At 34.1% G+C, this 279,009-nt stretch overlaps 37 protein-coding genes, 1 long non-coding RNA gene, 6 other non-coding genes and 5 pseudogenes across 53 annotated transcripts; 34 read left to right on the forward strand and 15 right to left on the reverse strand.

Annotated features, from left to right (window-relative positions):
* Positions 1–1,840: 1,840 nt before the first annotated feature.
* Positions 1,841–12,841, forward strand: LOC123890630 (sister-chromatid cohesion protein 3). The gene is made up of 22 exons (XM_045940269.1): positions 1,841–2,160; positions 2,274–2,460; positions 3,163–3,275; positions 3,447–3,539; positions 3,720–3,883; positions 3,977–4,213; positions 4,342–4,486; positions 4,593–4,771; positions 4,872–5,017; positions 5,104–5,231; positions 5,987–6,154; positions 6,941–7,102; positions 7,180–7,380; positions 7,467–7,604; positions 7,691–7,894; positions 7,985–8,129; positions 8,662–8,780; positions 8,867–9,004; positions 9,628–9,890; positions 9,978–10,102; positions 11,695–11,970; positions 12,473–12,841. The coding sequence occupies exons 1-22, from the start codon at positions 2,104–2,106 to the stop codon at positions 12,484–12,486; spliced, it is 3,402 nt and encodes a 1,133-aa protein (XP_045796225.1). The 5' UTR covers positions 1,841–2,103; the 3' UTR covers positions 12,487–12,841.
* A 2,569-nt stretch (positions 12,842–15,410) lies between these two features.
* On the reverse strand, positions 15,411–17,472 carry LOC123890140 (protein lifeguard 1-like). Its single transcript, XM_045939696.1, has 2 exons — positions 17,466–17,472; positions 15,411–17,337 (listed from the first exon to the last, which is right to left on the reverse strand). The coding sequence occupies exon 2, from the start codon at positions 17,257–17,259 to the stop codon at positions 16,876–16,878; it is 384 nt and encodes a 127-aa protein (XP_045795652.1). The 5' UTR covers positions 17,260–17,337; positions 17,466–17,472; the 3' UTR covers positions 15,411–16,875.
* A 5,119-nt stretch (positions 17,473–22,591) lies between these two features.
* Positions 22,592–24,326, forward strand: LOC123892680 (60S ribosomal protein L21-1-like). Its single transcript, XM_045942529.1, has 2 exons — positions 22,592–22,890; positions 23,868–24,326. The coding sequence occupies exons 1-2, from the start codon at positions 22,654–22,656 to the stop codon at positions 24,123–24,125; spliced, it is 495 nt and encodes a 164-aa protein (XP_045798485.1). The 5' UTR covers positions 22,592–22,653; the 3' UTR covers positions 24,126–24,326.
* Positions 24,327–27,206: 2,880 nt separating this feature from the next.
* LOC123888612 (carbon catabolite repressor protein 4 homolog 2-like) lies at positions 27,207–33,155 on the forward strand. Of its 3 annotated transcripts, none has more exons than XM_045937697.1 (12): positions 27,207–28,074; positions 29,191–29,926; positions 30,375–30,461; positions 30,551–30,634; positions 30,711–30,797; positions 30,889–30,975; positions 31,469–31,522; positions 31,675–31,766; positions 31,858–31,972; positions 32,118–32,262; positions 32,346–32,516; positions 32,964–33,155. In XM_045937697.1, the coding sequence occupies exons 1-11, from the start codon at positions 27,917–27,919 to the stop codon at positions 32,492–32,494; spliced, it is 1,794 nt and encodes a 597-aa protein (XP_045793653.1). In that variant the 5' UTR covers positions 27,207–27,916; the 3' UTR covers positions 32,495–32,516; positions 32,964–33,155. The 3 variants fall into 3 exon arrangements, with proteins under 3 accessions (XP_045793653.1, XP_045793654.1, XP_045793652.1); XM_045937698.1 differs by having other exon boundaries at positions 27,362–28,074; positions 32,969–33,155; XM_045937696.1 differs by having other exon boundaries at positions 27,388–28,074; positions 32,947–33,155.
* A 4,543-nt stretch (positions 33,156–37,698) lies between these two features.
* Positions 37,699–39,195, reverse strand: LOC123890200 (senescence-specific cysteine protease SAG39-like). The gene is made up of 3 exons (XM_045939753.1): positions 38,694–39,195; positions 37,849–38,501; positions 37,699–37,800 (listed from the first exon to the last, which is right to left on the reverse strand). Exons 1-2 carry the CDS (start codon positions 39,136–39,138, stop codon positions 37,909–37,911), a joined length of 1,038 nt encoding a protein of 345 aa, XP_045795709.1. The 5' UTR covers positions 39,139–39,195; the 3' UTR covers positions 37,699–37,800; positions 37,849–37,908.
* A 1,651-nt stretch (positions 39,196–40,846) lies between these two features.
* Positions 40,847–43,717, forward strand: LOC123893068 (protein WHAT'S THIS FACTOR 9, mitochondrial-like). Its single transcript, XM_045942990.1, has 2 exons — positions 40,847–42,231; positions 43,392–43,717. Exon 1 carries the CDS (start codon positions 40,893–40,895, stop codon positions 42,144–42,146), a length of 1,254 nt encoding a protein of 417 aa, XP_045798946.1. The 5' UTR covers positions 40,847–40,892; the 3' UTR covers positions 42,147–42,231; positions 43,392–43,717.
* A 3,929-nt stretch (positions 43,718–47,646) lies between these two features.
* Positions 47,647–52,140, forward strand: LOC123890133 (lipid phosphate phosphatase delta). The gene is made up of 8 exons (XM_045939686.1): positions 47,647–48,107; positions 48,214–48,309; positions 48,410–48,484; positions 48,607–48,737; positions 49,338–49,441; positions 49,537–49,665; positions 49,791–49,906; positions 51,646–52,140. The coding sequence occupies exons 1-8, from the start codon at positions 47,946–47,948 to the stop codon at positions 52,000–52,002; spliced, it is 1,170 nt and encodes a 389-aa protein (XP_045795642.1). The 5' UTR covers positions 47,647–47,945; the 3' UTR covers positions 52,003–52,140.
* A 7,648-nt stretch (positions 52,141–59,788) lies between these two features.
* On the reverse strand, positions 59,789–66,510 carry LOC123888798 (serine/threonine-protein phosphatase PP2A catalytic subunit). Its single transcript, XM_045937982.1, has 11 exons — positions 66,096–66,510; positions 65,257–65,313; positions 64,740–64,823; positions 64,380–64,451; positions 62,581–62,652; positions 62,329–62,369; positions 61,432–61,498; positions 60,803–60,994; positions 60,610–60,699; positions 60,399–60,506; positions 59,789–60,281 (listed from the first exon to the last, which is right to left on the reverse strand). The coding sequence occupies exons 1-11, from the start codon at positions 66,186–66,188 to the stop codon at positions 60,216–60,218; spliced, it is 942 nt and encodes a 313-aa protein (XP_045793938.1). The 5' UTR covers positions 66,189–66,510; the 3' UTR covers positions 59,789–60,215.
* A 3,643-nt stretch (positions 66,511–70,153) lies between these two features.
* On the reverse strand, positions 70,154–72,322 carry LOC123892558 (40S ribosomal protein S5-like). The gene is made up of 5 exons (XM_045942369.1): positions 72,197–72,322; positions 72,018–72,115; positions 71,411–71,682; positions 70,492–70,695; positions 70,154–70,385 (listed from the first exon to the last, which is right to left on the reverse strand). The coding sequence occupies exons 1-5, from the start codon at positions 72,285–72,287 to the stop codon at positions 70,331–70,333; spliced, it is 720 nt and encodes a 239-aa protein (XP_045798325.1). The 5' UTR covers positions 72,288–72,322; the 3' UTR covers positions 70,154–70,330.
* Positions 70,813–70,893, reverse strand: LOC123893341. The gene has a single exon (XR_006803446.1). It is a non-coding gene; the product is annotated as a small nucleolar RNA Z102/R77 (small nucleolar RNA).
* Positions 71,028–71,109, reverse strand: LOC123893339. Its single transcript, XR_006803445.1, has one exon. It is a non-coding gene; the product is annotated as a small nucleolar RNA Z102/R77 (small nucleolar RNA).
* A 5,598-nt stretch (positions 72,323–77,920) lies between the features above and the next one.
* LOC123892977 (release factor glutamine methyltransferase) lies at positions 77,921–81,579 on the forward strand. The gene is made up of 3 exons (XM_045942894.1): positions 77,921–78,898; positions 79,389–79,634; positions 81,240–81,579. Exons 1-3 carry the CDS (start codon positions 78,179–78,181, stop codon positions 81,369–81,371), a joined length of 1,098 nt encoding a protein of 365 aa, XP_045798850.1. The 5' UTR covers positions 77,921–78,178; the 3' UTR covers positions 81,372–81,579.
* Positions 81,580–82,487: 908 nt separating this feature from the next.
* Positions 82,488–107,142, reverse strand: LOC123888575 (splicing factor 3B subunit 3). 3 transcript variants are annotated; one of them, XM_045937648.1, is made up of 15 exons: positions 106,640–107,142; positions 106,341–106,475; positions 105,332–105,411; positions 105,047–105,130; positions 103,512–103,602; positions 102,977–103,137; positions 100,891–102,835; positions 100,258–100,568; positions 98,949–99,276; positions 98,649–98,804; positions 98,212–98,350; positions 85,727–85,809; positions 84,512–84,651; positions 83,693–83,801; positions 82,488–83,135 (listed from the first exon to the last, which is right to left on the reverse strand). In XM_045937648.1, the coding sequence occupies exons 1-15, from the start codon at positions 106,808–106,810 to the stop codon at positions 82,944–82,946; spliced, it is 4,125 nt and encodes a 1,374-aa protein (XP_045793604.1). In that variant the 5' UTR covers positions 106,811–107,142; the 3' UTR covers positions 82,488–82,943. The 3 variants fall into 3 exon arrangements, 2 of the variants coding, with proteins under 2 accessions (XP_045793604.1, XP_045793605.1); XM_045937649.1 differs by lacking the exons at positions 106,341–106,475; positions 106,640–107,142 and having other exon boundaries at positions 105,047–105,129; positions 105,330–105,356; XR_006802206.1 differs by lacking the exons at positions 82,488–83,135; positions 83,693–83,801; positions 84,512–84,651 and having other exon boundaries at positions 98,675–98,804; positions 106,640–106,999.
* A 3,317-nt stretch (positions 107,143–110,459) lies between these two features.
* On the reverse strand, positions 110,460–114,784 carry LOC123888202 (eukaryotic translation initiation factor 3 subunit C-like). The gene is made up of 4 exons (XM_045937172.1): positions 114,652–114,784; positions 114,452–114,494; positions 112,569–114,362; positions 110,460–111,622 (listed from the first exon to the last, which is right to left on the reverse strand). Exons 2-4 carry the CDS (start codon positions 114,470–114,472, stop codon positions 110,651–110,653), a joined length of 2,787 nt encoding a protein of 928 aa, XP_045793128.1. The 5' UTR covers positions 114,473–114,494; positions 114,652–114,784; the 3' UTR covers positions 110,460–110,650.
* Positions 114,785–115,724: 940 nt separating this feature from the next.
* Positions 115,725–120,602, reverse strand: LOC123890257 (calcium homeostasis endoplasmic reticulum protein). 2 transcript variants are annotated; one of them, XM_045939824.1, is made up of 4 exons: positions 120,408–120,602; positions 118,887–119,982; positions 117,932–118,209; positions 115,725–116,785 (listed from the first exon to the last, which is right to left on the reverse strand). In XM_045939824.1, the coding sequence occupies exons 2-4, from the start codon at positions 119,921–119,923 to the stop codon at positions 116,016–116,018; spliced, it is 2,085 nt and encodes a 694-aa protein (XP_045795780.1). In that variant the 5' UTR covers positions 119,924–119,982; positions 120,408–120,602; the 3' UTR covers positions 115,725–116,015. The 2 variants fall into 2 exon arrangements, with proteins under 2 accessions (XP_045795780.1, XP_045795781.1); XM_045939825.1 differs by having other exon boundaries at positions 117,938–118,209; positions 120,408–120,588.
* Positions 120,603–124,018: 3,416 nt separating this feature from the next.
* Positions 124,019–126,504, forward strand: LOC123890259 (40S ribosomal protein S5). 2 transcript variants are annotated; one of them, XM_045939828.1, is made up of 5 exons: positions 124,036–124,100; positions 124,143–124,242; positions 124,575–124,846; positions 125,938–126,141; positions 126,249–126,504. In XM_045939828.1, exons 2-5 carry the CDS (start codon positions 124,147–124,149, stop codon positions 126,301–126,303), a joined length of 627 nt encoding a protein of 208 aa, XP_045795784.1. In that variant the 5' UTR covers positions 124,036–124,100; positions 124,143–124,146; the 3' UTR covers positions 126,304–126,504. The 2 variants fall into 2 exon arrangements, with proteins under 2 accessions (XP_045795783.1, XP_045795784.1); XM_045939827.1 differs by having other exon boundaries at positions 124,019–124,242.
* LOC123893344 lies at positions 125,122–125,203 on the forward strand. Its single transcript, XR_006803449.1, has one exon. It is a non-coding gene; the product is annotated as a small nucleolar RNA Z102/R77 (small nucleolar RNA).
* LOC123893345 lies at positions 125,431–125,512 on the forward strand. Its single transcript, XR_006803450.1, has one exon. It is a non-coding gene; the product is annotated as a small nucleolar RNA Z102/R77 (small nucleolar RNA).
* LOC123893342 lies at positions 125,646–125,726 on the forward strand. The gene has a single exon (XR_006803447.1). It is a non-coding gene; the product is annotated as a small nucleolar RNA Z102/R77 (small nucleolar RNA).
* A 3,448-nt stretch (positions 126,505–129,952) lies between the features above and the next one.
* LOC123890258 (rhomboid-like protein 15) lies at positions 129,953–136,215 on the forward strand. Its single transcript, XM_045939826.1, has 13 exons — positions 129,953–130,222; positions 130,314–130,479; positions 131,149–131,452; positions 132,036–132,068; positions 132,368–132,459; positions 132,563–132,636; positions 133,027–133,121; positions 133,210–133,285; positions 134,138–134,316; positions 135,236–135,287; positions 135,383–135,439; positions 135,741–135,815; positions 135,927–136,215. The coding sequence occupies exons 1-13, from the start codon at positions 130,181–130,183 to the stop codon at positions 135,930–135,932; spliced, it is 1,251 nt and encodes a 416-aa protein (XP_045795782.1). The 5' UTR covers positions 129,953–130,180; the 3' UTR covers positions 135,933–136,215.
* A 6,599-nt stretch (positions 136,216–142,814) lies between these two features.
* LOC123890260 (40S ribosomal protein SA-like) lies at positions 142,815–144,795 on the reverse strand. Of its 2 annotated transcripts, XM_045939830.1 has the most exons (6): positions 144,493–144,793; positions 144,123–144,385; positions 143,789–143,986; positions 143,361–143,571; positions 143,025–143,140; positions 142,815–142,988 (listed from the first exon to the last, which is right to left on the reverse strand). In XM_045939830.1, exons 1-5 carry the CDS (start codon positions 144,641–144,643, stop codon positions 143,052–143,054), a joined length of 912 nt encoding a protein of 303 aa, XP_045795786.1. In that variant the 5' UTR covers positions 144,644–144,793; the 3' UTR covers positions 142,815–142,988; positions 143,025–143,051. The 2 variants fall into 2 exon arrangements, with proteins under 2 accessions (XP_045795786.1, XP_045795785.1); XM_045939829.1 differs by having other exon boundaries at positions 142,815–143,140; positions 144,493–144,795.
* Positions 144,796–146,542: 1,747 nt separating this feature from the next.
* LOC123890261 (MATH domain and coiled-coil domain-containing protein At3g58210-like) lies at positions 146,543–148,552 on the forward strand. Of its 2 annotated transcripts, XM_045939832.1 has the most exons (4): positions 146,543–146,717; positions 146,825–146,958; positions 147,131–147,285; positions 147,713–148,552. In XM_045939832.1, exons 2-4 carry the CDS (start codon positions 146,837–146,839, stop codon positions 148,462–148,464), a joined length of 1,029 nt encoding a protein of 342 aa, XP_045795788.1. In that variant the 5' UTR covers positions 146,543–146,717; positions 146,825–146,836; the 3' UTR covers positions 148,465–148,552. The 2 variants fall into 2 exon arrangements, with proteins under 2 accessions (XP_045795788.1, XP_045795787.1); XM_045939831.1 differs by having other exon boundaries at positions 146,543–146,958.
* Positions 148,553–149,720: 1,168 nt separating this feature from the next.
* LOC123890263 (MATH domain and coiled-coil domain-containing protein At3g58370-like) lies at positions 149,721–151,902 on the forward strand. Its single transcript, XM_045939833.1, has 3 exons — positions 149,721–150,622; positions 150,725–150,882; positions 150,967–151,902. Exons 1-3 carry the CDS (start codon positions 150,459–150,461, stop codon positions 151,806–151,808), a joined length of 1,164 nt encoding a protein of 387 aa, XP_045795789.1. The 5' UTR covers positions 149,721–150,458; the 3' UTR covers positions 151,809–151,902.
* Positions 151,903–152,134: 232 nt separating this feature from the next.
* Positions 152,135–159,741, forward strand: LOC123890264. Its single transcript, XR_006802805.1, has 5 exons — positions 152,135–152,484; positions 152,660–152,730; positions 153,577–158,364; positions 158,540–158,610; positions 159,457–159,741. It is a non-coding gene; the product is annotated as an uncharacterized LOC123890264 (long non-coding RNA).
* A 1,414-nt stretch (positions 159,742–161,155) lies between these two features.
* On the forward strand, positions 161,156–162,095 carry LOC123890265 (annotated as a pseudogene).
* Positions 162,096–173,228: 11,133 nt separating this feature from the next.
* LOC123889129 (MATH domain and coiled-coil domain-containing protein At3g58220-like) lies at positions 173,229–175,527 on the forward strand. The gene is made up of 4 exons (XM_045938351.1): positions 173,229–173,265; positions 174,258–174,387; positions 174,464–174,624; positions 174,899–175,527. The coding sequence occupies exons 1-4, from the start codon at positions 173,229–173,231 to the stop codon at positions 175,525–175,527; spliced, it is 957 nt and encodes a 318-aa protein (XP_045794307.1).
* A 586-nt stretch (positions 175,528–176,113) lies between these two features.
* On the forward strand, positions 176,114–177,233 carry LOC123889157 (annotated as a pseudogene).
* Positions 177,234–179,765: 2,532 nt separating this feature from the next.
* LOC123889158 (MATH domain and coiled-coil domain-containing protein At3g58360-like) lies at positions 179,766–181,040 on the forward strand. The gene is made up of 3 exons (XM_045938380.1): positions 179,766–179,890; positions 179,973–180,184; positions 180,412–181,040. Exons 1-3 carry the CDS (start codon positions 179,766–179,768, stop codon positions 181,038–181,040), a joined length of 966 nt encoding a protein of 321 aa, XP_045794336.1.
* Positions 181,041–181,191: 151 nt separating this feature from the next.
* Positions 181,192–181,980, forward strand: LOC123889159 (annotated as a pseudogene).
* Positions 181,981–182,587: 607 nt separating this feature from the next.
* Positions 182,588–183,542, reverse strand: LOC123889160. Its single transcript, XM_045938382.1, has 2 exons — positions 183,521–183,542; positions 182,588–183,296 (listed from the first exon to the last, which is right to left on the reverse strand). The coding sequence occupies exons 1-2, from the start codon at positions 183,540–183,542 to the stop codon at positions 182,635–182,637; spliced, it is 684 nt and encodes a 227-aa protein (XP_045794338.1). The 3' UTR covers positions 182,588–182,634.
* A 1,832-nt stretch (positions 183,543–185,374) lies between these two features.
* LOC123889161 (MATH domain and coiled-coil domain-containing protein At3g58250-like) lies at positions 185,375–189,443 on the forward strand. Its single transcript, XM_045938383.1, has 5 exons — positions 185,375–185,499; positions 185,618–185,820; positions 188,354–188,489; positions 188,569–188,741; positions 188,947–189,443. Exons 1-5 carry the CDS (start codon positions 185,375–185,377, stop codon positions 189,441–189,443), a joined length of 1,134 nt encoding a protein of 377 aa, XP_045794339.1.
* Positions 189,444–191,951: 2,508 nt separating this feature from the next.
* Positions 191,952–194,114, reverse strand: LOC123889162 (annotated as a pseudogene).
* A 2,273-nt stretch (positions 194,115–196,387) lies between these two features.
* LOC123889164 (MATH domain and coiled-coil domain-containing protein At3g58370-like) lies at positions 196,388–197,903 on the forward strand. The gene is made up of 4 exons (XM_045938385.1): positions 196,388–196,515; positions 196,594–196,781; positions 197,113–197,419; positions 197,525–197,903. Exons 1-4 carry the CDS (start codon positions 196,391–196,393, stop codon positions 197,901–197,903), a joined length of 999 nt encoding a protein of 332 aa, XP_045794341.1. The 5' UTR covers positions 196,388–196,390.
* A 1,338-nt stretch (positions 197,904–199,241) lies between these two features.
* Positions 199,242–200,298, forward strand: LOC123889165 (MATH domain and coiled-coil domain-containing protein At3g58410-like). The gene is made up of 3 exons (XM_045938386.1): positions 199,242–199,363; positions 199,439–199,599; positions 199,694–200,298. Exons 1-3 carry the CDS (start codon positions 199,242–199,244, stop codon positions 200,296–200,298), a joined length of 888 nt encoding a protein of 295 aa, XP_045794342.1.
* Positions 200,299–204,446: 4,148 nt separating this feature from the next.
* LOC123890266 lies at positions 204,447–208,285 on the forward strand (annotated as a pseudogene).
* Positions 208,286–209,718: 1,433 nt separating this feature from the next.
* Positions 209,719–212,776, forward strand: LOC123889166. The gene is made up of 6 exons (XM_045938387.1): positions 209,719–209,884; positions 209,962–210,122; positions 210,486–211,187; positions 211,434–211,566; positions 211,670–211,827; positions 211,921–212,776. The coding sequence occupies exons 1-6, from the start codon at positions 209,763–209,765 to the stop codon at positions 212,736–212,738; spliced, it is 2,094 nt and encodes a 697-aa protein (XP_045794343.1). The 5' UTR covers positions 209,719–209,762; the 3' UTR covers positions 212,739–212,776.
* Positions 212,777–217,167: 4,391 nt separating this feature from the next.
* Positions 217,168–218,967, forward strand: LOC123890268 (MATH domain and coiled-coil domain-containing protein At3g58270-like). Its single transcript, XM_045939836.1, has 3 exons — positions 217,168–217,295; positions 217,413–217,579; positions 218,171–218,967. The coding sequence occupies exons 1-3, from the start codon at positions 217,174–217,176 to the stop codon at positions 218,869–218,871; spliced, it is 990 nt and encodes a 329-aa protein (XP_045795792.1). The 5' UTR covers positions 217,168–217,173; the 3' UTR covers positions 218,872–218,967.
* Positions 218,968–221,059: 2,092 nt separating this feature from the next.
* LOC123890267 lies at positions 221,060–221,820 on the forward strand. Its single transcript, XM_045939835.1, has one exon. The coding sequence runs from the start codon at positions 221,060–221,062 to the stop codon at positions 221,780–221,782; it is 723 nt and encodes a 240-aa protein (XP_045795791.1). The 3' UTR covers positions 221,783–221,820.
* A 4,391-nt stretch (positions 221,821–226,211) lies between these two features.
* Positions 226,212–228,011, forward strand: LOC123890269 (MATH domain and coiled-coil domain-containing protein At3g58270-like). The gene is made up of 3 exons (XM_045939837.1): positions 226,212–226,339; positions 226,457–226,623; positions 227,215–228,011. Exons 1-3 carry the CDS (start codon positions 226,218–226,220, stop codon positions 227,913–227,915), a joined length of 990 nt encoding a protein of 329 aa, XP_045795793.1. The 5' UTR covers positions 226,212–226,217; the 3' UTR covers positions 227,916–228,011.
* A 1,086-nt stretch (positions 228,012–229,097) lies between these two features.
* On the forward strand, positions 229,098–231,139 carry LOC123890270 (MATH domain and coiled-coil domain-containing protein At3g58270-like). Of its 2 annotated transcripts, XM_045939839.1 has the most exons (4): positions 229,098–229,203; positions 229,361–229,493; positions 229,621–229,766; positions 230,117–231,139. In XM_045939839.1, exons 2-4 carry the CDS (start codon positions 229,372–229,374, stop codon positions 230,899–230,901), a joined length of 1,053 nt encoding a protein of 350 aa, XP_045795795.1. In that variant the 5' UTR covers positions 229,098–229,203; positions 229,361–229,371; the 3' UTR covers positions 230,902–231,139. The 2 variants fall into 2 exon arrangements, with proteins under 2 accessions (XP_045795795.1, XP_045795794.1); XM_045939838.1 differs by lacking the exon at positions 229,098–229,203 and having other exon boundaries at positions 229,241–229,493.
* Positions 231,140–232,387: 1,248 nt separating this feature from the next.
* LOC123890273 (MATH domain and coiled-coil domain-containing protein At3g58360-like) lies at positions 232,388–234,275 on the forward strand. Its single transcript, XM_045939841.1, has 3 exons — positions 232,388–232,883; positions 233,005–233,165; positions 233,426–234,275. Exons 1-3 carry the CDS (start codon positions 232,762–232,764, stop codon positions 234,097–234,099), a joined length of 957 nt encoding a protein of 318 aa, XP_045795797.1. The 5' UTR covers positions 232,388–232,761; the 3' UTR covers positions 234,100–234,275.
* Positions 234,276–234,840: 565 nt separating this feature from the next.
* On the forward strand, positions 234,841–239,247 carry LOC123890271 (MATH domain and coiled-coil domain-containing protein At3g58210-like). The gene is made up of 4 exons (XM_045939840.1): positions 234,841–235,099; positions 236,986–237,135; positions 238,200–238,363; positions 238,467–239,247. The coding sequence occupies exons 1-4, from the start codon at positions 235,023–235,025 to the stop codon at positions 239,147–239,149; spliced, it is 1,074 nt and encodes a 357-aa protein (XP_045795796.1). The 5' UTR covers positions 234,841–235,022; the 3' UTR covers positions 239,150–239,247.
* Positions 239,248–240,514: 1,267 nt separating this feature from the next.
* LOC123889167 (MATH domain and coiled-coil domain-containing protein At3g58360-like) lies at positions 240,515–241,842 on the forward strand. Its single transcript, XM_045938388.1, has 3 exons — positions 240,515–240,657; positions 240,777–240,943; positions 241,247–241,842. The coding sequence occupies exons 1-3, from the start codon at positions 240,536–240,538 to the stop codon at positions 241,840–241,842; spliced, it is 885 nt and encodes a 294-aa protein (XP_045794344.1). The 5' UTR covers positions 240,515–240,535.
* A 938-nt stretch (positions 241,843–242,780) lies between these two features.
* LOC123890274 lies at positions 242,781–244,122 on the reverse strand. The gene has a single exon (XM_045939842.1). The coding sequence runs from the start codon at positions 243,811–243,813 to the stop codon at positions 242,902–242,904; it is 912 nt and encodes a 303-aa protein (XP_045795798.1). The 5' UTR covers positions 243,814–244,122; the 3' UTR covers positions 242,781–242,901.
* Positions 244,123–247,890: 3,768 nt separating this feature from the next.
* Positions 247,891–249,228, reverse strand: LOC123889168. Its single transcript, XM_045938389.1, has one exon. The coding sequence runs from the start codon at positions 249,226–249,228 to the stop codon at positions 247,891–247,893; it is 1,338 nt and encodes a 445-aa protein (XP_045794345.1).
* A 2,858-nt stretch (positions 249,229–252,086) lies between these two features.
* LOC123890275 (MATH domain and coiled-coil domain-containing protein At3g58250-like) lies at positions 252,087–253,604 on the forward strand. Its single transcript, XM_045939843.1, has 3 exons — positions 252,087–252,232; positions 252,349–252,518; positions 252,842–253,604. The coding sequence occupies exons 1-3, from the start codon at positions 252,111–252,113 to the stop codon at positions 253,414–253,416; spliced, it is 867 nt and encodes a 288-aa protein (XP_045795799.1). The 5' UTR covers positions 252,087–252,110; the 3' UTR covers positions 253,417–253,604.
* Positions 253,605–255,133: 1,529 nt separating this feature from the next.
* Positions 255,134–255,613, forward strand: LOC123889169. The gene has a single exon (XM_045938390.1). The coding sequence runs from the start codon at positions 255,134–255,136 to the stop codon at positions 255,611–255,613; it is 480 nt and encodes a 159-aa protein (XP_045794346.1).
* A 505-nt stretch (positions 255,614–256,118) lies between these two features.
* On the reverse strand, positions 256,119–259,091 carry LOC123890276. Its single transcript, XM_045939845.1, has 8 exons — positions 258,931–259,091; positions 258,656–258,856; positions 258,416–258,554; positions 257,965–258,035; positions 257,801–257,828; positions 257,594–257,720; positions 256,495–256,594; positions 256,119–256,363 (listed from the first exon to the last, which is right to left on the reverse strand). Exons 1-8 carry the CDS (start codon positions 259,046–259,048, stop codon positions 256,269–256,271), a joined length of 879 nt encoding a protein of 292 aa, XP_045795801.1. The 5' UTR covers positions 259,049–259,091; the 3' UTR covers positions 256,119–256,268.
* Positions 259,092–259,200: 109 nt separating this feature from the next.
* Positions 259,201–259,273, forward strand: TRNAR-CCU. Its single transcript has one exon. It is a non-coding gene; the product is annotated as a tRNA-Arg (tRNA).
* The last annotated feature ends 19,736 nt before the right edge of the window (positions 259,274–279,009 follow it).

The following is a 279,009-nucleotide window of genomic DNA, read 5'->3' on the forward strand; positions in this document are numbered from 1 at the left end:
AAGGCTTTGGCTGACATGGAAGTTAAATTATTCCATGGGGTACAAGTTGCCCATATTATTATAACGAATACGAATTTTATAAAATCGATCATTTGATTGAAAGTTTATATCGTATAGATCATCTATAATTTTTTTAAGAAAAAATCAGAAATCATTTGATATGTTATTGAGACAAATCAAGATTAATGGTATAAAAATACATAAACCGTTAATTTTGATGGGTCTAAATAACTTATCAAATTATTTTCGATTTTTTTAAAAAAAATTATGGATGATCTATATGATATAAACTTTCAATCCAACAGTCGATTTTGTAAAATTCATATTCGCTGTAATAATATGAGCAACTTGTGCATCATGGAAGACTTGATCGAGTCTTCCATATTAGAATTGACCCTTTTAGAAATCATAGGGTGCTCTTTTTAAGTAGTATTGTGATGATTTTTTTTTTTTTTTGAAAAAGCTTGTGATTTTTTTATATTAATATTTTTTTTAAAGTAATCTATTGCTTAAATTACATATATCTATTTATCACCTGTCACTTATTCTACTTAAATTACAAATTACTAAAACAAAATTAAAAAATCTTTTGAGAAATCTTTCATTTTCAAACAACAATAACAAACTGCTTGATTTTAAAATAAAAATACAAAAAATAGGAATCGGTTTTTTACTGTAAAAAATAAATAAAATAAAAGGCTTAAATGCAGTTTTGGTCCCCCTATTTTCAATATTTTGAAATTTTAGTCCCCCTATTTTAAAAACCAACTTTTTGGTTCCTCTATTTCAATTTTTTAAAATTTTTGATCCCCCACCCTACTTTTGAGTCAATTTTGATGATGTGGGAAACTCTCTTGTGACGTGGCAAATGTCATATGGACACAACAATTACATGTCATTATTTTTTATTTTAATTTCAATAAAATATATTACAATATATTTTTATTGATAAAATAATAAATTAAATTATAATATTTGTTAAAAAAAATAATCGTTATACTGTAAGAAAAAAAAACCTAAATCCCAGGGGCATATTTTGTGGCCCTAGCTAAATTAATTTCATTCTTTCTTACTACAAAAAAAATATTATTCTCCCTCATTGAGTTTATATCTATGTTCCATTGTTTCCATACGTTTTTTGTTTTACCTTTTTAACCAAATTAACAAATTAAAGTTTCTTAATAATTTGTGTTTCCTTTATAAAGATGGATTTTTTATATTTTGCTCCTACTTGAGAGGATCATTGTACTTGAATTAAAATTTGTCAAGTTCTGCCATGATAATCTGGGTAAAGAACAATCTCTTTGTTCCTCAATAGAAACATGATAGACATAATTTTTTTTTTACGATAGCTTTTCATATGTGAATGCTTATGGAGGAGAAAAACTTAATTGATGGATGAAGAAGTAGGGATCGATTAGGAAGAACATGGAGGGGAGGATATTGGTTTTGAAATTCACAGATTCAATTTTATTTTATTTTTGAAGTAGGATTCAATTTTTATACGTAACATATAGTTTAATTAAATTAATTATTTTATCAATAAAAATATTTTTTAACGTGTTTTATTAAAATTAAAATAAAGAATAATTACATGTATAATTGTTATGTCCACGTGGCATCTGCCATGTCATAAGTGACTTGGCCACATCATCAAAATTGACTCAAAAGTAAGGTGAGAGATCAAAAGTTGGTTTTCAAAATAAGGGGATTAAAACTTCAAAATATTAAAAATAGGGGGATCAAAACTGCATTTAAGCCAAAACTGAAAAAAGAAATTAATTTTTTGATTATCATTATTTTTTAGTTTAATAAAGATGCACTTATGCCGAGTGAAATCATGTTCTTTTTAAGTAGTATTGTTTTTTTTTTTAGGCAATTTTTTAGTTTTGATTTGAAAATATAGAAAATAGAAATCACGATGATAATAATGGTTAACATTTTAAAAAGAAGATATTTCGTTCAATCAGAAGTGTAAAATACTCACTGGCTTTGGCGGGAGTATTCCCCGAGCTAAAATCACTTATCTCTAATTTCTACTTATTAAACTAAATCCAAAGCGATTCCGAAACAACTCTCATATCGTTGCAGAAGCATTTCGTCATGGAAGATCCTCCTCCACCTCCGGCACCACCGTCCGAAGCATCAACTCGTCGTCCCGTACGTTTCATTTCTCACTCTTTCACAATTTCATACTTATAATTTCCTCATCTTTTTCCTCAATCGTGCTTTCATTTAACCTAATTTCGTTTTACTGTTTTCAAATCAAGCAGAAGAGAGGTAGACCTCCGAAGCAACCTCTCAAGGAAATCGACACCGACGATGAGCAAGTGGAACGAGAGAGTTCGCCTGATGATTTCGATGAAGAACCTCCGATTCCGAAATCTAAACGAAATCGCACTGCCGAAGGAACTGCTAGCGCTAGTGCCACGCTTAAACCTACCGATCAGACTTTGATTGGTAAACTAAACCCTCTACTCTCTATTTAGGGTTTGGAACTAGCTGAATGAAAATTCCATGTGTAATATTTTACTGAAGTGAAATTATGCATTGTTATTTATTTTTGTCGATACTGTGGTTGGTTAACTTTTGTGTGACTTTTTTTTTTTTTTTTGTACTTAAAAATTTATTTTCAATAGGCAAATGTTAGTTAGTCAGTGATTAGAATTTAATTTTCTTGCAATGTTACTGTCAATTATGATCAATACTTGCGTGACTTTAGAAGAATTATGATGAAACTCATACGTCTATGATAATTTGACGGTTATGATTAACTAACAATGTAAAAATCTTTACACGATCGGTGCATATGAGTTAAATCTTAGTCATTGTATGCAATTTATTTTTACTATATTTTTTGCTACTGTGGTTGGTTAAATTGTGAAATAGTTTTATTTTTATTCTTTTAAAAGGTTTTTTTTTATTGGAAAATGCTAGTAATCCAAGGATCATATCTAAGGTCCCAACCCTGAAACCTTAGGCTTAAAATGTCTTCATTTCCTTTGTTCACCGATCAAACTACCTATATGGGAACTTTTTTTAAATACTTTTTTAGCCTTTGATATTTGTTTTTCCATTTTTAAAGCATTGTTTTGATTGTGGCTATAGATTTTGTTATGTGTTAACTGGTCTTCTTCTGCTTTCTTGTATGTCTTTCTGTAGAGGCGATAAAAGGTAATGGCAAACTTATTCCTCGTGTGGTCAAACTTTGGGTTGAAAGCTATGAAAAGGATCCAACATCTGCAATGGTTGAACTCTTGACAATGCTGTTTGAGGTAATTAGAATGTGATTTTATGTGAAAAATTAAGGGCCTTGAGTAGGTAGCGTAAAAACTTGGAAACATTATTATTTCATCATTGCTTAAAGAGTTTCAAGGAAAGTAAAAACCATTGTCGATTTTAGAACTCTTCCTGATAGCGGCAAACTGAAAATTTAAATGGTGTAGGCATGTGGAGCCAAGTATCACGACAAAAGTGATCTCATGCATGAGATTGATGTTGACGATGTTATCGTTGCTCTGGTCAAGTGTGCCCAATTGGTAAACAATTTGCTCCCATTATTATTTGCACAGTTGTCATTTATTTATATATTGATAAATTCATAATAATACTAATAGTTTGCCATTTCAAGTCTTCAGCCTCCTCTTTTAATATGATGATCAAATTATGAGCTAGATGCATGCAGACATTTATCCTTTCTTGCTTACTTGACATTTTAGGGTGAACTTAAAGATTATCAAAGTTCCAAAAAGAAGGAGTTTAAAAACTTCAAAGAGAATCTAGAATCATTCTGGGATAGTTTGGTCCGTGAATGTCAGCATGGACCATTGTTTGACCAGGTTTTATTTGACAAGTGCATGGACTACATCATTGCACTTTCATGGTTAGTATGACTACCCCAAGATTTTGATTTTGTCAATATACTCATATGTATATATACATATATGATGACTTATTTGCTGCTGTACATATGTAGCACCCCTCCAAGAGTTTTTCGTCAAGTTGCTTCGCTGATGGGTCTTTCATTGGTCACATCATATATAACTATTGCTAATATGCTTGGTGTACAAAGAGAGACTACTCGTAGACAATTGGATGCTGAAAAGAAGAAAAAAACCGAGGGACCTCGGATGGAGTCACTAAATAAAAGGTTTTCGGATATGCATGAGAAAATAACATTGTTGGAAGAGATGATGCGCAAGATATTTACTGGGTATGAGTTTGCGAAACTAAAGAAAGTATTTATCTTTAAAAGAAAAGAATTAATCATAAATATTATAGTTCTTCTATTCTTGTGGCTGTATATCTAATCTAACATGTCCATGTAATGCTTTTTTGAAGGTTATTTGTGCATCGCTACAGAGACGTTGATCCCAACATTAGAATGTCATGCATTGAATCACTCGGTGCATGGATCCTGTCATACCCATCACTTTTTTTGCAGGATTTGTACTTGAAATATCTTGGGTGGACGCTGAATGACCAAGTAATGAACATGTTTAAGTTTTTTATATTCCCCCTTTTAACTGATTTTGCACTATGCAACTTATTTGTTTCTACTTTAACCTTTTGCCCCACCCCCCAATTTGTAGAATGCTGGTGTAAGAAAGGCTTCAATAAGAGCACTGCAAAATCTTTATGAGACGGATGATAATATACCGACCCTTGGTTTGTTTACTGAGAGATTTTCTGGCCGGATGACTGAGCTTGCTGATGACATTGATGTTGCTGTGGCTGTTCAGGCCATAGGCCTTGTTAAACAACTGTTTAGGTCTTTATTTCAAACCTTTTTCAATGATATATTGCTTTGTTTCTGGCGAGTTTGCATGCACAAGATTTTAAACTGAGAGTCTGTTTCTTGGTTAATGCAGACATCAACTTATTGCTGAAGATGACTTGGGTCATTTGTATGATTTGCTGATTGATGATCCTCCAGAAATCAGGCATGCGACCGGAGCATTAGTATATGATCACCTGATTGCTCAGAAATTTAATAGCTCCCAATCAGGATCAAAAGGTCTAAAGTCTATTCATGAATTTTTTTAAAACAGATACTTTAGTTTTGACCAAGAAAATCATGTGATGAAAACAATTTCTTTTCAGGTGAAAATGACAATTCTTCTAAGGTCCATCTTGATAGAATGTTACGAATTCTGGAGGAGTTACCACCCAATCCAATTATGACAATTTATGTGATTGATGATGTGTGGGATTACATGAAAGCTATAAAGGTATGCCTATGTAACTTATGTAAATGTTAGGGAGGATGTATTGTGGAAGAAAGTGGTAGCTTCTCATTTCACCCAACTCATCTTTTGTTTTTTTTGGGCATTTTTGCTTATGTGTCTGTGGAATAAATTTTACAGTAATACAGTATGTTTGGTAATTGGTATTAGAAAAATATGAGGCATATAAATAGAGGGATAAAAGTAGGCAGCCTTTAGAGACCCAACGCCTGCATAGATACATAAATTAATTTCACTATTTCATCTACATTTCTTCTATTTTTTCACTCAACGGTGCATGGCATATTTATCTGTTATAAAACACTTGTTATAAATTTGTTGAATATCAGCAAATCCTTTTGAGGTTAAAAAAAGGATTAATTACTTTGTTGGTTAGGTCCTTGAACTATCTGAGAATTCTTTTAATCAGCCCCTAAACTAAAAAAAATATAATTAAGTCCTTTTAAGAAGCCAATATTGAACTGAAAAGAATAAACAATTTTGTTGAAAGATTGAGAATAACAGAGAATAGGAGAGAAACCTCTCCTCCAAGCGTTTCCTATTAACAATAAAATCACTACTCTATTGGCAAATGTTTACAATACTTGATAATCCCCTCTCTATCATTTTATTCTTCTTTTGCTGCCCTCCTGACATTCTACCAAAGAATATACCTAACACTTTTTAAATCAGATTTATTGATGTGCTTGACTGAGCAATATTACATGGTTTCTTGACAGTACTCAATATTTTGTTTGCAGGATTGGAAGTGCATGATATCTATGCTCCTTGATGAAAATTCATCAATGTCTGACAAAGGTGCAACAAACTTGGTTCAACTCCTCTGTGCATCAGTGAAAAAGGCTATTGGAGAGAGGATTGTTCCTGCTGTTGATAACAGAAAGCAGTACCACAGCAAAGCCCAAAAAGTTTGTCTCATTTTGATTTTCATTTTTTCAATCCAAATCCCGAGTCTTTAGTTTTAATTTTAAACTGATGTCTGTTGCATGTGATGTTTAGTGTTTATTTTGGGAAGTAAAAGTTTTCACAATCCATGGTCTTATATATAGTTGCAAATAATTTTATTTTTTTGGTACATTGTTCTTGTTCTATTTCTATAGGAATAGTAATGTTTCATACATTCTGTGTAAGAATTGTCAATTTTTACCTTCAAAATGAATCTCTGATTACTTCAGGTATTCGTAGTTAAATTGTTTTGGGTAACAGAAAATATGCTAACTTGATCCTTGAGTAGTAATAAGGGCCCGTTTGGATTAGCTTATTTTTGAGCTTATTCGAAACAACTTATGCAAATAAATAAGCTTTTATATATTATTATAAGCTTTTCAAGGTAGTTTATAAGAAAACAGCTTATAAAAATACAATTTTTGTTAGTGAAAACTTATGAATTAACATAAAAATTTATTTATTTGCATAAGCTATTTTCATAAGCTAAAAAATAAGCCAAATCCAAACAGGCCCTTATTCTAAGAGTGCCCATGAAGCACGGACCCTCCTCAGATTAGGCGTGTCCTGGTGTCGGAGACGCGTGTCTGATGTTTGTGCCTGTGTCTGTGCTTAACATAAGAGTACTCTTTATTGTAGTGTTTGCGTTGTTCTTGCACTTGTGATCGATTAATGTTCTTTGTGCTACAAGGTTTGTTTCACTGTTCTTGGTGGAAGATTCTAATCTCTTCTCCTCCAATAAATGACAGGAAGTATTTGAAAATAATAAACAGGATATAACTGTTGCCATGATGAAGAATTATCCATTACTCTTGAGGAAATTTATTTCGGATAAAGCTAAAGTGTCATTGCTGGTTGAGATTGTTTTGTCTATGAAGCTTGAGCTTTATTCGATGAAGAGGCAGGAACAGGTTAGTGAATTTTTCTAGCAGGTGCTTTTAGACTATTTATGATTTTCTGAAAAATTAATTAATGTTTGTTTTTTCAGAATTTCAAAAATGTCCTCCAGCTTATGAAAGAGGCTTTTTTTAAGCATGGTGACAAGGACCCTCTGAGAGCTTGTGTGAAGGCAATTCATTTCTGTTGCACGGAAAGTCAAGGGGAATTGCAAGATTTTGCTCGAAATAAGCTAAAGGAACTTGAGGATGAAATTATTGCCAAGTTGAAATCTGCAATTAGAGAAGTAGTGGTATGCTCATCAGAACTCAAATATCATGTTTTCTGTTACTTTTGGATCTTGTAGGAGAAACTTAACGTATAGAGTTGACACTGCAGGATGGGGGTGATGAATATTCTCTTCTTGTAAATCTGAGAAGGTTGTATGAACTCCAACTGTCTAGATACGTGCCTATTGATAACCTGTATGAAGAAATTGTAATGGTGCTGCGTGATTTTAGGAATATGGAGGATGAGGTGTGTAAATGGCACAGAAGGTGTTATATGTTTCCTGTGACATTCTTATATGTGTTTAATTAGTTTTCTGCGTTTTCCCCGTTCAGGTTGTTGGTTTGCTGCTTCAGAACATGTATTTTCACCTGGCTTGGAGTGTGCAGTCCATAATAGATGGAGAGAGTGTTTCTGCTGCATCCTTAAATTCTATCGTGTCTAAGCGTGATACTTTATTACAAGAACTTGTATACTTTGTAAACTTGGCAACTGAAAGCAATGAAGGAGGTAAAGGTGGAAGTGAACTTGCTGGCAGAGTAAGAGGACTCTGACTCACTTTCCCTTTTCTTTCTCTAAGTGTAAATATATTATGTCTTGAGGTCTGAAAAATGTGTTATTTGCCAAAGGTATGCATTGTGCTTCCAGAAACATGGTGCTTACTTAAGATGGAAAAGTATAGGAAGACAGAGCTGGAAAGATTGGGATATCAGCCTAATGCAGATGTGGTTCAGAAGTTCTGGGAACTTTGTCAACAACAGCTTAATGTTTCAGGTAAACCCAACAAATATGTGAAAAATGATGTACTCAAAGTATTGTATATTCACTGTGTATAAAATAGGGGCCAAGTACAACACATACACACACACAAATTTGACCTAACCAATCGCTCAAGGTAAGGGAAAATAATCAATAACAAAGGAAAGAATCCTATAAAATACAATCGTGATAATATACCGTCTCAAGGATAGTAGTAATGTTCTCATTTCTCAATATCTTACAACATTTCAAGTATTACAAAAAGACTAAATTCTCGCTGGCTGCTGTCTCTACCTATGAAGCACTGGCACAAACACGGACAAGACACTGGCACGTCGACATCGACAATAATTTGAGAAAATGACATAATTGAATGCAATCACATGTGTTTGTTGAACATAGTATTGGAAATTCTGTTTGCTTATTTAATTTGGATTTAATACAGCTAAATACTCTTGTCGATGCATCTTTGATCCTTTGTATTTCTATTGTATGATCTACTTGTTTATAATGCTAGAATTCTGTTCACTTGCATATCTAATTTTAGATGAGGTAGAAGATGACGATGTAAACAAAGATGTAACCAAAGAATACTCAGAGGAGACAAATAAATGTGCTGTTTTATTGGCTGCTTGCAAGCTGATTGCTAGTAATATTGTCCCAAAGGTAAATTATTAATTGTTTGAGTTATGAAAATTGCTAAACTCTATGCAAATATATTTTTCTTACTAGTGAAATTTATTTTAATGCAGGATTATCTTGCTCCTGAGGTTATTTCTCATTTTGTAATGCATGGAGCACATGTGGCTGATATTATAAAACATCTGATCACATTTCTTAAGAAAAGAGAGGATGATTGGTCTGCCATTTTTCTTGAAGCACTTAAAAAGGTAATTGTTCTTCTGGATGTTGGCTGTTATATAAAATAAAGTTGGGTTGTCTTTTGTCTTTTATGAATTATGAAGGCACCTCTAATAGCGATAAGCAGTTGATATTAAATGTTATGGAAATATTGGCTTCTTCCTCATTTAATATTAATTTCTAAGGATTTATATGTCCTGACTAACTTCCAAATATTATAATTTTACAATTAGTTTAGTGTTGAGACAGTTCAACATATATGATCGCTTTTTTTTCTTAGAAGAATCATTTGGCTATATATATGTGTGTGTGTGTGTGTGTGTGTGTGTGTGTGGTATTTGAATAAATAGAATAGGAGAAAGGAAGGTAAACATTCGGGTAACTAGTATTTGGTGGTTGGAAGAGACTAGACTCTCTAGCCTAACTCCTACTGCGCAGTTACCATCAGTTTCCTATCTCATTGTTGTGTTCCATTATTTGCCTAGTAACACATCTGTTGGAGAGTTATTCCCAGAGTTTGATCAATAATTCGTCAAGTATTATTTAGTAATCAGAGAGATAACAGACCAGTTCTAACTGGGATTTAGATGTTTTATATCCTGCCCTCATCTCCCCTCTTCTTTTCTAATTTCTCACCTATTTATTTTGGTAGGCATACCATTGGCATACTGTCGATAGCTCTGGAAATGAAGATATTTCATCAGAAAACTCTTTCTTGGAATGTAAAAATCTAGCTGTTGAGCTTTCTGGAACTTTTATTGGTGCTGCCCGGAACAAGCACATGTCAGACATTTTAAAACTTGTCAAGGATGGTATTGAATATGCTTTTGTGGATGCGCCAAAACAATTGTCTTTTCTGGAAGCGGCAGTGGTCCATTTTGTGCCAAAACTCCCTGCATCAGATGTGTTGAAAATGTGAGTGAGTTTGTTTGATTCTCATTGTTAGTGTTATTCAGAAACATATGCTTATGTCCACATTTTAACCAGCTTCTTTATAAATAGTAAGAATGATGTCGAAAAGCGAACAGAAAATGTAAATAAAGATGAAAATCCCAGTGGCTGGCGTCCCTATTGCACATTTGTTGAGGTCTTACGGGAAAAATGTGCAAAGAGTGAAGTCGTTCAAGGTAGTTTATGCAATTTCTTCTCTATTTTAATTATTATTCTAACCGCCAAACAGTTATCATTGTAAAGCAACAACCTGTTAGATTTTGTTAGAATCTCATAGATTCAGGGGAGAGAATAGAAAGAGATTCAACTAAATCTTTTGTATTTCTTTGATATTCTAATATTATGTTTTCGATTACAATAGATTTGATATGTTTATAGATCCCAGTTTTAACTCAGTTAGATCCTAGATTTTAGGCATTGGTTACGCGATAGGGACAGGGTTACATAAGGTGTACATTAAGAGTAAAGTGTGGCATTTTTTCTTAAGCTAAAAGGATTTCAACTAACTGATTGTTAGTTGAAACTTTTGCTTTAATACTCCCCCACTAGATGACCACACAACGAGCTTTGGCACAAAACTCAAACTTTGTGGGGGAGAGAGCTTTTTGTCATCAGTGCATTGAAGGTGACCATGATTGTGCACTACTTATAGCTGTTTTTGGTGACCATGGGCACTAGGCAAGTAAGCTGCAACTGCAAGGCGGTTCAGCCAATATCTCCCTTCCCTAACCAATAATAAACATACACCACACAATACAATAACAAATACACCACATGGGCCTACTAACATCAAGCTTCTAAATAAGTTAATAGGGTTGGCTATTAAGGGATAAATCAAAGTAAAGACACTATTAGATGTTTGAAAATGGCTCTATTATTGTAGCATATTGATAGTAAATATCATGTGCAGTGCAGGTAGCAGGCATATTAGTTTATTAATGAGTTCAAATATTATTTTTCTCTATTTATTATTTAAATAGGGTTGTTCTTGTGGTTTGTTGCTTTTGCTGAACGAGCCTCATATTTCAAGAGCTTTTTCTGCAGTTAAATTTCTATGTTTTCCGTGTTGAACCACTGGTCATGTATTGTCTCTTGATTTCTGTGAATTTGAAGTTCTCTTCAGGAGATGATTTTCAAAGTTGATTACTTCTCATGAGATAAGCAATGCAACTTGATAACTGCTTATTTATGGCTATAACTGTATAACCTTTAGATTTTTTTGTATCGGTTTGGCTCTAATGTAGGAATTGTTCTTTAAAAAGTGGATACTTTGATAAGAATCATTATTTGAGGTTTTAACATTAGTATACGTGTGCATATATTTCTGTCAAAAAATAACTACATGTGCATATATTTTATTATAATTTTAATCATTAATTTTTTTTTTAATCAATGGTTGTTTCACTTTCACTTTCATCATGCGTGGGTGGTTGTAATAGTTTTTGCTGACTCTATTTGAGTACTAGGGTGCTTGTGAACTAAAAGCTTACATGCAATTTTTTTTTTTTTTTACAGAAAGAAACTTAATGCATTTCAGTCATAATAATTCAATACAAGGTAGACAATAATCAAATACTTGCGGACTAGCGTTAAAACGAGTTGCCTGGGCTAATTCACAAGCCACTTGATTCTTGCAATAATTTTATTTTTCACAATATTAGTAATGAGTAATGACTAAATGATGGTAGATAACCTTCCTTGTCTTAGACTATTTGATGGCATGAATTGTATATTTAGTGTAAAGACTAACAGGACTAATAATTTTCAGATGAAAAAGAAGGGGTTTCTGTTAAGCGCCGGGGTCGTCCACGGAAAATGCAAAACATGGCAGGAAAGAAGCTTTTTAATGACCATAGCTCGAGTGAAGATGATGATTCCATTAGTTCATCCGAGGAGGAGGATGAAGACGCTCCTTTGATACATTCAATCAGGCGCTCATCAAAGTTAAGGTCGCTGGGACTTTCTAGGGAGGGAAGCAAAGGTCAGACAAAGACAGGGAATTCTGTGGGAGCTGTAGATAATATATCTGCTTCTAGAACATCAGGTATCTCATTAGCAAATTAATATTTGGATATCAGTCTTAGATATAGATGTTTATTGAATTTAGATATTATTCATACTACAGTTTAAACGAAGTTTGCATGCATGTCTGACTTTTGAAATGAATTTTGCTTCCATGCTAATTTTTGTGTGGGATCTTAACGAATATCATTGAAGTGCTTGTGCTTGCATGATATTTTTTCTTGTGTTTGGTAGAAAAAAATTATGTTGTGGTTTACATATGGCACTGCTTTTCTTTTTTTCTCCCACGGTGGCCACAAAATTTTCTTTACAATAACTTATCTTTGAAACTTAGTAACTCAACTCTGTTCCATTAAATTTTCTGACAGACAAAATGCAACTAATTTGGAGGTTTTGCGACCTTCATAAATTCTCTGATATGAGATAGTGTTGATCACTTGACTGATAGAATATTGCTTTGTATTATTTTATCAGGTTAATTACATTTTCTTTTAACTACTGTCACGGTTTCTTCCATTGTGCAGGAGCTTCAAACTAGTCTTGCAAAGCTGGAGGAAAAATGTGTAATTCTGCAATTACTTTGGCACATATTAGAGTTTGTAATTCCACTTGCTTTGTTCATGACAGTGGAATCTATCCTATTAATTAAAGATTGCTATCCTTACCGGTGAAGATATGTTAGTAAAATGTGTATATGCCTCTTGACAGTCTGAACAGAAAGTTGTCACTATTTTCTGAGTTTCACTTGTAAACCTACTACTATCATTTTGCACAGGTTACAGTTGAATCAATTTATTCTGTAATTTCAATAAATAGTAATAGAGTGACTGCAAAGAAAAGAATAGGTAAGGAAGAAACTTGTGACAAGTACAGTATAAAGCAGAGTTGGGTAATTTGATTCTTTATAGTAAAGCTCTTTTGCGGATATGGATTTTGGCCATGAGGTGGGAAACTCAATTTTGAAGGTGTTTCTACCGACTTGGGTCATCTCCCACAGATTTTATCTACATCCCTCTACAACATCTTGCTTTTATTTCTGTTTTGTCTTTTAATTATTTTCTCTCTTAATCACCTCATTTTTTCCCATCTCTAACCTTTCACTCACATTTTTGTTGTTGGAGAAGGATGCTTGTGTGGGAGAGGATTTAAACTCGTTTTTACCTTCATCACTCTTTTCCAATCCGAGACAAACAGCTGTTTTTTTTTACATGATCTAGTTGAGCTTTTTCGATTTTAAAATTCAACTTGAGCTTTTGATGCTGCATATACCCACTATAAATTTGAAACCTGTTTCTGTTTGCTTTCACATTATTTTTTACAAAGATCTTGTATATTAAAGGGATACGGATCTCCTCATGTGGTATCTCCAGTTATCTCTCCTCTGCAGTATTTAGCCGTTGGATTGATCTATAGGTTGAGTGTCAAAAAGGTAGGAGAGAAACATCTTCAATCTCTCAACAATTTCTTCAACTCTACTGGTATACACCCATCGCCTCACCATTATCATGAACTGTTTTATACCTGAGGTCTCGAGTATCAATCTATTTAATTATATAGATTTAGTGAACAAATAGAGAAATTTAATATAACTTAATTTGCCATTTTTGAACTTAAATGTAAAAATCTATTTAATTGGAACGGATCTGCACTATTTAAGGGAAAAGAAGTTAGGAGAAACATAGTGGTCTGATTGGTGCTTCTTGCCATCGTAACCGGTAAACGCGGTGACCCATTCTAAGGCTATGCCGTTGTCGTGAACACAAACCAACATGATCGTCTCCTCCATGTTTCACATTGTCACAAACTTATTGATTTTATTTATTATCTTCACTATATGTTCACTCAGCCGTTAGATTAATCCATAGGCTGAAAATTGCATTGGAGAGGCAAAGATAGGATGGGATCCAGATCCACATATTAAATTTAAAGCTAACACGTAAAGGAAATTGAAGGACCAGTTGTTGGTGGATGTAGCAAGATGAAAACAACTTTCATATTCCTTAGTTCTTTGGTTTCCTCCTGTGTCCTCTCACAATATCAACCTCAGATAGCTCTCTCTACTATAGTTATAAGGTGGTTGAGTTGAGTAGCAACATATGAATTAGATTGGGGAGTTAATTAGTTAACCTCTACTTGCCAACATAAACACCAACTCCTGTAAATAAAAAAAAAAGTATATAACCTATTAAAATAACGTAATAAATAAATAAATTTGCTGGTAATAAAATAACGTAATAAATAAATTTCTATGTTCTATATTGTATATGCATTAGCATCCCTCTCCAGTCTCTCGCTCCCTGGGAACAGAGAACACTATAAACACAAGAGCGTTACTTTTGTTGGTTTTTTCTTTTTGCATTACTTTGAGCTTCTTGCTATGTTCTTCAATGAGTGTTTGCAAACTTCTTTGCATCTAAATTTAAGGACAAAATAAACACAAGATTGTAAGGATATGAGACTTTGGATTGAGTTATGATCTCAACCATAATAACTCTAGCACCAATTGCATAGCTTTTGAACCTCTAATTGCAATTGTCGTGATTCCTCAATTTGCATATGGCTTCTAGGAAATAGGAAAACAAAGAGTATGTAATATTTTAAAAACCTGGTGAGATTTTTGAATCTATGTTACATTAGTAACACTATTATATTACATGAACTTATGATGTTACATTTTGAGTTGAAGCTCTATGACTCTATCTGTTCTAAGTCCTTCCTCAGATCTTTCTGAAAGACAAAGATAACTGTGTCACAATATAACCTTAATACTAAAGAATATTGAAACTTTAGTTCATCACATTTAAGTGTACACCAACCATACGAGTCAAAATACCATAATGTGCATAATTTCATGTAGTCTATTTTGCAAAATTTCACAAAGTATGCAATGACAAAATTAATTTACCTCGCAAAGCTTTATGCGCGCTTTCTGAAGATCTACATTTCTGCAAGGCAAATACATTAGAGGGACTCATAAGAGGAAGATCTTGGTTTTGACAGAACTGTCGAACCAAAACTTTGCTAAGACATTAATATGGGCAAGCTGTATCTTATGATCTTATAAATCTCTACTCTTAAATGTTTCCTTACATTTATTTATATCTTATGATAATTTTATTTTCAAGGTTGGTTTCTCCCTAACTGCCGATTCCTAGTCTTTGATCGATGTCATAAAGATTGTTTTACATTGGTTGTTGACCGCTTAACACAATCCTCTCATTTTATCCAAGTTTGGGAACGGCTATGTATAAATTTGCAACAACGTACGCTAACAAATAAAAGCTTACAATATAAGACGTCGTTTGATGGAGGAGTTCATCTCCTATTTTCTCTATTCTTTCTGCTTTATCAAATTGTAAGGAGCAGATCAATCCATTATTCTATATTTTTTGTATCAATATATCTTTTTTCTTATCATATATGAACATATTGAATTACTTACTCCATGCTCTAGTTCAGATAATAAACAACTAAAACTGTATGTATGCTGTGTAACAGAAATGTTTCAAACTTCTATTTAGAAAATTAAGGCAGAGGCGTAATCATTGTGACACTTACAACCGAACTGAGTAAATGAAAAAAACTATTGCATCTTATTTCCTAGGTATACATGTGTCACGCATTAGCATTATTATAGAAATTTGTAAACTCTGATTGTTGAAATCCGTCATTGCAGCCGCTATAGGAGTCCAACAAAGAGTGCATCAATGCCAACTTCAACTTGGCACTTATCTTCCATATCCCTATTCGCCTGAACGGCAGCCATGGAGAATTCACCAGAGTAATACCTAACCAGTGGCCTCGACCACGCCAGAGGGTCATTAGCAAATGTCTGAGGGTCTTCAACAGAAACACTGACACATATATTAACTTCTCCACTTTATAATGTAACTGAAAATCAACTAACTTGTAACAGAAAATCAACTACTCATACAAAATAATCTCATATACCATCCATAACCGTTTTATATAATCTGCATTTGAACTCTATTTATTTGCGTTCCACTTTTTATGCACACAACATTCACATTATGGTTCATAGGTTAGAGAATTAAAACTATGGCTCTGACAAATAAAAAAGTCGGTAAAGGCTAAAATGCCAATGAGGCTAGAAGAATGTAATATGGTATCAGACTTCAGAGTCAGCTTAGTGAGAGTGCAAGGGAACTGGATTGATCTGTGGTGGCGGAAAGCGCCTCATAAGATTAAAGTTTTCGTGTGTAGACTGGTGAGAAATTAGTGCAGCAAGGGGTGAACTGTCTGGCGACTTGTCCTCCTGATGAAAGATGATTTTCACTTTTGTTTTTGCTGTCCAAATGCGCAGGCATTTTAGGAGCATGCTCAACTGAGAAGTCAAAAAAATCGCACAGCTGTTGCAAGCAGGCATGAGTTGGGCCTGATTCGACCATATTTCTAACAAAAAATTTACCACTGCGCCGAAGTTAAATCTTACTTAAAATTTCCATTTTCGCCTTAAACGTTGGAGTAACCCTACCCATGCCCACCTTTGTTTTTGTAATGAGAAAAACTCAAGTCCTTTTTTTAACCAAAAAATTGTATACAGTGATGTAAGTTTTCTAGCAGCATGGAATGCCTTTTGTTCTTAATTTTGTTAGCCACTAACTGTATCATATGCAATAGGCGAAAGAATACCGTATAAAAAGATTGTACAGAAAGAATTACATCTAAAAAGAATGTACAGAATTTTACACAAGGGGATAGCACTGAGAATTCTACACAAGGGATTCTGACCTAGAATTACATCGAAAAAGAATGTACAGAACTCTACACAAGGGTATAGCACGGAGAAAATTGGACTGGAATTAGGGGCTAATAAGAATTGAACATGAAAGTACAGAAAGAAGTAGCAATATCATAGTGTTCGATAAGGAGATGCAGCATATGGTGCAGCAGTTCGAGGGTATGGCTAAGGCGGTGCAGCATGTGGTGCATCAGTTTGGGGGTATGCACTAGGAGACGCGGCATATGGTGCACCTGCTTGGGGGTATGGATAAGGTGGTGCGGCATATGGTGCACCTGTTTGGGGGTATAGATAAAGAGGCACAGCAATTCGGGGGTATGAATAAGGTGGGGCATCAGTTTGGGAGTATGGATAAGGACATGCTGCATATGGTGCACCTGTTTGGGGGTATGGATAAGGTGGTGCATCAGTTTGGGAGTATGGATACGGAGACGTGGCATATGGTGCACCTGTTTGGGGGTATGGATAAGGAGGTGTAGCATATGGTGCAGCACGTCGGGGGTATGTGTAACCCTCAACATATTCTGGAGACATATGTAAGGCTGCCATTGGAGCTACTCTTGCAGGAACAGACGGATGACCACCTCCACCATTGTGGAAATCATATTTTGCAGTTATAGTTCTTCCCTGCAATGAAACGAGTATGATATGTAATAAGAAATACAGCTAACAAAATAACATGTATGAATTACATTATATAGTACATCATCTAGGAATTGACAACTGTATGAAATTTCAAACATTTTCTTACTTACCCCAAGAGTCGTTTAATCTAGGTCATCTATGGCTTTCTTTGCTGCCTCTCCAGTCTTGTATGTAAGGAAGCCAGATCGACTACAGTTAAAAATAAAACAGTTGAGCTGCTATAAAAATTAAAAACAATAACTATTGTATCCAATTAAACCATGTTACTACTTTTACCTTGATAAATTTGAATCCTTGTGACATTGAGATACAATTAAACATTCCTCTATATCACCATGCCTCTCAAAATAGTTGAGCAGCATTTCCCTTGTTACTTGTGGTGATAAGTTTCCAATATACAGATTTCTCTGGGAAAGATCAGTAGCACTTCTGGTTGTTTTGGTTAGGCCCTCATCATCTAACATACATACTCCCTGAAATCATAAATCCATAAAATATACTAACGAAACAGAAGATCGCTACATAGACTCAATAATCCCTGAAAGCAAAATCCATAAAATAAACTAACGAAACAAAACAAAACAAAGATCGCCACATAGACTCAATAAAAGTGCACTTATTTGAAGCAAGCAGACAAAATATGTCAATCCACAAGTCGGACAATAGATGTTCATAGAAAATGGCAGCTTGCTCAAATTCCACTACGCAACACTGCCCGCTATTTGACAATAGTTTTAATAAATAGAGTATAGCATAAAATTAGTGATTTGTTCATATAGCCACTATTTAACAACACTATGAAACAGAAGATTCATGCATCAAATAAATCATATGAGTAGTCTCATACAAAGACAATAAAATGAGCTTCCTCAATGCACTCAATACCATGTTAATATTCCAAGTGCTTACATCAACTAACTTGCTTGGTGCACTGAATGCACTCTGAGCCGATTTTCCTGTGTCTCTCTATCAAGCATGACATTCCCTTCCTCAATTTCTCCATGAACTTGCAATGCCTGAAAAATAAAAATACAATATTAAAAGAAACAATATACAAACAAATCTTGATTCCATATTCCAAATCTTTTTCTGATGCTAAATGACATCAAAACTGTCATCTGGCAAAGCTTTGATCATCCCACATGATAAGGCTTTGTTTTGACAGAAACACTAACCAAAGCTTTGCCATCTGGTTCTGATGCTTAATATAGATACTGGAACAATTGATGACTGCTTCTTGCAACCTGGACTCGATTTTAATAAATCCTGTTCAAACAATTTTTTTTCATTTCGAATCGATAAATATCTGGACTCGAGTGGTTTTATACATTATGGAGAGAGAGTAGCTCCAAAATTTTATTTTTATTAAAAAAAAAACTTTCATGTCAGCAAATGTTTAGTTTACTTTTTATCGTCAAAAAGTAACATTAATTTTTCTTTTGACAAAATCCTACATTAAATTAATTGTGTGCAAAAACTATTTTACAATTCTTCCTTTCACAATGAAGTTAGTTTAGTTAGTTATAAGAATATTTACGAAGCAGGAATCGAATTTGGTGACAAAACATTTAGGAATCATTATTTAAAGTTTTTTTTTTTATAAAGTATTTGAAGAAAATTTTAAAATTTCCTAAAAGCAAAAAATAATATATTTACAAGATCAAAAACATTTTTTTTATAATAGATCATAAACATTTTACTCGCGCGCTCTGCGCGATTTTACCCTTTCGCTACTTAAGTAGCGGACATTATAAAAAACGAGAAATTTTGAGGAAAAAACATCATACCAAGATTTTTACCCGTTCTCTACTTAAGTAGCGGACGTTATAAAAATGTGAAATTTGAGAAAAATAACTCCCTAACATGAAAATTTCTCATATTTATACACCCGCTAGTGAAGTAGCGGATTTTTTAGAAAAAAAAATCCTCCTACGATGAAATTTTCAAGATTTTAAACGTAAAATTCTCTACTTAACTAGAGGACAAGGATATTTTGGTAATTAATAGGGGGGCCCTATAATCAGTAGGGTGGTAAAAGTAAATCTCATAATGTTAATGTCAAAAAATAAATACATAAGAGAAAAATTCTTATAATTTGAACAAGAGATCCAGCTCAATAACAGAAACTAAGCAACAAGCCCAAAGCCCAATAAAAAGTCCTAGGGTTCAGCAATAAAACACCCTCCTACGATAAAATTTTCAAGATTTTAAACGTAAAATTCACTACTCAACTAGAGGACAAGGGTATTTTGGTAATTTATAGGGTGCACCCTAGAATCAGGAGGGTGGTTAAAGTAATTCTCATAATTTTAATGTAAAAAAATAAATATATAAAAGAAAAATTCTTATAATTTGAACAAGAGTTCCAACCCAATAACAGAAACTATGCAACAAGCCTAAAGCCCAATAAAAAGTCCTAGGGTTCAGCAATAAAACACCCATTCTACGATAAAATTTTCAAGATTTTAAACGTAAAATTCACTACTCAACTAGAGGACAAGGGTATTTTGGTAATTTATAGGGTGCACCCTAGAATCAGTAGGGTGGTTAAAGTAATTCTCATAATTTTAATGTAAAAAAATAAATATATAAAAGAAAAATTCTTATAATTTGAACAAGAGTTCCAGCCCAATAACAGAAACTAAGCAACAAGCCCAAAGCCTAATAAAAAATCCTAGGGTTCAGCAATAAAACACCCTCCTACGATAAAATTTTCAAGATTTTAAACGTAAAATTCACTACTCAACTAGAGGACAAGGGTATTTTGGTAATTTATAGGGTGCACCCTAGAATCAGTAGGGTGGTTAAAGTAATTCTCATAATTTTAATGTAAAAAAATAAATATATAAAAGAAAAATTCTTATAATTTGAACAAGAGTTCCAACCCAATAACAGAAACTATGCAACAAGCCTAAAGCCCAATAAAAAGTCCTAGGGTTCAGCAATAAAACACCCATTCTACGATAAAATTTTCAAGATTTTAAACGTAAAATTCACTACTCAACTAGAGGACAAGGGTATTTTGGTAATTTATAGGGTGCACCCTAGAATCAGTAGGGTGGTTAAAGTAATTCTCATAATTTTAATGTAAAAAAATAAATATATAAAAGAAAAATTCTTATAATTTGAACAAGAGTTCCAGCCCAATACCAGAAACTAAGCAACAAGCCCAAAGCCTAATAAAAAATCCTAGGGTTCAGCAATAAAACACCCTCCTACGATAAAATTTTCAAGATTTTAAACGTAAAATTCTCTACTCAACTAGAGGACAGGGGTATTTTGGTAATTTATAAGGTGCGCCCTAGAATCAGTAGGGTGGTTAAAGTAAATCTCATAATGTTAATGTCAAAAAATAAATACATAAGAGAAAAATTCTTATAATTTGAACAGGAGTTCCAGCCCAATAACATAAACTAAGCAACAAGCCCAAAGCCCGATAAAAAATCCTAGGGTTCAGCAATAACATAAACTAAGCAACAAGCCCAAAGCCCGAAATTTTTAAGATTTTAAACGTAAAATAATCTACTTAACTAGAGGACAAAGGTATTTTGGTAAATTATAGGGCGCACCCTAGAATCAGTAGGTTGGTAAAAGTAAATCTCATAATTTTAATGTCAAAAAATAAATATATAAGAGAAAAATTCTTATAATTTGAACAAGAGTTTCAGCCCAATAATAGAAACTAAGCAACAAGCCCAAAACCCAAAGCCCAATAAAAAATCTTTGGGTTCAACAATAAAACACCTTCCTACGAAGAAATATTCAAGATTTTAAACGTAAAATTCTTTACTTAGCTAGAGGATAGGGGTATTTTTGTAATTTATAAGGTGCGCCCTAGAATTAGTAGGATGGTAAAAGTAAATCTCATAATTTTAATGTCAAAAAATAAATATATAAGAGAAAAATTCTTATAATTTGAAGACAATTACTTTTCGCACCCCCGGAAGATGTGCACACCCCCTAATATTCTCATACAGCCCCTTTCGCTACTTGTACTACGAGTGTGTAAAATGACGAAAACTTCTAAAACACCGTTCGCTTCGTGAATAGGGATAGTCCATGTTCGCTTCATAGGCGGCGAACTGGTCGGCAACTGTAAAACCAGCCCCCCATGCAATCAAAGGAGAATGACACGTGGCCAAATGTGATTGGACACATGGTTGGCCGTGCCATTGCTCCAGCCAATGAGAATTCCTCAACAATTCTATAAATAGGCACCAAATGTACCGTATTCTCTCCACCATGCTTCAAATGGAGGCGCTTGATAATGTATTATTTTTGTCTAAAGCCCATTCCTCGTGTGTTTTCCATTCGATTAAATAATATATTATTTTTGTCTAATGTAATTTTGTTTTTTCGTTGTAATTGATATAAATAAAATTATTGTTATTGCAATTTGTGCAAAGTTTTAATGCTGTTATTATTATTATTATTATTATTATTATTATTATTATTATTATTATTATTATTATTATTATTATTATTATTATTATTATTATTATTATTATTATTGAGACCCTCACTCTGTCAATCTGTAATGCAACGTTCGCTAAATACGCTGTGAACGGTGTGGTCGCTCGCGTTTTAGACCGCGAACGGTGTACTCGCTCGCTTTATAACCAGCAAACGGTGTTCTCGCTCGCTTCCTAAATAGCGAAAACCATCGGGACATAATTCTACCAAAAGCAGAGTTGCATGATCTAATCATTTAAAGAAAAATTAAAAACGTAAATTAAACAATCACATAATACCAAAATATCACTTCATATATTTATATATTAATGTGAGTAGTGATTTACATGTCTTACTTTAACCAGTTTACGTCAAAAAATCAAAAAGTGGTTAAAGTGATTAGTCTAATAATGTACACTTTTAAACTAAACAAATCTAATCATATGCTATATATATATGGATATCGTTCGCTTTCTAGCCAGCGAACTGTCGGATCCATTTCGCTGTGTAAAGGGCGAACATTGTTTTTCAAAAAAAATTCTAGGGGGTGAAACCACTTCCAAACGTCACTTATTTTTCCCATTGCTTTCCAGGATGCGCACATCCGCTCGCGGCGTACATAGCGAGAAGGGTCATATGGTAATTTCAGGGGGTGACTGAGTGAATCAAGGGGATGCGAAAAGTTCAAGTCTAATTTGAACAAGAGTTCCAGCCCACTAACAAAAAGCCCAAAGCCCAATAACAAATCATAGGGTTCAGCAATAAAATCGAAGATATTTAACCTAAATTTCGTTTCAGTGTAGTTGCAGACGTAGAGCTTCGGCGACGATACAAAAACCCTAAAAAATGCCGGCTGGACATGGTTTAAGATCTCGCACGAGAGATTCATTCTCTCGTCCATTCAGGAAGAAGGGTACAATCGCTCTTGCTACTTACCTCAGAACCTATCACATCGGCGATTATGTTGATATTAGGGTTAACGGCGCCGTTCACAAAGGTATGCCTCATAAATTCTACCATGGTCGTACCGGTCGTGTCTGGAATGTCACCAAACGTGCCATTGGCGTTGAGGTGAACAAGCAGGTATAAATCGCTTCTGAAACTCGTTAGGAATTTCTATGCTAACATTTTGATGTTGTTTGATTGATTTTTAGTTCAGTGTATGTGTAATCGATTTCATTTCATAATTTTGGTGAAACTTTCTGATTTTTTTTATGTTCTATTTTATGTGTATTAGCGTTCATTTCATAATTTTAGTGATAGTTTGTTATGTTCTATGTATTATTTTATTGTCTTGTTTGGATTATCACTTATTGATTGTAATATAGGTTTTCAATTTCAAAATTATTGGCATCTTGTATATGTTTGACTTAAGCTGTTCTATTATGTGTAATTAAGTTCTTTAGGGTCTGTTTAGATTGGCTTATTGTTGAGCTTATGAAAATTAGCTAATGCAATTAAACAAGCTTTCAATTTAATTTGTAAGTTCTCACTAACTAAAATTGTATTCTTGCAAAAAAAAACTAAAATTGTATTTTTATAAACTAGTAAATTATCTTGACAAACTTATAATAATTTGCATCAGCTGTTTTGCATGAGCTCAAAAATAAGCCAATCCAAACAGCCCCTTAATGTATATGAGTTTTTATTCAAATCTTCTTGGTATTCACTTTTGATGTTTTTTAAGATAGGGAATTCATTTCTGATGTTTAATTGCGTTTTTGCTACCTAGTTTTTGGGTTCAGTCTGTGTGTATTTGCATTACTTGATTATGATAGTTATGTTATGTTTTGTTATTATCTCGTATCATTTTATTGTTTTGTTCTTTGTTTCAATTTGTCGATTCCGTTTGGATGAGGGTCCTTGAATTTGAATGTTGTAAGTATATTTGGGAGAAGTTCAGTAATCAATAAAGATACTGTTTTTTAATTCTTGAGAATTCTTGTGTTTTTTGCAAAATTATTTCACTGTTGTAACAAGTTTTGTGAAACAGTTTATGACTCTGGTTCTTGATCTGCATGTGTTTAGCATCTTGAACTGTTTTTGTGTATGTGGTTTAGGTTAGGAACAAGATTTTGAGAAAGAGGATTCATGTCCGTGTGGAGCACGTTATGCCTTCTAGGTGCACTGAGGAGTTCCGTTTGAGGAAGATTAAGAACGATCAACTCAAGGCTGAGGCTAAGGCCAAGGGTGAGGTCATATCTACCAAGCGCAAGCCAGAAGGACCCAAACCTGGTTTCATGGTTGAAGGAGCTACACTGGAAACAGTTACTCCCATTCCATATGATGTGGTTAACGATCTCAAGGGAGGATACTAGTCTTTTTATTTTGTTAGTGTTTGTTAGACTGTCTGATCTTGTTTTGAATTTTATCATCTTTTTTGTCCTTCAAACAGCCTTAAAATTGATGCAAAAATCAGACTTAAGTTTTGTGTTGTTTATTTATTTTGAATACATCCATATTATCAATTATTCTCTGGATTTTTCTAGAATCTGATTTATGCATATTGCTTTGGGTTACATGCTGTTTGTCTGGCTATTATTTGAATGCGTTGCTGCTAATGTGGTTAGAAGATGTTATAGGGCAAGTCATTATCTTCAAACTAATTTATAGGAATTTTTAACCATAGTTTAATACAGATTGGTGAATGTTTTTAGTTTAGGAAGGCTATCTCTCCTTAGGAAATAGACTTGAAGTTTATATACTTTGGGCAGGTTTCTTGCACTCTGCTTCAAGTACTTTTGATGTTTTAATGTTCCCTTACAAATGGAATTGTACTTGAGGTTAAAGAGCTCCCTCTACAACTCCTCATTCCTCAACATAATAAAGTACTCCCTCTAGTAGATTTTATATGAGTATTTATGTGGAAGGGATTATAAATATTGTTTTAAATCAAAATAGTTAAAGACCTTAATACCAAAAAAATAAAATAGTTAAAGTCCTTTTACATTTGATGATGAAGACCATGTCGACTTTTAATGAATTCAATGATAGTGAGATGGGCAACTCAACTGATACAAACATTATAATATGATTAATACTTCTAATAATTATCTGAATTCGGAATTTTTTAAAGATCCATACTTAATAAAATTTATCAACCAGAGCCACATTTTTCATTTTTTTTGGTTGACCAACAGGGACGGATGAAGAAGCTTATCACCGGGGCAGAAAATAGTAAAATAATAAAATTAATAAATTTATGTATATAGATTAATTTTGTTTACATTGTCGACGTGATTTTTTTTTGTTACCATATTATGTATATATATTAATCTATGTTGAAAAATATGTGGAGTCACAAAGTTAGTTCTTCCCTATTGGTCAAATATTTTGATTTATAATATACTAATACCAATTGTTTATGTAGAATTAGAGTTGAGATTTATTTGAGTACATGTAACATGTGTATGTAAGAAAGGAGGGGCTTGGCCAGTACTTGCTACCCCGGATCCGTCCCTGTCGACTAGTCCACCATTTCATTGATGTAATAGCTAATGTTTTGAATGTATTTTTAATACAATTTATTATTGTTCTAAATAAAATCATCAATTACGGTCTACAAAAACAATTTAATTGTAGGGGGTTGTATTGGATTATGATTTCATATGATTTTAATAGACTTTTTTATGATAAAAAAATCTTGTGGTATTCAATCAAGACTTTTACAAAAGTTAAATAAATTTTGTGGTATTCAATTAAGACAATTAAGATTTTTTTTTCAAGGCAACAAAATCTGTTAGTATTCAATTGAGATTTCTCACCCTTTATAAAATGTGCATTGGTATTCAAAAGTCTACGGATTTTGATGGATTTGACTGTATAATGGATTTTGGAAGACTTTTTAGTTCAAAATACACATAAAACAATCATCCAAGAATCTCACCCAAACCCCCAAGACTATTTATAATTTTGCAAGACTTTTCTTTCCACCGATATGAGTACCATCAAGGTCTTTCACAAAGCTTGAATATATTTATGCATAATAACCTGTCTGAAATCTTGTTCATATATGTTCATTGTTCTTTGCAAAAATCTCTATATATATATATGCAAAAATCTCGTTCATTGTTACTATAGTTAGAAATCTTGTTCATTGTTCTTACTATATGTTCCCCCTAATTATTTAATCTGCAACCTATTTTTTTTTTTCATCAACCTGTTAAATTGTTTACAAAGCTTATTTCTTTTACAAGGTTAATGAGTCATTGATGTAATTTTTTATCGATTCCTTGGTCGTTTAAGGAATTATTGATTGATTAATTAATTATATTTTTAGAAGGAATTTATTGACTCATTTAAATCTTAAAAATCCATAAAGTATTTTGAAATATCAAAAGTCTATGTCATAAAATCTCACATATTCTTGTGTTAAAATCTTTATTATAAAGAGTCTTTCAAAAAAGTCTTATAAAATCTCACAAAGTCTTTTAAAATCTTCAAATTTTTTTTTTGTCAAAATAGTCTTTTGAAATCTCAATCCAATACACCCCCCGTAATTTCTAATAAATATTATTGGAGAAGTCGGAGTTCAAACCACAAATTTATCATTTCTTTTACACTTATTTTGGGTAACTCTAACCACTATACTTTCATACAAAAAAACATCAATTATAATGATGATTTGTGATGAAATTACCAATAAAAAATAATTAAAATTTTTTTGACAATAAAAATAAGGGTCATGCTAACCGGTGCCCCGGGGCACTGGTTAAGGAAACCGAAAAAGGAAATTTTAAAATTGAAAATAACACTTTTTAGACTTTCGAGGCGTTGACTGCACAAACTTCAATATAATATTACTATATTTGGTTCCTTAAACGGTGCCCCGGGGGCACTGTTTAGCATTTTCCTAAAAATAATTAATAATCCACAAGAGACAAACATATACTTGAGAGTTGAGACTCCTGTCACTCCCTATAAATATTATGCATGGGATATAATTGGAAATGGAGAGGATCCTAACTCGGATAGAATATAGGGCATTTGTCCCCACACAGTGTCACTAGGTAATGGACAAAGTTTATTCTGTTTTGAGACAATCTCAAAATATACTACCAGTGACAACTTCTTCTTTCTTTTTTTTTCTTCAAGTACAAATCATCTAAATTTTGTCTACCAAATATAGTTACTCAAGTCTTAAAAAAAAAACAAGTTACTCAATACCTTAAAAATTTGTCTTATGATCTTTTTAGACAAATAATTTTGTGTTATTTTATCATATGTTTTATCCTGTCCTTATATTTTGTAGGTTAAAGTTAAACCCAAAATAACAAGTTAATTTATTATCTCAACCATAAATATAAGAAAAAATTACATTAATGTATTTTAGTTTAAAATTAAATACACTATTTTATTTATTTATTTATAATAATTAGACCCAAGATGTACCAAAAATTAGACCCAAGGATACTATTATTCAAAATAAAATTAAGAGGAAGAAGGCAGTCAAAGGTGAATTCCAACCAAAATAGGCAAAAAATTAATGGATACAAACAAGAAAAAAATATAAATTTTGACTAAAAAAATGTCTGATCAGGTAAAATATAAATTTATAATCCATTTTATACCGAATATAGACATAAACAAATAGAAACTCAAACACTAGAGCCTCATCGCAATTCGCATCCCCAATACAAACAAAAAAAAAAGTAAGATTATTTTTTGTTGAGAAATACTTGCAAGTTCTTCCAATTCATTTTGTAAAACCCTAATTTCGATCCCTTTTCCATTTCTCTCTCTAAAACCCAATTTTCCTCTCTCTAAAGGCAACAATTTTCGATCTTTCCGTTATCCCACTCCGATTTATTGCTCCAATTTCTCATCCCTTTTCAATTTCCCCATAACACGACGTAGCTTTCTGAAATCCCCAATTAGATCGACCCTGGCTTCGATTTCGATTTGAATTTTGTAATTAGGGTTTCGCTTAAGGTTATTCAAGGCTGGCGGGTATTCGGGTCAAGTAAATGGCGGATCCGCCTGGTATCCGCCTCCGTAATTGCTTCAATCACGGTGTTAAATTAACAGTTCGGAGAACCATTGAATTTGGTGTTGGATTTTTGTTTGTGATAGGGTTATACAGTGTGGTGAAGATTGCGAAAAGTGAAGAATGCTGAACGTGCTACGTGTGCACCTTCCTTCTGATATTCCCATTGTTGGGTGTGAGCTTACGCCTTATGTGCTCTTACGACGAACTGATAAGACCGTTACAACCGACGATGTTACCGAAATCTCTCCCTTAGATGGGCATTTCTTGCGTTATAAGTGGTGAGTGATGTTTAATTCGTTTCATTTTTATGTCCCGTTTGGATTAACAACTTAATTAAGCGCTTATTTATGTTGTAATTGTGTATCATATAAGTGCTTAAAAGCGTGAATTATAATTAGATATGAAATAAAGTCAAATTGTTTTCATATATTAGTTGTTTGACTAGTTTCAGAAGTGCTTATGCCAATAGATAAATTCAAATAAGCGAATGCAAACATGCCATTAAATAAGTGAATGCAAGCCAATAGTTTCAAATATTGCCTGTGTTATTTATATTTTGTTACCTTCTAATTTAATTTTCGTTGTAAACTATTTTGCATCGTCATTACTAATTTGTGTGATCATTCAAATATTCGCATGTGTGTACTCCACTGGCTAATGCAGTGTTGTTATCCTCACATTCATGTCCCAGGTCCCCTCCTTTGCAGTATCAGTGTGCACATGATTTTATTATTTACATATATTGAAATTCAAGTGTGTTATATTATCATTTCTCAAATTATCATTTCTCAATAAATCACGCGTCATTTAAATTTTGGCCATAAACACCACCAACAGGATATATAATTTCTCTTTCACTGATATCATTGTGGAGAATGGAGATGGATATTTTAATTTTAGTTTGTACAAGTGGGATTGGTTATTAGTTCTCCAAACATTTTTACATTATTTTTTTAATCGTAAAGATAACATTACATATATGTTCCATCAACACCATAAAGAGCTCAAAATGAAATCCTACATTTTCTGTTAGGTATGGTAAATAATCACAATATAAAGCATCTAGGCCTGTTATACTGCAAAATCTATATGGGGGGTATGCTTTCTATGCAATTCATGATTCAGCATGCTGTGTAGGTATCAGTTGTTTCTGGTCGTTTGTGAAATTTGGACATTGATAGAATTAAGATTATGGCACTAAATTTTAACAGGTGTTGCAAGAAATTTAGTTACTGCATAAAGTTGGTTACTTAAATAATTGCTTGCAATCATTTTGATTATGATAAATACCAAATTGGTCCAGAATACCTTATGTGATTTTTCTGTTGATCTGATATAAAAGTTGAACCTTTTGCATCTCGTATTTAACAATATCATTTGGCCCTCTTTGGCAGGTATCGTGTACAGAGTGATAAAAAGGTTGCTGTTTGTAGTGTGCATCCATCCGAGCAGGCCACACTGCAGTGCCTAGGTTGTCTCAAGGCTAAAATACCAGTTTCCAAAAGCTATCATTGCACTCCAAAGTGTTTCTCAGATGCATGGCAGCATCACCGAGTCTTACATGACCGTGCTGCAAGTGCAGTAAATGAAAATGGAAACGAGGAGGAGGAGGTATTTGGGAGATTTAATAATTCTGGGTCTGGGTCAATCAATACCACCTTATCCTCCTCTGCATCTAGTACTAGCCTGACAAACGGAAATGTGTATCCTGCAACTGTTTCACAACGAAATGGCGGTGAAACTTGGTTTGAAGTTGGACGATCAAAGACATATACCCCATCAGCTGATGACATTGGTCATGTCCTTAAATTTGAGTGTGTTGTAGTTGATGCAGAGACAAAGCTTACTGTGGGGCACACAAACACTATACTAACTTCCCGGGTCATTCCTGCTCCCTCACCTATCCCGCGCCAACTAATACCTGTTGACACAATGGGTAGTTTGGATGATAGGCGTATAACATCGTCGGGAACTTTTACTGTTTTATCATACAACATATTGTCTGATTCATATGCCTCAAATGATCTATACAATTACTGCCCTTCGTGGGCTCTTTCCTGGCCGTATCGCAGACAAAATTTGCTACGAGAAATAGTTGGTTACCGTGCCGATATTATTTGTCTCCAGGAGGTATATAAATGAAAAATTTCTATGGTTTTATTGTTGGGAAACTTAATTTAATAGATGTGCTGATATTCACACCTCATCTTATGTTTAAGAAATTCCTTGATTGATGTTAAATAAAAAATATTTTCTGTTTCATTGTTCCATAGGATATGTTTTACGTCACCACTGGTATTTTGTAGCCTGTCCAATTTTCTTTTCCTTTTAAAATCAAATTGGCATCAGTTGTGAATGAACTGATATAAACCTTACCATCATTTCTATGCTATTAAGTGGGTGGATTTCTTTTGGGGCTGTGGTATTGTGGTGGGAGGGTCCAGTTTACCTTTTTAGCCATTTTGCAATTGAATCTGTTTCTTCCCCATTAACCTAACTCAATTCCTCATAATTGTATGTTGCATCTTATATTCTAATAGGTTCTCTATCAGCTAACATGCATTCTGGTTGCTCCCAGGTTCAAAGTGATCATTACGATGAATTTTTCGCTCCTGAACTGGACAAACATGGATATTATGGTCTTTACAAGAGAAAAACAAATGAGGTTGTTAGCATTCTAATTTCTTATTATAGTTTTAAACTCGCAAGTGTTTAAAACTTTTTTATATTAACATATTTATGGCGGGTTCACAGGTATATAATGGCAACATAAATACAATTGATGGTTGTGCAACATTTTTCCGTAGAGACAGATTCTCGCATGTGAAGAAATATGAGGTTCAAATTTGTTTTTATGTCTGCGGTAGCACTTTTAAGTTTGTAAACAATATAATTAATGTTTGCTTTCTTGCAGGTTGAGTTTAATAAGGCCGCACAGTCCTTAACAGATGCCATGATTCCAACCACTCAGAAGAAAAATGCCTTGAATCGGCTAGTTAAGGTGGCTTATTTCACCAAAGATTGCCCTTGTGTTTTCTGAAAGAAATTGATTCTTGGAACCTGTACTTACAAACATGTCTTTATATTTTTAGGATAATGTCGCACTAATAGTTGTTTTAGAAGCAAAAGTTAACAATCAGCCTATTGATAATCCAGGGAAAAGACAGCTTCTGTGTGTGGTACAGTCTTTTAACTTGCTTTTACTTGTTACTAGTAGGTTGTCATGTCTACTCATGCCTTCAAGGCCCGTGTGTGATACTGTATTTTATATTTACAATTGTATATGCCTTCTATTTTTCCATTTCCCAATAGTTGTATGATGTATTATCTGTTGAATTATATGCCCTTTTCTACTGTCATGCTTTGTGGATGCTCTTTTCTTGTGTATTCTAGTAAAGGTTGTCATTTTCAAATGAAATGGTGACTATTCTGGCAATTTCTGAGGTGTATGCTTTTTTTTCTTCATAAATTTTCCAATTTCTGATATTGAAAGGACAAAGATATATGTGTGGTTCAAGTATTTCAAAAACCATTATTCATATATTCCTCATTTGAAGATATTGTATTTCTCATCTCTCCATGCCTTTTTCTTTTGTTGGTATTGGTTAAAAATATTTTTTGGGTGATATATAAATATCTATTACTAACTCTCATATTGCTTGTGGACTTCAGGCAAATACACATGTAAATGTCCACCAAGATTTAAAGGATGTCAAGCTCTGGCAGGTAAGTCATTTCTTTTACTTGTTCTTTTTTTTTTTGAAGAAGCTAAATTAGCCCACCAAAAGTGACACCTTCTTTTACTTGTTCTTAGTTCTTACCGACCACCAGTGTGTTTATTTTGGATGCGGCGTTTATATATTTACTACCCTTTTTAGGTGCACACTCTCTTAAAAGGATTGGAGAAAATTGCTGTCAGTGCAGACATTCCCATGCTGGTTTGTGGAGACTTCAATTCAGTTCCGGGAAGGTTTGATTGCTTCTCTTTTTGGATACTTATGTTCTGCAAGAGTTTCTTTTCTGAAATTTGTTTTTAAAGGTTATGTTTGACTTTGTTGTAGTGCTCCTCACGCACTTCTTGCAATGGGAAAGGTAGACCCATCTCACCCCGATTTAGCAGTTGACCCACTCAACATATTGCGTCCTCACAGCAAGTTGATTCACCAGTTGCCACTGGTAATGTATAGCAACACTAAAAAGAATAGTTTATCTAATTTTATGTTCTTTCTCTTGGTCTCCCACTGTAATTGTGTTATTTCCTCCTTAACTTTAGGTCCTGATTTTAATTTTATTGGTGGTTGTGGGTTACTTACAATTTCAGGTCAGTGCGTATTCTTCTTTTGCAAGAACGGTTGGTCTTGGATATGAGCAGCATAAGCGGAGAATGGACAGCTCAACAAATGAACCTTTATTTACAAATGTCACTAGAGATTTTATTGGCTCTCTTGATTATATATTTTACACAGGTGACCTATCTTGCAATGCCATCTCACTTAATTAGTTTATCATCCTCTTGGCCTTTTATATACTGAATTTTTTGTGGTTTCAGCGGATTCATTGGTCGTGGAGTCATTACTGGAGCTATTGGATGAGGAGAGTTTGCGGAAAGACACAGCTCTACCTTCTCCTGAATGGTCCTCAGATCATATAGCACTCTTAGCTGAGTTTCGCTGTTGCAAAAATATATCCAGGCGATGACTCATAAGTCTTAACTCATAAGGTACACTTATTCCTACTCTTTCCCATATAATCTCATTCTCGTAGATACTTTCTTATTATATGCTTTATTTGCATTGGTTTTTCAAAGGTCAATTTCTCATTTTACCAATCTTTTATGGGAGATCAACGACTCATGACATTCATATTTTTATGTTATCATTTGATGAACACCTTATTGGTTGTTAAATCAAGATTTGAATTGTGAACCGGAAGGCCGGTGTTTCTGATTGAGTCAAAATGTATCATGAGTGATACTATGCACAATCATTTATACAAGACTGCACTTTACGGAAGTGCTGGGAGCTTGTGCCCGCATTTGTCTTCGGCTGTGTTTTGCTTTAATATTACATTAGATGGAGTTTGAGTCGGTGTTTTTTTTTTTTTTTTGTCTGCCTGGATGGCAAGATGCTTAAGTTCATTATTGATGACAGGTTCTCAATTTTTGTAGGACAGATCCAGCGACACGTAAAGAAAAAAGTTGAAAGAAGCATCTCGTTGATAAGTTATTGTTGTAAAAGTAGTGGTAGATCATGCCTTTGTCTTTTTTCTCAGGTATCTCCATCTGGGGTTCCTTGCTATGATCTGCTTTGTATTATGCCACCTTTGTTTTATAGAAAAATATGATAATGCCTTACTGACATGCCTCCTTCACTCACCCCCTCCCTAATTTATTTATTTCCATATTTAACTGAAAATTTTCTTATAATTCCACCGGCTCAGTACAAGTAGCATTGTGCGGCTGGTAAACCTAGGGCATTAGTTTCTCCAATAACTGCAGTGATAATTTTCACAACTTAGGTTCTTTTGTATTTGCTACTTTCATCACCAAGTTGTCAAATTTGAAATGTCATATTGATATTGAAAAAGTGCACTGAAATACTCACCGATACAGGGTGTTTTTTATCATGACATGAAAATATCTTCAAAGTATTGATATTTATTATCTCAATGAATGCATTGTTATAAAGGACATAACAAATCTCGTACCTGAGTTTTCCACCATACCTCTGAAATGCTGATATTGATGGCAAATGAAAATTCTCTCCATGTTCTGTTAAAAATTCATTCACATGTTTTCTGGGATGATGCGATAGGAATGCACTTCTAATGTGTTTTGGCATAATGATTTGTTGGGATTACCTGTAAAATTTAAAGAATTCATCATTGTCATAAAGTATTATTTATTGTCATTATTTATTTTTAGTAATGTTCCAATTATCATTTGAGGTGCATTATTGTACTTTATTCAATTACACAAGTTGCAATGTTGCATGTTAATATTATTCACTGTCCCGCAACGTTGGGGGGATGTTTTAGTTCATAACATCACAGATGAAAATGAAACTGTACTTGCATCACATATTGAAAAGAGATATCTGATCTTATTAACACTTGAAACTGTTTAGTTCTTTGGGTACAAGAGTTTGGATTTTGGATGGAACACGGTGCTTCGACACATGGTGTTGGGTGCAGTTTATCGCCTTTTGAATCATCTCTCTTGGTGTTGAAGAATTTGTATCCAACTCTATTCTCTCTTGTTTGTATTCCACCAAGTTGAAATACCTTTGGGCAAATTTGGTTCCCCTAAACATGAAAATAGCACAAGAAACCAAAACTGAAGTTGAATTTTGTATTATGTAGACAAAATAAAAGTAATTTATCATCATAATAAGGCTGATTTTATTTTTTCAAACCTCATTGCCTCCTTTGTAAAAAAATCATGAGCAGCCTCACCATGACTTGGACTCCATTCATTCTCTTTACATTGATTTTTTCATGAGGACATACATCCCTATGAACTTAAATTCCAATGGACTGTTGTGGAATTAAATCTCCACTACTTAGTCAGAAAAATCTCCACTAGTTTCTACATTAAAGGCATCTAACACTGTATTTTATTTACCGTGTTCAAATTCAAATCATAAATTTTAACCGAACTTCAGATTGAGATAAAAATTGAAATGGTAAATGAGCTCCACTTGATGTCGAATTGTTTGAAAGAATCTGCGTTCAACAATTTTAGCTAGACATTATTTAATTTTTAGCGGAACTTCATATTGTTAGAAATTTCTTCCTATGAGAATCGGAGAGATGATATTAAAAAACAATCAAATCTTAAATTATCTCTTGTACATGAACTTGTGTCTAGCACAACATTTCTTTACCACCACAACATTCTGTTTTAAAAGAAGCAATAAAATAAACAGAAATAAAATCATCATGTGCTTGCCATGGACAATGAAATGACACATGAGATGGAGAACTTCATGTTTCACGTCATTTAGATTGTCCTATTGGTTTCTTTAAACGTAAGGTATATATGGTGCATTATTCCAACAACAATATTCTAGTGTATGCATAATGCATGTGTGAGAATGAACCTTCAAGCAACAAGTATCTTCAATAGATTATAACTTTTGATAAGTTGTATTTAAGCTTACTGTAAACAAGTTATTGATTTTGTGCTTAATGTAAAATCTAATAGATGATAATACATGCTAGCTAATTCATGAGGCCAAACATACCAACTCTTTGGACTTTGTTTGATAGTTTGAAGAGGAATGAACAAGTGAATGAAATATAGGAGTTTGGGAGAGGAGAAATTTGGAGGTTCATTTTTCTAGTAAAACAGTTCAAGATGATTGCACTTTTGTCTATGATAATAACACCACAAGGAGTGATTATAGAACAACTTCAAAAAGTGCAATTTATTACATAAACTAACAAATATGTTAATTGAGTCATACAACTCAAATTGTTGTAATCAATTGTATTCTAGTTGATTCTGTTATTAGTTATAACACCCTTCCCAGATTACAAAACCAGTTAACTAGAAACTAAACCCCTTAGTTAACATAACATGGGGTAAATCCTAAGCTACTCTAAAACCGTGAAGCACAAACACTTATCACAGACACCGACACTTACAATTACATTGAATTATGTCATTCTATCAAATTATTAATGGTGTCAATATGTCGGTGTCATGTTCGATGTCCGTATTTGTGTCTGTGCTTCAAAGCTCTAACACAAGCATACTACAATAACATGGAAGAGAAAAAGGACCAAAACTTTGCCTGGATTTTCCCTGTATGCATGCCACTATGTGCTAAGATATCATTGGAAGGATCTTCACTTCATCATCCTCTCCTTCTTTGTGATTACTGGCCTATTATACAGTTTATGCGCATCCGCGCATAAACATAGCATATCAGAGCATCTCTTGCTTGCTATGGCATACTAACTAATGGCGATACACACACATACTTATACTGATCAATAAAACTTTGTTATAATGCAATTTGGCTATGTTTTTCGAATATATCTCAAAACAGTTTGGTAGGACATAAACCAACTAATCAACTGTTGCTGAGATACATGTATTTATTTGAAAGAGATTCTAAAGACAAAAGACATTTTATCATCATCATATATGGAACTACCACATGTGACTGCATCTATGCATCACCAAATTAAATCCATACGAACAAACAAGGAGGGAGAGGTACAGTACAGCATTGTTGGGGAAATCCTGTGATTAAAGTTATTTATTTCATTTATTTGAATTGATAATAATGTTCTGAAGAATATGAATCACTTTTTGTTTATACTAATTTCACTGCATTGAGATATCAATTGACATCATATATAGGACATAAAAGGACAATTGTTGTCAAGTCTTTTTTTTTTTTACCACTAGTGTCCGACTGGACCACCTAATATTGTTCAGGAGTCAGTTCTGACATCAAGTGGTTTCAATCCCTCCCAATCATAGTTGCGGGGGATCGAACTCTGGTCCTCCGTTCTCCCTGTTGTCAAATCATTTTGAATCTCATGGATACGATCTAGCTAGTAAGGTGTTGATTTATATCTTCTATAGTTGTTGTGATACACAGTTGGTTCGAATGAGAATATCGTCAGTCAATAATATGTAAACACTCTCTAAATCGTCGGAAATGTTCCCTAATCCTTTAGATTCCTGAAACTCAATTCACCTAAACATGAGAGTTCTAAAATAAATTATATATTTATCTCACCTAACTTACACCATAAGCAAAGAAATGACATGGAGTGCTTTTAGTTTTAATTTTTTAGCAATTTTCATTTTATTTAAAATTTCCAACATATATGAATTGTTAAATTTTTAATTTTTTTTTTATTTTAACAAAAGTGTCATTTTTCTATACAAGTGAATGTACTAGTAAATGATATAAGTGTTATTTTGAAAGATAGTGTATCTTTTAGGAAGAACAATGAGAAGCAACTCTCTGTTCCTTCCAGTACACACTCAGTTGTGACATAAGCATGAAATAAATGAATGAAATGATGCATAACAGTAGAAAAAAGAAGAAGATATGTTCACTTGTTGGCCCTCTGCAGTTTTTGTTTGAGACAACCAAGTAACGACAGACATGAATAGCTTGAAATTGAAGGCATAATTGTTGAACATATAGTATAAATGTATTATAAAGACCACCAAAGAGTGGTCAACTCACTCCTTTGTGTCCATACATACCTTCTGAATCTCCTTATTCTTCTCACCAGCCCAACCGGGCCACATCAACCTACATGTGACTGACTGTCAGTTCATGGAATCAATGTTACTTATATTCACAACAAATGTATGTTACTTCAACAGTAAGTTGCAACAACAAAATTTTAAAATGTGCACGTGATTTTCATTATGTTTGATCAGCAAAATGTAAGTACTTGACAGAACAGTATAAGATAGTACAAGATAGAACAACACATGACAAACATTTAAGATATTGAACAAATTTTGTATTGTACGATGTTTGGTGGACAAAAAGTTATTTTGTTATTTTAGACAATTTGGACAAAGGACCAAAAGTTGTCCCGTGGTTCAGTGAGGGACAAGAATTTCAGTTGTTGTTCTGTCTCTTGGACCCCAGTTTGTTCACTCATAATAGTTTTAAAATCAAATACAGTATAGCTGAAGTTGCCCTGTTCAATCCTTATTTTTTAGTAGATCAAACGGCTGAACTTAATTAGCTGAATTAAGTTATAAAACACACTTGATTTCTATAAAAGTTGAAAAATTAAGTAGAACAAGTAATAAGTAATTAAGTGAAGTTGAAAAATGTTTGTAACCACATAATGCTTGCAACTTGGTCTTGATGATCATTGGAAGAAGATGCAATGGAAGAAGAGACAGAGAAACAATACATAATGTTTACTCTTAATATATCCGTTGTGTTTATAAATGTACAAGTATAACTAGTAGATGTATATAATATACACAACTAGTCTAGAAACCATAGTGTGTGTATATATATATATATATATATATATATATATATATATATATATATATATATATATATATATATATTACAATGTTTAGGTAACATAAGTACTATTAAGTTTGGAATTTAAGCAGTAGGATAAGATGCTTCCATTGCAATGCCACAAAGTCCTTCAGCAGCATCAACTCCTCTTTGCATTCTAATGTATCCTTCTTCGCCCCAATCGGTTCCCCAAGAGTTCTTAACCAACCAATACTTAGTTCCATCATTACTTACTCCATATCCGACAGCGGTAACACCATGATCCAATTCAGTTCCACATGAACCAGTAAAGACACCACTTTTGTAAAATTGAAAGTCAGATCCACTAGCATCAATGGCCACAGAAATTGGTTGGTTTGCCACAGCTTTTTGTAGTGCTTGCTCATTGTTGGCAGGAACATCTTCATACCCGGTAATTGTAACCGCATTGATGGATGCTTTGTTTGCATTGCATGTTCCATCAACACCTTGATATGGATATTTGGCTTCAGTGCTGAGTCCATGATTTTGAATGATAAACTTGAAGGCATCATCCATAAGACCACCTTCACAACCTTGATCAACACCTTTTGTGTCACAATCAACAAGTTCTTGTTCTGATAAAGAAATCAACTTTCCAGAACTCAACTTATGAATTCCTTCAGTTGCTGCAACAGCAGAGAATGCCCAACAACATCCTACCAATGATAAATTAAAATTAGCTAGAGTTAGATGATAATTATTTCGATGAATATTTTTAGAATATCATTTTTTTAAAATAATTTTTACTATTATACAATTAAAACTATAAATGGTTAAAGTTATGCATCGATATATGTGAAACAGTTAACTGGATCACTTATTATGGGACGGAGGGAGTAAACACTTACCACATTGGCCTTGGTTCTTCACAGGTGTCACTGCTCCTTTCGTTCTCCAATCCACTGTAGATGGGATTGCACTTACATTTTCATACTTAAAACTTGTTGTCTTTGTGATTGATGAACACATATGTCCTTTGAATTTGTTTTTAGATGATATGAACTCCTCGTTTGTGAGGTCCGCAAATTGATTAATGCCTAGTGTGTATTGCTTGTTATTGGCAACATTGTTGAAAGCTTCAATATAATTCACATTTTCTGTGAATATCTTGAAACGTTTCTCTCTTTCTTGAGAATTCTTGTAAACTTTGCCATAGTGATCCATCCATTGCTCGTGCCTTTCATTCATGGTGTCATCTTGAAGAGTGCGAGAAGTGACTTGAATAGTACTCCACAATCCCAAACATAGGATCAATGCAAATGAAATATGATATAATTGATTATTGGCTGTCATGGTAGCTATTGAAGTGTGACAAATAATTGCTTTGAAGTTTTGATTAGTTGTGAGAAATGTGTGTGGTTCTTGTACTCAAGAATATTTGAGGTATTTATAATATGCAATTTAACTATGAATTGAATATATTAACATTCTTGTAGATTTGGATTTGAAACTTAAAACAAAACTATCTTCTATGTACGTACTCGAGAGAATTTTCTGAATAAAACTCTTGAGTTTGGACCTATCTATATGGACAATTTTTATATCAAAGAGGCTTAGTTACGACGTGTTAAAATACTAATCCAAGAGAAAAGAAAATAGAGATAACCAAATGAAATATTTTCTACAAAATCGATGTGAAACTTCTGATGTTATATTAGAATTAGAAGTTGGACTTAACTCAACTCTACAAAACACACTTATAAGGTGATGATTATTTATAGTTTATAAACATATACTGAGGTCATCTCACGTGAGACTTCTTAACATATTTGTTAGAAAAATGAGTTTTCATTCATCGATCTAAACCATATACTGTTTGTTCCGCTCATTTTATCCATAAATCTTAGCTCAACTGAAAATATCAAAATTGTTTGATCGGACGCTATAATCCCAGTTCGAACCCTTGTCCATCTACTTTGTGTTTTTTAATGGCTTGCCATTTCTCTTTATTGAACAGAATAAGTTCATTTTTAAATTACTAAATGTATTAAATTTTTACATAACTCCATCTTGACTTCTCCACTCAAAAAAGAAACATACATTTTATAAGTATTCAGTTTTGGACCAAATCAGGTTTTTTCTAGTAGTGCTACCTTGTTATCAGATGAAAATTTGCGATGCAAGTAATTCATATGTCATGTGTGAATAAGATTTGTTATTTTGGAAAATAGCTAACAAATATGAATTTTTTGTTACTATCAAATATGAATTTTTTACTACTATTTCCATTGAACCAGATAGGCATTTTAACAATTATACATTTTTTTTGAAAGCACTCATGTATATATTATAATTATAATAATTACATATGAATAAAAGGTAGACGGACAACAAGCTGCGCCGCTAAATCTTTTTGGACAGCAAAACTCAATCTTTGAAAAACTACATTCATCGACCTAGGCGACACAACATTACTATGCATGACCTTTTGAACTCTGTTTAAAAGGTTTACAACCTCCGGTGCTAGAAAGTCAAAAGTGTCAAATGCAAACGGTATAAAAACGTGTTGATTATTAGAACATGTTTTTTCATGGTTGGTCATTTTGCTTGAAGCAGCTTTGAGGGCTTCCTGTCTACATCAAAATATATTATACATATATTTTTTTTTTTAGGTACCAACAATTATACACTGTGTTATGTTGGATAATGTGTCGTTAACTTGGATGGTTTTTTTTCTACTTCATAAGTGTACTATTTTCCAAAACCAGAAAAAGAAAAACTTAGAGCAGGAGCACAACGTATTTTCCGAAGTTTTTAATTCGGAAAACACATTTCAAAATTTTTATTGAAGCCAAAAAAAATCGGAAAACGTGTTTTGAAGTTTTTATCCAAAGGCAAAAATAGAAATTCAGGGGAGAAAAAAGTCAAAGAGGAAGAGAAAAATTCGATACTTTATGAATCAGGCCCAGCATCAAATGGGCCAGGCCCATGTTTTTGTAGGCCTTTTTGAAGTAAAAAAAAAAGGGTTTTATGTTGCAGAGGTAAAATAATGAAGGGTTTTAGCTTTGACTTCGGTTAATTCCATTTCATTTCACGTTTGAACGAAGATGATGAATAAATTCAAAAATGGTTTTCTTCCATTGATGAACCTTCAATTTCAACATCGTGGCATAGCAAAAGTACGTTTAAAATGGGTAAAAAATCGAAGCCTCGATCACATAATCGACAAAGAAACCGATCTAAAAGCTGCATCACTTCTCAAAGACGCAATCAAACGTTCCTCCACCGGTTTCCTCACCGCCAAAACTTTCTCCGATTGGCAAAAGCTTCTCGGATTAACCGTTCCCGTTCTCCGATTCATGCGCAGGTATCCAACTCTCTTTCACGAATTTCCTCATCCTCGTTGGAATTCTCTTCCTTGTTTCCGATTAACCGAAACCGCGGAACTGTTAGATTCACAGGAACAAAGCATTTACACTCTTCACGAAAACGACACCGTTGAGAGACTCTCTAGGTTAATTATGATGACGAAAAATCGTACTGTTCCGTTACAGTCTCTTTATCCTCTTAAATTTGATTTAGGTTTTCCTGATTCGTTTGAGAAAACATTAATTCCTAAATATCCTGAGAAATTTCAATTTGTTAAGGCTTATAATGGTGTTACCGCGATTCGTCTTAAGGATTGGTGTGATGAATTTGCGGTTTCGGCTTTGCAGAAGAGTAATGAGTGTGAGTGTGAGAGTGGGAGTGATCAGTATAGAGAGTTTAAGAGAGGGAAAACTGCGTTGGTTTTTCCGATGAGGTTTCCGAGAGGTTATGGTGGTCAGAAGAAGGTTAGGTTTTGGATGGATGAGTTTCAGAAATTGCCTTATATTTCGCCTTATGCTGATTCTTCTAAGATTGATCCGAAAAGTGATTTGATGGAGAAGCGCGTCGTTGGGGTTTTGCATGAGATTTTGAGTTTGTGTTTGCATAAGAAAACTAAGAGGAATTACTTGAGAAGTTTGAGGGAGGAGTTGAATCTTCCTCATAAGTTTACTAGGATTTTTACTAGATATCCTGGGATATTTTATCTTTCGTTGAAGTGTAAAACGACTACTGTTACTCTTAGAGAAGGTTATGCGAGGGGGAAATTGATTGACCCGCATCCACTTGCTCGTCATAGAGATAAGTTTTATCATGTGATGAGGACAGGGCTTCTTTATCGTAGTGATGGATCATTGAAACTTGGGGAAGATGCTTTGATGGTTGATTCTGTGGAGAATGATGAAATGCGGGATGGGGATTCTGAGGAGGAAGAAGTTGAAACAAGTGATGAATTCTCCGAGGATGAAGTTTCAGACTCGGATGATAGTGAATGAGGTTTTGTTTTCAATGACGCGGAATTATAATTTGTATTCCTGAGACAAGCAATATTGAAGAGAGTATTTGCTCTCCACCAAACTGGTTAGTAGCTAGCTCTATTCCACACTAGCAATTACCTTTGTTGGCTTTCAAATTGTAACTAATTTGTATCACCTATATTATTTGATTTGTCTTGCTAGGAACCATGAAACCTTCTCAAAGTTTGCTATTTATACTGTTTTTTATTTCCTACTATTATGCTATAGCATGTGGTGCATTTGGTTGGGGTGTGCTTCTTATTATTATGAACATTAAAAAATTGGGTTTTGCAATCACGGAAAGATGTACTTGAAGTACAGCTTGTGGAGTGAAGATCTCATTCTCTTTTCTAAAACTGTAAATAGGTGGGACATATTTGATTATATATAAAGATTAAGGGAAGCTTGATAATGATTTGCAATAGTTTGTGAGCATTACATTGATAAATAATTGAATTGAATGTGTGATTTGACAAAATTTCGTACACTGATATCTGTTGTGCAAGTGCAATGTTATACCAGTTCACATATGTTGAATGATTTGCTACTCTGTTACTATGAGCTAATTAGTTTGTTTTCAGCAAATATTCACATTAGTCTCACCAACTAAGAATATCAACTATAAAATCTATTCACTACATCATGTGCCAACTTTCTTAATGAGTGAAATATATTTAAACTTTGGTGGTATGGTTGTCTTTAGACATGATTCACAATGGGATATCTAGGCATAATTTGATGCATATAGTCCACTTCACACATTGAGAAAAGGCCTTTATAGTCTACTTCACATATTGTATGGTTGGATATCAATTTGAGAGTATTTAACTTAATTAATATACTCCATTAGTTGTTTAATATCAGCAGAAGTGAATACTTCATTTTGGTATTTCGTTCTTTTCAAATAAAAAAGGAGGATATGCATTATGCACTACATTTCTGCTTTGCTCAAGCTTGTCTTCGCTATTGTAGATTTCCTGTGTTTTGTTTTGTCTTCTTTACAAAAGTATACCATGTCAATTGTCAATATGATGGAGTCAGAAATACAGCATTTGAGGCTAAGTTACATGGATTGCAAAACAACTAGGATCCATTATATATGACACATTTCTTTCTGTAAATATATACTGGTGCTATAGGAAGAAATGGTTAGGCTGATGATTATTGCATTAGTGCTTGAGGTATCATTAACACGAAATCTAATGAAATGAAATTCTGTTTCAGGTTGGCAACTGATATAATGGGAATATGATCATTATAGTTAGAGATTTATTCCTAGAAGCACAGACATGGTATTCCTTCCTTCTTTGGGCATAGTGTCGAAAGAAAATGGTATGTATTTGTGCGAATGGCTTTAGTTTATCTTTTTAAGGCCGGCTTGTTGAATTTTTTTTTGTAATTTTATGTTGTACTAATTGATAGTACATTGAGATTAGAATATTGTTACAATTTTGTTAACATAACATTGGCCCTTAGGACTGATGTAGAGGATGCAAAATTAATAACTATTAGAAAGAAATAATTTATAATACCAAGGATACAAAAGTGCAGTAATCTTTTCTTTATCAATATTTTTTTCTTCTAAGTTGATTAAGGTCAGAAATAGGGTTGAAGTTAAAAAAATCAATCTTATAAGTTTAACTGATTTTCTTACTAAATTTAATTTCACATGAAACCAACAATATTTTTGTAAGGCTTTGACTAATTTAAAATGTGGAATTCACATTGGAGGGTAAAAATAGTTACAAGTACTGCTCGAAATATTAACTATTGAGATTTATCAACGTAATAATCAATTTTACACATGCACCTCATATATATAATTAAAATCACAAACATTTTTTCAAAGTCTTGATTTCTAATATTTCATTCTAAAACAAATTCTTTGTTTTATAGGAGTAAAATCCTATTTGTAAATATTAGTGTGTAGTTGTCAATACTACATAGCTCTTCTTTTTTGGTACAAAAAGAGGGATATAGCTCTTTTTTTATTATGTAGTATGTACATCAACACAATGCTAGTTATCTCAAGTATAGTTTATGGTGAGGATACTCTTTATTTTTCAAGATTAAGGTATATAAACAATTTCAGTTTTACTATGAGTTTAAGCTGCTTACCAACATAAATACCTTTAATTCGAAACTTAATTGAACATCTTTATCTTAAAAACCAATAAGATTTTAAAACTCAACATGGTGTATTGGTGTTCACCATTCAGTCGCAAAGACCAAAAATAATAAAGTACTAGTAGTTGGGGACTGGTAGCTTTTGTGGCTGTTAATGTAGCAACAAAAATACCTAAAACCCTTTAGTTGCCGTGTTGTGTTGTATTTGGTTTCAATAGGTCCCAAACAATGAAACTATTTTGTGGGTGTGCTGTGTGTGGGGAACTCCTTTTGGATCAAAGTTTGGTTCATTACCATGTGCCCTATCTGTATTGTTTTTTACTCATATTTGTAAGTTGTGTCACATGGCCATGGAAGTTTGTGTGTGAGAAAATGAATAGTGATAGATTGAGACAGTGAAGGAAATAACTGAGAAAGAGAGGTGTAATTGTACCTTTAAACAAATCTCATCCGGAGTTGTATGTCCATACCATTTCCATCCAATGGAAGGAAAACCTAATGGTGAGACTTAACATGCAGCAAAATTGGTTATGAAATCAGGTTGAAACTGCTGAACGTCACCATCATCCCTAAACTATAACCGCGCAGCAAAATTGGTCATGAACCGGTTGAAACTGCTGAACCGGTTATACGAAAAATGGTTTTGTTTATCAAACTAAAATTATAAAATGCGTCACATGCTATTAATAGGACACCAAGTCACCAACATTGCACGCTTTGGTTATCTCTCACAACTTAGTACAACATGGTATCAAAGCAAATAAATTCTTAGATTATATCTATTGTCCCTTTCTAAGTTATGTTAGTATAACATTATTTTTCGTTATAATTTATGGAAATACTAATAATAGTTTTAAGCATACTATTGATTTGAACACCTCACCTGAGCTGACGGCCATTGACCGTTCAGTTTCGTATGGCGCCAAATGGATTGATTTTGGAGTTCTTGGTCCTCGTTGTTCATTACTTAATATTTTATTTTTTGTGAATCATTACTTAATTTATTATTTATACGACAGAACAATATCTTTATTTATTTATCCAATCCTATTTACAGGTATTTGATAGCAACTTTTTAGTATTCAACTTTGCGGCATGACCAGTCCAAAAAAAACTTTGCAGAATGAAATTATAAATAATAAAAAGAAAGTCTGCATAATGTATTTATTTTTCTTTTTGAAAGTCCCCTTTTTAAAAATCTAAATTCATTTACCAATAATATTAAAGTGAGATTAGTTTTTATGTCATGGTGTAAAAGTTTTTACACGGAGCTGGAATGAAATATTTGGAGGGAAGATGAGCTGTGGCGGAACTTGAATTTTATATGAATGATAAATTTATTTTCTTTAAAATGTTAAAACAATATTATTTTCTTAAGGTGAATGCTAAATTTATGATTTCCATTTCTCTGTCTCTCATCGACTCATTCACTCGATAAGAATTTAAATTTATTTTTTTCAAACCATTCACCAGAATTGAATATCATTAACCATTTGAATTTAACCAACTAGTTAATAGTGTTAGATTTGATTAATGTGTACTAAGTGTTGCAACTTATTAATCATATAGTAGTATTGAACTTCATTAACTCCACATCATTGATTAACCATGGTCCTATAAATACAATTCAACTAGTAGCTGGAAAGATGTTGATATACAGATACTTGAGTTTGAACTCGGTTCTCACTTTTTCTCTAAGATGTGTGATTCTAACTACTAAAATATTTGACACAAAAACAATTAACTATAATTTTAACATGTTTACATCTGTATATAATTAAAATCAGACTCATAACTACTTAATTAAACTTGGTAAAAAAAAAACTACTTGATTAAACAATGTAAATCTCTTATGGATCGCACCAATTTATTGTTGTGAATTATATATATGTTAATTTTCCAAGTTTTGTGAATTATATATATGTGAATAATCCAAGTATAAAAACGACTATTAATTTTTTCCATTGGTGTTACATGGTACCACAATTTTATGATGGTTGTCCTTATAGGACTCTTAAAGTAAAGTAAATAATTTAGGGAGTAGTTAATAGTATTAAATTTATCAATTATTTGTATTATTTTTCTTTTTTTGTCATGTATATAAATACAATGTATATAATAAGTGGAGTATATATAAAATATGATTTTTCTAATTCACTCTGTATTTGTATTATTTTTCTAAATTTACATTTTAAGAGAGAAAATTAATTTATTTCAATCATAATATTTATTGTGAGTTGCAAAAAAAAGTTGTATTATAAAGGAAAATTGTAAGAATTCTACTATAAATGAAATTACTTTATATAGTCTAGATTTTTAAGAAAATAATATTGCATATTATATGATGTGAGCATTTTATTATCCGTGTACCAAACAAGTCCTAGCGATTTCCACGAGAAAGTAAGCAAGAATTTCCTTTTTTCTAGTCACTTACGCGTTTGATGAAAGTTGTTTGTTGCTGTGATCTTACACGAAAAAGCATTATTTGGAAGCAAGTGGGTTAACACGTCGGAATTATTGTTTTCTTTTACAAAGTAGCTAGCTATTGCTTATACATATATACATGCTTTCAACTCAACAAGTGGTACGTATTTCATACTCTTGTAAACATTTTGACTCATGAGTTTAATTCAATATTGGTTGGTATATAAAAATTATTATTTGTGTAGACATACCAAATCTTTAAATAATTAAAGTTAATTTGAGAAAATTAGTCTCTATGATTAGCCACAAAAATATATTACTACTACTTTTTTACTTTAGAAGATAAAATGGAAAACATTGGACGCAACGAAGAACTGCTGCTGGGTGATGGGTTCCATGCAATCAATGTGGTTAAGTTCAATCATAAAATTATAATTCTATATGTTTTTAAATGTGATATTTTATTATCAACAATCAATTGGTTTCACCTATAAAATTTTTGATCCATTTAAATATGTGATCAATGAGTCAATTTTTATCTAATGTGTATTGAAAAAAGATAACTCACTTTATATATTCTAATGAAAATTGATCATCGTTAATGACGGTGAAAATTTTATATCAATATCATGTAGGAAAATTTTTTATTGAAAGAGATAAAAATAATTTTAAAATCTTTAGTGTGAGAAAGGTTAAAAACCAATCTATAAAACCAAACAATGTCATTTTTACATCATTATATACACATAATTGTGATGTAATAAAATTCAATAGCACACCTAATTTCAATTTTAGTTAGTAAGATTCAATAATACCACACCATATGGCTACCATTGAATTCAACAAATTCATGGACCACACACATACCATACTCAAACCGAATCCAATTAATGGCTCAAAATAATCCCACTTTTCTACTTCTCAATAAAAGTTGAATAAGAAATTCCACACTACTAGCAGTAGTACTTTCTATTTTGTCAAAATAAAAAAATTCCACACTATTTTATTTATTTATTTATTAGAATAAGAAAAAATGTTGAATAAATGCAAGTAGCAAGAAGTTATAATCATAATTCATAATCTAATTTAGATTCAGTCAGCTTTGCCAGGTTACTATTTCTGTTCCAACCAACTATTCTCATTTTTTCTTATTCTCTCTCTCTCTCTCTCTCTCTCTCTCTCTCAATTTCAGAGGGAAGAAGAGAGATAACAAAAACAGAGGAAAAAATGGAAGGTTCAGCAGTGTGGCAAGGTGCGGTTCTGGGTGGAATACTCTTGTGGCTTTTTTCTTCTTCATATCTCAATTTAACTCTAAAGCTTAGATCTTTTCTTCAACCTTTCGTCATTCACTATGTTCAAACTGGAACCCCAATTCTCCTTAAGATCCAGGTAACAAAACAGAAACAACCCCACAATTTTATTCTTATAAATTTCTAAACTTTTCAATGTTTTTCTTATAAATGCTGATTTTATTTGAATTTTTTTGGTGTTGCAGAGTTACAGGGTTGGATTTCTTGATGCTCTTTTTTCTGTGTTGTCTTGTGTTGTTTCTGTGCCATTTTACACTGCTTTTCTCCCTTTGTTATTCTGGGTATGTATGTATGTATATACATATGTATGAATTTTGATGATTTTAGAGAAAATTTTGATTGAAAAACTGTAAATTTATTGAAAATTTGGGTTCTTTGTAGAGTGGTCATGGTCAATTGGCTAGGCAGATGACGTTGTTGATGGCGTTTTGTGATTATATAGGGAATTGTATAAAGGTATGTATGCATTTTCGTTGATTTAAATCGAAATTTGATTCAACCCTTTGTTTAATTACATGTTGTATTGTATTTGATGTTTTTGAACTCAAGGTGTTTGTTATTATTTTGTCACACTATAGGATGTGGTTTCAGCACCAAGACCTGCTTCTCCACCTGTGAGGAGAGTAACTGCTACAAAAGATGAAGAAGAGAATGCTTTAGAATATGGACTTCCTTCTTCTCACACACTTAATACAGTTTGCTTATCAGGGTATTCATTACTTTTTTTTCTGTTATTTTACATCTCCTTGTATAAGTTTAAATTGGCTTCTGCATCATGATCGTATTTAATTTAACTTAACTGTATAGACATGTATGTATAATTCATAAATACTTTTCTGTAAGTGAAAAACCACAGATTTATGTTAATTGAAAAGATTTCGTGCACCTAAGCCTAGGCATTTCATTTTTTAAGAATTTAGAGTGAGCGAGTTTTGAGCCATGTTCTTCAGGCTGCTTGCTTGTGGTGGGTTGGCTGTTGAGATGTTAGTTATGTACTCTGACCAAGAATTGAATAGGTGGCATGGCATTCATGCCTTACCCGTTACAATTCAAGTCACATGGTTTAGCTCCATATTTCTTATCTTTTTTCTGGGCCAATTAAGGAGAATAGAAAATAAATAAGGAAAAAAATGGCAATGAATTTGCAATCATATATTTCGTCTTTCTTCCATCGTCTACTTGTATTGATTAGAACTAGAAGCATGTTGTTTTTTGAGGTCGAATTATCTAATGAGAAAGATGAAACACTTGCTTTCAATTCTGTGTTTGTCATTAATGGATGTTTTTCCTTTGAATGGATGGTAATCAGCTACCTTTTGCACTATGTCCTGACTCATACTCAAATTCAAGGTGCCTATATTAATTATTTTGGAGTTTCGCTTGCTTGCTTGTTCGTGGCCCTCGTTGGTTTGGGTATGTATTTTATATTACTTCTAATTGATTAAGTCAGTGGCTATTTTTGACTGATTACACAGCAGACCAATGAAAATTGTTTGTTACTTTTATAGGAAGAATTTATCTTGGCATGCACAGTTTGATTGATGTTGTTGCTGGCCTTTTTATTGGACTCGGAATCCTTGGTCTTTGGCTTACAGTATATGAATGCATTGACAATTTTGTGGTCTCAGGACAAAACGGTATTCTTCTGCTTGATTAGTTTATGATGGTGGCTTGTGCTCATATTGCAAAAACCACTTCATATTTTTTAGAAGTTCTTTATTCCCTTAATTTTGACAAGTTCCCCAATCTGTTTTTGTTGCAGTTACAACTTTTTGGGCTGCTTTGAGCTTCCTCCTGCTTTTTGCTTATCCAACTCCTGAACTACCAACTCCAAGTTTTGAGTTTCATACTGCTTTCGATGGTGTTGCATTGGGAATTGTAAGTATTTTCTCATCCTTTAATGTCCTCTAAATTTATTGCATTTTTCTTATGAATATGCTCTAGTTTATAATCATTTCTTCGTATAGGGTTCATAATGAGTGAGAACAAAATATTTTAATGTAGCACTTGAGTGTAGTCATCATATACAAAAAAGAAGACACCTGGGACTGGGACTACTTTGATATAGTGTTGTTAAATAGTGGCTATAACAGCGCTATAGCGTAGTAGAATTTGAACAAATTACTATTGTTCCACAATGCGCTATTTAGTATAAAATGTTGTCAAGTTGCGGCTATAGTAGTGCTATAATACTGTTGTGTAGAGGAATTTGAACAAACTGTTATTTTCCGTGATCTGCGATTGACCACATTGCTTTAGTGAATTATAATAGACGCGTCTAGATTACTTGAAGTATTGGCTGCTCCAGATCAGACTATAAATTCTGCATGTTTCTGGGGCTTGGGCTGTATTTGGCTAGTTTTGAACAGTGAAGTTTGGGTGAAATGTTGAATGTAAATACACCCATCCCAACAGTAAAATGAACATATTAAATGCCTGGGGAGGTTAGCCACCATTTCACACAGCCCCACCGCAATCATACCGTTAATTTAACTGTATCCCATTAGGGTGGTAGTTAGGTTAGTTCAAGTCATTCCTAAAGTGGCAACTACAAGTCTACAACACTATTCAAATATTTGGGGTTGCAAGTAAAGTTTGCCTTGAGGTCACATTATTTCATCTATGATAGATTATTGTTTTGGGTAGGTGCAAAATTGCTGTGATCTTGAAATTGGTAGATTACTTGATCAGTAACAGGATAAAAAAAAATGGTTTTGCTGAATATCTTCAGCATTCTGCTCTGAGTTTTGGGTTCTAACAGAGTAACAGTCCTTTGCATGTCACTTGTTGCTTGACTTTGCAAAGTAGTAAGAAGAAGGAACTATGAATAAAGAGACTCGTTTACTTTGACAGAGGAACTATGAATAAATTTATGTTGATTTTACTAGTTAACAATGAGAAAAGAGACTTTAAAGTGAACAATTGTGTTGCATTTTCAGAAACGTTAAAAATGACACGACGAACTATTTTCATTATATTTGGAAATGCATAATTCTTAGAATCTTAGCCAGCATTTTATCTTCTCTCCATCACGACTCACATCACAAGTCTCTCTTCTAAATGGTTGGTTAAAATGAATACATATTTTAGAAAGAAAACAGTTTCACCGACAGGGCCTAATTTTTTCCACTTATAGTCTGTAATAGTTTTTTTTACATGTTTTTTCAGTCTTTCGTTAGTAACTATAGTGTGATGCTTTTCCCTCATTACAGTTTGGATCCAGTCTAAAAGTTGTTTACTTTGTAGCAATTAGATGAAAGCATAATCATTCGCTTAAATCATTGAAAAACAAACTTTTTGATTGATCCGAAGTTCCCAACTTAGCAAAATCATTTTATTAATCATGATAGTGTAACTTTGCGTATTTGATTTTCTACTGATGTGTGGATTTGCGCCTCATTCTAGGGTTAGGCAGGCCTTCATCACCCCAAATACTCAATCGTCGACAAATTAGATTAATGTTTAAGACGACAAAACATTCAGTGTTATATAGTATTTCATTGGCATGTTTCTAACTCGGAAATTAGATTAATGTTTTAAGACAGGCTAAAATATTTCCGTAGCATTTTTGTAACTCATACTGTATGTGTATTAATTTAAGTGCTCATGTTCTTCAGGTGTCTGGGGTACAGCAAACATACCACCAATTTCACCATGACAATGTTCCTCGTTTGTTCTCTTCAGAAATGACAATACCAGTATTCATGGGAAGAATGCTCGTGGGAATACCTACTATTCTAATTGTGAAATTCTGCAGTAAGACTCTTGCAAAATGGACTATTCCTGTGGTTGCAAACACATTAGGCATCCCAATAAAATCAACCACCTATATCCCCACATTGAATGGTGCTAAGACGGGAGAAAAGTCAAAGGCTTTCGATGTTGATACCGGAATTAGGTTTCTACAATACGCAGGTCTAGCGTGGTCTGTGGTCGACCTAGTGCCATCTATTTTTTCATACGTGAGCCTGTGACGTTCAGATTTATTGATATTTTATTAAATTTTTGTACAGCAGGGTATATGTAATGTATCATATATGAACAATAGATCATTTCCACCTAGTGAAATTTCATCATGGTGAGAATTCAGTCCAATGTTTATATTGCTTTTCCATTAGGTATAACATAATCCATAGAAGACGTTCCATCAATCTTAACGCAACAAACAAAACAACACACTAGTAACCTTAAATAGTCCTTTAAAAAAAAAAAGTAGACTTCAATCGGACTAATCCTTCTACCATCCTATGTTTATATTTCCAGTTCAACCAGGATAGAAACCAGACACAATTAGAGAGAGAAAACGGTTATATTGTCAAGGTTGGATGTGCGCGTTGAAAAAAATATAAAAGGGTTGGATATGTGTATCATAACCAATAAAACTAGTGTACAAATATATAGTATAACTAGAACTTTGACCCATGCGGTGCATGAGTCTAATTAGGTGTAATATGTAACAATAAAAAATAAAATACAAAAATTTCAAGAGCATTTTCAATAAGAGTAGTATAGGGAATTTCATGGACTAATTATTCTATATTTGTTTATGTGCTTATTTTATAATTTATATATTTTTTAAATAATTTTGGAACCCCATCGTTTTGTTTACTTATTAAAAAATAATTGCTGATAACTAAAGGTTAAAAAATTGATGATAATTAAAGGTTAAAAAAAAATTAAAGACATAATCAAGAACATAAACTTAAGTAGACATCCATAAATAAATAAAAATTGTGATTAATTCCGCCGTTCAAATTTATTGAAAACAGGGTTTACATATTATGTTTCCTAAATTCTTTCATAATTGAAGCACATGTTTTAGCGGTTGAAAGGTTTTATTGTAAGTAAGGGATGCAGGTTCAATGACAAATCTGTATTTTTTTAATATAAAGCTGCAATAAAAAGAAAGAGAAAATGAGAGGGGAAAAAATTTGGTTTAGGGTTAACTTATGTTAGCAAGCTTATAATATAAGAGATTATCGGTTGTACCGGGCCATGGACCGGGGTGTAATTTGTTAAAGCCCAATATGAAAAGGCCCAATAAAGTATAGTCCATAAAGGTTCACACCAAAATATCGCCAGGATGACACGTGAAATCATCATCACTCCCACGATCTACCTTGACTTGGAGAAGAAGGAAAGAAACTTGGAGAAGAAGGAGGAGTAACCGCCCATGATGCAGTAATGGAGAGGTGGTGGAGAAGGTGGAGAACATGCTCCAAGGTGTCAACAAAACTCTATAAATAGGACCTGCTCCAAGAGAAAAAGGAAGAATGATCTTTTTCATACTCTCATGCTTGAGACAGAATTTCTTTGATACTTTCATTCTTGTAACAACACCATTCTTTCATTATTGTAAAGTTTATCAATTTCTTCTCTAAGGAGAGTTTTGTATTTCTATCATTATCAAATAATACAAACCCCCTTGAATGTTTACCAGAACATTTTGGCGCCCACCGTGGGGCTGCGGTAAAAACATTTGTCCCAGCCTACCACATCAAACTAGACAAAAATCAAACATCTCCACATGGCTGGAGAACACGGAAACCACTGGTGTCGCCGTTTACTCGTCTTCTACTTAAGAGATTCACCAGCGCAACGTCATGATCTTGGTTGGCGGAACCATAATTACGCGGAGGCAACAAAAGAAACAGTGGCGATGACACGAACAAGAATGAAGGTGTGGGTCTTCTCACGCCAACGACAGGAAAGAAAATATGCGGCGAAGAAGAGTAGACCAGTGTTATCGACGCCGACTAGAGGCGACGTGAACCAATTCCGCCCAGGTGCTTTCAATCCTTTATTTTTGTTTGCAATGTCTTAAAACTATACTATTCTGACAAATGTTTGGATTTATTTGACTTCAATTTACTATCACCGATTCAGAGTTCTGTTTTCATCCTTGAGTAATTTGAAGTAATAAAGAGAGTTGACTCCACGTGAAATTAATAAGCAGAAAGAAATTAACATCACCGATTTATTTGGTTTGAATGCTCCATAAGATCCTTTAATTCATATTTGACTTACTAGCCCAATTGTTTCTTTGCGGAATAATTTGGCTTAATGTTCTACCTTGCATCACGGCGAGGCGGTTAGTGCCAATTTGTTAATAGCTTTATTTTGCTTATGATATTAAATTATTCGGTGTAGTGTATGATTGCGGTTATATGTATTCAATTTCCCATCAATATTATCAATCCTGTTACATGAGTAACATAGTATTACTGAATTCTGATGCTTATTGCCATGATGTTCTTATTTTTGCCAAGTTGTTCTCATTGTGGTTACTGAATATTAATCATTCTCATGAAAGTAACAATATGATTAAAAAGTTTAGTTATTAATGTCATAGTTGTTAAAAAATTGCTTTATATATTATATAAAATCTTATATTAATTCTATGGAGGCCAATGAAAAGACAGTGTTAGAGATACCTGCTGTGCTGATGTTATAGCTTCCACCTTAATAAAGGCTAGTTCTATGCCTGTTATAGTGATACTGATTTGGATGTTTTAAAACAAAAATAAATAGAGGAGAGTTAATATATTTGGCTTGCTGTAATGTTTGTTTCTAGTACAACTTAGTTCATTCATCCATTGCCTCTGTTTTAATTTGATTCTTCATGACTAATTTTGCTTAATCAATGGCATGGATCTACATTCGCTGTCATGCCCAATTGTCGTCGGTGTTCCACCTTCGCCCATCATCATTTCGAACATGGATGCCATCACTGTCAAAATCATGAGTCCAAGCATATTCATCACCTGCTGTCCAACGTCGCCGGGGATCGTGGCTGCTGCAGCCTTGTCCGGCACCGCCGTCAAACTTTGTTGCGGTAGTGGTCGAGTCAGACATTGAAGCACTGATAGAGAAGGTCACAATACAAGAAGATGTGAAAGCCAATCCCGCCGTCAATTTGAGTGTACTCAGTAACGACAGAGCTTTGATTAAAGCCCCGGCACACACAGTTTGGAAGCTCTTGTGTGTATGAGTCAGCAGGCAATATTCCGAATTGGTTTACGAGGGAAGTGAAGCGGAGGAAGAGGTTAAGGAAGCTAAAATTACGAAATGCTTGCTTGACAACTCAGAATAGTGAAGCAGAAGTAGGATGCTCATCCAAATGCTTATTAGGTCCTCTTGCTAAGACAGGTGATCATAAAACTCAAGCAACCAAACATTGGTACCACTCGGCGAGATACAAACCGCCGATTAACATTCCAATTGAAGCATGTTCCGCAATGACCACCGCAATGGAACTCAGTCTCGCCACGCCAGAACATAATTGTTTTTCTTGCTAGGCGACTACCGATCCAGGTGTTAACATTCTTTCCCTTTAACCTGCCATTTAATCATATAGTTTTCGCTTGTTCTATTTCAATAAACATGCTATTTGCGCACGCATATATGTTGTCGGTATTAACGTGATGGATTTATAGTTTAAGAATCATGCTTTATGGTCATTGAGTAAAAGAGAAGAGAATCAGTACATTTTTTCAAGATTGCTTACTAAAAGCATCACCTTTGTTTGTTATCGCTCTCAAAATCATTTTGAATTACTCAAGTAGAATTTGGTAGACACATAAGAACACCTTTGCTTGCTTTCATTAATTTTAAAATAAAATTCATATTACAAACTTATGATTAACAGTTAATAAAATCGATGATAAGTTGGTAATGAATTAGATAGCAAGTTGAAATTTGGCCAAGATAATTAGCCACCTTTGAACAGACAAAATACTCCATGACCAATCTCAAAGCTTGGAATAAAGATGTGCACATTTTAAAAAGAAACTTGTCATACCGCTTCAGTGTTTTGGTTGATCTAATCCATTTTTATTCTCTCTTACACATTCTGGAGATGTTCTTCACATTTTTCATAAACTTGGTTAATATGCTTGAAGTGTTTTATAACCTGTTTTTCTTTGAATACAAGTGAATCATTGCTTGAGGATTCATAAAAAATATTTATATGGAGGATGCATGTCAGGTGTTATTTACTTCAAGCTCATCCCATCATAAGTTTTTATATTCACAATTATGTTTATGATCATGATGTTCCCAAGCAGTATATTATGCATGGTTATGCATGGTTGAAGAGGACACCTTTGTTTTAAATTGATTGTTAATCTATACGGCTCCTGCCGTTTTGATAAAACGCTCAAGAACACGAACGAAAACATCATCAGACCATTTGCCAACTTGATTGTCCATAAACCAGGTGACATCGTTCCAAATCTCTTGGAGAAAATTTCACATGACTGGATTATGTTAGGTCTCCACTAATCATGATAGATTATTTTAAGCACCTCGCCCTTCAGGCCTCGGGGCTGTGGATTGGATAAGACCCAAAAACACTTGAAAGTTTTATTTATTTTTTGAGGAATGTAACTAACAAAGTTATCAAGTTGATCATAGCGCAGGACTACAAGTGGATATGATAAAGAGTGATCAAATATACAACCAAGAATAAATGAAGCCAGCCGGCTCTAGACCAATAAAGGCTAACCGGTGATGGAATAAAGGTCAACCTGATTAAGTTACGGGCTCTGAACCAACAAAAATGGTTATCTCAAACTTGAGCTCTGAATCTTTATTTAAAGATCAACTCAGATGTGAGCGCTGAACCAAAAACAGGGGTTACAGTGTCTTGGCGTCACCTACGAGTTGGGTACGTCAGAAAAAAATTATTAAACAGGGGTTACAGTGCCTTGGCGTCACCTACGAGTTGGGTACGTCAGAAAAAAATTATTAAACAGGGGTTACAGTGCCTTGGCGTCACCTACGAGTTGGGTACGTCAGAAAAAAAAAAAATTATTAAACAGGGGTTACAGTGCCTTGGCGTCACCTACGAGTTGGGTACGTCAGAAAAAAAATTATTAAACAGGGGTTACAGTGCCTTGGCGTCACCTACGAGTTGGGTACGTCAGAAAAAAAAAATTATTAAACAGGGGTTACAGTGCCTTGGCGTCACCTACGAGTTGGGTACGTCAGAAAAAAAAAAATTATTAAACAAGGGTTACAGTTCCTTGGCGTCACCTACGAGTTGGGTACGTCAGAAAAAAAAAAATTATTAAACAAGGGTTACAGTGCCTTGGCGTTACCTGTAAGTCTTACGAGTTGGGTACGTCAGAAAAAGAAAATAAAACAAGGTTGAAAGGCCTTGGCGTTACCTGTAAGTCTTACGAGTTGGGTACGTCAGAAAAAGAAAATAAAACAAGGTTGAAAGGCCTCGGCGTTACCTGTAAGTCTTACGAGTTGGGTACGTCAGAAAAAGAAAATAAAACAAGGTTGAAAGGCCTTGGCGTTACCTGTAAGTCTTACGAGTTGGGTACGTCAGAAAAAGAAAATAAAACAAGGTTGAAAGGCCTCGGCGTTACCTGTAAGTCTTACGAGTTGGGTACGTCAGAAAAAGAAAATAAAACAAGGTTGAAAGGCCTTGGCGTTACCTGTAAGTCTTACGAGTTGGGTACGTCAGAAAAAGAAAATAAAACAAGGTTGAAAGGCCTTGGCGTTACCTGTAAGTCTTACGAGTTGGGTACGTCAGAAAAAGAAAATAAAACAAGGTTGAAAGGCCTCGGCGTTACCTGTAAGTCTTACGAGTTGGGGGCGTCAGAAAAAGAAAATAAAACAAGGTCGAAATGCCTTGGCGTTACCCGTAGGGAGCGTCAGAAAAAGATACAGCGAAGAAAGGCGAGATTATCAACACCGCCAGAAAAAGCTTATACACAACCAAAGAAAGGCGATTCATTATAACGCCAAACCATTTGCAACCACTAAAAGGCATCAGGTATAAAGTTATTCATAAATGATATATAATTATATTTAAAGTGCTAAAGACATTGCAGGTGCAAAGTTAAAAATTTCAAAGGCGAGATTATTTTCAACACCAAACACAAAGTATAATGGAAGGGCGACTCCGAGCAGCGCCAATTCTTTTTAAATCGCCAAGAAGTTACAAAATAAGGCGTGCAAGCCTGGCAGTACGAAAATCAACTACAACAAAGAAGTGGCGAGACAGATTACGCCAGAATACTTACAATCCTCAAATATAGAGTGTCAAAGAAAATAAGAAACTCATGTTGAGTAGAAGAAGCAGAAATACAGACCAACAAAGTTACTAGCCTCAAAGTTTCAATTTGATTTCAAGAAGACAAGGAGGGACGAATCGCGAAAGATGAAGAGGCGAGATTGGTGACAACGCTAGCTTGAAAATGCAAATACAATGAAAAAAGAGGAAGGGCGACTCGCCAACTTGCTCAAAGTCGCCAAGAAACAATGACAACAATATTCAAAGCCACAAATGGCGTACATCAAGATATTCAAAAGTCATAGAAGGGCGTACAAATTATCTAAGAAATATCAACAACAAAAGGAGGACAAGGCGACAAGTAAACAAATAGTATGAGTCAGCAACAAATAGGCGACATAGAACCACGCCGAGACATAATAATCGCCAAGTTACTTCATTCAAAAGCACTTCGCCTTCTTGAAGCCTCGTGCTTGGGGGGCTGTGTACCGGGCCATGGACCGGGGTGTAATTTGTTAAAGCCCAATATGAAAAGGCCCAATAAAGTATAGTCCATAAAGGTTCACACCAAAATATCGCCAGGATGACACGTGAAATCATCATCACTCCCACGATCTACCTTGACTTGGAGAAGAAGGAAAGAAACTTGGAGAAGAAGGAGGAGTAACCGCCCATGATGCAGTAATGGAGAGGTGGTGGAGAAGGTGGAGAACATGCTCCAAGGTGTCAACAAAACTCTATAAATAGGACCTGCTCCAAGAGAAAAAGGAAGAATGATCTTTTTCATACTCTCATGCTTGAGACAGAATTTCTTTGATACTTTCATTCTTGTAACAACACCATTCTTTCATTATTGTAAAGTTTATCAATTTCTTCTCTAAGGAGAGTTTTGTATTTCTATCATTATCAAATAATACAAACCCCCTTGAATGTTTACCAGAACATCGGTTTTTAATTGTTTAAATTGTGCAATGAAAATTGATGGTGCTTAATTATCGTATGAAATTTTTCCTATGAGAGTTGATGGAGCTTAACACTTTGTGGACATAAAAATATGATCCGGTAGAAAAAAAATCATTGATCAGGAAAGACATAAAAATATTTCGTGATGAATAATATAGTCAACAATAATTTTGATATGATATACTTTTAAAATTAATGGTGCTTATCAATTATTGCACATAATTTTAATCAAAATTGGTATACTTGCCATAGTGGTTAGAAATATTGTCTTGCATTGAGGGGTTGTGGGTTCGAATCCTATTCAAGACAAAATTGTATTATTTTTTAATAAAAATTGCAAAATAAAATAGAGGAAAAACAGAGAAAATAAATTAGGGTTTAAAGTTTGCTTGTGTATACAAGCTTATAATATAAAAGATTTTTATTTTTATTTTTATTTTTGTTTTCTAAAAGTAATTTACGCGAAAGGTAATCCAATTTGAAGCACGGTTTAAAACTAAATGTTACAGCAAATTCTGTTAAGATTCAAACATTGACTCGACACATGGAAGACTAATTTTAAATTGCAGGTAATCATGACTAATTGCAGTTCTTAAGAATGCAAGTTAGTGAGTTCAAATGATAGAGAAGTAAATCTAAAATGAGATTATCACTAACCTAGAGGTCAAGCATCATACATTTAACAACTTTACTGATCGTGAGTCGACAAAGAAAGATAGAGGATAGAATGCAGCGAAAAACCATGACAAACTTTAGATAAGCGCTGATAATTAAATTAAACACACTATTATCATGCAACTTTTACTAAAAATTGAGACAACATTATCAAAAGCATCCACGATTTAAGTAATCCAGTCATAGTACCTAAAGCCCGGAAAGGAAGATATAAAACATGATTAAAATAATTGATTTGGAAAACATACAAAAAATATCCACATTTTGCTGGAATAATACATCCTCGTAGAGTCATAATCTTTGACGACTTCTCCAGATAGGGTGCCCAGCAAATTCTTCAGTGTAACAGATCGGTGGAATATTACCTGCCTATTTTACATCAAAGCAGCCTTTGGACAACCACAATATCAATGGATACAAATGCCTACAGCAATTTCACCAATGAGGATCCACAACTACCTGAAATTAGACTTGAAATAGAGTAACCACGATATCCCAGTATGACATTCAGAAGCAGCTACTTTACAGGAAGTAATCAGGTGTTCTTCGAGTGACATCAGGCTCTCCTCTCCTTGGAGCAGGTTCAAACTGCAAATAATTCAAAATTGTGAACAGACAATCCAAGGGATGAGAACTAAATATTTTCACTAAAAAAATGTGCAATTTATGATGAATAACAGAAACAGAATAACAGAAACAGCAAACCTGGATAAATGTGTGACCCTTGCAATCGTCAACCTCCAATATGGAAGCCATGTTCCCACATCGATAACAGTAGTTGGGAGCACTGAAAATGGTAACCACTTTTTGTTCCTGTTTCAACAAAACAATGCATATGTGATATGTCTAAAACTTCAACCCTATAATTTTAGAGAGCAAACGAAAGAGATGATCATTCCATGAGAAGGGCAATTACATGAGCCCAGTTAAATCCATCCATAACAAGCTGGTGAGCTCTAGCAATCAATTTAAGGCTGTTCGTGTGATTGAATTGTTCAGATATATCCTGCAAAATGTGAATTAGAATTGAAATTAAAACACTAATAGATCTCTCAGTGCTTCAACAAACAAATTAAAACAAGTACAGAGTTTATTAATGCCATGCTTACCTGGCCAAAGGTATATCCAGCACCACGAGGAGAAATACCCCAACCACATCTGTCATCTGGGTCAGACCACAGTAGATCACACATAGGACCTTCATGAGGAACCTCTTGAACACGATCGAAGTTCCTTATGTTATCAAGGGTCTCAATTGAAGGTGACAGTCCACCATGCAAACAAAATATTTCTGATTCAACCTGGAAGGGGAGTATTAAATTAGAAGCCAGTTATTAAAATTTCGTAACAAATCATAAATATTTCAAATTTTTTGTTATATCAAACTGGTGAAAACTGTTCGATCAATCTGACATCATAAAGCATGATCACAACAGACACTCTCAATTCGGAGACTACGAAGACCTTAGTGATAGATTTGTCAGAAAATCTTCATATCCAGAAAATCTTTAAAACTACTACTTCATATCTTTAGGCTGTCATCACAATCTAGAAATCTACTACTTGAAAGTTGAGTTTTTTTTCTTAATATTGAATAATATTGGGAACAGAGAATACAATTTATTCCAAAAAAATCCCTCCATTTTCCAAATAATTAACTTGCATAATAACTTACGCAAACTAACAAAACACTTCAAATCACAAACAAAAAGACATAGTGGGGGCAAAAAGTACTAACCAATGCGGTCAATGGAAAAAAATCAAAGAGGTCTGTAAAGATCTTCCAGACATTAGCACTCCCATATCTGCAAATAAAAAAGCAAGTAATTAGATGATTTAAGTGCAAGAAACCAAACCAATATGGTAACATCTATATGATCAACTGAATTCCGAACTTATAAATCTGAGCCTAGCAAAGGATGTAATCCTTCCCTCAAAAGCAAAATTTTCTTATATTAGTTCTTTTGAACATTCCTTTTGAAAGGATAATTTAGTTCAATTTAAACTTCCATCATGAAGTTAGTAGTTTGTATAGGTGTTTGTCCACAGTTAAGTACCGGATCAAATCAAATACCCTTATTTTGTTCTCTCACTTTCAAAACATAGTATTTTGTATTCTTTATTTTTAGCAGGCAATAATAGGGCAGATTTACATATTTTTAACCAATGTTAACAAAAACAAAGGACTTCGTATAATAGTATGATATATTATACCATACAACTCACTTGACATCACTAATACCACATATCTTTCAATATATAAAACTGAAGAACTCAAACCAAGAATCACAAATTAAAAGGCTACATAACACACCAAAACATTAGCGCAATTCAGAAGCAATCCAAGACTCCAGTTCCGACCATAAAATAAGAAACTAGGGAATAAATATCAAAGTTAAAATTCTAAAAGAGCAAATTGCAGGGGGGGAAGAAAAAGGATTTCCCTGCAATTCACATTAAAAAAAATAAGTTTATGACACCAGTATCACTACTAACAAGCCTGTACATTAGTAATTAGCAAAACGGACTTCATTTGGTAAAACTATGACATTATATGGCTACAAATATTTCTCTAGACAGAAGTATCTCATATTTTGTTCCATTGGAGCTCCAAATGAAGGTGTTCAAAACTCACTTTCTTAAGCATTCATCATAAAATCCATATACTTGAGTAATCTGCATCAAAAGAAAAACCATAAAGAAACAACTCAGCAAAAAATAAAAAACCCATACAAGGCTTCAAAAACAATAAAGAAACAACTCAGCAAAAAACATTTAAATCACTCAAAGACTAAACAGTTACTATACAAGTTTATAAATAAATGCCATAAAGGAACTCAGGAGACATGAGCAACTTAAAATTTGAGTGAAGAGTGAAAACAAGAACCTGACGGCTTTCATGGTTTCCTCTAAGAATAGTAATTCGCTGAGGATACCGCACTTTCAGTGCCACGAGGAGCTGGATAGAATAACTAATTATGTCAGAATATAACACATGTAATCAAAGGAAAATTTAGAAACAAAATGTATTAACAAAAATGAATATCAATGTAGCTTGACCATCGGTCTACATCCCGCCTCAAATGGAACCAGAAATGATCTAAAACAATCATCACATAACTGCTAAGTAATACCTAGAGAAATAGGTCAACCCTTTGGATGAATATTTGTAATAAATGGAAAATAATTTACTATACTGGTTATTGATCCTTTGGATGAATATTTGTACTAAATGGAAAATAATTTACTATACTGGTTATTGATATTTAGCAAATACTTACATTTTTCCAACCCTCAAATCATATGTAAAATTAAAACCCCAATCTTGAAACAGCTCAGATATTTGACTACAATATATTCATTGCAGGTTTGAGATTTGATCAGATGAGTTGTTTAAAATCATTGCACATGGTCCACATTTTAAAAAGTTAATGCTAAATGCTATCTCATTATTCACCAAGTTTTGTTAATATTTTTCAGTGATAGGATAAAAACTATGGACATATCAGACTACACAAGAATTGTATTTGATAAAAGTCAGAAATTCGAGCCCGGGAATGCTACAAAGATTGGGCTATCTCCTTTTGCAAGACCATGGTGAACAGAATCGGCTAGATTGGCTTCTTGTCCTGACCATATCATCGGTGAAGTTGTATTTAAGGCGAAAACCGATCTTCAAATGTTGGCTGTTAATCCAACCATGATGCCAATTTCACCACCTAAAGTTTTTTTTTTTTTTAAATAAGCATTTCACCACCTAATGTTAACCCTCAACAAGATTTAAGCCATTTTCCGGGGTTATCTTCGTCTTCACCACCAAAATTTCAGCTTCCGTCTCCCTATTGGAATCCACAGTCTGCTAGTAATGCAAATCCTGAATATATGGGAATGAATTACATGGATTCTGCCGCAAAACTTCAGAAATGAACACAATTGTTGAATTTGGACAATCATTTAGATCATGTGAATACTGGAACTCGAGGTGTTGTGGTCAATTATTATAACAACAGCTTAGATGCTTCTGCCGTCAATTTCCGGTGGAAAACCTACAAAAAGGCTGTCACATTCAAACATGTCCGAGTCCACTCAAGATCTGTCATTATTTCAGTGAAGGTTGCTGTAGACATTGAAGTAACTGCAGATATTTTCATAGTCAAGTTGCTCATGATAGCTTCTCTCCTCATAACTACCGCTATCTGGTATTCACAAGTTAAAAAGTTTATTCTGACAACCTTGAAGATGTGATTGTAAGATAATGTATCTAAACGGTTTATATGCACATGTTATCCACATTTCATCTCTGCCAAGTGCCAACCTTCTAAATCTTAACACATTAAAAAGCCAACTGGACATTCTAAAACTACTCCCTCACTTATGTGTGCTTGTGTTAAATAATTTAAAGGCAGTTATCTGCCTATTGGTAAGGTTCCAGTTTCAGTTTAATCTCCATAGCAAAAGACAGCATAAATGAAGCTCGCAGTCACAGGTGATCCAAACTTCACCAACTACCACTTGAAAACAATTTCCCTTCTGATCTTTGGTCTCGCTATCACATGAATACCATAATATGCACCTCCAAAGAGGTTTGATGCAGAGAGAATAAAGATCATATTTTCTAAAACAAAATAAACTGCTGAGAAGTGAAAGGAAAAAAACAGCAGACAAGTTTATTTTGGTTGAACTTACTGTCACAGTCTCAACTGAATAATAACCACGGTCCACATAATCACCCATAAACAAGTAGTTGGTATCTGGACACTGTAAACAAAACACACACATTTAATATATAAATGATCAGCAAAGATATCATCCAGAAACTTGCAAAAAAATAGTCTTATCATGTTACATTTTGCAAAATTGAAGACAGAATATTGGGGTCATGGTGAAGTCAATTAGGTAGTTTGTGCATTACTCCTCTATACCTCTGATGCACTTTAAGCCTCGAGCTTTTTCTTGACAGGTTTCAATTAGTTAGTTACAATAATAGATTCCCCAACTGAAACAGAAGATTGATTGCAAAAAGAATTTCACAGTCGGAAATTATACCTTCCCTCCGATTCGAAATAGTTCAGCAAGATCGTGAAACTGCCCATGAATATCACCACAAATTGTCACAGGGCTTTTAACAGGCTGTAATACGGTGAAACCAAAAGGGGAAAAAAAAAAGTTAACATTTTCTTTATCTAAGATGAGAAGCAAGCAATTAAATGGTGCATTGAAATGCTGTAAGGAGTCTACCAAAAAAAATAATAAATGCTGTAAGGAAATTGGTAAAACAGCTATATTGCACTAGGCCACAAGCCAATTAAGCATTTCATTTTCAAGAAAGATTTACACCCTTCCTCCACAAAATAGGCCTTACAAGCAAAGCTATTAAGTCTAATAAACCCAATATGGGGAAAAATAAAACCACTTGAGATAAAGTTAAAAATTGACTAATTTCTAGTTTAATAAAGGAATACTTTTCATGCAACATTCAAATAATGATGCAAGTGAGATCGATATCTCCAGCAGAAACAGAAAAATGCCATTGAAAAATAGGGTAGGAAGAAAGGACTCTTACCTGGACATTACTTTCATGCATTAAAATCTCCTTCGCCTTCTCACATAATTCTTTAACCTGCAGTTAGGGCAGAAAACAAGATCATTAATTAATTTTTATGTATTTTTCCCCAGTGTGATGATAATACCGCAAGGAGTAAATGTTTTTTGACATAGCTCCCTAATAAGTGACAACTGTTTAAAACAAACAATCACCAACAAACAATATAAATTGATATTTCTAAGGTGAATGAATACTCGAATAGCAAATGACACCTGGATATTTTTCCCATCTCAATAAAATGATCGTAAACGAAATCCCCCACTAGAAAAACAAAATGGAACCACTAAAATATGACTGATAATGTATAAAGAACCAACACACTTCCATTTTAATCTGATCAATCTTCAATCACATCCAATTAACTATTGTTAAGCATCAACTTACAAGTTAGAAACAAAACCCACAATAAGCCAAGAAAGCCAATGGCTTTCCATATGTAACAATTCAAGATAAATCGGAATTCAAATGTGAGAAAGTTTCCATTTTCAATGCAGAAAATACATAAAAATTACATCTTCAGATGCGAAACCTCCAAATGTGTTACATACCCAATAATAACATATCAGATACCAAAAAGCTAAAGAAAAAAAATCTTGAATCAAATTTAGGTCTAAGAGAGAGAAAAAATCGCATTTCAGTGTCAACATAACGAAATCAACTACATTTTGACAGAAATTTAACATAACACACTGAAATTGAATGCAATAAAGGGAGAAAACAGTAAAACCTAGAAATTGGGGAGGGGTAATTGTTTGAGAATGAGGTAGATCGTGAGAAATGAGGGTAAAAAATGAAACCTGTTGCTCGGAAAGAGGTTTGCACTGCATGAGCTGAGAGATCTGTTCGTTGAGATCGTGAGTGGGATCGGCGAGCATTGAATTGGCACCCATTGTTTGTTGTGTGTGATGAATGAATGAATGAATCGGAAGAAGAAGAAGAAGAAGAAGAAGAATGATTGGAATGAATGAATCGGAAAATTGGAGCGTCCTTTCTCTCTCGCTCGGTCGGAGTGAGGTGTGGACGGAGGGAAGAGAAAGAGGAAAAACTCCGAAATGAAGAAGGCGCGTCAAATACTAACAAAAGCACGTTCCCCAATAATCGCTTTTTCTTTTCTTACTTTTTTTTTTTTTCAAACTTTATTACCCGATATTTTTTATCTTACTCATATATTTTTGTAATCATTGTTGTAACTTCCGGATAATTTTTGTTAATATTTTTAGTGTATAATATAATTTTACTTTATTTATAATGTCTTTTTTAATTTAGACTAAGATTATTGTTTTGTCCTAAATTGCATTATAAAAATATATGTTTACATCAGAATTCAATTTAAAAATAAGAGTTGGCTAAACAGTGCCCCGGGCACTCTTTAAGCATTCCCTTTAAAGAAATAATTTATCCAAAAAGTGAAACATTTCAATTTTCAATGCGTTGACTTCACATATTTCCATAAAAGTTTAACAAAAACTTATTATTTAAAATGCTTAAAGAGTGCCCCGGGGGCACTGTTTAGCATTTTCCTTAAAAATAAAATAAGATAGTAAACCAAAAATAAATAAAAATATAAAACAAGACAAGTTTAATCTAAGGTTGCGAGTCTCTAACCAAGAGAAAGTGTCGCACAATCTTTTGATGTATGTTCAAGATGCGTCTAACATGTGTACATGTCAAAAGAAAAACAATTTTGAGGGAGTGTCAGTCTTTACTTTCTAACATTTCTTTACAGGCATAGTACTCAGATATGTGGCGGTGGCAGCCAGATCCTGACACAGGTTACACTGTTCGAGGAGTTTACCAGCTCTTGACTACTCGTGATTCAGTTACTATGGATGATCCAGAACATCTTATTTGGCATCCTCAGGTTCCTTTGAAGGTATCCATCTTTGTGTGGCGTCTACTTCGTGACAGGTTACCTACGAAGTCAAACCTGATCACTCGAGGCATCTTATCTTCTTCAGCACAGTTGCGTGTAGCTGGTTGTGGGGAGGCAGAGTCGGCTAATTATTTATTCATCTCTTGCAGTTTCTTTGGTTCTCTTTGGGCTTTAGTGTGCACGTGGATTGACATTCCTTTAACAGACTCCAGTACTATCCGGAATCATTTCGTTCATTTCACATCATCAGCGGGTGGATCTCGAGCACGCCGGTCTTTTTTGCAGCTCGTTTGGCTTGTCAGCGTTTGGGTTATATGGACGGAAATAAATCACAGATTGTTCAGAGGCTCAACTAGCACTTCTCATCAGTTATTGGACAAGATGAATTTATTTTCTTATAGGTGGTTGAAGTCGAAGAATGTTACTTTGGCTTTAAACTACCATAGTTGGTGGTCTAGTCCTTTGTTATGTTTGAGCCTTGTATGATTTTGATCTTTATATTTTTCTTTTCTGTCTCTCTTTGTAAACTCTGGTAGTCCATCTCGGCACACCTTGTGCTGAGGTGACTATTTTTTTAGTTAATATATATCTCATTTTAACTTCCTCAAAAAAAAAAAAACAATTTTAATTGAACATCATTAAAAGATATATGTTCCACACAATTAACATATATGTGAAAAATGTCAAAGTCTCAAACATGTCCGACATGACATTTCAAAAAGGTGTCCATATTGATCAATAAATGTTGATTTCTTCTTCTCATAGTATTTCTTTTTGTCAATAATTTTTTAAATATAAATAAGTGAGAGCATCAAATTTCAAATTTTAATCCCTTCATTTTACAATCAATATCCTATCAGTTGAGCTATGCTCACAAAAAGTTCTTCTTCTAATACTCTAATTGAGAGACAATGGAGTGTTTATAGGCTTTTATTTAAATATAAAAAAAAAACTTTGTATAGAAAATTAAATTGTACCTCTAATTATTTTAGATTTTTTTTACATAAATTTAATTTTAATATATTTTTTTAATAATCCACCTGAATTTTTAAGTGATACCATTACCAACCACTCCACTCTAGTTTGTGAGCTTTGTTTACACCACCGTGACAACCGCAGACACCATTCGCAGTCGATAACAGCGGCGGCTCCGTCGCACCATCACCAAAATTCAATGGTAGATACCTTACTTCAAATTTTCGAGTAACCGTTGAAGTGATTAACCAAAATTTTCTACCTTGAAATGAAACTAACCTTAACGAATCGCACTTTCTCAAGTAATTTTTAAAGTACTTTTATTTTAGATTTAAATTTGAATGTTGGAGTAGTATAGTACTAGTATTTTTAAACTACTGACCTGCTTCAAAAATCCATGAAGAAGAGGATTAAAACATACGGAAAGATAAAAGAGACTTGCTAAAAATGTGTTCTGAGTATTAGATTCGGAGAAAAAGTATTAAAAGGATTTTTAGGGCTCGTTTGGCCTACCTGTTTTTAGAGTTAATGCAAACAACTTATACAATATAAATTAGATTTTATGTTATTTAATAAATACACACTAGTGAAAATTATATTTTTATAAGCTATTTTATCATAAACTGCTTTTAAAAACTTATAATAACTAGCGGGTCGGGCAAGCGCGTTCCGCGTCTGCTTGTGTCTAACTTATGTCCAATTAAAAAAAAATATGCTTATGTTATGGTGAGTTTGTTAATAAAAGATTTTTACTGCTAAAAAAAATGTGTCTTATGGTGAGTTTGTTAATAATTTTTTTTATTGATACTATAAAAAATCAAGGGTATTGTTGATATTATGAAAAGTCCACACCAAAATTCATGTATCCTCTTTATATATAGTATAGATAGATATCCTCTTTATATATAGTATAGATATATAAAAATTGGCTAAGTTTGCATAAACTCTAAAAAAAGTTGGGTCAAAGAGGTCTTTAATCTGAGTTTACTTTTGCTTTGTGGCTTAATTTTAAGTAACATTTTGATTTTTAACTTTCTTTTCCTCAAGTTGGTTTTTTGTTACAAAATGTTAAGAGGCCATGTAAAATAAAACAGATCCTAATGCACAATCGTCGTGTTCGAAGGTTCATTGCACAACAGCAATGGAATCGGATCCTAATGTACGATCGTCCACATATCTCTATCTCTATAATATAAGATGATGTTGTAAAATTGTGTAAATCTAGAATTGAAGAGTGATCTTGCTCTATTACAAGGTTTAATTGAAGGATTTAGTCACAAAAAAAAAAAGGTTTAATTGAAGGATAAATGTATGTTAGTGCATGTGTAGGATAATATATTATGCATAAAGTGAGAGAGAGCGAAAATCAGAGTGTTAGATTTTTTATTTTATTTTTAAACAAAGAAATTCAATAAAACCAAAGAACTATAAATTGATATATCTTTTTTGAATATAAGCCAAAATACAAGGGGGGGGGGGGGGGGGGTGTCTCATTAAACCAAGTTGGGCTCAAGAATAGTCCAATTAGCCAACACATGAGCAGTCGAGTTGCCTGTCCACCTCACCCAGTTGATGTTAGCTCTAGGGTTTCAATCAAGGAGCTCGCCACAGCGTTTAGTTACTTTCCCCAGTAGCTGCGAGTATACTACCTCTATCGTAACTGACGATTCTTAACTAGTAGAGTATGAACCTCTGGTTCAGTTATGTTTTTCCGTTTTCTTAGTTAGAAGTTAGCAGTTACTTAGTTGTTACGGCGAAAGACGAAACTAGGTAGTCCTCAAAGAGGGCGACCGCCACCCATCAAACATGTAGCACTATTATACTACTCCTATGTAACATAAAGCCTGCCACCCCTGCCAATCAAAAATAAATTACAATCTGACACTCTGCTTCTCCTTTGCAACATTCAGTCACTCCTTATATTATTTTTATAATAATATAAAAATAATATAATTAATATATTAAAAATTAATATATTAATTATCTCTATACTAAAAATTAATATAATTAATATATTAATATTTGTTTATTATTTTATTTTAAGTCACTAACCAGTAACAAAATGAGATAGTAACAAAGTAACGTGAGATAAAAGAATGCTAAAATTGTTAGTTTCTTCATACTTAAATGTAACACAAAGACCAATATAAAATATTCCTCATCACTACTACTTCCAAATGTTGCTTAACGATTTGCCTTGGCAACTCTCTCTATCTCATCCTTTTTCTTGATTGCATAGCTGAAAAATCAAACATTTTGTCAGCAAAAAAACCAAACAAGAAAAGATAAGAGAAAACAAATTCAATACATTGGAAACTCCAACAACTTAGTAGAAAAATGGGTACCTGTTGGAAGAACCTTTAGCAGCATTAATAAGTTCATCAGCTAAGCATTCGGCAACTGTCTTGATGTTCCTGAATGCAGCTTCACGGGCACCGGTTGTTAGAAGATAGATGGCCTGGTTAACCCTGCGGAGGGGTGAGATATCCACAGCTTGCCTCCTAACAACTCCAGCAGATCCAATTCTAGTTGCATCTTCTCTGGGACCACTGAATAAAACAATGTAATTGAACAAATAAGATTCAATAATCTAAACATAAATTTGCTTGAGATAGAAAGAATATTTAGGAGAATTACTTCAAAATTCTATAAGTGGCTATTTAGGAGAATGATCAGATAGAGCTAATACAAAAGCCATCATACAGGCAATCAAACCAATAGGGAAATAATAAATCATCATTTCATTCTCCAGTTTCAGCATTCAAGAGCTCCATATTATAACAAAAAAAACATAGTTGCAGCATCCGAATTGACTAGAAAAACACACCACTATAAAAACTCCAATGAGACAAACTATATACAATGAGACAAAAAAAAAGGAGAATGATCAGATAGAGCTAATACAAAAATGCCATCATCCAGGCAATCAAACCAATAGGGAAAAAATAATCATCATTTCATTCTCCAGTTCACCCAATCAACAGCACTCAAACTCAACAATTAAAAAATTATCATAAGATCCCAATTAACTTTGTGTTACATAAGTACAGATTACAAACTACAAGTAATGACCAAACACGGTAAAATAATTAAACAAAACAAATGCATTTTTCACAGTTATGTCAACAAAGCTAACTTAACTTTTCATTGCATTTCCAAATCATCAATAGTCAATATTAAACTAAGCACAGCATCCCAAAAGATTCATCAATCAATATATAAATAACAAACATGGCAAAAAATTACACAGGACCATAACAGTACCTGTTGACAACAGCATCAACAATAACTTGAATTGGGTTCTGGTCAGTTAGCAAGTGAATGATCTCCATAGCATGCTTAATAATCTTAACAGCCATGAGTTTCTTTCCATTGTTTCTCCCGTGCATCATGAGAGAGTTTGTCAGCCTCTCAATGATGGGACACTGAGCCTTTCTGAATCTCTTCTTCGAGTACCTCCCAGCAGTGTGAGGAACATATGTTGCGTGCTTCGACGCCAACACTCCAATGTAGTCCTCAAGAGAAGTATCACTAACCTGGAAAAAAAAATTAAAATTAATCACAACATTTTTAGGGTTTAACGTGTAAAATATTTACATCGACATCCAATAAAAATTCCTTTAATTCAAATGAAAATATCGATGTAAATCTAATGCATTATCAGATTCTCATATACGATACACCAAATAACAGATTTACAATGAACAATTGTAATTTATATACAATGAATATTCTAGAGTATAAAAATACATAATAGTAACTGTTTGTATTAAAATCTAATCAGTGGTTAGGGAGTTTCGCATTAAGATAAAATGCATAAATCAAATTCGAAATTAAAAACGATATGTGAAGAATTAGTGAGACAGAAGACCTGAACATCCTCGAAGCTCCATTTGTTGAAGAGCTTGACCTCGATAAGATTGGGATCAACTTCGGCGGCGACGACAGCAGGGACGGTTTCAGCCATGACTGTGAAAACAATTGAAGAATTAGGGTTAGTTAGAAAAAGAGATTAAGAGAGAATGAAAAATGAAGTAAGAAGAAACTAACTTGAGAGTCGCGGAGAGAGTGCGGCCGCAAGGTTCACGGTAGGAAACCCTAGTTTTGTATATTTATAGTGGAAAATAAGTATAAATTGCATATACCCACGTTTTGTCTATTTTGTGTTTGTTACCAAAATGTTTTTATTTTTCTAAAACTTACCCAAAATGTCATGGTTTTTTTTTTTTTTTACATGTTATGGGCTGGACTCATGGTTCATGAATAAATAGAGATTATCTCTCAGAAAAGAAAAAAAAATACTAGAGATTAATCATCGTCAATATAAGAAAATGGAAAATGAATAACCATAGCTTTGTAATTTAAAAAGAAAAATTACAGATAAATCAAACGACGGGTATTAATCTTCGTACCATCAACATTTAACAAATGTCTAATCCAACTACGACGAAAATCATAAAAGACAATATGATAATCTAATAAGCATCTAATATTTGTTAAAGTATAAGCAAACTTGTTAGTCTCCATGTACGAATGAATTACGATTACTTTTCAAAGTATAGCTCCAACAAATTTCTAGCCAAACCGGACTTGATAACTTGAACAACCACCGTAAAATCCACATTCAAGTCTTGTGCATCATGTCCAAGTCTTCACGAGTACTTCAAACCTTCAAAAATGCCCCATACATAACATGTCGCTAATTTTTTTTGCAAAACCACCAATCCAATGTCTTTCAAATCGGACATTCACTGTGCACAACGATAATGAATAATACAGTAATTTTTTTTACTACAATATTTTTTAAACTGGGTTTTCTTACTCATTTAAATCCAAAATTATTCTCTTCCAATTTTATTTTTTATCTTTTTTTTTTTGGTATTTTTTTTATCTCGAGTAGAAGAGATAAAATATTACATAAAAAATAATGAGAGCAATCATTAATGAAACATCATTCCTAATAGTCTTCACAACATTTTATTATCATAAAATATTAAAAGTACATAATACGACTTGAGCAAAAATAAAATACGACAATATTGGTGCGGAAGATTCGACGAATAATTGAACAAGACATTGAAGTTTAATTCAAGCATGTATATGGAGAAGCAAATAGAGTTGCATATTGGTTATCAAATTTAGGATGCAATTTGGCCAATGCAAATACTGTGTTTGAGTTTCCACCTATAGAAGTGTAAAAATTAGTTGATTATGATGATGTAACAGGAGTCTTTACTTCCAGTATAATAGGTGTGTAATTTATTTTGGGCTTGATTAAGCCCCTTTCAATCCTAAAAAATAAAAAATAAAATAAATATGACAATATCGACTCTTGAAGCACACATTCTTGGTCCATAAATTATTGCTCAACTGGCAGAAATGCTGAAATTGCTAGTGTTGGATGTCATGATCGGAGTTCGAACTCCGGTTCCTCCACTTTGTGTATATAGATTTTCAATGACTTTGTCATTCCGTCTATCAATAAAAAAAAATCGTTTTAAAAAATAACAATATTGACTTGTTTTCCACTACAATATGTCAATATCCATTTAACATGTTTATCCCCTACAACTTTTACTTTTATTGTGAGATTGTGTACACTTGTGACATATTTTTCTGTATGACACTCAATGTGATTCTCAAACTTTTTTAGAACCGGAACATGATTACAGTCGTGACATTCATACTTGTTGTCACGTCTAACATATTAATGAGTGGGGACTATCTAAAGCGATGTAAACAAAACAGTTACCCACATTTTTTAAGTATACGATATGAAAAGAAATTATGAAGTTTAAAATAAAAATGTTGAAGGTATGACCAAAAAGCTGGATAAAAAATAACTGTGCATACATTCCATAGTTTTTGTACGTGTAGTGCCAAACTGCAATCAATGCATAACAAAACACAACTTGTCCATATTTTACATAAACATGAATGAGAAAATATTATAAATTTAAAATGTTGAAGGTATGATCGAGAAGCACGAAAACATTAACTATAGCTTTGACAGCTTATGTGCGTGAGAATGTGTCAAAGTTCAGCTAATGCATAACACAACACAACTTACATGAGTAGTGTACTATGCCCATATACATTGGCCTTATCATCCATTTCAGTTCACGACACAACACAGCTTATATGGACTAGTGTACTAGTTTCATACAAAAACATCTTGAATAAATAATCAAACGTTAGGGCTTGCCCGTTTAGGGTCATGTGATGTAGTCTCTTTTGACGACTTTAAACACGTCAATGTTTAACATTGCACGTAACATTTGAATTTATAGAAGAAACTTATTTGATAGAGGTGAAGCAAATCGAAGGAAATAGATTCACTCCATTTATTCTCTCTCAAATGTTTTTTGAATTTTTCACATCTCACCATTCAATATAGTTATCCGTAAATTTAATTCATCTCTCATTCATAATGAAAGGTGAGATTTTTTTTGTCGGATAATCCGGTTACTAAAAATTTCACCCTTAAAAGTGGATAAATGAGATATTCGAAGTTCGAACATCGACCGTTGTATATAAAATACGATGTCCTACAAAATGAATTAAGTTTACGGGGACAAAAAAATGAGAATTTTAGTAGACTCTCACATGGCATGTGAGAATCTACTCCCCAAATTGAGGGATGAAAAGCTAACGTGCGTTGATTAAAAAAAATAAATGTTTTTATCTAATTCATATATTTAATTTATTTTTTCAACTTTGGCTAAATTAGACAATTGATCTTTTAACTTATTTATTGGTTTCACATCGATCTCTTAACTAATTAACGTTACAAATTTATCCCTTAATTTTATTTTTGTTTGTCATATTTGTAACGTTAATTGATCAATACGAAACCAATAAATAAATTAGGGGCTCATATGTTTAATTTAGCCTTAAACCTTTTATAAATTAATTGTACAAATTTTGAAAAAATATTTATACTTTTAAATTCTTTTTTTTTTACGGAAATATACTTTTTAAATTCTTAACGTGTGCTCAACATGTTCCTTTCGAAACAGGACATATAAAAACAAAGACCAATATAAACAAAGAGGAATACTTTATATTGGTCTTTGTGTTACATTTATTTATCTTTGTTACTAATAATAAAGGGAATACTCAAATTTTGGTGTAGCCTTTTTTTGTAATTCTCATAATACCCATAACAGTTTTTTATTTTATTTTTAATTTTTTCTTTAACTTCCACATTTTTTTAACTTCTATTTTAGTAACTTCTTCTCTCAAAGACTCAAACAAAAAGTAACTTCTATATTTTTTTATTTTCATCAAATCATTTACATTTTTTAACACATTTTATTTTCATAAAATTGGGCCACACAGACGGGCACGGAGGCCACTAGTCTAAGATAATTACAAATTGATGAAAGATAGACGGACAATAAATTGCGCCGCTAAACTTTTTGTATGATAAAATTAATCTTCTTAAAAATCTTATTTATTGAATTAGGAGACACAATATTAAATTATTACTATGCATAGCCCTTTGGACTCTCATAAGGAGATCCACAGCCTCTCGATTTCTAGTTTCGTTTTTGTTTTAAGGTGTTAAATGGGGGTTTATTTTTTTAACTTGACATAAGCATTATGGTAATGGTAATGATTTCTTATGCATTATACTCGTATTATATAAATGAAATTGTTGTGACTCATGAAATTTTAATAGTTGGTGTGGACTGTGCTCATTGTTGTAACTTCCGGATAATTTCTCTTAATCTTTTTAGTGTATACTATAATTTTACTTTAGGCTTAAATGTAGTTTTGCACCCCTGTTTTGATTAAATCGGAATTTTACCCCTCCTGTTTTAAAACACGGACTTTTACCCCCTTGTTTTATAATTTTTTGGATTTTACCCCCCTAAAATTCTGCTTTCAAGTCACAACTTCAAAGTTTCGCACACAACCCAATTTGGATCAATAATTCACCAAACGGATATCGAAATGACCATAATCGAGTTATCTTTCCAAATAATCAAACCCCACTAAATTTGGAATTACAATGAGAGATTAATTACCGTTTTAGTGAAGGTATGTCCCCCAAAATTCTGCACAAAATCTGCTTTCGAGTCACAACTTCAAAGCTTTGCACACAACTCAATTTGGATCAATAATTCACCAAATGGATACCGAAATGACCATAATCGAGTTAGCTTTCCACAGGATTAAACCCCACTAAATTTGGAGTTACGAAGAGAGATTAATTACAGTTTTAGGGAAGGTCTGTCTAATTACTAATTTTGCAGAAATCTACTTATGACCTTTAAATTCAACATCGTCTACCAAACACATCGTAACTCCAAATTTGACAAAATTTAAATGAAAACAAGGGTAATTTCGTTAGCTTTCCGGAAATGTAAATACTATTGAAAAATGAGCTACAGGGTGAGAGACATGACAAAAATATCAGTAGTAGTTCCATATATTAATTGATTTGGATAGACCTTTACTAAAATGATAATTAATCTCTCTCTGTAACTCCAAATTTTGTGGAGTTTGATTCTGTCGAAAACTAACTCGATTTCAGTCATTTCGGTACCAGTTTGGTGAATTATGGATCCAAATGAAATTTTGTGCGAAGTTTTGAAGTTGTGACTCGAAAGCAGATTTTGTGCAGAATATTTGGGGGACATACCTTCACTAAAACGGTAATTAATCTCTCTTTGTGACTCCAAATTTAGTGGGGTTTGATTCTGTGTAAAGATAACTTGATTACGGTCATTTTGATATCCGTTTGGTGAATTATTGATTCAAATTGAGTTGTGTGCGAAGCTTTGAAGTTGTGACTCGAAAGCAGATTTTATGCAGAATTTTGGGGGACATACCTTCACTAAAACGGTAATTAATCTCTCTTTGTAACTCCAAATTTAGTGGGGTTTGATTACGTGGAAAGATAACTCGATTACGGTCATTTCGATATCTGTTTGGTGAATTATTGATTCAAATTGAGTTGTGTGCGAAGCTTTGAAGTTGTGACTTGAAAGCATAATTTTAGGTGGGCAAAATCCAAAAAATTATAAAACAGGGGGGGTAAAAGTCCGCATTTTAAAACAGAAGGGGTAAAATTCTGATTTAATCAAAACAAGGGGGTAAAACTGCATTTAAGCCTTTACTTTATTTAAACTAAGATTATTGTCTTGTCCTAAATTTGCATCATAGAAATATATGTTTACATCATAATCTAATTTAAAAATAAAATAAAATAGTAAACCAAAATTAAATAAAAAATAAAATAAGACAAGTCTAATTTAAGGTTGCAAGTCTCTAAACAAGAAAAAGTGTCGACACAATCTTTGGATGAATGTTCAAGATGCATCTAACACGTGTACATGTTAAAAGAAAAACAAATTTAATTGAACATCATTAAGAGATATATCTTACACACGATTAAAATATATGTGAAAAGTGTCAAAGTCTCAAACATGTCTGACAATACATTTCAAAAAAGTGTCCATATTGATTGATAAAGGTTAATTTCTTCTTCACATAGATTTTTTTGTCAATAATTTTTTTAAAATAAATAAGTAAGAGTATCAAATTTCAAACTTTAATCCCTTCATTTTACAATCAATATCCTATCAGTTGAGCTATGCTCACAAAAATTCTTCTTCTAATACTCCAATTGAGAGATAATGGATTTATAGACTTTTTCTAAAAAAAATCTTTGTATAGAAAATTAAATCCTACCTCTAATTTTTTAAGATTTTTTTACATAAATTTAATTTTAATATTGTTTTTTTAATTAATCCACCTGAATTTTTAAGTGATACCAACCACTTCACTCTAGTTTGTGAGCTTTGTTTAAAAACAGCAGCACCACCGTGACAACCGCAAACACCATTCGCAGTCGATAACAGCGGCGGCTCCGTCGCGCCATCGCCAAAATTCCAAGCAATTCAATGGTAGATACCTTACTTCAAATTTTCGAGTATCCCTTTGTTCAATATATACATTTTCGAGTAACCGTTGAAGTGATTAACCAAAATTTTCTACCTTTCCATTCTATTCTCTCTTGAAATGAAACTAACCTTAACGAATCACACTTTCTCAACACTCTTGAATTCTTCTCTTATCAATCTGAGAAGACCCTTTTGTTCTTCATCACTATCATCATCACCATCTACTTCTTTCAAACCCAAAGTTCCAATCTTTCTGAGACCACCCATTTACTCAACAAAATTGAGTGATCTCAAAAAATGGCATAATTGGGCCAAAAACATTGCTTCTTCAATTGGGTCATCTTTTGTTCAATCAGATAATGGTCCAGACTCAACCATTTTGTGCAGGGAACTCAAATGGTTCATTGAAGATGTTGTTGAGGATCATCATTCAGTTTTTTCCCATATGGGTGTGAAGGATAATGATGAGAATGAGAGAGTGAAAATGAGGGCAGATATAGATGAACTATATTGTTTATGGAAGCAAAGGATTGAAGATAGGAAACCTTTTCAGTATATAGTAGGATGTGAACATTGGAAGGATTTGGTTTTGAGTGTTCAAGAAGGGGTTTTGATTCCTAGACCTGAGACTGAACTTATTGTTGAATTGGTTTCTGATGTTTTGTCAAAGAATGACGATTTGAAAAGAGGGGTTTGGGCTGATTTAGGGACTGGAAGTGGTGCTCTTGCTATAGGTATTGGTAGGATTTTAGGTAATGGTGGAAAGGTTATTGCATCGGATTTAAGCCCCGTGGCTGTTGCTGTTGCAGCTTACAATGTGCAGAGGTATTGTTTGCAGGTTAGAAATTCAAGCATGTTTTATATTCCCTTTGTTGCCTCATTTTATGGTCCGAGATTTTTACCAGAGTGAATAGGAAATTTCGTCCCTGAAATTATAACCATCGATCGAATACATCACTGATTTTACGAATTAGCAATTTCGTCATTGAAATTGTACATCACTCAAAATAGTGCCTAGGTTAAGTTTAGCTGTTAGCCAACGATGTGCCATGTTAAATGAAGATGTCACAATCCACACAGACGAGGCAGTGATGTGGAGTTTAGGTAGATTGTCACAATTTCATCTAACATGCCTCATGCCTTTCATCTCATGTTGTTTGTTAGTTTTGTTCTGTCTTCAAATCAAAATTAGGAAAACAGAAGAGAAGTATATTAATTTAAAATCAGGAAAACAAAAGAATTTAAAATTGTCGAGTTTCAAATAATTGCCTTTCATCTTTAACTATGTTACTGCTTCTAGTTCCACTTATATTAGTCATCATTTTCAGGACAAAATTGAAATAAGGGAAGGATCCTGGTTTGAACCATTGAAGGATATGGAAGGAAAGCTTGCAGGTCTTGTAAGCAACCCACCTTATATACCAAGCAACGATATCTCGGGTCTACAAGCTGAAGTTGGCAAACACGAACCTAGAGTTGCATTAGATGGAGGAATTGACGGCATGAATGCTCTTCTCCATCTGTGTGATGGGGCTGATTTATTGTTGAAATCTGGTGGATTCTTTGCCTTTGAGGTATTGCCCTTGTTTATTTATTACTATAAAGTTTTATCGAATTTCTGTGTGTTTCTTATCATGCTTCTTCTTAGTGCTTACCCGTGAAAAGGATCCAAATGATATTCCCCAGCATAATCAAGCAAACTGCGAATGATTTTTAATCTCAGTCCTTTTATAAAAACGTTTTAGCAGTTTGTAGTTAACATAAGAACCATTGCTCGCTCTTTAAACAACTTTTGCCTGAATAAAACCACCTAGCCAGAAATCAAGTTAACTTCTCAAAATAAGCATAACTCTTTCCATTACATAAAGTTGATTATAGGGCTTTCCTCTCTGTTGATAATTTTATTAAATTGTGTATGTTGTTATTTAATGCTAATGTCTGTCTTGGCTAGTTTATATATGTTGCGTTAAATCTGATTGGTCTGTTGGTTAAGAGACTTGGGCCTGTTTGGATTAGTGTATATGAGTTTATCTACTAACATAAACGCTTATGGGATGTTTGTGAGCTTATGGAAACAGCTTGTAGACTTGTCATAAATTGTTTCCATAAACTCTCCAAGATAACTTATGAAGACAACTTATAGCTTATATAAAAAGATTTTGACTTTATTTTATCTTTTGTTATAGAAATGGCTAATACACAAACATTTATATGATATGCTATAAACACATAATTAAGCTTGTCCAAATAAGGCTGAGATAGTTCGGGAACGTTGCTTAAAAATAAGAAGGGATAACTGAGATGGAGGGTTTTCATTTGGTGGGAATTATAATTGGGATTAGGGAGAGTCCTGAGTTTCTTGAATATCTTCTAGAGGTTTGCATACTTTCAGTACATTCAATGAAAATGAATTCTTTTCATTCTTCATCTGAACCGGTTCCTGTCAAATTACTACGCTGATCTTGCAAAATCACAGCTTTCCTTTGACAGAATGAGCAATATAAATAGAAAAGTTCATGTCACGCACAAAGTTTCATGTTAGCTTAGAATACAAATATTAGCATTAGTTTATGTTGTTATTGAAGTATAGGAACACAAAATATGTCAATTGTTTTATGGTTTTGAAGCTACATAGCCATGTTATTGATTCCATGTTTCTCAATTTAGTTTTAAAGCGGTGAACCGTTAGCTAATATATTACTTGTGCAAAATTCTTGTTAAACTGGTCTGTTCTACAATGTATAATTGATGCGATTTTAAATTCTGAGGTTGTTACTAAGATTATGGGTGTTGCAGCTACTGTGATTGCTTTGCCGCTTCTATTCTTGGTTTCTTATTTTTCCTGCAAACAGAAATCAATCGTGAAACAACTTTTGGAGCTAGATGTTTAGGCTTAAATTGATTAATCTTCACTGTGATTTCAAATTATATATTGTTTTTGTATCTTACTTTAGATTTATAGTTATACGAGTAATAATTAGTTGTTTTCTTTTTTTTTTGAAAAGCAATAATTAGTTTTTTAGACACAGAATCACAATTAGTTTTAGAATCCTACAACCAACCATATATAAAATCTTCACAAGTAGCCCAAAAAATGGTAAACTTAAGCTTGGTTCATGCTATTTGTATGCTTAATATATGTTGCTTCTGATTGTTTCTTTCCTAACTTGTCATTCCAGACAAATGGTGAGAAGCAGTGCAGGGAACTTGTTGATTACATGAAAAGTAATAGAAGTGCAAGCTTATGCGATTTGGAAATACTTGCCGATTTTGCTGGTATTCAAAGATTTGTAATTGGATTCCATCGATAAGCGGTTTGAATTACAAAAAGGTAGTTGAAATTCATTTAAGGGGTGCATCTCTCCCAACATGTTTTTTCATAAACACCGGTATGAAATTCAACTCTTGACCAAATGATTAAAGGATCCAAACATCTACCATTTGTGTGACACCGTGTTGGTAGTTACGAAATATATGTTTTATTTATATTATTATTATTATTATTATTTCTTGGATCAATAATTCTTCCAAATTCAAATTATTATTTGGTGAGGCAAGCCATTTACTACAAGATTGAGGATGACTATAACACGCTCGCAGTACAAAGAAATACCAAATTAAGTTTAACTTCCTAAAAGCATCATCTTCAATGTGTTCTAGGTTGTTCACATGGCAGTTTTAGCCAAATTCTTTAAATTAAGAACTATTCTTATCCTTATTTGGGTTTACTATTGAAAGAAGATGGCAAGCAAGATTTAAGAACAATTATTATATAAGAATTGTTTCTTAATGATTTAAAGTAATTGTGAGGTAATTGGTAAGAACTATTTTAACAAATAATAATGGTATGTGAAAACTTGTGGAATGCTACTATATATTATTTAAAGAATTGTTTCTTATATTACTAAGGTTTTAAAGAGTTATGCACTCTTTTGAAAACTTGTTCAAACTTCTGACTGAAATATGAATTATTAGGGCCTTCCCTTGAGAACCAAATGATTAAATCTTGTATGGAATTGTATGCTTTAGTAAGTAAAGCACAAAAAACTTATTTGGATAAAAACTACAAGGTAATGTTCTTGTAAAAAAAAATAAAAAAAATACAAGCAACGTGGGTATTGACACAAATTAAAGCAAGTAAAAAACTAAAATGACTTTCGCATAACAAGGTTGTCAACTATGTTGTCCCAAATGATTGTCAAAAATATCATTTCTCAATCAAAATTAACCACTTTTTAAGACAATTTAACTGGAACAGGATCAATTTTTTGACTATCAACAGGTTCTTAGATTATGTTGTGAACTATGTTTTCCCAAATTTTAGGTTTTTACACACTCGCTTAGAGGTAAAAGTGAAAAGAAATTCTCGCTCTAATAGAACAAAAATCAGAGTAAAGATGTGTCAGGCTAATCTTGAGTCTTGACCAGAAAGAAAAAAAGATGTGAGAGGCTAATAACTTAAAAAAATCTTATTGAATATACACCATTATTACCGTTCAAAACCTTTTATAAAGGATATATTACAAAAAGAATGCTGCTCTCACTAATGTACAACTTATTGTGCTAAACACTTCTTTTCCTAGAAATATGATTTATGAACACTACAACAAACAGAAACGGACAGAAAACTCTATCAGAAAAGGCCTGTCCTCCAAATGTTACGTCACCCACAAATGTTATGCCGACCTCCCAGCTGCTGTCCAAGACATAACATTATATTGGTCTCTCCATGACCGCAACCATAAGTCTGTTAAATGACAGCACACGGCAAGGCAGGCAACCATTCACAACAAACGATAACTGATTAGAACTGCACTGCATATAGTATACGTATTCTGCTTCCCACGTACAGATATAGAGAAAAAGATGGACCGGAGGTGCGTTTAGTTCAGTGCATAATGAACTCGTTCGAGAAGCTGAACAACTTGATTGACAGAAAATTGGGGTAGGAGTAGCTTCAAACTTGGTTTTACCACGTCAGGTGGTTCCGAATACAAAATGTTATTTTGCTGCATATTTGTCAGCTCCAGAAACTGAGTCAACATATCCCCGTCAAGTATCTTGGGTGCCCCAACCTTATATAAAATACATGTCAGCAAAATGAACGACATGATGCAATATCATTTACTCAACCAATGTGCATTTCTGAACAACGAATTCAATTAAAAAAAGAAGAAAAAAAAATGAAAATGAATTATCATAAGATAAATAAAACATGACCTTCCCCTCCTGAAATGCTTTCAGAATATTTTCAGAAAAGTTCAAGAGAAAAATATTAAACTTGTAATCATATTCCATTTACAATATGAAAAATATGCAAGGAAGTAAGATATTGAAGTTGGGTAAAAGCGTGTGAAGAATAGGAAAGAAAATAGGAACAGCTTCCATAAAATGAACTAAGAGTTAAAGTAGAATTTCAAAATTAGCACAAATTTTACTCAACTAATATAAATTAGAGGTAGAGAGATGCCAAGCTGTAGGGGTAACATATCAACAATAGTATCCTTGTAATCAAGTAATTACTAATTAAAGTAGTGAAAACTTTTATGAAATACTTTTATTTAGAAAATAATATCAGTAATGAAAAGCATTGAATGTCAAATTTAGACTAAATTCATTTCATAGTTCTTACTGGATTTTCCCGGCTGCGAAACTCATTGTGATCATTTCCAAGAACAGGTGCAGTCAAATGATGGACAGCAAGTCTTGCTTGCACAGCTTCTAAGAGCTCATATTCCTCTCTAAAAAACAAAAAAAATGGTTCAATCAACAAACATGACAAAACTCAAAGCCTAAACAATAGGACCGGGGCATTACTCTAGCACTTAACACAATATATATGTCAAGCGCACACAACGTCTAATATGATTAGGGTTTTTATATTAGGTGTAACCCATCCTTACAAAACTGGTTTATAAGGTGAGGACTACATCCACTTATAAGCATATGTTCAGGCCATATCGCATCTAATGTAAAACTCTTAACCCCGACGCTCAAGACTAAACAACAGAAGCATGAACCGAGTGGGCCCAATAGCGGAAGCCTGATAGTGGCCCAACATATCTTTGATAGACACTGGTACCACCTTAGAAGCATGGTAGATGGATAGATGTCATACCTTGTTTTAGTTTTTTTTTTTATATAAAAAAATCGCTCAATTGAGATGCATGTATAGATTTTCATTCTCAATTTAGATATTTTTTAAATGATGTTCATATTTTATTTAATTATAACATATGTGTATGTATTTGTGTGATGTCCTATGCTATGCTTTTGACATTAGCGGTGTTGATGCGTCCGTGTCAGAGTTCATGATAGCTAGTAGATATCAAATCTATGAAAATACAATACTATTTGGTCTTAAGCAGCAAGATTCCAGGCAATGGCTAAACTGCACCTGACAACTATTCACCTTGATATTTTTATTGTTGCGGTCAAAATTAATTAGTACCTTGATAAAGGGATGAAGATCATTATGCTTCCTAACAGTGTACTAACAATAATAGTATTTTGTAGCGAGTCAACATTTGTCTTGGGGCCAATGCCACCTGACAACACATCATCAGCTGGAAGTCTGTATGAATATGAGCCCTGCAATACAAAGCAGAAATTACATTACCAAAAAAAATCTGAAATTACGCAGAAGCATATAGGGAGGGAAGGGGGAGGAATGATTACAAATTGGAAAGTTACGGGATAAAACATTACTAAATTCACGAGCACTAATGAATAGTGCAAAAACGTATTGATGCCCCAAAAGGTAAGAAGCTAATCCAAAGTATATATTACATAACACCCAATACACTGTGCCAAAACACACTTGGACAGAGTTTTTGTGAAACAGGGAAGGGCACTTCAGTTTTTGGAGAAACAGTGCAACTCCTCACACCAATAAATAAAACATGTATCATTCATAAGGAGTGAGATGCTGCATCAAGAAAGGTATTGGTCTGTCTTTGCAGGAGATGAAGGACATGGCAACATTTTCGAAAGAGTTTGACTCATTTATACTATGTTTTGAATAAAAGAGTCCTTAAAGCCTTTTTCTTGGCAACAATTTCAGTATTCCATACCAAGTGGCTGTCTCTATAGCATCGTTCCCACTACAGCAGCATCAGAAAGCCAAGGAACATTCACCTTCGGTTGTATAAATCACATAAAAAACAACATTAAGCTGAAAGAATAAAAAACACCAAACATTTTCTTCATTTGACACTGTCAAATTTGTGATTTCTAAATGTCTAAGTCTGACCACACTCACCTGTATTTAAAATAGCATATAGAATAAATACAACAAATGCTAGTTGATGTGATTTTCTAGTTCAAATCCTAATCTTTGATTTTAATTCTAATAATAAATATATGGATTTGATCCTTCGATTCCAACAGATACTTTAAGAAAGTCGTGTACCAGAAACATGCTCCTGCACAACTCGCAGTCGCACAAATCATGATAACTATTATTTAATATTTAATAAATAAGTAAGTAATATCTCCCTCTGTAGCAAATCTATCGCTTGCAGATTAATTTACATTACTGTGGCGATTGGGTTGAGTAGACTGCATTCTACAATTGCTGCTGCTTTCAAATCAATTTTTTATAAAGACATGATGACATTTGAATGCAAATTAATAACTATTATTCCAGGAAACTTAAAGAATATACCTTTTGGATGCTCATAGCTACCTCAGCCATGAAATAAGCACAGCTTAGTCTCAAATTACATTCAGTACTTGCATTGCTTGATGCTGGTGACCAATAATAAAATATGGTTAGCATTTTGTTTTCATGAATAATAATAATAATAAACTAATTGCTTTACGCATGCCAATAGCAACATAGGCTTTAAAAAATTTATACACGGCCAATATAAAGATATTTTGCTTCCATAAAGAGGTACAAACTGCACAATTTCCTCCAAATATGAAAGGTCGACGGCACTCAAGCTGTGAAAAAAGCTAGCAACATATACAAACTACAAGATCTTCCATATATTCGCCAATAAAACTGTAGTTTAACACCAGTAACTAGGATGACCATTCTGTATAGCATGAGCAGGAAAATATTTAACAAAACTGGTTTGATGTTTTTCTCTAGACACCCAGAAATTCGTCCATGAATATTTTGGTTTTTGGCACAAAATGAGACAGTTATATCAATGGTCCCAGAGAAAATAAAATTCCAAAGACGCCCAGTAACCCATGGATTAGAAAGTGGCTGATAAAAATCAAATTATATGAGTCTAGTTTTACATGAGCACTAACTGCAGCTAACAGAGGATTATTCAGTTAGTGCCTCTGAAGCATGGATACTCCAAATTTCATGTCATACTCGAACCAGGTACACTTGCGATACTCGTGGATGAGTACCGAATACTTAAATTAATTGTCACTTTAGCAAATTGCACAGGAATTAAGAAAGGTGGTTAATGTTGTACGGGAAAGAGAAATTGAGTTAGTTTACAAAATTACCCTTCAGTAATGGTACAGAAATGAGAAATTAAAAGAATTGGAAAGAATTTTGTCAAAAAAAAAAAAGAATTGGAAAGAGAGTAATAAATAGTAAACGGTATAATAAGGAAATTAACATTAATATTTGATTCATATTGTAAAACGACATATAAAATGAGATTTTTTTTTTTTGCTAGAATGAATGGCATGTATTATGGGACAGAGGGAGTGAATTAGGAAAAATATTTCCCAACATATTTGAGTTAATTTTTTTGGGTTAATATAAATTTTTTAGTTAGATGTTATTCTTATTTGTGATTTATATCTAGCGTAACTGTTGTTGAGGCAAAATCCACTTTTGATGTTTTAAAGATTACAAACATCTTTAATTATATTTTAAATGATTCTGATCATTTTGTTATCTAACAAGTGCTTTTGAGTGGCATAAGATTAAATAGATTCTAACAAACCACTTGCAAAGTAAAAATCCTGCAAAGCTGTTTCAAGACCATTCTAAGAACATTCTTAGCAGACAGACTGCAGTTTTGACAATAAGCACGTTTTGGAATAAGTGCTTTCTGGTTTTTCAAGTCAACTAAGAACAAAACAAATAAGCACTTTACAATGGACTTATGGACCAAATCACTACAGGAGATAATCTCTTTTGGGATCAACAACATGTGATGGAATTTAAGTATATGCTTTCCTAGTCACATATCATGAAGAAAACCATGAGCTTGATCAATTGTGGTATTGACCAACCAATGAATACATCTGATATAATATCATGGACCAATCACAAAGGAACAACCAGATTTAAACTATGAGTTGTATTGTACTTATGCAAAAGTACACAAGTGGAACATTCTTCAATGTGGTGTCATAAGTACAATTTTGTCTTATATACTTTGTACAACTCCAGCTGGTTTTATTCTCAAGCTAAGGCTACTACTGATCAGCCCTTAGAGCTATTTAACAGCTGCACACCACAAAGAAGAAAGGATGAAGGTTCATCTTATTTGCTGGTGCAATCAAGACTGTTTCAAGACTGATGCAAGACTGATCCTGCACACAGTTTTTTCAAAACCATTCCCAACTGTCATAAGTCCTTTTCTGAGCATCCAAACGGCTATATCTGATACATGACAGTGGAAGGAAGTAAGAAACAACTCATATGTACTTGGTAACAGCTCACACATATTTGGATCTTATGGATCAAAGCCAAAAGGAAATCAAGACTGTTCCAAGACTGAACAGAGAATCTGCACATTATGCAGAAGTTGTCTGCTGCATATAGAGCACTGAGTAACAGCTCTATTTTGCCCTCTAACTGATATACTTGAAGGCCAAGCTTCAACCTCAAGCAAGCATCTATAAAAGGCAATCAAGTCCAAGGGAAAGAGCAAGAGTTTTCAAGCAATTCAAGTGATATAAATCTCATTCAATCTCTTTAGCTCAAAGTCCTTTTTAAGTCACTCTTTTGTAAATCTGAGTACAAACCTCTTTAGAGTGATTCCATCTAAGCTTCTCTTTTATAGTGAGTCTGAAATTAAGCTTAGAAACAAATCATCTATATTGTAATTGCTCAAGTCAATACGTGACTATTGATTGAGTGTTGATTGGTCAAGTTGACTAGGAAAGTTCAAAGCTCTAGGAGCTTTGGTAAGTTGTTGATCTTAGGTCAAGATCAAGGTGAATGTGTAAGTCTTGGATCTGTAACATTTAAGTGATTCTAGTGGACAAACTCACAGGTGGTGGGGACTGGACGTAACCCAAAGATTAGGGGTGAACCAGGATAACTCTTTGTGTTTATCTTCTTTCCCTTAAACTTTTATTTTCTGCATCTGTTTTTACACAGCACAGATCATTCTTAGAACGATCTCACTAAGCACAAAATTAATTTTATTACTAACCATTTATTTTGTGACTTAAGTTTAATTTTAAAAAGGTTCACAATTCAAACCCCCCCTTCCTTGTGAAAAAACTTTGCTACTTCAATTGGCATCAGAGCTCTGCCTCTAAAGGTTGAGCATCTAACAAGTGCTTAGAGGAAAAAGATTCAGGAAGGAAGTATGTCAAAACCTGCAAAGTTTATTTCAGAAGGTGGATCATCAACTAGGCCACCACTATTTGAAGGGAATGACTACTACTATTGGAAAGACAAAATGGAGCTGTTCCTAAGATCACAAGACAATTACATGTGGTCAGTGGTTGAAAATGGAGAATACACACCTTTGGCAAAAGACTCCATCACTCCAAAGCCTCAAGCTGAATGGACAACCACTGAAGCAGATAGGGTACTCTTAAATACTAAAGCTCAATTATTTATTAAAAGTGCTTTGTGCAGGGAAGAATATGATAGAATCATGCAATGCAAAAATGCTAAAGAAATGTGGGAAACTCTCAAAACTCACCATGAAGGAACCAGTCGTGTCAAGGAGACAAGAATTGATATTGGTGTAAGAAAGTTTGAGTTATTTGAGATGAAAGAAGATGAATCCATTGATCAGATGTATGGACGATTCACCATCATCATAAATGAACTCAACTCTCTTGGAAAAACATATACCACACATGAAAGAGTAAGGAAGGTACTAAGATGTCTACCTAAAGAATGGAGGCATATAGTAACAGCCATCACAGAGTCAAAAACTCTCTCTGAAGTTAAAATGGAGGACTTAATTGGTTCTCTTAAAGCTCATGAAGCAATACTTCAAGAGGATAAATCTCCAAAGAAAAAGATGATTGCTTTGGACTCTCAAACAAAAGAATGTCTTCAGCAGAAAGAAATTCTTTTCAGCAAAGACTTGCTTGATGAAGATAATGAAGAAGAATTTGCTCTACTCTCAAGGAGAATTCAAAGACTCATGATGAGAAGAAATCAAATGAGAAGAACATTTCCAAATAAAAGAAATAGTGCAAAATCTGAAGTTGACATGAGCAAAATTCAATGCTATGAATGCAATCAATTTGGACACTACAAAAGTGATTGTCCAAAACTCAAAAAACCTTTTGCAAAGAAATCAATGATGGCAACCTGGGATGAATTAGATGAACTCCCAGAAGAAGAAGAAGAACAAGAAGCAAACGTATGCCTTATGACAAGATCAGAAACACAAGAGGTAAATGCTGAAACTTGTTCTTCTTGTCAAAAAACTGAACATCTGTTTGATAATTTATTTTATGATAGCTTAAGTCTAAATAAAAAATACGATCAGCTTCAGGAAGAAGTAACCAAAATTTCCAAAGAAAAGGATGAATATAAAACTGAAAATGAGACATTAAAAGTGATAATCAAAAACATGGAAATTGCTCATAAAAGAAAATTAGAAGAACTTAGAGAAAATCAGAAGGAACGAATTAACCCCAACATACAAACAGAAAATAGAATACTAAAGGAAAATATTTCAAAACTTGAAAATGACATAACCAAATTTGTAAAGTCTACTAAAACCTTTGAAAATATTCTAGGATCCCAAAAATGCAGTTCTAGCAAAACAGGCCTAGGTTTTGAAAATCAAAAATTATACAAGAAACTTTTTGTTCCAAATAAACCTATATACAAATGTTCATACTGTCATAAGGAAGGACATCTTGAACCCTTTTGTTTTAGAAAATCTAGACAACAAAATTATCATAGGAAATATTTTTTAGAACGTTCTCAGAACAATCTTAAAAAATCAACCTTTAAACAAACATATAGGAATTCTTCTTACCAACATAAGAAGAATCATTATAACACTAACCATCAAGGACCCAGAAGAATATGGGTACCTAAAAACATGCTAAAAATAAATGCAGGAATGTCTTCTCACAGTCAAGAAGAAGCCATGGTACTTGGACAGTGGTTGCTCCAGACATATGACTGGAGATAGACAAAGCTTTCTTTCCTTTGAAAAGAAAGAAGGAGGATCAGTTACTTTTGGCAATAATGAGACAGCTACCATCAAAGGTAAAGGTACAATTGGTAAGATAAACTCTGCTAAAATTGAAAATGTCCATTATGTAGAAGGTCTTAAACATAACTTAATAAGCATTAGTCAATTATGTGACAATGGTTTTGAAGTTATATTTAAACCTGATACATGTGAAATCAAACACTCATCTTCTGACAAAATTCTTTTCAATGGATCAAGAAAGAAAAATGTTTATATCTTATACTTAGATGAACTCCCTGATGAATCATGCTTTGTGTCTCTTGAAAAAGACAAGTGGATTTGGCACAAAAGGGCAGGACATATAAGTATGAAAACCATTTCAAAACTTTCTAAACTTGATCTAGTAAGAGGATTACCAAAGATAAGCTTTGATAATGATAAGTTATGTGAATCATGTGCAAGAGGAAAACAGGTAAAAAGTAGTTTTAAACTAAAAGAATTTATTTCAACCAAAAGACCTCTTGAACTACTTCACATAGACTTGTTTGGACCAGTCAGAACCACAAGTCTTGGAGGTAAGAATTATGGTTTTGTTATTATAGTTGATTATTCCAAATTTACATGGGTGTTATTTTTAAAACATAAAGATGACTCTTTTGAAGCTTTCAAAAATTTTTGCTTAAAAGTTCAAAATGAAAGAGAAACAAAAATTATCTCCATAAGAAGTGATCATGGAGGTGAATTTGAAAATTCTTTGTTTGAAACATTTTTTAATGAAAATGGTATCTCTCATAATTTTTCTTGTCCTAGAACTCCACAACAAAATGGAGTTGTAGAAAGAAAAAATAGAACTTTACAGGAAATGGCAAGAACTATGATAAATGAATCAAATGTGGAAAAGTATTTTTGGGCTGAAGCCATAAACACTGCTTGCTATATTTTGAATAGAGTAACTATTAGGAAAATTTTGAATAAAACACCTTATGAAATCTGGAAGAACAAAAAACCTAACATATCATATTTTCATATCTTTGGTTGTTACTGTTACATTCTTAACATTAGAGATAATCTGGGAAAGTTTGATTCAAAATCAGACAAAGGAATATTCTTAGGATATTCTTTAACCTCTAAAGCATATAGAATCTATAACTTAAGAATTCAAACCATAGAAGAAAGTATGCATGTAAAATTTGATGAGTTTGAAGAACAAACAACCATAATTGCTGATGAGGAAGAAGAAACTACAAATCAGAAAAAGAAAACTGATGAACTAGAAGAATCCTCACAAGCTCCTCCAAGAACATGGAAAATGGTAAATTATCATCCACAAGATCAAATCATTGGAAGTACAGCAGATGGTGTAAGAACAAGAAGAGCTGCTCAAAACAAAGAAAACAATTTAGCTATGATTTCTCAAATTGAACCAAAATCCATAAATGAAGCAATCATAGATGAATCATGGATTGAAGCCATGAAAGAAGAGCTTCTGCAATTTGAGAGAAATGAAGTTTGGAAGCTAGTACCTAAACCTCAAGAGAATTCAATCATTGGTACTAAATGGGTTTTTAGGAATAAACTTGATGAAGAAGGAAAAGTTATAAGAAACAAGGCAAGGCTTGTGGCTCAAGGATATAATCAACAAGAAGGTATTGACTATGATGAAACTTTTGCACCAGTGGCCAGGTTAGAAGCAATTAGAATACTACTTGCATATGCATCTCATAAATGTTTAAAACTTTTTCAAATGGATGTCAAAAGTGCTTTTCTAAATGGATTTTTAAATGAAGAAGTCTATGTTCATCAACCACCTGGTTTTATTGACCAACATAGACCAGATCATGTTTTTAAGCTAACTAAAGCTCTTTATGGGCTTAAGCAAGCTCCAAGAGCTTGGTATGAAAGATTAAGCACATTCCTTTTAAACAATGGTTTTTCTAGAGGAAAAATAGATACCACTCTTTTTAGAAAGGAAAACAAAAAGGATTTGTTAGTAGTTCAAGTTTATGTTGATGATATCATCTTTGGAGCTACAAATGAAACAATGTGTGAAGAATTCTCAACCCTCATGCAAAGTGAATTTGAGATGAGTATGATGGGAGAACTTAGATTCTTTTTGGGTCTTCAAATCAAACAACTTGAAGAAGGAATCTTTATAAGTCAAGAAAAATATGTCAAAGATCTCCTCAAAAAGTTTAAGATGAATGAGGCTAAAATTATGCCTACACCAATGCATCCATCAACTAGTCTAGACAAAGATGAAAAAGGAAAGGATGTATCTGAAAAGGAATATAGAGGTATGATTGGATCACTCCTTTATTTGACTGCAAGCAGACCAGACATTGTCTTCTCAGTAGGATTATGTGCAAGGTTTCAATCATCTCCAAAAGAATCACATCTCACTGCTGTCAAGAGAATTTTTAGATACTTGGTGGGAACACCAGACACTGGTCTGTGGTACAAAAAGGGTTCACATTTTGATCTCATAGCATATTGTGATGTTGACTATGCTGGGGATAAATTGGAAAGAAAAAGCACAAGTGGAGCATGTCAATTTCTTGGAGAAGCACTTGTAAGTTGGTGTTGCAGAAAACAAAATACCATAGCACTTTCAACAACTGAAGCAGAATATGTGTCTGCTGCAAATTGTTGCTCTCAAGTGATTTGGATCAAAAACCAACTTGAAGACTTCTCATTAAGGTACACAAATATTAAAATTTTATGTGATAATACTAGTGCTATCAATTTATCAAAAAAACCCTATTCAGCATTCAAGATCAAAACATATTGAAATAAAACACCATTTCATTAGAGATCATGTTAATAAAAAGGAAGTTGAATTAACCTTTGTTGATACTGAAAACCAGTTAGCTGACATTTTTACTAAACCTTTGGTTGAAGAACGTTTCAATTTCATTAAAGAAAAATTAAAAATTACGAAATGTCCTATCTGAAGAACAGTCTTAGAACGTTCTTTGTTTTAGGTCTAAAAACACTTGCTCACCTTTAATATTTAAGTATTTGAAGGTAATAAACTTATGAAAACCGGTTGTACTCCCTACTCCTCTCTTAGCATTCTCAAGACAGTTTCTCTCCCTCTTATCTTCTCTCCTTAAAATCACTTTGTAACCGTTACTTCTTCACTCATCCATCTCCTTCAAAAATTTCGCAATGGCTAGAACCAAGAACACCGGTCGTGTCCCTGCTCCCATTCCTCCACCAACTACTGAAACTGAATCACCATCACTACCACCTGTTCCACCACCTTCTCCAATCTCTGAAACCATCTCTGAACGATTCACAACTGCTCCCAACTCTGATACGGAAATTAACCAACAAAATCAAGCAAATCCCTCAGTGGAATTAGGAAACACTGAGAAGATTATTGCTGAAACAATCATGAAACTCTCTCAGGAAGATGTGTCAAAATCAATTCCTCAATCCTCTAATACTGTTCCAAAACCCTTCATCGTTTACACAAAATCCAAATCCAAATCAACCAAAATTCCTCAAGTAAGAAGATCAGCTAGACTGTTATCTGGTAGTGGAACTAAGAAACCTGTCATAGACAACACCATTTATGAAGTAAATGATAGTGACTCTGAAGAATTGGAAACCACCTCTCTCACTCGTCACACCAAACCCTTATCCCAAATTGTTGAACCTTCAAAATCAACTCAAACCACCAAAGCTGCTCCTGTCAAAACAAGAACTCCAAGCAAAGCTTTCCTTGATCATTTGGAGAAGTATGTTGCTGAAAAGGGAAAAACATCAAGCTCTGAAGAAGAAGAAGCTGAGAAGAACTCAGTTGATGATGGAGAAAAAGGGAAATCTCCAGAATTTGAAGAACCAACTCTAACTCAACTGCTACCCAAGAACATGGTAATCCCTCTTATTCACTACTCTGAAAGAGAAGATTTTGATTTATTCTGGAATGGGAAACCTGTCCCTAGCTGTAGGTATTATGACTTTGCAAACCTAGCTAGTGGGGGTATTGATGTGATGAAGCTTACCGAATCACAGGGTTGGACTCACCTGTTTAGAATGAGAGAAACTGTATACCCTAGAGTAGTTCAAGCTTTCTATTTCAATGCCAAAGTTGATCCTGAGAATGATCTAATTAAGTCAACCCTTAGGAATGTTGAAATCAAACTAACCCCTGAGATCTTAGGAAAGTATCTCAATCTACCCATTGATGGAGCCAAGTTGATTGGAGACACTTGGTACTCTGAAGCTCAAGTTAAAAAGGAGGATTTAATTCAGGAGATGTTTGTTGCTGAAGGTACAAAATTACCTCAACCACCTGCTTCTTACCTAAAGACTGAATACAAGGTGCTATTCAATATGGTCCAAAACCATATCTTTCCAAGAATAGGTACACGAGAGAAAGTTTATGATGGAGATTTAATGGTTATGCATCATCTGGGAACTGGGAAAAAGCTGAACCTACCCTATGTTATCATTCACAACATGATAGAGGCTGCATCCTCTGGTTCTAAGAAAATCACTCTACCCTATGGAATGCATCTGACTAAGGTTTTTAGAGAATGCAAGGTAGAGCTCAAGAAGGAAAAGAGTTTTAACAACTCTAAAGTGTTTGATTTGAAAAACTTATCTCACATGAAGAAAGCAGCTGATGAACCTACTGTAGGTGAGAAAAGAAAGAGAGAAGTTTTTGAAGCTGACAAAAATTTAACTGCTACTGGTATTGTAGAACAGTCTGAGAACGTTCTCAACCTTGCTTCCTCTGCAAATCACAGCTTGGAACCTACTCCAACAATTTCTGTTCCTTTTGTTAATCTTGATGTCTCACTTGGCTTTGACTCAAGCTTTGGATTAAGCAACCAACCCACTCTTTCCCAAAATGCTGCACAGGTTCTTGAAGGATTGACCACCAATCCGAGGTTCACCAACAAAGCCCTATTCTCTCCACCATTCTATGATTCTCAATCCAGCTCTGATTTTCTTAAAAGCCTGCTTAAAATTCCAAGTCCTGAACCTCCCCAACTTCAAATTCCCTTGTACTCTGCTGGTAATTCATTACCCTCCTTTCCACCACACTTTGGCTCACTAAAATCCTTTTGCTCCTCTGGTCAAAACATTGAAGATTCTGCTCCACATGCTGATAATCCTGCTGCTGCTGGTCCTAGCACCAGACCTAAAAGAACCAAAATGGAAAAGGATGTTTCCAAAACCAAAAGAGAAACCACCAAGATTTTGGAAGCTATGATGCAGCAGAACAATCTGCTTATGCATATCATGCTTGAACAACAAAACTATCGCACCTGGCTCTGTGACCATGTTTGTCCTCTTCTCAATATTCCTCATCCTCCAGCTCATCCTCCTCCACACATTCCTGAATTCCCTCAGCCAGAGAATGATCCATCCTCTGATGCTTCCAGCCCTACTGTGTCTCCTTAAGAAACTTTGCAATCCCTCCACTTTTTGTGATGACAAAAGGGGGAGAAAAGAAGAAGAAGCTTGTTTCAAGAATGCTAGGATTTTTAAATATTTGTAATGCTTATGTATTGTGTTTGTTTTGTGTACTGTGTTTATATTTTGAAAACTTTTGATGACTAGATATTGTAGGAAGTTTTAATCTTAGGATAGAACTTCTAGCATTATGTAATCTAAGTCTTAGGTGTTTGTTTCTTGTTGTTCTGAATCATCTTTTGGTCCTAATCCTGCTGAACACATGATTTGTAATGCTTATTTGAAGTTTAAATGATTAAGGATGTGTTATGATTCAAGAACTTTTATCTAGCTCAATTTTATCTTGATAATTTGAAATTGAATGCATAAATTGAGGGGGAGCTTTTTGATAAAAACACTAGTACATTTATCATTTGATTAAATCAGAAATCATTGTTAAAATCTAAATTAAAGAAGTTTGTCATCATCAAAAAGGGGGAGATTGTTGAGGCAAAATCCACTTTTGATGTTTTAAAGATTACAAACATCTTTAATTATATTTTAAATGATTCTGATCATTTTGTTATCTAACAAGTGCTTTTGAGTGGCATAAGATTAAATAGATTCTAACAAACCACTTGCAAAGTAAAAATCCTGCAAAGCTGTTTCAAGACCATTCTAAGAACATTCTTAGCAGACAGACTGCAGTTTTGACAATAAGCACGTTTTGGAATAAGTGCTTTCTGGTTTTTCAAGTCAACTAAGAACAAAACAAATAAGCACTTTACAATGGACTTATGGACCAAATCACTACAGGAGATAATCTCTTTTGGGATCAACAACATGTGATGGAATTTAAGTATATGCTTTCCTAGTCACATATCATGAAGAAAACCATGAGCTTGATCAATTGTGGTATTGACCAACCAATGAATACATCTGATATAATATCATGGACCAATCACAAAGGAACAACCAGATTTAAACTATGAGTTGTATTGTACTTATGCAAAAGTACACAAGTGGAACATTCTTCAATGTGGTGTCATAAGAAGTACAATTTTGTCTTATATACTTTGTACAACTCCAGCTGGTTTTATTCTCAAGCTAAGGCTACTACTGATCAGCCCTTAGAGCTATTTAACAGCTGCACACCACAAAGAAGAAAGGATGAAGGTTCATCTTATTTGCTGGTGCAATCAAGACTGTTTCAAGACTGATGCAAGACTGATCCTGCACACAGTTTTTTCAAAACCATTCCCAACTGTCATAAGTCCTTTTCTGAGCATCCAAACGGCTATATCTGATACATGACAGTGGAAGGAAGTAAGAAACAACTCATATGTACTTGGTAACAGCTCACACATATTTGGATCTTATGGATCAAAGCCAAAAGGAAATCAAGACTGTTCCAAGACTGAACAGAGAATCTGCACATTATGCAGAAGTTGTCTGCTGCATATAGAGCACTGAGTAACAGCTCTATTTTGCCCTCTAACTGATATACTTGAAGGCCAAGCTTCAACCTCAAGCAAGCATCTATAAAAGGCAATCAAGTCCAAGGGAAAGAGCAAGAGTTTTCAAGCAATTCAAGTGATATAAATCTCATTCAATCTCTTTAGCTCAAAGTCCTTTTTAAGTCACTCTTTTGTAAATCTGAGTACAAACCTCTTTAGAGTGATTCCATCTAAGCTTCTCTTTTATAGTGAGTCTGAAATTAAGCTTAGAAACAAATCATCTATATTGTAATTGCTCAAGTCAATACGTGACTATTGATTGAGTGTTGATTGGTCAAGTTGACTAGGAAAGTTCAAAGCTCTAGGAGCTTTGGTAAGTTGTTGATCTTAGGTCAAGATCAAGGTGAATGTGTAAGTCTTGGATCTGTAACATTTAAGTGATTCTAGTGGACAAACTCACAGGTGGTGGGGACTGGACGTAACCCAAAGATTAGGGGTGAACCAGGATAACTCTTTGTGTTTATCTTCTTTCCCTTAAACTTTTATTTTCTGCATCTGTTTTTACACAGCACAGATCATTCTTAGAACGATCTCACTAAGCACAAAATTAATTTTATTACTAACCATTTATTTTGTGACTTAAGTTTAATTTTAAAAAGGTTCACAATTCAAACCCCCCCTTCCTTGTGAAAAAACTTTGCTACTTCAACTGTACCATAGTTTTTTTAAATTTTATACTAGCATAACCACACCATAGTTTTTTGGAAAATCTCGTAGTCAGTATATGCCTGTATCCGTGCAACATAGGCTACAAAGTTTTGCGACTAACAGTTATGGCAGTTACCAGTGTGTCTATGAACAGCAGAGATGGAGTCATTTGTAACATATTAACATTTCACAGTCAGGTGATGAAATTAATTCTATTCTCTCTATCTCTGAAATTCAACAAGGGTTACCTTCCAAATGATCTGAACTTAAAACAGCTATGCCTCCTTTACGATCTGAAACAATAGCTGTATTATCATCCATGAGAATGCAATCAGCAACCAACCTTATTGATCGGTCACCACAAAATTGCTCCAATTTTCTTGCTTCCTAACATAGAAGATACAAATAAAACAACTTCAGCATTGGCATTTCATATAAACAATAACAAAGTATCAATACAAGAGGACCGTGATCTTGATGTGTCAAGCATGATGATCATAAAATAATTTTCAACCAAAAAGAAATAAACTTGTAGCCAAGCCCATGAGAGAAAAGGCACAAAAAATATAGAACTTTATTCCAAGGATACACTATACAGAATTGCTCTCCAATCTTTACGTGTACCTTTTTTTTAATTATTAGTTAAAATTTGGATAAAACAATAGAGACAGCCATCACAACACACCTCATGGTAAGAAAAGAAAAGGATACCATCACGATTATCACCAACTGCAATTCTACTAAAATATGCAGTCAAAGATCTTATCGCGAAACGCGTCCTTGCCACAGCATACTTTTTCACTTTTTGTGGAGTGTCATTTGGGAAACCACATACATAGAACTGAATAAGAAGAAAATAATTGAATGAGATGGGTATAGCCAAATGAAAACACAGAACTTTTTTATGTGGAGAAAGAAAATTGAGAAAGGGATGGATGGCGAGGAAGTAAAATGAATAGAAAAATGCAAGAGCTTTGCAACTTACAGCATTGCCAGCAGATGCCAAAAAATAGCGATCAAGATAAGGACAGATCGCATGTACAATTCCCGGCCATGTAGTTGCAGAAACTAATCGGAACTGCCAAATTTCATTTTCATCAAGTTTGATGCCATCAGAGCTATTATCATCAGGGCTGCTGCCAAGGCTGCTACCAAGGCTACTGCTTGATAGCTGTTCAGGAACATGCCCAACAATTTCATTGAACTGTGAAGTTTTTTGAGATGATGACCCTGCTTTCGAACAGAAGGTCATGGAACCACTATCTGAATTTTGCACGTGATCAATGCAAAGAACAAGAAGCCGGCCCTTGGCACTGCCAATGAAGCATACTATTAGAATATGGTAATTAATGTGAAATGTATAAATTTCCAAAATCATAACTATGGGCAAGTGCAACTGTAAGAACATACTGATTTGTTTTTCCATCATATTCCAAATTATCATGCCTAAACTAGTGATGTTAATACAAAGTTTATATTAGAGGCCAAACAGCTTCCTACCTACATGCATTTATTAATAAATTAATTGTTGACAAAAATTAGTTTGAAATTATAATTTTTTTCAAACAATGACAGTTGCTATGTAATGTAACAAACAAGCAGCGCATGTCATATACTATACCACATTGTGTAAATTCTAAGTACCCTTTTGTTTGAATCGGTCAGGAACGCAGAATGCCTATTCAGAAGTATAGACTGCCGTTTCCAAGAAAATATACAATGAGACTTTCATGAGAGAAAAAACAGAGGTTTTGAATATGAGGCCATGTGTTGGCAGGTGAAAGCCATGTGCCGAAACTCGTTGTTACTGATTTTTATAGAAAACTTACTTTGGAAATTGAGTATCTTTATTCTTTAGCATACAGATAATGCATTATTGCATACTTGTCAGACTCAAAGCAGTCTGTGATGCATGAGCCAAACTCTTCTTTTGGTGAGTATATATACGGGAATGGATTCTCTCTATTGGAATTCTCTCAATTTTTTCATTTGCAACATCTCCACCATTAAACTCAATCTCCTTTTTCTTTATAAGTTTATCTCTCTTTATCTCTCTCATGTTTGATGGTTGAGATTTTACAGTTGAAAAAAATTGAGAATTCCAATGGCGAGAATCCACTCCCATGCATATACACTCCTTTAAAAGGAACTTGCAAGAAGCCCACAAGCAGTTTAGCTCATTTTAAGGCATGAAAGTCGTATGCAACTCCGACTTCAAAAAGAGGAGCAACTCCCATCATTTGGCTTGTGATATACAAGGGAAGTAAAATGAGCACAAAATCTTGATACCATACCTCTCAGCTTCACCACTGGGGATTACAGGTGGACCAGAATACAGACTAGTTCCAACCACAAGCACCTGCTCACTTCCAAACCTAATTAATTCCATGGATGTTGCTGTTTCTCCAAGTTCTAGTCTAAAAGATGATAGTACTGACCCGCTTAGGGGATCCACACAACATATGTCAGACAAACATGCACCAATACTCAGTTCAGTCCTCATCACAAGTAACATCCGACTTTCTTTATGATAAAGGACCTTTCGTGGAGTGCCCATTAAATTAATCTTCTTCATATTAAGTCTCTTGCTGTAGACCATCTCCACCTAAAGTATCGAGTGATAAATATACAGCAAGTCAAGATAGCAACACATACAACATAAAATCAGGAATGAAAACAGTGGTTGTTTCTTGGTGAGGAATAAAGTTTGAGTGGAAATAATTCAGTCTTATCACCGAAAATTATGTTATGCCCAGCATCTCATATTTAAACAATTGACAGTAATCACAGTGGGACTTTTAATATGCATTTAAATTGGCAGTATAAAATCATCTTCAATGCACTATAAGTTAAAAGAGAAAGAACAACCAAAGAAATAGTGGAATAAAGCAATGTGACAGCAATGATACTGTAATATGATTTCTTACCAGATGCAAACTGTTTTCGGCAACAAATAATATTCCTTTTGGACAGTCAATAGAGCAAACAGGAGTTACATGTGAAGATGGTTGAAATGAGATAGAAGTATAGGAAATGCTGTGTCTTGCACTATGCAATAACCAAGGCCTATCACTCAGTGCAATTATATCAGCATCAAGTGTGTCATCCAGGGGCACCAAGAAAACTGGAGTGATGCCAATGCGACGAATGGCAATCAATTGAAGCAGGCAAGGATGGTTATTTCTCATGTTGAAAGCCATGGTCATTGAATTTACCAAATTTATAGAGGATAAAGCAGTGTCCACCACATTTATTGATGATGAATGAGACGGTTCTGTTGGCCACTCAAAGCGAAGGAGCATTCCATTCCTCAATCCAGCAAGAACATAATACTTATCAACAAATACGAGTCGTACATCTTGAGGTATGCAAAAACTTTTAGCAATCCCCATTGTACTTTTTAATGAAATTGTTCCGCAAGCAACTACTGTGACTCCACCATCCGGATCAAAAGACCAAATTTCCACAGAAGGCCTATGGGTGCCAATAACAAATGTTTTATTGATGTCCACGGCACTTACAGAAGAAGCAATGGAACTATTATTTTCTGAAATGGATGAATTTGATTGTTTTTTCCCATACTTTTGTCTAGGGATGGAAATGCATGATAATTCGTTCTGCAGTTCCAAATGTTGCATTTCATATATTTCATATTGATAAGCTGAAAGCATTCTAACCCCAAGGATAAACAAAAAACATGGGTTAGAGGTTGACACAACTATGAAATTATGGCCAACTGCCCCTAAACTAATATTCAGATTTTCTGGGGACCAAGATGTGCAAATAGGAGAGGACAGAGGGATACCTTCAGAATGACCATCCTTAGTAGGCAAACAAAGCTTAACAGTAGATTGGTAGATCTGAACAAGCAAACCGTCACTTACAAGGCCACATGCCAAAGTACAGACATTAGGTTGGAAACCAACAGAATCAGTCACATCCGTAAAACTTAATCCAACTGACAATATTCTGGTCTCCCCAAGAAATGATAGAACTAGAAAAGAATGAAATGAATCTGAAATTTTCATTCGAACAGTCCAAGTACCAGCTACCCCTTCATAAGTAGAAGGGGTTCTATGTAGCTTTTCTACATTGATTCCACTTCGAATAATCCTTAATGACCCCTCAGGTGTCACACCACAGCAAGCATACATTTGGTCATTCTTCTCTTCATGATAATCCCCAGATGCCACATCGAATATTGGTGCAATGTTTTGAATAAGATTTGTAGAAAACAGCCTTCCATCTTTCAATTTCAGGACCACGCTGTCCCCCATTTCTACAATTGATGCTAGATATCCACCCTTAACCCACAAAAGTTCTTTACACGGTACACCTTTATAGAGACACTCGGAGAGGCTGAATTTAGGGCCATCGGAGTCCAAAAAAACTTCAATCATAAAAAATTCTCCAGTGTCTACACTAAAAATCATCCTAGGAACTTCACAATTTTCAGGTTCCCAACTCCAAGAGCATATGTACTTGGGACCAGAATTAGTTCCACCATTATCACTGTCTATGCACATAGGATCATAATCACTAAGCTGCAACAAAGCACAGGCAGCAACACTAAAGCCTTCATCATCAAGATCCTGTAATTTACAAGAGTCGTCCACATATGCCTGCTCTTCTACTACATTGGATAAAATGTTCAAGCAAGTCCTAGAGACACATAATGGATTGTGAGGATCTCTAAAGTCCATTAATAGAACATCACCAGCCCTGAATAGAAATGCAAGTCCCGGAGAGTTGGGAACTTCAGCAATGTTATGTGCTAGAGGTCCGGCTTCAACATACTGAGAAATAACAGAGATTGTATGTGCTTTAACATTCCATTCCAACAAAAGCAATTCATTTAGAACAGCTCCCCTCCTGTACGACAAAGAAAATGCATTTATATCAGTAAGCATGCATTACAGCAAATACAACAGAAAGAAAAACTAATTTCATTTAGAGCTATTCACAAGACTTGAATAAACTCTTGACAATGGCCAAACAAATTAGTCACCATACTTATTTAGAATAATAGCTAATACAGGATTATGCTCCTTGCTTGGTTGTCGGGAATCTAGTGAAATAAAGCACATACTCCAAATAGTACCACTTATACTGGTTTTCTGCATGGTTCTGGCAGCACTTGCACTCCCTTCACTTTCAGAGGGATATATTATTCTCTGGAATTTAGCAGAAAATATTACATGATTATATTTTGTCAGACAACAGAATGAATTTATCAAAAGTGACAAAAAATAGAAAATACAAAAATGAGAATTGTACATAGTTTACACTTCTACAGGTGTATGGCATCATTAAAAAAAATGAAAGGTTGGTCAAGGAAACCAAGACATTAGATCCTTCCAATCTTTTTGAAGTTCATAAAAAATATTAGCTGAAACATAAAGATAGTCAAACAAGTTTGTCCTATATTTATGTCTAGTTGCCTATCAGATCACCTATACCACCAGAAAACTATCCTATATATAAATTTTTCCAACACGCACAACCAAGTGCAGCTTCTCTAAAATACAGAATGGTACGTAGTTTTGACCTCATCGATGATATCACTCCCAATCATTGACGTTGACATAGAAAACAAAGCCAGCCGATCTTCATATGCACTTGCAGCAATAAAACAACCACTGCAGAAAGAGAACCAGAGGTGTTAGTATTTAGTAGGATTTTAGCATGCACTGAATGCGAAGATTAAGTTCTTTGGGGACAGAAGCACAGCTAGAGAGAAGAAAAACTCTAACTCGCACACAGTTTACTGTAGCAGTGGATTGGCACGAGATTAACTTCTAGTGTACAAAAATTTCTTTAACTTTTTAAAAATAAAGCTTTTGATGTAAAAAGTAACATGATCATATAGTTGGAAATTAAAAAAGTACAACTCAATACTATAGTTTAAAGTACATACAAGACTAAGTACATTTTGATCCTAACGATCCTAAATAGAAAACCATCTGAGTATACCCTAGGTATCTTAAAAAACATTAGACAGTGTGACAGGTGGATATTTTAAAAGCGGCAGCTTGATTTAAGTGTTAATTTCAGTCATTGGTAGGTGTTTAGTGGTATGAGGATTGAGCTTTAAGTGTTGAATGACAACACCTTCTATCACTCTTTGACTATAGTGAATTTATCTGCTTAGCCCATGGAAGTGGGCGTACAGCTTATACAAAACCATGTTAAATTTGAGCCTATGTCTATTCACTCTATCCTCGGTTTATTAAGTGAGACTGAGGTATCCGTATAGCTCCCTCTCTTGAGCTTAATGTGTACTTTATCACATCACCTTGGACTTTTTTGTAGAAAAAGAAAATAAACATTTTTAGAGATGAAAGAATAGAACGAAAATGTGTTTCCAATAAACTTATACTTATCAATGAGCACCATACAGTATATACCAATAGAAGAGTGCTAGAAACACTCTCTTTTCAACACATTCTCTAACATTCACTCTCTAATTGGTTGAAACAGATGTGGGTCTCACCACTTTATGTGGGACCTATTTCCAAAGTGAGGGACCCACATTGATTTCGACCAATTAGAGAGTGAGTATTAGAGAGTGTTGAAAAGAGTGTTCCTAGCACTCCTCATACCAATAAGAAGCAAATATGCTATTCTATTACCCTTAAATGTGATTTTAAAGTTGATAGAGAGAAGCCAAGAAGGAAGGGGATAAAATATGAACATTGGTCCTTATCTCAGTCCCCACCAATACAATATGAGCCTAAGCCATGAGCCCAAAGCCACAAGTGATCATTGTTTGTAGACATCAGGATATCTTATCAGCCCTATGACCAGTTTATTATCGGCCAAAGCAACACTCCATGCTGCAAAGCCCTAGAATTTCCCAAGCATGGTTATGGGGATAATATATCATAGCCAGATAAAATATTGGAGAAAAGGTGAACAAATTCAGGGGGAAAATCATAGACCAATTACTGGGGATACACTATTATTCGCAATATAAAAAGAAACTAATACTGGCAGCAAGACACACAACTAAAGGACAAAAAGAAAGATGATATATATGCCAATATGCCATCGAATAAAACTTTGGACTAGAAAAGAGATCACCTGGAATCAACTGCCAGCATTCTTCCTGGAAAATCCCTTATGTTTCCAGGATTAGATAGCTGAACGTGTGTTATTGGAAAAAACCTACGACAATGCATAAAAAAATTAGAAAGCTTAATAGCAATATAGAGCTTACTTATTTCTAAAAACATGTAGTTCGCGATTTGTGATAACAGTTTATCATACTATAATAATGATATATTGATGAACCAAACTGAAAATACACCCTAAATAATATGCGGTACTAATCCAACAAAAAAGAGAAAGACAGTGAAAAAAGTGAACCTGTTCATTTCATTGCAAAATGTGAGCAATGACAACTTTCCGGAATCAGACAAAGCAACCAAGAGGTCTTTACCTTGAGTCTACCAAACAGAGGGGAAAAAGGCACTCAATAAATTCAATCTTGTCAAATGAAAAACACAAGCAAAAATAACTAATATTTTATAAGGAAATGCTAGCTCTGTTGAGAAATTACTATCTGATTGATGAACATTTTTTTGCTTGAATAAAAAGAAACATAAGATCGACACACAAGAGGTGCTATAAATTAAAGTTTGTGCCTGACATGAAACACTATACACACAAAGTTAACATAATCTTTACCATCCAATTTCAATTATGTTATATAATGATTGTGCTACAAATGTCTATTTTTTCTTTCATCGTTTTTTTTTTCGTTTGTCCATCACTCCATTCACTATAGTATCGATGTATCATGTATGTACTAAGAGGTCACTTTCACCTTGTTAACTCCTCCACCTCTAACAAAAAATTTGTTACATAATTATAACATATCAATCTATCTATATTCTAATGGAAGTATTTTGCTAATTAATCATACATGCTAGAATTTCACATGGTTTTAATTGAATAAAGGTTTGAGAGAGATATTCGAGCAGCAATATTACAATTTTATATTGGTGAAACCACACCGTTACCACAATTGATGTCGCATTGCACAACTAGAAAAAGTTGAAAATTGACAAAATAAAAAATGAACTTTGTGGTTTCAGTTTGGTGTAGGGTTCCGTTACTCAACCTTTAAGTAAATTCACCTTTTCCTACTATGCTCCAACACATCTGGAGCTTCATTTTTGCTTGAAAGAGATTCAAGCATATGTTTTGCTTAAATATGGCTGATAGATTTTTGTAGAAATTTTTCTTTCCTAAATTTTATACTATGAACTAACTACCCTCGTCATTTTTCCGAAAACTACACCCTACCAGTGGCAATTACGTTGAGCCAACATATAAAAACCAATCAAATTTTATTTATCGCGCCGGCACACACCTGTGGACGACGGGCACGAAATTTGTCATTCCAGGGCAATACAGCAAGATCTTTAATGATACCAAAAACAGGCTGATCACAAACAGTTTGTACATTCCCATCCTCATCAATGACCACCAACTCTATAGATGTTTCCTGAAATTTAATCACAACACAAACTCTATTAACAGTTAAAACTAAATAAGCATTTCAGTTGAATTACAGTAACTTAATACATTTTTTGACAAATATGGAATAAAATTAATAAAAAAATAAAATAATAGGGTTAAGGTTCGAAAAAAGAATGAAAAGGGGAAAACCTTGCCGAAAACGACGTCGTTTGAGGAAGGGGAACGAAGATGAGCGTAGAGGACCTGGAGAACAGCGCTAGGTCTGAGAACGGACTTGGAGAGATAATAGCGAGAAGAAGAAGATGATGATGAAGAAGGAGCTGACTTGATAGAAGAACATTCTTCTTCGAAAACCGCCATTTTGAAGATTTGAAGGTTTTAGAGTTCGCGATGAATTTGATTGAGGTTTGAAATAGTAACGTTCATTGAAAATGATGATGAAGATGAATAGTGGTTACAAGTTACAATACAAAGTGTATTGAAGTTGAAAGCAGAGAGAAAGAAAGTTGGGGGAAGGGAAGAGAAGAGAAGAGAAAGAATCTAGAAACACAAGACGGTGGTTTATATATAAAGATTGATATTGATGATGCGTATTCTTGTTGTTTTTAGTCTATTTTCTCCATTTTTTTATTTATTTTTATAGATTTTCTCTATGATAAATAACGGTGAGTTTTACCAACAATTAAGCAATCAAGAGTTTGATTTTTGATTCATGCTTGTGAAAGAAAAAAAATTCAGTTTGACGTGGAGAATCAACTTTGCATTACGTGCCTCACAGCTCCGACGAGGTTATTTATCGCTAATAACGATGGAAACTTTGCATCAAATTATGAAAAATAAATTGTATTAGCTATGTTTTAAATTATAAATCATTTCAATTATTTCACACAAATTAAGAAATATAATTATTTTTATATGGAAAATAAAATTTTGAGTTATTTTATAAAAGTATCTTTCATTAATAGAAAGATAAATTAAAAAATTAAAATAAAAGAGATTAATAAATAATTAAGGGTATAGTATGTAATAGTTGATGGTTAGTTGATATTGTAAAGTGACTTATAATTTAGGACAAATAATTTTTCCAAATCGACCTACAACTCTCTATTTGGCAATGCTAAAATTTGAGATTATGACTTCCCACTTATATTTTATAGTTGATGGTTAGTATGTATCTTATTTTTACTAGCTTATAACTTATTTGGATAAGCTAATTCAATTAGCTTATATAGGAGTTTATTATTATTTTTTCATTACAATTTTACATTTATCATTTTACTTGAAAAAAATTAAATATACATTTTTTATATCATTTTATATTCATAAGTTAGTTCTACTAACATTACAAAATATACTACAAATTCAATCGAGTAAGAGTTCTTTATTTTTGTCTTTACACCTAGGATAAAAGTGATTTTAATTTTAAAAATTCATAGGTTTTTAATGTTTTCAAAATCTTAAAAAAATAGTAGTTTAATTTATTTTTTACCAAGAATTTAATTTGATTTTAAATATATATAGTTTGTTTTTTTATAAGCAAATGATATTACAAGGGAGTACAAGGGGTACTCAAACCCTTACGACAAAGATCAAGTAATTCAAGAGTTATGGCTACAAGTCATCGAATCTAAACACCAAGTAGGGAAAGGAATACAAGCTTTACGACCAAACCGACGGGAGAACCATAATCAAGAAGTAAGCTTAATTTCCTCCAAAAAGCGCTGACGCATCCGGAATGCCACCGTTGAAAATAACATTGTTTCGAACTTTCCATAAATTTCAAGTGGTTGCCAACCAAACCAAGTGACGAATGCGCCCCTTATCTTTTAACATTGAATAGATCGCCAAAGGCCAAAAAGGGCACAAGAATAACAGATGTGCACTCAGGGACGGAACCAGAAAAACTTATTAAGGGTGGCAAAATGTTAACTCATCTATGAGTTTTTGATTGGTTTGAAGCCATATGGTGAATGTCTATTGAATGAATGGAAAATCTTTTATATTATAAGCTTGTATACACAAGCAAACTCTAAACCCTAATTTGTTTTCTCTGTTTTCCCTCCATTTTATCTTGCAATTTTCATTAAAAAATAATACAATTTTATCTTGACTAGGATTCGAACCCGCAACCCTTCAATGCAAGCCAATATTTCCAACCATTATGGCAAGAATACCAATTGTGATTAAAATTATGTGCAATAATTGATAAGCACCATCAATTTTAAAAGTATATCATATCAAAATTATTGTTGACTATATTATTCATCACGAAATATTTTTATGTCTTTCCTGATCAATGATTTTTTTTCTACCGGATCATAAATTTAGAGAATAATTATCATGTGAGATTTGGAAAGTTATTATCACGTGTAATTTGGAAAGTTATTATCAAACTCAATTCTACTAAATCAATTTTTTTTGCAATACAACCAAACACAACCATAGTCATGTCACTAATCACATTCATTATTTTGTTTTTAATATTGCAGATTTAATATTAACTGATGATCAATTGATATAATATGCACTAACAGACCAATTGTGATTTAAATTATGTCCACAAAGTGTTAAGCTCCATCAACTTTCATAGGAAAGATTTTATACGACAATTAAGCACCATCAATTTTCATTGCACAATTTAAACAATTAAAAACCGATAATCTCTTATATTATAAGCTTGCTAACATAAGCTAACCCTAAACCAAATTTTTTCCCCTCATTTTCTCTTTCTTTTTATTGCAGCTTTATATTAAAAATATACAGATTTGTCATCGAACCTGCATCTCTTACTTACAATAAAACCTTTCAACCGCTAAAACATGTGCTTCAATTATGAAAGAATTTAGGAATCCTAATATGTTAACCCTGTTTTTCAATAAATTTGAACGGCTGAATTAATCACAATTTTTATTTATTTATGAATGTCTACTTAAGTTTATGTTCTTGATTACGTCTTTAATTTTTTTTTTTTTTAACCTTTAATTATCATCAATTTTTTAACCTTTAGTTATCAGCAATTTTTTTTAATAAGTAAACAAAACGATGGGGTTCAAAAATTATTTAAAAAATATATAAAATATAAAATAAGCACATAAACAAATATAGAATAATTAGTCCATGAAATTCCCTATACTACTCTTATTGAAAATGCTCTTAGAATTTTTGTATTTTATTTTTTATTGTTACATATTATACCTAACTAGACTCATGCACCGCATGGGTCAAAGTTCTAGTTACAAGAGTTGGATTAGTAGTGTATGCTGGAGTGCAATGAGTGGTGTTGAAATAAAATTCAATATCATGCTTTTTTTCTAAATCTAATAACAATCAACACAAGTGTCTCACGTTTTAGGGGGCGAGTATGTAATTCAAGTATGCATATTCATAACATTTTGACTAACGGGGGTGGCGGCTGCCCCTAATCAAATGCACCTAGTTCCGTCCCTGTGTGCACTATCCTCAATATGAAGAAAGCAAAAAACACATGGCAGATCATGGGGATTAGACAATATACCTCTGCGATTAAGAGCGGCCCTTGTTGGTAGTCTGTTTAAAATATATCTAGTTTGTTAGTTATAGTGTAGGAGAACCAAAAAATAGGTGGTGTAAATGCACATCATCGAGATATAAAAATACTGTGATCTTTAAGCCCTGATCTTGATGGTCTTCTAGAGGATGAACATCATGTTTGTTCAGCCATCAAGCTAGTTGTTCTAGTTCAACGGAAGGAAAAAAAAAATGAGTACATGTTATAGAAAAGCATGTTAATATTTAAGGTCTTAGAAGAGGAGGAAAAAAACACATTAGGATTGCGTCAACCAAATTTCAAAGCCTGGAGGACAAGTTAAGGAGGGGACTCATTGCATCATATACTCCCCAGTCTCACTGCATCATCATCAATGAGGAGGGGCCTCAAGACAAGCAAGATGCACTAACTGCTAAGCAAGACGCTGAGATCTAAGAGCATCAAAACTTCTTTCAATAATGGTATGATGAAAAGAAGTGCATGTCATGTTACATAAAAATAAAACCAACAAATATATCGTGGCAACTTTAGATGAAGTACATCAAGAAAATAAAACAGGACAAGAATGAAAACCATAATGTTTTTAGTACTAAAGTCAAATTATCAAAACTGGCATGCATATGAAAATTTTATATGCTGAAAACTTATATCATTGCCATCTCTAGTAAACTTGTTTAAGCACGAACTCCCTTAAGGCTAACCATGCGAGTAGATACATCTCCCTGGGGTCCCCTCAGTCCTGAACCCCCTTGATTACTCCTCCCTGAACTCTGATAACCAGCACGCCCCACTCGATCCCTTGAATAGCCACCCCTAGCTGCTTGACCATATGCCAATGGCCTTCCACCAGCATTTCCATATCCTGCACGTCCACTTCCTTGCCGTGGCTGAGAATGGGACAAGTCCTGCCACCTACCACCTGAAGGCCCTGTTCCACCACCTCCGCCAGAAGCAGCAGCAGCATAGTCCTGTCCATCCCTTCGTCTTGCAGGCAGATCCAATCCACCACCTATTCTTGCCTCTGTGGCTCTTTCATTACTCTCTGCAAGGATAGATAATTTCTCTGTCAACTGGAATGCCAATGCTTGAAGTCTAGAGTGCTCAACATTTTGGAAAACAATGCACCCAGTTGGCTGGTCCCAGCTTGCATGAAGCTCCTCATTGATCATCATCCTACTCACAATGCTATGAGTACGAGGAACAGAGAGGTCAAAAAATTTCGTGACTTGATCCAGACTCAGAGACTCATAGGATGAAGAGAAGGTAAGGAGATATGTCCTAAGTGCCTCCTCCTTGATTTTGTCCTTCAGCATTGCCAATACATTGTCTCTATTTTTAACAAATTTCCATACATCAAGAGATGTAATAACTTCAAAAGCCTTGTTGAAGTCTCCTTTAATAAGAACCCTAGCGGCAGCCATAATGTGATCTCTGACACTCTCAGGAGGACCGGTCAACGTTTGGTTATTACTGCCGTCAAACAAGCGGCGGAAATTCTTACTGATGACCCTATGCTTTGGATCATGAACATTGGCTGCCATATTCGGAACCTCCAGCAGCATAGCAGATATAAGATGCACTGCTTCCAGGAGCTCAAGATTTATGTGCATATGATATGGCATCTGGCGTCTTCTTTCCAACCTTTCCTGAAGGAATAATAAAAAGAGTAAAATTTGTTATTACAATTCCAAAACAATTGAGAGAATAATCACAATGAGAAAATAAGAAGACTATACGTTAATCTGAAAGAAATTATGCTAATTTAGTGAATAACATAAATACTTCTAACTTTATGCTAATTTGGTGATGTAGGCTAAGGCCATTGCATAGTATCAGCTCTAATAAATTAAATACTTCTATAACTTTAAAGTTAGTACAAATATAACATGCATGCATGCACACTCTTGCAAAAACCATTTATCTAATTGGCAATGAGTTGATTCAATAGAGTCAACCTCAAATATTTGATATGCATGTAAGGAAAGTCTCTTCCATAATCCAAAATCCAAACTTATTTCACAACTGATAGACCCACAAGACACAAAAGAGATTAAAGAAAGAACAATCCTACAATGCTTGCCCGGTAAATTTAAACCTGTCTTTGCAAGTAATGAACTTCTCCATTCAGGAATCACATATCCTAAACTGATAGTTTCTTACAACTAGAAACATTTTAAAATGCATTGGGAATTTTATTATGCCTCAAAACTGTATTTATCATATCTAACATTGATTTCTTTATGTAAGATTAGAATTAATAATTTTAGACTATTAAAGAAACACAAATAAGCATATCAACTAGATAATTGCAGAGAGCTGACAAAGCAAATTCCAATCTGTCTCTTCTCCTGTTAATCAGCATGCCGAAAGGGTGGACTAGAGAAATGTTAGCCTAGTTCCTTTTGCTCAACAAAATGTTACCCGAGATTACTGACAGACCGACGTGGAATTTTGATATCTTGAGATGCTTTTCATTTATGCCATAATATATGGTAAGCAGTAAAGACATAAACACACACACACACAATAAATAAATGCATTTCCTACATTATGTCATTAAACAACTACTTGGGAAGGGGGATCAGCAAGTACCTGTTCTGGAGTCTTCTCATGATGACTCCTTTGTGACACACCTTGTGCAAGCAACTCTTTCACCCTTCCACCTGAATAAAGTTCAGATAGGCATCCGTGTGCTTCAGAAATCAATCCAATCCGAAAAGCGCAAAGACCTAACTGTGACATAGCCCTGTTAAAAAGTATCTGTGTTGAAATGTCCATGTGCTGAACATTATCTTGCAAATGACTCATAAGCAGCAGATCACGGGCAATTGAGAACTCATCAAGGAGAGCATGGTGATATATATCACAAAGCATTGCCCGTGCTTTAGTGCGCTCGTCGCCATATTTGTATATATGTGAAACTAATACATCCATTAGGGCCCTGCTATTCTCCGGAAAGGTGGGTTTCCGAGACACAAGCTCTGGAGTAACAACAAATGCAGTAGGAATTCTTGTATCCTCAAACCCTTTGGCCTCCTCGCTAGCCTCGCCTTCATTACCTCCATCTTCTGTCAGCTCAGCCAATTTTCTCATGGCATCATAAACCTCTTGTGGTTTGTAGTAAATGAGTTCAACCCTCCTCAAGGCCACCTTAGAAGATGATTTGAAATCTCCACTCCTTTCAAGATATTCCTGGACATTTTGAGCAAGAACCAAAAACATGGGCTCATCTCGGAGTCTCTGGACGTACTCACGCGTATGAGGATCTATGCACTGCAAGCTCTTGAAAAACTCAGTATCTATTTTTTCTAAGAAGGCAACTAAGTTACCCCAAATCTTAATTGGTCCATCATAGTCAGCCCCTTTTTGAGTTTCATTCTCATCTGGCTCCACTGAATCATCAACCTTTATGTTTGGAAATTGAACTAGAATATCAAGGATGAGCAGCATATTCTGAACACATTTTTTCCACACAGTTATGGGCATATGGCCACTGAGACCTGGATTAACATCAAACTGAGCAGAAACCACACTGAAAAGAATTTCAAGCTTCTGTGCTGGTGTTTTAGCCACTTTTGTTAAGAAGGTAAGTTGTTCAACCTGTTCAAACCTTCCAGTTCCCCTCCTTCCCCTAGCTGCCACAATCTCTTTAAACTTCTTGTTAACAATATCCCATGTGACCTCCCTAGGGTCTTTCATGAGCTGTCTATCCAAAAGTCTATCTCTCTTGCTAAGCTTTTTGTCCCAAGGTCCATCACCAGCATCATCCCTATCATCATCATCATCATCCGATCTAGGTTCCTGATTCCCAAGCTGCTCGGGCTCAATAGTCTCACCATCACTATCATCTTCTTCATCGCTCTCCTCATCCTCGTCCTTTTCCTCCTCACTCTCAGGACTCTCCCTGCATTTAGTAATCAACTCCTCATATTGCTTATTATTCTTCTTCAATTTCTGCTTCATCGAATTCAAGGCTTTGGCATTGCTACTGCTCATCTTTTTCTTGGCCTCCTTATTTGCCAAAGCCTGAGCCAAGAAATCTTCCAAAAAGACAAGAGCCTTAATATAAAGGTTAGGGACCTTATCAGTCTCAGCAACACGCATCACTTTCTCAAGTTGTTTGTTGATCTTGTCAAAACTCTCTTGCAAACTCACCCAATCATTGATCTTCATTGCATTCTTCATCTGGTCAACCGTTGAAGCCATCTCTTCATATCGCTTATCTCTTGCCGACCTAACAACACGCCTTTGGCCATCATCGTCATCGCTGTCACTAGCATTATCCACCCTATACCTACTTGAAGTAGGATCATTATCAGGTTCAACCGGCACATCATCAACCGATTGATCCAAATCACTATCATCATCATCAGAAGAACCGCCAGCCTAACAATCATAAACAACAAAAATAATGAAATTAATAATTCTTTCAATCTAATGGTGAAATTAATCGACAATGGTAAGAGGTTAAAAACCTGAGCAAAGAATTTCGACATCGTTTCGTCAAGCGTGAAAAGTCTGTAACGAAAATCACAAAAACATCAAATTAAAATTCAACTGATTTAATGTATGAATGTATCCATAAACCGAAAGTGTAACACATAGAATAAGAAAAAATTGGACAACAGAAAACCTAATTACGTAACAGATCGAGAGAAATGGGATTTTGGCGTACCTTTTTTGAAATTAGGGTTTAGTCGCGAGAAGAGTCTTATCTGAGAGTGTAACAGCGCCGGAGGAACAAAAACACTTGTGTGAAATGTGAATGTGAATAGTGATTGAACGAATTCAAGTGATAAATTATCGATGCTTAACTTTTGGGCCGTTTTAGTCTATTGACAAATCAATGGGCCAAGCCCAATTCAATTTTTCACAAACTCAAATGCGACTTTTTACTTATTTTAGTTTTTTTTTAATTAATACTTAACCTCAAGAAATTCAAGTGAAAATATTATAAATATGTATATTTAAATTTAAATAAAAATGTATATTTATATATTTAATATAATACAATTTTGAGTTAATTAAGTTGCCCCAGTACTTAAGTTTCGTAGCTTGCACTTGGATTAGAAATTCTAAATGTTCTTGTGATCATATCTCAATTGGTAGTTCCGTCAAAAAAAAATATCTCAATTGGTAGAATTTTTTTTTTTAATGATAGAAAGTTTGGATGAATTGAATCACGAGCGCGCACATCAGGCCTAATCATATCTCATTGTTCAAAATGTATACTTACAAATTATATACCATTATTGGTCCTTACGCTTAAAAGACAAATATTGTCAAATAAAAAGCGCATAATATTTTTTTAAAACATTTATATTTTTTATTTATTATATTATATAGATATGAAATTTTCATCATCATTTACCAATAATTAATCTTAACTTTCTTACCACTTAAATGATTCATTTTTTAGACACTCTTAATCATACGCACTGCTGTAAATCATAACTGGTGTAGCAATTGAGGCATTGAAAGTGAAATCCTCTACAAAAGTATATTAATGTGTAAAATAAAAAAATTGCAAAAAAATAAGATATGTAGAATTGTATCACTTGGTAAAAGACTTAATTTAAAAAAATAATAAGTACTTGGTTAAATTAAAAGAAGAAAAATCTGCTACGAAAAAACTATCTCAAGAATTACAATGTTGATAGAGCAAAATGTGCTGACAGAGACAAAAAGACTTTGGTTAAACCAAAGTACCAAACTACCTAAGTAAGTTAACCAAGGAAGGATCAGAAGTGTAGATCAAACTAATGTTAGTTTGGTGTTGAATTTGGAAAAATTTCAAAGTATCTTTTTGTTTTTTTACTTTATCCCATCACCACCAAGTGTGCTTTCATGTTTGTGGAGTCTGCCTTTTCCATCAAAGAAAGATGCATACAATCATCCATATCAAAAAACATTGGATCATAAGTAAAAACATACCAGTTTCAAAGAAACATCAACAAAGACAAGGCTAACAGACCTAGTCTAACACCCAAATGACTCAACAATGTGAAACTTGTTAAGAGACGTTAATTACAGGTGTTTTCATTTCACTGTTGCTCTAGCACTCATTGATGTATGATAATTTGTGCTTCTTTGCTTCCTGTAAGATGAATATACATCATCATACTGACTCACCTCATTTGGATCCGCCGTGGCGCCAAGTCCCAACCTTCCCGAGCCACTTGATCCTGGCTTCCGATCTACACTCCCGTCGGCATAGGTCCCTGTCTCTGGATCAATCTGCTGCAAGTTTGGGGGTGGAGGTATGCAAGCACCTCCCTTTCGCACTTGAGATTCTCTCTCATATTCTCCATCGTATTCATCATCTTCATCTCTTGATTCAGAATTCATAGGACCCTCAGAAGGATTTACCTCTCCAATTTCTTTAAAAAATTTGGACACTCTTTGAAGAATTTCTGATGGTGGTACAGTTGACGGTGGTATCATAGTTGGGATATCCAAAGGGCTCATAGGAGAATAAGGGACACCACTACCAATCTGCATCTTTCTAACCATTCCAGGAATGAGGCCAGGCGGGAACAGTGGATACGGAGGTAATTGTTCGCCTGTTCCGGAAGATGGAGGAGGCAATAAATGTGCTCCAGGAGGTTGATTAGTTGGTTGAACAGAAGATGGTATACTCATGGACCCTGGAAAGACACTGGGAGGAGCAGAATTTGAAAGAAATTGCTGAGCTGCCATGGATTGCCCCATAAGTTTATCAGGACGATCTTGATCTAAGACAATTGAACCGGAGCTTATTCTATCAGTTTGCCACTGCGGGATAAGATGGCTTGGAGTCTGAAGTATTCCTGCAAATGGGAGGGGAGAAGGAATTATAATTTTTAAAATCAAATTTTAAATCTCAAGTGATCATTCTATAGTAACTACAGACTAATGATACGTGCACTAAACTTCAGTCAAATAGATGATATACTCATGCGAACGTAATTCTGGTTGCTACTGTGAGTGATCATGTAATCACAACATTTACTATAAAATACTACGCTGTGAAGGGGGAAAAAATAGCTTGCACTGTTTCACAGATAAATTGACAAGGTTTTGACTAACATGCATAAGTTATACAAATAGTTAAACAAATAGTCTATGGTGGACAAATAATGTTAGCCTTTAAATTTATCCACCACCAACTCTGGCAGACTCTCCGGCTTCAGCCCCTGCGTGAATGCCACCATGTGGACAGTCTAGTTTATCTGTCTCTTTGTTTTTCTCTCTCCCCGACACAAGACTCCCTTCCCCGGTGACCTTCCCCCTCTCAGTCTCCAGCTTCCTCTCTCCACTCAGATCTCTCTATTTTTCTTTTTGTTTCTCTAGTCTTCCCACCTTCCTGGTACAACTATGACTGTTTTTGATTTAGATTTAATCTCGAGTTAAAATCATTCTCTAAGGATTGTAAGTAAAGTAAATTTGCATTCACTTATTCTTTTGTCTCGTTATCAATGTTTTTGATTAATTAAAACGGTGATTGTTTAGTAATTGTGCATTAGAAGCGATGTTAAGATATGATGAAGCATAGATTCGAGAAATGGGATGTGTGAGTGTGAAGGGTTCAGATTGATGAAGCATTGGCGGCAACGACGAATAGTTGTAAGGGGAAGATGGTGGTAGAGGTTGGGAATGGTGAGAAGGTAAAAGATGATGGTGGCGATAGTGTTCAGCAGCGGCCTCGAGGCCAAAGGGATGGGAAGAATCGAGAGAGGGAAAGAGATGGTGATCCATATAGGTGCATCATTAAAAGCTGAACGAGAGCAAGAGACGCGTAAAGAAATGTTTTTTTAAACAAAGACAGTCATTTTGCAGGTTATATTCTTCACGGCGATGGAGTATTTCTAAACCAATTATTGCCCCATGTTTGGAAATCATTCAGTTATCACAGGAGAAGTAATTCACTAACTTCTGCATGTGTGACGCGTTAACATTAAAGAAAAGAAGCTTACCTGCACCTGAATCTGCTGAAGCAGAGGATAAGTCCTTTGCTATTGCAGGAAAAGAATTTGTCTGTGGCCCACCAATCATCTCACCCTTCATTAAAGATATAGTCTCTTGATCATATACCTCTTTAGAAGCCCAGAACTCCACCATCTGCTGCAATCTTTTCCTATATTCTTCATTACTTTGTGGATTATGATAAATTCTTGCGAGCATAGCGCCTAAAACAGGTTTAAACGCAAGGGCCTCATTGTCCAGGTCATGAACGCTGGTCCTCCGATTTAAGCTGCAAATTAATAGCACAGAGGTCAAGGACGTTGTTGAAAAGCAGAAACATTCATGTTAGCATCATGTCAAGAAGAATTGAAAGGACAAAAGGTGCTATTTAGGTAAAATAAATAGAACGCGTATTTCACCAAAACCAAATTAACCTCATATATAAGGCACCAAAATCACATGCCTTTGAGCTATAAAGTATAAACAATTAACACATGTCCCAAACAAAAATCCACTGCATACATTGTCAACCAAAAACGCTTTCATGATCAGAATATATGTCTGGTTGCCCATTTCAAATTTCCAATTGATATTCAAGTTTAGGATGGAAATAGCGTATTTTGAAGGGGAAAATTAAAGCAAATGAGACGCAGTGAATAAAAATCCGTTCACTATATGCACTTGTGCAGTAGGGAAAGCTGGGCGGTTGCAAGTTGCAACTCCTACTAGAAAGGATTACTATCATATTCCTGCCATGAAAGTAATCCGTCAATCATGCAAAAACTACATATCCCACCCCTACCAAAAACAAGCTTATTTTCACACAACAATGGAGACCCAAAACATTACAGACTTTATGTTGATTGGAAGCACAATTCTAAGAGTATATCATATACTAACCAATTGAACTAGGTTTTAGATATGAGAAAAAGTTTAGCTCTACACTGAAGTGATAACATATGTTACCTGTCAAAAAGAATGTCGTTTGCAAGGTATATTATATGTAACTGTCTCTCAACGTCATCCAATGCAAATACCCTATCTCGAAGAGTCTCAGTTAGAGCTGGTGCAAATGGAGCTCTCTGCATGAACCAAAGTTTGGCACCTTTAATGGATTCTTTTGTACCATTCAAACTGTTAAGAACATTACTCAGTTCCATTGCAACATCAGATGGAAGTGGTCCAGAGAGCCCTTTGAAAGACTTAGATGACTGATCATACTCAGGTCGACCATGAAGCCCAAAAGACTGAGGATGTTGATGGAGGTGTTGTTGATCATAGAACTGTGGGAAAGGAGGCGGGCCTAGCAATGAAGGTGAAGATCCAATTCCAGCTGGATTCAGTGGAGGACCACTAAGAGATGGGCTCATCATTGGATTTGGTGAGGGATGGATCATTGACATGGAAGACGGTGGAAATGGTTGGTTGAATGGACCATTCGGGGGTCGAGATGATAACCAAAGCTTAAAACGGTAGTAAGCATTGCCCTCCCCGCCAAAGAGAAAACTATAAGAAGGATTATCTCGTTGCTTTTCACAAATCATGGCTTCAAATTCAGGCCCATTTTTCACCGCATACTCAACAAGTTTGTCAATTCTCTTGTGAAGCTCAGGATCAGAAGGAGGAGCAACTGGGGGTGGAGCAGAGTCAAAAAACGGTGATGGAGCAAGATGAGGAGGATAATGAGAAGGGAACGCAGGCGGTGCTTGGTGCTGCTGCTGTTGCTGGAGAAGAAGATGAGGTGGAGGAGGACCATGATGGTGCAACTGCTGAAGTTGCTGTTGCTGCTGCATTGCATGATGAAATGGAAACTGCTGCATAGAGGGGTGTGCAGCACCGGGACCTGGGGGTATAAAAGGTGGGGCGTGCATTGCCGAAGGAAACTGTTGATGTTGAGGATGAAATCCAAACTGCTGCTGTTGCTGCATATTAGCAGCCGGTCGTTGTTGCTGAGCATATGCCATAGCAGACGCAGCTGCATAATCATGATTTGGACGTTCCATAATCCTGTCTAACAATATGCCGTCACAATACCCCTCAACAATGCTCTTTGATAATGCACCTACACCAAAAGAACAGAAAATTCATTCATTTCTGTTTATCACAAAATGATTACAAATCTATTACATAATCTAAACCTGACATCAGTGACATGAGACATATATACTGATATACAACTATGCATAAAATTTGAAAATAAATACTGAGAGATTATGAAAGTTTTGATACAATAAACATTTATCAGAAACAAATTCAACTTAATTTATTTCCTATTCTTACATTTACACCAATTGACTAGCTACTAACTCTAAATTCACAATGATTCAACACAAGCTTTAATTGTGTTTCCGTTAGGGTAAGATGTTGTGAAAATCGTGGCGCTTAAGCACTTAATTGCGGAATCGCGGCCGCAATTCGCATTTTCTTGCGCGCTACAGTATATGGTAAGGAAAATCCGGAAAAAAAGAAGGGGAAAGAAAGGAAAACCTGTTTCTGGCGGTCGATGAGCAACTCCGGCAGCGTTTTCCGGGCAGTTGAGTTCGGTAATTCTACAAATCCAATTTGTTTTACTTGATTGATTGATTTGTGAAGTTGCGAAGTTGCTGCTTTGTTGTTCTAGGTTTTAATCACAAGACTTAAAAAAATAATTAAAAAAATCACAAACCATATTTTTTTCCTTCTGATTTTCTAATAAGTATTCATTATTTTATTTTTTCACCACCATTTTAATATGATTGGGTGAGTTCTATCATCTAAGCTCCTCTCGATTGTAGTTGCTGGAATCAAACTGTGGTTCTGCCTACAAAGTAATGATTGATGATAAGTATTATTTTTTAGGGTCTTGCTAACTAGTGCCCCGGGCACTAGTTAAGGAGTTAAAAAAAGAAATAAAGGAAAAGTTATGGATTGAAACAATCAAAATTTAGACTTTTCATGTGTTGACTACACAATACTCAAGAAAAACCTTCTAAATTTAAATTCTTAACCAATGCCCCTCAGGCACTATTTAGCATTTGCCTATTTTTTATTAATAGTCAAATTCATCTTTGTTATAAAAAAAAAATTGTCTTTAAAAAATTCCATATTATCCATCAAAGTCGACTTTGTATTTTTCGAAAGGAACATGTTGAGCACACGTTAAGAATTTAAAAGTATATTTTCGTCAAAAAAAAAAGAATTTAAAAGTATAAATATTTTTAAAAAATTTGTACAATTAATATATAAAAAGTTTAAGGCTAAATTAGACAAATGAGCCCCTAATTTATTTATTGGTTTCGTATTGATCAATTAACGTTACAAATATGACAAACAAAAATAAAGTTAAGGGACAAATTTGTAACGCTAATTATTTAAAAGATCCATGTTAACCCAATAAATAAGTTAAGAGACCAATTGCCTAATTTAGGCAAAGTTGAAAAAATAAATTAAATATATGAATTAGATAAAAACATTTTTTTTAATCAGCGCACGTTAGCTTTTCATCCCTCAATTTGGGGAGTAGATTCTCTCATGCCACGTGAGAGTCTACTAAAATTCTCATTTTTTTTGTCCCCGTAAACTTTATTCATTTAGTAGGACATCGTATTTTATATACAATGGTCGATGTTTGAACTTCGAACTTCGAATCTCTCATTTATCCACTTTTTAGGGTGAAATTTTTAGTCACTGGATTATTCGACAAAAAAAATCTCACCTTTCATTATGAATGAGAGATGAATTAAATTTACAGATAAACTATATTGAATGGTGAGATGTGAATAATTCAAAAAACATTTGAGAGAAAAAAAATGGAGTGAATTTATTTCCTTCAATTTGCTTCACCTCTATCAAATAAGTTTCTTCTATAAATTCAAATGTTACGTGCAATGTTAAACATTGACGTGTTTAAAGTCGTTAAAAGAGACTAATCACATGACCCTAAACGGGCAAGCCCTAACGTTTGATTATTTATTCAAGATGTTTTTGTAGGAAAAAACTAGTACACTAGTCCATATAAGCTGTGTTGTGTTGTGAATTGAAATGGATGATAAGGCCAATGTATATGGGCACAGTACACTACTCCATGTAAGTTGTGGTGTGTTATGCATTAGCTGAACTTTGACACATTCTCACGCACATAAGCTATCAAAGCTATAGTTATTGTTTTCGTGCTTCTCGATCATACCTTCAACATTTTAAATTTATAATATTTTCTCATTCATGTTTATGTAAAATATGGACAAGTTGTGTTTTGTTATGCATTGATTGCAGTTTGGCACTACACGTACAAGAACTATGAAATGTATGTACAGTTATTTTTTATCCAGCTTATTGTTCATACCTTCAATATTTTCATTTTCAACTTCATAATTTCTTCAGAATTCTTCTCATATCGTATACGTAAAAATGTGGGTAACTGTTTTGTTTACATCACTTTAAGTATGAATGTCACGACTGTGATCATATTCCGGTTCTAAAAAAGTTTGAGAATCACATTGAGTGTCATACAGAAAAATATGTCACAAGTGTACACAATCTCACAATAAAAGTAAAAGTCGTAGGGATAAATATGTTAAATGGATATTGACATATTGTAGTAGAAAACAAGTCAATATTGTTATTTTTTTTATTGACAGGGGGAATGACAAAGCCATTGAAAATTCATATACACAAAGTGGAGGAACTGGAGTTCGAACTCCGATCATGACATCCGACACTATCAATTTCAGCATTTCTGTCAGTTGAACAATAATTTATGGACCGAGAATGTGTGCTTTAAGAGTCGATATTGTCGTATTTATTTTATTTTTTTATTTTTTACGATTGAAAGGGGTTTAATCAAGCCCAAAAGAAATTACACACCTATTATCCTGGAAGTAGAGACTCCAGTTACATCATCATAATCAACTAATTTTTACACTTCTATAGGCGTAAACTCAAACACAGTATTTGTATTGGCCAAATTGCATCCTAAATTTGATAACCAATATGCAACTCTATTTGCTTCTCTCTCTCTCTCTCTCTCTCTCTCTCTCTCTCTATATATATATATATATATATATATGCTTGAATTGAACTTCAATGTCTTGTTCAATTATTCGTCGAATCTTCCACACCAATATTGTCGTATTGTATTTTTGCTCAACTCGTATTTTGTACTTTTAATATTAGGAATGATGTTTCATTAATGATTGCTCTCATTATTTTTTATGTAATATTTTATCTTTTCTACTCGAGATAAAAAAAATACCAAAAAAATAAAAAAGATAACAAATAAAATTGAAAGAGAATAATTTTGGATTTTTTTTTTGAACCAAGAATAATTTTGGATTTTTTTTTTGAACCAAGAATAATTTTGGATTTAAATGAGTAAGAAAACTCACTTTCAAAAATATAATAACTTATTTGTAGTTAAACAAAATTACTGTATTATTCATTATCGTTGTGCACAGTAAATGTCCGATTTGAAAGGCATTGGATTGGTGGTTTTGCATAAAAATTTAGCGACGTGTTATGCATATGTAGCCAAGTTATGGGGCATTTTTGAAGGTTTGAAGTAATCGTGAAGACTTGGATATGATGCACAAGACTTGAATGTGGATTTTACGGTGGTTGTTCAAGTTATCAAGTCCGGTTTGGCTAGAAATTTGTTGGAGCTATACCTTGAAAAGTAATTGTAATTCATTCGTACATGGAGGCTAACAAGTTTGCTTATACTTTAACAAATATTAGATGCTTATTAGATTATCATACTGTCTTTTATGATTTTCGTCGTAGTTTGATTAGACATTTGTTAAATGTTGATGGTATGAAGATTAATACCCGTCGTTTGATTTATTTGTAATTTTTCTTTTTAAATTACAAAGCTAGGGTTATTCATTTTCCATTTTCTTATATTGACGATGACTAATCTCTAGTATATTTTTTTTTCCTGAGAGATAATCTCTATTTATTCATGAACCATGAGTCCAGCCCATGACATGTACAAAAAAAAAAAACCATGACATATTGGGTAAGTTTTAGAAAAATAAAAACATTTTGGTAACAAACACAAAATAGACAAAACGTGGGTACAAATATGCAATTTATACTTATTTTCCACTATAAATATACAAAACTAGGGTTTCCCCTCACAGTCTCATTCCTCAGAGAATTAGAACACGAGTGAACCTTGCGGCCGCACTCTCTCCGCGACTCTCAATCTCTCTTTCTAACTAACCCTAATTCTTCAATTGTTTTCACAGTCATGGCTGAAACCGTCCCTGCTGTCGTCGCCGCCGAAGTTGATCCCAATCTTATCGAGGTCAAGCTCTTCAACAAATGGAGCTTCGAGGATGTTCAGGTCTTCTATCTCACTAATTCTTCACATATCGTTTTTAATTTCGAATTTGATTTATGCATTTTATCTAAATGCGAAACTCGCTAATCACTGATTAGATTTTAATACAAACAGTTATTATGTATTTTTATACTCTAGAATATTCATTGTATATAAATTACAGTTGTTCATTGTAAATCTGTTATTTGGTGTATCGTATATGAGAATCTGATAATGCATTAGATTTACATCGATATTTTCATTTGAATTAAAGGAATTTTTATTGGATGTCGATGTAAATATTTTACACGTTAAACCCTAAAAATGTTGTGATTAATTTTAATTTTTTTTTCCAGGTTAGTGATACTTCTCTTGAGGACTACATTGGAGTGTTGGCATCGAAGCATGCAACTTATGTTCCTCACACTGCTGGGAGGTACTCGAAGAAGAGATTCAGAAAGGCTCAGTGTCCCATCATCGAGAGGCTGACAAACTCTCTCATGATGCACGGGAGAAACAATGGAAAGAAACTCATGGCTGTTAAGATTATTAAGCATGCTATGGAGATCATTCACTTGCTAACTGACCAGAACCCAATTCAAGTTATTGTTGATGCTGTTGTCAACAGGTACTGTTATGGTCCTGTGTAATTTTTTGCCATATTTGTTATTTATATATTGATTGATGAATCTTTGGGGATGCTGTGCTTAGTTTAATATTGACTATTGATGATTTGGAAATGCAATGAAAAGTTAAGTTAGCTTTGTTGACATAACTGTGAAAAATGCATTTGATTTGTTTAATTATTTTACCGTGTTTCGTCATTACTTGTAGTTTGTAATCTGTACTTATGATAATTTTTTTAATTGTCGAGTTTGGGTGCTGTTGATTGGGTGAACTGGAGAATGAAGTGATGATTTATTGTTTCCTATTGGTTTGATTGCCTGGATGATGGCATTTTTGTATTAGCTCTATCTGATCATTCTCCTTTATTTTTAAGACATATTTTTCCCTTTGTAGTAGTTATACATTGGGATTTTTATGTTGGCATGTTTATTCTCACTGTGTTTGGTTATTATTTCATAAAAGTCTTATTCTCATTGTGTAAGGTTATTACTTAGAAGTGTGTAACTAGTACTGTTAAAGGTAATTGCAATGTTACAGATATTTTTTAATTGTTAAAATTGTTCGCTGTTGATTGGTTGAACTGGAGAATGAACTGATGATTATTTTTTCCCTATTGGTTTGATATCCTGGATGATGGCATTTTTGTATTAGCTCTATCTGATCATTCTCCTTTTTTTTGTCTCATTGTATATAGTTTGTCTCATTGGAGTTTTTATAGTGGTGTGTTTTTCTAGTCAATTCGGATGCTGCAACTATGTTTTTTTTGTTATAACATGGAGCTCTTGAATGCTGAAACTGGAGAATGAAATGATGATTTATTATTTCCCTATTGGTTTGATTGCCTGTATGATGGCTTTTGTATTAGCTCTATCTGATCATTCTCCTTTATTTTTAAGACATATTTTTCCCTTTGTAGTAGTTATACATTGGGATTGCCTGTATGATGGCTTTTGTATTAGCTCTATCTGATCATTCTCCTAAATAGCCACTTATAGAATTTTGAAGTAATTCTCCTAAATATTCTTTCTATCTCAAGCAAATTTATGTTTAGATTATTGAATCTTATTTGTTCAATTACATTGTTTTATTCAGTGGTCCCAGAGAAGATGCAACTAGAATTGGATCTGCTGGAGTTGTTAGGAGGCAAGCTGTGGATATCTCACCCCTCCGCAGGGTTAACCAGGCCATCTATCTTCTAACAACCGGTGCCCGTGAAGCTGCATTCAGGAACATCAAGACAGTTGCCGAATGCTTAGCTGATGAACTTATTAATGCTGCTAAAGGTTCTTCCAACAGGTACCCATTTTTCTACTAAATTGTTGGACTTTCCAATGTATTGAATTTGTTTTCTCTTATCTTTTCTTGTTTTGGTTTTTTTGCTGACAAAATGTTTGATTTTTCAGCTATGCAATCAAGAAAAAGGATGAGATAGAGAGAGTTGCCAAGGCAAATCGTTAAGCAACATTTGGAAGTAGTAGTGATGAGGAATATTTTATATTGGTCTTTGTGTTACATTTATTTATCTTTGTTTTTAGACATGGTGTAAACCAGTTGATGGTTTATTTTTCTGCTGTTTTTGTTCGATTGACTTGTTATGCACAATTTTGTTGATTAGTCTATGACTGTTTTTAAGGATCATTAAGATATTTTCTTTCACCACTTTTTGAATTTTTCCAATTTCATGCTGTTCTAAGGTTTATTTTCTTTCACCAGACTTTCATAGGCAATGGTTGAAATCAAGGAAGTTGGTATTTCTAACATGTGATTTTTTATCGTGTCCTATGGTAGAATAGGAAAAGCTGATTCATTTTCTGGGAATCTTAGAGGTTAGAATAAATGTTAGTGGTTGAAGGAAAACATTGATTAACACATATAGTTCATATCACATAGCAAGTTTATTAAAAATTTAGATACCTAAAATAGGAAATCAACAAGTGAGATAATGTTACACAATTTGGAGGTTACTCGTCCGGAACTTTAATTTTGTTGGTTAATTTACTCAATGGATTTGTCTCACTTTGTTGCGGTGATCAAGGGATATAGAGTAATTAAAAGAGAGAGGAATGCATCGAACTATCATACGAGCTCCGGATATTGATATACTCACTGTATGTATTCATCCTGATTTTTAAACATGTAATTGGCATTTGTTGGCAAATGAAGAAAAAAATGAAAAAATAGTTCCAAATCGAATAATATACTCCCTCCGATCCTATAAATGAAAAAGTTGACTTTTTAAGGCCCGTTTGGTGCACAGGATAAGAGACAGGATAAGATAACTGTATCATATCCTGCTGCAATCCAGTGTAATCTTGAAGCTTATCCTATCCTGTCTCTCTAGTTATAATGTTTATCTTGAATTTGAGCTGGGTTACCAGCAGGATAGGATAAGAAAAAAAAATTACTGATTTATTTATAAAATATATTCTAAAATACATAAAATAAAATTAATAAAATATAAATAATAAAATAATTAATTTTTAAATATATATGTGATTTTCTTACAGGGGTAATTTTGTAATTTATATATTCTAAAAAATCAAAATTTTACTAAAATTACAATATTTTAAAGTAAAACGATTATTAAAAAAATTGACAAATAGGGATATTAATTTAAATTTTATAAAAATTAAATATAATTCTTTTGCAATAGTAGTTTTATTATTTACGTATGAGATATATCATATATTTATTTGGCTTATCTAACATGTATATATTATCGAGTTATTTATTTGATCATGATTCATATAAAAAATTAAATTTGATTATTTTCTCATGATTTTTATTTTAAATTATATAAATTTATTTGATTACTTATTTATATTTTTTATTTATAAAATTCAAAGTATTACAAAATAATTTTAAAAAATAACAATTGTTTTACAAGAGTAATTTTGTCAATTAAAAATGTTATATATCTTATCATATTATTAAGAGCAAGTATGTATTAAAAACAAAATATAATAGTTATCATGTTTGTTATCCTGTGTGCACCAAACACAGGATATGATAACTGAGTATAACTATTATCCTGCTGTTATCCTATCCTATCTTTATCCTGTTTTATATCCTATCCTGTCACTATGCTATCCTGTGCACCAAACGGGCCCTTAGATTAATTGTGGAATTAATGCATCTATGTACTCTAAATATATTCATTCTACAATGAATCTAAAAAGTGAAATGCTTCTTTTATATATATATATATATATGATCGGAGGGAGTAGTAGTTATAAAGAAACCTTTTGGAATTATGGAATAATATAGTAGTTCCAAATCCTTTCTATGCGACTTTCTTCTCTTAAGAAATTTCTACTTAGCTTGAAAATAAGCCTCAAGCCGATAAGAGCTCTTCATCATATTCAACAATTTATAAAGAAGATCTTACACTAATTTTTTTCCCCATTGGACAAAGCATTGGAGGTGTCGAAGCATGCCAAACTATTGAAGTTAAGGAAAGGTTTAGCGGTAGCCCATGCCTTCTTTATCCCCCTGATTTTGATAGAGGAAGAAAGTCCCTGGGAAAGAGGAGGAGTCCCGTCATTCCTTCACTCGCGCATCCATATTGAGATCAGCCTACAGGCTTAAGGAGTAGGAGAGTCTACGAGCTTGACTTTGCAAAGTTGCCGATGTGAACACTTAACAATAACATTGAGTAAAAAATGAAAGGGCACACTAAGTGCACGACATAAAAATAAGCAAAAAAACACTCCAAATTTTGGTCACTATTATAAGCAAAAGTTAACTACTTTTAAAATAATTAATACTACTATTCCTAATATACCCTTATTTAATTCTATTTTATTTTAGGCATTTATTTCACTTTTAGACTTTTACACTTTTCAAAATGGGTAATATAGTAAACTTAACTCATGTTTTGCATTAAATCAAGAAAGTTAACTACACTTAACTAAATTTCTTAAACACCGCGTAAACAATTTTTTTTTTCTTATATTTGTGTCCGAAGGGAGTATATTTTTATAATGGAGTAATGGAGGACCGAACTTAGGATATCTACTGTTTGGCTAACCCCGGCCCTTGCCTAGGCTTTGGTAAAAAGTAAATATATTGCTCAAATCTCTTACCACTAGATTAAATTTACTGATTTATCCTGGTAAAAAGAAAATATATTGCTCAAATTTCTTACCACTAGATTAAATCTATTGATTTATCCTATGTGTACGTGTTAAAAAACTAAAAGTATAATTTTATATCGAAAAGAACAAACTTTAAATGTATAAAAATTGAATTCATAATTTTTAAGATAGAAGTTTTACATTGATCTTCTTGATATACGTGCTTTTAGGGCACACGATAATTTTTTTTCTAAAAATAATTCTACCTTAAACCTCGGTTTTTATGTTAACCTTTAGTTTCTCTTGATAGGTACATAAAATTTGGTAAACAGTTGTTTATTTAAAAAATCGAATTCTCCTTAATGATTATTTTTAGAGTGTTTTATTAACTTAGGCTTTATTTGGTAAAATTAAACTATAAGCTAGCTTATAACTGATAACTGAAAAACTAGCTGATTGAAATTAAAATTTAAAATGTTTGGTAAAATTAACTTTTTAAATAATTTATAAATATAAAAAGACATAAAAGGACATTTATATGTAGTGAGTAGTTTTTGTTTTAGTGGGTAATTTTTTATTTTATAAAAAATAATAAAATTAAGTTAAAGGTTAAAAATGGAAAAAACTGTAAAAAACTATAAGCTATAAGCTCAAACGCTACTTGAAATAACATATCAAAAAAAGTTATAAGCTTACGAGAAAAGTTTTTTACCAAAACTAGTTTATTAGACTTACCAAACACACTTTTAATCACTTAGTTAGCGTTTATATTAAAGTTATAATAGGGTAAAAAAAAAAAAACTTCTCTTACAATAATACTTACTTCTCTTATAAATTATATTTTTCAAGCGTGCTGTGTTATATCTAATTTAATTATTTTAGATCATTCATAACGAATAAACTAATTTAATTTATAACTTAACAAACTTATAAATAATATATAAAAATTTATTTATTTGTAATAAGCTGAAAAATAAATTAAATTATTAAATTTATAATGTTAGATAAACTGAGAGGTCAATCAATTATGCAAATTGATAAAGGTAATTCGTGTAAAAGGAAGATACCAAATGAGTTATTATTTTTTTAATGTTTTTTACATGAGCTTATAGTAGTTAATTTGAACTCACTTTGGGATTTCAATCCTTCACTGAAGAGTGAAACAGAAGCAGAAGGGCGTTGTGTTCTACGTTTTTCTGGAGTCAAGTGTGGGTCAGCATTTCATTTCATTCCACTCAGAAAAACTGAATCAAAATTGCATGCGAAGACCAAGAAATATGAGACCGAATATCGTTTCTGAGGTAATTTCATTCCCGATCCATCATCTCCAAATTTAGATAGAGATTTTCTTTGTTCTGATTGTTGATATGATATGATGGCGTAATTGAACAGGCAGGGTTGCCTACTAGGTTGAATCAATGGTGGGAAAGTATTCCATTTCTCACTTCTGCAATTGTTGTTGTTTGTGGAGCAATTTACTTTGTTTGTCTTTTGGTTGGATATGATTCCTTTATCGAGATATGCTTCTTGCCTTCTGCTGTTGTATCGCGCTTTCAAGGTATTTTTTCTTCTTAATTTACATTCTATCGTTTGGTTTTCATACTTAATTTACTCGATAATTAAGCTTATATTAATAATCTAATTGCTCTATACATGTTGGAGCAGTGAATTATTGTGGCGGTTTATGAATTATTGTTGAACAAATGCATTTTTGTAGCATTCCCTATTCCGTCGTGTCGTTCATTAGTAATAGTACATGAATTCTCTCTGGTGCCAATTCGAGTCGGCTAATTTAGCTTCTTCAAAAAAGAAAAAAAGAAAGAAAAAGTAATAGTACATGAATTTCATCGGCCAAATTCATATTTATAATTTACTTTTAATGCAAAAACAGCACACAGTCGCAAGCTGTTTTCAATCTCAACCATTGATTGGAAATCGGATAGTTCAAATTATGTACTGATAAAATCAACTAATACTATCTTTGGCCATCAATTTCAAATTGGATGGTTTAGATGAGTAACTACATAATGCACTTACCGAGTCTAATCCAAATCCAGTCATCTTGTGCATGTTGCGTTGGGTTCTTGCTAATGTTATGAATAATCCATGTTTGGAAACATTTTGAGTTGTTTTATCGGAGAAACATCTTTTCTAATTATTGTTGAATCTCTTGCTGTTATTTTGTAGAACTTGCTTCCATTTAGTGATGATTTTTTTTCTCTTGCAGTTTATAGGATTTATACCTCCATTCTTTTCCATGGTTCACTGCTTCATGTTCTTTTCAATATGATGGCTTTAGTTCCTTTGGGCTCTGAGTTGGAGAGGATCATGGGATCAGTTCGTTTGCTATATGTCACTATTCTGTTGGCTACGAGCAATGCCATATTCCATGTTCTCATAGCACTGCTGGTGGCACACAATCCTTTTCTTACGAATGATTACCTCATGAATGAGTGTGCTATTGGGTTCTCAGGAGTTCTATTTTCAATGATTGTTATAGAGACAAGCCTGAGTGGAGTTCAATCGAGGAGGTTGGCTAATTAATATTGCTGCTGTCAGGGAATTCACCACTATTGGGAATACGCAATTTAATATGTTAATATTGATAATAACCGTGTTTTTTTAAAGATAATTTGGTAGAAACCACGTTTTGGAAGCTGTTCAAGATGCCGAGTTAATAATATCATGAAAGAGTGTAATCAGAAATGATTATTTTGAGAAAGGCTAAAATATGCTTTTAATCATTGAAAAGTGGCAAATTTTGAGTTTGTTCCCTATAAGTTTTATTTTTTTAGTTCATGTGAAAGTAGTGTCTTTAGGGCCTTACAAGCTTTTGGGACTACGTGGATTTAAGTTTTATAGGATCAATACCAAAATTTGCCAATTTTATAGGGACGCAACACCTTTAAGCCTTTTGAGAGTGTTATCTCCAAAATGAGAATAGAATGGTGATAGAAATTTTTTCACATTGATATAATTTTGCTTAGCAGTACATTCTGCAATGATTTTATTTGCTTGTTTGGCTGAAAAGACACTTAAACATTTGACAGATATGCAGGGTTACAAATGGTGAATCTGCAAGGGTTTACTAACTTTTTCCTATTTATTTTGCAGTGTGTTTGGATTGTTTAATGTGCCGGCCAAGTGGTGAGTATATTTTTGGGTTAAATATGTTCTTTGGTTAATGAAAATATAATGTTTTTTTTTCTGTTTTAATTCCTATTTAAATTTTATGTGTTTTTAATCCCTCAGCAGGGATGTCAGGACTCAGGACTAAAAGAATATGTTATTTTTTTTTTGGGGATGATAAATAAATACAATTTTAATAGGCACAATCAAATTTTGTTATATTTATAGACAAAAAATTATATTTATTTTGTATAGTTTTTAATAATATTTTATGTACATAAATCACTTTTATGATAATTGGGCATATTATGTTTTAGGTATGCATTTTTTTTGTTGGTAGTATTCCAGCTCCTCATGGAAAATGTCTCATTGCTTGGACACCTTTCTGGCATTGTATCTGGGTTTGCATGTAAGATTTTTCTCTTTTTAGTTCCCCCGTTTTAGTTTTCTATCTTTAACAATGACTTGAACTACCCACATATGATATTACAATGCAATGCTTGTTGTTTCAGATACATATGGCTTGTTTAATATCCTCATACCTGGGTCATCCTTTTATTCTTCAATTGAATCCTCCTCCTGGCTTGTAAGTCTCTTTCTTGTCTTGAATCGGCTATGGTAATGCAGCAAGATGGGAAAATTTACAGTTCTAGTTACTAAGTACCAAACTGTTAACTTATTTAAAAAATTTCAGGAAGACAAACCACCCACTGAAACTGTCAGTAGTTTTTAAAGAATCGTTAGACATTTAACCACACATTAATTCAATTAACCACTATAGCGGTTAATGTAATCTGCCCTTTTCTAGGGGCTAATTGAACTCACAAAATGAATTGATGTACTGAACAAGTTATGATTGACTGGAGTATTTAAAATACTTTATATTATATCTTAGTAACTACTTTTATTTTAAAATGGGAAAAGCACACTATACATACTTTTTGTAAATTTATATGTTCGTCCTTTTGACTTTCAGTCATCATGTGTGAGACGTCCTAAATTTATTGTTTGCACTGGTGGAAATCCTTCGGGCTATATCCCAACTAATACAAGCCAAAATTCAACTTCTGGGTAAGTTGTGATTTTTCACACTAAATCTTGCTGATGACCCTGGTTATCTCTACCAATCATATTTTAAACATACACTTTCGTGGAGCAGTGGATTACTTTCCGGCAATATTTGGGGGAACCTACAATCATTGATGTCTCGAAGGGAAGTGTCTGCTCAGCCTCAGGTATGTGACTCCTCTTGCACATGCTTGTTGACTTTACTCATTATGTGAACAAATCCACTGAAATTGTTGATCTTACGTGATTTTTTGATCAAGTCCCTTTCTGTAGAGTTAATTTTGTAAAAGTACGTTAGTCTGACCTTCATTATAACATGCAATATGTGAAAACAAATGCAATGAATAGTTATTTTTGTGTATATTACCTGTTTACTATAGGTCTAACTTGTGCAAGTATAAAGGGAACTCTTTTCTACATGATCTTTTTCTCTCTGTCTGACTTTATATTTAACTCCTGCCGTTCCTTTGGCAAGCTAATTGTGTTTCCCTTTTGTTATGGCATTAATAGTTCTTCAGGAGATTTTCTAAAAACCCAAGCAGTTGGTTAGTTTTAGGATTTTTTGACCTGGGGATTTTTTTTAATATTTGAATTAATCTTTTTATCTTCAACAAAAAAAATTTCACACTTCAAAGTTTTTTCTTTCAGATTCATCAAATCATCGATAGTTTATTTGGCTGTAACATCAGCAACTGCTATAAGAAAAGTAGTAATAACTTTAGGTGCTTTTCTGACAACAGAAATTTCATTTTGCGAGTGAGAATATTAAACGTGACAACAAATTTTTTCCTTTTTCCCTTGAATGTTATGTGGTCCATCTATTTCAAGCTTTTTATAAACTGACTTTGCATCTTGTTGTGCCTGTTTGTTAGCAATAACAGGCAGTTTTGAAAGCTCAAACTATATCCCTGTTTGTTAGCAATAACTGGTTTCCATTATGTATTAATGTCAATAATCAACTTTGTAAGCTGGAGGCATCCATTTATAGACATTTGATTGTATTATGTGAAACCTTGCAGTCAGTTGAGGACAGTAGGTTCCCTGGGAGGGGAAGGACCCTTGGTGCTCCTCAAGGTCAAATTGCTTCCGGTCTTAACTCAGATTCAAATCTACAAGCTAGACTCTTGGAAGATAGTAGTCCCAATCATTCATCAGATTCAGCCATTCTGAGCACTGCTCAACGATCAACCGAAGGAAGGTATGAGGGGTACTTTTGTCGTGCATGATTGGTAACTTATGGTAACTGCTTTATTGCTGGTAAAGTTTCAGTATGATGACCACACTCATCTTTCCCTTTGTAGTTTGAACATGCTTTTACTGCTTAGAGTATTAGACATAGTATGATAGTGTGTTTTTTCTTCTTCTAGGAGTGGCAATTTCAACTTGAATCCAACAGTTAAATGAGCTTGGGTTGCAGATTGGTTTCTTGTTTGCCATGGATAATAAGCATTTGTTTTCAAGTTGCATATAGAGTATATTTTCAAAAGTACAGACTATATCTATATAGCTTTTAATCTACAAAATACTATAATTAACACGACTTTATCTATAAGCTAATAACTTAATCCATAAATAATTCAAGTTATATGTCCATAACCATTAGACGTTAAGATTTATGCATAATATATGACTAACTTGTAAGTTTCACATCTACAAAATAAGAAATAAGAAATACACATACATGGTACTGGACTACTGGTTCTTTATGATAATCGGATGTCCATTAATGGGTTGCTCATACTATAATTGTTGTTGATATTCGGTTATATCAATGAGAGGTTTCATTAAGTTGTAACTTGGTTGATTGTTGACCGTTGCTTGCTTGCTCAAGTTAAACTCATTCATCAATACCAGTAACATGAATTTTACTGGGTTTAGGTTACCTGTTTAACAAACATGTTGATTAGTCTCCCCGTTATTATCATTGGAAATGGGCATTCGGGAACTAAACAAAGTATGTTCACCGACATTATAGCATAGTATCTCCTGCTTGGATTCATAAGCTTAAGTTAAACTGCGATACTTTAGCAGGGTAGTTTACTCATTCTATCATATTATTCACAAGTTTGTGTTCATTTCTGAAATGATGTTAACCTTATTTTCTAATTTTAATTTAGGCACCCAGTCATTAATGTAGCTACAACAGGAGCAGGTGTTCCACATCATCAGGTCTTGTACTTACTGTGGCTGAAAATTTCTTGTTTTCTATATTTAATCTTGATCTTGATATGTAATATTCATTATCGTTTCCACCATCAATGCAGGGTGCAGTTGCTTCAGAAGAAGAGATTAAGAAACTTGTAGCAATGGGCTTTGATAGGGTAAAAATCAGTTTCCATATCTTTTAAGTTGTCAAGAAAAATGGCTTGGACATCCTAGAAGTTTTTTCTCATGTAAAAGATCAAGTAAAGATATAGTTGTTTGATATCCTTGTGGGTCCTTCTAACAATACGTGAGAAAATAATTTGACAGCTAGATATTTTATCACATAAATCACTTGTAAAACTTGTTACTTGGATGTAGCGACTGTTGTGGTATCATTCCTATGCATGTTCTTCAAATGTAGATTAAAACCTACAGTTCAATTCTGTTTTCTAAGCATTTGTCTTTGGCTGCTTTCAGACGCAAGTGGAAGTGGCGCTTGCGGCTGCTGATGGTGATCTTAATGTGGCAGTGGAAATACTCATGAGCCAGCAGGTCCTAGTTGACTTTTTCTTTCAATTATTTGTAATTCGACTCGCTTAACTATTTGTTGCTCGGTTCTTTTTTATTGAAAATGTTTTGTTTGTTGGTCTATTGCTTTTACAGGGGTGAGACATGAAAGCTTTCTCCCGAACACCGTTGATTGGGTATATATCCGCCGTGCTTGTTCAATCACTCTGTTTAATCTTTAGACTCCATCAGCAACAGTTTGGTGACACATGATAGTCATGCTAACACCGATGAACATAATTGAACATGTGTAAACCACATAAGCGTAGTGTACTGATGTATAACAAGGTTGAATATGATTAACTGAAGAGTTTTGCAAAGAGAAGTTTGTGATCAAATTGTAAGAATTCTGTTTCCCTCACACCCATTCTTTTCCTCACTTCAATATGGTATTATATAGGCAAAATTGCATTTTTGGCCCCCTAACTTGGGCCTACACTCCTCCCCTGTCACTACCTCAAAGTAAATCATACGCCCCTTTCTCCCTTCCTCTCATGTTTTGTAGAAGATTTACCATTTTTGGTAGAAATTGAATCTCCAATTTTTTCTATTGAAATCATGTTTTCAAATTTCCCAATTATTTTCCTGTAGCAACTGACGCAAGATTGCTTACTGTAGCAATTGCAAACAAAAATTACGCACTCTCTCCGTCCCAAAAATCATAGTTGACTATTGCACATATATCAAATACCAATGCACAACTTTAACCGTTAATATCTTTAATCGCATATTATTAAAAATTATAAAAAGTTGATATTTGAAAGATACCCAGGGAGATAAATCCAACATCTTATATACTATTATTTGTCTTTGTATATTAGTAGAAAAATATATGTAGGTTTTGTGAATAGTAAATATAGTCAAATTGTAATATTCATCTTGAGACGGAGGAAGTAACAAGAACTTTTGCGTAGACAAACACAAAACTTCAACGCTTGAAAAGACTCTTAAGAGCCTTGCGGTAGAGATGCTTAGTGTCCATTTATCGAGAAACATTAGAGCCATTTACTAGCAGTTTTTATTTGTAGTCGAGACGTGATATCTAGAATCTGAACTCCTAGAATCTATGTAGGCTTAAATGCAGTTTTACCCCTTATTTTGAAGAAATCGGAATTTTACCCCCCATATTTTAAAATCCGTAATTTTACCCCCTATTTTATAATTTTTTGGATTTTACCCCCTATACACTACAAGAAAATCTAGGATTAGCTACGACGGCGTTTGTAGCTAATTGGTAGCTATTTTCTAGTAAAAAATCATTGTTGTCCAAGACATTCGACACATCATGACCTTAATCATTCACCATTCCTTATAAAAGAAACACAAATACTCAATACTATCGCCGCCCACAAACAGAACATATACATGCATGTGCAAGCATTCAAAAAAAAGAATGAATAAAACATTATTCTAGTGCCACTACTAGCATCAGTTCAAAGGTTGAATTTTCCAGTGAGATTGAATTGTAGTTACCTGGAAAATTGAACTGCTGTTATAATGTTTGAATTCATTGTTTAATGGTTGATGATTGATGGTAGACAATTCAAAATCTCAACCATATTTGAAGTATATGATAATCTGATTTTTTATTTTATTTTAAGAGCTTCTCTTGCTTCATAAGAAACTAATCACTTAATTGAAATGGAAAAGACAAAATCGTAGTCAAGTGCACCTTGATTTTTCTGATTCCAACATATTGCAATTTGTTGAACTATATAGAGTTAGGCCCATTAGCTAGTTAGTATAGGCCCATTAGCTAGTTAGTATATAAGATAGATGTTGCACTTATTTGTAACTTGACACATTCATTTGTATCAATTCTATTAGTTCCATTACAAATTTCTCAAACTTTTCTCTCCCTTTACTCTGATGTCATGAATCTTAACATGGTATCAGAGCCGTGGATTCCTCCTTAGGCACACAATTCCGCTTCAATTTTCACGAGAAAATTCAACTCTCGAATTTTATTTTTCCTTCCATTCTCATTCTTTTCATTTTTCCAGTTTCGATCTTCTTCTCTTTCTCCTAGTCGCCGCCATTGATATTGGTGACGCTCTTCATCTCACCGGAGTTAGTTAGAATTCCGATCGCTTCCATTGTTCTTCTTCGATTTCTCTGATTCTTTCTCTACCTAGGAATTTTCGCGGTTCTCTGTTACTCTCAAAATTCAGAAGCTTCTCCGATTCATGATCCAATTTCTTGTTGGATTTCTTGATCGAATAGTCTATGAATCTTTCAATCTCTTGTTAAGTTTGTTCTTGTTCTCGCAATTGTGAATTGTGATTACGGTTATGATTTTTGTTCTCATCTTTTTCCCCAAATTCTAGGGTTTGAAATTTCATTTTTTTTCTTTTCTCGATCGCATTTTAGTTTACTGAATCTTTCATTTCCACTTCCGATCTGAATTTCGTATTGAGTTTCACTTTGTGATTTTTCATTCATCTACTGGTGATTCTTGATGGTGACAGAGTCACAAATTTGTGATGTTATATGTTACTTCTCAACGTTTCGGAGAATCATCGGTTTCGCTCTGTAATTCGGTGCTTCGTGATATGATCGATTCTTTACAAGTGGTTGAAGTGTACAATTTCTTGGCTCGTTGGTTCTTTCTCCAATTCAGTGCTTCCAAGGTGTTTGTGAAAAGTTTTTCATTGAAGACAGAGAATGATTGCTTTGGTATTTGATTCAAGTCAAAATTCATTGATTACTTTGGAGTATAGTTGATTCACTTCACGACTTCCGCAACGAAGTGTTTCGTCATAAATTCTGCTTCTCTTACACTAAGGTTTGGCATATTCAGTTTATTTTTAGACTCAATTTTCTGCTACTGTGAAGCTTGTGCTTGTTTTTCTGCACCCGATCAGATTTGTTGTGGCTATCTCCTTTGGTGCATTGTTTATTCAGTTTGGTTGTTTGGCATGCCATATCGTTTCAATATGGTGCTATGTTATTAGCTTATCACTGAGAACATATTTTTTGAAGATAAATTTGGATCTCATGCCTTGGTTATATTGTTACTGGTTGAACTTGATTTGGATGTTCATAAGAAGCCTGGTAAAGTTCACTGTTGATGAAAAGTGTTAATTGGTAATACTTGTAGTAAATTGGTTATGCTTGGTTTCATTGAAGACTGATAAACTGATGAGTTGTTGTTGCATTGTGCTGTCACTAGTTCTTTTACTTCTTTGGATTCATTCCTTGTGTGAAGATTGAAGAAACACATTTGGCTCATGCTTTATTTGCTGCCATTGTAGAAGGTATTAGTCAACTCAAAGAAGCTCATTTTGGGAGTCTTATCCCACTGATACTCTATGCTTTCAGCAGAATATAGTTTGGCTGGAGTTTATTGGATGTTTGTGTCTTCCCCCATGAAGACACGATGGCTTCACATTTGTTCTGAGAGCCTCTGTTTGAGGATTTACTTGTTGCTGGTTTATCTCTTTATTGTGAAGATTGAAGACTGGTTTGAGTTCTTTAATCTACTCTCTGTTGCCCTGTTTTAGACAGGTGCTTAGCCATATTGGCTTTGTTGCTTTTATGTTATCTCTTGAGCAGCTTGAATTTGCTTGCTTTATCAAGTGGTTAGTTGGTTTTCTTTTTGATGTGCTATCTCATCTTGAGCACAACATTGGTATTGATGCTTTTCTCTCTAGCCATCAACCACACTACTTGATCTTTCTCCTTGATTTGTTGGTCCTTAGATGAGTTAATTACCTTTAGCACAACTTGAGTATTGATGCTTCACTTTATAGACATCGGACCCTTTTGATATTCTCTACTTGATCTTTCTCCTTGATTTGATTGGTCCTTAGATGAGCTAATTACCTTTAGCACAACATGAGTATTGATGCTTCACTTTATAGACATCGGACCTCTTCTGACATTCTCTTTTTCGCTTCTATCTTGAGTGATTGAGTGCTCTTGATGGTTAAGCTTTGTGCCTTAATTGGCTTTGTTGATTTGCTTCTGCCCTTAGTTGGCTTTGATGGGTTGTGTTTCTTCCTTATGGTGGTTAAGCACTACTAGTTGTATTTGAGTTGTTTTTCTAGCCGATGTATTCCGGCAAATTTCATTGTATTTTCTTTATATTGATGTACTTTTGCATTAGTGATCCCAAGCTGGAAGTGTTGTGACCATTTTCCAGCTTGCGGGAGGCTGTTGAACTATATAGAGTTAGGCCCATTAGCTAGTTAGTATAGGCCCATTAGCTAGTTAGTATATAAGATAGATGTTGCACTTATTTGTAACTTGACACATTCATTTGTATCAATTCTATTAGTTCCATTACAAATTTCTCAAACTTTTCTCTCCCTTTACTCTGATGTCATGAATCTTAACACAATTTGATAAAGCTAGATTTTGGTCTTCATAGATTGGCTTTGATGTTATAATTAGCTAAATTAGTGAACTTCACACAATCAATGATATATAAATAACTAACCGTACATTTTCTTCAAAGAAACATATGGAAAGTCCAAGACTCTTCGTCAAAAAAAAAGAAAAAAGATGGTATATTGGAACAATTGGGACTTGGACTTATTAAAGATGGTATGAGTCCAAGGCTCTTCGTCAAAAAAAAAAAGTCCAATGCTCAATTTTTCCAATTGAAATTTAAAACTCACACATCACTGCCTCACCCATTTTCTGTAACCCCATTCTCCATTTTTCTCACCCCTTTAACCAAATTGTCTTCTCTCACCCTGTTTCTATTTTAATTTCTCTACTACTATAAGAATATGAATTGTGAAGGATGAAGATCAACCAACTTACTTTACTCAAAACTATTCTTTTTCTCTCTTTTTTCTTTAAAAAATGCAAAAGCCTGTCAAATGAATTCAACCCGCCAGTTTTCCCGAATTATATTCTAGTTCTGTAGCTTTGCAGTTTTCAGGGCTAACCGAACCAAACATAGGTCCGATCACCAGTTCCACCAATCAGTCTGATTTTATTTACCTTGCTAACCATTGAATTCTTATTATATTGGAACTGATAATTTTTTTAACATGTGCACCTTATGGAACTAGTCTAAAGCAAGGATAAAGATGGACCAAAAGAAGAGAAATAATAGATTTGTTCAAGGTGTATCTTTACAGATGTTTTCTCTCCCCACCCCCGTGATTCTTTTATACCCCCCAATATTCTGATTTTGCCCTTGCAAAAAACTTCGGTTTGCAGAAACCGAATTTTTTCTAGTACAAATTAAGAGTAAATTTCGGTTTTCAAGGCAAAAAAAGCTTCGGTTTCTATAAACCGAAGTTTTTTGCAAGGGTAAAATTGGAAATTTAGGGGGTATAAAAGAATCACGGGGGGTGGGGAGAGAAAACATCATCTTTACATTGCACTATGATCCTATTTATAAGAAAATATAATGGACCTAATGACATGGGCCAATGACTAATCAACATAACACTACCTTGAATGTCAAACGAGAATATGCGTGATTAAAACCTTATTATAAAAGACTCATTGGAAAAAGAATTAGTGCACATCCTCGACAGACATCCATATGGTACATGTTAATTAGTCATTGACTCTTATCACTAGGCCAATGTATTGTCCTATAAATATGACTCATATTACAATATAAAGATAGACCTTGAAAAAAAATAGTACAATAATATTATTTCCCTCTTCTCTCCTTAATCTCTATCCTTGCCCTTGTTTAGATTGGTCATTGGCAAGTGTACAAATAATACAAGTGCATCAAGTGAAATAGTTAATTACAGATCTAATTACGCATGTTATTCAAGGACAACCACTTTTTCAACAAATTCTTATTGAGTTCAGGTTCCCTCCATTTATAGTATCATCCATTTAGCACATTAGTGACTTAGATGTGTGCCATGTGTAAAAAAACTTTTTAATGGCTGAGATTAATTCCAAAAGAAATAAAAAAAAAATCAAAAGAAAAACTTCTTCCCCGCCAGTTCCACCGCCAATCCTGCCACCGGCCCTATCTATTTCCCTAACCTCTTATCCACTGTGTTGTTACAAAAGCTTTTTTTCTTCTCTATTCTCCTTACAAGTTCTTGAAACAAATTTTGATTTTGCTAAAATTAAAAAGGGGAAACGCAACTCCACAAATCTTGAAACAAATCTTGATTTTGCTTAACCTGTTTCCAAGTCTCGCGCGATCTCCTTTACCGGCGAAGCTCTGGCGGTGTTAGCGGTGGTAGCGTTGTGGTGACACGGTTGTGGTAGTGGCGGCGGTTACGGATTCCGGTGGCGATCGTTCGGATTCGACGGCGGCAAAATCTTGCTTTTGTTTCCGTTCGGATTCGTGAAATTGATGTTGTTGTTTGGGATGATGAATTGTATGTGGAAGATTAAGGTTTGGTGGAGATGATTGGTGAGGTTATGATTGTGATGATGTTTACGAAGTGGTGGTTATGGTTGTTCCTAATTTGTAATGAAGGTGGTTATGGAGTTTTAGTATGGAGGTTGAAGAATGATGGTGTGGTGTGGTAGTGATTTGGAAGAGATGATGGTTGTTTGGAGAAGAAGTGGCAGGGTCTGTACTGTTCTTTCTTTTTTGGGTCTCAATGATGAAGAAGAAGCAAAAAATGGATTGGAAATGTTTCCCTGTTACTTTCCTTAGTTGAGATTTTTAATCCTATCCATCAAAATTATTAAGTGCCACGTGTCATTCATCGGTGGAGAGAATTGGGTAAATGGATAGTTTCATAAATGGAGGATACCTGGACTCATTCTTATTGGAGTTCCGCATGGATATCACATGCTATCATCACTGTCACTTACTAAAGTCACGGTGCAGAAATCAACTTTTAAATAACAAAATACTATTATATTTGTTTATAATTATTTCAAGTTGCAATAAAAAATAAGAGTTGAATGTGATTAAGCGAGTTAAATCTAGAATAGTATAAACGAACACAAACACTATAAACGAACACCACAAGATCTTTGAACAAAAAAACCACCAAGTTATAAACAACTCAACCCCATCTAAAATCTCAAATCATGTATACCTAAATTCATAAATGGATAGATTATCATCAAAATGTAGACAGCAATCACAGCAAAACATTCACAAATTATAATTTATAACTGCCTAAACAATAAATAGGAAAACTTTACCAAATATTCTTGGCCGTAAACAAAATTACTGAAGCTCATTCTTAACAGATGTTACTTTGGAAGGTAAGGAAAGGCAAAAAATAAATGGCCGGATGGGACATCATACGATCAAAAACCACTAGTTTATTCCCAGCCAGTTGCTTGGATAGATTCAACTCCAGGAGGAGGTATTTGGTTAGGAGGTGGAACAGCTTCACCCCAATCCCCTGCAACTGTAAATTAACTCTATCAACAAAACATGAATGCATTTTGAAAAAAACTAAATCAATTACACATGCTTGAATAGAGAATTAGAATTAACAAGTAAATGAACTAAAGATTAGCATAGTAAAATAAAATTAAAATTAGCAACCAGGGAAATAAAAGCTGAAGGGCAGTTCCAAAATTTTCTGTTTAGTCTATATATTTTTTAAACAACATATAACCATTTACCAGCTTCTGAGGCTGCCCAGTTGACTCCAGGAGCTGCTGCAATAGGTTGTGGAACGGCATCAGTCCATGGCTGATCAATTGCAGCAGGCCACTGTCCATCATTGGGTGCCGCAACTGCATTGAAATCAGCAATGGCATAATCTTGAACAGGAACTTCATCCACTTCTTCCTCCTTGGCCTCCTCAGGATCTCTGTAGAAGAATAGATCCACCTGCATTAAAGAAAACATTAGAGACAATGTACTCGTTCTAAACATGTAAATTTAACCGAGGGGGCACAATGTCATATATGTATGAGACAATATAATCGTTCTAAACCTGTAAATTCGACCGATGTGCAACAATGCCATGTATGTATACTTCAAATTTGCATAATCTAACATAAGACTAAACATAATCTATGAATTATAGAAACAAAAAATAGTTTACCATGACATCCCACTTATGGCCAGGACGAATAGTGCCACGCATCTGCAACACCATCCTAGCCAGAAGCCAAAACAGACAACCAATGCTGTGCTTTCCTTTGTTGTTGGCAGGGATACCAATGTCAACATAATTCATAGGAGAATCAGTGTCACAGAAAGCAATTGTTGGAATATTTCCAAGAGCAGCTTCCTTAATTGGCTACACAAAAACAAAACCCACATAGAATTACACAAACCATTACAAAACATTTCACAAACAAATCTAAAATAAAAAACTCTAAAAAATAACCAATCAATAAAAAATGCATAAATTAACAAAATGGGCAATGCGAAACCTGGTGATCGGTTCTTGGATCGGTAAGGATAAGAAGACGAGGCTCACTGAATGAAGTTTGAAGCTGATTGGTGAAAGTACCAGGAGTGTGTCTTCCAGCAATAGCATGACAACTAGTATACTGAGCAAATTTGAGAACAGCCCTTTGTCCATAAGGTCTAGCAGATTGAACAATGATATCCTTAGGATTTTCAATTGCAACAATAACCCTAGCAGCAAGTTGAAGCTTTTCCCATGTCTTACCAAGATTGATAATATAAATACCTAAATCAGTGATATTTGCAACAAAAACGAAAAACAAAAAATCAAATTTTGAAACAACGTGAATAAAATGTTGAATCAAATTGAAAAATTAGGGTTTGGAACGTTACCGTCATCGCGGCGCTTGAAGATGTAGCGTTCCATTTGGAAATCGCAGTTCTTGGTACCGAGATGCACATCGGCAGCCAACATCATTTGGATAGCGGCTTCTTTCTCAGAGAGTGTACGCGGCTGCGCTGTGCCTGCATTGGTGGTAGCCATGGTTGCGGAGAGTGATCGGCGCGGCAGGTAGGGTTAACGAAAGAGGGAGGGAGGGAGGTTAGTTTGTTACTTCTCTAAGTGAGAATCGAAATGGTAGGGTTTTTGAGAATTATGGTGGCTAATTATACGGAGTTTAGGTTTAATTGGACGAGTACGTGAATCACCTAAGCATTAATGATTAAGCACGATCAATCACATAATTACAACTCATTAATATATTAAATAATTACAAATAATTAATAGAGAAACAACTAAAATCAAATCTCTATAAATAAGGAAAAAAAAAAACTTATAAAAAAACATGTGTTGTGCATTTTATTATTATTTTTTTCTTTCTAATTGCTCTTTTTTTTTTCTTCTAAGTTCTCTCTTTTTGTTTTTAATTTTCATGTTTCAATTATTTTTATGTGAACACTTCGATGATTAATACATTGTCATGTTAAGTATAATGCCTTATCATATTTTGATACTATAACTTATAATTACATAATTTATATTCTAAAGAATTTTCCGTATGAAATAGCGGTGTCCAATAAATAATAATACAAATTCGGTACTAATAAAGAATATACCTTATTTTTATTCATTATTATTTTTGTACTTTTAAAAAACTTAGGGACCGTCCAAAACTCCAAACTATTATGAATTTGTTGGATGAAAAAATAGTGAATAATTGATAAACAAACTTAGTAAAATTAACGGTTGAATATCTTATTAATATAGTGCCATAAAAAATATTTAATTTTAGTAAAAAAAAAATTTAATTATTTTCAAGTAAGTAAAAAAAATAAAAAGAAAGCTTAGTATGTAAAGAAGAAAAAAAAAATGAGCGTGAAAATAAATTATAAAGTGCAGATGTATGTTTTTTTTTCCTTATTTATAGAGATTTGTTAATTTTTTTTTTGTTATAGAGATTTGATTTTATTAATTACTACACTATTAATTATATGTAATTATTTAATGAGTTGTAATTATGTGATTGGTTGTGCCTAATCATTAATGCTTAGGTGGGGACTCACCATAAGAAATAGGTGTGACGAAAAGAGGGTCGAAGCCGAAACCAAAATTATGAAACTAAACAAGGGTCAAAGCTCAAAACAAAACTACGAAACTAAATGAACATTTTTAATATAGATAGATGTCACAGAAAAATCATCAAAAAGAAATTTATGAAGCGTTGGAGTCTCCACAATAGTATAGTCTAAAAAATCAAAGGGAAGACTAAATTTGGCAAGCCAATCAGCACAACGGTTTCCTCCGTTCAAGTGTAACGAATTTGGATATGCCAACCTAAAGCCAACATATGCGAATGCGCCGAACCAAAATACCATATAGTTTTAGCCCCACACGGACATCTAAAAATAGTCCTTACATTTTTTTTAATTATATTTTTAATTCACGTTTTTGCTGTTTTCAACATTAGTCCCTACTGTAAAATTTTGGTTGACAAGACAGACAATAAAAGAGACAGACAAAAAATGCCACATAGGTGTCACGCAGATTTATTTAATAACATGGACGCACAGAGAACGCACAGAGAATAAACATTAAATGAGTCCATGTGGCATTTATGTGACATTTTTCGTCTGTATAGTCAACGAAAGTTTTATGGTAAAAATCAATGTTGGAAACGACAAAAACGTGATAATTAAAAATATAATAAAAAATATAGGAACTATTTTTAGAAATCCAAATCAGGAACTATAAAGACATATTTATCCTTTGTAAGAAAGAGACATATTTACCCCTTTTAAAAACAATTGAATGCAAGTGGAAACAAACAAATCTTAAAAATGAGTACTATATTTGGGGTAGAATGAATATATGTTTTTTTATTTTATATTTTATCAATAAGTACGTGTGTTTGAAATTTCGAAGTATTTTCTTTAGCAAAAAATATTTAAAAAATTAAAAGTATTTTCTTGTATTTTATGTGGTTCCTTCCTCACGAATACGAGTTGACTTGGCTAAGTTGACTTTATTTTCAATATCCCTTCTTGCTTTCTACAATTATATGTTCATTTTCTTCCCTTCTTGCTTCTCAATTCTCACAATATATATGAACTACTTACATGTTAGTGAAAATCACTTTCAAAATTAGTGAAAAAGCACTTTTGCATTAACCTTTATTTCGCTTTCTATCTTGCAGAATTCATTACTTTTGGCATTTTTTGTTTGTAGTTTTGAACTAGAATGGATAATCAGAAGGGAAAGAGTATAAATTTTGAGCCATTCGTGTGGAAAATTGAGAATTTCTCAAAACAAAACACCAAGAATCTTCGATCCAAGGCTTTCAAAATAGGAGGCTATAAATGGTATGTGCAGATTAATTTGAAGTCTAAGATATTTTGTAATTTTTTTTCAAGTAACATAGTGACTAAATTTTTTACTTTTAAGGTAAATAAGTGGAGTGTCTGTATTTGAACCTGACTCTGCATGTATAATTAATACGATGTCTCTACCAACAACTTTTTAATCATGTCACAGGAGGATTCTGTTGCATCCATTAAGGAAAAATGTTGACCATTTCTCATTATATTTGATGGTTGCGGATTCTTTACCAGCGTATGGATGGAACAGAAATGCACATTTCAAATTGGTTCTAGTTAATCAAATAGATGACAACAGATCGGTTGTAAAAGGTACATATCTTTGTTATATTCTGTTTTAATTTTGATAGCATATGGTTTGTGTCTTAAGGCAAGTAACTTCTGTTTCACATAATTCAAGAGCGCTTATATGAGATTGCACGAGTCTCTTTTAGTTTAACCAAAGTCCTAAGTTTGATTTCTGGTTTGGGCATGCAGTAGCGTTAAAACTCTTAGGGAGAGATCATCTGTTAAAAAATTTAAGACAGTATCATAACTTATTAAAAATTTGAGATCATCTGTTATCAGATTACCGTTATCGACCCACTAGGATCACGTTTCATATGATCATAATCAACCAGTCAAGTCATGTTTTTGTGTTGTGTTTACTTTTCATTTTTCATGTGACCATATTTCAATTTTTGAGTGTAATTTAATTCTAGATTTATAATTGGGGACATGTGTATCTATACATTTCCAGAGACTCATCAAAAGTTCAATGGCGGATATCTTAGTTGGGGCTCATTATTTGTGAATCTAAGTGATTTCAATGACTCAAAACAAGGCTATCTTGTAAACAACACATGCATCATTGAAGCTCATATCAATGTTCAAGCTTCACAACAAAGAGAATCCTCAAATAATAAGGTACATGTTATAGAAACATCAGATGAAAGTAGTCCAACAGGATCATGTGGTTCAAGTGAAACAGATTCATCAGATTTGACACTAAGAGATCTCTTAGATTTGGAGAGTTTAAGAAATGAAGAATTAGATTTTGTTCCACTTTTAGAGGAAGCATGTGTTTGGCATCCTTCTTTGATAAGAAGCCAAAGTAAAAGAACTGCAAGATTTAAATCATGGGCATTCACATCTTTAGGACAAGTTTTACATATATTAAAGACAAGTAAAGTGAAAGATATGGATGAAGAAACTAGTAAGAACCTTAAAGGTTTGTGGGAGGAACTTGTTATGGCTTCTGGATTTGATTTGGCTTGGTTGGAACCTTATGTTGAATCTGCATTAGGTATGAAAAATCATGTGGAAAAGACACTTCAAGTGAATAAATTGAAGGAAAGTATGGTTGCTTTAGATACTAAAATGAAGAAATTGAGAGGTGAATTGGTTGATGCAGAAGTTGAATTTGAGGAGGCAAAAAGAGCCTTGGATGAGTTGAGTAAAGGGCACATAGATATTGATTTGAATGCTGATTTATGTTATTCCATATATTAGAAGACTCAATGTGTATTTCTACTGTTGAGTTTGACAAAATCATATTGTGTTACTGTATAATTTTTATCAAAATTATACTTTGATGTCACATATAGTGTTAACACTTAACATAGTAAAATTTATTTTTACACCGTCGTTTGTTATTAATGTCGAACGCACGGACAAGGTGTCTCTGGGGGGTTATTTTTAATTAAACTTGATCCATAAATTGGAAGGGAAATCGCGGGTGGGTAGGAGAAAAACATGTTTGGAATTACCTGAAATTTTACTGTCGGACATGCAGCCTTACGTTGCTCCATTCGTTTTGAAACCAACAAACTAGGACGATGTTATATTTGAATTTAACTTATTTTTGAGCTTATGAAAATAACTTATGCAGATAAATTTTTGTGTTGATTCACAAGTTTTCGCCAACAAAAATTGTACCTAAGCTATTTTCTCACAGGCTACCTTGAAAAACTTATAAAGAGTCCGTTTGAAATAGCTTATTTTTTGAGCTTATACAAATAAATAAGTTTTTATGTATTATTATAAGTTTGTCAAGGTAGTTAATGAAAAAATAACTTATAAAAATACAGTTTTGACTAGTGGTATAAATTAACATAAAACCTTACTTATTTACGTAAGTTGTTTCATATAAGTTCAAAAATAAATTATTTATTTTCATAAGTTATTTCACATAAGTTAAAAAATAAGTGACAACGAAAATAACAACTTTAATTAACACAAAAAAATATATTCTGCAATACAGCTTGATTCCCTCACTAACCCTCACACTATATTCTCTCACCATCGGTAACCTTTAACCGTGTCTCCTTTTGTTTTGTTTTTTCTTTCTCTTTTGCAAAATATTTATGGTTATTACTTTGTTTCTTCTTCTTTTCGTAGTAATTATTTTATGCTGTTATCACTAATAATGATCCTACGTTGTTTAGATTTTGATTCCATGTCCTCAAACTTGAAGCTGTGATCGCGTGTTATGTAAGGGACTCCAATGTGTCGTTATTCTCAAAAAAAATAATAATATTGAATTTACTTTTTGGATGATCGTGTACTCTGTTTATGTATTTTCAACTTTACAAAATTACAATGTTTCACTCTTTGTGAATTCTCTCCAATTCAATTTTGTTTAGCGACTAAGTGGAGAGTTCGAAGTTTGAATCTCGATCCTAGCATATAAAATCCGACCTACAATTTTGTTAATTGTTAACTCCTATATGAGAATCTTTTTGTGGGATATATATATGAGTTTTCAAATGTTGTAAAATCTTGCCTTTGAAAAAATAAAAGAGTTTTCAAAATTAAGCAATTAGAAAATGAGATATATTAGTGGTGGATATTGCAACTAGAGAGACTCCCGGTGAAATCTTCGTTGGAGACGATCCAACCCCCTTTGACATCCGACATCAAATAAAAATATGGTTCCGGCACAGTTTGGATGTTTTAATCATTATTTTCTTTCACCTTGGATGAAAAATAAATTATGTGAGAGTATATTATTGTATTTTGTATGATGTGGAATACGATGTCGTATTTGTGTGTCCAAACAGTAACACTTGACACTTCACATTGCAAATGCATGACACCGAAACACTTCACATTTGATAGCGTGTAAGTGTTTTGTGTGTCCAGACAATAACACTTGACACTTCACATCAAAAGCACATGACACCGGCACTCAACATTAAAAGATCCCAAGCGCTTGACACCAACACACATCAACAATCCGACATAGTACACCGACACCAACATATAACACCCACCTCGGTTGCATTCAATCAAATTTAATTTTCTCGAATTTAGCCCAAGCGTGTGACACCGACACACATCAACAATCCGACATAGTCCACCGACACCAACCCATAACACTCACCTAGCTTGCATTCAATCACATTTAATTTTCTCAAATTTTCGTGTGTGGTGTCTGGAACAGTGTTGGTGCTTCATAGGTTATTTGTCACAGGTAATCAACAATATCTTATAAAATAAAATCAATGGCTAACTTTTTCAGGGTTCTTGAAGAGTTTGCGCGAGTGGATGATCGACAATCTAGGATTGATATGTTTGAGAAATTCTCATGGAAGATTGAGAACTTTTCTCGATTGACCGATAGTGATCAGTATTACTCTGAGCCTTTCGTCCTCTGTGGCCATCCATGGTATTTCAATGAATGAATTTTTACATGTTAGAATTTATTGAAAAAAGTAGATTTTTTGCTCTTTGACACCATTTATATTACTTGCTTTGGTTTTGATTTTAGGAGGATTCTTGTTTATCCATATGGGAACGACACAGACTGCGTGTCAATTTATTTGGATTATATGCAATCTCCTAATTCTCATCAGCGCGAGATCAGAGATGTGACATTCAGTCTGTTTGTATTTAATCAGTTCGATAGCTGCATGACAATCACAAAAGGTATGATTTCGCTTTTCTTTTCATGCTTTTATTCTTCATTAGAAACAACCAAATTGACTCTTCATATATATGTGAATTTGACAGAGACTGATCATGTGTTCAGTGAAAGGGAGAAGTCCTGGGGTTTCACACATTTCATTCCTTTAGCTGAGATCCATAATCCTGGCTTGGGGTTTCTTGTGAACGATGTTATTATTATTGGCACGGAGGTTTATGTTCACAATTCATGGCGCGAGAATCATGTGAATCCAACTGCCAACTTCACATCCGGAAGTCATAGCAGTAGTGGACATATGGAAGTTCCAAGGCCAATGCCATTGCCAATGCCACAAGCCCATGTCCCAAATTTGGAATCTCTTTCTGAATTCCCAACATTAGTTCATACTGAGCCTACTAGAGACACTACTGATGTGGAATTATTCTCGGACTCGGTTGGTGAGCTTATGGATTTCGCGGGTTTAGGCAAAGTGGAAAAATCTTTTGTTCCATTACTAAATGAAGTATGTTCTCATCATCCTTCACTTATTGAGTGTCAGCAGAGGAGAAGTCGCAAGTTTACCGAGTGGGCTTTCACTGCTTTGGGAAGAGTTCTCTATTTTCTTAAGACAAGAAAGGTGAAAGACATGAATGAGCAAGCTTGTAAGGATCTTCAAATGTTATGGGAGGAACTCGAGACATTCAAATTTGATCTGACTTGGCTAGAGCCTCATGTTCAATCTGCATTAGGAATGAAAAATTATGTGGAGAAAGCTGTGCAAATGGAAGAGCTGAAGAAGTATGTGGAAAGTCTAACTTTGGAAATGGAAAGTTTTAAAACAAAATTGGCAACTGTTGAGGTACATCTTGACATAGCAAAAGACTTGCTGAAAGAAGAAAGCCTCAATGAGAGACATTTGAATGCTGAACTAGGATATGGGATGCCATAGACCTATAGGTACATACACATGCATGTTTACATGGATGCATGTTTACATGCCATAGACCTAAAATGTTGTGCAGATTCATCTTTTGGCAACTGAAGTCTATTTATGGGATTACTATTGATCATTGTAGATCCAACTCTTGATGATTTAATTAAGTTCATTTTGCTGTTTGACAATTCATGCGCAAAACACAACCTTATTACGTACTACTATTCATCATTCCGGCCATAACAACGCTTAAAGCAAAGAAGTGTTGTCAGTTGATAGACTATAACATGACGTGTAGGATATTTTTGTTGTGAATTCGGATTGAATCACACCAATTGAAACGCACCGTTTCATTTAAAAAATAAATAAATAATAATAAAAATAAATAAAAACCACTGAACCCCACCCCACCCATCAATTCTCCACATTTCTAGTTTCTTCTTTCACTTTCTCTACTTCCCCTGTTCCACGTTTTTTCTTTCTTTCCTTTTCTCTATCTTTCCATTTCATCTCTTCTCATTCCAACAACAAATATCAACCCTACACTTAAAAGGAAGACACTACATCTCTAGTATAAGCTTTCTCATGCTTCCACAAATATTATTGGGTATAATTTTGGGGTTAGGGTTAATGCTTTAAGGAAGGAGATGAATACCCACTCTTGGAAAATCGTTCATTGAGACTCTTTGAGGTATATTTATCAACTTACATTTCAATTAGTGTATAATTAGACATGATTAGTGGGTTAGAAATTAATTTCAGAAGTTAGAGTATAATATTATAGGATTTCATGGTTATCTATCATTACTAAAGTTCTATTATGAGTTTGTGAATCTAAAGGAAAATATAATATTATTGATACTCAGATATGACGCTGGAAGCTTCACATGCTTCTCAGGAGTGGTGGGAGAGCAAACTTAGTTGATTCGTCATAACTGTGAGTTGATGACGATCATTATCACTTATTTTAACTACCGTTATAAATTATATGTTACTAATTTTCTATGTTAATATTGATTATAAATATTTTTATTGGGAAACACGCCTTTGAAACCGTCTTCGTCATCCTTATTTGTTTACATATGGACTCTAGTTTGATTTCTTATGATAGTTTGATTTCTTATGATATATAAAGTAGCGGATTGAAAATTATGGTTTGATTGTGTTTAATTTTACATAAGTTTGGAATTGTTGTTAAAACATGGTTTTAGTGGAATGTATTTTGAATTCACGATTTTGACCATTTAGCTGTTAACGAGAATAACGATCTAGGTGCACCTAGTTATACGATATCAAGGAGAAAAGGGCTATCCGTTAGATGGAGCCGCCCCTAAGTGAAAGGCCGCTCTTAGGAGGAAAGGGCTATCAACGAGATGGAGCCGTCTCTTGATTCTATCGTAACAAATTCTTTTATTGATTTGATGAGGATGCATTTTCGTAATCGAGGAGAAAAGGGCTATCCGTTAGATGGAGCCGCCCCTAAGTGAAAGGCCACTCTTAGGAGGAAAGGGCTATCAACGAGATGGAGCCGTCTCTCGATTCTTTCGTAACAAATCTTTTTATTTGATTGGATTTCTATATTTTTCTTATTTAAATTTCAAACTCTATAATGATTTGAATCGAATATTATTTATATTACCAAATTACTACTTTACAAGAATTGTTACAAGCTTTCTAAAAATCAAATGCTCGTGCCTTGTGTGTTTCCCATCTAGTTGGTAGTGGTTGTTATCTCTCACTAAGTCCTTGTGACTTACTCCTTCATCTTATATTTTTTTTTCAGATTCAAAGTCAACTGAATAGAAAGCTTCTAGCAGAGTTAAAGATTTGTCAATGTCACTCTTTTGGTAGGCCTTCTTGATAAAAACTATTTTGTATATGTATATTTGGAGTTGATCGAGTATCTGCAGCTATTTTGAGTCTAGGAATATCTTGTTTTGAAATGTATAAATTTAAACATGTATATTTTGAAAATTCTGACTGAATGATGTATATGCTGCAAACAGGATTTATTCTGATTTGGAAACATTGAAAATATAGATGAGACTTTGTCGAAATTTCAGTAAAATTGTTCTAAAATAAATAGTCATTTGGAAATAATATATTTATTGTTTGTCAAATTCGGTCATTAGGCTTGCCGGACTAGTATTAGTTCGTGCGCCGGTCACGATTGGAGTTGGGTCGTGACAAAGTTGGTATCAGAGCTCGGTTGTAGATCCTAATAGCTGCAGACATAGAGTGATAATAGATTTTTGCTAGTAAATTGTGAACCGCGGCACCATTTACTTGCAAGAAGCTATTAGTACTCTATGGTAGTCTCTATCTCACTTGTTGTCCAATCCTATCATCTCTCTTTTGGTATTTGATTTGTCTCACTCTGTTTGTCGTCTTGTCTAATATTCGGTAAATTTCCTTTCGTTTAGTGAGTATATCACCCAACACTAGGATCACCACTATAAGTGAAGTTTGTTCCTTATACGTTTACTTTCCAACCTTAAAACCCTAGTCAAAGAGGTCATGATTCAGTCGTACTCGTTGTCGACGGACGTGATTGGTTGTAGTAGTAGTAGTTAGTGTTGAGGTGCCTAGAGTAAGACAAATATTGCTAAAGGTATTGCAACAACTTATTGTGATTGTTGTTGAGAAGTAGCATGATAATGATAATCTAAGACAAACAAATTTTGATGGGTCACAAGTAGTTAGCCAAGGTGAGTACTAGACGATAACCCCATCTAGAGAGATTGATGTTGATATAGAGAAATTCATGATACTTAAACCCTTACCTTTTCTACGTCGAGTGTGCGTGAGGATCCACTTAAATTCATTGACTATCTAAAGAGGTTATAAAAAGCGTTAGGATGCTCAGATATAAGGGCAGTGAAGTTGACATCATTTAAGTTGGAGGATTTGGTATATGACTTGTTTGATACACTTACCTGTACAAATAGGATCATCGACGTTGGTATGGAGTGAGATCTCTTGATTGTTTATGACTCGTTTTCTTCTAGAAAGTTTTGGAGATGGTTTAAATTATGACTATGAGGGATTTAAACAAACTGAGGTTATGTCAATTTCAAAGAACAAAACTCGTTTTGCAGAACTTTCAAGGCACAACAAATATTAGTATCACAAGAGAAATAGTTCTAGTAGACAAATTTTTTTACACAGTGTAGAGTCGTAGATTAGATTATGGGGCATATAGATAATTCACTTTTCCTTAGAATAATTTTGACTCTAAAGGTTGATTTCAATCTGAATTTTTTTTTTTTCAAAGAGGGTAAAATGTACTTTCAATGTGGTTGAGTATGCAATAACAGGAGGGGTCGTCCTTGGCAGCTATGACACAATTATTATCTAGTCATGAATTAACACTAGTAGCTTTAGTATAGATTATGACAGGATGTTGTGTATGAATTGGATGTTCTTCCATCATATCACCTTAGTCTGTTATAACAAGGGAGTGAGAATTGAGATATTGGGTAATCGCTTTTATCCTTTGCGAGTAGAACGTGATTTTGTACCATATAATTTAACCTCTTGTTTAGGATCTAACAATGTATTTAAAAAGGGAGTTATTATGGATAATTATTCTTGATTATGGAAATACAAGTGAGTGAAGAAAAAACATTAAATAGTTCCAAAAACGTGAGTTTCCTAATGTTTTTCCTGAAGAATTTCTTAGATTGCCTCATGATAAGAATATTAAGATCTCTATAAACTTGGTTCCTAACACTCAATGACATCCATACCTCTTAATCAAATAGTTAGCATAACTTTAAGTGTAAGGGAGAAGCTATATGATTTTCTCAATAAGATATTTATTAGTCCAACTTCTTTTCCTTGGGAAGCCGTGATATTGTTTATAGGGAAGAAAGATGAACCGTACCCATGTGATATTGTGTGGTAGAGAATCGAATAGTAGGGTAGTAACGAGTGAATATTGTTTACTTTGAATTGACGAGTTGTTTGATAACCTCAAGAAGCTAAGTGTTTTGTCTAGGAATGATTTGCGGTCTAGGCATCACCAATTAAAGGTTGAGAGGGGTCTTATTTCAATGAAAACTCTTTGCACATACTATGAGCATTATATAATTCTGGTTATGTCTTTTGAGTTTACTAATGCTCTAACATCTTTATGGATATTTGATAGAGTTAGGATAACGGTCATAAACCTGAGAGTTTTCAAATCAAGATTGTACTGAAGACCTACTAGGATTGAAAAATTTCTTTTCAAGTCTCAAAATTCTACCTTTTCTTATGAGTCACCAAAATAAAATAAAATAAAAATTACTTATATGTGAAATTCCTAAGCAATAGAAACAGACGGAAAACCACCTATTAACTCTGCATTGGTTAGTAGCTTCTAGGCTATTGACATATTTATCAGTAAAATTTAAGCCTTGATAAGGATATTATTAAACTTGAAATTTAATATTCCTTGATTTAGGAATACATTTGGATTGAGTATATCCAGGCTTGGTTGGTAGACTATTAAGATGTAAATTAAATATGAAGTAGGTGGTTTATATAACATAAATACTAATTATAATAGAATGATGCCCTGTGATAGTCATTCAAGGTGATTAACTTCTGGAATGAATGAAACAAGTATTTTTATTTTTTATTTATTTATAAGCTCTTGAAGACTAATTTTTTAAACCTCTCAATATTTCTTACTATATGTTTCTTGGGTTATTAGATCACGAGTTGATAAATTGAAACAGTAGAGAGTAGATTAGGTGAGTATTATGGAATACGGTCATAAACTACTTACCAAACAAATCAGAGTTGCGCAGCGAAAGCATGTTGGTGGAAAGGAGATTTTGATGTGCTGCAATGATTATAGTAAAAGCAGGGTGTCAAATAAAACTAGAAGTGTGTGAAGTGCTACTCCCAAAACCTCCATACATCATTGTTCAAGACATAATTTAAGTTCGGTACCTTTAATTTTATGTTCAATTCCTTGCGTGTTTTGTTTGAAAGTAATGTTGCAACCTTATATAAGTTCTTGTTGGGGGTGGTCTTACAGATGTCACAAGAGTGAGAACCTTGAGTATATTGTTTTAATGATTGTAAGATGTGAAAGTATGATTCCAAATGCCTAAAGTAATAGACCATTGAACTAAAAGAGATGTGATTCTAAGGTCTATTGTTGAATTTTAGTTAGTTACAGCAAGAATGCTAGTGGAATTGTGCCAACAGTAGACCATTTTACATACAAGCAACAGTAGAAACTTTAAACCATCCGTAGATCATTATGTTAAGATTTATTTAAACGAGATCCTTTCTTTACATGGTATGTCAATCTCTATTATCTTTAGCAACATGGCTCAGTTGACTGCTCTGTTTTGGAAGTCTATCTGAAATGGAAACCCGTTTTAAATCTTAGTACAATCATTACCCTCGGACTGATGGTCAATCTGTTAAAACTATACAATACATAGAGAATATGTTTCGTGCTATTGTTGTTAATATTGGAGGAAGTTGATCAATATTTTTTCTATGATATAATTTTCATATAAATAGTTACCAATCTAGTATTAAAGTGGCGCCTTTGAGGCATTATATGTAGACAATGTATGTCTTTGATAGTATGATTGGATGTTGGCTAGTCTAAACTAGTGGGCCTAGAGTTGATTCAACATATTATTGAAAAGGTTAAGATCATCTAAGAGTGTTTAATGCTAACTCGAAGTAGGAAGAGTCCTACTCCAATCAGAGGTGTCATCCTTAAGGCTTAGGGTGGGAGTCCATGTATTCCTACGTGTTTCACCAATGTAGGGTGTATTGTGGTTTGACAAAAAATGGGAAAATTGGTTCAAGGTTCATTGGAATGAAGTTTTGGCAGAAATTCAAACTTCTAGCTTATCGTTTAGCCCTTCGACCATATCTCTCGACAGTCCATGTGATTGTTATATTTCTATGCTCTAGAAATACCTTTATGACCCTTTCATGTGATTAGTCATGAAAATGTGCAGCTAGACTAGGATTTTCTTATGTCGAACCATTTGACAACTATAATATATAGATAAGAAAGTGATATATATGTTTATGATCAAAGGGTATCGTTTAAGTAAATAATCTACGACAGAGATTGTTTAACGAGATAATAGCTTGAGAACCCAGATAAGTCATGTGTGACAAGTATCCACGTTTATTTGAGAATCAAGGTTAGTAGTATAAATTCGAGGACGAATTTTTTTAAGGGGGGAAGATTGAAACGCACCGTTTCATTTAAAAAATAAATAAATAATAATAAAAATAAATAAAAACCACTGAACCCCACCCCACCCATCAATTCTCCACATTTCTAGTTTCTTCTTTCACTTTCTCTACTTCCCCTGTTCCACGTTTTTTCTTTCTTTCCTTTTCTCTATCTTTCCATTTCATCTCTTCTCATTCCAACAACAAATATCAACCCTACACTTAAAAGGAAGACACTACATCTCTAGTATAAGCTTTCTCATGCTTCCACAAATATTATTGGGTATAATTTTGGGGTTAGGGTTAATGCTTTAAGGAAGGAGATGAATACCCACTCTTGGAAAATCGTTCATTGAGACTCTTTGAGGTATATTTATCAACTTACATTTCAATTAGTGTATAATTAGACATGATTAGTGGGTTAGAAATTAATTTCAGAAGTTAGAGTATAATATTATAGGATTTCATGGTTATCTATCATTACTAAAGTTCTATTATGAGTTTGTGAATCTAAAGGAAAATATAATATTATTGATACTCAGATATGACGCTGGAAGCTTCACATGCTTCTCAGGAGTGGTGGGAGAGCAAACTTAGTTGATTCGTCATAACTGTGAGTTGATGACGATCATTATCACTTATTTTAACTACCGTTATAAATTATATGTTACTAATTTTCTATGTTAATATTGATTATAAATATTTTTATTGGGAAACACGCCTTTGAAACCGTCTTCGTCATCCTTATTTGTTTACATATGGACTCTAGTTTGATTTCTTATGATAGTTTGATTTCTTATGATATATAAAGTAGCGGATTGAAAATTATGGTTTGATTGTGTTTAATTTTACATAAGTTTGGAATTGTTGTTAAAACATGGTTTTAGTGGAATGTATTTTGAATTCACGATTTTGACCATTTAGCTGTTAACGAGAATAACGATCTAGGTGCACCTAGTTATACGATATCAAGGAGAAAAGGGCTATCCGTTAGATGGAGCCGCCCCTAAGTGAAAGGCCGCTCTTAGGAGGAAAGGGCTATCAACGAGATGGAGCCGTCTCTTGATTCTATCGTAACAAATTCTTTTATTGATTTGATGAGGATGCATTTTCGTAATCGAGGAGAAAAGGGCTATCCGTTAGATGGAGCCGCCCCTAAGTGAAAGGCCACTCTTAGGAGGAAAGGGCTATCAACGAGATGGAGCCGTCTCTCGATTCTTTCGTAACAAATCTTTTTATTTGATTGGATTTCTATATTTTTCTTATTTAAATTTCAAACTCTATAATGATTTGAATCGAATATTATTTATATTACCAAATTACTACTTTACAAGAATTGTTACAAGCTTTCTAAAAATCAAATGCTCGTGCCTTGTGTGTTTCCCATCTAGTTGGTAGTGGTTGTTATCTCTCACTAAGTCCTTGTGACTTACTCCTTCATCTTATATTTTTTTTTCAGATTCAAAGTCAACTGAATAGAAAGCTTCTAGCAGAGTTAAAGATTTGTCAATGTCACTCTTTTGGTAGGCCTTCTTGATAAAAACTATTTTGTATATGTATATTTGGAGTTGATCGAGTATCTGCAGCTATTTTGAGTCTAGGAATATCTTGTTTTGAAATGTATAAATTTAAACATGTATATTTTGAAAATTCTGACTGAATGATGTATATGCTGCAAACAGGATTTATTCTGATTTGGAAACATTGAAAATATAGATGAGACTTTGTCGAAATTTCAGTAAAATTGTTCTAAAATAAATAGTCATTTGGAAATAATATATTTATTGTTTGTCAAATTCGGTCATTAGGCTTGCCGGACTAGTATTAGTTCGTGCGCCGGTCACGATTGGAGTTGGGTCGTGACACCAATAAAGTAATTGATGTGTGGAGCAAATAACGATTAAGCAATCAAATAATGAGATTGGCAATAATAATCACAAATCAAAAGATAAAGCGATAAAGAAAAGGAACACAAGAAAATTGTTTACCCAGTTCAGTCAATGTGACCTACTCTGGGGGAGAGAGCAGCTCTCCGATCCACTATCAAATGATGTTCTTGATTACAATGAAATCTCACAATAGAGTTACAAGAATTAGCTTTGATCCTAATTCTACCCTAAGCCCGAATTTCTTCCCGTGACCAAGAAATTCAATATGAAAGTGTTTCCCAAGATGATAGAGTGATTCCCCAACCCTAGAGTCTTCTCAAGATGATCTCTTTTAACCCTAGCTGTATTGTTGGCCTTAGAAACCCTAAAAACTTGTTGTGAAAAAACAGAAAACGTGACCCTTTAAATACCCTGCAGCAATTTTCGCCCGAGGCACCACTTTTTCCGCCTGGGGCGAAAATTTTCGCCTGAGGCACCAAAACTTTCGCCTGGGGCGACAAAACAGAGAGCCCCCTTTTTTCCTGCTTCAAATTTCGCCCGGGGCACAGGTTTTTTCGCCCGGGGCGAAAAACAGCAGACTAGTGTTTTTTTTCTTCACGTTTTCAAGGCAATTTACAACAATTTTAATTTTTAACCATTCATGATTTACAAAGCCAACTCAACACGTTTAGAGGTCTCAAACAAATTTTACACGAAAATCTTTTAATTTTTTTTTAAAAAAACACAGAATAGTTTCAATGTGGAGAGCAACTATAGTTTAAATGTGAGGAGCAACTTTAGTAATCCATCCCACATTTCTAAAAATTAAGTGCATTAAATTAAAAATACAATATACTCCTAGATAACCTCTCTGAGTCTGACTTTATTTTTGTAAGTTGTGCCTTCCTCGGGAACTAAATTGCTCTTACTAGTAATAATTGTAATGTTAATACTATCTTACCGCTTCTGTTGCTTCTCACGTTATTTTTTCTATATATATAAGCAGGTGTGTAGGTCTCTCACTTATATTGATTGATTTATTCTGTGCGCGTATTTTTGTAGATTTTCAGAAATGGAGCATGAAAAATGTAGTGTTGAAAAATTCACATGGAAGATTGAGAACTTCTCTGGTGTAAAGGATGAGAAGATATCATCCGAGCTTTTTGTCCTAGGCGGTTATCCATGGTATGGTCTTTAATTCAATGAATGAATTCCCACCGGCATGTAGATATATAAATATAATTACTTTTTTGTATTTTGATCTGATTTTGTTTTGTTTTAGGAGGATTTCTGTGTATCCAAAAGGGATCAAAAGAAACGACAACTTATCAATTTGTTTAGAAGTTATGCAGATTAATGAAATTTCTGAGAGATGGAATAGAGATGTGAAATATAATTTGCTTGTGTTAAATCAGCTCAATACCAACAGAACAATCTCTAGAGGTATATGCATATGGAATTGTTTATAGTCATATACGCATCCATCGATTCCATTCTCTTTTTATATGCAACTAAATTGGCTCATCTTACATGCATGAATTTGCCTTCAGTATGTGACATTCAGTTCAAATCAAGCAAGAGGAGCCGGGGTTTCCCATCATTCATATCTTTAGCTGAACTTCATGATCCTAAAAAGGGGTTTATTGTGAATGATGTTTGTATTGTTGGCGTTGAGATTTGTGTCAGTAAGTCAAACTGAGCACATGGAAGTGGAAGTCCCAAGGCCAAATCCTGCAGTTCAAGGCTATGAAAAGGATTCTACTAAAGATGCTGATGCAGAGTTGGTGTGCTCTGCATTGGGGAGAGTTATTTATTTTCTTAAGACTAGAAAAGTGAAAGATATGAATGAACAAGGTTGTAAGGAACTTCAAGTTTTATGGAATGAACTTGAGAAATTTAAATTTGATCTTAGTTGGCTAGAGCCACATGTTCAATCTGCTTTAGGAATGAAAAGTTTTGTGGAGAAAGCTATTCAAGTAGAAAAACTGAAGACAGAGTTGGTCGCTGCTGAGGTAAATCTTGACACAGAAAGAAATTTGCTGAAAGAAAAGGGGTTGAAAGAAGTAGATTTGGATTCTGAACTGGGATGTGGAAGTTGGAGACCATAGATCTACAGCTAAATATGGAATGGTTTAAATGTCCTAAACAATTTATCTATAGAAGTGTTATATGAAAATGTATTTTCAACCTGATTGACATATCAAATCTTATTTCCTACCTGTTTTTGCAATGGTGAAACCATATTTTGTTTTGTGTCCCCTGTCTATGGTTATAATATACTTCCGCCGTCCTACAATGAATGGAGAAATACTTGCATAATCAAGCAAACAATCTCCAACTACTTCTAACTGTACACATCATATGACATTGCCACAGGAAATTGTTTTGAAGGTGAGTGATCTTAACTGTTGATCAGAACAGGTAGGAGGCCAGCTGGAAGTCCGTTGAGCAGGTGGTAGGAAGCAATCCGAGCAGATGATCCACGGAGGGGGGGGTTGTACCTGCAGGTGCTCCGATGCCAAAGTCAGACAAGGAATATAGAGAGCAAAGAGGTACTTAGAGGGAGGTTAGAGAGAGAGAGTAATTGTGATAATGAATAGTGTCTACCTTGCTCTCCCATGAGGGAGAGTATTTATAGCCCCCAGCTCTGGGCCAAAGGTCCTCTTAGTGGGCTGGATTAGCCAAGGCCCATTAAGAGGGACTGCCAAGATATTACCCTTAGATAGTGGGTAGAGTAGTAATTTTACCCTATCTTGGTTGAGAGGTTGTGCCATGCTGACATGGCGGTGATTGGGCAAGCCATGTGGACTTTGTGAGGGTCTAGGTGGACTAGCATTAGTCTAGTCCAGAACAGGAGCCCCCCAAGTCGTTGCTCCTAGGCATAGGGGTAATGACTTTAGATGTGTGCCCAAGTGCAAAAGGAAGTTTCCTTGCAACCTCTCTTGAACGAATGTGGACGAGGAACTTGCTCGTCAAGGCCTTGCTCGTAGCAAGTATCTGCAATGTTTTGCACGAATCGATTTTTCGAGGGTGTTTAATATCCTGCTCGTAATTATGGTTACGAGGAAGTATGCGTTGCTCGTATCTCCTGCGAGGAGATATTGCACAAGATGGAACAGTTGCTCGTTGCTATAGCGAAGAGATAACAACGAGAAGTATTGTTGCGCGTAATGATGACGAGGAGATGATTTTTCAAGAAAGAATTGTTGCTCGTTGCTTATGACGAGGAAGTTAGCAACGAGGGGGTTTTATTGCTCGTCATTATGACGAGGAGGTTTTGTTACTGGGAATGCGAAAGGGCGCATTTACTGCTTTGATTTTTACGAGGGAGTGTAAGGACCATTGGATCAAAGCGTCTCTTCACTCCCCTGGCTTGATCTATATAATAGAGGAGAGTGAACTTCATTCTTACTTTTCACTCTCTCTCTTCAATTGTGAATTCTCTGAAGTTTCAACTTACTAGTCAAATCGTTCTCCAGACCTCATTCATATTCAAGGTAATTCTTTCAAATTTTGCTCTTTAGATTCATTTTTTGTTGTTTCTGCCCAGTTTTGGGCGTTTTTACATGAAGATTGCATGAATTTATGAACAATAGGATGAATGTGCCGGGCACCATATGAACTTGGTGCCGGGGAGGTTTCCTCCCTTCTGAAACTCTAAATTAGACGACTAGTGGCGGGGAGCCTATCTCCCCGTTTCAAACTTTGGATAGTTTATTAAGAGCCGGGGAGCCTATCTCCCCGTTTGAAACTTTGGATAGTTTGTTTAGGAGCCGGGGAGCCTATCTCCCCGTTTGAAACTTTGGATAGTTTGTTTAGGTGACGAGGAGCCTATCTCCCCGTTTTTTAACTTAGAAAATTTTGCATGAATTTTGCTGTTTAAACTTTTTGCCGGGGAGCTTACCTCCCCGTTTTTAACTTAGAAATTTTTACATGAAATTTGTTGTCAAAATTTCATGCCGAGGAGCTTATCTCCCCGTCTTTATTTGCCTTATCCTCCTCGGAAACGATCTTGATTGCCATTTGAAAAGGGCTTTGGTCGGGGACAGCGTCCTCGTCCTATCCTGCGCCCTTTCACTTGAATTGCGGTGAAAGGGTGGATTTGATCATCGAATTCACTTTGTTTTTGCTGCATTTCAGGTTGTAAAATGTCAGAGTCCGAGGAGGTTGTGGAAAGCCAAGGTGCGGAGAAGTATACATTGGTCGACTGCATAACCGATCCTGCGCTGGATTGGGTTGCTCCAGAACCCCGGGGAATAGCCTCGGCGCTTAGTTCCCAGGATCCAAGATTATATATGACCGTCGAGCAGCAGAGAGTAGACGGGCTTCAAAATTGGTCGACCCGTATACCCGGGGAGGGTGAACGGGTGTGCTCGTCTTTTGACGGGCATGGTTTCGCTATGTACGAATTTGTTTTTAAGGAGATGGGGCTCAGGCTGCCGTTCAGCCCCTTTGCGGCCAGCGTGCTTAAAGCCTTGCAGGTGGCTCCGTCGCAGCTGCATCCGAACTCGTGGTCTTTTATTATGGGATTCGAGCACCTCTGTACGTATAAAGGCGTTCTTCCCACTCTTCCCCTTTTCTTTAGAATCTTCAAGATTCAGCGTAAGCCGACGAGGGAGGTTGGGCGAGCACCTCGTCAGAATTGGGTTTCATTAAAGCATCACGAGGATGTTAAATTATTCAAGATGTTCGTAGATTCCGTTAAGGATTTTAAGGAGAGGTACTTCGTCGTCCGGCCAGAGTCTTCATCTGCCCGGGAGAGTTTATTGGAGCTGGAGGAAGATAGGGACGAGCAAGGTGTTGCCCGTAAGGATACCAGCGGGCAAGTTATAGTCCGGGCAGTCCCTAAGTTCCCGTTAAGCTGGTCGTACACCCATTTCTTGAAGGAGCCTAAGGAATATACAACCGGGGACGCAGACTTGTCTCCCGAGGATATGGCTGCCTTCGAAAGTTTGAAGGCTTTTGTGGACGGTTTTACTCCCGGGGTCTGGACGACTCGTAAGGGAGTTACCATAAGAGATGAACACGGGGAGCCTAAGGCTTCTCCCCGCTTTATTAATACTAGGACCCTCCTCAAGTGCAAAAATGCCGGGGAGGTTAAACTTTGTTTGGGTATTTCTTCCTTTCTTTTTAACTTAGAAAAATTTCTGCTATTATTTTGTGCATTCCTCGTCTTTTACTAACGTGTTCGTCTTTTATTTGCAGACGAAATGGAAACCATTGCCGAGCGCATGTTGAAGGCCAAGCAGGATGAGAAGGCGAGCAGGTCTGGCCGAGGAAAAAAGAAGGTTGTTGCCAGGGCTTCCCAGGAAGTGAGGCCGGGGACCCCTTCCGTGCAGGTTATTGGGACCTCGGGTGTTGGTTCGGGCACCCCTACCTCAGCTCCCCGACCTCCTCCAGCGAAGAGGACAAGAGAGGAAGATCCCTCGGTTGAAGATGCGGGCATGGGAGGATGCAGCAAGTTTCCAGTTCCTCGGTGCTTTACCGTGGACAAATTTTTTGAGAAGTATCCTCCGGAGGTCTTTGAAACTGAAAGGGCTGCTATTCTTGATCAGGAACCGGAGGTCCGTAGGCAGCAGCATGCTCGTGACATGGCTGCTATGGTGCGGATGGTCTCGAGCTCCCTTGTCCTTGGTGACGAGCGGGAGTCTTTAGTCGAGCAGCTGAACACTGCCCAGGCCAGACACGAGCGGTCCAAAGGTCGGATCAACCAGCTCAAAATTGCTGTGGAAGATCTAAAGGAGAAGCAAAAGCATTGGGGTGACCAGCTGGACGAGCACCGTAAAAGGGGAGAAGATTTGGATGCTGCTCGGGCTGAGATTGAAAGGCTCACCGCTGCTATGGCACCGGGCGAGGACGAGCATAAGGCTGCTGAGGGGCTGACCACCCGGGCAGACTTGGTCAAGGTGATTGCCCAACTGTCCCATGATTTTGTAGAGGGCACTGAGTACGCCTTTGAAAATGCCGTGCAGCAAATCAAGTGCCTTAATCCTGACGTGGAGCTGGTGACCCGAGGAATACATGTGAACGGGCAGGTCAAGGATGGCCAGATTGTTATCCCGGCCGGCCTGGCTGACTCTGACGAGGAGGAAGAAGATGCTGAGGAGGAGGGTCGTGAGGGCGAACAGGGTGACGAGCAGGAAGATGGATGCGAGGAGTAGATGTCCCCATCCTTTCTATTGTAATTTATTTTTGTCTCTGGATTTTTGGGGCCTTTGAGCCATGATTTGTAATATTGGAACAAGTGGGCTTTTGTCCCCGTCTTTTTATTTTTATGACAATTCCGGGCAGGTGCCCGTTTATCTATTTATGCTTGTTTATAACTGCTCGTATGTACGTTTATATTTTTTGCTCGCGTGTATGTTTCCTCCTTTTTTAACTTAGAAAATTATGGGGAAATTTCGTTGTTTTAAAATTTCAACCGGGGAGCCTCCCCGTCTTTTTAACTTAGAAAATTATGGGGAAATTTCGTTGTTTAAAATTTCAACCGGGGAGCCTCCCCGTCTTAGAAAATTTTATGAAATTTAGTTATCAATCTTGAGCCGGGGAGGTTCTCCTCCCCGTTTCTAACTTGGATAAAATTTCGCCTGAGATATGAGCCGGGGAGTTTTATTCCCCATTTTTAACTTAGCGAAATTTTATGCTAATTTGTTTGCCAACGTTGGGCCGGGGAGGTTTTCTTCCCCGTTATTGGCCTGACTGAAATTTCGTTGTTCGAACTGGAACCGGGGAGTATCCCCTCCCTGTTTTGATCGTTCGAGCACGTCATGTGTTCGTTTGATGTGTTCGTACGAGCACGTCGGTGTGCTTGTCCGAGCAAGTTAGTGTGTTCGTCCGGGCACGTTAGTGTCCCCGTCCGAGCAAGTTGGTGTGCTAAGTTTTGCCTGTTTATTTTTATGCCAATTTTGTATACTTGTCATATTTTTGCATGTATGAATGCTGCGCTCGTTGTTATTTTGCCGGGGAGGTTTCCCCTGCTTGATACTGAGCATGTTTTATTGAGGGTAGTCTCCTCCGTTTTGACTTAAACAGTTTAGGGAACTGTATAAGCACTTAGAGTTGTTTCTAAGTTACGCGAATACAAGCACGCTAGTGTACCCTTCTTCGCAACCTGAACCTCCCATCGCGAGCTGGGTGCTAGGTCGTGGCACGGGGACGATGGGCTCGTTTCAAGAGTTATCCTCGTCTAGCAGGAGTTCCATTTCCCTTATGGTGAATTAGTTCCCCTGCTATGGTTTTAGATGAGCACGTGTGCCATGGTGCCCTCCGTTGTTTAAGGTGCTCGATTCGTTGTGTTCTGAAGTGCGAGCAGCCTTTTAGTGTGGCAATAACTTAGCTGTAATATTGTTTCAATTTCTGGGCATTCCAAGGTCGAGGAAGTTTCTTTCCTCGAAGGTCCTCGAGATAGTATGCACCATTTTCTGTTTTGTCAATGACGCGGTATGGTCCTTCCCAATTGGGTGCAAGTTTGCCATCCTGGGAATCTGCATTGCGTCTTAGGACGAGGCTGCCCACCTCGAATTCTCTTTTGATGACTTTGGTGTCATGACGGGCAGCTATTTTCTGCTTCAGGGTGGCCTCCTTTAAAGAAGCTCCTGTTCGAATTTCTTCGACGAGGTCAAGCTCCTCTCGAAGAGCTTCGTCATTTTGTTCCTCGTCAAGAGGCTGCTCAGTCCGACGAGATGGTTCCCCAATTTCTACGGGGATAACTGCCTCCGTTCCATATACCATTCGGAAGGGGGTTTCTCCAGTTGTGGAGTGTGGGGTTGTTCGATAGGCCCAGAGTACATTGTCAAGCTCTTCGACCCACTTCTTTTTGTTTTGGTCAAGTCTTCTTCGTAACCCTCTCAAGATCACTTTGTTGGCTGCTTCAGCTTGCCCGTTGGTTTGGGGGTGCTCGACCGATGTGAAGTGCTGCTTGGTGCCCAGGGCAACAAGGAATGCTTGAAAATCTTTGTCTGTAAATTGTGTTCCGTTGTCTGTGACTACCACCTGTGGTATTCCGAATCTAGCTAGCACGTTTCTTTTGAAGAAGCGCAGGACTCTGAGTGATGTGATGTCGGAGAGGGGTTCGGCTTCCACCCACTTGGTGAAGTAGTCCACTGCTACTATTAGGTAGCGATTTTGATAAAGTCCTTTGGTAAAAGGACCAAGTAAGTCCATCCCCCACCAGGCGAAGGGCCAGGGGGAAGACAAAGATTTTAGTTCTCGAGGGGGAGCTAAGTGCATATCCCCATGTCTTTGGCATTTGTCACATTTTTTTACGTGGTCTTTGGCGTCCTGTTGCATAGTAGGCCAATAGTACCCTGCTCGTAGAGCTTTCCTGGCAAGTGACCTTCCTCCCAGGTGTTGGGCGTTAATGCCCTCATGGACTTCGCGCAGGATGTAATCTGCTGTGTCCTCGTCTACACATTTTAGGAGAGGAATGGAAAATCCTCTCCTGTATAATTTTCCGTCAAGGATGACATAGGAGCAGGCTCTTCGTCTGACTATAGCTGCTTGTTTCAGGTCGTCAGGGAGAGTTCCGTGCTCGAGGAAGTTGTATACTGGAGTCATCCAGCAGTCTTTGTCGCCAATGACGTTTATGTCCACAACCTTGCTTGGTTTTTCTATGCTTGGACGAGGGAGTATCTCCTGGATGACAGATTTGTTTCCGCCCTTCCTTTTTGTGCTTGCCAGCTTAGACAGGATGTCTGCCCTTTTGTTATGCTCGCGGGGAACATGTACTATTTCAACAGAGTTGAACTTGGTGATCTTTTCCTTTACTAGCACTAGGTATTCAGAGAGGTTATCATTCTTGGTCTGATACTCTCCTAGCACCTGTGAGGCGACCAGTTGCGAATCTGTGTAGATTTTTATCTCCTTGGCTTGCAAGTCCTCAGCCAAACGTAGTCCAGCGAGGAATGCTTCATACTCTGCTTGGTTGTTCGAAGTTGGGAAGGATAGTGCTAGGGAGACCTCGATTAGTAAGCCATTCTCATTTTCAAGAATGATGCCTGCACCTGCTCCTGTAGCGCTTGATGCTCCGTCTACAAAGATTGTCCATTTATCTGCTCCGTCCACTGCAGGGGAGGAGCTCGTCATCTCTGCGACGAAGTCAGCTAGGACTTGGGCTTTTAGAGCTTTTCTGCTCTCGTAACGAATGTCGAATTCTGAGAGCTCGAGGGACCATTTGAGCATCCTGCCCGCCATATCTGGTCGGCCAAGCAAAGACTTGATTGGTTGGTCTGTTCGGACCACAATTGTATGGGCCAAGAAATAATGTCTTAGTCTCCTTGCAGCATAAACTAGTGCAAGGGCTATTTTTTCAATTTGCTGGTACCTTAGTTCAGGACCCTGCAAGGCTTTGCTTGTAAAGTATACTGGTTTCTGCCCTTCGTTTGTCTCACGAATAAGAGCTGCACTTACAGCCTCTGAGGCGACGGAAAGGTACAGGTATAATACCTCCTCGTCACTTGGTCGTGAGAGGACAGGTGGCTCTGATAAGGCCTTTTTCAGATGTTGGAGAGCTTGCTCGCATTCATCTGTCCATTCGAAGACTGCTTCTTTCTTTAGTAGTTTGAAAAAGGGGAGTGCATGTTGTGCTGATTTGGATACAAATCTGGAAAGCGATGTTAGCATTCCATTAAGAGTTTGTATGGACTTCTTATCGCTCGGAGTGGGGAGCTCGGCAAAAGCTCTGCACTTGTCAGGGTTGGCTTCAATTCCTCGCTCGGTTAGGTAAAATCCCAGGAATTTACCTGCTCGGACCCCGAAGGTGCACTTCTCTGGGTTGAATCTCATGTTGTATCTCCTGGCCTGCTCGAACACCTTTCGAAGGTGCACGACATGGTCGAGTTCCTCGGGGGATTTTACGATCATGTCGTCCATGTATACCTCGAGCATGTCTCCTATTTGTCCTCGGAAGACTTTGTTCATCATTCGCTGGTATGTAGCTCCTGCATTTTTGAGACCGAAGGGCATTACGTTGTAGTAATAGTTGCCCGACTCGGTCATGAAAGCTGTTTTTTCTCTATCTGCTACTGCCATTGGAATTTGGTTATAACCTGAATAAGCATCCATAAAAGACAATAATTTAAAGCCAGAAGAATTATCAACAAGTCTATCAATGCAAGGTAAGGGATAAGAGTCCTTAGGGCAAGCCCTGTTAAGATCGGTATAGTCGCAACACATCCTCCACTTTCCATTAGATTTTTTGACGAGTACAACGTTGGACAGCCAGGTTGTATACCTGGCCTCCGAAATAAAATTTGCCTCTAGGAGGTCTTTTACACATTTTTCTGCAGCCTCCGATTTCTCAGGAGACTGCCTACGCCTACGTTGTACAATGGGAAGTGCAGTGGGATCAATGGTCAGCTGGTGACATGCTATGTTGGGATCCAAGCCGGGCATCTCGGAAGCGTGCCAGGCGAACAGATCAGCATTTTCCTTCAAGCAGGCTTCAAGCTGCTTCCTAGCAAGTTCGGGGAGTCCGGTCCCAATCTTCACTGCCCTGCTCGGGTCTTCTCCGAAGGGCATCAGCTCGAACTCGCCGTCTGGAACTGGACGACGGTGCTCTTGGCTTGCCTCGTCGTCTTCCTTCTTCTCCTTGCGGAGCTTCTTCTCGTCTTTGTTTTCCTGTTTGGAAAAGCGGCTGTCGAGGTCAATGGAGCTGATTTCTGGCAAGGGCAGGGAAGTTGTTGCCTTGGACTTCTTGGACTCGGGGAGCTGCCCGATATACTCATTTCCTTTGGAGGATGCATTGAAGACTCTCCTTGCAGCTTCAATGTCTCCGTGCAGTGTTGCAACTTGGCCTTTATGAGTATAATACTTCATCTTGAGGTGGGCGGTTGAAGGGACAGCCATTAAATCAGCAATAGCTGTTCGGCCCAGGATGCACTGGTAGAGAGAAGGGCAGTCTACTACCAGGAATTTCACTTTGATAGTTTTTGCAGTTTCTTCAGAGCCAACAGTGACTAGTAGGTCCACATAGCCCCATGGCTTAGTTGTTGCTCCATTAAATCCGGAGAGATCAGATCCAAAATAAGGAGTGAGGTAGGTTTCATCTAGTTGCAGAGTCTTGAAAAGTTGGGAATACATGATATCACAGGAGCTTCCTTGGTCGACCAGTACCCTGCGGACGTCCATGTTTGCCATGTCTACTCTGATGAGCAGGGGTATCTGGGAGTTTGCAGTTCCACCGGGCAGCTCTTCCATGTAGAAGGCTAAGGGCTTTGATTGCCCTTTCGGTTTATCTAGAGTTGCGCTCAGGTTGGAGGAGCCATCTATCAATTCTTCAAATTTTCTCTTGATGGACCCCACAGTCTGTTTGTCAAAACCTCCACCAGAGATAACCATAGCGTGGGCAAGTGCGTCCCATTTGCTCAGCGTGGGGGCAACATAGGTGTCGTCCAAGTAGTCAGGGACAAAGAAGTCTTCAGTTCTGGAGATGGCAAGGGCAACTGGTTTGTGCCCGGATCTTTCTGGTGCAGCTTCTTCAGTGTTGCTGGTCTCAGCAGCTTCTGCCCGGGGAGCATTGCCCCTCTTCACGTATTGTTTGATTTGCCCATTTCTAATCAGAATTTCAATGGCGTCTTTAAGTTGTATGCAATCGTCAGTCAGATGGCCGTAACCTTTGTGATACTTGCAGTACCTGCTCTTGTCTTGGCCAGGCTTTGTGGGTTGTTGTCTTGGAAATTTAATTCCTGCTTTGGTGAACTCAGCTGAGTTGCACTCTTTCCAAATTTCTTCCTGGGATTTGCTGAGGGGAGTATAGTTGCTGAACGTGCTAGGAGGTCCACGGGGTTCCCTAGGCCTTTCGCCTCTTCGTCTTCCACCTCCTCGGCTGGACTGTTCAGCATTTGAACGAGGAGCAGGTTGACTGTTTCCTGCTCGCCCATAACGGGCAGCATCTGCAGCTTGTTGCTCTTCATATTGGATATAGGGTTGAGATTTGAGGAGGAGGTCGCCAAAGGTGCGCGGTTTTTCGATGCCAACGGCTTTTGCAAAGTCAGAGTTTGGCCTAAGGCCCCTTTGGAGCAGGTATTTCTTCATGTCATCAGTTGTTTCTACCTGGACGGCTTCCTTGTTGAACCTCTCTATGAAACTGCGGAGAGATTCATTATCAGCCTGGAAGATGGCGTCTAGGACTGCTTCAGTCTTTGGTTGCTTGCGGGAAGCAGTGAAGTGCCTGCGGAATTGGTCGGACAGATCCATCCATGAGGTTATGGAGCGGGGAGCTAGGCTGTGGTACCAAGCCATAGCTCCCTTTCTAAGAGTAGTTGGAAATATTCTGCATCTAATTGCTCCACTGACCCTCAAGAAGTTCAGGGTAGCATTAACTGATGCGATGTGTTCATCTGGGTCAGAAAGTCCATCGTAAGCTGGGAGAGGAGGAGGTCGCTCACATCCCTTTGGAACGGGTGCTTGAAGTATGTCGTGAGATAAAGGGCAGCGGGGATCATCCTCGTCACTCTCATGTGAGTTTAGGGGAGGTGAGCCCTCACGATCAGGAGTTGGGCTCCTGGAGAATTGGTCAGTGTGATGGCTGCGGCTAGCTGGCTGCCCTTGTTTGGTCATCAAGCTGAGTCCCTGGGGAGAATGACGACGAGGAGGTGTTCGGTCCACAATCTTTCCTTTCTTCACATTCGGGGAAGATATACCCTCGCGGGGAGGGGAGACATGGTCTCTTTTTCTGCCAGGTTGCTCGATCCTCTCAAGGGCAGGTCGTCGTTGTCTGACAGTTTCCTGACGAGGAGGGGATGAAGAAGTAGGAGCTCTCCTCGGGGGAGAGTTATTCCTTGAGAATCGCTGGTTCCTTTCCAAGCGATCAAGTCTCATATTCTGCTCGTCCATTCGGCGGTTCTGGCCCTGGAGAGCTTCGGTGGTTTGCTTTAGGGCAGCTATGAGTGCTGCTAGTTCGGCATTGGTAACTGAAGCAGTGGACAAGTCGGTTTCTGCTGATCTACCCTGCTCGGACTGAGGGCGCTTCCCTGCCTGCTTCTCAGTCAAGACGACCAGGTCGCCGTCCTCAGAAGTCCAGGAAGTTTCCTGCCCGTCTCTAGGGTCAGACTCGGGGAGGGCCTGGAGGTCAGTGATGAGAACAGGAGGCAGACGGGGAGAAGAAGGAGGAGCAGCGTCCTCAACGTCATTGTTGAAATGAGATGCACTGGCCATGATGAAAAAGTGATTGATTGGTTTTGCTCTTTGGTTTACTTGCTCGAAACAAAGAAGGGGAGAACTCAGATCCCCACAGTCGGCGCCACTGATCTTAACTGTTGATCAGAACAGGTAGGAGGCCAGCTGGAAGTCCGTTGAGCAGGTGGTAGGAAGCAATCCGAGCAGATGATCCACGGAGGGGGGGGTTGTACCTGCAGGTGCTCCGATGCCAAAGTCAGACAAGGAATATAGAGAGCAAAGAGGTACTTAGAGGGAGGTTAGAGAGAGAGAGTAATTGTGATAATGAATAGTGTCTACCTTGCTCTCCCATGAGGGAGAGTATTTATAGCCCCCAGCTCTGGGCCAAAGGTCCTCTTAGTGGGCTGGATTAGCCAAGGCCCATTAAGAGGGACTGCCAAGATATTACCCTTAGATAGTGGGTAGAGTAGTAATTTTACCCTATCTTGGTTGAGAGGTTGTGCCATGCTGACATGGCGGTGATTGGGCAAGCCATGTGGACTTTGTGAGGGTCTAGGTGGACTAGCATTAGTCTAGTCCAGAACAGTGAGAAATACAGGTGTGGATTAGTCTGAGTCACTGTGTCACACGTTACTAGTTTTGACCGTCTATTTTGAATTAATATCTGAAATTAGTTGAACCGTCGGATCTCATGTTAGTGATTGAGATTACTTATAATGTGAAATTGCTAACAAGTGTCTTTTTTTCGTTGAAAACGACAAATGTTAAACTTAAAAAAGTTGAATACACAAATTTTCAATTTAAAAAAAGAAAACTTTTCAATTCAAAATTTCCATAAATTATCAACGCATTAAATTGAAAATTCTACAAAAAAACACTCCTGAGTGGGTTAAAATTGCGAGTTTGTGAAAGTTAGCGGACAAAATTGCTATTATGAAAGTTAAGGTGGCAAAATCGCAAGTTTGTGAAATTTAGAAGGCAAAAAATGCAATTTACATCAACTTTCAATAAATTTAGTCAATTTTATTAATTTCCTTAATTTACGCATAGGAGTCCTATACAAATACAAGTACTAGTATGCTTCTTTGACTCTGTTTTGTAACTTGTGTCCTTCTTGGGATCTTTTTTCTTTGACTACCGATAATTGTAATGCACTAAGTACACTTAATTAATAGTACCACTTCTGCTTCCTACGTTACTCAACAAGAATACTATCAGTACTTATATAAGTAGTTATGCAGGGATGCTTCTGTTCTGTGTATATGTGTTCTTATAGAGTTAGTAGAGAAGGAGAATCAAGAATCAAATGATGAGATATATGAGAAATTTACATGGAAGATTGACAACTTCTCTCGCTTAACCAACAAAGTTTACCACGAGCATTTTGTCCTAGCTGGCTATCCTTGGTTTGTATTTGAATTATGAATGAATAAATTACCATATATTGTGTATGTGTTTTGATCTTATTTTGTTTTGCTTTAGGAGAGTTAATCTGTATCCATTGGGGATCCATGTAGTGAAATCCTTATCAATTTATTTGGAGGCTATGCAAACTGCCAATATGTCTCAGGGATGGAGCAGAGATGTCAAATTTAAGTTGATTGTATTTGATCAACTTAATACCAACAGAACAATCACAAAAGGTGTTTTTTATTCCCCACTCCAAATGGTCAACATTATTTGTACCAATACTTATTTATTTTAGTGTTTTTTTTTTCGGTTTTTTTAGAGAAAGGAGCTCGGGTAATCCAGAGTTGTAGGTGCAGGGCATAGTGATGCTTGTTTTATTTGACTTTTTTATATGTTTATAAATTCATAGTGATATTCTCTCATTTTCGTTTCTAAGACTATATATCGACTCAATTCTAAAACAAAAAAAAAAAGACTATACTGACTCGTGACGCTTAAATTTGCCAGATTTTGATCATGAGTTCAATGCAAAAGTGAATGATAAGGGCTCAAAATCTTTCATGACGTTAACTGAGCTTCATAATCCTAACAATGGATTTCTTGTGAAGGATACTTGTATTATTGGTGTAGAAGTTTTTGTTCGTAAATCAACACATGAGAAACGAGTAAACCAAACGGTTAACTTAACTACATCCCTTGAAAGTCATCAAACTGGGCATATGGAAGTGGAAACACATTCACCATTCAGAGATGCTGATGATGCAGAGTTGGTGTTTACTCTGTTGGGGAGAGTTCTTCATTTCCTAAACATTAGAAAAGTGAAAGACATGAATGAACAAGCTTGTAAGGAACTTCAAGATTTATGGGATGAACTTGTGGAATTTAGATATGATCTTACTTGGCTCGAGCCACGTGTTCAATCGGCTTTGGGAATGAAAAGTTACGTCGAGAGAGCTATGGAAGTAGAAAAGCTGAAAGAGAATGTGGTAGTTCTAAAGCTGGAAACAGAGAGGCTAGAGGCAAAGTTGGTTGCTGCTGAGGTAAATCTTGAAGTTGAAAGAGAATTGTTGAAAGAAAAAGGATTCAAGGAAATGGATTTAGATTCTAAATTGGGATGTGGGAGTTGGAGACCATAGACTTGTTTTTAGTCCAAAAATTTGAAGAAAGAACCAAAAGTGAATAGTTTTGAAATGGAGAACAAATTTTTGTGAGTGGTAACATAAAAACTTATTTATTTGTAAAAGCTGTTTTACATAAGTTAAAAAAGGATCCGTTTGACTTAACTTACTTTTTAGCTTATGTAATTTTTATGTATTTTTTTCTAGAATTTTTCAGTGGGTATCATCCATGTGTTGTTTTGGTTTTTGTGTTTGTCTCATGTTTTTCTTCTTTTGGGAGTACTCCCGGTACTCCTCTTTGTTTGTGATCTTCTGCATTATTTTACAAACGATTTAAAATTTTCGTTAAAGTATTATTGAGCAGTGTAATATTACTCAAATGTTACAACGGTGTAATTTGATCCTCCTCGTATATATATTTGTCATTAAAAAAAAACTGTTCTGAATTTAACTATGCATTTTTTCACTACTTTTTTAAAATGCTTTTTACGAATTCTCCAACCCAAATAAATATGTTAGTATTTGTGACGGGTAATAAAATCAATTTCTGTTAAATAAAAATGATTTTAAGTTTTTTGATTCTGGTCCGGCAGAGTTTGTAGAAATGGAGAATAAAAAATCAACTAAGACATTTGAGAAATTTACTTGGAAGATTGAAAACTTCTCTCGCCTGACCGAGCAAGTTTACCACGAGCATTTTGTCCTAGCCGGCTATCCATGGTCCGTAATCGAACAAACCAAAGTTAACCAGCTAGTGTACTCTCTTTTATACATTTGTGTTTTACTCGTATTTGTTTTTAATTTAGGACGCTTGATCTGTATCCAAAGGGGGCCGACAATGAAAACAACTACTTGACTATTTGTTTGAAGGCTACAAAAACTGCTAATATGTCTGAGGGATGGAGAAGAGATGCGAAATTTAAGTTGCTTCTATTCAATCAAGTCCACACCTATAAAACAATAACAAGAGGTATTTTGTAGGGTTAAACATTGATCGAAATTTTATTTCTTCTTAGTAATTCATTTGATAATGTTATATGCTTTCATTTTTTTCTTTTCATTTGATACATGAATTTGACAGAATTTAACCATAAGTTCAACGCACAAGATAATAATCAGGGTGTAAATTATTTCATGAGGTTACCTGAGCTTAGAGATCCTAAATGCGAATTTTTGTGAAGGATACTTGTATCATTGGTGTAGAAATTTTTGTTTCTAAGTCAATGCTTGAGAAACAAGTAAACCATACAGTTAACTTAATTGAGCAAACGAAAGTCCAAGTCCCAAGTCCAACGCCCGAAGGCCGAGGCCTAATAAATCTGGAAAGTATTTTACCATTTTCTTCAGAGTCAGTGTTTGCTGCAGTGGGGAGAGTTCTTTATTTCCTTAAAACGAGAAAAGTGAAAGACATGAATGCACAAGCTTGTAAGGATCTTCAAGTTTTATGGGATGAACTTCAGAAATTTCAATTTGATCTCACTTGGCTAGAGCCTCATGTTCAATCTGCCTTAGAAATGAAAAGTTATGCGGAGAGAGCTATGCAAGTACAAAAACTAAAGGATAGTTTGGTAGTTTTAAAGCTGGAAACGAAGAAGCTCGAGGAAAAGTTGGTTGCTGCTGAGTTCAATCTTTATGTAGAATGTGATTTGTTGAAAGCAAAAGGAATCAAAGAAAATCCAGACTCTGAATTGGGACGTAGGAGTTGGATACCATATAGCCTCTAGCTAAATTTGGATTGATTTCAATATCTTCATCAATTTATTTTTACAAGTATTATATAAAAATGTGTTTTTGACATGATTAACATATCAAACCTTATTGATCTTATATGTGTATTGTGTTGGAATATACTATTTCCACCCTTCTAATTAATTTTATTTGCATGTTTTTAGAGATATTGAGAGGAATGAGAGAGATGTAGAGGAGAGTGAATGAAATGATCCAATTTCCTGCGCCACATGCGAACTCTCTTCTTTGTTCTTCACCCTAACTCACATGTGTTCCTTTTCATATATGGTCTCCCACTCCTTTCCGGCTCCGCCCCTAACTGCACCCACCGCCTTGTTGCACCACCCACCACGTACACCACGTTCCTTCAACTTGTATCTTTTAAATTAGAAAATGGAAGTTTAGAAAAATTGACTATTTTTTCAAGATGATCAAAAGTTCATTCATGAGAATGAAAAAGATGAAAAAATTATACCACCTGCATCTGAACATGTTAATGTACAAAGAATTGAAAGACACAGATGAAGTTTTGCATTCTCTAATTTGGCGATATCCACCAAATCAACAAGATAAAATAAAAAGGCTATTATTGATGATTTTAAATCGCACTCAACACCTAGCCATATACTCCCTCCGTCCCAAAATATAAGGGAAAATTGGTCAAAGAAATTTGATGTATTTGGTTAAGAATTTGGACTAAATACATCAACTTTGGTTGACCAATATTCCCTTATATTTTTGATTATGTGCTTAAGTCTCACCCGAATATTTTATTTAGTCTAGCACTCTAGCTTGCCACTGACAAAATGTACACATTAAATATCCCACTACAAGCTTTTCTTTCTCTCTATTTTTTCGGTTCGTAGACGAAGTAACAATTATCATTATACTCTCTCCGTCCATTTTTATAAGAATTTTTCCAAAAATAACGGATATTAAGAAAAGTTGTTGGAGTAATAATTTTATTTAACTTGTGTGAGACTATTTAACTTGTGAACATAATGGTTATAACAATCCATCTAGAACTCCTATTGATGACTTCAATGACTGGACTGATTCCAATCATCTCATTCACTTTCTTACTAAAGGCGCTTTTTTCACATGGTCTAATAGAAGATCGGGTAATAGACACACTGAGAGGAGACTAGACAAATCAATTTGCAATCAAGCTTGGTTAGATTTTGTACTTCCATTGATTGCTCAACTCTTGTGAAGCACAGATCCGACCACTATCCTTTGTTACTAGAATTCAGTCAACACAATCATAGGTTTTATCTAACTTTAAATTCATGAAAATGTGGTCTATGCATGAGGATTGTAAAAATGTGATATCTCAATGTTGGAATGAAATAGCAGAAGTTGGATGTCCAATGTATGTCTTGAACTCCAAGTTAAAGAGATTGAAGGCTAAGCTCAAGATTTGGAATAAAGAAATCTTTGGTAACGTTCACTCTCATGTTAAGGATGCAAAGGCTCATCTTCAAAGTATACGGGTATGAGGAATTACCCGCAAAAATGAACGGGTATGAGTGCGGGTACGGGTACCTTAGTACCCACCCCGCCGCATACCCGCATAATATATATTTATTTATTTTATTTATATTATTATATTATAATATATGTAAATAATTTAAAACAATACAACTCTACTAAACTATTATATATTTTTAATAAAAAAGTTTATTTATAACATAATATAAAAATAATGTGAATATTTAACATAAATATGAACGTTAACATAAAGTTAGTAATAATTTTGTTTATAATTTTCATTAGTCAATATTAAAATCTTTATTTATTTTTTTTAATTCTATTAAAATTATATGATATTTTATAATTGATCAATTTATTTTTAGTAAAAATGCGGGTAACGAGTATGAGTATGGGTACCTGAGTATGGGGACGGGAGAAAAAGTTGTTACCCACGCGAGTATAGGGATGGGTACTGGTATTTTTTCAATCCGCGGGTATGAGGATGGGTACTAAAGTACCCTACCAATTGCCATCCCTATAGAGGAAGTAATGTATAAACCGACAATCTCACATGTACTCCTACAACTACAACTATAAGATCTTACGAAATAGGGAGTAGTATAAAGTTTTCTTTATACATGAGGAAATTGTCAAAAAAGTGGTTGATATACGAATTAAATTTCCAGTAAGAAATTAAAGAGATCCATGAACTTCCTCATGTATTCAAATTAACATGGCCAATAAATTGGTATCTCAATGATACTCTCTATTTTTGTAAGTTGTGCCTTCCTCGAGAGCTAGGTCGCTCTTTATTGTTTATTAATACTCCTTATGTTGTAATCTTACTTTCTTATTTAAGTTAATGTGCAGAGCTACCATATTGATGACTGCTACGGGACTCTAAGTGTGTAAATTATGAACTTTATTTTGTTCTTATTGCAGTTTCCCAGTTGTTTTATTCAAGTGCTTTTATGAACTTTCCAAACCAAATTTGTTCTTTTAAATAAAATTTATACTTATTTTTGTGTATGTGTGTTCTAGCAGAGTTTGGAGATATGGAGCGTGGACAATCGAGTGTTGAGAAATATGAGAAATTCACATGGAAGATTGAGAACTTCTCTCGCTTTAACATTCGTGAGGAGGTTTACTCAGAACCGTTTGTCCTTGGCGGCTATCCATGGTATAGTATTACTGTTTTGATCAATGCGCTCTTTAACACAATTTAGATTTCTGTTTTTTGATCTGATTTGGTTTTGGTTTAGGATGATTAGTCTGTTTCCAAGGGGGGATGGCATAGATGACCACTTATCAATTTATTTGGAGGCTGTGCAAATGCAAACTAACTATGCCAATATGTCAAATGGATGGAGCAGAGATGTGAAATTTAAATTGGTTGTATTCAATCAGCTTGATAGTTACATGAACATCACTCTAACAGATGGTGATTTATTCTTCCCTTCTTTACAAAATGCTAGTATATATTACATTTTTTTCTTCTTTCTTTTTTGTATATATAATGTGACGACTCTATCAACTGAGCTACACTTACATAGATGTTATATTTTTAATGCCTGGAAATATGTTTTTTTTTTTTTTATGTTTCAATATATCAATAATTATGTGAACTTAACATATCATAATAGATGTGTTGCTTTTATTTTCCTTTTCAACCAACTAAATTGACTCACTCGAATTTTCTAGGATCTAATGATAAGTTCAATTCAAGTGCGACTTCCTTGGGTTACAAATCATGCATTACTTTAGATGAGCTTTATGATCCTAACAACGGGTTTATTGTGAACGATTCTTGTATTGTTGGTGCTGAAGTTTTTGTTTGCGAGTCAACACCTGATGAACCGGTCATTCAAGCCGCCAACCTATGTAGTACTTCTCCAACAGGGTATATAAAAGTGGAAGTCCCAATGCCAAATCCAGAAGTTGAAGGCTCAAAAGAAGATTCTACTAAAGATGCTGATGCAGAGTTGGTGTCTGCTGCATTGGGGAGAGTTCTTTATTTCCTTAAGACTAGAAAAGTGAAAGATATGAATGAACAAGCTTGTAAGGAACTTCAAGTTTTATGGGACGAGCTTAAGAAATTTCAATTTGATCTCACTTGGCTAGAGCCACATGTTCAATCTGCTTTAGGAATGAAAAGTTTTGTGGAGAAATCTCTACATGTTGAAAAGTTGAAGGAGGATATGGTAGTTCTAAAGGAAAAGTTGTCCTCTGCTGAGGTAAATCTTGATGGAGAAATAGACTTGTTGAAAGAAAAAGGTTTCAAAGAAATAGGTTTAGATTCTGAATTGGGATGTGGGAGTTGGAGACCATAGATTTATAGCTAAATTTGAATTGTTACCCCTCAAATTTATATGGATATTCTATTTATGCAAGATTACTTGGTTTCAGATCAGTTATTTAATTACCTTCCCATAAATAATTTTTAAACAAATTGGTTTCTTTATAGTTGGCATTGTATATGAAATGGTACTACTAGTAAGTTGCTTGAGGAAACAGAATTCCCAATTGCAGATCACATGGGTGATTAAACTGTGGCAAGAGGAAAATGTTTGATAAACAAACACAAAAAACTTATTTTTTTTCCCACATTCATAAAAGCACAGTCTGCGACATAGATAGTTTGGAATCCATACATAACATTACACCTAGATCCTGCGGCGCAGGAGGAAGGTTAGCAGAGAAGCCACGATAGCCATCAACATCGCTGATGTAAGCCTTCTTCGCAGCCTCCTCACTTCCAAGGACTGTGGTGAGGGTTTGGATGTAGAAATCCTTAGGGTCCTTGTCCCGGGGCTTCTCTTTGCTGCAGCAAGATGATGAATGGGGTCTTAAATCTTTCATGACATTAACCGAGCTTTGTGATCCTAAAAAAGGGTTTATTGTTAAGGATGGTTGTATTGTTGGTGTAGAAGTTTTTGTTTGCAAGGCAACACTTGAGAAACCAGTAAACCAAACAGAAAATGATGCAGAGTTGGTGTTTGCTGCATTAGGGAAAGTTCTTTATTTCCTTAAGACTAGAAAAGTAAAAGACATGAATGAACAAGCTTGTAAGGATGAATGCGGAGAGAGCTATGCAAGTAGAAAAACTAAAGGAGAATGTGGTAGTTCTAAAGCTGGAAACAGAGAAGCCTTGAGGTAAAGTTGGTTGCTGCTGAGGTAAATCTTGACATAGAAAGAGACTCGTTGAAAGCAAAAGGAATCAGAGAAATGGATTTAGATTCTGAATTGGGATGTGGGAGTTGGAGACCATAAAACTCTAGCTAAATTTGGATTGATTTTGACGTCATCAACGATTTATTTTCAAAAGTATTATATAAAAATGTGTTTTTAACCTGATTAACATCTTTATTTTTGACTCGTCTGTGCTTGGAAAATCCACCCTCTATCCTACAATCAACGACACATGTAAGAGAAATTGTTAACATTTGAATGATTTTTCGATTTTCAAGTTGATATGTTGATTACATTTGTCTAGCTATACCTTTTAATTGATTAATAATTTAGTAAATGCATCATTGTTTCTATATCATCTGTACAATTTTATTTATCTGTTTGCATTAGCCAAATGAGTGACTCATTGTGGGACGGAGCGAGTAAATAACAACAAAGATTCATGCATACTAAAAAGCAGCAAATATGATTTTGCTTTAGGACCTGAAGTAACAGCTGGTTGTGGCAAGTCTGGTGCCATAACTCATTTGTTAGTAGCAGCAGGGATTGATCCTTGAATTATGGAACCAAAATTACCACCAAACTTTTAATTCTTGATGTGCTATTATAAGACATGGTATATGGTAAGTAGATCAGAAAAGAAAACAGATATTCATAGTTTCATACAATACTTTTAAAGATAAATCCTTGAAGACATTGAAATCAATTTAAATTTAGCTTAGAGATCTACGGACTTCAAACATATTCCAATTGAGAGTCTAAATCTATTTTTACGAAGCCTTTCGCTTTCAACAAGTTTGTTTCTGCGTCAAGATTTACCTCAGCTGCAAATGATTTTGCCTTTAGCCTCTCCATTCCAAGCTCGAGTACTACCATATTCTCCTTCAACTTTTCAGCCTCCAGAGCTTTCTCAACATAACTTTTCACTCCTAAAGCATATTTAACATGGGGCTCTAGCCAAGTAACATCAAATTGAAATTTCTTAAGCTCATCCCATAAAACTTGAAGTTCCTTACAAGCTTGATCATTCATGTCTTTCACTTTTCTTGTCTTAAGGAAATAGATAACTCTCCCTAATGCAGCAAACACTAACTCTACATCAGCTTGTTTAGTAGATTCATTGCAAACTACTTTAGAAACTGGTGAAAGAGTTTCAACATTTGTACCTTCAAGCTCTGGGACTGAGACTTCCACTTCAATGGCTTGACTTAAGGATACAGTTAATTTAACAGGTTGATTTACTTTTTTTTCATGGCTTGAATTGCAGACATAAACTTCAGCACCAACAATACAAGCATCATTTAAAATAAACCCCCTTTCGGGATCATGATCAGTTAACTCCATGAAAGATAGAAATCCCCAGTCTTCCTCCTTTGCACTGAAATCATGTCCATTTTCTGGAAAAATGAGAGCATTGTATCTGAAACTTGATTAAAGAAACATCTCTATGACATTAATAAGAAACTGAATTTCGGTACATGTTTTGATCTACTTAGGTTATGTACTAATTGCTTTCAACAATTTGTTAAACTGTATAATTATTGATGTACTTAAATGTTGAAAACATATTGTAAATCATCAAATATTGTTCGGTTTGCAAGGAGTGGAGAAGTAAAAAAACCTTCTTCTGAGATTATTGTCATGTTGGAATCAAGCTGATTCAATTGAAGCAACTTAAATTTGACATGTATACAATTAAAAATATTAATCGTCAAAGTTATGCATCGGCATGCGTAACGCAGTCAACTGGCTCACTCATTGTGGGACGGAGGGAGTAGTAATAAAGAATCTTCAATATTAGAATCAAAGACCAAATGTAGCAATATTTTCTCGGAACTTTTGCATTGTTCTTTTTGAAACATTAAATTATTTTGGAACAATTTGGATTGACTTATTTTTGAGCTTTGAAACAACTTAAGCAAATAAATAAGTTTTTATGCAATATTATAAGTTTTTCAAGGTAGTTTATGAGAAAACAATTTATAAAGACATAATTTTTGTTAGTGAAAACTTTATTTATTTGCATAAACTATTTTTATAAGCTCAAAAATAGGCCAAATTCAAACGGACCCTTTATATTATTAAATGTAAACTTCTGATTTTAGATACCTTAAGCCACTAGATTTGGTTTAGTGGTGAGGGATTTGAGTCGTACATTATAGGTCCTGAGTTCAATCCCCAGCTCATTGTAAACAAAAAAAAAAAAATTTAAATACCTTAAAAGTTAAAATGTACCGCGACCCTTTTACTTATAAGCAAAAAAATTAAAAGAGAGTTTTTTTTTTTAATATCATGAGAATAACTAAAAAAAAAATCTTGAAAAAGATAAATATTTGTTTTTATCCTATTATTCAGGACAAGAAAAATGAGTTTTTTTTTCCCTTATAAGCAAAAAAAAAAATAAAAAATACTAGTAACTCAACAAACTTTCATGCAACGGATGTAAATAGAGGGACTTTTGGTTTTCTGGACATGAAAAAAAATAAAAATGAAATCCATTGAATTAATTAAATTACGATGGCCAATAAAACAACAATATTTATGTCCTTCTCATGTAGGGATGGCAATGGGTAGGGTATGGGTAGGGTACTATAGTACCCATCCCCGTACCCGTGAATTGAAAAAATACCCGTACCCATCCCCATACCCGCGTGGGTAACAACTTTTGCCCCCGTCCCCATACCCTATGGGTACCTAGGTCCCCATACCCGTACCCGTTACCCGCATTTTTACTAAAAATAAATTGATCAATTATAAAATATCATATAATTTTAATAGAATTAAAAAAATTTCAAAATTTTTAATATTGACTAATGAAAATTATAAACAAAATTATTACTAACCTTATGTTAAAGTTCATATTTATGTTAAACATTCACATTATTTTTATATTATGTTATAAATAAACATTTTTATTAAAAATATGTAATAGTTTAGTAGAGTTTTAAATTGATTTACATATATTATAATATAATAATATAAATAAAATAAATAAATACATATTATGCGGGTATGGGGCGGGGTGGGTACTAAGGTACCCGTACCCGCACCCATACCCGTTCATTTTTGCGGGTAATTACCCATACCCGTGCCCGTACCCAAAATGCGGGTTTTTACCCTACCCGTCGTAGGTAATTTTTGCGGGTACCCTCTGGGTATGGGTCAAATTTCCATCCCTATTCTCATGCTCTTTATTTTTGTAAGTTGTGCATTCCTCGGGAGTTAAGTCGCTTTTACTGGTAATTGTAATCTTACCACTTCTGCTGTTTCTTACGTTACTCAATGATCTTTATTTCTGTATAAATAGCTGTGCAGTGCCATCACCCCTATATTGTTCTTTATTTGTGCATTCTGTCGTTCGTTACAATTCACACTAATGTAAATGCTTTTTGGTTTTTAGACTATTTTTCCCATTTGTTCTTTAAATAAAAAATAACGTTGCAATTTTTTTTATGTTACTGTACAGTTTGTAGAAATGGAGCATCAAGAAACAAGTGTTGAGATGTTTGAGAAGTTTACCTGGAAGATTACAAACTTCTCTCAATTGAATACTGTTTGGAAAATTTATTCTGAGCCTTTTGTCCTTGGTGGTTATCCATGGTATAGAAGTATAATTAGAATCAATGTCTTCTGTTAAAATTCCGTACAATTTATTGGATATATGTAGATGCACTCTTTGATTTTTTTTCTTCATGTTATTCAATTGGTTTTGATTTAGGAGGATTCATCTCTATTCTAACAGATGCCAAAAAGATGCAAACTTAACAATTTATTTGGAGGCCGTGCAAATGGAAATTATTGTGGATGATGATGAGCCTAGGAGATTGTCATACATTATGTACGAGGAAAATTGGAGCAGAGAGGTGAAATATAGGGTAGTTTTATTCAACCAGCTTGATACCAACAGAACAATCACAGGAGGTAAAAAAAAATAGTGTAAACTTCCTGGAAATATATTGTTATGATTATGTAATTACTTTAACAGAATTTTTTTTTTTTTGTTGACAGCCCTTTAACAGAAAATTTAATAAAACGACATAAGAAAGTTTAATAGTAACGTGGTCCACAAATCCTAACTCAACCGGCAAAATGTAAGGAATCATATATAGGCCCTAGAGAATATAATAACCCAAGTTGCATTAGTTAAGTTAGGTGATTAATCATGTTTTAGAATGATCTAGAATAATGACGAGTCATTGGTTAGTTTGTTAGCTATATATAATGACATTGAATGTATTTTTTTTTGTTTACAATGTCGGCAATGAGAATCGAACCTGGGACCTTATGTATACTATCAAAATCTTTCACCACTAGACCTTGAACGTTTGTAATAATCAAGTAAAATCAATGAAAGAAGTTAGTTATTTTAACTATAAATAAATTTAATGAAACAACTTCATTTTTTTTTAATGGCAAAATATATATTAAAAGAAAAATAAGATCAGGTTACAACAAGGTCCAAAGATAGGGGAGTACAACTTCATCTATATAAAGTTCTTTCTTTTGATATACTTTTTTTTTTGTTTTGACACAAGTAAATTAAATCTTTGATACATGAATTTGCCAGAACATAAAAGAGTTCAATGCAAGAAACATTCGTAGTGGTTACTCGTTTCCTGTAATATCATTTTTTCTTCGATTTTATCCCTGTCAGCTTACTTGAAAAAAATTAAATATTAATTAAACAAATCTTTTTATGTTATTTTATACTTATAAATTAGTTTAACAATTGATTTTACCAAACACTACAAATTCAATTATTAGCTAGTTTATTCACTATAGGTTCATCCGCTATAAGCTAGCTTATTAGCTATACACTACTTTTTACCAATAGAGACTAAATATATACAAGTAGTGCCTACCACTTTGTGATGGGGAATTAGCACAATAATAATAATAACGAGCAATACGCAGCGGAAATAAAATTCCCCAAACTTGTAAGAACCTTGAGGATCAACAACAAATAATATGGCAGACAATAAAGCAAAATAAAGACACCGGAATTTTAACGTGGAAAACCCTCCATGTGAGAGTAAAAAACCACGGGTCGTCCAGACCAAAGAAATAGCTCCACTATAATCAAATAAGGGTACAAAAGAGTCTCCAAGTGAGGCACAAACAAGTGCTAACAACCAATTACACAACAAAGCACTAAAGCTTACAAAACAAGAACAAGAAGATGAAAATACCAAAAACAGAACTGCTTCAGTGCGGACTGAATATCTCACGAACCAGACCTGATTTCGACGTTCCGAACGGTGAAAACGTAGCCCCTGGAGCTGCGAACCTGCCCTCCAAATTTGAGCGATATCCAACGGTTAACGAATCAGGAATCAGAGTTTTAGTGGGACTGATTTGAGAAAAACGGGAATTGTTTTCTCTCTTCTTTTCTCTCTTTTTGAAGGTTGTTCTCTCACAAAATTTACTCACATGATAACCCTAGTATGACCACTCTCCACTTATATAAGTGAGACATAATGGGCTAATAAAATTGGACTTTTCTCCACATAGGAAGGGAGCCCAAAACCCAACACTTTGCTTTGGTCCAATGAAGATACAAGATAGCTAAATATAAAACTTTCGGGCAACAATATAGCGTTAACAAACGATAATTTAAATCTAAACAACTAGTTTAATTTTTTTTCCACATATGATCAAAGGTCAAAAGTATTTTGAGATCCACAGTCTTTGATTGCATCCAACTCCAGAAAAAAGATATTTGCATGTTTTCGAACAAAGAATCGATTATATGTGGCCTCTGAGATGACTGATTTTGCCACATATGGAGTACATGACAAAATATTTGTAAGGTCGAGAGAAAATTAACCTTAGTGATAACTGTCATAAAAAATTCTTAAAAAAATAAAAATAATCATCATCATCATAAACCAGACTAGTAACTCAAAAATCATTCATGGACATTATAAAAAAAGATCGCCAATAAATAAATAAAGGGAGGGATTATAAAAAAGAAGAAGATGTAAATGGAGGGACTTTTGGTCTTCTGGACATGAAAAACAAAAAAATAAATAAATGAAATGCATTGAATTAATTAAATTAAGATGACCAATAAATTAAAACTACAGTATTTATATCCCTCTCATGATCTCTATTTTTGTAAGTTGTGCCTTCCTCGGGAATTAAGTTGCTTTTAATGGTAATTGTAATGTAAACCTTACCACTTCTGCTTTTTCTTACATTACTCAACACAAAATATGTCTCCCTTTTTTCTATAAGTACCTGTGCTGGGTTTCCATCTCCAATATATTGTTCTTTATTTGTGCATTTCTGTCCTTACAATTCACACTAATGTAATGTTTTTTGGTTTTAACTCTGTATTTGTTTTTCAAATGCCTTTTATGAACTCTCCAACCCAATTCGTTATTTGTCATGCATAATCATCAAATTCTGTTAAAGAAAAATAATGTTGGATTTTGCTTTTATGTTATTGTAGAGTTTGTAGAAATGGAGCATCAAGAATCCAGTGGTGAGGTATTTGAGAAGTTTACCTGGAAGATTACAAACTTCTCTCAATTGAATACTGCTGAGAGGATTTACTCTGAGCCTTTTGTCCTTGGGGGTTATCCATGGTATGAAAGTATTTGAATCAATGACTTCTCTCACTTGACATTTTTGTTTTTTTATGTGGTTCGATTTGTTTTGCTTTAGGAGGATTAACCTTTATCCAAAGGGGCAGCATGACCAAAGAGACGAAATGTTATCAATTTTTTTGCATGCTGTGCAAATGCAAACAGACAATGTGTCTAAGAAATGGAGCAGAGATGTGAAATATAGGCTGTTTGTATTCAACCAGCTAGATACCAACAGAACAATCACAAATGGTAAACTTCCTGGAAATATATTTTGATTTTGGAAATACTTTAACAGAAACTTTAATAACATGTTTTTTTCTTTTACAATTTTTTTGCAAATGACTTGTGCCAAAATAGTTGAAACGACTTCATCTACATCATGTTCTTCTTTTGATATGCTTTTGTTTTTCTTTTGACACAAGTAAATTAAATCTTTGATACATGAATTTACCAGAAACTGAGCGCGTGTTCAATGCAAGCAGCAATGCTTGGGGTTTCCCTTCTCTCATTCCTCTAGTTGAGCTTCGTGATCCTCAAAAGGGGTTTATTGTGAATGATGTGTGTATTGTTGGTGCTGAAGTTTTTGTTGGTAAGCGTAAGCTAGCTCCTGAGAATCGAGTAAGTGAAGTAGTTACCTTAACCGGGAATACCAATGTGGAAGTCCCAAGGTCGATGCCAGAAGTGAAAGACACGGATGACGAAGCTTGTAAGGATCTTCAAGTTTTATGGGAGGAACTAGAGAAATATAGATCTGATCTAACTTGGCTAGAGCCTCATGTTCAATCTGCTTTAGGAATTAAAAATTATGTGCAAAAAGCTTTGTATGTGGAGAAGTTGAAGAAGAATGTGGTAGATCAAGAGCTTGAAACAAAGAGGCTAAAGACAAAGTTGGTTGCTGCTGAGCAAAATCTTAACCTGGAAAGAGATTTGTTGAAAGCAAAAGGCATCTAAGAGAGAGATAATTTGGTTTTGAATTGGGACGTTGGAGTTAGAGACCATAGACCTATAGTTTAATATTATGGATTCTCTACAATATTATGTATTGATTTTGAATTATTTCATAGTTTGTTGTTTTTGGCCTGATTTACATGTTATACCTTATTTCATTTTTGGCGCAAGTTATGCTAGAAAAGACTTTACTTCCTTTTGAATCGTATTCAAGATGTTGATTCTTTAATCATGAATATTTCTTTTCTTCAGCTTGCATCTTCAAAATATATATATATCTACACTCTCTACATCTTTCTTGTCACATTCAAGACACTTTGCCTCCATAGTATTTATTTATAGGATGTTCTCATTCATAAAATACTAAGTTAATGACTTACCTTCCAATCTCAACATCTTCAAAATTTCAATTCCTTCTTCTATTTGGTTCCGTTTTCGGCGAATCACTGATTTGAAAACACGAATTTGACCATTGCGCTTGCAACTTGAACTGAATGAACTAGACATTTGAAAACACGATGGAGCGAAGAGAAGCCATTGATTTTTGGATTTCAATTCGGGATAAAATGGTGTTGTGATGAACAAGGCGAAGTTTTACACACCCTGCAAGCAAAACGTTGCATTTCTTGCCACATTAGCAAGTTAATTGCCACATTATCCTTTTTGTAACGGAGGATATATAACTGGTAAAACTTAAATGACTTATATTGATGTATTTTGCATTATATTTAAATTTAAATACCAAGTATTGCTCTTTCACTTTCACTCAAACTTGATCACCATAACTGCCTCAAGCCTCACCGTCAGGGTCAACTAGTTATATTCTAAATAGAACATTGATATATATATATATATATATATATATATATATATATATATATATATATATATATATATATATATATATATATATATATATATATATATATATATATATATATATATATATATAGTATTTGTTTCTTAAGTTAAAAAGAAAATATACATATTAAAAAGTCAAGAGTTTGGTCTATGTTCCAAATCCAATCAAGTAGTTGGGAAGTAATCTTTCTCCCTAAATTTGTATTCATTAAAAGTAATTTTGTTTATGTTTTGATTATTCTTGTAGAATTCGTAGAAATGGAGCATAAAAAAGAGTGTTGAAAAGTTTGAGAAATTGACATGGAAGATTGAGAACTTTTCTCACTTCAATGTTTTGAAAATATACTCAGAGCCTTTCATTGTTGGCGGCTATCCATGGTAGTTATTTGAATGTTTTGAAGATGTCTCAGAGCCTTTTATTTTTATTTTTTATTTATCTGATTTGGTTTTGCTTTAGGAGGATTGCTATTAATCCAATAGGGAGCAAGAGCATAAATGTAGTCAACTACTTATCAATTTATTTAGAGGCTTTGCAAACAGCTAATATGTCTTACGATGGCGCAGAAATGTCAAACTTAAGTTGCTTGTTTTCAATCAGCTCGATACTAGCATGACAATCACAAAAGGTGTTTTCCCCCTCTTCCCGTCCGGCCCCGTGAAAATTGCTAATACTTTTGTTGCTTCAATCGAGTTATATATAGGATATGCTTTCGTTCTTCTTTTCACACAACGAAACTGACTCTTTATACATGAATTTGCTAGATTAACCATGAGTTCCATGCATCTTCCCGTGAACGCACTACTACAAAAAATGCATTTTATAGCGCTTATTTTGAGCTTTTATAGCGTTTAAAAGCGCTATAGATGTTGCCGCTATTATAGGTCTGTTGTCTATTATAGCGCTTTCATAAAACGCTATTGTAAGTAATAAAACGCTATAATATATATGATTAAGGCGCCCTTGCAACAGTATTTAATAGCGGTTTACGGAAAAAGCGCTATTAAATGTTCCGGCTTTAATAGCGCCCGTGTATAAAGCGCTATTAAATGTTCCGGCTTTAATAGCGCCCGTGTATAAAGCGCTATTAAAGGTTCTAGCTTTAATAGCGCCCGTGTATAAAACGCTATTGTAAATATGCTTTTTTCCAAACCTTTTACAGCGTTTTATAAAGAAACGCTATTGTAAGTCTTACGTTTTTTTTTTAAATTCAAACCTGGAGCTTTTTTTATTATTATTCAACCTGGAGCTTTTTTTTAATATGTAAACTTGGGAGTTATTTTTTAATATGTAAACCTGGAGTTAATTTCAAATTTAAAAACTAGTAAATAACATCAACTAATTTATAGAGATAAAAAGTACTTTCAATATAACATGAAAAATATACTAGATTTGGTCTGAAACAATATTTGAGTACATCTCTAACCAACCAAAACAAACTTAGCTAATACAAAGGTCCTATGACCTCAAGAAGCTAACTGAGTACATAACTCTCGCCATCAAAACAAATTAACTTATGCTAAGATATACTAATACAAAGGTCCTATGAGCCTCAACTTTAATCAAATAATAACAACCTGCACAATAAGCTCCCAGCATACCCATTTCCTGCAACCAGGTGAGTTCAGAACACCAAAGCAATCAAACTAAAATTAACTTAAGCACTCTGCCATTTTCCAAACCAAGTCAGCAGTACCTCTCGTGTTTTCAAGTCCCTGAAAAACCACAGGAACCAAGACACCTCCAGAACTTCAAACAAAACACCACAGGGAGGCAGCAACACAATATCAGAAAAACCAATCCATCAGAGAATAACATGATTATGCAGCTAAACAGTCTCCAAAACTTAGCTCCAAACTCTACCTGTCAAAACAATTCACAAGGAGCTATCTTTAATTGACAAAATTTTGAAGGTCATCGTAAAGACAACTATCATAAACACATCTATATAAGATCTGTAGAGTTTTCATAAACATATTTTTCAGTTTCATGTATTCTATTAATGAGTTCAACAACTCTGAAAAAGTGCATGAAACACAAATTAATCAGAAAAAAATTATTGGAGCAAAAAACACATCCATGGCCAGAAAAAACACCTCCTAGGAGCTAAATAACACACACAAACAAAATCAAAGTCCATGTAATTAAAAACATCTATTGGCCCTGCCATATTCTTTTATTCTTTTATAATATAAATAAAAATAAAGTCATATATCATTTATTATCAAAGCTTCATAGATATTAGGTGTAAGAGTACCAAGAAACCCATCCATATTGGTGTACGGGCAACACCAACAACGCACCGCGGTAAGGTAGAAACATAGATATCTGTTGTAAATATATACACTGCGGCGGTTTATAAGGTCACTAACCTACATTCAGGTAAGCTAGCAACATACACCTATCAAGAGAAATAACTAAACAACTCATACACCTATGTTCATTAGACCAAGATCTAATTTGATTGATAAATAGCTCTCATTGACAACTATTAAAAGAAAGAAATAAAAAATCATACCTATTTGGACTTATTCTCGAATTCACAGACCACATCATTACCGAACCTCGGTGCCTAGTGGATTACAACCTTGCACCAAATTTCAAATAAAACTAGATAATCAAGTTAGCATGTTACTAAGCTCTTAAACAACTAAAATAAATAATCTTAAATAAATAAGATGGGTATTATTTATGGAATTGGACCAATTTATCATCCTTTTATCCTTCTGGTTGCAGCAAGAGTGATGCCCCAATAAATCCTTTCTTCTATTCTTCTCTCCCTCCAATGATCAACAACGATGATTAGTTTTGAAATTAATACCGAAAAATAATAAAAGATGAAATCAAAGGAAAACAAAGAAAGTTCTAGTTTCAATAGTTTTAACCGTAGCTTAAAAGAAAAAAGCACCAACATTTTATAGCTCACAAGGGCTACCTGGTAATGTTTAAGCAACTAGGGTATCTTCTTCTTAAATGTTGGTGCTATAAGATCGCGTTCCATGTCAAATGTAACTGGATCAATATGAACAACTTTAATAAATTCGAAGTCTTTCAACTGCAAAAAGAACATTAATTAGGATAAAACATAAATCTTCAGGGTATATATACCTAAACATACCTAGGATGCAGACACTTTTATTTGCTACAATGTTAATTATGAAAATAGTGTAACGGTGTATAAAATTTCAGATTTATGTGAAATTTTACCAACATGATTCACATGGAATATTAGAGAAATATTATGAGGCATAAAAATAAATAGAACCTTCTTTTCTTTCGCAATTTTTACGAGCTCTCCAAGAATGTAACTTTTCGTCCTAGAATCTTCACAAAGAGAACCAAACTCCATCTTCATATCATTTTTTCCTGCCCAAGCTTCAAGTGCTGGCTTGTTTGGGTCATATCATTTCGTCCTAGAATCTTAAACTAATTCCTTTATTGAAGGGAATATAAATTCATTATTACAAGATAGATCTTGAAAACTATTCAAAGGCTCTAGAAGAATTACTGATTCAATAACAGAAACTTTAACATAAACTTTCTCCAGCTTTTCAACAGCAACATATTCTCCTTGTGAAAGCTTAAATATATTCTTCTTCCGATCTATAATTTTCATGCTTCCATTAGGTTTCCACTCTCCAATATCTCCGATCTATAAATTGCAATGTTAGTGTATCTAATATTTTGTGTTACAATAATTGTAGATATATAATATGAAAAATTGATAACTCACCAATTCTAAAAATTCATCCCATGAATATATTATCAATGGAATTTACTCTTGATAAATTAGGGCTACACCAAAGAGCTAGCATTCACAGGACAATTGTGTAAACCTCATAGACCTAACAGATGAAGCACTTAAGATCAAAGGAAAACAATGGTCAAATTCAATTCTAGCCCAATAAAATTCACACTAAACCCTCTTCCTACAAAGTTAATAAAAAAAATTCCAAAAAAGATTAAAGATTAATCTTAAAAATTAAATTACAAAGAGAAATTGAATTTACTTTGAACTCCTGCAAAGCAACACGAATTGCCCCAAAGCCTTTTCAGGTATGTTGACTCTTGGCCTTTCTCGGAAAAACCTAAAACACATACGAGAAGAAGGGAGTGAGGGAAACAGAGGTGTTAAGAGCAAGAATTTAGGGTTCAACATTGGGTTCTTTCTGGGTCGGGAGAGAAATCACGAGATTTGGCGTTCAACGGAGATGGCGGTACTGAGTTGAAACAAAGGAACTAGGGTTCAACGGAGATTGAGGTGCTGGGTTGAAAAGAGATTGAGTTCAACGGAGATGGATTTTGGGAGCAGAGGAAAGAAGATGGAGGTTATTCTTTTTTTACGCAAGACAAGATGGAGGTTATTCTTATTAAAATTTAGTAAATACAAAGGGGTAAAAAAAAAATCCTACCAAGAGGTCAAAGGTTCGACACCCAACTAGTAGTAAATTTTAATTTTTTAATTTCTTTTATTATAGCGCTTATGTCAAAAGCGCTATTATAGGATATAAAGTTTAATAGCGTTTATCCTAAAGTGCTATAGTAGTGTTCCGCATTCACAGATTTAATAGCGCTTTTAACAAAAGCGTTGTTATATCATCTTCAAGTTCAAAGCTTTGATAGCGCTTCTTCATAAAACGCTATTATAGGGGCTCCGTTTTAACTTTTAACAGCGCTTGTTAAAAAGCGCTATTAAATAGGCGCTATAATAACCCAAAATTGTAGTAGTGACGGGGTATCAAATATTTCATGCAATTATCTACTCTTCGAGATCATCAAAAGGTTTTCTTGTGAAGGATGCTTGTATTGTTGGTGCGGAAATTTTTGTTTGTAAGACAACACTTGAGAAACCAGTGAATCAAGCAGCTAGCCTAACATATTCCCTAGCATCTGGAAGTCAAAATGGGCATATCCAAGTGGAAGATCCAAATTTGGAAACTATTTTACCATTTTCTACACATACTGATGCAGAGTTGTTCTCACCCACAATTGAAGAACTTATGGATTTTAGTACTACAGTTCAATTAGAGAAAATACGTTCCGATATTCCTCCACTCAATGAGCGTCCGCGGAATAGAAGTCAAAAGTTTACTTATTTGGCGTTTGCCGCATTGGGGAGAGTTCTTTATTTCCTTAAGAATATAAAAGTGAAAGATATTAATGACAAAGCTTGTAAAGATCTTCTAGTTTTAATGTACTATTATATATTGGCCATTCAAATTATTGGCCATTAAAAAAAAGAAAAACTTTATTTCCTGTGGTAATTTTGGATTAAAAGTTTCATAGTATATTTTCTTATATTAGTAGTTCGTAATGCTAGTGAACTTCATATTTCTTTCTGTTTTTTTTTTTGTTTCAACTTCAACCCTCTAGTTCCTTTCCTAAGAGAAAGGGGTGTGTACTTCATATTTTACATTCATAGAATGATTGAAGTATTTATCGTTTTTTTTATTTTATTTTTCGAAACAGTCAAAACAGTTATTAGTTATTAATTTTAGTATTTTCTCCTTCACTTGAGACTTAAATTCGAGATCTTTTACACCTTTATTTATTTTTATATTAACAAGAGGGCTTATGCCAAATCTTTTACACCTTAATTCCTTTTAATATTTAGCCGAAACTTGTTGAACAACTTACTTGTCGTTATCATCTAAGAGTAATACTAGGATCACACTATTGAACAGAGTCTCCAATGATATGAAACCACCTCACTATTTTTTTTTTTATTGAATTTGGTTCCTCTCACATCTTTTCCGTCCAATATTTTTTTCTTTTTATTTTTTATTATTAATTTACTCTTTTAACTATTCATCTTCTTCTCTCAACGAGTCTCTTAGATTGAGATCCTGTACCACAAGCTAGAATCAAGGTTGCATTCGTCGGAAATCTCGAACATTTATCACGAAACCGATAACCATACTTGCTGGGATCTTACCAAAAGAATACTCACCCAACAAATCTATGAAAACGACGTTACACTAGTTCAATTTTGTTTGCTGGTATGGGTAGTTTGTAATGAGATCAAAGGTGATGAAATAGAAGGAGACAATGACGAATGAACATTTTTGTTGTTCTTGTACAGTTTTCAGAAATGGAAAGTGAAGAAGTATCAAATACCGAGATATTTGAGAAATTCACGTGGAAGATTGAGAATTTCTCTCGCTGGAATGTTGATGAGATATACTCAGAGCCTTTCATCCTTGGTGGCTATCCATGGTACGTTATATGCTCGTAGACTCAATTTATTACATGTAGTATGTTTTGTTCTTATTTGTTTATGCTTGCTTGCTTTAGGAGGATTCAACTGCTTCCAAAGGGGTACGCGTACAAGAAAGAAGAAGTAGACGAAGACGAAAATGACTACTTATCAATTTATTTGGAGGCTGTGAAAACTACTAATATGGCTGAGGGATGGAGCAGATATGTCAAATATAAGTTAGTTATTTTCAATCAGCTCAACAGCAACAGGACAATCTCCGAAGGTATCCATTTTTTTTTTACTTATATTCAATCAGCTCAATACCGACATGACAATCACACAAGGTTTGTTTTAGTTCTGGTCCATATTATGAATCAGATACGTTAATAATTGAATGAGCTTAAAAAGTGAAAAAAAAAAATTATACATGAGATCGGAGTCCCTTGCCGTATGCTGTTTAGAAGTTTTTTTCTTATCTTTATCAGTTGTTGACTTCAGTAATATTCTTTATCTGTTTAGAATTGAGTTAAATGAGTTTTATATATGTTCATAATGTGATGCTCTCATTTTCATTTCACGCAACTAAATTGACTCTTGATACATGATTTTGCCAGAAGGTAAACAGGATTTCAATGCAGCCGAGGGAGGAGTTTGGGGATTTCCATCTTTTATGACGTTAACTGAGCTTCATGATCCTGAAATGGGGTTTATTGTGAAGGATGCTTGTATTATTGGTGCAGAAGTTTTTGTGTTTAAGTCAACACTTGAGAAACCGATGAATCGTGCAGCTAGCTTTACCATTTCCGTAGCATCTGGAAATCAAAATGGGGATGTGGAAGTGGAAGTCCCAATGCCAAATCCAGAAGTTCAAGACCCAAAACTTGAAACTATTTCACCAGTTTCTACACATATTGATGCAGAGTTGTTCTCACCCTCAATTGAAGAACTTATGCATTTTAGTACTGTAGGACAATTAGAGGAAGTATGTTCTGATACACCTTCACTCATTGAGCGTCCACATAAGAGAAGTCGCAAGTTTAATGATTTGGTGTTTGCTGCACTGGGGAGAGTTCTTTATTTCCTTAAGACTAGGAAAGTGAAAGACATGAATGATCAAGCTTGTAAGGAACTTCAAATTTTTTGGGATGAGCTTAAGAAATTTAAAATTGATCTTACTTGGCTAGAGCCACAAGTTCAATCTGCTTTAGGAATGAAAAGTTTTGTGGAGAAAGCTCTACAGGTTGAAAATTTGAAGGAAAATATTGTAGTTATAGAACTCGAAGCCGATAGACTAAAAGCAAAATTGGCTGCCGCTGAGGTAAGTCTTGACGTAGAAAGAGACTTGTTGAAAGCAAAAGACATTAAAGAAAGAGATTTGGATTCTGAATTGGGGTCTGGAAGTTAAAAGCCATTTATGGATTGATTTCAATGAATTCTGAGTTTTTCCGATCAGATTGTGGTTACTTTATTTCCTTTGCTAATTTTCGGGTTAGAAATTTCATAATATATATATATATATGGGGAGGGATCAAATTACACCGGTGTAACATTTGAGTAATGTTACACCGCTCAATAACGCTTTAACGAATACAAATTTTACAAAATCCACTGTTGGATTGAAAGCTTATATCGTATAGATCATCTATGTTGAATTGTATAAAAATCTAAAATCGTTTGATATGTTTTTGATATTACCGTTGGAATGATATTACCTTTGCCGGTGGATCTTCAACGATTGATAATCTTACGGATAGGGTGAAACTCTCCTCTTGAAAATGGTTTATAGGTAAAAATCCTGATAGCCCCTGTTCTTTCTATGAATGAGAGGTGCAACCTCTCTTGTGCTGGTCTAATAAGGCGAGGTGAGGATGCGGTGTCTGGATGTATTTGGCTCCTGCTGAGTGTTATCTCTTGGGGTGCCCGCTCTTAGGTGACTTTTCTCCTTCTCCTTTTTCGTGGCTGCTTTGAGTGGTTTTGGTGATTTGTTACTTTATGGTGTTCTTTTCGGTGTTTCTTATCTTTATTTTGTTTTTGAGTATTTCTTGGTACTCATGTTCTGTATTCTGACCGGTTTCTCCATTATATATATATTTATCTATTTGCCATTCAAAAAAAAAAAAAAACAATCAAAGAGATTTATACACCATTCATAGAATAAACATCGGGCATCTCTAAATTCATATGTTGTGGAAATGGTCGGTTGCTAAGAAGGTTAATACCCCATTTTTTTCTCGTTGTTATATTTACCATTAAATAAAAAAGAGATTGATTGAAGAGATTCATGAACTTGGTAGCTTGGCTACAAATTACAATTTAAATTTAATGTAGCTTTAAGAATGGAGAAATTCTCTGTACGTACTATACTAGATTTAAATTTAATAGTAGTCACAAGTCACCAAACTCAAAAAATAAATGAAATACATTAATTAAATTAAAATGGCCAATAAAAAATGCAGTATATGTATCCCTCTCTGACTCTCTCTCTCTCTCTCTCGTCTCTATATATAGCTGAGAGCAGGGCTGCAATTAATTACTTATATGCATTAATCTTATTCTTAGGTGTGATTGGTACTGACTATTTTTATTCTCGTGCAAACCATGAATATTATTTACTATGTATTATTATGTTCTTAATTCACAGTAACACTAGTGCTTTACTGTTTTATAGTATTTCTGTTAATTTAAACTTTGCATTTGTGTGTTTGTGTGTGTGTGTGTGTGTTGTAGCAGAGAGTTTGGAGAAATGGAGCAAGAACAATCTATTGTTGAAAAGTTTGAGAAATTTATATGGAAGATTGAGAACTTCTCTCGCTTGAAAACTGATGAGGTTTACTCTGAGACTTTTGTCATAGGCGGCTATCCATGGTATGTATGATATTTGAATTCCACATGTTAGAATTTATTTGACATATTGAGTTATATTTGTGTCTTTTGTTTTAGGAAAATTCGTCTACATCCAAAGGGGGACGAAGATGACGAATACTTACAAATATACGTGGAGGCTGTAAAAACTGCTAATATGTCTGAGGGATGGAGCAGAGTTGTCAAATTTAAGTTGCTTGTTTTCAATCAGCTCAATACCAACATGACAATCTCTGAAGGTATCCATTTTTTCTCTTTTGTCCCACAAAACTGCTAATACTAACCATTTCTTTACACAACTAAATTGACTCCTTTGATACATGAATTTTCTAGATTTTGGTGACTGTGTGTTCGATGCAAGTGAGACTTCTTGGGGTTTCTATGATTTCATGGAGTTAGACGACCTTAATGATCCTCAGATGGGGTTTATTGTGGAGGATGCTTGTATCGTCGGAGCAGAAATTTTTGTTTCTACTTCAAGCCGCGAGAAGCTAGTAAATCAAGCAGATAGCTTAACTGTTTCAGCAGTTTCTATTGAACCTACAAAACAAGATGATGCAGAGTCGGGGTATGCTGCATTGGGGAGAGTTATTCATTTCTTTAAGACAAGAAAAGTGAAAGACATGAATGAACAAGTTTGTAAGGAACTTCAAGTTTTATGGGATGAACTTAAGAAATTTCAATTTGATGTCACTTGGCTAGAGCTGCATGTTCAATCTGCTTTGGGAATGAAAAGTTATGTGGAGAAAGTTCTTGAGGCTGAAAAGTTGAAGCAGAATATGACAGTTCTAGAGCTTGAAATGGAGAGGCTAAAGGAGAAATTAGTTGCAGCGGAGCTAAATATTGACGTAGAAAGAGACTCGTTGAATGCAAAAGGCTTTAAAGAGATAGGTTTAGATTCTGAATTGGGATGTGTGATTTGGAGACCACAGATATAGGAAAATTTGAATGGTTTGCAATGTCTTTAAAAGTGCTACTGTGTTTTTTGACCTGATTTTTGCAATGATGAGATCATACTTCTTTGCTTTAATTCGCTGTTGTGCTTGTTTTATAAATTACAACAGAGTAAATCAATACTCCAGAATCCAGATGCATCTAAATACGGAGTATTCAACAAGATAATAGATCAAAACAAGATGACGGTGCATGCATGGATTAATTAAAGGAAAATATTTACTTGTGTCCTTAAGACCTAATTTAAGTAACTAATGTAGAAAGACTTTCTTGATAGACCCTATTATGTTAATAAAAGTGTGTTGAAAACTAGCTAAATGCATAAAAGAAGCATAGTAATAAACTAGCATCGAAAACTAGTTAAATGTATTAATGCGTGACCAAGTGAAAGCAGCAATTTTCATCTTCTTAACAAACCCTGACTTTGGATGCTAGCCAAGCTATGGATCCAAACACAAATGCATGAAACATGCATAGTATTCTATGTACTACATCGAAGTATTGACAATTTTGATCAAATATCTGTTGGCTCTCAAGCAATAGCAAATGTCACTACAAAATGGTGCTGAGTTGAAATGACTAATAAACAACAAGGATGTTCTTGAAGAAGTCCAGTCGTTTAGGCTAGAACAAATAAAGGAGTTATATGCAGAAGGTCGATGATTTAATCTATGCTGAAACATTTTCCTATCCTACTAACAAATTACTATTAACATTTGTCTATTAAAAGATGTTGGAAAATGAACTCGTCTATGTTAATTTAATGTGGAAACATTGTGATTGGAAATGAAAAGGAATAAATACATTGGTCTTGTAGGACTTGAAACTAATGAAGTGTGACTTGAAAAAAGTGGAAAAAAAGTCTCACAATGATAAGAACACTCTCCTTAGTAGTGTTTATTTATCCAAAAGTGACTATTGGGGTGTGCCCCAAGGGGTACCTAGTTTTGTAAACAGGGGACTCCGTACACCATGTCGACCATCACGTTGCGCTGGCGTCTGTCTGGGCTTGGGCATAGGTGATGTGTTATTTTTTAGTCACAAAATTAATCAATTTTTTATTGGTTAATTAACACTGGTTAACGGTCAATTACGTGATTAAGGTCTTGATCATGCTGACTCATCACTAGCTAATTCCAATCGGTCAACAATCAAATTCCGCCACGATTTTAATAAGAATGTTCGATTGATATTGTTGTATCAATACGATTCGAGTGATATTTGTTGTACCATTCAAAAAAGTGTTTCCTTTCCAATCATTACGGTGAAGTATTCAATCGGTGCAGTTGAACTGGGCTATTTCATCTAGGGACATCGCGGTGACGCGGTTGATTGTCTGCTTTGCACAATTCTAGCAGTACCGCGAAACGTCTTCGATCGGTTGCCGAATTTTAGAAAATATTTTTCAAACATAAAAAATCAACAAAAGAACTAACGAATGAACGTAGAAAAAAACATTGAGCTAATTTACAAGGTTGGCTTTTCTTGTAAGATGACCACTAAGCCGTAAAATAGGTTGCCTTTTATTTTTATTTTGTTAGAATGACATAGATTTGGTTTGTGTGACAGTTTTTTTTTTTAAGAAAAAATCATTTTTTTTATAAAAATAATTAATTTTAAAAATAGAATTTAATTTATATGCACCGTCGGTCTAAAGTTATTTTGCACATACGTACAATAATATTCCGACACATCATGTATGGTAATTAAAAACACATGATGTGTCACATTCATTAAATGATGTGGCAACGCGTCATTGAATGTATGTGTAAAAAGTTTTTACACCGATGGTGCACAACAATTAAACTCTTAAAAATATTGTATAAGTTGTTACATAGTTTTTTTTAAAAAAAATAGAATCTAAAAATAATCAGAAAAAAGTTTAAATGAGAAGCTACTCTCAAATAATAGGTTTTCTAGCTTTATATAAACATCATCAAAATTGAATGCCAAAGTAAAAGGACCAAATGCTGCTTCAAAAACAAAAAAGTAAAAGGGACCAAATGTTACCAATTTTTAAAATAGGGGACTAAAATTGCGGATTTAGTAAAATAGGGAAACTAAAACTGCATTTAAACTAGATTAAACTGGGGTAAAAAAAAAAACTGCATTTAAGTCAAAATTTAAAACCAACAAATATAATTAAATTAACACAATTTTTTTTTGGTACATAAACTTAACTTATTTATTATTTGTTGATTTTTGGTACATAAAATAAACTTATTTATTATAAAAAAAAAAACAAAAAAAAAAAAAAAACTAAACTTACTTACAAAGTGAAGGAAAATCGCAATTTATGTTTCCCTATATAAGTCTGTATGTCAGAAGTTGTGCCGTCCTCAGAAGTCAGAAGCTAAGCTAGGTTGCTCTTATTACTGGTAATTCTAAATTCTAATACTATATATACTTGTTCAGTGCTTTCATTTCTTATATACTGATCTTATACCGGTCTTTCAATTTTTATGCTATGTGCTCAGTATTTTAAACTTGACTTTGTGGGCAAGGGTTTGGAGGTTATATTCTTGTGTAGACAAATTTTGATCTTTATTGTGTTTAATGTCACAAATCTTTTGAGATGGGGTGGGTAGCTCAACTGATTTGAGTTCAGGATTAAATGTGTTAAGATGTATAAGGTCCTAGGTTCAAATCCGTTAAAAAAAATGTCACTAGTAATTTAATTTTTCCATTTCCATATACTAGAACTATGACCCATGCGGTGCATGAGTCTAATTAGGTGTAATATGTAACAATAAAAAATAAAATAAAAAAATTCTAAGAGCATTTTCAATAAGAGTAGTATAGGGAATTTCATGGACTAATTATTCTATATTTGTTTATGTGCTTATTTTATATTTTATATATTTTTTAAATAATTTTTGAACCCCATCGTTTTGTTTACTTATTAAAAAAAAAATTGATGATAACTAAAGGTTAAAAAATTGATGATAATTAAAGGTTAAAAAAAAAATTAAAGACGTAATCAAGAACATAAACTTAAGTAGACATCCATAAATAAATAAAAATTGTGATTAATTCCTTGTTCAAAAAAAAATTGTGATTAATTCCGCCGTTCAAATTTATTGAAAACAGGGTTAACATATTAGGATTCCTAAATTCTTTCATAATTGAAGCACATGTTTTAGCGGTTGAAAGGTTTTATTGTAAGTAAGAGATGCAGGTTCGATGACAAATCTGTATATTTTTAATATAAAGCTGCAATAAAAAGAAAGAGAAAATGAGGGGAAAAAAAATTTGGTTTAGGGTTAGCTTATGTTAGCAAGCTTATAATATAAGAGATTATCGGTTTTTAATTGTTTAAATTGTGCAATGAAAATTGATGGTGCTTAATTGTCGTATGAAATCTTTCTTATGAAAGTTGATGGAGCTTAACACTTTGTGGACATAATTTAAATCACAATTGGTCTGCTAGTGCATATTATATCAATTGATCATCAGTTAATATTAAATCTGCAATATTAAAAACAAAATAATGAATGTGATTAGTGACATGACTATGGTTGTGTTTGGTTGTATTGCAAAAAAATTGATTTAGTAGAATTGAGTTTGATAATAACTTTCCAAATTACACGTGATAATAATTTTCCAAATTTCACATGATAATTATTCTCTAAATTTATGATCCGGTAGAAAAAAAATCATTGATCAGGAAAGACATAAAAATATTTCGTGATGAATAATATAGTCAACAATAATTTTGATATGTTATACTTTTAAAATTGATGGTGCTTATCAATTATTGCACATAATTTTAATTACAATTGGTATACTTGTCATAATGGTTGGAAATATTGCCTTGCATTGAAGGGTTGCGGGTTCGAATTCTAGTCAAGACAAAATTGTATTATTTTTTAATAAAAATTGCAAGATAAAATGGAGGGAAAACAAGGAAAACAAATTAGGGTTTAGAGTTTGCTTGTGTATACAAACTTATAATATAAAAGATAAGTAACTGAGTACACAGCCACACAGGGCTCCCATTACTTTCTTCTATTGATCTTGTGTGACGAGTAAGGGCTCTTTTGGCTTTGCATTTTCCTCGGTTGTTTTTTAAATACTTTTTTATGAAGTCTGCAATCCAAAATCACTTGGTATTCTTGCAGAGATTGTAGAAATGGAGCCTCAAGAAGCGAGTACTGAGATATTTGAGAAGTTCACATGGAAGATTGAAAACTTCTCTCGCTTGAATGCCGAGAAGATATGCTCCGAACCTTTCATCCTTTGCGGCTATCCATGGTACGTTATTTGAATGAATTCACATTTCCCAAAGGGGAACAAGAATAAAGATGTAGAGATATCAATTTTTTTTGGAGGCTATGCAAACTGCCAATATGTCTGAGGGTTTAAAATCTTTATGTCTTGACAATTCTATTTTTATGTTTTATACTTTCTAGTGAACCTCCGATTCATCTTTTTAATAATATAATTTTGTCTTGACTAAGATTCGAACCCGCAACCTTTTAATGCAAGGCAATATTTCCAACCACTATGGCAAATATACCAATTGTGATTAAAATTATGTGCAATAATTGATAAACATCATCAATTTTAAAAGTATATCATATCAAAATTATTTTTTGACGCAAATCATGTCAAAATTATTGTTGATTATATTATTCATCACGAAATATTTTTATGTCTTTCCTGATCAATGATTTTTTTTCTATCGGATCATAAATTTAGAGAATAATTATCATGTGAGATTTGGAAAGTTATTATCATGTGTGTTTTGGAAAGTTATTATCAAACTCAATTCTGCTAAATCAATTTTTTTTTCCAATACAATCAAACACAACCATAGTCATGTCAAATCACATTCATTATTTTGATTTTAACAATGTAGATTTAATATTAACCGATGATCAATTGATACAATATGCACTAGCAGATATTGAGATGATGTTACGTAGTTGTGTGAAGAGTTTAAAAGATTATCCCCCAATGCTTAGAGCAGACACATCATTAGTTCCTGATATACAAAATAGTTTAATACACGACGAATTGAATTATAACAGACAATCATTAGTCGAGGAACATGTTAGATTGATGTCAACTATGACTTCAGAGCAACGTAAGTGTATGACACAATCATGACAAGAGTTAACGAAAACAAACCTGATGTGTTTTTTCTTTATGGTTATGGCGGTACATGGAAGACATTTATCTGGAGGGCCATGTCAGCCGCATAACGCTCAAAAGGTGAGATAGTTTTAACAGTTGCCTCAAGTGGGATCGCTGCATTGCTTATACCTGGCGGTAGAACAGCACATTCAAGGTTTTGTATTCTTCTAAGCATTACGCTCAAAAGGTGAGATAGTTTTAACAATTGCCTCAAGTGGGATCGCTGCATTGCTTATACCTGGCGGTAGAACAACACATTCAAGGTTTTGTATTCCTCTAAATGTTGATGAGTTTTCAACATGTACCATAGTTCCTAAAAGCCCTTTGGCGCTATTAATACAAAAAGCAAAGCTCATTATATGGGATGAAGCACCAATGATGCACAAACACTATTTCGAAGCTGTTGGTCGAACTTTAAAATATATTCTTAAGTCTGTTGATGAAAAAATTAAACACATTTCCTTCGGTGGAAAAGTTGTTGTTTTTGGCGAAGATTTTAGACAAATTCTACCAATAATACCAAAAGGTACAAGGCCAGAAGTTGTTCATGCTACTATTAATTCTTCGGTTCTTTGGAATTTTTGTGAAGTTTTAACATTGAGTAAAAACATGAGGCTTCTCGGTGGTGCTTCGAGTGCAGACGTTGAACAAAGACGATTGTTTTCTGAATGGGTTTTAGGTGTTGGCGATGGAGAAATTGGAGATGACAACGACAATGATTTAAAACTTGACATTCCATCAGATTTATTGATTCCAAATTCAGGTGATCCTCTTGCTTTTATCGTTGAAAGCACATATCCCCAACTTTTACAAAACATGAATGATATAATGTATTTCCAAAATAGAGCTATACTAGCTCCTAAAAATTTAATAGTCGACAAAATAAATTATTATATGTTGGATTTAATTCCTGGTGAAGAAAAAACATATTTGAGCTATGATACTTCACTCACACAAAATGTAGACGATCAAACAGTGGATGATGTTCATACTCCCGAATTTTTGAACACGATTTCTACATCGGGACTTCCAAATCACAAGTTGAGACTTAAAGTTGGAGTTCCAGTTATGCTATTAAGGAATTTGAATCAAAAATTAGGATTATGCAAAGGAACAAGACTTATTATTACGAGATTGGGAAAACGTGCTCTTGAAGGAAAAATTATTTCAGGAAGTAATATTGGTGATCAGGTTTTCATACCTAGATTTTCTCTGACACCATCTGACGTGAGAAATCCTTTTAAATTTCAACGGAGACAATTTTCTATAATGATTTATTTTGAGATGACTATTAATAAGAGTCATGGACAATTTTTAAAGCATGTTGGGATATATCTTTCGTCGCCAGTGTTTTCACATTGTCAGTTGTATGTTGCAATTTCAAGAGTTACTTTTAGAAAAGGATTAAAAATATTGATCATCGATGACGACAGTGAAGATACGACTAAGACTTCGAATGTGATCTATAAGGAAGTCTTCCGTAATATAACATAATTTTCTTTGTATGAATATTTATCCAAAATTATTGTTGAACTATCGTTTAATGTTACTCAACTTTTTTCATATACCTTACATTATTGGAATTATCATATCTTATTTAATCATTATATATATATATATATATATATATATCAGACACGTGCACCGCACGGGTCGATGTTCTAGTTAAATGGAGTCTTGTCAATTTTTTTTGAACCCTCGACAATTCTATTTGGAAGTGTTGACAATTATGGTCAAGTGCTGTATAATATATATCGAACTCAACTGCATGGATAAGCTCACACTAACCTGTCAATTTCAGATCCAATTGGAGATTTTCTTTGGGAGGTATTGAGGGATGGAGCAGAGATATCAAATTTAAGTTGCTTGTTTTCAATCAGCTCAATAACAACATGACAATCACAAAAGGTTTTTTTTACTTCCCCTCTTTTCTTAATGATTTTAAATATATTTTCAATATTTAAGTACATCAATAATTATACAGTTTAACGGATTATACATCAATATATTTTTAATGTTTGAAAATAGAGTCAAGACAATATGTTTACATTTCAAAGATTCGACCGAATATATATAATTCTGACATATGCTGTAAAGAGTATTTCATATATGTATTCCTTTATCTGAGTTTTATATATGTTCATAATGTGATACATGATTTTGGCAGAAAGCAATAATGATTTCAATGCAAAGGATGTTAACTGGGGATTTGCATCTTTCATGAGTTTAACTAAGCTCCGTGAAAAGGGGTTTCTCCAAAAGGATGCTTGTATTGTCGGTGCAGAAGTTTTTGTCCGTAAGTCAATACTTGAGAAACGAGTAAACCAAACATTGAACTTAACTACATCACTTGGAAGTCAAACTGGGCAAATGAAAGTGGAAGTCCCAAGTCTTGATACTCTTTTACCAGTTTCTTCACCAGTTTGTATTGAACATACTAAAGAAAATGATAAAGACTTGGTGTTTGCTGCATTAGGGAAAGTTCTTTATTTCCTTAAGACTAGAAAAGTGAAAGACATGAATGACCAAGCTTGTAAGGATCTTCAAGTTTTATGGGATGAACTTCAGAAATTTCAATTTGATGTTACTTGGGTAGAGCCACAAGTTCAATATGCTTTAGGAATGAAAGGTTATGTGGAGAAAGCTTTGCAGTTAGATAAGTTGAAGGAGAATATTGTAGCTCTAGAACTGGAAACGGAGAGGCTAAAGGTAAAATTTGCTGCTGATGAAGTAAATCTTGACAGAGAAAGAGACTTGTTGAAAGCAAAAGGCTACGAAATGAGAGATTTGGATTCTGAATTGGGATGTGGATGTCAGAGTTGGAGACCATAAATACAGACCCAATGCTAATTATTGATTGATTTTAATGTCATCAAAGTGTTATCTTTAGAAGTATTATGTTAAAATGTGTTTTCTGATCTGTTTAACATACCAATACCATACCTTATTTCCTATTGTTGCTTTTTGGCTAAGAAGTTTCATTTCATATTTACCGAGTCCAAGCTATGTTAGCAAAAGCATATTTTCATTTCATTATTGATGTATCTTTTTGAAATTGAGATGGCCCATGAATGTTTTCAAATTGTGAAATCGTTTTGATCTCTGCATAACATATTACTACATCTATATAGTATTCGCATTGATCTTCTAACTAAAACACTTGCAATTAGAGTGTAGTTTAACTTCATAATATAATTTTGCCCCATTTTCTTCCCCTTTATCATAGAATTCATGCTTTTACTCAAGACCTACAATATTTTACATGCCAGTGAACTTGTAAGGCAATTAGAAAGTACTTTTAGTCACAAAAACAATGAACATGCAATTCCACTAAAGAGCAAATATGGGAGGCCTAAAGAGAAATTATCTTTTGTTTGTGTCGTGTTAGGGTCTCGATGGGCCAGGCGGATTGGAGGTCTTCTTGTTGTTTTGTTCTATATGTGGTTGATCCTTGCCTCTCTCATCCTATCGGGTATTCTTATTCTCGTGGTGGTGATTCTAGTTTGCTGGTGCATTTGAGGGGTATACTAACACAAACAATTCTATTACTCCAATTTTTTTATAAGAGACATTTGATAAGTCGATAAAAGTTAATGAATTTGATTCATAATATAAACCAATTACATGTTAACTCATGCTATCTCTTATATAAAAGACAAAGGCTATGTTTGGTAAAAAATAATGGATAGCTGATAAGTTAGCATATAACGGATGAACTTATAGCCAATAAGCTAGCTGATTGAATTTGTAATGTTTAATAAAATTAGCGATTGTACTAACTTATAAGTATGAAATAACATAAAAAAATATGTTTAATTAATATTTAATCGGCAGGGGAAGAAAAAATGATAAGCTACAAGCTAATAAACTATTTGAAATAGCATTTGAAAAGTAAGAAATAAGTTAGTAAAATAAGCTATAAACTCTTTTTGAAAAACAGTTACCAAACAATTCTTTTTTTAATCAAATGAATTTATAAGTCAGCCTATCTATCTTCTCAAACGGAGTCAAATTATAAAACTACTATTTTTTTGGATAAGTTCAATTAGAAAGACTTTTGGCCTTCTCGTTGGCAAAAAGAATAAATGCCAATAAAAACAGAGTAATCTGTATTTACTCTGTTTTTAGTAAGTTGTGTCAACTCTTCGGGAAATAGATTGCTTAATTATAATCTTAACTTCTGCTGCTTCTTACGATACTCAACACCAAAATTATTTTTATATATAAATAGCTATGTATATAACAGGGCTACCATCAATAGAGAGTATTTCTCAACTCCTTTTTGTTTGTTCTTGTAGAGTTTGTATAAATGGATCGTCAAGAATCAAGTACTAAGATATTTGAGAAGTTCACATGGAAGATTGAGAACTTCTCTCGCTTGAATGATGAGAAGATATACTCTGAGCCTTTCATCATTTGCGGCTATCCATGGTACATTATCTTAAATGATTATTTATAAGCTCTTTTGAATGATATGGTTTTTAAATGATTATTTTGCTATGATTTAGGGGAATTAATCTCCGTCCAAAGGGGAAAAATGGAGATGACAACTTATATATTTATTTGGAGGCTATGCAAACTTCCAATATGTCTGAAGGATGGAGCAGAAATGTGGAATTTAAGATTCTTTTATACAATCAAGTCGACACCAATAGAACAATCGTAGAAGGTGCTTTTTTTCTCTTCCCCGGAGTGCAAAACTGCTAATATGATTATACAACTGCGATAAACCCTTTTTTAATGCTTGAAAATATGTTTTCATTTTTCTAAAATATCATATCAAAATAATAATTTAAAATAGAGCATAGACATTGTGTTTACATTTCATATATTTAGCAAATATTCTTGAAAAAAGACTTGACCTTATATTCCTTCTCAGTAAATTCATAGAGGTGTCACTTTTACTTAAGTTTTAAATATGTTTATCAATTCATAATGATATGTTTTATTTTTTTGTGTATATTACAACTATATTGACTCTACAAAAAAATAACTATACTGACTCTTGAGTCTTCATATATGACTTTGACAGAAAAATGTCGGGTGTTCAATGAAATTAAGAATGCTATTGGTTACAAATTTGTGAAGTTATCCGAGCTTCAGGAACCTAGGAATGGTTATCTTGTGAAGGATACTTGTATTGTTGGTGCTGAAGTTCTTGTTTATAATGCAAAACTTGAGAAACCAGTGAAATTGGAAGTCCCAATGTCAAATCTGAAAACTATTTCACCAGTTGATGCAGAGTTGTTCTCACCCACAATTGAAGAAGTTATGAATTGTAATACTGTAGCAAAATTTGAGGAAGTATGTTCCGATAATCGTTCTCTTGTTGATCGTCCAAGAAAGAGAAGTCGGAAGTTTAATGATTTGGCATTTGCCGCATTGGGGAGAGTTCTTTATTTCCTTAAGAATGGAAAAGTGAAAGACATGAATGACAAAACTTGTAAGGAACTTCAAGTTTTATGGGATGAACTTAAGAAATTTAAATTTGATCTTACTTGGCTAGAGCCGCGAGTTCAATATGCTTTAGTATTGAAAAGTTTCGTGGAGAAAGCTATACAAGTTGAAAAATTGATGGATAATATTGTACTTCTAGTGCTGGAAATGGCGAGACTAAAAGCAAAATTGGCTTTTGTTGAAGTAAATGTGGACATAGAAAGAGACTTGTTGAAAACAAAAGGCATCGAAGACATAGATTTGGATTCTCAATTGGTGTCTGGGACTGGGAGTAGAGGTATCCCTTTTAATTTGAATATGTAATCTTACCGCACAAATATATAGCTGAGAGCAGGGCTGCTATTACTTATATATATGCATTGATCTTATTCTTATGTGTGATTGGTACTGACTACTTATTCTTGTGCAAACCATGAATATTATTTATGTATTCTTGTTTTTAATTGATAGTGATAGTGCTTTACTATTTATATTTGTGTTAATGTGAACTTTGCATTGTGTGTGTGTTTGTGTGTTCTAATAGAGTTTGGAGAAACGGAGCAAGAAAAATCTAGTGTTGAGAAGTTTGAGAAATTTACATGGAAGGTTGAAAATTTCTCTCGTTTGAAAACTGGTGAGGTTTACTCAGAGCCTTTTGTCATAGGCGGCTATCCATGGTATGATATTTGAATTTGGATGAATTAATTCCAACATGTTAGAATTTATTGGGTATGTCAAGTTATATTTGAGTCTTTTTTATCTGATTTGGTTTTGCTATAGGAAAATCTGTTTGTTAAGGGACGACGTTTTAGGTGGTGGCTTAGCAATATATTTGGAGGCTGTGGAAACTGCTAATATGTCTGAGGGGTGGAGCAGACATGTCAAATTTAAGTTAGTTGTATTCAATCAGCTCAATACCAGCATGACAATCACAAATGGTATTCATTTTTTTCTTCCCCTACTTACAAACAGCTAATGTGATCCTTTCTTTACACAACTAAATTGACTCTTTTGATATATGAATGATCTAGATTTCGGTGACTGTGAGTTCAATGCAAGTGAGAGTTATTTGGGTTTCGACGATTTCAATAAGTTAGACAAGCTTCGTGATCCTAACAAAGGGTTTATGGTGGATGATGCTTGTATTGTTGGAGCAGAAGTTTATGTTCGTAAGTCAACAAATGAGACTCGATTAAATCAAGCAGCTAACTTTAATGCTTCCCTAACATTTGGAAGTCAAATAAGCCACATGGAAGAGGAAGTCCAAAGGCAAAATCAAGGATTTCATTTTCAATATCTGAAAAGTTTTTCACCAGTTTCAACACTATTTTGCATTGAACCTACTAATCCTAATGATGTGGAAATGTTCTCACCCTCGAATGAAGAACTTGTGGATTTCAGCAGTGTTGAACAAATAGAAGAAACTGACAATCCTTCACTCGTTGAGCACCTGTCAAAGTCAAATCACAATTTCGCAGATTTTGCTTTTGCTGCATTGGGGAGAGTTCTTTATTTCCTGAAGAATAGAAAAGTGAGAGACATGAATGAGCAAGCTTGTAAGGATCTTCAAGTTTTATGGGATGAACTTCAGAAATTTAAATATGATCTTACTTGGATTGAGCCACAAGTTCAATATGCTTTAGGAATGAAAAGTTATGTGGAGAAAGCTTTGCAGTTAGAGAAGTTGAAGGAGAATATGGTAGCTCTACAACTGGAAATGGAGAGGCTAAATGCAAAATTGGTTGGTGCTAAGGTAAGTTTTGACATAGAAAAAGATTTGTTGAAAGCAAAAGGCTATGAAGAGAGAGATTTGGATTCTGAATTGGGATATGGGAGTTGGAGACCATAGATGTATAGCTAATTATGGGTTGATTTCAATGTCTTCAAAGTGTTACTATGTTTTGAAGCATGGTAGTCAATCCCGGGCGATCCCAGTGGGATCCCGGTGGAGCAGAGCGGAGCGGAGCTCTGCCGAGACGGGATGGGATGGAGCGGCGCAGCTAAGCTTCTCGGTGGGATCCCAGCAGGTTCCCAGTGGACCGGAGCGGAGCGGGTCCCGGGTTGCCATCCCGGGTTAGGACTGAGATTTTGTTTTCATGGGTTTTAAAGGCCATTTTTGAAATCTCACTCATTTTAGTAAGGGTAAAATTGGTTTTTTACCTTTAAAACTGTTACTTACTCCTAACTAAACCCTAGCCGCAATTCATTCTTTCTCTCACGCTATCGTACTATCTTCTCTCACTCTCAAGATCCAAACTTCTTCAACCTTCATCTGCTGTTTCTTCTTCAACCTTCATCTGTTGTTTTTTCTTCAACCTCGGATGATTAGACTTAGACTTTGATGATGAACTCGAGTTTTAATTTTTAGTTACTTTATTAATCTAAGTGTTGGAGACTTGACTTTTGCTTATTTATTTTGCTTGACTTTTGTTGGTAATTTTTAGTTACTTTATGATGAAGAATGTTTTTTTTTTTTTGACAAAGATGAAGAAGGTGTTGTAGACTTGAGATTTGTGTTTTTAATTTTTAATTTATGAATGTTTTATGGATTTTGAGATGTTTGTTTAATTTTACATTAATTATATGTTTATAGTATTATTTATGTAATTTATAAATAAATAAAAAATAATAGCGGCATGCCGGCCATCCCGCTCCCCGGGATGCCGCTATCCCAGTTTTGGGGCTGGCCGCTCTGCTCCGGGATCCGGGATTAACTACTATGTTTTGAAGTATTATATTAAAATGTGTTTTCTGATCTAGTTAACATCATACCTTATTTCCTATTGTAGCTTTTCGGTTAAGAAGTTTCATTTCATATTTCCTGAATCCAAGCTATGCTAGCAAAAACATATTTTCTTTTCATTATTGATGTATCTTTCTGAAATTGAGATAGCCGATGAATGTTTTGAAATTCTGAAATCATTTTTTTCAGTTAAAATTGTACGTACTCTGCTAGCATGTTACATCTATATATAGTATACCCGTAGGTCTTCTAACTATGACACTTGCAATGAGAGTGTAGTTTAACATTACTCCCAATCCAAGGACAGTGCTGACAATTGCTTGTATTTGTATATATGTAAGGGAAAAAGGGTGGTGTTTAAAGAAGCTTCCTTTTTGTTTGCTGAAACGCATTTTTACCCCTTATTTTAAATTTCGGAATTTTACCCTTCTATAAATCAAACATGTACTTCTTTACTAAATTGAAGAGGAACTTCCTTCCGGTCATCAAAAAAAAAAAAACTAATGAAATAGAAATACCTTAATTAAATTTAAATGGCCAATAAAAATATTAGTATGGTGTACCCATAAGTACAATTCGGAGAAGTTTTAGGGATGTTGATATGTAGAGTTTAAGTTTGAAGGAAAGGTTAAGCATATTAATATAGAAACTTTGTCTTGGAAATTATGCATTTAATGCATTAAAAGTATAAAAAGGTTATCTTATGACCATTAATTGAAGTTGAAATTCTCCATTTCTCCACACTTAAAAGCTTGTGATTCTGTCCCTGTGAGCTTAGCTCAGTTGGTAGGGATATCGCACTATATGTGCAGGAGCCCGGGTTCGAACCCGGGACACTCCACTTATTCACCTTTAAGGTGGATTTTCTAGCCACTAGGCTACTTGACAAAAAAAAAAAAAAAGCTTGTGATTCTAATCACATTTTTAAGTTGTGCCTTGTATTGTAATCTTACCGCTTTTTCTGCTTCTTATGTTAATCAACACAAAAACTATCTAATTATATATAGCTGTGCATTTTGGCTTCTTTTATGTGTTTTAGAAATGGAGCATCGAGAAACGAAGGTTGAGATATTTGAGAATTTTTTTTACGACATATAAAAAAAGACGCAAATCGTTAATTTTGATGTATCTGAATAACATATCAAATGACTTTGAATTTATCTGAAATTTTACACAAATGATCAATATGATATAAATTTTCAATTCAACGGTGGATTTTATAAAATTTATATCGGCTAAAACGTTATTGAGAAGTGTAATATTTAGTATCAAACTAGTTGATGTCATTTGATCCTGACCCAGTTAATATATCAATTGAATGGAGGTGATGGGCTGTTTTTTCCTAAACATTAATGTATTTCTAATATTATATATTAACCACTAGATTGGTCCAAGGGCAGATATTTTTGCAGCCGTGAAAACTGCAGCGGAGGATCCAAATTGTTCTTCCGATCAACACCACAAATAATATCGCTGTACTTTATTTATATGTTTTTACTGAAGAAGACTCATAAAATTAGTAAATGTTATGGAATCAAACGATGTGAAGCTTTTCAAAGACTAAAAAAACCGTAAAACTTACACGTTCAAATTTGATCAGAATAGGAGAGGAGTGGAAGGATGAAGTGAAAGTTTAGGGTTATTCTCAAGGTCATCAATGAGATAGTGCGCCTATTTTCAATAGGTCTAATAATATTTTGGAGGTCTATTAGTCCAAAAAAAATTGAGGTGTATAAAGTCATTTAGTGTCAAACTTTTCCATTTATGTTTTCAAAATCATATAATAATAGAGAAGACTTAAATATGAAAACCGTCTCTGCAATTACGGCTTGTTTTGATTTTAACCTTGCAAAAAAAAAGTTTGATTTTAGTCCTTGTAAAATACAAAAACGGTTAAAAATGTCCTTGAGGTGAATTTTTTGCTAACATGTCAACTAATTGATGATTTTGAAGATGCTGACTAGGATGTAATTGATGATTTGAAAGATGCTGACGAGGATTTTTGACAATGTTGAATTAACATGTCATTTTCATTTAAAAATAAAAAATTGAAAAATAGAAATAGAAACTTAATATACTACTTACCAAAAAAAAATTAATATATTAGATTTTAAAAAAAAATATCAAATTGAAGAAAGAAATCACATAAAGAAGAAAAACACAGTTTCTGTTCATCTTCTTCAAATCGCAGAGTTGTTCTTCGTGAGTTATTCTACAGTTTGTTTTTGTTCATCTTCCTTAATTTCGTTTTCGTAATTTCGTGTACTGTTTCGTGTAGAAATCAACAACTGCGATTGAATCTGCTACCACCTCTGCTACTCGACAACTTCTTTCTTCTTTGCGTGAATTGTCCTTCAATCGCAGCTTTGATTCAGGAACCCTAATTTTTGCCTCTTTCTTCTTTGCGTTTTTCTTCTTTACGTGATTTCTTTTTTCAATTTGATAAATTTTTTTAAATCTAATATTTTTTTTGTAAGTATATTAAGTTTCGATTTCTATTTTTCAATTTTTTTTATTTTTAAATGAAAATGACATGTTAATTTCACGTCGTCAAATATCCTAGTCATCTGCCAAATCATCAATTACTTGACACGTCAGCCAAAAATTTACCTCAATGACCTTTTTAAAAGATTTGGTATTTTGCAGGGACTAAAATCAAATTTTTTTTTTTTGCGGGGGCTAAAATCAAAACAAGCCATAATTGCAGGGACCGTTTTCACATTTAAACCTAATAGAAAAAATAGAAAGAATACAAAATGGAGAGGATCCCAACTCATATCAGAGAGACTTTTTGCCTTCTAGTTAGCAAAAACAAAATACATGTAGATTATTGAAGTTAAAATGCCCAATAAATTAAAACACATCCTTTTCGAGACAGAATTTCTATTTTTAAATGCTTAATCAGTGTCCCAAGAGCACTATTTAACATTTTTCATTAAAAATATTGTAGCCCTCCCTCCCTCTAAAAGACTCTGTTTTTTAGTAAGTTGTGCCCATTCCTCGGGAGATAGGTCGCTCTTACTCATTTACTTGTAATTATTATGATCTTAATTCTGCTGCTTCTTACGGTACTTAAACGTCAACACCAAAAATATCACTATACATTTTTATTTTTTTTTTGTTTACAATGAGTGGGAATCGAACCTAGTGGCTTTATCTTTTTATATAAGTGGCTGTGCAGTGCAGGGCATCCATAACTTCTACTATTAATTATTAATCTTGTGTGACTGACGGGTAAGGTCTCTATTGTGTTCGTCCTTATTCTCCTGTAAATGTTGAACTTACTCTGTTCTTAAATCTTAACTTACTCTGTTTTTCAAATGCTTTTTGTTTCAAACCAACAATAACTTTGGTTTTTTTGTGGAAGTCAAGATCTTCTCCATTTTATTGAAAGAAATAGAGTTCAATACATCAATTTATGAAAAAGATAAAAATTTTAGAACCCAGTTTTTAAAATATTTAAAAAAGTCTCACTAATATCCCATTAAAAATAGAGAGGATCTCAACTCTTTTTTTGTATGTTCTTGTAGAATTTGCAGAAATGGAGAGTCAAGTATCTAGTACTAAAATATTTGAGAAATTCACATGGAAAATTGAGAACTTCTCTCGCTTAAATGTTGATAAGATGTACTCCGATCCTTTTATCCTTTGCGGCTATCCATGGTACATTATCTGATTTATTACATGAATTCCTAATATATGTGGACACATTGTTTATATGCTCTTTGACACGATTTATTACATGTGTGTTTTGTTTTTATTTGTTTATGTATGCTTTAGGAGGATTCTTCTGTTTCCAAAGGGGAACAAGACCAAAGGTGCAGTCGACCACTTATCAATTTATTTGGAGGCTGTGAAAACTGAATATGCCTCTGAGGGATGGATCAGAGATGTCAAATTTAAGTTAGTTGTATTCAATCAGCTCGATTCCAACATGACAATAATCTCAGAAGTTGTTTTTTACTTCTTCGCTCATTCTCCTTGCAAACCAATAATATTTATGCTTGAAAAACAACTGCTATATTATTTTTAACAAATCATAACAAACAAATATTAATTATAATATTTGGAAATATCGCAGAGTAATGTTTAAAACAATTTTAAACAGTTCCCAGGACAATAGTTAAGCATGTTAAAAAGAAAATTATGTTTTGGAACTTGTGCATGCAAAAAGTTATTTTACCAATATTAATTTGATCTTTTATTTTTTATTTTGGTATGCTTAACAAGTGCTCCGGGACACTGTAGCATAACTCATATTTAAATGAGGTGTTTGTTAATGGGTCATGATATGCCCTTATAGCATACTGTTAAGATACTTAAAATAGTAATTAAGTGTTGGGTAAAACAATCTTTGACTTCTACATTGGTAAAATGCACAATTTTCAATACCAAATTACTATCTTTGTACACTAACAAGTGTGTTGAGGGCACATGTTAACTTTTAGCTTCTTTAATTGAGTTTTATATATGTTCATAATGAGATGCTCTCATTTTCCCTTTCACACAACCAAATTGACTCTTGAACATGATTTTGCCAGAAACTACGCATAAGTTTAAAGCAAATGAGAGTAACTATGGTTATTTATCTTTCATGAAGTTATCCCAGCTTCGTAATCCTAAAAAGGGGTTTATTGTGAAGGATGTTTGTATTGTTGGGGCAGAAGTTTTTGTCTGTAAAACATTTGAGAAACCAGTGAATCAAGCAGCTGAGCTAACTGTTTCCCTAGCATCTGGAAGTCAAAATGGGCATGTGAAAGTGGATGTCCCAATACCAAACCCTGAAGTTCAAGGCCCAACTATGGAAGTATGTTCTGATGATCCTCCATCCATTGAGCGTCCACGGAAGAGAAGTCGCAAGTTTACTGATTTGGCATTTGCCGTATTGGGGAGAATTCTTTATTTCCTTAGGACTAAAAAAGTGAAAGATATGGATGAGCAAGCTTGTAAGGAACTTCAAGTTTTATGGAATGAGCTTAAAAAATTTAAATTTGATCTTACTTGGCTAGAGCCACAAGTTCAATGTGCTTTAGGAATGAAAAGTTTTGTGGAGAAAGCTCTACAGGTTGAAAAATTGAAGGAAAATATTGAAGCTATAGAACTTGAAACGGGGAGACTAAAAGCAAAATTGGCTGCTGCTGAGGTAAATCTTAACGTAGAAAGAGACTTGTTGAAAGCAAAAGGCATCAAAGAAAGAGATTTGGATTCTGAATTGGGGTCTGGAAGTTGGAAGCCATAGATAGACCTATGGATAAACATGGATTGATTTCAATGAATGCTACGGAGTTTTGTATTCTTAAGTATATTATTATATAATAATGCAAGTGTATTAATTTCTGACTGGACTGTGATTAACAAACTATTAAGTTTCATAGTATATTTCTTATATCTCGAGATTACCTACGAATGTTGTTATATATGAAACAATTTTCTTGCTTAAAAACTTGAAATTGTCAATTGCATTGTACTAGTAATTGAACTTAATACTTTTCAATGATGAGACCATACATTGTTATGTGTTGTGTTCATGTCATGTTCTGTATCAACCACTAAGGTAAAGCGGTAGGGCAAATGTTCTATCAACAACCAAACGTTCATGTGCACAGTATTGGGAAAAATTCTAACAGTAGAGGTTAATATTTTTTAAATCAATTGACACTCCTAGTGAAATTTGCAAATAGATCCAAATAAACAACATAATTTTTTTTTGACAATATTTTCCGAATAAAGTCTTTCAATCACTAGAGCACGTGCTTCAATCGTGATAAAAGTTAGAGCATCTCCAATAAAGATATCTAATAGAGTTTCATAGACTAATGATACGGTACCTTAACTTTTTTATCATTGGAGTTTCATGACGTGACACAGAGGGTATAAGAATTGATGATATCAGTACCTTAAATAAAGTACCGTATCATCAATTTAATGTTATTATTATTTTTATTTTTGGTATATAAATCTAATTTAATAGCTTCCATATATGTCAAAACATTACCATTTGTTATTAATGTATGATACTCAAAAAGTGGTATCACCATTGGAGTAAAATATGTATGAGTTGCATAAATATTACATGACACTGTAGGGACCACTCGTTAGTAATGTATGATACCCAAAGTGGTATCACCATTGGAGATGCTCTTAGAAATCCTAATATGTTAACCCTGTTTTTCAATAAATTTGAACGGCTAAAAAATTATACAAATTTTACCACAACTAGAACTTTCACCCATGCGGTGCATGGGTCTAATTAGGTGTAATATGTAATTATAAAACATAAAATACAAAAATTCTAAGAACATTTTCAATAAGACTAGTATATGGAATTTCATAGACTAATTATTCTATATTTGTTTATGTGCTTATTTTATATTTTATATATTTTTTAAATAATTTTTGAACCCCATCGTTTTGTTTACTTATTAAAAAAAATTGCAGATAACTAAAGGTTAAAAAATTGATGATAATTAAAGGTTAAAAAAAAATAAATTAAAGACGTAATCAAGAACATAAACTTAAGTAGACATCCATAAATGAATAAAAATTGTGATTAATTCCATAAGCTTCGAAGTTTCATTTCATATTTACCGAGTCCAAGCTATGTTAGCAAAAGCATATTTTCATTTCATTATTGATGTATCTTTTTTAAGGCTTAAATGCAGTTTTGCCCCCCTATTTTGATAAAATCGGAATTTTACCCCCCTGTTTTTAAACGTGGACTTTTACCCCCCTGTTTTGAAGTTGTGCAGAATATTTGGGGGACATACCTTCACTAAAACGGTAATTAATCTTTCTTTGTAACTCCAAATTTAGTGGGGTTTGATTCTGTGGAAAGATAACTCGATTACGGTCATTTCGATATCCGTTTGGTGAATTATTGATCCAAATTGAGTTGTGTACGAAGCTTTGAAGTTGTGACTTGAAAGCATAATTTTAGGGGGGACAAAATCCAAAAAATTATAAAACAAGGGGGTAAAAGTCCGCGTTTTAAAATAGGGAGGGTAAAATTCCGATTTAATCAAAACAGAGGGGGCAAAACTGCATTTAAGCCATTTTTTAAATAGAGATGGCCCATCAATGTTTTCAAATTGTGAAATCGTTTTTTCAGTTAAATTTGTACTGTGCATAACATATTACTACATCTATATATAGTATTCGCATTGATCTTCTAACTAAAACACTTGCAATTAGAGTGTAGTTTAACTTCATAATATAATTTTGCCCCATTTTCTTCCCCTTTATCATAGAATTCATGCTTTTCCTCAAGACCTACAATATTTTACATGCCAATGAACTTGTAAGGCAATTAGAAAGTACTTTTAGTCACAAAAACATTGCACATGCAATTCCACTGAAGAGCAAATATGGTGGATGGTGGATGATGCTTCAATAAGTTAGACAAGCTTCGTGATCCTAACAAAGGGTTTATGGTGGATGATGCTTGTATTGTTGGAGCAGAAGTTTATGTTCGTAAGTCAACAAATGAGACTCGATTAAATCAAGCAGCTAACTTTAATGCTTCCCTAACATTTGGAAGTCAAATAAGCCACATGGAAGAGGAAGTCCAAAGGCAAAATCAAGGATTTCATTTTCAATATCTGAAAAGTTTTTCACCAGTTTCAACACTATTTTGCATTGAACCTACTAATCCTAATGATGTGGAAATGTTCTCACCCTCGAATGAAGAACTTGTGGATTTCAGCAGTGTTGAACAAATAGAAGAAACTGACAATCCTTCACTCGTTGAGCACCTGTCAAAGTCAAATCACAATTTCGCAGATTTTGCTTTTGCTGCATTGGGGAGAGTTCTTTATTTCCTGAAGAATAGAAAAGTGAGAGACATGAATGAGCAAGCTTGTAAGGATCTTCAAGTTTTATGGGATGAACTTCAGAAATTTAAATATGATCTTACTTGGATTGAGCCACAAGTTCAATATGCTTTAGGAATGAAAAGTTATGTGGAGAAAGCTTTGCAGTTAGAGAAGTTGAAGGAGAATATGGTAGCTCTACAACTGGAAATGGAGAGGCTAAATGCAAAATTGGTTGGTGCTAAGGTAAGTTTTGACATAGAAAAAGATTTGTTGAAAGCAAAAGGCTATGAAGAGAGAGATTTGGATTCTGAATTGGGATATGGGAGTTGGAGACCATAGATGTATAGCTAATTATGGGTTGATTTCAATGTCTTCAAAGTGTTACTATGTTTTGAAGCATGGTAGTCAATCCCGGGCGATCCCAGTGGGATCCCGGTGGAGCAGAGCGGAGCGGAGCTCTGCCGAGACGGGATGGGATGGAGCGGCGCAGCTAAGCTTCTCGGTGGGATCCCAGCAGGTTCCCAGTGGACCGGAGCGGAGCGGGTCCCGGGTTGCCATCCCGGGTTAGGACTGAGATTTTGTTTTCATGGGTTTTAAAGGCCATTTTTGAAATCTCACTCATTTTAGTAAGGGTAAAATTGGTTTTTTACCTTTAAAACTGTTACTTACTCCTAACTAAACCCTAGCCGCAATTCATTCTTTCTCTCACGCTATCGTACTATCTTCTCTCACTCTCAAGATCCAAACTTCTTCAACCTTCATCTGCTGTTTCTTCTTCAACCTTCATCTGTTGTTTTTTCTTCAACCTCGGATGATTAGACTTAGACTTTGATGATGAACTCGAGTTTTAATTTTTAGTTACTTTATTAATCTAAGTGTTGGAGACTTGACTTTTGCTTATTTATTTTGCTTGACTTTTGTTGGTAATTTTTAGTTACTTTATGATGAAGAATGTTTTTTTTTTTTTGACAAAGATGAAGAAGGTGTTGTAGACTTGAGATTTGTGTTTTTAATTTTTAATTTATGAATGTTTTATGGATTTTGAGATGTTTGTTTAATTTTACATTAATTATATGTTTATAGTATTATTTATGTAATTTATAAATAAATAAAAAATAATAGCGGCATGCCGGCCATCCCGCTCCCCGGGATGCCGCTATCCCAGTTTTGGGGCTGGCCGCTCTGCTCCGGGATCCGGGATTAACTACTATGTTTTGAAGTATTATATTAAAATGTGTTTTCTGATCTAGTTAACATCATACCTTATTTCCTATTGTAGCTTTTCGGTTAAGAAGTTTCATTTCATATTTCCTGAATCCAAGCTATGCTAGCAAAAACATATTTTCTTTTCATTATTGATGTATCTTTCTGAAATTGAGATAGCCGATGAATGTTTTGAAATTCTGAAATCATTTTTTTCAGTTAAAATTGTACGTACTCTGCTAGCATGTTACATCTATATATAGTATACCCGTAGGTCTTCTAACTATGACACTTGCAATGAGAGTGTAGTTTAACATTACTCCCAATCCAAGGACAGTGCTGACAATTGCTTGTATTTGTATATATGTAAGGGAAAAAGGGTGGTGTTTAAAGAAGCTTCCTTTTTGTTTGCTGAAACGCATTTTTACCCCTTATTTTAAATTTCGGAATTTTACCCTTCTATAAATCAAACATGTACTTCTTTACTAAATTGAAGAGGAACTTCCTTCCGGTCATCAAAAAAAAAAAAACTAATGAAATAGAAATACCTTAATTAAATTTAAATGGCCAATAAAAATATTAGTATGGTGTACCCATAAGTACAATTCGGAGAAGTTTTAGGGATGTTGATATGTAGAGTTTAAGTTTGAAGGAAAGGTTAAGCATATTAATATAGAAACTTTGTCTTGGAAATTATGCATTTAATGCATTAAAAGTATAAAAAGGTTATCTTATGACCATTAATTGAAGTTGAAATTCTCCATTTCTCCACACTTAAAAGCTTGTGATTCTGTCCCTGTGAGCTTAGCTCAGTTGGTAGGGATATCGCACTATATGTGCAGGAGCCCGGGTTCGAACCCGGGACACTCCACTTATTCACCTTTAAGGTGGATTTTCTAGCCACTAGGCTACTTGACAAAAAAAAAAAAAAAGCTTGTGATTCTAATCACATTTTTAAGTTGTGCCTTGTATTGTAATCTTACCGCTTTTTCTGCTTCTTATGTTAATCAACACAAAAACTATCTAATTATATATAGCTGTGCATTTTGGCTTCTTTTATGTGTTTTAGAAATGGAGCATCGAGAAACGAAGGTTGAGATATTTGAGAATTTTTTTTACGACATATAAAAAAAGACGCAAATCGTTAATTTTGATGTATCTGAATAACATATCAAATGACTTTGAATTTATCTGAAATTTTACACAAATGATCAATATGATATAAATTTTCAATTCAACGGTGGATTTTATAAAATTTATATCGGCTAAAACGTTATTGAGAAGTGTAATATTTAGTATCAAACTAGTTGATGTCATTTGATCCTGACCCAGTTAATATATCAATTGAATGGAGGTGATGGGCTGTTTTTTCCTAAACATTAATGTATTTCTAATATTATATATTAACCACTAGATTGGTCCAAGGGCAGATATTTTTGCAGCCGTGAAAACTGCAGCGGAGGATCCAAATTGTTCTTCCGATCAACACCACAAATAATATCGCTGTACTTTATTTATATGTTTTTACTGAAGAAGACTCATAAAATTAGTAAATGTTATGGAATCAAACGATGTGAAGCTTTTCAAAGACTAAAAAAACCGTAAAACTTACACGTTCAAATTTGATCAGAATAGGAGAGGAGTGGAAGGATGAAGTGAAAGTTTAGGGTTATTCTCAAGGTCATCAATGAGATAGTGCGCCTATTTTCAATAGGTCTAATAATATTTTGGAGGTCTATTAGTCCAAAAAAAATTGAGGTGTATAAAGTCATTTAGTGTCAAACTTTTCCATTTATGTTTTCAAAATCATATAATAATAGAGAAGACTTAAATATGAAAACCGTCTCTGCAATTACGGCTTGTTTTGATTTTAACCTTGCAAAAAAAAAGTTTGATTTTAGTCCTTGTAAAATACAAAAACGGTTAAAAATGTCCTTGAGGTGAATTTTTTGCTAACATGTCAACTAATTGATGATTTTGAAGATGCTGACTAGGATGTAATTGATGATTTGAAAGATGCTGACGAGGATTTTTGACAATGTTGAATTAACATGTCATTTTCATTTAAAAATAAAAAATTGAAAAATAGAAATAGAAACTTAATATACTACTTACCAAAAAAAAATTAATATATTAGATTTTAAAAAAAAATATCAAATTGAAGAAAGAAATCACATAAAGAAGAAAAACACAGTTTCTGTTCATCTTCTTCAAATCGCAGAGTTGTTCTTCGTGAGTTATTCTACAGTTTGTTTTTGTTCATCTTCCTTAATTTCGTTTTCGTAATTTCGTGTACTGTTTCGTGTAGAAATCAACAACTGCGATTGAATCTGCTACCACCTCTGCTACTCGACAACTTCTTTCTTCTTTGCGTGAATTGTCCTTCAATCGCAGCTTTGATTCAGGAACCCTAATTTTTGCCTCTTTCTTCTTTGCGTTTTTCTTCTTTACGTGATTTCTTTTTTCAATTTGATAAATTTTTTTAAATCTAATATTTTTTTTGTAAGTATATTAAGTTTCGATTTCTATTTTTCAATTTTTTTTATTTTTAAATGAAAATGACATGTTAATTTCACGTCGTCAAATATCCTAGTCATCTGCCAAATCATCAATTACTTGACACGTCAGCCAAAAATTTACCTCAATGACCTTTTTAAAAGATTTGGTATTTTGCAGGGACTAAAATCAAATTTTTTTTTTTTGCGGGGGCTAAAATCAAAACAAGCCATAATTGCAGGGACCGTTTTCACATTTAAACCTAATAGAAAAAATAGAAAGAATACAAAATGGAGAGGATCCCAACTCATATCAGAGAGACTTTTTGCCTTCTAGTTAGCAAAAACAAAATACATGTAGATTATTGAAGTTAAAATGCCCAATAAATTAAAACACATCCTTTTCGAGACAGAATTTCTATTTTTAAATGCTTAATCAGTGTCCCAAGAGCACTATTTAACATTTTTCATTAAAAATATTGTAGCCCTCCCTCCCTCTAAAAGACTCTGTTTTTTAGTAAGTTGTGCCCATTCCTCGGGAGATAGGTCGCTCTTACTCATTTACTTGTAATTATTATGATCTTAATTCTGCTGCTTCTTACGGTACTTAAACGTCAACACCAAAAATATCACTATACATTTTTATTTTTTTTTTGTTTACAATGAGTGGGAATCGAACCTAGTGGCTTTATCTTTTTATATAAGTGGCTGTGCAGTGCAGGGCATCCATAACTTCTACTATTAATTATTAATCTTGTGTGACTGACGGGTAAGGTCTCTATTGTGTTCGTCCTTATTCTCCTGTAAATGTTGAACTTACTCTGTTCTTAAATCTTAACTTACTCTGTTTTTCAAATGCTTTTTGTTTCAAACCAACAATAACTTTGGTTTTTTTGTGGAAGTCAAGATCTTCTCCATTTTATTGAAAGAAATAGAGTTCAATACATCAATTTATGAAAAAGATAAAAATTTTAGAACCCAGTTTTTAAAATATTTAAAAAAGTCTCACTAATATCCCATTAAAAATAGAGAGGATCTCAACTCTTTTTTTGTATGTTCTTGTAGAATTTGCAGAAATGGAGAGTCAAGTATCTAGTACTAAAATATTTGAGAAATTCACATGGAAAATTGAGAACTTCTCTCGCTTAAATGTTGATAAGATGTACTCCGATCCTTTTATCCTTTGCGGCTATCCATGGTACATTATCTGATTTATTACATGAATTCCTAATATATGTGGACACATTGTTTATATGCTCTTTGACACGATTTATTACATGTGTGTTTTGTTTTTATTTGTTTATGTATGCTTTAGGAGGATTCTTCTGTTTCCAAAGGGGAACAAGACCAAAGGTGCAGTCGACCACTTATCAATTTATTTGGAGGCTGTGAAAACTGAATATGCCTCTGAGGGATGGATCAGAGATGTCAAATTTAAGTTAGTTGTATTCAATCAGCTCGATTCCAACATGACAATAATCTCAGAAGTTGTTTTTTACTTCTTCGCTCATTCTCCTTGCAAACCAATAATATTTATGCTTGAAAAACAACTGCTATATTATTTTTAACAAATCATAACAAACAAATATTAATTATAATATTTGGAAATATCGCAGAGTAATGTTTAAAACAATTTTAAACAGTTCCCAGGACAATAGTTAAGCATGTTAAAAAGAAAATTATGTTTTGGAACTTGTGCATGCAAAAAGTTATTTTACCAATATTAATTTGATCTTTTATTTTTTATTTTGGTATGCTTAACAAGTGCTCCGGGACACTGTAGCATAACTCATATTTAAATGAGGTGTTTGTTAATGGGTCATGATATGCCCTTATAGCATACTGTTAAGATACTTAAAATAGTAATTAAGTGTTGGGTAAAACAATCTTTGACTTCTACATTGGTAAAATGCACAATTTTCAATACCAAATTACTATCTTTGTACACTAACAAGTGTGTTGAGGGCACATGTTAACTTTTAGCTTCTTTAATTGAGTTTTATATATGTTCATAATGAGATGCTCTCATTTTCCCTTTCACACAACCAAATTGACTCTTGAACATGATTTTGCCAGAAACTACGCATAAGTTTAAAGCAAATGAGAGTAACTATGGTTATTTATCTTTCATGAAGTTATCCCAGCTTCGTAATCCTAAAAAGGGGTTTATTGTGAAGGATGTTTGTATTGTTGGGGCAGAAGTTTTTGTCTGTAAAACATTTGAGAAACCAGTGAATCAAGCAGCTGAGCTAACTGTTTCCCTAGCATCTGGAAGTCAAAATGGGCATGTGAAAGTGGATGTCCCAATACCAAACCCTGAAGTTCAAGGCCCAACTATGGAAGTATGTTCTGATGATCCTCCATCCATTGAGCGTCCACGGAAGAGAAGTCGCAAGTTTACTGATTTGGCATTTGCCGTATTGGGGAGAATTCTTTATTTCCTTAGGACTAAAAAAGTGAAAGATATGGATGAGCAAGCTTGTAAGGAACTTCAAGTTTTATGGAATGAGCTTAAAAAATTTAAATTTGATCTTACTTGGCTAGAGCCACAAGTTCAATGTGCTTTAGGAATGAAAAGTTTTGTGGAGAAAGCTCTACAGGTTGAAAAATTGAAGGAAAATATTGAAGCTATAGAACTTGAAACGGGGAGACTAAAAGCAAAATTGGCTGCTGCTGAGGTAAATCTTAACGTAGAAAGAGACTTGTTGAAAGCAAAAGGCATCAAAGAAAGAGATTTGGATTCTGAATTGGGGTCTGGAAGTTGGAAGCCATAGATAGACCTATGGATAAACATGGATTGATTTCAATGAATGCTACGGAGTTTTGTATTCTTAAGTATATTATTATATAATAATGCAAGTGTATTAATTTCTGACTGGACTGTGATTAACAAACTATTAAGTTTCATAGTATATTTCTTATATCTCGAGATTACCTACGAATGTTGTTATATATGAAACAATTTTCTTGCTTAAAAACTTGAAATTGTCAATTGCATTGTACTAGTAATTGAACTTAATACTTTTCAATGATGAGACCATACATTGTTATGTGTTGTGTTCATGTCATGTTCTGTATCAACCACTAAGGTAAAGCGGTAGGGCAAATGTTCTATCAACAACCAAACGTTCATGTGCACTGTATTGGGAAAAATTCTAACAGTAGAGGTTAATATTTTTTAAATCAATTGACACTCCTAGTGAAATTTGCAAATAGATCCAAATAAACAACATAATTTTTTTTTGACAATATTTTCCGAATAAAGTCTTTCAATCACTAGAGCACGTGCTTCAATCGTGATAAAAGTTAGAGCATCTCCAATAAAGATATCTAAGAGAGTTTCATAGACTAATGATACGGTACCTTAACTTTTTTATCATTGAAGTTTCATGACGTGACACAGAGGGTATCAGAATTGATGATATCGGTACCTTAAATAAAGTACAGTATCATCACTTTAATGTTATTATTATTTTTATTTTTGGTATATAAATCTAATTTAATAGCTTTCATATATGTCAAAACATTACCGTTTGTTATTAATGTATGATACACAAAAAGTGGTATCAGCATTGGAGTAAAATATGTATGAGTTGCATAAATATTACATGACACTGTAGGGACCACTCGTTAGTAATGTATGATACCCAAAGTGGTATCACCATTGGAGATGCTCTTAGAAATCCTAATATGTTAACCCTGTTTTTCAATAAATTTGAACGGCTAAAAAATTATACAAATTTTACCACAATGGGAATCGAACCTACATTCCTTGCTTACAATAAAATCTTTCAACCACTAGATTTATTGAGAAGCTGGTGTATTTAGTCCATATTATAGATAGATACATTAGATGTTCAATGAATAAAGGAAAATTTCTCATTAGCAGAGAGTAATACTTAAGCAAAAATAAAAGCTGCAATTAGAAGGACTTTTGACCTTCTCATTAGCAAAAGCAAAAAAGTAAATGAGATGCATTAACCAAAGTTAAAACGCCCAATATAAATGCAGAACTGTATGAAAGTATCCCTCCCGTCCATCTGAGGAGATAATTTGTTTGTTGTAAGTTGTGCCAATTCCTCGGAAGCTAGCTAGATTATGCTGCTGCTTAATTACGATTCTCAAAAAATTGATTTTAGCTTTGCATTTTCCTCTGTTTTTTTTCTTTTATATGCTTTTCATGAACTTTGCATTCCCAAATCACTTTGTGTTCTTGTAGAGTTTGTAGAAATGGAGCATCAAGAACCAAGCACTGAGATATTTGAAAAGTTCACATGGAAGATTGAGAACTTCTCTCGCTTGAAAGTTAATAAGATATACTCCGAACCTTTCATCATTGGTGGCTATCCATGGTATGTTATTTGAATGAATAAATGAATTAACATTTCCAACTGGTGGATACTGCGGTTTATATGCTCTTTGACACCACCATTTATTACATTTTTTTGTTTTGATATATATAATTTGATTATGTTTTAGGAGGATTCTTCTGTTTCCAAAGGGCTGCTTTTCAATATATTTGGAGGCTATCAAAACTGCTAATATGTCTGAGGGATGTGGCAGAGATGTCAAATTTAAGTTGCTTGTATTCAATCAGTTGGATTCCAACATGACAATCACAAAAGGTGTTTTTTACTTCCCCTCTTTTCTTAATGATTTTAAATATATTTTCAATTTTAAGAGATTATATATGTCTATGTCAATAATTATTCAATTTAACACTTTTATACGAGAGGGAGGCCAATTTTTTATTATTTAATGTTAGAAGTATGTTTTGATTTTTCTATCATAGCAAACAACTATTGACGATAATTATTGAAAATAGAGCAATAAACAATATGTTTACATTTCAAAGATTTAGAAACAATCTTGTAAACAAGATTGGACCGAATATATATCGTACACGTTCATAATGTGATGCTCTCAGTTTCCCTTTTACATAACTAAATTTACTCTTGATACATGATTTTGCCAGAAAGAAAACACGATTTCAATGCAAGGGAGGTTAACTGGGGATTTACATCTTTCATGACTTTAACTGAGTTTCGTGAAAAGGGGTTTCTCGAGAAGGATACTTGTATTGTTGGTGCAGAAGTTTTCGTCTGTAAGTCAACACTTGAGGAACCAGTGAATCAAGCATCTAACTTAACTGTTTCTGAAACAACTGGAAGTCAGAATGGGGAAGTGGAAGTCCCAATGCCAAATCCAGAAGTTCAAGACCCAAAACTTGAAACTATTTCACCAGTTTCTACACATATTGATGCAGAGTTGTTCTCACCCACAATTGAAGAACTTATGGATTTTGGTACTATAGGACAATTAGAGGAAGCATGTACCGATATTCCTCCACTTATTGAGTGTCCGTCAAAGAGAAGTCGCCATTTTAACTATTTTGCTTTTGCTGCATTGGGGAGAATTATTTATTTCCTCAAGACTAGGAAAGTGAAAGACATGAATGAGCAAGCTTGTAAGGATCTTCAAGTTTTATGGGATGAACTCAAGAAATTTAGATTTGATGTTTCTTGGCTAGAGCCCCATGTTCAATATGCTTTGGGAATGAAAAGTTATGTGGAGAAAGCTTTTGAAATAGAGAAGTTAAAGAAGAATGTGGCAGCTCTAGAGCTGGAAACAGAGAGGCTAAAGGCAAAATTGGTTGCTGCTGAGGTAAATATTGACATAGAAAAAGATTTGTTGAAAGCAAAAGGGTTTGAAGAAAGAGATTTGGATTCTGAATTGGGATGTGGGAGTTGGAGACCATAGATCTATATCTAATAATGGATTGATTTTAATGTCTTCAAACTATTATCTTTAGAGGTATTATGTTAAAATGTGTTTTCTGATCTGTTTAACATACCATACCTCATTTCCTATTGTTGCTTTTTTGTTTAGAACTTTCATTTCATATTTCGTGCCTCCAAGCTATGCTAGCTTTAGCAAAGGCATAATTTCACTTTATTATTATGTATCTTTTTGAAATTGAGATGGCCCTTGAAATATTATGAAATGTGAAATCTTTTTTTCAGTTAAAATTTTACTTTGCATAGCATACTGTTAGGCACGGGTACTCCGCGAGTCCCGGTGTTTGATATATATGTTGGTCTTCTGACTAAGAAAAATTTTGTTTTTTAGATTCATTGTAAAGTTGATGTATCTAGACAACATTATAGTCTAGATACATCAAATTTACAATGAATCTAAAAAACAAACTTTTTCTTATATATATACGACCGGAGGGAGTATAATTTTGTACAGTAGTAGACCATAAATGGTGTCAACAACCATCTAGGAAGCACCGACACTCCTCAGATTAGGCGTGTCCGTGTCCGACACGTGTCGGTGTCCGTGTCCGACACCGACACTTATGATTACACTAAATTATGTCATTTTTCCAAATTTTTATCGGTGTCGACTTGTCAGTGTCCGTGTCGTGTCCGGTGTCCATGTCTGTGTCCGTGCTTTATAGACAACCATATTGGTAATGCGCAATAAAAAGGTCGGTAGTACTAGTAAGCCCGGTGCACTTGACAGATTTCATGTGTTAACTTTTAACGCATATTCCTTCTGTGCCAAAATAATTAATCTATCCCTATCATCTATGTAAGCACTGCAAATCTTTAGAAGAGCTTCAGGTGGAGCATTTTTAAGAAGTGTTATTGAATATGTTGACAACCTTTGAAATAAATAATCACATACATCTTGCTTTATCTTCTAACTGCATTTTTACTTCTATTCCTAATTTCTTCCATGTTTGGATCTTGTTGAAAACTTTCCTTCTCCCAAAACCAGCAAAACTTGCTTGTCAACAAATGTAGTCACTTTTAGTTAGCAATCACTTTAAATAACATATTTTTCACTTTATGAATTTGTCATATAGACCAACTTTCCTTTCTCAAAAACCAAAATGTGTAATAGTCCAATTTCATTATCTTTGAAACTGAAATATATGGCCACACAAAAATTGTTTATGCAACTCCATTGATTCGACACTTTCATGATGTTATTTTGTATTGGGCCTTTTTATATCCCTTCATGTGTTTGAAGAAGCAATTCCTTTTAGGTTGCTTCTTTGTAACTTGTCATTGGTTATTTTACTTTTTGGTTGCTCTTAAGTGATGTTATGTATTTTATTGATAAACATTACTGTATATTATAAAATGTTACATTATATATGTTATTTTGCTTCAGTAGCTTGAAGGTACTCTTTTGCAAATCAAACATGTTCTTTACTAAATTGAAGAGATTCATGAACTTCCTTCCAATCATCAAAAACAAAAAACTAATGAAATGCCTTCGTTAAATTAAAATGGCCAATAAAAATATTAGTATGGTGTCCTGTAAATACAATTCAGTGAAGCTGCACGAATGTTGATATGCAGAGTCTAAGTTCGAATTTAGGATTCTTCACTTCTCCACACTTACATTATATTAGACTAGTTACTAGGCTACTTGATAAAAAATAGTATATTATTATAGTATGCCTATCATATATGCTCTTCTTTTTTTAAGTTGTGCCTTGTAATGTTATCTTACCACTTCTTCTGCTTCTTATGTTACTCCACACAAAAACTATCTAGTTATATATAGCCTTGCATTTTGGCTTCTTGTGTATGTGTTTTAGAAATGGAGCATCAAGAAACGAAAGGTGAGATTTCTGAAAAATTCACATGGAAGATTGAGAACTTTTCTCGCTTGAACGCCAAGGAGCTTTACTCTGATCCTTTCATCCTCGGCGGCTACCCATGGTATTTGAATCGATGTTTTCCAACCACTTAGAATTTATTGGATATGTGTTATGTATGCATGTTTTCTTTTTTGTGATCAATTTAGATTAATGTGTTTTGATGCGATTTGGTTTTGGTTTAGGAGGATTCTTCTGTTTCCAAAAGGGAACGATGTAGACAGTAGCTTATCAATCTATTTTGAGGCTATGCAAACTGCAAATATGTCTAAGGGATGGAGCAGAGATGTGAAATTTAAGTTGCTTGTATTTAATCAGCTCGATACGAACATCACAGTTATACGAGGTAGTACCCCCTTCTTTTGCCTTTCATTATGGGTGAAAATAGATCAGGCCGGCCTACATAGGCCTATGGCCTAGTCTATTCAGCCTTAGGCCAAATTAAGACTTTTCATACATCAATTTGCTTTTCATACACTATTTTTTAAAATAGAGCAGATTAAGACTTTTTTAGAAATCTATTTAGCTAAAAATGTCAGGCTATATGCGAGATTCTTTTTATTTTACTATGTAACTAAATTGGCTTTTCATACATCAATTTGCCAGAAACTAACCATGAGCTCAATGCAAGTCAGAATAACTGGGGTTTCCATTCATTCATGAATTTAGCTCAGCTTCATGATCCAAACAAAGGGTTTATGGTGAATGATGCTTGTATTGTTGGTGCGGAGGTTTTAGTTTGTAATGTAACACATGAGAATCAAGTGAATCAAGAAGCTAAGTTAACTGTTTCTCAAACCTCAGTTGAAAAAAATATGGATTTCAATAGTGTAAGACAATTAGAAGAAATATATTCTCATAATCCTTCACTTATCAAGTCTCACCCAAAGAGGAGTCACGAGTTTACTGAACCAGCGTTTGCTGCATTAGGGAAAGTTATTCATTTCCTTAAGACTAGAAAAGTGAAAGATATGAACGACCAAGCTTGTAAGGATCTTCAAGTTTTATGGGATGAACTTGAGAAATTTAAATTTGATCTCACTTGGCTCGAGCCACATGTTCAACATGCTTTAGGAATGACAAAATATGTGGAGAAAGCTCTAGAGGTTAAAAGGCTGAAGAACAATGTGGTAGAGCTAGTGCTAGAAACAGAGAGGTTGAAGGCAAAGTTACTTGCTGCTGAAACAAATCTTGACATAGAAAGATGCTTGTTGAAAGGAAAAGGCTTTAAAGAAATGGATTTAGATTCTGAATTGGCGTGTGGGAGTTGGAGACCATAGAGACCTATGAGTCTAGTTAAAATGATCTTCCTATGAATCATGTGAATCATGAAAATGTGAAATCTTTTTTCTTGCTTACAAACTTGTAATGCTAAACACTTGTATTGCTTTGTCATTGCATCTTTGTAATATCCCAAAAAAAATATATTATTAATAAGTTAAGACAATTTGCCCTATTCATATTATTTTTTATTTTTCACCACCTAGACTGCCTAATTTGATTTGAGAGTCAATTATGACATCTTAACCGATGTGTGACTTCTTAACACACCTCCTCACGCCCAGCACTATTGGGCTTGGTGTGTGGATATAAACGGTGGGTGACTCGATTTCGAAAACCTGATAACAGGTGGCCCAACGGATTGTGGAGAGGCTCTGATACCATCTTAGAATTTGAGTTGGGCCTAACTCATCCTTACAAAATCGGCTTGTAAGGTGAAGATTGTCTCTAATATATAAACACTTATTCATGTCATCTCGCAACCGATGTTAGAGTTCTTAATAGTGAATAATTAGTAATTAAGATAGAATTTTTTAGTGTAAGTCAATATTTTTCTATATTTAAGAGTGTATATATGAGTGTGTGGGTGTATTCTAGTTTGTTGTGTTAGATATAAAACAAAGAGAAAAAGAAATATACACTTGCAAAATAATTTGACACAGTCAATCGATTACAACCATATTATATGTCATGTCACCCCACTTATCTCCAGTTGAACCATTCTTATTGATGGCGCGAGTTTAACATTAATTTACACCGAAAGTGTGTCCTTTAAACTCTCAAACAAAATAAAAGACGTTCCTCTAGAATCATGCAAAAACTGCCACGTGGGAAATCCTGATTCTGTTGCTTGAACCATTTCTAATGGTGTTCAATACCCTTTCAATTTTTAAGCTTCAATTTTGGGAAACTTTGGACGAAAATGGCGATTGGAAATGCAGGAATTACCAATTGGTTCCAAAAGAATATCACTGATCCTCTTCTCGCCATTCTCAACAGGTACTTTTCAAAATTTTCACTTTTTTTTTTTAATTTTCTTTCTTCAGCTCTGATCCATTTTACATTTGTTGTTAATCACTATTAGACGTGATTCTTCTGCATTTTGTTTCTGTAATTGTTATGTTTTTGGATTTTAACACTTGTTTCACATGTATCATTTGTTACGGATTATAGAAAACAAGCGATTTTGGTGTTATGTAATTTAAGGATTATTTTTAGTGATAACTGGTTAATATCGTTCGCCACAACGAAGAGATAACGTGGTCTATGTGAATCTAGTGGGAAAAGATAAGTGATAGGAAATATGACAAGCTTATTATTAGTTTCAATTGTAGTTGTGCGTGTATGACTAGCAATCGGTTCATGTTAAAGATTTTATCAAATATTGTTCCCTTCGATGTTGTAAATAATTGTTTTTGGTATAATTTTTCAAAGTATGATCGTTTTAGTTTAAAAGTTGTTGGATGAAACTCTTGGAAATTTTCCTATCTGCCCAAAAGTTTATTCAGTGGTAGGACTCTATCTTGAATGGTGGTCATTGTTTGTGATTTTAGCAGGATGCAATGGTAAGAATAAGAGTTGTACAAAGGAGAATATAGTTTATATATAGTTTTTGATGATTAATTTTCATATTGGGATGTCATGAAAGTTTGAGACACTTCTAAATTTCAATAGCTCGGTATTTTAGAAAGGTGTGTATATAGGTTATAGCTAGTGTATTAGGCTTGAACAGGCTGGATATATGATGAGTTAGTGTTAGCATGTGTGTCGGGCATGATCTGAGTGTTAGCGGCCAACACTCGGTGGGATTTAGTCCTACATCGGATAGATAGGACTCTTGAGAAGAGTTTATAAAGAGGAGGCAATCTTCACCTTACAAGCCGGTTTTGTAAGGATGAGTTAGGTCTTGATATTCTTGACATGGTATCAGAGCCTATCGGGTTTATCGTTGGGCTTCCGACATCATTCACGCTTCAGGCCCATTGGGCCAGGCTGAAGCGTGAGGGGGTGTGTTAGCGGCCAACACTCGGTGGGATTTAGTCCCACATCGGATAGATAGGACTCTTGAGAAGAGTTTATAAAGAGGAGGTAATCTTCACCTTACAAGCCGGTTTTGTAAGGATGAGTTAGGTCTTGATATTCTTGACACTGAGGCTAGGTCGTGACAATCTCATATCTACAATATTCTATATGATAATAGACCATCACATCAATCATCTCAATCTCAGTAATACAATTGGATATCATGTAGATTAATTACATCTGTAGTTTTGATCACCGTGTGTATGATCATAAAATACCTAATTGGTTTCAACTTATCTGAAACATTGTTTGTGGAAGTTATTTATTTGATACTATCTAAAAGTATTAATTAAATCAAACATTTTCTAAGATATAGATTATGTAAGAAATGGTCACATGGTATCCAATCCACTTCCAGACTGATAACATCTCAATCTGCGCGGAATATCCTTGTTCCCCATGATTCGCATGAGTGGTTACGGATTGAATCCTTTCTCAGTTCAAACCCGCTCTCACGATTCTCTCCTTTTCGGTTTCAAACTTCAGCTATAAATAGAGGCCTCAGCCTCTCTCGCTCCAGATTTCCGTCAAACTGAAATCTCTCTTTCTCTCCGGGGAGACGTTGTGGTTGATCGAAAAACAGCATAATCTTACCGCTTCTGCTGCTTCTTACGCTACTCAACACAAAAAATATCTCTATCTCTCTCTGTAGATGTATACTGATATTAATCTTAGTCATTCTTAAGTGTGACGGGTACGAGGCTCTACTATGTGAGTCATTATTTTAGAATCAAACTATGAAGTTTACATATGTATTCTGTTTTTGCTTGATAGTGATTTATGATATATATATATTTGTGCAGAGAGGTTGGAGATATGGAGCATGAACATTCTAGTGTTGAGAATTTGTCAAAAAAACATTCTAGTGTTGAGAAATTTACATGGAAGGTTGAGATCTTTCCCTTTAACCGGGGAATTTACTCCGAGCCATTTGTCCTCGGTGGTTATCCATGGTATGATATTTGAATTATTGAATTCCCACAAATTTTATCTTTTTGGTACAAGAATTCCCACAATTTTTAATTTATTTGATTGGATGCTAAACTATGAAGCAATAATTCAGTTACGCCAATATTAGGTGGTGTGTTTTGCTATGGACCTCTACTAGGTGATGTGTTTTGGTTCCATTTTGGTGTGTGGAGGCTTGTTTTGGCGTGTCCTTTAATTTTGGTGTTTTTTGGTGTTTTGGGAGGCTTGTTTCTAGCTCCTTGTTTTTTCTTTTGTCGCTTATGGCTCTGTTTGGTAACACAAATAAGCTAGCTTATAGCTTATTATATGAGCTTATAAGCTTGTTTCAAAAAATTAGAGGTGTTTGGTAACAAGCTTTTTGTACTAGCTTATAGTTTTTTTTCAGATGTTATTTCAAGTAGCATTTGAGCTTATAGCTTATAGCTTTTTACACTTTATTCCATTTTTACCCTTTAATTTAATAATTATCCACTCTAAAAAATAAACTACCCACTATCAATTATGTAATTTTATATTTAATAACCACTTTAAAAGCTAATTTTACCAAACACTTTAATTTCAATAAGCTAGCTTTTCAGCTATCAGCTATAAGCTAGCTTTTCAGCTATCAGCTAGTTTTTCAGCTATCAGCTAGTTTTTCAGCTATCAGCTAGCTTATCAGCTATCAGCTAGCTTATAGCTTATTTTTACCAAACAGACCCTATGTATCATGTTCCCTCGCTTGGCATTTTGTATGCCTTGGTTGAGGCTTTCTAATAAAATTTGCTGTTTCAAAAAAAAAAAAAATCAGTTACTAATTTTAGAAAAAACATAATTTAGTAAATGACATACTTCGGTGTAATCATATGTGTTAAGAGTCTCACATCAGTTGCTCAAACTCCTGATTCTAAGAATATGTTTCGGTATCTGACGACATGATACCAGGATGTGTGTTCGACAACAGAACATGCCTAATCCGAAACAAAAAATATATGTACTTCATAGATACAAATCACTCTTATACATGGTTTACATTTTTGTGTTTTGATCTGTTTTGGTTTTGCTTTAGGATATTATATCTGTATCCAATTAGGAGTATCAAAGGAGACGAAAGGCTATTAATTTATTTGAAGGCTGTGCAAACTGCCAATACGTTTGAGGGATGGAGCAGAGATGTCAAACTTAAGTTGTCTGTATATAGTCAGTTCAACAGTAGCATTACAATCACAAAAGGTTTCATTTTTTTCGTCTCTGCAAACAATATAGTTTTTCTTTTTATCAAAGCGAACAGTTAGTATAATATGTCAATTTGACTCTTCATATGTCAATTTGCCAGAATCTAACTATGAGTTCAATGCAAGCAACACTTTCTGGGTTTTTGAATCTTTCATTGATCCTAAGAAGGGGTTTATTGTGAAGAATGCTTTCATTGTCGGTGCAGAAGTTTATGTTTGTAATTCAAAAAATGAGAAACAAGTAAATCAAGCAGTTAACTTCGTTTCAAAGTCGAAGCTAGAAGAAGACGGATGCCAAAATGTAAGCGAGCTTATGGATATCAAGGGTTTGGCACAAATAGATAAATCCTTTGCTCCTTTACTAGAAGAAGCATGTTCGCTACACCCTTCACTTATTGAGTGCCAGCAGAAAAGAAGTCGTAAGTTTAGAGAATGGGCGTTCACGGCTTTGGGCAGAGTTCTTTATTTCCTTAAGACCAGAAAGGTGAAAGATATGAGTGACTTGGCCTGTAAGGAGCTTCAAGTTTTATGGGAGGAACTTCAGCCATTTGGTTTTGATTTGGCTTGGCTAGAGCCTCGTGTTCAATCAGCCATAGGACCGAAAAATTATTTCGAGAAATTGAAGGAGGCAGAAAAGCTAAAGGATAAAGTGGTATCTCTAGAGTTGGAAAGGCAGAGGCTTAAGTCAAAGATAGCTATTGTAGAGGTAAATCTTGATGCTGCAAGAGGCTTGTTGATACTCCCTCCGTACCACAATATCGACCATATTACACAAATTATGTAATGCAATTAATGTTGTATGGAAAAGAGAAATTATGGGTTGTATTACAAAATTGTCTTTTATTAATGGTATGGAAAAGATAAATTGAAGTCTTGAAAGAAGAGAGAATATTAAATAGTTGAGGGGTATAATAGAAAAAATAGTATTAAATGTTTCATTGGTAATGTAATGTGACTTTTAATTTAGTATAATTTATTTTTTCAGAGTGACTTATAATTTGGTATAGAGGAGTAACCAAATATTGGTATGGAATATGGATGGTTTTCAGTGTCTTGAATGGTTATCAAGATCAATATTAATGAAGATGCATTTCATTGTATTGTATTTATATCAACCTTTTTTTATTAGGTTAAATTGCACTTTTGGCCCCCTATGTTTTAGAAACTTGTGATTTTGGCCCCTTAATTTTCAAAATAGCATTTTTGGCCCCCTATCTTTACCTTTTTTTGCAAAAGGTCAATTTTGACCAAGTCAATGCTAATGTGGCAAGTCAGTTAAGTGACTCAGCTGCCACATCACTTTTTTTCAACTAATAATTAAAAAAAAAAGGAATGGAAGGAGGGTGTCACGTGAGACCATTTTCTGATCCAAAGGCTACCCACAAGGAAATGGAACAATTTCGACATTTTTTGTCAGTTGAGCTAGGATTTATGGGACTAAAGGGAGTATAATGTATCTAAAAAAATTTGTGTGATTTTTAAATTCCATATTTTCTTTCATTCACTTGATGCTATTCCAAAACCAAATAGGTATCTGTTCGAATATTAATATATACGGTTTGGTAAATTAATTGCATTTTTATAATAGATAAAATTAATTATTTAATTAACTTTTAAATATAAAATGACATAATAAAAATATGTGTTTAATTAATATTTTTTAAAGTAATATAATAATAGTAAAGAAAAAGGAACGATAAACTATAAATTTAAAATTAAACTGATAAAAAATAAATTATAAGGTTGTGAAATAAAAATTACTCCCATCAAACAGATTTTTTTTAATATGAATTACTAATAAGTTTTAAAACTTGAAAATTTAAAATCACTATAAAAGATGCTATTAGAGGGACTTTTGGCCTTCTCTGTAGCAAATAAACAAAAAAAGTAGTAAATGAGATGCATTAAACAAAGTTAAAATGGCCAATAAAAATACGTTATGAAAGTAGCCCTCCCGTTCCTATGAGACTACTGTATTTGTTGTTGTTGTTGTAAATTGTGCCAATTCCTCGGGAGCTATAGCTAGATTATGCTGATTCTTACGATACTCAAAAAATATCCCACTAATTTTATTTTTCCATTTCCATTTGTGTACATATATATATATAGGGCTGCCATTGCTTCTATTGATCTTATGTGTTTGGTAAGGACTCTTTTAGAGTTTGTATAAATGGAGCGTCAAGAACCAAGTACTGAGATATTTGAAAAGTTCACATGGAAGATTGAGAACTTCTCTCGCTTGAATGCTGATAAGATATACTCTGAGCCTTTTATCCTTTGCGGCTATCCATGGTATGTTATTTGAATGAATGAATGAATTGGCATTTCCAACTGGTGGATATATAGTTTATATAATTATTCTATAATTGTGTATTTTGATCGATATATATGATTTGGTTATGCTTTGGGAGGATTCGTCTGTTTCCAAAGGGGAACAAGAATAAAGATGTAGTAGACCACTTATCAATTTATTTGGAGGCTATGCAAACTGCCAATATGTCTGAAGGATGGAACAGAGATGTCAAATTTAAGTTGATTGTATTCAATCAAATCGACACCAATGGAACAATCACACAAGGTACGTACGTCAATCATTATACAGTTTCTTGTTAATATGAGAGAGAGAGAGAGAGAGAGAGAGAGAGACCAATTTTTTGATGTTTGATGGTATAAATTTTTCTAAAATATCAAAGAAAACAATTACTATCATAATAATTGAAAATAGAACGATAAACAATATACTTGATGGACCGAATTTATATGATTCTGACAGACATATATAATCTCCTTTTAATCGATTTTTTTATATATGTCCATAACGTGATGCTCTCGTTTTCCTTTTTACATAACTAAATTTACTCTTGATACATGATTTTGCTAGAATGCCAACAGGATTACGATGCAAAGGGAGTTTCCTGGGGAGTTCCATCTTTCATGAGTTTAACTGAGCTTTGTAATCCTGAAAAGGGGTTTATTGTGAAGGATGCTTGTATTGTTGGTGCTGAAGTTTTTGTTTCTAATTCAAATCTTGAGAAACAAGTAAATCAAGCAGTTAACTTAACTGTTTTACCAGTTTCCGTTGAAGCTACTAAACAAGTTGATGCAGAGTTGGGGTATACAGCATTGGGGAGAGTTATTCTTTTGCTTCAGACTAGTAAAGTGAAAGACATGAATGAACAAGCTTGTAAGGAACTTCAAGTTTTATGGGATCAAGTTCAGAAATTTAAATTTGATCTTACTTGGTTAGAGCCACAAGTTCAATCGGCTTTAGGAATGAAAAGGTATGTGGAGAAGGCACTGCAGGTTGAAAAATTGAAGGAGAATATGGTAGTTTCAGTGTTGGAAACAGAGAGACTAAAGGCAAAATTGTTTGCTGCTGAGTTAAGTCTTAAAGTAGAAAGGGACTTGTTGAAAGCAGAAGGCATCAAAGAAAGAGATTTGGATTCTGAATTGGGGTCCTGGAGTTGGAGGCCATAGATTTATTGTTAAACATGGATTGATTTAAATGAATGAATCATGTCTTTTTAAGTATCTTACAGGCTTATAGCAGATGAGCTTATAGCGAATAACTTATAAACTATATTTTATTTCCTTTGGTAATTCTTGGATTAAAAAATTCAGAGTATGTTTTCTGCAATTTGATTGATGCACTATATTTTATTTCCTTTGGTAATTGTTGGATTAAAAATTTCATAGTATATATATGTCTTATATCTTTGATTCCACAATGCTAATGAACTTCTTATTTCAACTACAAACTGATTTCTAACCCCACGCCTTATTTCAACTACCAACTACAGCAAGGGAATAGACAAAAATTAAAACATTTGTTTCTTATTAAATCATACGACATTTTTTTATTTCAAGCACGCATGCAACTAATTATGCAAGAACTTTAATTCCTATATGGACAAAACTTAGGTACCGTACTAACAGTTGTGTTCGTCGTCCTGTTCCCAATCACAATAGAACACATGTACACTATCAATATATTTTTACGGAAAAGGTTTAACGGCGTGAGTTACGAAACAAAAAATAAAGAAAAGAAAAAGAAAACATGAAAAGAGAAAGAGAAATGCTATTGGGACACAAATCCTCAACAAATATACAACACAAAGGGGTGTATTGGTCAATTTGCTCAACTCTTTTTCTTTTAAATCGGTTCTTGACCAAACTGTTTTAAAAAGATTTTTCTTTTTATTTTTAATCCTTGGATGGATGTTACGCTCTGATACCAGAGTTTTCGTCAAAGGTAGCTGCATTTGCGGAAGGTAATTTTTCGAGGGTCTTTTGAATCCTTGAGAGATTTAAGTCTCTTTGGAGACATTTTTGAAAACTTCTAACGTCGTCTTCATCATATGTTTGGGTTTGTGATGCCCATTCTATAGTGCCTTCAAGGCGCTCTATATTATATTTAACCACATCATAGAATCCGTAGATATGTGTGGGGTCTCTTTCTAGAATCATTTTTAGAGTTTTTTGGTATTCTCCTAACTCTAATTTTAAAAGGTATGCCCAAGTTGCTCCAGGCATCTCTTAGATTTTTCTATCTAAATTTTGGACTTGTAAGGATAGTCCTTCTATTGAACTATGTAGCTTACTTAGCTCTTTTTGTTCTGAGATATAAAAATCTTTTTTGGGTGGTGTTATTCTAAGGCTTTTGCTTCTAAATAACGATTTGTCTTCTGTTTCCTCAAACAGATCTCTGTCAGCTTCTATCAAAGAACAACTATTCCTTGCTAGGCTTCTGAATATAGGTGACTTTAGAGTCACTATAGGTGCAAACAATTCGTCAATATGAATTGTGTCTTTCCCTTTGAATTCTATACTGTGATGTGAATTACTCAAAGCATAGTTAATTCTATAGTAAATGGTAAAGGGGTGATTACCTTTTTTCATAAAATTTTTGTTTTTCATTTTATAATGAAAAACTATAGATCTATCAAGATCTTTATCTTTTAGGGATAAACCAATTTGTAAATTTATATCAAATTTGATTTTACCATATTTTAGATTGCAATTTCCTTTTGCAATTGTTGCTTGATCTGTGTCTAGAATTCTAGAGTCTTTTAAAGCTATTTCTAGAGGTGAATTGATACCTTTCATAAAAGTACTTTTAATTAAAATCTGAATGGTTGATATATGAATATAACCAATTTTAGATCTTTCATTTTCTGAAAAGGTTTTAATTCTTTCTTTAAGTTGAGTTGTATCTATAGTAGATATAACTATATTTCCATGAGTAGAATCAATGGGAATTGCTTCTTCTCCTGTCATTATTCCAAATTTCAGAATATTTTTTCTTGAGAAAATATTTTTGAATATGTTATATTTTCTTTTGAAATTTTCTTCTGCAGTTAAAGATAATTCTGCACTTTCTATTTTATTATCACAGATAGCATCTGAGTGATAACTAGATGTTTCTTCGAAATATGATACTTCAGTCATATTGATCTTTGAAATATTTTAACATGTATTTGAACATTATTTAAACAGAACTTTGATATTCTATAGTATTGAAAGATGTTAAATAAATTTAACATAAACATGTTTATACCTGATTTGATATTCTTGAATTTGATTTTGAATTGATGACTTTCGTCTTTGTTATCAGTCCACTACGACCGTCTATGATTCTTTCGAATTTTGATTTGTGAACGCTCCAGAGTATTACCTCAACGTTCTGATAGCTCCAGAGTATTACCTCAACTATCAACACTAAAATACTAAGATTTTAGGAGAAATGAAAAACTTCATTCAAACTTAATTTTCATTCTGATTACAAACGAGCATCAAGGCTCTTATTTATAGCGGAGTAGGACTCACAAGTGGTTCACATATCCCTATCCGTGACAGCTATTAAAGCAAAAGAAAAACGCACTAAAGAAAACGGACAAACAATAATTTACATAAAGTAGATGCCTTAGTGATAAGGCAGTCTTATCCGACCCTACATAGTGGGTGGCTGCTTTTCTTTGTCTGCCACTACATTGTGATGTGTTGTTTTCCACTGAGTGCTTCTTTGTCGTTTTGTGCCGACGATTTTGGCGGACAGATTTCACACACATGTCCTTTGTAACTTTGTGTAAAATTTCTACACAGTTCTTCTCTAATTACCATGGGTAGTTTTGTGTAGTTTTCCTTTAGCTGGTCAACTCTTTCTTCAAGATTTTTAACAGCCTGTAAATCTTTCTCCTTGGCTGGCTTTCTGGAATCGCTGTAAACGACTGTTGATGGATCGTTGTAAACAACCCTGTAGTTTGTTTGCTGGGTTAACCTGGTAACCTTTTGTCTGAAGTGTTTCATCTGTGCAATGTAACTGGCTGGGTGCCATTCATTTTTCTCTTTCGACATAGTTGGATATGTTTTGTTTGATATCCCTATTTTGATGAGATATTGTGGTTTTATAGTTAAATCCAGAGTAATTTCATCGTACCATGGATATGTTGAATCAATTTGAAGGAATATTTCTTTTCCTTTGGCAAAGAGATTGTTGAATTTTTGTACTAGGTTTTGAAGTTCTTTTGGAAAGTATTTGAGTTCTCCAAAACTTCTTTGTTCTTTTTCTTCGAGATAGATTGTGCTGATCAATCCATTTTGAAAGAATGATAGACAGAGCTGATTGTCTATTCCTGGAAGTAGGACCGTTTTTGAACATCCATACTTGTTTGTTGGGTAGAAGCAATCTGTAGAGAATTCTTCTATATAGTTATTTATCCATTTCCATCTAAGACTAAACTCTGTGAAAGTTGGGTCTGCTAAGTGGAATGTTTTTTGATGTTCTAGCTGGCGAATTTTATCAATTGACAGCTTCTTTTTTGACTCCATTGTTGAAGATCTTTGGATGTCTTTTGCTGCTGTGATTTCCTTGTAAGGACCGTAAAGAGCTTGTTCTGCTTCCTTAATGGTTTTGTAGCCTTTGTGGCGTACATTTTTTCCGATGATGTGCTGTTTTGCTATTGCCCATTTTCTGTAGATCCCTTTCATTGGACCATCGAAAATGACATAAGCTTCGAACTTTCCCATTTCATTGTCTACGGGATCGTTTGTTTGGATAGTTGTTGACAAACCATTTTTTCCTGCTTCATCTTCTTCTTCTACTTCATCAGCCCATGATTTCTTGCTGTCTGAAGTTGTTTCTGAAGATTCTTGTTCCTTTTTCCAATCACTTGGTGCTATTGCTTCAATTGGAATCTTCGAGCTTTCTGGAGCTGAATACTTTACATAGTAGTTGTATTTTCCAGAATCTTGTCCAAGCAAGTCCCAATTTTCTTTGGTGTTGCTGCTGCTTTTTTCTTCAGTTGGTTCACTGATGTTTGTATTTGCTGTATATTGTTGCAAATTTTGTAATGTTGTAATTATCTCCCCCCTCTCAGAAGAGAGTTTTGTAAGACGCTGTTGAGTAGCTTCAATCTGCTCGTCTTTTTGTTTCAGATTATGTTGCAAGATCTTTATTGCTTGCTCCATTCCCGTGTAAGAGTATCTGCAAAACTGTTGTTTTCAGATTTTATATACTGAATGTATGGTTGAAATTGTTGTAATTTCATCTGCCAACGAATTAATCGTCCGCTTTTATAATCTGCTTTTATATTATATCTCCAGAATCCTGTTAGATATTTTGAATCTGTTCGCAAAAGAAACCTAGAGGGTAGAAGTTCTACTCTCCATTTTTCTAATACTCGAACACATGCAAGTGTTTCTAACTCAGCTATCGGATATCTTGTTTCTGTATCAGAAAAAGTTCCCGATATGTATTTACAGAGTAATAACTCTTTTTCTTTTATATTAAATTTAGCAGAGTAATCTACCAAATTTTGTTTTTTATCTGTCTTTCTTTCTTTCGAAATTAGATCAGATTGTCTTTTGAGTCCAGAGGACTTATCTGTCTTGTCTTGAAGACTTAGATCAGACTGTATATCTGAGGTTACGCTCAGATTTTTACCAAACTCATTGAGTTTTAGTGTTGCTTTTCCGTTAGGGAAAGCTCTCATACATCCTGCCCATGTATCCTTAGATGCATCAATTTCGACAACTAGAAAGTCATCATTTGTGGGATTGTAAAGCTTTGGTAGGACTTGAATTTTACTCTTAATTGTTTTCACAATCTTAGTATCTTCGTCTGTCCATGACCAAGGAATTTTTTCAGAAATTTTCTTTTGTAAAATTTTTCTTTCTTTTGCCAAGTCTTTAAAAAATCCTTCATTGGCAATATAATTCAAACATCCTAAGAATCTTTGAATTTGTTTTCTATCCACTAATACATCAGGGAAAGCGGAAATCTTTTCCTGGGTATGTGGTGCTAAATTGAGTTCTCCATTATCTTTTATGATTACTCCGAGATACTCAATTTCAGTTTTACAAAGTTGTGATTTCTTTTTTGAAATAACAATTCCTTTTTCTTTAATTCTTAAAAGAACTATTTCAACATCCTTGATATGTTGTTCTTTTGTTCCTTTTGTAAAAATAAGTATATCGTCAATATATGCAAGGCATATATGGTCTAATCCCTGTAAAGAATTATCCATAAATCTTTGATATATTGAAGGTGCTTGTTTTAACCCAAAGGGTAAAACATTCCATTCAAAATGTTTTTGTGGCGGACATGAAAATGCCGTTAAAGGTTTTGTTTCATCAGAAAGTCTTAGCTGATAATATCCTGATTTTGCATCAAGGGATGAAAAATAGTTACAACCTTTAATTTTTTCAAAAATAAAGTCTTTTCTAGGTAATCCATAAGAATCTCCAATGGTTGCAAGATTGAGTTTCTTATAGTTAATTACCATTCTTCTTTTCCCTCTTTTTATCTCGTTATGATTTTCGACATAAAAAGCTGGAGCTGAATGTGGGCTTGAAGAAGGTCTTATTAATCCTTTTTCAAGTAAATTTTTACACTCAGTTTTGAATTCTTCAACATCCTTAATAGTATATGGAATTCTATTAGGAACGTTGACTTCTTCATTCGGGTTTTTAAGTCGAATTACTATTAATTCATGATTAGTGTTTTTCTGATTATCTAATGGATCATCAGAACAAACTTCATCGAGTCTTTCTTCTAAAGTTGAAAAGAATTTATACTCTTCCCAAATAGAACTAAGATTTTTCAAATTGCCAGAAATCATTTTTAAAATTTCATTTCTAGTAATTATTTTTGTAGTAATCATTTTCTTTTCGTCTGGATTTCCAAGATTTTTCCATCGAAGAGAAATTGTATTACTCCTTTGAATAAAGGGTTCATATAATTTTAGAAAATTGTTTCCAATGATTAGATCAAGACCTGAATCATGTAAATAAATTGTAGGGATAAAAAACTTATATCCTTCAATTTCTATAGATACATCCTTAAGGCTAAACCATATTTGATGTTTTGACTTGTCTGCAACAACTATTTCCTTTGGCTTTTCTAATCTATCCCAGTTCCTAGAGATCGATTTTCTTCCAAAACAAAGGGTTGCACCTGTATCTATATAGGCTAAAAGGTTTTTATTTTCTAGCATTATTTTTATAAATGTTGCACTTGGATTTCCTTTACCAAGTACTTTCTTCGACATCTAAGTCTATCTCTGAATCTGTCTCTGTGCAGTATTCATAAATTTCCTCATCAGATTCTACATCTGATTCTATAGGTTCATATCCTATTGCGTATATGGCTTGTAAGACATTTTTCTTAGGGTTATCTCTTTTAGGGCACTCATTGGCATAGTGTCCTTCTTCATGACATAACCAACATGTGCATGATTTCTTATCTTGTGGACATGTTTTTCTTTTAGGATAAGGTGGTTTTTTCCTAAAGAATTTCTTATCTCCTTTTCTAAATTTCTTAAAAGGGATTTTTCTGAATTTCTTTTTCTTATAAGACCTTATATTTCTTCTAGATTTCTTTTTAGGATTTCTAGAGTTACACCCATAGTTTCCTACTTTGTTTTGTAACTTATCACAGCAAAGTGATACTTTAGCTTCTCTTTTAGCTATCTTTTCGCTACATTTATCTGTGAGCCACTGTTTTAAAACAGTTATTCTTCCTCCTAGAGTATCATCTACCTTTCCTTCTGATGATATTGAGGTAAAGTATAGTTTGACTTGAGTTGATACTTCTCCTGGAAGCTTATCATAGAGGAGATCTAACAATCCTCTTGATAGTCTTGTTTCATTATCTATGTTATAATAATAACTCTGAAATTCACAAATAAAGTTATCAATGTAACACATATTGCAAATTTTTAAATTAGTTATTTTCCAAAGATTTTGATTGGAAAATGCTACTTTTGATTGGACGGTATCCTTCCATCCTTTGAATTCTTTGACTAGTAAACTATATACCCAGTCTGTAACTAAGGATCCTATTAAAGGCATAGTTCCCATAACTTGTGGTGGTAGATTTGAAATGTATTTGAATGCATTTCCTCTAGTTTTATATTGTAGGTAGTTGAAAATATCAACTGATCCTAAATTTCTTAGATCTTCATTCAGATGGATTAATACATTATTTGTATTGTACCAATCTCTAAGATCCTTTGCAGTGTCTAAACTACAATCTATGTCTAAAACACCTTGTCCTTGAAAAGGGTTTTGTGAAGGCTCATAGTAATGAGGTACTTTTTGGAATTTCTGTTTGGTAAATTCCTTTTCAAAATCTGCAGGTCTTTTGGTACCTGAAGTTTCTCCATGTTCTTCTATTTTTACGAAATGAGGATTCTCATTTTCGTTTTCACTAGCTTCTTCTGAGCTAAAATCATAAATGATCTGATTGTTATCTTCAGATTTGTTATCAGGGATCTCCTGGTTTTTTCCACTTATATCTAAAGAAACCATAAGTCTTTCTAGGTTTTCTAGTTGCCTATTAAGGGCTTCTTCTGTATCTTCCATTAAAAGTAAGTAGAAGGTGGTCTAATACTTAATTGTTTGGATTTTTCTTTAGGTTGGGTTTGAATTTCTGGTTCCGGGATAATTATTGCTTTTCCCCTATCTTCCCCCCTCTTAAGAATTTGAGTTAACTCATCCTGAGTTAAATATCTTTTTTCTAAAAGTTCTAAAAGGTATTCTATCCTTTCTTGACTCTTTCTTTGTTCTTCTAGAATCATATCTACCCTTTGATACCATTCTAGCTTAACAGGTTGAATTTTTTCAACAAGTTTCTCTTGACAAAGGTTTTTTATTATGTAAGTTATCATACATGCTATGTTGTTGAGTTGTGGATTTCTTGTATGAAAAAGGTGAGGGTATTTATGACTTTCATCTTCTTCATAGCAGGTGAAACCTTCGTTACTAAAACTCCATGTGTCATGGGGTTTATCTTCTTTAAATTGTCTTTCTAAATAGGATGTTTGTTTTTCTACCCTACTCTGAAGGTCAGAAAAGTTATCCAGAATTTTCTGTAATCTAAGTGTTACACTATCTCCACTCATCTTGCCATAAATTTGAGGTTTTTCTGGAATAGTTTAACCATTTGTCTATATTCTTTAGACAATTGTTCATCTATATTTTTATAGAAATTTTCTATATCTCTAAACCATCTAATCTGCATCTTGTGAAGATTAAGTTTGGCTAGGTTTGGAAAAAAGCTAATCGGGCTACGAATTAACTTTCTATTCGGACTTATTATCCAATTCATATTCTTTATCTTCTAAGCCAGTTGCTAAAAATACTGATCTAATAGGTACTAGTGCCTTTAGATTTTTCTGTTGTACCGTAGCTTTGGCCATAGTATTTTTGTTGGATTTTTGGTATTGAAATGTGTTTTAATAGCTTTTCTGAAAGAGAAAAATATCAAAAGCAAGAAAAGTGGGTATTGATTAAGGATATTTGTTGTGAATTTGGATTGAATCACATCAATAAAATAATTGATGTGTGGAGCAAATAACGATTAAGCAATCAAATAATGAGATCGGCAATAATAATCACAAATCAAAAGATAAAGCGATAAAGAAAAAGGAACACAAGAGAATTGTTTACCCAGTTCAGTCAATGTGACCTACTCTGGGGGAGAGAGCAGCTATCCGATCCACTATCAAACTTGTTCCTTGATTACAATGAAATTCACCACAAGAGTTACAAGATTTAGAGTTTTTCTAAATCTACCCTAAGCCCGAATTTCTTCCTGTGACCAAGAAATTCAATATGAAAGTGTTTTCCAAGGTGATAGAATGTTTCCCTAACCCTAGAGTCTTCCCAAGATGATCTCTCTTAACCCTAGCCTTTTTGTTAGCCTTTGAAACCCTAAAATCCCCTTAAAAAGTCAGAAAACGCATAACATATATATAGGCTCGCAGGTACTACGCCTGGGCGCAGCCTCCCACGCTTGGGCGTGAGCAGGCAGAGTTCAGCCCAGTTTTTAACGCCTGGGCGCCAGCTCCCACGCCTAGGCGTGAGCAGGCAGAATCTACCAAAACATGATTTTCTGATTTTTACATTATTTCAAGGCAATATTCAACAATTCTCCACCTTGCCTTTAAATCAATGGTGATGCCGACTTCTCATCAACCACCGTGCTGCTCTCTCCAACCTCCGTCTACTCTTCAACGAAGTTAATCAAGTCCAAGAAATGCTTGAACTTAGCTCTAGGTAACGATTTGGTGAACATGTCAGCTGAATTCTCCTCCGATGCAATTTTCTCCTAAATTTATGCCATTTACACCTAAACATATGCTACTCGATCCCTCCGGTCCTAATTACTATAAGATAAGATTCACTTTTTTTTTGTTTCGGATGAAGTGGTAAATCCACTCAAATTAAACTCACAAAATTGTGAGATCCCGAGTTTAAACCCGGGTCACGATGTCTGGACTAACAATTTCGATATTTTTTGTCAGTTGAGCTAGGACTTATGGGACTAAAGGGAGTATAATGTATCTAAAAAAAATTTGTGTGATTTTTAAATTCCATATTTTCTTTCATTCAGTTGATGCTCTTCCAAAACCAAATAGGTATCTGTTCGAATATTAATATATACAGTTTGGTAAATTAATTGCATTTTTATAATAGATAAAATTAATTATTGAATTAACTTTTAAATATAAAATGACATAATAAAAATATATGTTTAATTAATATTTTTTAAAATAATATAATAATAGAAAAGAAAAAGGAACGATAAACTATAAATTTTAAATTAAACTGATAAAAAATAAATTACTATATGGTTGTGAAAAAAAATTACTCCCATCAAACAGATTTTTTTTAATATGAATTACTAATAAGTATTAAAAGTTGAAAATTTAAAGGGTCATGTTAACTTGTGCCCTAAGGGCCATGTTAAGCTACCTAAAAATAGAAATATAGCATTTAATGATACAAAGAATTTAATGTTTAGATAATTGAATACACCACAAGTTCAATAAATTTTTTCCACATTTATCTTCTTAACATGTGCCCTTAAGGGCACAAGTTAACATTCTCCAAATTTAAAATCACTATAAAAGATGCTATTAGAGGGACTTTTGGCCTTCTCTGTAGTAAATAAACAAAAAAGTAGTAAATGAGATGCATTAAACAAAGTTAAAATGGCCAATAAAAATACGTTATGAAAGTAGCCCTCCCGTTCCTATGAGACTACTGTATTTGTTGTTGTTGTAAGTTGTGCCAATTCCTCGGGAAGCTAGCTAGATTATGCTGATTCTTACAATACTCAAAAAATATCCCACTAACTTTATTTTTCCATTTCCATTTGTGTACATATATATATATATAGGGCTGCCATTGCTTCTATTGATCTTATGTGTTGGGTAAGTACTCTTTTAGAGTTTGTATAAATGGAGCGTCAAGAATCAAGTACTGAGATATTTGAAAAGTTCACATGGAAGATTGAGAACTTCTCTCGCTTGAATGCTGATAAGATATGCTCTGAACCTTTCATCCTTTGCGGCTATCCATGGTACGTTATTTGAATGAATAAATGAATTCGCATTTCCCACTGGTGGATATATAGTTTATATAATTATTCTATAATTGTGTATTTTGATCGATATATATGATTTGGTTATGCTTTAGGAGGATTCGCCTGCATCCAAAGGGGAACAAGAATAAAGATGTAGTAGACCACTTATCAATTTATTTGGAGGCTATGCAAACTGCCAATATGTCTGAAGGATGGAGAAGATATGTCAAATTTAAGTTGATTGTATTCAATCAAATCGACACCAATGGAACAATCACACAAGGTACGTACGTCAATAATTATACAGTTTCTCGTTAATGCGAGATAGAGAGAGAGACCAAATTTTTTATGTTTGATGGTATAAATTTTTCTAAAATATCAAAGAAAACAATTACTATCATAATAATTGAAAATAGAACAATAAACAATATACTTACATTTCAAAGATTTAGCAATAAACAATATACTTGATGGACCGAATTTATATGATTCTGACAGACATATATAATATCCTTTTAATCGATTTTTTTATATATGTCCATAACCTGATACTCTCGTTTTCCTTTTTACATAACTAAATTTACTCTTGATACATGATTTTGCTAGAATGCGAACATGATTACATTGCAAAGGAAGTTTCCTGTGGATTTCGATATTTCATGAGTTTAACTGACCTTCGTAATCCTCAAAAGGGGTTTATTGTGAAAGATGCTTGTATTGTTGGTGCTGAAGTTTTTGTTTCTAACTCAAATCGCAAGAAACAAGAAAATCAAGAAGTTAAATTAACTGCTTCACCAGTTTTTAATGAACCTACTAAAAAAGTTGATGCAGAGTTGGGGTATACAGCATTGGGGAGAGTTATTATTTTGCTTCAGACTAGTAAAGTGAAAGACATGAATGAACAAGCTTGTAAGGAACTTCAAGTTTTATGGGATGAACTTAAGAAATTTAAATTTGATCTTACTTGGATAGAGCCACAAGTTCAATGTGCTTTAGGAATGAAAAGGTATGTGGAGAAGACACTACAGGTTGAAAAATTGAAGGAGGATATGGTAGTTCTAAAGGAAAAGTTGTCTGCTGCTGAGTTAAATCTTGACATAGAAAGAGACTGGTTGAAAGCAGAAGGCATCAAAGAAAGAGATTTGGATTCTGAATTTGGGTCTTGGATTTGGAGGCCATAGATTTATTGCTAAACATGGATTGATTTAAATGCATGAATCATGTCTTTTTAAGTATCTTATAAAAGATGAGCTTATAACTAAACTATATTTTATTTCCTTTGGTAATTCTTGGATTAAAAAAAATTCATAGTATGTTTTCCAATTGCAATGTGATTGATGAACTACGTATATTTTATTGAAAGTATGTTTTCCAACCGCATTGTTTATAGCGAATAGCTTATAGCTTATAAACATGGATTGATTGAAAGTATGTTTTCCTGAATGTGATTGAAAGAAACAGCACCTTCATTAACCCAGCAAGTTCAGGCCTCATTGACGAACCCCAAATCACCACTACCGCCGGGTACCACTAGCATATGAAAAACATTATAAAGGTCAACCAGCAAACAAATCCATGGAAATTGTGTCCTGAGTTCATCAAATCTTAATAATTGAAACAAAAAACAAAACATATGACAAGAGAAAAATATCAAAAGCAAGAAAAGTGGGTCCTGCGCTATGGTGTGTGTTGTTGGCTCGGTGCATCGCTTTGGAGTGCCCCTTGTGCTGTGGCCTTTTTTTTCTCTGTTTTCTGGTCTATATATCGTTTCTGTTTGTTTAGGGGGTATGGGCTGTTTTGTCCCTGCTGCTCCTATTTATTTGTATTGTTTCTCCCTCCTTGGCATGTCTTATGCTTTGGCCTTGAGGTTTAATAAAATTTGCTGATTTAAAAAAGGGAAATGATAAAGTGCACGACAAGATTTGTCGTTCAAATTGCACGACAAATCATTTCTACCATTTCTATTTGTTTCTATTATTTGATTTGAATTAAAAATGATTATTTTCTAATGGTTCTACTACAATTAATCCTAATTCATGATTTATTTTGGTAGTAAGTGATGCTTTGATACGTGTAGCATCTTGCAAGAGTTTGATATATTTGACCTTTATTCAATTGAAGATTTGTAGAAAAATTGTTTTGGACTATAGCTAATGACGGTGAGGTGGTATAGCAACAATGTTTAGATTATGCTTATTTTTAATCAGATAAATTAGCATTAAACTCATCAAATGAGTATATTGCACGGAGTTTTTGCGTGGGTCGTGCAACTTCGTGTCAAGAGGGTGTCGTGCCATATAGCACCACTCTTTGAAAAAAGATGTAAGCGATGAATTAAGAAATATAAATGATATGATATTTGCCACTAAACCAGAGAACCAATCAATCATCAAGATATATCATGTAGCAAGTGGCTCCAATATTAAATATGTAAAGTATACTCCTCCATAATAAAATTAAGGAAAATTTAATATGTGTCTATCGACTATCAACAAAAAGGAACCTCTTTAAACCGGGAATTTTTGCCGAAACACATCAATCGGATTGTTTGTAATGCCCATCGATTATGGAATTGGAGAGTCATTTATTTGAAACATGTCCTTGGAGTATCTTTATATATTTTTTAATGAGAAGAAATTTAGTCTTTTTTCCTACCAATCGAACCAAAGCCAAACCCTTCGCTCCTTCCCCGGCTCCACTCTAGAACAATGCCATGACCCGGTCACGAGCCCTATATGGGTATCTCTCTTGTATTAGGTTTAGAATTTTAACTAACTTCATTGTTATAGTTTAGTCATTTCTCTAGCTCATTGTTACAATTTAGATGTATCAAATTTTTTGACTCAATGATTCAACTTAAAGCTAGAAGAAAGTCATGGCCAAAATTTAGGCGAACTTATGGATTTCAAGGGTTTAGGACAAATAGAAAAAGATTTAGTTCCATTATTAGAGGAAGTGTGTTCTATTGAGTGCCAGCAGAAACGAAGTCGCAAGTTTAGGGAATGGGCGTTCACTGCTCTGGGTAGAGTTCTTTATTTCTTTAAGACTACAAAGTTCAAAGATTTGAATGACTTGGCTTGTAACGATCTTCAAAATTTCTGGGAAGAACTTGAGCCATTTAGTTTTGATTTAGCTTGGCTAGAGCCTCGTGTTCAATCAGCCTTAGGAATGAAGAATTATTTGGAGAAAGTGAAGAAGGTTGAAAAACTAAAGGATAATGCAGTAGCTCTAGAGTTGGAAATTATGAGGCTAAAGGCAAAGGTGGTCACTTTAGAGGTAAATTTAGATGCTGTCAGAGACTTGTTGAAAGCCGAAGACTTTGAAGAGAGAGATTTGGATGCTGAGCTAGGATTTGTGAAACCAGAAACCTGTAGCTAAATATGCATGTTGACATAGTTGGATTTTGATATCTTGAATGTTTTATTTTATCTTGAAAGAATTGTATGAAAACATATTTCTCCTGCCTAATTAACATGTCATTCCTTTTTACCTTCGTTAGCATTTGGTTATAATATCTAGTAAAGCATGACTCTACATTTTACCTCTCTTTTCTCTCCATCAGAAAATAGTAAAATAAAGGTAGGATGAGATAGAAAAATAATTGAGAGGGCAAAGAAGAATCCATAGAGAATATAAAAATGTAAGGCGTACACTTGACATAAAAGTGAACTTATAAAGTCTCAAAAAAAAACTTATAACGTGGTAGATATGTTGCTGATTCTTTCATTATCTTGTCGAAGATATGTCGCAATGCATTTCAAAATTTAAAGGTTCAAGATTGTTAATATGATTTAGCCCATATACAACCTGGTCTAGCAATCTAGCTACATACTCTACTTTCACCAATAAAAGCAGATGGAATAAGTGGAAATGCACAAATAACTGAACCTCAAAAAGGAATGGAACATATTTAATAAACCAAAATGATAGAACACTTCAAAGTTCAAACCATGTAATTAGTGATTCTTGGAATGCTAAGTTACAACAAAACGACAAATCAGAGGATGACAAATGTTTCCATTGCATCTCATATCTACAATATTCTGTACGATAATAGACCATCAATCGTCTCAACAACCATACGATTCATGCGAACTAAAAGCAGCAAATATGATCTTGCTTTAGGCCCTGAAATAACAGACAGCATCATGAATGGCAAGTTGCATGTCATAGGGATGATTGAACTATGACAAAGAGGGATCTTGTAATGGAAGTAAAACACTAAGCAGAAAAGAGCAAAGATGGCAAGATAAGACTACCTAAATCAAATGAAGGAATATCATCTTGACGGAAGAAGTTGCATTCACTGGTCTTCTTGCTTAGGCTTGAATTAATCTTATCAACAGCTACAAGTAGATCCTGAGAGACCAAATCACACAGAAGCCAAAGAAGAAATAAAAATATCAGTCCAAAGTATCTTTATACAGTATCTAGAATCTCTCAAAGGCATATATATATATATATATATATATATATATATATATATATATATATATATATATATATATATATATATATATATGTGTGTGTGTGTGTGTGTGTGTGTGTGTGTGTGTGTGTGTGTGTGTGTGTTTGAAAAATGAATACTGTGTTAAACAGGGCACGCAAGTCCATCCTTTTAGAAGCTTCATCTTCTCATAAAAGCACCAACAAATATGCCTACGATACATGAAATTTTTCTGGATGATTATTGAATTAGTGTGTGTTGAAGTTCAACCCTTTTACATATAACTTACAATTGTCGTTAGGAGTTTTACGACTGCTAGTTTAAGGAAATACTTCTATTTTCATTTACAATTATTATTACAACTTAATGAGGCAAAGGATGCACAAGGATCAAAGGCTAGCTAGTATAGAAGTTAAACACATTGTATTAGTTTGATAGCCTGTAGCACACGTTATCTGTTAGTTACAAGTTGGTTAACTACAGTAGTTTTATTGTAAGTGCAGCTGCGCTATAGATAACATGCACCCTCCTATGTGTATGTATATACATGATGTATTAGCTTCATTCATCAATGAGATCATTTTCACTCAATCATTCAATTCATGATAATTATAAAAATGGCAATAAGGCCTTGTTGGTTGGCCTACCCCTTGGGCCGGGTCTGAATGGCATCTTATGTTTACTTTTCTTTGGTTTTTAAATTATTACAGGAGAAACTATTAAAACAACAGAAATGCTGCCAGTTGCATAAATATTTGAAAATAGAAAATAAATGTGTTTTCTTAACATAAAACAGGCCCTTAACTTTGTTAAAATCTAGTTAGCTACCCTTCATCAATGTGCTTATGAAGAACTAACATCCCTATGGAATATTAACAGATATAAAACTGAAATCCATAGACAAACCTCACCTCCCATGATGCTAGAACCTTAATGTAGGCCGGAAGACATTCAAATTCGCTCTTTAATACAATCAAAGTGGGGCTGGGAGCTTCGGGTGACTTTAGATTCTCATTGTCTGCCTCTAAACTGAGTACTCTGTTGATTCATAACTTGAGGAGTGAGAGTCATGCAGGAATTATCAATAGAAATGCAGATATCCACAAATTTTAACTTACTTCTCAAGGCCTTGTGAAGGTACATTATCTGCAAGAGTGGATAAAGAAAGACAGTGGTAGAAATAGAATTAGCAACATAGAATTACTTCGAGAAGCTAAGACTAGTTTGCATGAAATCAACATATAAAAAAAGAAACCAGTATCAAGAGGTACTATTCACTAACCTTCAGATGCTAAAGTGGCTAGACATGCATCTGATAGCCCAAGCTGTTTCAAACTCAAAGATTCATCAAGTCTAAAGAGAATTAAAGGCCATAACAAGTTTTTCAACTACAATAATCAATCAAACCAGTCAATCTACTTCAACAATTAATCTTTTTCAAATTTAAAGCACAATTTCCAGGGAAAACTACAAGCACCAAAAAAACTATGAATTTAAAAAGCAACCATATGTGATTTTTATTTGCAATTATCCAGAACTTAACATTACATCAACATAAATTCATTATTTCATCTCAGCAAAAACTTTTTTTTTTGTCATTCCACATAAAATTGGTTCAAAAGCTGGAAATATGTGCCAAACTACATTCTAAACATACATGGAGCTGAAGATAAACCTAATTACGAAAGAAAAAAACTCGTAAAATTGAGTCTAAGATAAGAAATTAAGGATACAATGCATCTTCTTCGAATTTTTTGAAGCTAGACTTTGCCACAGAGAGTGATCCATAGAAAGAAGAAGGACTATCCAATTTATCGTCCGAAATCTGAGGTTGTGTATCGTAAACTTCATCTTCCTCGTCAATATCCGAAGCTAAATCCATAAAAAAAACGAATTAAATTTCAACCTAAACTAAACAGAAAATTAGAAGCAGAAAACAAAAGGTACTACAATTTGAATTTTTTGAAAATGACCTGGAACGTATCCATAGCTTTTAAGACGATCTTCGAGTTGAATTATATCGGTTTGATTCTTCTTATACAATTCATTGCAATGACCTAAAAGCTCTTCAAAAGAAACTGTGCCGAACGATTTCGAATCGAGCATTTCTAGATCGGAGGTTGCGGTTGATACACGACGATTGAGGCATTGAACGAAGGTAGAAGATGCAGAATCTGTTGCAATAATGAAAAACTTTATAGATTTTATGAGAAGAAAGGGAAATTAGAGAGAAAGAAAAAGTGTGTACCGAGAGGAATAGGTCTACGATTGATGGATTGTTTGAGAGCATTGGAAGAAGATTGAAGATGATTGCAGAATGATTCCAATGCGTTGCAGAAACTTGAAATTGGATCTTTCGACGACATCGTTCGATTGTTTCTTCTTCTTCTTCTTTCTCTTTACGATTTGTATTTGCGTCGCACTTTGCAGCTTTTGGTTTTCGAATTTCTTGAGCGGGAACTATACAAAACTAAAATATATATTTATATAGCAAATTGATTAAACAATAACAACACAAGCGCCTGTAGCTCAGTGGATAGAGCGTCTGTTTCCTAAGCAGAAAGTCGTAGGTTCGACCCCTACCTGGCGCGTTTCTTTGTTTTCTTTTTTACGGCTACGTCGTTTCTTCAGATTATTACCCATCATTTTTGTTTTATTTATCATTTACATCGTTTGTTTGTTTTCATCAACTGTTTTTCCAATATTATTACTTCCATTGGACATATATTCAACCGGATACCTCGTCTATTCACTCTGAATTTTTACTCATTAAGCTATGGATATCTCTTTTATTCGCTCTGAATTTTACTCATTAAGCTATTTGACTAAAAAGAAAGACAAATAAACAAAAACTAGATTTTAGACAAATAAACAAAAACTAGATTTTATTTTTTTGTCACATAGTACGATAGGTAAAATTTCAACTTTTAGTCCTCGTGAGCTTGACTCAGTTGGTAGGGACATCGCACTATATGTGCATGAATTCGGGTTCAGTGAATAGTTTAGGATTTGAACTTCAACTTCTACATATAACAATGTCTCTGCCAACTGAAAATCTTGGGGCCAAAAATTCAATTAAACCAATTTGTTATTACATTGTAATAAATTATAAAAAAAATTATAAGAATTTTAAATTGAGGAAGTTTTATGAGATCTTGACCTTTAATTTTAATGTAAATTAATTGCTAGGATTAATTGATAATAATTACACTTTTTTATTTACGAAAACAAAAATTGTCAAAACATGTTTCAAATAGAATATAATGAATTATTATACATAAGCTATCCTTATGCACCATGCATAAGTTACTTAGTGCACCCCCCAAATTACTTGTGCACCCCCCCAATTACTAGCACACCCCCAAATTTCTCATGCACCCCCCAAATTACTTGTGCATCCCAAAATTTCTCATGCACCCCCAAATTTCTCATGCACCCCCAAAATTTCTCGCACACCCCCAATATGACTTTTGCCCCCCAATTTTATTTTTTTTGTCCCCTCCACATTTCTAGCCTAAACCATTTTGTTGTGGGAATGGTTTCAGAGATATGCACTCCAAAACCATTAAGTGTATAAGATGGTTTTAGAGTACAACCCTATAATTAGAATACAAACAATAATTGTGATTTGAAACCATTTAACCAACATAATGGTTTCCAGAATTTTTAAAACCATATAAACACACATAAAACCATTTTACAATACAAATGGTTTCAGTGTATAACTATCTGAAACCATTTAACCAACATAATGGTTTCCAGAATTTTTAAAACCATAAAAACACACATAAAACCATTTTACAATACAAATGGTTTCAGTGTATAACTATCTGAAACCATTTAACCAGCATAATGGTTTCCAGAATTTTTGAAACCATAAAAACACACATAAAACCATTTTACAATACAAATGGTTTTAGTGTATAACTATCTGAAACCATTTAACTGGTTTTAAATAATGATTATAATTGTACAAAAAAAAAACAATTATGATTCTAATTATAGGTTGTACTTCAAAATCATCTTATGCACTTAATGGTTTTGGAGTGTATATTTTTGAAACCATTCCCACAGCAAAATGGTTTAGGCTTGAAATATGGGGGGTTAAAAAAAAATTGGGCGCACAAGTCATCTGGGGGGTGCGTGAAAAATTTTGGGGGGTGCGCTAGAAATTTGGGGGTGCGCGAGAAATTGGGGGGTGCATGAGAAATTTGGGGGGTGCACGAGAAATTTGGGGGTGCGCGAGTAATTTGGGGGGTACGTGAGAAATTTGGGGGGTGTGAGTTGAGATTGGCTAGGATTATTACATGTGGATGCTCAATCTAATTGATGTTATTGACTTATGTACCATGCATAAGGATTACACTTATGTATAATAACTTCTCCCAATTATAGCTATTAGATTTTCAAACAAGCATTTCTGTCCCATTATTATTATTTTTACGCATAAAAATATGAACAAGAATTAAAATACAAATGGGTACATAAAAAACAAATAATTGCTCTTCACCCAAAATAAAAAGAAATAAATTCTTTTTTTTTTTACTAAAAATCATTTGTCGAAACATCTCATGAAAATATTTCGATAGGTTCTCCCAATGCTGACGATGAATTAAATAGTGAATTTTTTATTGTGATGGAATTATTTTTTATTTTTTATTTTATTCAGCAAATGAATTTTTTTAATACAGAGTAATTTTATATGCAATCATCTGTATTTCAATCCATAAAAAATGAACAAGAATTTTTTTATGCGTAAAAAAAAATGAACAAGAATTAAAATACAAATGGGTACATAAAAAAAATAACTGCTCTTCACCAAAAATAAAAAGAAATAAATTCTTTTCTTTTTTTACTAAAAATCATTTGTCGAAACATCTCATGGAAATATTTCGATAGGTTCTCCCAATGCTGACGAGGAATTAAACAGTGAACCTTTTATTGTGATGGAATTATTTTTTATTTTTTATTTTATTCAGCAAATAAATTTTTTTAATACAGAGTAATTTTATATGCAATCATTTGTATTTCAAATTCAATCCATACTTGTTTTATGCGTAAAAAAAATAATAAGCAAGGGAGGAATTTTTTTTAATACAGAGTAATTCTTGTTTTGACAATTTAATGTTATAATTAACTCATCATATTCTTTTTTTTTTTTTTTTGAAAGAAAACTCATCATATTCTATTTGAAGCATCTTTTGACAATCCTTGTTTTCCAATTTAGCAAAGAAATAAGTGTCACCTTAGAGCATCTCCAACGGTGATACAACTTTGGGTATCCTACATTACTAACAAATGGTCCCTACAATGCCATGTAATATTGTGATACCACTTTTTGAGTATCATAGATTAATGACAAATGTTAATGTTTTGACATATATGGAAGCTATTAAATTGGATTTATATACCAAAAATAAAAATAATAACATTAAATTGATGATACGATACCTTATTTAAGGTACCGGTATCATCAATTTTGATACCCTCTGTGCCACGTCATGGAACTTCAATGATGAAAAAAATTAAGGTACTGTATCATTAGTCTATGAAACTCTCTTAGATACCCTTATTGGAGATGCTCTTAGAGCATAAGAGTATCTTAGATAGTTTTATATGTTGGAACAAAATTGATTTAAAAATGTTTGCCCCTAAATCTATAAAGGTTTTGATGATAACAAAGTATTAATTAACAATAGGAAGGACTAAAAATTTATTTTAAGTGCGCAGATATAAGCATCATATAAAGTTCAGAGGATGTGAATTCAGAAGTTCACAAGCGCTCAGAAGATGTTGGACTTCAGAAGTTACAACCTTCAGAGGATGAAGTCTTCAGAACTTCTTGAGTGACTAAAGCGTCATCAACCTCTGAAGATCTTTTTGATATCTGTGAAGATTCCCTTTGCAAGTCAACTCTTCTACCAATGAAGAAAAGGACCTTTCAAGCCTGATCAGTTCAGCTACCCTCTGTTTGTCTGTTCTAACTTGAGAACGTGGGTCTTCAGTTTTGTTAGCTGAATAAGGAAAGTCTTCTCTGCTGTAGTCAAAGTACCTGAAACTCTTTCTTAGTTTTGGATACAACCAAACTGCATCAAGACAGACTGCTTGAAGACAAAAGATTATCAACTCCAACGGTTCTTTTTTTGCAACGACTCTTTTCCGGTACTATATATACCAGAAGGATCAGCTGCAATATATATACAATTATTAAGGATTGAACGTACGCTGAACAAACTCTGAACTTTGTGATATACAAGCTCTGAACCGCTGTTAAGTGTTTTTGCACTTTAGTCTAATACTCTGTACTCTTTGTATTGGCTCACATTAGGTTCTGTTAAGAGCATTTGTATATTGTTATATACTTTTCTATTACTTGAGATAACTTAAGCTTGTGTGCTTAAGTGTGAAGTCTTAAGCTTGTGTGCTTGAGCATTGTTGAGAAGTTACCCCCAATATGACTTTTGCCCCCCAATTTTATTTTTTTTGTCCCCTCCACATTTCTAGCCTAAACCATTTTGTTGTGGGAATGGTTTCAGAGATATGCACTCCAAAACCATTAAGTGTATAAGATGGTTTTAGAGTACAACCCTATAATTAGAATACAAACAATAATTGTGATTTGAAACCATTTAACCAACATAATGGTTTCCAGAATTTTTAAAACCATATAAACACACATAAAACCATTTTACAATACAAATGGTTTCAGTGTATAACTATCTGAAACCATTTAACCAACATAATGGTTTCCAGAATTTTTAAAACCATAAAAACACACATAAAACCATTTTACAATACAAATGGTTTCAGTGTATAACTATCTGAAACCATTTAACCAGCATAATGGTTTCCAGAATTTTTGAAACCATAAAAACACACATAAAACCATTTTACAATACAAATGGTTTTAGTGTATAACTATCTGAAACCATTTAACTGGTTTTAAATAATGATTATAATTGTACAAAAAAAAAACAATTATGATTCTAATTATAGGTTGTACTTCAAAATCATCTTATGCACTTAATGGTTTTGGAGTGTATATTTTTGAAACCATTCCCACAGCAAAATGGTTTAGGCTTGAAATATGGGGGGTTAAAAAAAAATTGGGCGCACAAGTCATCTGGGGGGTGCGTGAAAAATTTTGGGGGGTGCGCTAGAAATTTGGGGGTGCGCGAGAAATTGGGGGGTGCATGAGAAATTTGGGGGGTGCACGAGAAATTTGGGGGTGCGCGAGTAATTTGGGGGGTACGTGAGAAATTTGGGGGGTGTGAGTTGAGATTGGCTAGGATTATTACATGTGGATGCTCAATCTAATTGATGTTATTGACTTATGTACCATGCATAAGGATTACACTTATGTATAATAACTTCTCCCAATTATAGCTATTAGATTTTCAAACAAGCATTTCTGTCCCATTATTATTATTTTTACGCATAAAAATATGAACAAGAATTAAAATACAAATGGGTACATAAAAAACAAATAATTGCTCTTCACCCAAAATAAAAAGAAATAAATTCTTTTTTTTTTTACTAAAAATCATTTGTCGAAACATCTCATGAAAATATTTCGATAGGTTCTCCCAATGCTGACGATGAATTAAATAGTGAATTTTTTATTGTGATGGAATTATTTTTTATTTTTTATTTTATTCAGCAAATGAATTTTTTTAATACAGAGTAATTTTATATGCAATCATCTGTATTTCAATCCATAAAAAATGAACAAGAATTTTTTTATGCGTAAAAAAAAATGAACAAGAATTAAAATACAAATGGGTACATAAAAAAAATAACTGCTCTTCACCAAAAATAAAAAGAAATAAATTCTTTTCTTTTTTTACTAAAAATCATTTGTCGAAACATCTCATGGAAATATTTCGATAGGTTCTCCCAATGCTGACGAGGAATTAAACAGTGAACCTTTTATTGTGATGGAATTATTTTTTATTTTTTATTTTATTCAGCAAATAAATTTTTTTAATACAGAGTAATTTTATATGCAATCATTTGTATTTCAAATTCAATCCATACTTGTTTTATGCGTAAAAAAAATAATAAGCAAGGGAGGAATTTTTTTTAATACAGAGTAATTCTTGTTTTGACAATTTAATGTTATAATTAACTCATCATATTCTTTTTTTTTTTTTTTTGAAAGAAAACTCATCATATTCTATTTGAAGCATCTTTTGACAATCCTTGTTTTCCAATTTAGCAAAGAAATAAGTGTCACCTTAGAGCATCTCCAACGGTGATACAACTTTGGGTATCCTACATTACTAACAAATGGTCCCTACAATGCCATGTAATATTGTGATACCACTTTTTGAGTATCATAGATTAATGACAAATGTTAATGTTTTGACATATATGGAAGCTATTAAATTGGATTTATATACCAAAAATAAAAATAATAACATTAAATTGATGATACGATACCTTATTTAAGGTACCGGTATCATCAATTTTGATACCCTCTGTGCCACGTCATGGAACTTCAATGATGAAAAAAATTAAGGTACTGTATCATTAGTCTATGAAACTCTCTTAGATACCCTTATTGGAGATGCTCTTAGAGCATAAGAGTATCTTAGATAGTTTTATATGTTGGAACAAAATTGATTTAAAAATGTTTGCCCCTAAATCTATAAAGGTTTTGATGATAACAAAGTATTAATTAACAATTGGAAGGACTAAAAATTTATTTTAAGTGCGCAGATATAAGCATCATATAAAGTTCAGAGGATGTGAATTCAGAAGTTCACAAGCGCTCAGAAGATGTTGGACTTCAGAAGTTACAACCTTCAGAGGATGAAGTCTTCAGAACTTCTTGAGTGACTAAAGCGTCATCAACCTCTGAAGATCTTTTTGATATCTGTGAAGATTCCCTTTGCAAGTCAACTCTTCTACCAATGAAGAAAAGGACCTTTCAAGCCTGATCAGTTCAGCTACCCTCTGTTTGTCTGTTCTAACTTGAGAACGTGGGTCTTCAGTTTTGTTAGCTGAATAAGGAAAGTCTTCTCTGCTGTAGTCAAAGTACCTGAAACTCTTTCTTAGTTTTGGATACAACCAAACTGCATCAAGACAGACTGCTTGAAGACAAAAGATTATCAACTCCAACGGTTCTTTTTTTGCAACGACTCTTTTCCGGTACTATATATACCAGAAGGATCAGCTGCAATATATATACAATTATTAAGGATTGAACGTACGCTGAACAAACTCTGAACTTTGTGATATACAAGCTCTGAACCGCTGTTAAGTGTTTTTGCACTTTAGTCTAATACTCTGTACTCTTTGTATTGGCTCACATTAGGTTCTGTTAAGAGCATTTGTATATTGTTATATACTTTTCTATTACTTGAGATAACTTAAGCTTGTGTGCTTAAGTGTGAAGTCTTAAGCTTGTGTGCTTGAGCATTGTTGAGAAGTCTCTTGCTTGTGTGCTTGAGCAGGTGTAATCTTGTGTGATTATAGTGAAATCCCTTGGAAGTGCAAGGGGACTGGACTACTCTCGTTTTGTGAGAGGAACCAGTATAAATTGCTTGTGTGATCTCTCTCTCTCTATCTTGCTTTTGTTTGTGTTATTTATCCGCTGCTAACGTAGTTGAGTTAAGAACTTGAAAAAGTTTTAACTTGGCTAAAACACAATTCAACCCCCCCTTCTTGTGTTTTCACACCTTCAATTGGTATCAGAGCTCTGGTCTGTTACTTTCACTTAACAGTGAGACAGTAAAGATCTTGTGAGAACACTATGTCTGGAGGAGACGATAGTAGCACTAGAACCGGTGAGGCCAGTGGTGCTGGTGGTGGTCCTAGAAATGCTTTTGGTTATGACTACTTAAGTAATGAATCACATGAACATAGTGGCAATAGAAAAGCCCCTATATTCAATGGTGATGCATCATTATTTGAGTGGTGGAAGGAAAGACTGTATAGCAATATTACTGCTATTGATCATGAGTTGTGGGATTTGGTTGAGCTGGGAGTAACTTTTGAAAACTTAAATGAACATGGAAGGTTGTCCATTGAGCATAGAAAGTTACTCACACCAGCTAACTTAAAAACCTACACTAAGCATCATAGAGTAAAGGACATTGTTGTTGGTGCTATTAGACATGAAGATTATGTCAGAATAGAGGACAAGTCTACTGCTAAATCTATCTTTGATTCTATGTGTGCTACCTATGATGGTAATGAAAAGGTTCAAGAGGCTAAAGCTAGTCTTTTGATAAGGCAATATGAACTATTCACTATGCAACAAGATGAAAACATTGAGACTATGTTTACAAGGTTTCAAATCCTTGTATCTGGTCTTAAAGCTCTCAAGAGAAGTTATTCCACCTATGACCATGTTCAGAAGATTCTGAGAAGTCTTCCTATTGCTTGGAGACCCAAGGTCACAGCAATAGAGGAAGCTCAAAATCTCAAGACTCTGAGTCTTGAAGCCCTGATAAGCAATCTCAGAAGCCATGAGATGGTTCTGGATGCTGACTCAGAAACTAAGAAGAAGTCCAAGTCAGTGGCTTTACAGTCAACTAAGACTACTTCTAAGGCTCTTAAGACTCAGCTTCTTGATATTGAAGAAGAATCTTCTGCTGATGGTCAAGAGGATGAGATGAATGAGGATGAGTTTGCTTTATTCACCAAGTTTCAGCAATGGAACAGATTTAACAAAAGAAATTTCAGAGGTAACAGCTCCAGAAATTTTGTCAGCAAAAAGGATGATCAGAAGAACTGCTTCAACTGTAAGAAGCCAGGACACTTTATTGCTGATTGTCCAGAAATGTCTGCTAAAGACAAAAGCAAAAGATACAGCTCAAAGAAGCAACAATTCAAGAGCAAATTGAAAAAGAGTTTGATGGCTACTTTTGAAGAGCTATCATCTGAGGAAGAAGTTGAGGAAGAAGAAGAGGCAAATCTAGCCCTGATGGCTTCAGCTGACTCAGATGCAGACTCAGACGATGAATCAGAATCAGAATCAGATTCTGAAGTAACTGATGAGGTATTTTCTGACTGCTCTAAATCTCAACTTATAACTGCACTTAACAAGGTCATTGAGAAACATCTCAGAGTGTTAAGTAAACAAAAAGTTTTACAAGAAAAGCTTAACACTCTGACTGAACAAGCAGAACACTTTCAAGGTCTGTATCAAGAAACTCTGAATAGAGTAAATGACTTTGAAAAGGGTTGTGCTGTTTGTCACAAACCTATTGATGAGCAGGAAATAGCTCTTCAACAGTTTGTGCATCTCAACCTTGGTAAGAGCAAAGCTGCTAATCTTGTTTATAATGTCATGAGACATAGAGGAGAGGGACTTGGCTATGAATATGGTAGAACATATTCAAAGCTGAAGACCTCTGCCAAAAAGGTTGGAAAATCTTGGGTTTATTATGTTGTTCCACAAAGTGAAGAGGGAAAGAATCCTGGTAGTGTTGAAAATGACAAAGATGATCTGAGTGATTTAGAAGCTGACAGCTCAGAGGAACCCAGTTCCTCAGGATCTGGAGAAAGATGTTCAGAAGATAGAAGTTGTTCAGAACCTGAGAACATCAGTTCAGAAGTTCTGAAAGCTTCAACATCTGAAACTTCAAATTCTGGATCCAAAGGAACTTCAGTACCTGAAGCTAGTCAATCTAAAAGATCAGAAGTTTTTAAAAGAAGAAATTCTAAATCTCAGATGGAGTACAGGACTCAGATTATTTATGATTCTAGAGTCAGTAAATATAATCAATCAGAACATGGGATTGGTGATAGATACAAACCCTGGAATCATAAACAATCCAAATCCTGGAATAATAACAGATTTCAAAAGAAAAGGTTTCAAAAAGGTTATTATTCCAAACCAAGATCTTTCTCCAACACTAGACAACATAATAAGCATTTGTGGACTAACAAGCGTGGACCCAGAAGATGGGTACCAAAAGCTGAAATTATGTACCATTCAGATTTACCAACTAGGAAAGGATATGTCTTACCTAAAGTATGGAAACAAGTCCTATGCAAAGGAAGAAGGGCTTATGTCCTAGACACATGGTTGACAAGTTCTCAAGTTAACAATCAGAACTTGGACAATGAAGAGGAAGAATACTGGGATGACTTTATCATTAACCTTGATGAAGAGTTCTATCGCAATGATTAAAGTTGTTTCTCATACAGCCTGCCACTCAAAGAAGTATCATGAATCATTCATGGTATTTGGATAGTGGATGTTCAAGGCATATGACTGGTGACAAACAACTATTTTCTAAGCTGACTATGAAAGAAGGAGGATCTGTTGGCTTTGGAGGTAATCAAAAAGGAAAGATAATAGGTACAGGTACAGTAGGTAATTCTTCCCTATCTATTAATGATGTTTGGTTAGTTGATGGACTTAAGCATAATCTATTGAGCATAAGTCAATTTTGCGACAATGGTTATGTAGTCATTTTTAATAAGGAATCATGTACTGTAACCAAACAATCTGATAATTCCATTATATTCAAAGGTCTTAGAAAGAACAATGTTTATAAAATTAATCTTTCTGATTTGAATGAACAAAAAGTGATGTGTCTTTTGACTTTGAGTGAAGAAAAATGGGTCTGGCATAAGAGGTTAGGCCATGCTAACTGGAGATTGATCTCTAAGCTTAGCAAGCTTGACCTTGTCAGAGGATTACCTAAAATCAAATATCACTCAAACACACTTTGTTGTTCTTGTCAAAAAGGAAAGATTACAAAATCATCTTTTAAACCTAAGAACATTGTTTCTACTTCAAGACCATTGGAACTTCTTCACATTGATCTTTTTGGGCCAGTTCACACTGCCTCCATCAATGGAAAGAAGTATGGATTAGTAATTGTTGATGATTACAGTAGGTGGACTTGGGTAAAATTCCTAAGAACAAAAGATGAAGCTTATGATGAGTTTAGCATCTTCTGCAAACAAATTCAAAATGAAAAAGGCTACACTATCTTAAAAGTTAGAAGTGATCATGGTGGAGAATTTGAAAATGAACCTTTTGAAAACTTTTGTGAAAAATATGGCATTCTGCATGAATTCTCTTCTCCTAGAACTCCTCAACAAAATGGGGTTGTTGAAAGGAAGAATAGAACTCTGCAAGAAATGGCCAGAACCATGATGCATGAAACTAATGTAGCAAAATTTTTATGGGCAGAAGCTGTAAACACAGCATGTTATGTTCAAAATAGAATCTATATCAGATCTAAATTGAACAAAACTGCTTATGAATTGTTCAAAGGAAGAAAACCTGACATTTCTTATTTTCATCAGTTTGGATGTACATGTTATATCTTAAACAACAAAGTCCATCTAAAGAAATTTGATGCTAGAGGTTATAAGGGTATCTTTATAGGATACTCTGAACGCTCAAAAGCATACAGACTGTATATTTCTGAAACACATACTGTGGAAAAAACTATGCATGTCAAATTTGATGACAAAGAGCCTGACCAAGTGTCAGAGCTTGTGGAAGGTTTGTCTAGATTTCAGGTATCAGAGGATCAATATTCAGATATTCCAAACTATTCAGAACATCCATTCTCTGAAGAACCTCTGAATACAACAGTTCCTACAGACTCTGAACAACAAAGAACTGAAGCAACTGCTGAACCTGATGTTGATGAGTCTGAAGATGATGAGCCCCCAAGAAATACTTTCAAATACAAATCATCACATCCAGAGGAACTGATATTAGGCAACAAGGATAGTCCAAGAAAGACAAGATCTCAACTAAGAAATGAGGAATCTTTAGTTGGTCTTATCTCAATGATGGAACCTTCAAAGATTGATGAAGCTCTGAAAGATGATGCTTGGATTGTAGCAATGCAAGAAGAGCTGAATCAATTTCAAAGGAATGATGTGTGGACTCTAGTGCCTAAGCCTTCACACAAGAACATTATTGGAACAAAATGGGTATTCAGAAACAAGCTGAATGAACAAGGTGAAGTGGTAAGAAACAAGGCTAGATTGGTTGCACAAGGTTATAGTCAACAAGAGGGGATTGACTATACTTAAACCTTTGCACCAGTTGCTAGACTTGAAGCAATCAGGTTACTTCTATCTTATGCTGTTAATCATGGAATAACCTTGTATCAGATGGATGTTAAAAGTGCCTTCTTAAATGGTTTTATTTCTGAAGAAGTGTATGTTAAGCAACCTCCTGGTTTTGAAGATGTCTCAAACCCAGAACATGTTTTTAAATTGAAGAAATCACTGTATGGTCTGAAACAAGCTCCAAGAGCTTGGTATGATAGACTCAGTAATTTCCTTCTTGAAAAAGGTTTTGAAAAAGGAAAGGTTGACTGCACACTCTTTAGAAAAACAACCAAAGAAGACATTTTAATCATTCAAATTTATGTTGATGATATTATTTTTGGTTCAACTAATGCTTCCTTGTGCAAGAATTTTTCTAAGATAATGCAGGATGAATTTGAAATGAGCATGATGGGAGAATTGAAATTCTTTCTTGGAATTCAAATCAATCAGAAGAAGGAAGGAACTTATGTTCATCAATCAAAATATACCAAGGAACTTCTGAAGAAGTTCAATCTAGATGACTGCAAGATAATGAACACTCCTATGCACTTAACTACCAACATGAGCAAGTCAGATGATGAAGGAAAAGTAGATCAAAAGGTCTACAGAGGTATGATTGGTTCCTTACTCTATCTGACAGCCTCTAGACCAGATATTTTATTCAGTGTATGCTTATGTGCAAGATTCCAGTCAGATCCTAGAGAGTCTCATCTTACTGCTGTAAAGAGAATCTTTAGGTATCTGAAAGGAACAACTAATCTTGGACTTCTCTATAAGAAATCCAATGATTATGTGCTAAATGGATTCTGTGATGCTGACTATGCTGGAGATAAAATTGAAAGAAAATCCACAAGTGGCAATTGTCAATTTGTTGGTGAAAACCTTATCTCCTGGGCTAGTAAGAGACAAACTACTATAGCTTTGTCTACAGCAGAAGCAGAATACATTTCAGCAGCTAAGTGTTGTACACAACTACTCTGGCTAAAGTATCAGTTGGAAGATTATCAGGTAAGCAGTAACAATATTCCTTTATATTGTGACAATACTGCAGCCATTCATTTATCTAAAAATCCTATCCTACACTCTAGAGCCAAACATATTGAAATCAAACACCATTTTATCAGAGATTATGTTCAGAGAGGCATTATAGATATTAAGTTTGTTGATACTGAAAATCAATGGGCTGACATATTTACTAAAGCCTTACCTGTTGAAAGATTTGATTTTATAAAGAAACATCTGAACATGTTTTCAATCTCTGAATGAAATTTTTTTTTTTTTTTCACTTAAAGTGTAAGAGGTTATGTATATCAGAACTTATGATTCAGATCATCTGAAACACAAGCTCTGAAGTACCTAACTCTGATAGAGAATTTTAAATAACTCAGAGGCTCTGAACTATTTAAGTGGGAAACGTTTAGTATTCACTACTGAACAGTTGTCCATTAAAATAGCAGTTACCGAGTAAATTTCTGCACGTGGTCTACGTGTGTCAGGTAGTGGGTGGTTAATGATGATTTTTTTTTTTTTTGGTATTCAACTTTCTGTCAATTAGCGTAACTTCCCAAATTTGCTATTTTCATGTTAACTGTACTCATTTAAATAAACTTACACAATACACTTGCACACTATTCACTTTCACAACCTACACTTTCATATTCTCTCTAAACCTCCAACACACTTTCTTTCTCTCTCGTTAGTTTTCCAAACCCTACCCTAATCTCCAACAATGGCCGGACCTTCGTCATCTTCTTCAACAAAGATTCCACCGTTTATGTTCAAGAATCTTCAGATTGTTGGGAACGAGATGGAGTTTCCTGAATCTGAACTTTGCTTTCTGTCTGAGAAGATTGTGGATTTTGATAGTCTTTCTGCAAATGGTTTTGAAGTTAAGCAGTACTTTACATCACAAAGATGGGATAAGTACTTCGACATGCTTAACGGTCCTATCTACCCAGACTTGCTTAAGAAATTTTGGATGAAAGCAAGAGTGTTTGATAAACATGAAGCAAAGAAGGAAGAGATTGCTGCTATTGAGAGGAATCCTAGTCTGAAGGGTAAAACTAGGAAGGAAATGGGCTTGCTGGAATTTACAGGTGTTCAGATTAGGTCTAACATCTGTGGGATGAATATGGCTTTCTCACCAATTCATTTCAATGCTCTCCTTGGTCTACCTAACTCTGGGATAGAGTTAGATGCTTTTGAAAAGGATACCAGATATAGAGATGATCTTCTGCATCTCATCTGCACTGACTTCAAGCTGAAAGGGAAAGTCAAAGGATTGACTGACGAGTGCCGAGTTTTGTTCAAGATAATCCTTGCTTCTATCAGTCCAAGAGTTGGAGGGACTGATACAATCTCCTGGACGCATCGTCATTTGTTATATTTCCTTCTGACAAGGAAGAGAGTTAATCTTGGAGATTACTTTTTTGAACGGATTTGTGAAGCAATTTTTGCAAGTAAGTCTCAGAGGAAAGCTACTATAGTTTATCCCAGGTTGTTGTCAGATCTTCTATATCAAGGTCACGTGATTCAGAACCTGCAGAAGTTCCACCCAGAACTAGTTCAGAAGAAGTTTTATCCAGAGATTCTGAATGCTAGTTTTCTATCCAAGATGCGTTTGATTGCATCTAAGCCTGTTGCTCCTCCTAAAGAATTGTCTGTTAGGCTTGAAAATCGTCTGTACGTTGAAGGCTACCCTGTTATTTCTGAAGCTGATGCTGAGCATGTAATTCAGGACTATTTGGAAGTGCTCAGACAAGAAGGATTTGTGGTTGATAGGAGTATGGTTCCAAAGGCTCCTGCAAACCAGTATAACCCTTCTAGGAAGCAAAAGAGAAAGGCTGAAGCTCAAGATGATCTACCTAAGCCAGATCTTTTGGCTCAAAAGAAAGTTAAAGTTGAACAATCTATGGCTGAGCAAAGGACTAAGAGAAAACATGAAGAATCTGCTGCCAAGGCTACTGAAGAAGCTTCAAAAGAGCCTGCTGTTGTTGAGGTAGACAGTTCATCTGAAGAATCTGAGTCAGAAGATGAGACTGAATCTGATGAAGAGGCTCTGGCTACACGCTTGAGGAAAAGACCTGCTCCTACTCCTAAAGGTAAAGGTAAATCTACTAAGTTCATCTTTAATGAAAATGAGATTGGAATAGGTTACACCAAACCTCTCAGAACTGTTTTACCAACCTCTGATATTCCAACCTCTGACAACCCTTTGTCTGAACTAGAGAAACATCTTAGTCCAGACCCTCTCAATAATCAAACTTTCACCCAAAAACCTTCATCACCACCTAAACCTAAATCACCTCAACCTCAACCACAAAAAGAAACACCTATCACATCACCATCTGAACCTAAATCACTTATTCCTAACCCTGAACAAGCTTCAACCACAAAACAACCATCTCCAATTAAACCTGCTGAACCATCATCACAACTTAAATCTCCTGAACAACCTAACCCTGAACCAACCCCTGAACATAAATCTCCTGAACCATCTCCTGAACATATTTACCCTGAATCAACTTCTGACATCTCATCATCTGAACCAACCCCTGAACCCCATCCTAACCCAAGTGCTGAACATGCTTCTCCTGAGCGTATTCACACTTGTGCTCCCAAGTCTTCAGCGGCAGAAGTTGTGATTATTGACAACCCTGCTACTGAAACACCTAATCTCTCTACCATTCCCAATCCTTCACCCTCAACATCTAACCCTTTTAGTAATCTATCCACTCAGTTTCATGATGACTTGGTTAGATTATCTATGTTAAAGGACAGGTTTCTAGTTTGTCCTTCTGATGTGGATTTGGCAGTTTCAAGCATTAAGGCAAGGATTTGCAATGCTTTGGATGGTGCTGCTGAGGAAATTAAGGCTGTGATTGGAAGAAGAGACTTGGATGTGATAAGCTTCATGAGGGAAAGTCTGGCTAGGGCTGAATTGAAAAGGTTAACCATGTTTAATCATGCTGGATTTGAACTTGCTAAGCTGGAAGCACTTGCTGCTGCTGAACAACGTCTGAACGCTTTCAAAGTCATCTGGATAGACTCCAAGCTGTTTCAGAGTCTTGAAGCTCAGAGGTCTGAGTCTGAAAGGTTAGAAGAAGCTGCTGCAAGAGTTGCCCAGTTGGCAAATGAGTTGCAATCCGAGGACTTTTCAGAGGATGTTGTGCTGGCTTCTCAGAATCACGCGGATGTGCTGATGATTGATTACCCAGAGGAAGGTGAACCCTCTGATAAAGGCAAGGCACCTTTGGTTGAAGAACAAGCGCCTTTGGTTCAAGATCAAGCTCCTGTTGTGGCTGATCAGTTGCAGATCTTTCAAGAAGCTCTGAGGGAGCAGCAAGAAGGTTTGGAAAGGCAAAGGACAGCTCACCTCAACTTGGAATCCAAAGTGGATGGTCTGGTTTCCAACGTGGGATCTTTGAACGACAAATTTGACCAACTTTTAGCCTTTCTTAAGAAACCCTAGGATTCTATGCACCTGTTTTAAGCTTTCTTTTTATTTTCTTGAACACCTTTTCTGGTTTATCTATTTCAAGTTGTTTTGTTTATGTTTTGCTTGCTTACTTCTTTCATGTTCACTTGATATTTATATTTTCTTGATAAATAAGAACATAAGAACACAAGATGCTTTTTAAAACGAAATTTTTTTTATTAATGATCTAACAATGTTGAGTACATTGGTAAAAAGAAAAAGAAAAAGACAACCTAATCCTAATCAGATGGATAAAACTCAGAAGAAATCTCTGATTTCTCCTCAGCATCATCTGATGAAATTTCTATGGGATCCGGGTTTTGCTCTTGTTCTTCTTCTTCCTGTTCCTCTTCTGGAACATAGCTAGCCAAGAACTCAACATAGTCAGCATCATCTTCATTCTCTTCAGCTTCAGAATCTGATGAGATGATTATTATCTCCGCATCTTGTGGTTTCTTGTTGTCTTCTTTATTTTTCTCCTCGTCTTCGCGTTTATCTTCGTACTTCTTTCTCTTAAACTCTGCGATGCGTAAACTAAATCTTTTCATTATTCCTAATCTTTCTTGTTTCACTTGTTTACTCTTGTTTTTACGTGAAGAAGGCATGTTAACTCGTTCACCTTTTTATAAACCTTTGAGCGCGTTGGTTTTCGTTTTTGAAATTAATTCACCTTTGTAACAACCACTCTTCTTCTTTGACTGTCTTGGTTATATAAATTTTTTTTACTTTTTGATAATGACAAAAGGGGGAGTAGTTACGCATTAATTGATAAGTGATAAGTTCAAAACTGAAACCACTTTTATCTCGCTTTTATCCGTTATGCTAAAAGTTGTTACTTTTAAGTTGTTTTACGTATTTCAATGTGGAGACTAAGTTAGTTGAAACTGAAATAAATTTCATTAGTAAGGATAAGTTAAGAGTGCAATTTTAACTTAGCCTTATGAGACTTAGGGGGAGAGCTTGCAAACCTCTCACTCTGAAGAAAGATATGAAATTGATTTTATTTCAAACCATCTTAATCTTATACTAAATTAAAATATCATGGATAAAACATAAAGTTCAGACTTTATGAAGTATCAATCTTAGGGGGAGCTTGCAAACCTCATAAACCTAAGAGAAACATGATAAGTTAATTTAACAACAATTGTCAATTAATACTTATGTTTGTCATCATCAAAAAGGGGGAGATTGTTGGAACAAAATTGATTTAAAAATGTTTGCCCCTAAATCTATAAAGGTTTTGATGATAACAAAGTATTAATTAACAATTGGAAGGACTAAAAATTTATTTTAAGTGCGCAGATATAAGCATCATATAAAGTTCAGAGGATGTGAATTCAGAAGTTCACAAGCGCTCAGAAGATGTTGGACTTCAGAAGTTACAACCTTCAGAGGATGAAGTCTTCAGAACTTCTTGAGTGACTAAAGCGTCATCAACCTCTGAAGATCTTTTTGATATCTGTGAAGATTCCCTTTGCAAGTCAACTCTTCTACCAATGAAGAAAAGGACCTTTCAAGCCTGATCAGTTCAGCTACCCTCTGTTTGTCTATTCTAACTTGAGAACGTGGGTCTTCAGTTTTGTTAGCTGAATAAGGAAAGTCTTCTCTGCTGTAGTCAAAGTACCTGAAACTCTTTCTTAGTTTTGGATACAACCAAACTGCATCAAGACAGACTGCTTGAAGACAAAAGATTATCAACTCCAACGGTTCTTTTTTTGCAACGACTCTTTTCCGGTACTATATATACCAGAAGGATCAGCTGCAATATATATACAATTATTAAGGATTGAACGTACGCTGAACAAACTCTGAACTTTGTGATATACAAGCTCTGAACCGCTGTTAAGTGTTTTTGCACTTTAGTCTAATACTCTGTACTCTTTGTATTGGCTCACATTAGGTTCTGTTAAGAGCATTTGTATATTGTTATATACTTTTCTATTACTTGAGATAACTTAAGCTTGTGTGCTTAAGTGTGAAGTCTTAAGCTTGTGTGCTTGAGCATTGTTGAGAAGTCTCTTGCTTGTGTGCTTGAGCAGGTGTAATCTTGTGTGATTATAGTGAAATCCCTTGGAAGTGCAAGGGGACTGGACTACTCTCGTTTTGTGAGAGGAACCAGTATAAATTGCTTGTGTGATCTCTCTCTCTATCTTGCTTTTGTTTGTGTTATTTATCCGCTGCTAACGTAGTTGAGTTAAGAACTTGAAAAAGTTTTAACTTGGCTAAAACACAATTCAACCCCCCCTTCTTGTGTTTTCACACCTTCATTATAGTCTCATAGGTTAATGATTCGTACCTTAATTTTTATTATTATTGGAGTTTTATGACGTGACATAGAGAGTATCGAAATTGATTATACGGTACTTTATTAAAGGTATCGTATCACCAATTTAATATCATCAATTTTAAGTTAAAAAAATAAATATAAAAAAGACCTTTTGTTAAGAATATATGATACCCAAAGTGGTATCATTATTGGAGATGCTCTTATCAATCTTAATATTCTTAACCATTAATTACTATTAGGTGAATTCTTCGGTACACATATTATGTGGATGTGTACCGGTACACCGCTGATGTGGTTAACAAGTAATATAGTAATTAATGCAGATTTGTCAAAAAAAAAAAAATTAATGCAGATTTTATTTCTTTATTAAATTTTTTATAGTAAACACTACTTTTTAATATTGGTAAATGTATCCTTCCACAATAAATCAAATCATGCATCATATCTTTCAACTTATATATGATTTTCAACAAATTAAAATATTTTAATATTATTTTAATATCTTATAAATAATATTATTTTAGTATTTTCTTAAAAATTAAAATATGATTTTAATAACTTTTTTAATTATTCAAACAAAAAAACTATTAAAATTATTAATATGATTGATAACTACGATTTTAATATTTCAATATTATTACCTTTCAATTTTTTTTTAATATTATTAGTTTATAAAGATTAATATTCATTTACCACCTAATCATTAGTGCATATAATTATTAAAAAATATTTATTTTTTAGTATAAAAAACTTAAATTTTTTAATATGTTTATATATTTTATTGTTTATATATTTTATTGTAATATTGTTAATTTTTAGTGATTCGTTATATTTTACAGGGTTAAATAAGTTTGTTATCGATACAAAATTACTAAATTTAATTTTTCATCTTCATAAGAAAATGTCATGTTTTGATCCCCACAAAATGTTTATGCATGCAATTCTGGTCATGTTGTAAAGTTTATGTATATTTCGGATGATTTGCAAATATGTATAGCGCATTATAAAAAGTTTGTCCAAAAGTAAGGAGCACAAAATTTAATTTATAGGTCAAAATATTCGTTACTTTTATCTTGATATTTTGATTTAGAAAATTCATATTTAATTCGTCTCATATTAAAAAATACTAAAGTTCTAGACATGCTTGATTGTCGAAATTTAAATTCATAAGTTATTGTTAGTCCAATTAAGTGATATTGAACGATTTGATTGAGAAAAATTGAATTCCTTAATAAAGTATGTATAATTAGTTAAGTTTGCATATGAAACTATGTTTCAAGTTGAAGGGTTTGATCTAAATTTTTTTATTTTTGTTGACACAATTGAAATTATTAGTCGAGAATTAATAGTCATTTCATTTAAACTATGTTTTTTTAAGTCATAGTTAATCTAACTAGTCAAGGTTGAATTGTTTGATTTTAGAATTTGAATTCTTAGGTGTTTCTCATTCCCACTTGGTCAAGTTGAATAGTGAGATTGAGAATGTTTGATCTCCTTAGTTCATTTCCGTCTAATTGGTTGTG

Source organism: Trifolium pratense, linkage group LG6 (genome assembly GCF_020283565.1).
Source record: "Trifolium pratense cultivar HEN17-A07 linkage group LG6, ARS_RC_1.1, whole genome shotgun sequence".
NCBI classification, from domain to species: domain Eukaryota; kingdom Viridiplantae; phylum Streptophyta; class Magnoliopsida; order Fabales; family Fabaceae; genus Trifolium; species Trifolium pratense.

Bases quoted from the DNA above. Each gene is read 5' to 3' on its own strand.
- LOC123890630 (XM_045940269.1), top strand. From the start codon at position 2,104: ATGGAAGATCCTCCTCCACCTCCGGCACCACCGTCCGAAGCATCAACT. The intron at 3,276-3,446 runs GTAATTAGAATG...TAAATGGTGTAG, and splicing joins TCTTGACAATGCTGTTTGAG to GCATGTGGAGCCAAGTATCA. The intron at 8,781-8,866 runs GTAAATTATTAA...ATTTTAATGCAG, and splicing joins CTAGTAATATTGTCCCAAAG to GATTATCTTGCTCCTGAGGT.
- LOC123890140 (XM_045939696.1), bottom strand. From the start codon at position 17,259: ATGGCAGCCTTACATATGTCTCCAGAATATGTTGAGGGTTACACATAC.
- LOC123892680 (XM_045942529.1), top strand. From the start codon at position 22,654: ATGCCGGCTGGACATGGTTTAAGATCTCGCACGAGAGATTCATTCTCT. The intron at 22,891-23,867 runs GTATAAATCGCT...TATGTGGTTTAG, and splicing joins GCGTTGAGGTGAACAAGCAG to GTTAGGAACAAGATTTTGAG.
- LOC123888612 (XM_045937697.1), top strand. From the start codon at position 27,917: ATGCTGAACGTGCTACGTGTGCACCTTCCTTCTGATATTCCCATTGTT. The intron at 30,462-30,550 runs GTTGTTAGCATT...GCGGGTTCACAG, and splicing joins ACAAGAGAAAAACAAATGAG to GTATATAATGGCAACATAAA. The intron at 30,635-30,710 runs GTTCAAATTTGT...GCTTTCTTGCAG, and splicing joins CGCATGTGAAGAAATATGAG to GTTGAGTTTAATAAGGCCGC.
- LOC123890200 (XM_045939753.1), bottom strand. From the start codon at position 39,138: ATGACAGCCAATAATCAATTATATCATATTTCATTTGCATTGATCCTA. The intron at 38,502-38,693 runs GTAAGTGTTTAC...TATCATTGGTAG, and splicing joins GAAGAACCAAGGCCAATGTG to GATGTTGTTGGGCATTCTCT.
- LOC123893068 (XM_045942990.1), top strand. From the start codon at position 40,893: ATGATGAATAAATTCAAAAATGGTTTTCTTCCATTGATGAACCTTCAA.
- LOC123890133 (XM_045939686.1), top strand. From the start codon at position 47,946: ATGGAAGGTTCAGCAGTGTGGCAAGGTGCGGTTCTGGGTGGAATACTC. The intron at 48,485-48,606 runs GTATGTATGCAT...GTCACACTATAG, and splicing joins ATATAGGGAATTGTATAAAG to GATGTGGTTTCAGCACCAAG. The intron at 48,738-49,337 runs GTATTCATTACT...GATGGTAATCAG, and splicing joins AATACAGTTTGCTTATCAGG to CTACCTTTTGCACTATGTCC.
- LOC123888798 (XM_045937982.1), bottom strand. From the start codon at position 66,188: ATGGGTGCCAATTCAATGCTCGCCGATCCCACTCACGATCTCAACGAA. The intron at 65,314-66,095 runs GTTTCATTTTTT...CCCTAACTGCAG, and splicing joins AACCTCTTTCCGAGCAACAG to GTTAAAGAATTATGTGAGAA. The intron at 60,995-61,431 runs GTTAGTACTTTT...CTCCCCTTCCAG, and splicing joins TTTTTCCATTGACCGCATTG to GTTGAATCAGAAATATTTTG.
- LOC123892558 (XM_045942369.1), bottom strand. From the start codon at position 72,287: ATGCAATTTATACTTATTTTCCACTATAAATATACAAAACTAGGGTTT. The intron at 71,683-72,017 runs GTCTTCTGTCTC...TTTTTTTTCCAG, and splicing joins GGAGCTTCGAGGATGTTCAG to GTTAGTGATACTTCTCTTGA. The intron at 70,386-70,491 runs GTACCCATTTTT...TTGATTTTTCAG, and splicing joins GCTAAAGGTTCTTCCAACAG to CTATGCAATCAAGAAAAAGG.
- LOC123892977 (XM_045942894.1), top strand. From the start codon at position 78,179: ATGAAACTAACCTTAACGAATCACACTTTCTCAACACTCTTGAATTCT. The intron at 78,899-79,388 runs GTTAGAAATTCA...CATCATTTTCAG, and splicing joins TGCAGAGGTATTGTTTGCAG to GACAAAATTGAAATAAGGGA. The intron at 79,635-81,239 runs GTATTGCCCTTG...TTGTCATTCCAG, and splicing joins GTGGATTCTTTGCCTTTGAG to ACAAATGGTGAGAAGCAGTG.
- LOC123888575 (XM_045937648.1), bottom strand. From the start codon at position 106,810: ATGGCGGTTTTCGAAGAAGAATGTTCTTCTATCAAGTCAGCTCCTTCT. The intron at 100,569-100,890 runs GTAAGAAATCAT...TCGATACTTTAG, and splicing joins CCGAAAACAGTTTGCATCTG to GTGGAGATGGTCTACAGCAA. The intron at 99,277-100,257 runs GTATGGTATCAA...CTTCATTGGCAG, and splicing joins CCCAGTGGTGAAGCTGAGAG to TGCCAAGGGCCGGCTTCTTG.
- LOC123888202 (XM_045937172.1), bottom strand. From the start codon at position 114,472: ATGTCGAAATTCTTTGCTCAG. The intron at 114,363-114,451 runs GTTTTTAACCTC...TATGATTGTTAG, and splicing joins TGTCGAAATTCTTTGCTCAG to GCTGGCGGTTCTTCTGATGA. The intron at 111,623-112,568 runs GTACTTGCTGAT...TTATTCCTTCAG, and splicing joins ATGAGAAGACTCCAGAACAG to GAAAGGTTGGAAAGAAGACG.
- LOC123890257 (XM_045939824.1), bottom strand. From the start codon at position 119,923: ATGGAACGTCCAAATCATGATTATGCAGCTGCGTCTGCTATGGCATAT. The intron at 118,210-118,886 runs GTAACATATGTT...ATTAATTTGCAG, and splicing joins AACGACATTCTTTTTGACAG to CTTAAATCGGAGGACCAGCG. The intron at 116,786-117,931 runs GTAAGCTTCTTT...TCCCATTTGCAG, and splicing joins TTCAGCAGATTCAGGTGCAG to GAATACTTCAGACTCCAAGC.
- LOC123890259 (XM_045939827.1), top strand. From the start codon at position 124,147: ATGGCTGAAACCGTCCCTGCTGTCGTCGCCGCCGAAGTTGATCCCAAT. The intron at 124,243-124,574 runs GTCTTCTATCTC...TTTTTTTTCCAG, and splicing joins GGAGCTTCGAGGATGTTCAG to GTTAGTGATACTTCTCTTGA. The intron at 124,847-125,937 runs GTACTGTTATGG...TGTTTTATTCAG, and splicing joins GTTGATGCTGTTGTCAACAG to TGGTCCCAGAGAAGATGCAA.
- LOC123890258 (XM_045939826.1), top strand. From the start codon at position 130,181: ATGCGAAGACCAAGAAATATGAGACCGAATATCGTTTCTGAG. The intron at 135,288-135,382 runs GTCTTGTACTTA...CCATCAATGCAG, and splicing joins CAGGTGTTCCACATCATCAG to GGTGCAGTTGCTTCAGAAGA. The intron at 135,440-135,740 runs GTAAAAATCAGT...GGCTGCTTTCAG, and splicing joins TAGCAATGGGCTTTGATAGG to ACGCAAGTGGAAGTGGCGCT.
- LOC123890260 (XM_045939829.1), bottom strand. From the start codon at position 144,643: ATGGCTACCACCAATGCAGGCACAGCGCAGCCGCGTACACTCTCTGAG. The intron at 144,386-144,492 runs GTAACGTTCCAA...TCACTGATTTAG, and splicing joins CTTCAAGCGCCGCGATGACG to GTATTTATATTATCAATCTT. The intron at 143,987-144,122 runs GTTTCGCATTGC...GTTTTTGTGTAG, and splicing joins ATCCAAGAACCGATCACCAG to CCAATTAAGGAAGCTGCTCT.
- LOC123890261 (XM_045939831.1), top strand. From the start codon at position 146,837: ATGGATAATCAGAAGGGAAAGAGTATAAATTTTGAGCCATTCGTGTGG. The intron at 146,959-147,130 runs GTATGTGCAGAT...ATCATGTCACAG, and splicing joins AAAATAGGAGGCTATAAATG to GAGGATTCTGTTGCATCCAT. The intron at 147,286-147,712 runs GTACATATCTTT...ATACATTTCCAG, and splicing joins CAACAGATCGGTTGTAAAAG to AGACTCATCAAAAGTTCAAT.
- LOC123890263 (XM_045939833.1), top strand. From the start codon at position 150,459: ATGGCTAACTTTTTCAGGGTTCTTGAAGAGTTTGCGCGAGTGGATGAT. The intron at 150,623-150,724 runs GTATTTCAATGA...TTTTGATTTTAG, and splicing joins GTCCTCTGTGGCCATCCATG to GAGGATTCTTGTTTATCCAT. The intron at 150,883-150,966 runs GTATGATTTCGC...TGAATTTGACAG, and splicing joins CTGCATGACAATCACAAAAG to AGACTGATCATGTGTTCAGT.
- LOC123889129 (XM_045938351.1), top strand. From the start codon at position 173,229: ATGCCAAAGTCAGACAAGGAATATAGAGAGCAAAGAG. The intron at 174,388-174,463 runs GTTTGTATTTGA...GTTTTGCTTTAG, and splicing joins GTCCTAGCTGGCTATCCTTG to GAGAGTTAATCTGTATCCAT. The intron at 174,625-174,898 runs GTGTTTTTTATT...TAAATTTGCCAG, and splicing joins CAACAGAACAATCACAAAAG to ATTTTGATCATGAGTTCAAT.
- LOC123889158 (XM_045938380.1), top strand. From the start codon at position 179,766: ATGGAGCGTGGACAATCGAGTGTTGAGAAATATGAGAAATTCACATGG. The intron at 179,891-179,972 runs GTATAGTATTAC...GTTTTGGTTTAG, and splicing joins GTCCTTGGCGGCTATCCATG to GATGATTAGTCTGTTTCCAA. The intron at 180,185-180,411 runs GTATATATTACA...CGAATTTTCTAG, and splicing joins CCCTTCTTTACAAAATGCTA to GATCTAATGATAAGTTCAAT.
- LOC123889160 (XM_045938382.1), bottom strand. From the start codon at position 183,542: ATGACAATAATCTCAGAAGAAG. The intron at 183,297-183,520 runs GTTTTTTTACTT...TCATTTTTCCAG, and splicing joins GACAATAATCTCAGAAGAAG to AAAATGGACATGATTTCAGT.
- LOC123889161 (XM_045938383.1), top strand. From the start codon at position 185,375: ATGGAGCATCAAGAAACAAGTGTTGAGATGTTTGAGAAGTTTACCTGG. The intron at 188,490-188,568 runs GTATGAAAGTAT...GTTTTGCTTTAG, and splicing joins GTCCTTGGGGGTTATCCATG to GAGGATTAACCTTTATCCAA. The intron at 188,742-188,946 runs GTAAACTTCCTG...TGAATTTACCAG, and splicing joins CAACAGAACAATCACAAATG to AAACTGAGCGCGTGTTCAAT.
- LOC123889164 (XM_045938385.1), top strand. From the start codon at position 196,391: ATGGAAAGTGAAGAAGTATCAAATACCGAGATATTTGAGAAATTCACG. The intron at 196,516-196,593 runs GTACGTTATATG...TGCTTGCTTTAG, and splicing joins ATCCTTGGTGGCTATCCATG to GAGGATTCAACTGCTTCCAA. The intron at 197,420-197,524 runs GTTGTTCTCACC...TCCACATAAGAG, and splicing joins TCTACACATATTGATGCAGA to AAGTCGCAAGTTTAATGATT.
- LOC123889165 (XM_045938386.1), top strand. From the start codon at position 199,242: ATGGAGCAAGAACAATCTATTGTTGAAAAGTTTGAGAAATTTATATGG. The intron at 199,364-199,438 runs GTATGTATGATA...CTTTTGTTTTAG, and splicing joins GTCATAGGCGGCTATCCATG to GAAAATTCGTCTACATCCAA. The intron at 199,600-199,693 runs GTATCCATTTTT...TGAATTTTCTAG, and splicing joins CAACATGACAATCTCTGAAG to ATTTTGGTGACTGTGTGTTC.
- LOC123889166 (XM_045938387.1), top strand. From the start codon at position 209,763: ATGGATCGTCAAGAATCAAGTACTAAGATATTTGAGAAGTTCACATGG. The intron at 210,123-210,485 runs GTGCTTTTTTTC...TGACTTTGACAG, and splicing joins CAATAGAACAATCGTAGAAG to AAAAATGTCGGGTGTTCAAT. The intron at 211,828-211,920 runs GTATTCATTTTT...TGAATGATCTAG, and splicing joins CAGCATGACAATCACAAATG to ATTTCGGTGACTGTGAGTTC.
- LOC123890268 (XM_045939836.1), top strand. From the start codon at position 217,174: ATGGAGAGTCAAGTATCTAGTACTAAAATATTTGAGAAATTCACATGG. The intron at 217,296-217,412 runs GTACATTATCTG...TGTATGCTTTAG, and splicing joins ATCCTTTGCGGCTATCCATG to GAGGATTCTTCTGTTTCCAA. The intron at 217,580-218,170 runs CAGAAGTTGTTT...ACATGATTTTGC, and splicing joins TTCCAACATGACAATAATCT to CAGAAACTACGCATAAGTTT.
- LOC123890267 (XM_045939835.1), top strand. From the start codon at position 221,060: ATGGTGGATGATGCTTGTATTGTTGGAGCAGAAGTTTATGTTCGTAAG.
- LOC123890269 (XM_045939837.1), top strand. From the start codon at position 226,218: ATGGAGAGTCAAGTATCTAGTACTAAAATATTTGAGAAATTCACATGG. The intron at 226,340-226,456 runs GTACATTATCTG...TGTATGCTTTAG, and splicing joins ATCCTTTGCGGCTATCCATG to GAGGATTCTTCTGTTTCCAA. The intron at 226,624-227,214 runs CAGAAGTTGTTT...ACATGATTTTGC, and splicing joins TTCCAACATGACAATAATCT to CAGAAACTACGCATAAGTTT.
- LOC123890270 (XM_045939839.1), top strand. From the start codon at position 229,372: ATGGAGCATCAAGAACCAAGCACTGAGATATTTGAAAAGTTCACATGG. The intron at 229,494-229,620 runs GTATGTTATTTG...ATTATGTTTTAG, and splicing joins ATCATTGGTGGCTATCCATG to GAGGATTCTTCTGTTTCCAA. The intron at 229,767-230,116 runs GTGTTTTTTACT...TGATTTTGCCAG, and splicing joins CAACATGACAATCACAAAAG to AAAGAAAACACGATTTCAAT.
- LOC123890273 (XM_045939841.1), top strand. From the start codon at position 232,762: ATGGAGCATCAAGAAACGAAAGGTGAGATTTCTGAAAAATTCACATGG. The intron at 232,884-233,004 runs GTATTTGAATCG...GTTTTGGTTTAG, and splicing joins ATCCTCGGCGGCTACCCATG to GAGGATTCTTCTGTTTCCAA. The intron at 233,166-233,425 runs GTAGTACCCCCT...TCAATTTGCCAG, and splicing joins GAACATCACAGTTATACGAG to AAACTAACCATGAGCTCAAT.
- LOC123890271 (XM_045939840.1), top strand. From the start codon at position 235,023: ATGGCGATTGGAAATGCAGGAATTACCAATTGGTTCCAAAAGAATATC. The intron at 235,100-236,985 runs GTACTTTTCAAA...ATATTTGTGCAG, and splicing joins CTTCTCGCCATTCTCAACAG to AGAGGTTGGAGATATGGAGC. The intron at 237,136-238,199 runs GTATGATATTTG...GTTTTGCTTTAG, and splicing joins GTCCTCGGTGGTTATCCATG to GATATTATATCTGTATCCAA.
- LOC123889167 (XM_045938388.1), top strand. From the start codon at position 240,536: ATGGAGCGTCAAGAACCAAGTACTGAGATATTTGAAAAGTTCACATGG. The intron at 240,658-240,776 runs GTATGTTATTTG...ATGCTTTGGGAG, and splicing joins ATCCTTTGCGGCTATCCATG to GATTCGTCTGTTTCCAAAGG. The intron at 240,944-241,246 runs GTACGTACGTCA...TGATTTTGCTAG, and splicing joins CAATGGAACAATCACACAAG to AATGCCAACAGGATTACGAT.
- LOC123890274 (XM_045939842.1), bottom strand. From the start codon at position 243,813: ATGACTGAAGTATCATATTTCGAAGAAACATCTAGTTATCACTCAGAT.
- LOC123889168 (XM_045938389.1), bottom strand. From the start codon at position 249,228: ATGGAAGATACAGAAGAAGCCCTTAATAGGCAACTAGAAAACCTAGAA.
- LOC123890275 (XM_045939843.1), top strand. From the start codon at position 252,111: ATGGAGCGTCAAGAATCAAGTACTGAGATATTTGAAAAGTTCACATGG. The intron at 252,233-252,348 runs GTACGTTATTTG...GTTATGCTTTAG, and splicing joins ATCCTTTGCGGCTATCCATG to GAGGATTCGCCTGCATCCAA. The intron at 252,519-252,841 runs GTACGTACGTCA...TGATTTTGCTAG, and splicing joins CAATGGAACAATCACACAAG to AATGCGAACATGATTACATT.
- LOC123889169 (XM_045938390.1), top strand. From the start codon at position 255,134: ATGGATTTCAAGGGTTTAGGACAAATAGAAAAAGATTTAGTTCCATTA.
- LOC123890276 (XM_045939845.1), bottom strand. From the start codon at position 259,048: ATGTCGTCGAAAGATCCAATTTCAAGTTTCTGCAACGCATTGGAATCA. The intron at 258,857-258,930 runs GTACACACTTTT...TTATTGCAACAG, and splicing joins TCGTAGACCTATTCCTCTCG to ATTCTGCATCTTCTACCTTC. The intron at 258,555-258,655 runs GTCATTTTCAAA...TTATGGATTTAG, and splicing joins AAGCTATGGATACGTTCCAG to CTTCGGATATTGACGAGGAA.